Here is a 263743-nt window from a genome sequence, read left to right as displayed (position 1 = left end):
ATTATCACATGTACTCACTCATAGGTGGTTTTTTAAACATAAAGCAAAGAAAGTCAGCCTACAAACCACAATCCCAGAGGACTTAGACAACAATGAGGACACTGAGAGACTTAATAGATCTAATCTACATGGGAAGTAGAAAGCAGGAAAAGACGAGATCTCCTGAGTAAATTGGGAGCATGGGGACCTTGTGGGAAAGTTAAAGGGGGTAGGGGAGAGGCAGTGAGGGGAGCAGAGAAAAATGTAGAGCTCTATAAAAGTTAATTTTTTTAAAAAAGCATTTAAATAGTCTCGATGATGAAACTAGTGATACCTTGTTGTATTTATTTTGCTGTTTGATTTTTATTTGAATTCATAGAAGATGCTAGAAGATGTTACTTTTGAATTTTAGGTTATAGACCTTTTCAAAACACATTCTGACTTTGTTCACAGTGGGAAAAAAATGACACAGCCCAGAATAAGAGTCAATGATGGATATGGAATCATATAAAATCAGTTCTCCTCACCATGTATAAACAGAATGAAACCTCATCAAACTAGCACTCTATTAAGGTCCATGTGATGTGATAAATATAAGTTTGACTCTGAGAAGCCTTTAAAAAAAAAGTCTAGCTTTTGCTCGGTGGTGGTGGCACACACCTTTAATCCCAGCACTCAGGAAGTAGAGGCAGATGAATCTTTGTAAGTTTGAGGACAGCCTGGTCTACAGAGCCAGTTCCAGGACAACCAGGGCTACATAAAGAAACCTTGTCTGGATAAACCAAAAAGGTCTAACTTCTGTGGGTCTTATTTTTCTTCTTCTGTAACATAGTATATCCTATACTTATGAATAAAGAATTTGAGTTGTTACAGTGTTCATCTAGCATAACCAAGGCCCTGGGTTCCATACTCAAGGTCCTTGTTTACCACATAAACCAAACATGGTGGTGTACATCTTCAGTCCCAGCACTCAGAAGACGTCGGTTACATAGTAGTGAGTTCAATGCCATCTTAGGATACATGAAACTCCACCTCATGTGTCAGAAAGGATATAAGATTTTCTCACCTTAGAAATAAAAATAATGTTACTATACTTTAATTTTAGTATTATTCTGTTTCTTTAGGGATATAACTCAGTGGGTTAGAGTTAGGCACAAGGCCCTAGATTCAAGACACAGAACCCCCACCACCAGCAAAAATAACCCCAAACATTTAGTCAGTTCCTTGTCCTCTAGGAAGCCATTTCTGATCACCTCAATGGTCAAGCGGTACCCTCATAGATTTTTATGACAAGAGTTTCCCTTCTTTTTTTTTACATCTTCTGGCCCAATAAAAACTTCCACTGTTATTTTCTCTTCTCAAAATGATCCCTGTCTCATCCAGATCACCTCTTGTCTCTGAACATAAAGCTCTCTGTGATTGTGTGTGTTCAATAAACATTTTTTAAGTAGTGGCATCAGAGGCAGGACTATGCCTCCCTCTCCTCCAGAAGATGCTCCCATCCGAAGCATTGAAGCCTGTTAGTTTGTGGCCTTCCAAGACAAAAAGGCATGAGGGTTACAGGTGGACTTAAGATGGACTTAACCGTCTGATTTCAGAGCAAGGTGATGACTGTGAATTAGATGGATGAACTGAGCAATCACAAGAAGCCTAAACAAAGAAAGATGTAAGCAGAACAGGTCAGAATTCTGGGACATGAGAACACATCCTGTTATTGCTGACTTTGAATACTGAAGAGGGAAGCCAGAAGCCAAAGACTGCAGGCCACCTCTTGAAGCTGGAAAAGAGAGCAAATTCTTCCCAGCAGACATGTCCAATATTTGGCATTGCCATATACAAAGTTCACAATCAAGGATGATAAAATCAAATTACCAAAGAAATAGCAAAAAAAAAGAGGTCATTATGTTATAAGTATGTTTATGATTTTGTGTTGGGCCATCGCATGCATAGCTGTCCTGGAGTTTGCATGGTCCATGAGCTTGACATACCTGAGAGCCTCCAGTAAAGAACACAGCCCACTAATAGTTTTATTTTAGCCCCGTGAGACACTGTGCAGATTTCTGACGTCCAGAACCGTGAGATGATAGGTGTATGTGGCATTGGTGACTACTGCGACTTATCACAATGATGATAGGAAAGGAAGCTGGAGGAAAAGAAAGTATTTTTTCTGTACCCAGGTTTGTGGGCATGAAATTTCCTGCTTTGTCTGGGACAGAAGATAAAACTACGAGCTTCCCGAACTAAAGGCTGACTGACCACACCCTCTGCCGTGAACATACGTGACGCTAATGAGTCAGAAGCCTTTTGTCATATGTAAAGCATATGGAAATAAGTAAGCTCTTAGATAAGGAAGTGCAATGCTTTTGAAAATCAATTTCCCTTTCTTACATTAGATACACTCAGTTCACACAGAGGGAGGAGCGCTCCCCAGACAAAAAGCAAATATTTATCCTCCCTTACCGAGAATATAAGACTGTCTGAATTTTGAAAGCAGGAGTATGATTCAAAGCTTGTTATGTTCTGTTGATTTTTTTTCAAAACTGTTATTACTGATATTTTTTAAAAGGAGAAGGAGGGTTGGCCTTGGGGTAGAGGGGAGGTACTTTGAAATCCACAGAAGATTGGGAGTTTGGGAGAGGAGAAAGGCAATTACTGCATGGATTAGATGACCCAGGTGTGTTGGAGATGAAGGCCAGCAGGCTGTCTCCGGAGCGCTCATATGCAGGACCTGTATCCTGAAGTCCTGTTGCTTCCGTGCTTTACCAATTGGCTTCTTGGAGTGAGTAATGCGTATACGTAGATAAGATTCTTATGAAAATAGACATATAATCATTATAAAATGTACACAAGATTCACCATTTTAACCATTTAAAATGTACAGTCCAAGGGCTGGAGAAATGGCTCATCAGTTAAGAGCACTTGCTGCTCTTCCAGAGGACTCATATTTGCTTCCCAGCAACCACATGCCAGATGACAATGACCTGTAACTCCGGTTTCATGAAATATGACTATTTCTTCTGACCTCTGAGGGCACCACACACACACACATGGTACACATGCAAGTACTTATACATATACATAAGAATAAATAAATTTTCTCTTTTTTCGATGCACAGCTCAGTGGTATATAGCACATTCCCAGCACTGCGCAGTTATTGACACATTCAGCCCCCAAACAATTTTCCTCACCATTCAGGAAAACCACACACTCCTTAAGCAGTTACTTCCATCCACCTCCCTCAGACCGTAGCAACAATTGTTAGCTTTCTGGCCTCTGCTTTTGGCTTCTGTGGATTTGCCTGTTCTAGACATTTTATAGAAGTGGAATCATCATATACAACCACTTATGTCTGGTTTCTGTCCCTTAGCAGAAGGCTTTCAAGATTTATAAATGCCCATGTGTGTGTCTGGGCTTCTTATAGACATTTTATAGAAGTGGAATCTTCATATATAATCACTTGTGTCTAATTTCTTTCCTTTAGCAGAAGGCTTTCAAGATTTGCCAATGACTGTGCATGTGTCTGGGCTTCTTGCCTTTTCTTTCCTGAAAGAAACTCCATTAGACAGATATATCAAATTTTGTTTATTTGTCTGTTGGTGATATGTTTGGGCTGCTTCCATCTTCTGACTGTTATGGATAGTGTTGCTATGAACATTTATATGCTCATTTTTGATTGACTGTTCACGGTCCATTCTTTTGCACCTATACCTCGAAGTGAAACTGATAGATTGTACAGTAATTCTACACTTGAGTAAGGGTGAAGGAGTTTTCCGAGTGGTGACTGTACCATTTTAATTGCAATAATAGTTTGTTCTGTCACCAACCACCTACCTCATGTAGCTGTCTCCTTACAATACCCTCAAACACCCTTTGTTGGAAGCAACAGTCCTCCACAAGTTTCATGTACTCCTAAAACTCTTGATGAACAAGCCAAGAACACAAGGTCATGACCTACTCAGGGTATTTGCTACATTCAGTTGGTGCACACAGTCTTGAGAGAAGATAAAGTGTCTTCCCATCAGTCAAGAGTGGGACTGCTTCTGTTTGTTATCAATAAGTCTCTCAAGACCAGTGTTCTTTTGCTACAAAGTAAAGCCATTCTGTGCTCAGTTTCCACCTGGTCCTCCTCTGCCCTGCTTACTTAATCTCTGTCAAACTTGAAAGGCAGGACTAACCAGCAAACGCTACCTGGATGCTCACGCTCCTTTCTGTGCTATAAGTAAGAAACCCCTTTTATCTTTGACCTGGGGTCGGGGGAGCTCATGTCCTTCTCAGCATCCCTAACGTAATCATTTTACTCACTAGCTTGTAAAATCCTCGGTGCTTCAGTTATTGATACCTATAAGCCCAGATCATGGATGCGCTCCCACATTTGTTCTAGAAGGGCTGGTGAACTAAGCAAGCTTAAAACCCCAGGGTCAGGACACAGCAATCTGTGTTTTAAAATAACATTCCATGAAGGGCTATTTAACACCTAAGATCTATTTTTTTCTGTAGATTTATTCCTAAGAGCTCATTCTTATTATTGATGGAAATTTTAATGGTCATTTTCGTTACATTTTTATGTTTGTTATGTGTATAGAATTTGACTGGTGTATTTGTTTTTTATTCTGGAATCTAGATCAGTCTCCTTCATTCTAATAACATATTTGGCCATTCTTTTCTAATCTACAATTAATTAGGCTTATGGCAATTTTAGTTTTAAATATATATTAATACAAGTTTCAAAATAAAGTCTATGAGCAAAATACAAGGAAAGAAGTCCTAGATGATGAAAAGATTAAAATTCTATCAAACAGGCTGGAGTGATGGCTCAGCAGTTAAGAGCATTTGTTGCCCTTGCAGAAGACCTGGTTCAATTTCTAGTACCCACATAGCAGCTCACAGCCAGTAGCTCCAGTCCCAGGAAATCTGATGTCATGTTTTGGCCTCCGAAGACACCAGGCTTGAAAATGATGTATATGAAAACATGCAAATAAGATATTTTTTGAAAATATTTTTTTGAAAAAGAATCTACAAAAAATTAAAATAAAAAATAAATAAAAATAAAATATAAAAGAGTCTACCAGATTACATGGTCTGGTGTTTAAATTGACTTCTTCACACCTTTCGTGGAGCAAAGTTCATGCCCCCATTCCTTTATCCGTGCAAGCTCCAGTACGTTTTCCTTCATCATCGCTTATTTTCTCATCTTTGGGATTCAAGGACTACAAGAAAAGGGGAGCTATGTTTGCAGGTGTATCATCTCTGTTTGTGCTATGAATCTCCCCCCCATCTCTATGTCATTTGCTTTGTTCCTTCACAGCCTTCCTTGTCTCAACATCTATTCAAGATATCCTTGTACAATCTGCTCTACTGACCATTGCCTATTCCTGATAAAAGAATGTGGGCAGGCTACCCTTTCTTTTCTTTTCTTTTCTTTAGTTTTTCAAGGCAATGTTTCTCTGTGTAGCTTTGATGCCTGTCCTGGAACTAGCTCTTGTAGATTAGGCTGACCTCGAACTCACAGAGATCTGCCTGCCTCTTCCTCTCGAGTGCTGGGATTAAAGGTGTGCACCACCACCACCCAGCTAAATCTAACCTTTCTTATTCTGCAAACCAGATGTGATTACTAACTAGTCTATTTGATGGAGTTGTCTATCATTAAGCATTGTGATCGTCCTTTGGCTTAACCGGTTAACGTGGTTATTAATGAGGTCTATCTATGTTCAATGGAGCAGGAAAGGACTGTGGAAAACTTCGGCATATAGTATATATGGTAGAATAGACAGTCATTTACATCTCTAGTAGGGAAAACTCATCTGTTATGAAGCTCTTTCTTGTGTGAATTGCAGGCCTAAAAATGTATAGTTTCAGATCTGCAATGGGGAGTTATAAGAGAATTACTAGGTAAATATAGATCCAATGATATCAGAATACTTCATGCTTGAATTAATAGCATATAATGTACTATTATCTCTAAAGAAACTGCTACTTAGATCTCTGCTGCTTCCATTGCTTTAGAATTGCAAGTCCTTTGGACAAAACCATGAAATAACTATTTGAGCGTTCCAAGATTTCACTTATAAATTAAGACAATGCTGCTTTTAATAAATAAGATCAAAGCAGAAAAGGGGTATAGCTCAAAGAGTTCAGTAGGTTAGATTAGCAATCCCCTATGTTATATGGATTTGTTGTTGAGAAATTTGAAGTTATGTTCTTCCCCCACTCTTCTATTAAAATAGATGTTTACCCCAGTCTTCTCAGGAGGTAAGAAATTCTCACCATCGCTATTCCTTTGAGAAAAATAAAAAACGCCGTTGTCCCCAGTTGTTGTATTTCATTTTTAGTTGATGCTGGTGGTTGTGATGACCAAAGAGACAGGTAGGGCGGTGATTCATCTGTCCACCACCATATTTCTGTTACTTATATTTTCTCTTTTCTCTGTTACTCATAATTTCACAGAGAGCGTGCCCAAAGAGAAAGGATCCCACTTCTGGCAATGTGACTGGGGCAGTGAGGTAGTGAAGAAAGCACACACATGCAGAACAGCTAGGCTTGGGTGGGCTATGCTCACCCTGGTACAGGGCACCAATTACAAAACCCAGAATCCCAGTGCCTTTGTTACAGACAGCACAGGAAGGAGGAATTAGCTACTTAGGTCATAGGTCTTTGGAGATGAGCAGTCTCAGAGCTTATGGAAGGAGGAAGCTGTCGTTTGCACACACAGCCAACATTTACACTTGGACCAGAGGAAGGCTTTGCCTCTCCTTCTGAGCTTGATCCTGGGGGTGGGGGTGGCACCAAATCCCTACGGGTCTGAGGCTCTGGTCCTTGACATGAACTCCCATTTGCTCAGAACTTCATTCTCACTTTATGCATTTGTTCAGGCCTTCCTTGGCTCCCCACGAAGGGAACCCAGGAGAGTTAAATCTGAAGGTAGGATAAGAACCGAGGGATCTGGCAAGAAGCTGTAGTTACGATGGGCTCTTCAGCTGAGCACAGCGCATTAAGAGGTGGTACTCCAGCTGAGGACCAGAGTGCATTGCACATCTGGAGGTGGATCAGAGCTCAAGCAAATGGCCAAATGAGCCACTTGGTCAACTCCACTGTACCCTTCACAGATCTACAGAATAAGAATTCATTTAACAGTACCAGCAGGTGATTGATACATTAATATAAAATGCTTTACTAAAGGGTTTACAATCCACAAAAATTTAAAAACCATTGTACAAGTAGGTTGGGGAAAAGATTGAACACAAACAAGATGGGAATTGATCTCACAAAATGGTTTCAATTCCTTCCTCCTTTTATTTAAAGATTTGTCTACTAGGAACTAGGTTATTTTAAAAAATCAACTTTATTTCCTGCATTATTTGAATCTTTGTAAAGCACAAACACCCCTCCCTTTTTATTGCAGGAAAATCCCCACTTCAGTTAGATAAACTTCAAAGATGTAAGATAAACTTCAAAACTGCCGACTAGAGTCCTCTTTGTTAGGGAAATTAAAAATCAATCTGAAAAACCTTGTGAGTCTTTGTAGAGTTATCAATTTATCTTTGCACCTGTCATTGGTCCTACATCCTGGAGAAGAGAGGGAGGAAGGAAGGTCAGGTTCTGTGCTCTCCTGAAGTTCCTTGACTTTCTCTGAGTCAGTGGATCTGTGGGAAAGGATTCTCGTTTTCCTAATGTGTAGTCTGGTGGGACCCATCAACGTGTTTCTTGAGCCCCAGAAGGAACTTGGAAGGCTGAAGAGAGCCAGAGAGCCATCCCAGCCGGTCAGCCGAGGAAAACATGCAAATGAGTCTGGGAACTGACCTCCTTTAGTTGGCTCTGATTTCTGCTGCCATCCGGTGGTTTACTGGTAGTACAAGGAAATGGAAACTTTGGGAGAGAGGAATACATTTATTTTATTGTTTGGTAATTGGTCCTTTGATGAGATTACATTGTCTCAAAGAAGAGAAATTAGCGACTTTAAGAGTTTGAGATAAGCCCTATTTTCCTCAAAGAACACTTTACTGTACTATCCTGAGACTCTGAGAACAAAGGGAGTGTTCATTTATTTAACGTTCATTCAACAAACATTTGCCAAAAAAAATTCCAAAAGAATAAAAAATTTTCTAAAGCAATTGATTGTATTATAAAATTAATAAATTTAAATGTATATAACTTAAAGTCTATTAATAAATTTAAACATATAAGTTAAAGTCTATATTATATAAAAGTTTATGAAGCTTAGATGACCCAATTTATATCTATCTCTTCTTATTGATACATAATCATATATCATGAACAATTACTAAATATTTGCTATCAAACAGACATTGTACAAAGTGCTGACTGATATGGAAATCAACAAAATGGGAAAGCTTTCTGTCATCATGGAACTTATAGTCTAGGAGGGACAATAAATAATCACACTATATGTGATAGAAAGAAAATTCAAATGGGAAATGGAGTTAAGAATGATTTGCATGTAGTAGATGGGTTATTTTTGGAAGGGTGAACAAAAAACGAATCTGTAGTGTTTACAAATGGATGAATGACTTCTGTATGCTGAAAAGAGAGCTGCCATCGTTCTTTCAGGTTCTAGACAGAAAGACTAGCATGTACAAAGGACCTGAGATAAAAACCAGTGTGGTGTTCCAATATGGGTCTCCATCTGTATCGCCATCCAACGTCAGATGAGGGATGCGAGCACCCACTGATACAAGGGGACTGATATAATGAGAGTTCACCAAGGCCTGCTGGACTGGGACTGAACGAGGACGTGATCCAACCAGATTCTCTGAATGTGGCTGGCCCGGAGCCTTTTTGAAAAGCCATTGACAATGACACTGGGACTTGCTTCCTCTGCATATACTGGATTTTGGCGCTCCAGTCTGTTTGGACTCTCACCTTCCCTGGACCTGGAGGGAGGGGGGAGGAACTTGAACTTCCCACAGGGCAGGAAACCCTGACTGCTCTAGGGGATGGAGAGGGAGGAGGAGAGGGAGTGGGGGGAGTGGGAGGGTGTTGGGAGGAGGGGCTGAAATGGAAACTTTTATAATTTAATAAAAAAAATTTAAAAAAAAACAAAAAAAACAGTGTGGTGTGCTGGAGAAGCAGTAAGGTTGGGGTCAGGTAGGGGCTCATCTTCCCAGAACTCATAGTTAAAGGCACAATCCAGAAATCCTAGTCTGGAATCTTATTTGGAATTAGGGTGACGGTAGATACGATTAGTTAAGATGAGATGGGGAGTAAGGCAAGCTTCTGATCGATACAACTGGTGCTCTTACTAAAAGGCGAATGTGAACAACGACACACATACAAAAATGAGAGTAGAGGTCAGGGTGATGCTTAGTCCCAGAATGTCAAAGCTGGCCAGCAGATTCACTCATAGACATCTGCCTGCCTCTGCCTCTCGAGAGTTAGGATTATAAGCATGCGCCATCACATCTAGCCACCTTACTTTTAGGGACAGAATCTCTCATCGAACCTGGAACTCACTGATTCGGCTAGGCTGACTGGAAAGCAATCCCTAGGTATCCTGTAATCTCTATTTCCTGAATCCTGGATTTATAGGCTCAGTGCCTCTGTAACTGACTTTCTTTCTTTCTTTTTCTTTCATTCTTTCACTTTCTTCCTTGCTTCCTTGCTTCCTTCCTTCCTTCCTTCCTTCCTTCCTTCTTATTTCCTTGCTTTCTTTCTTCCTTGCTTTCTGAAAATGCCAGCTTTACTACTATAAAAGCCAACTATGGAAATTCTACCTTTTCTCCCAACTTTTTAACCTTTGACAGATGCATACATGTATATAATAAATTTGAGGTAATGTCACCCCTTTCCTCTCTCTTTTCTCCCTCCCTCTCCTGCTGAAACTCTCCTTCTTCCCAACAAGTCTCTCCTTTCATGTCTTCTTCTTGCATTTGACCCACTAACTTTAATTACGAGTTACTGGTACACGCACAACTGGGAGGCTATTTAATGAACCAAGGGCAGCTTCTCAGCGACTGCGCTGCTAAAGAACATGACAACTCCTCAGCATCCCTGAACCACACTGCCAAGTTCCTCAGGGAGGAGCAAGGCTTCATGGGCCCCTCTCCAATCCCTGATGAACTGGTGATAGGCTCAGTCTTGTCCTCGTGTTGTACAAATAGCCACAGCGGCAGTGAGTTGATGGGTGAACTGGCTATGTAGTGTCCAGAAGATACATTTTTGCTACACATCTCCCCATATTTTGGCTCTTACCTTCTTTCTCCCTCTTCCATGATGTTCTCAGAACCTTGGAGGGAGTGAGACCGATGTCCCTCTTAGACTAAGCACTCACTCCACCATCATTTATTCCTGTTACTTTGGCTAGTTACAATTTTTTCCACTAACTGCTATCTACTGCAATTATAACCTTTCTGATAAAGGCTGAACACAGTACTAACACAAATATTAGCATTTAGAAGGCAGTTTAACGTGGCCATTTACCAAAACAATAGTAGCAGATTTCTCCCTAGTCAAGATCTCCCCAGTCAAGGACACTTGAATGGGTTTATAGAACTAAGCATAAGTTCCCTCCTATAGAGTGGACATCGAATCTAATCAGAAAGCGGTTGGTCACCCCCTATAACAGTCATGTCAATACTGCACCAGAGGGTAATATCATGCCTGGCAGATCACTATTGCAGTTTGTAAGGTTCGCAGTTGAGTAAGACTGCTGATGACTTTTCTCCCCATGCAGCCTGCATAGCACCTTCCAGTAATATGAAGCTAGCCAGAAGGGAGCTTTCCAGTTCAGTTCCAGCTTGAGTTTTCTGTGTCTTGTAACCAAAATGTATGGTATCTTCAGTTCTGGTGTGTATCCAAGAGCAATGGCAATACCCTGTACTTTTGGTGGGGCCTCTGGAGCCTTCCTGACCAACAACTCACAGGGAAGTAACCCACATCTGGCACTGGGATTTTTGTTTAATAGCTCATGGATTCTGGTACCTATATAGGGTACCCTCACTCAGTCTCTCTCTCTCTCTCTCTCTCTCTCTCTCTCTCTCTCTCTCTCTCTCTCTCCATACACACACACACACACACACACACACACACACACACGGAGAAAAGTATATACATGTATATGTGTGTGTGTATATATATGTATATACCTTTACTGAATTTTCTCTTTGACTATTTTATAAATGTATGGAGTGCATTCTGATTACTGTAATCCTTCACCCTCTCTTATTGCCCTTCCATTCCTGTCACCTTCCATCCTTCCTACACATCACTTTCCCACTTTCATGATTTTTTTTTTTTTGCTTTGAGATCCACGGTACAATAGAAACCCTATCAGAATTCCAATTAGATGCTTTTTTTTCAGACATAGAAAAAGAGAATCCTAAAATTCACATCAAACCACAAAAGTCTCTGAGTAGACAGATCAAGCTTGACCTAAAAGTACTAAGTGAAATATGTTCACACTATCTGCATTTGAAATAAACAACACAGATGTGTTAATTAAAACAGCATAGTACAAGTATAAAAACAGATACCCAGAAAGCTACAACATATAAAAGACCCTGAAAGTGAATCCACACATGTATAGTCAATTGATCTTCATTGTAGGCACAAAGAACACACAATGAAGGAAGGACAGTCACTTCAATACATAGCACTGGGAAAACTGCATATCCACATGCATAGAAATGAACTTAGGACGTTGTTGCACTGCCATATAAAAATGTCAACTCAAAATCAATTGAGTACTTAAATTTATTAGCTAAAACTTCTGATATTCATTTTTTATTGAATGTCAAAGAACAGACTACACAAGTGAAAAGAGAAGAACAGCACTGCATCAAGCTACAAATCTTTGCTCAGTGAAGAAAACAGTGTGAAAGAGACACCTACACAAGGGGAGAAAAGATTCACAAACTATATAGCAGACAAAGAGTTGCTTAATAATCAAAATATGCAAAGAAACTCAATAACAAGGAAGCAGATAACTAGTTTTTATAATGTGCAAGGACATGAGCAAACATTTGAGAAGAAATAAAAAGGTTCAACATTCTTAGTGCTCAGAGAAATGCAAATCTCAGCCACAGGATGATGTCACTGCACTCCAGTCACAACGACTAGTATTTCTTAATTTTTTTTTAGTTTATTTTACATACCAAGCACAGTTTCCCCTCCCTTTTCTCATCCTGTTACCCGACACACACACTTCCTTTCTACCCCCACATCCACACCTCAGAAAGAGTAAAGCCTCCCATGGGAATCAACAAATTCTGGCATATCAAGTTGAGGCAGGATCAAGCTCTCCCCACTGCATCAAGGCTGAGCAGAGCATCCCACCACAGGGAATAGGTTCCAAAAAATCAGCTCATGCACCGGGGACAGGTCCTAATCCCACCACTAGGGGTCCCATAAGCAGACCAAGCCTCAAAACTGTACCCTATATGCAGGTTCCCTAGCTATCAGTCCAGAGTCCATGAGTTCCCACAAGCTCGGATTAGCTGTCTCTGTGGGTTTCCGTGTCAGGATCTTGAACCTTCTTGCTCATATAACCCCTCCTCCCTTTCTTCAACTGAACTCCCTGAGCTCAGCCTAGTGCTTGGCTGTGAATCTCTGCATCTGCTTCCATCAGTTACTGGATGAAGGTTCTATGATGACAATTATGGTCGTCACCAATCTGATTACAGGGGAAGGCCAGTTCCATTATTGGTGGGAGACAATGACTATTATTTTTTTTAAAAAAAAAAAAGATGGTGGGAGGGTCGATGGAAGGGGAGAGGGTTAGAGAGAAGGGAGTAGGGGAGGAACGGGGAAAGCTTGGTGGCCGGGGATGGGGGGGGGGAGGGAGGAAGGATGAATATGGGATCAGGGAAGAATATATTTCAACTAAGGGACCCATTTTAGGGTTTACAGGAGACTTGATTATATATGGGATCCCAGGTCCAAGGAGAGATCCCCCAGATTGCTCTCTGGACAGAGGAGAGGGTGCCTGAATCGGCCGTGGCCCATGACCATACTGATGTATATTTTGCTTATCACCATAGAGCCTTCATCTGGCGAAGGACGGCGATACAGTCGGAGACCCACATTGGAGCACCGGACTGAGCTCCCCGAGGTCCAAATGAGGAGCAGAAGGAGGAAGAACATGAAAAACGAAATCAGTACTGCGAGGGATGCTATCACCCACTGATACAAGGGAACGGATCTGATGAGAGTTTACCAAGGCCAGTTGGACTGGGACTGAACGAGGACGTGATCTAACCAGATTCTCGGAATTTGGCCGGATTCTCTGACTGTGGCTGGCCCGAAGTCTTTCTGAAAAGCCATTGACTATGACACTGGGACCTGTTTCCTCTACATATACTGGATTTCGGGGATCCAGTCTGTTTGGACACTCACCTTCCTGGACCTGGAGGGAGGGGGAAGGAACTGGAACTTCCCACAGGGCAGGAAACCCTGACTGCCCTGGGGGACGAAGAGGGAGGAGGAGGGGGAATGGGGGGAGTGGGAGGGGGGGCGGAAATGGAAACTTTTATAATTTAATAAAATTTACTTAAAAAAAAAGATGAATGCTGGTGTGGATGAAGGAAAAAAGAATCCTGCACGCTGTTGTGAGGAGGTAAATTAGCATAATCATTATGGAAATTCCTCAAAAAAAATGGAAAGCATAGCTGCTGCACCAAATGACCCTACTTCTGAATATCTATTTGAAGGCAATGAAATCGATGACATCTTCACTCCTCTGTGTGTCACAGTATTATTCACAATAGCCAGGGAGAGGAAAACTAACTCTTCCTCAACTGATGAATGGACAAAGAAATCATACACCATGAATCCTATGTAGCCTTTAAAAGGAAGGAAATATCATCATTTATTGTGGAAAGCACAACAGTCAAAAAGCCATTCATAATGAAGTTGGGAGGCCACATGTAGAGAAAGACTAGGGAATCTACTGTGTTACATTACAACTGTAGACCATGCTAATGTATGATATGCTTGAACATGATTGAGAAATAGGGATTAAGTGTTCTCACTATAAACAATATCTGTGAGGTGTGGTGATGTGAGGTGATGGCTAAGTTAATTAGTTTTGCTTGATCAGTCATAGTGAATAAGTATACAAAAAACATTACTTCCTATGCTGCTAATAAGCCAATTATACTGTATTATTGCTGGGGGCAATAATCACACTTTGACAAATGGATGCAGGTCACAGAGAAAGATTAAAAGCTTTTGACTGGGTAGGTTTCAGATGAGGTACAGTAAATAGCCTAAGGTTTAGCTACACTGAAGGAGTGGACACTTGAGTAAGCTATTTCAGATACTAAGGAATCACTTCTCAGTACATATTTTTGATAAAGATTAATCAAATACAAAGAATATGGATCAAAAGCAATATAAGCAGAACTACAAAAATGCCTAAGCAATATGGATAAATATGTATAGTTCTTTCCTCTTCAAACTACATAACAAATGTACCCCTCCTTCCTACCTTCACAATCTCAACCCAAGACTAGAAATTCAAAATATTATTGTGTAGACAGATGCAATATTTCATTAAAGAAGTGATTCTTTGAGTCCAAGATATTATGGATTTATAAGATCCATCATTCAATAATATACAAAAACAGGAAAAAAATGCTGTCAGTTACACTATGACATATTGATAGCAAAATTCACACAACTTTCAGAGTTGATAAAATTCAAAACTTTACATCTTAAGTGAACTAAGATATGACACATCACGAAAAGTGGAGTACTTTGAAGTAAATTATAGACAATGTAAAAACGCCACACAAGTTCTTTACTTAGGAACTCAGAAGAGTTCTCAAACCTCCTGTCCTGCCACAAGATGGCGAAAGCTCCAAGGAAACTCAAGAGAGGCTCTGACAGAAGTGAGGTCAAATATCCAGGTGCAAGATCAACAGCCACAAAAACAATGGGTTTGTGCTGGGAAAGCCTTCAACGGGCTTCTTTCAATGGCTCATGGTGAACAGCAAACAATTCCTTTAGGGAGATGTAACCATGCATGTATAATGTTTCATTCTTTACACAAACGTGGTTGGTGTAGTTAGAGACAATGTGGACTCTGTCAGTCAAGGCTGTTTAATATGTTCTGGAACGTTCTTCAGCCCCAGGCAGGCAGCTTGATAAGTGACTCATAACAAGACAAGGCTTGCCACCAAAGTTTCCTTACCTACTGCTACCAAGCAACTCACTTGTTTTTCGTGCAAGGTACGTCATGGGGAAAATAATGAGATGTAAGCTCCGAATATGCCTGTGAGTGAGGCAAAAGGCCCAAATTACGATACTGAGTCACATTGGCTCTGGTCGGAGTGGCAACGCAAACTGGAATAGCCCCACGTGAAGTAAATTTGCCAATATCTAGTACAAATTAAATAGAGGTATATTACTTCCCAGAAGCCATTGCCAATACATACTAGAAAAACTGCAACTAGCATATGTTCAGTGTTACATGTTGACATCATCTCATTGTCAATAGACTAAATAAATGTAGCATACCCACATACTGCAGTAACAGAGCTAAAGAAGGGTATGAAGGCAATCTTCCTATATCGATGTAGAATGAGTTCCAAGACAGAAAAAGTGAGTATCAGAAATGTGAACCCAAATCTGACAAAACACTAAAGGAAGAGGAAAACAGAATGGAAGGATAGGAATGGAAGCTAAATTCTTCTCTACCTTGCTATGATTTTGGAAGTATGGCTAAAATAAAATCAAGTCAAAGAAAACAAAAACAAGCCCTAAAATTGTAACCAATGGAAGTAAATATACCAGAATTATATGCCCAGTCAGTGGCATAATTGTACAAATAAGCAAATAACTTCCAGTGACTTTAAAATACATAATTTTGATGACATGGCTGTAGTGATATTTGGTCTAAAGATAAAACCATAAAAACTTTAAATGGCCTTAAGCAAATAAGCATGAAATTAATGTAGCTATAAATTTAAGAAAAGCACAAACATAGGGTAGTTAGCTGAAATTCCTTTTTAAATGAATTAAAATTCAGAACATCATTCTGCATGCATTTCCCTTTCCTCCCCCCGTCTTCTCTCCTCTCTCTTCTGGCTTGCTCACTAAATGCGTTGTCTTCATCTGAAGTCTTTGCAGAACATCATTGCTTGGGTTAGCTCTGCAGCTTCCTGTAGCACTCCGTGGAAGTTTCTTTCAAGCTATCCAATCTCTCTTGTAGGCAAAGAGCTTTGGAGGAACATTCCACCACTTCTTAACTGATTTACTAGGATCCCTGTCATAGACTAGATCGTCATTTTTTTATTGAAAAGGTATTTTTATACAATATATTATGACTATATCTTCCCCTCCTCCAACTTCCCGAAGTCCTTCCCACCTCCCTCTCCACGGAAAGTCACATCATTTCTTGTTCTCTCTCATTAGAAAACAAACAGGTGACTAAGAAAAAAATAATAAAATGAAAAGAAACCTGTTGCAGAATATTTGTTTAGCTATGCAAAGATGTGTTACATTTGTTTAACTATGTAAAGATATATTGCATTTGTTTATGTTCCAGAATATTTGTTTAACTACAAAAACATGTATTGCATTTATATTGTAGAATTTTGTTTAACTATGTAAAGATGTTGTTGCATTTGTTTATGCTGCAGAATATTTGTTTATCTATGTAAAGACGTGTTGCTTAATTGTATAATGACATATTGCTGTTTTACCTTGCCTTCCTAAGGTACCTGATTGGTCTAATTAAAAAGCTGAATGGCCAATAGTTTGTTTTGTGTTTCTCATCTACTTCTGGGCATGGGACCTGACCTTGAGATTAATTTGTATACCCAGTTAAGACTCCTTTGGAGAAAACTAATTTTCCATTTGCTAGTGATTATCAATTGGTGATAGCTTCTGGGTTGGGGATGCAGGCTTGTGTCCACGTCCCCTTCTTAGCACTGGGACCCCCATCAGGTCTGGACCTGTGCAGGCCCTGTGTGTGCTGCCAGTCACTGTGAGTTCATCTGTATGGCTCTGCTATGTCTAGAAGGCCTTGTTTCCTGGGTGTCCTCCATCCCCTCTGGTTCTTATAATCTTTCTGCCTCCTCTTCTGCAGGGTTTCCTGAGCCCTGAAGGGAGGGATTTGGACATCTCATTTAGTGCTGAGTGTTCCAAGATCTCTCACTTGGTTCACATTGTCTGGTCATGGGTTTCTGTATGTTCCCATCTGCTGCAGGAAGAAGCTTCTCTGACGATGGATGAGCACAACACTGATCTCTGAGTATAGCAGAATGTCACCAGGACCCATTTTATTCTATATTCCTTAGCAGAACAACAGTATTCGGTTTTCCCATAGATCCCTGGCCTATCTAGTCTCAGATTCTTGGGCACCCAGGAAGTGTCAGGGATAAGTTCCATCTCATGGAATAGATCCTAAATTCGATCAGATCTTGGTTTATTAGTTCCACAAGATTTGTACCACTATTGCGTTAACACGTCTTGCAGGCAGGTCACCACTGTAGATAAAAGGGGGTTTCTAACTGGACTGGGGTTTGCCTTTCTCCTTTGGTAGCGTGCAGAGTATCCCCCGCACAGTGAACACTAGTCAGTGGGCTGAAGGCGCTAGTTGTGTACCAGCTCGACTTCTCCATATTCAGGGAATTGTATAGGTGTTGTCTTCAGCAATAAGGCTTTACCATCAGTTTGTAGAGACCATTCAATAAGCTTGGAAATATCTTGGATTGTTTGGGGGTCCCCTTAGCACCCCTTTGGTCAACAGTTAGAGTGGATGTAACCCATTCCAAGAACTGGAAGTTTTGCTTGGTTATGAAGTGTCCAGTTGAAGCTCTGTCTCCCCCATTATTTGGCAATTACATTTATATCACTTTCATAAGTTTTTATATTTTAGGAAACTACTACTCTATACAGCCCCTCAATGGTCCTTAGTTTTAGCTGCCTCCCCCCACCCCTCTCTTCACTCCCTCTCACTATTTGATCCTCCTATTCCAATCCCCCGCTGCCATCCATCTATAACTGTCTATTCTGTTTTTGCTTCCTAGAGTGAGCTAATCCTCCACCTATTCCCTTACCTCATACCTAGCCTCTGTGGTTATATAGATTGCAGCCTGCTTATTGAAGATTTAACAGTTAACATCTACACATAAGCAAACATATACCATATTTGTCTTTGGGAATCTGGGTTACCTCACTCAGGGTGACTTTTTTCTAGCTCCATATATTAATCTGTGAATTTCATTTTCAACAGCTTTGTAATATTTCATTGTGTAAATGTGCCACATTTTCTTCTTCTTTTTTCTTTATTTTATTTTATTTTTTTTTTGAGACAGGGTTTCTCTGAAGCTTTGGAGCCTGTCCTGGAACTAGTTCTTGTAGACCAGGCTGGCCTTGAACTCACAGAGATCTACCTGCCTCCACTGCCCGGCCCACATTTTCTTTATCCATTCATCTGTTAAGGGACATGGAGGTTGTTTCCAGTTTCTGACCATTATGAATAGAGCAGCAATGAACGTGGTTGAGCAAATGTCCTTGTGGTAGGATGAATTTTCTTTTGGGTAGATGCCCAAGAGTTGTATAGCTGTATCTTGAGGTAGATCAATTCCCTTCTTCCTGAGGAACTGTCACACTGATTTCCATAGTGTTGTACAACTTTGTACTCCCACTAGGAACTGATGAGTGTTCCCCTTACTCCACATCTTGCCAACATGAGCTGTCATTTGTTTTATTGATCTTGGCTATTCTAACTGGTGTATGATTAAATCTCAAGGTAGTTTTGATTTATATTTCCCAGATGACTAAGGATGTTGAACATGTGTAGTATGAGGGCCGGCTTGTTGGGGTATCTGTCCCGCCCAGTACCCCATAGCAGGCAGGCCCCAAAGAAAATCACGCACAAGACTCCATAAGATTATAAACTGATTGGCCCATTAGGTCAGGCTTCTTGTTAACTCTTATAACTTATATTAACCCATTATTCTCATCTATGTTAGCCATAATGGCTCCATACCTTTCTCAGCTGGGCATGTTACATGCTGCCTCTTCGGTGGTCTGCGCAGGAGTGTCAGAGGAACCTCCTTGCTTCCCAGAATTCTCCTGTTCTCATTGCATCACCTCTACTTCCTGTCTGGTTTTCCCACCTATACTGCCTGCCTGGCCAATCAGCGTTTTATTAAAATATGATTGACAGAATACAGACAATTCTCCCACATCAAACATGTGTGTGTGTGTGTGCATGTATGTTTATGGGTTTCATGTGTGTGTGTTTCTTATGCATTTTTTGCACTTTTAAATTCTGGTGGGGTTTTTTGATTTTTTTATTTACTGGTTTGTTTTCTGAAAGAGAGAAAGAAGGTATGGAGTTGGATGGGTGATGAGGTGAGAAGGATCAGGGTATAAAAAGGGGAAGGAAAACCTTGATCAGAATATTATATGAATTTTTAAAACAAAGGATACTGAATGCAGGGACTGGAGAGAGAGCTTAGTGGTCAGGAGAACATTCTGCTCTTTCAGAGGACCATGGTTCAATTTTCAGCACCAATATGGTGGTTCACAATCGTCTTATAATCACAGCTCCAGGGGACCTGACATGCTTTTATGGTCTCTTCATCTACCTGGCACATACATGGCACATACTGATGTAGATAATCACTTATACATATAAAAACAAACAAAATGGATACTGAATGCAATTACTTAGACCATTAATAATATTAGTTATTTTTTTAAGATTCTCAAAGGAAACATGTTATTAAGTTCACTATATAAGAAAATGTGAGCTTTTAAGAGCAGCTCAGCCATTTGGGCTTCCTCTTGTGAGTATTCTCCATTTAGATGATACAACCCTAAATGTGTTCTCAGTATACTTCTGCATTAAGTTCCTTCCTTTCAAAATCATAATCATGGCATCCCTGGATATTGTGATGGACAGACAAGCCTCATTCATTTCTCCCTTCAGAGTCCCCCAAACAGTTTACACAAGACGTAGTGCCAGCAAGGCCAGCATTCAAATAGGAGTGGCCTCAGGTTGTCCATCAGTGCATCCCAAATTTTATTCACTTCTGGGTACCTCTATGTGCCTCTTAAGGATCTTGTCCCTGATGCACATTGAGAAGCCTGAGTGTTAAAACAAAATGCCACAGTGTATTCTGTCGTGAAGCCAGGGTCCGTGTCACATTTTGGTAGTGGGTGTGTATAAGCTACACTGTCACTTTCCTTCCATGCAGGTGGGAACAATCGGACAAACGGTATCTCTGTTAGCACATGATGCATCCTTGGGGATTTTGTGCGTGTTGTACTATTTTTATTCTGGATTGCCAAGTAGTTCCAAACATAGTCATCAGTTTCACTTTCTCGTCTTCTTCTAAATTTATCGTGGTGTCTCTTAGAGTAGGCCTCATTCTCCTCCCCCCCCCATTTTTATTATTGTTTGGGTTTCATAGATTTATGCAATGAATTTTAATTGCTCCAATGCTCTCTTTTATTTCCTCCCTCTTCTACTAAAATACTTTTCCCTACATGCTCCCCTCCTATTTTCATGTCGGTTTGTGTGTGTGTGTGTGTGTGTGTGTGTGTGTGTGTGTGTGTATGACCCACTGACTTTTTGAGAGCATGGTAGGGGTCATTTAATGGAGTAGGGACAACTTACCAGTGGCTATATCACCTCCTTTTTGAACAACCATTATTTGTCAATAGGCTCTGAGGGAGGGAGGGAGCCAAATAGCTCCTTCGCCACCCATGATGAAAAGCTGATGGACCTAACCTTGTGTAGGTCTTGTGCATCTAATCCCAGCTACAGGAGTTCGTGAACGCAAAGGTTGTCCGAGGTTTCATGTCCATGTCTCATGTCCGGAAGATGTCTTCTTCTGTTGCATATCCTTCAACCCTCTCGGAAAGCAGACTAATCTCAGAAGACAGACCTGCAGGTCGAGAACTGCCACGGAAGGAAGAATACATATTTTATTGTAAGAACTGTGTTCTTCCTAGATCTTTCCATCTGAAAGTTCAGAAGCAATGACAACCCAACAGCAAGCAAACACCCAAGGTGCCCAGGCTTTGATCTTTAAATATATTTTTCCATGGAAAAGAGTTGGAGTCCTTTGAAGAAATGTTGTTTGTTTTTTTTTTTCAGGTCTGAGGCAGTAAAGGAATGCACGCATGAAAGAGAGATTTTAACATGACTTCTGTAAATCGAGGAAATGAGAAGCCATGCATGTGCCCAGAGCTGAATGTATGGTCTGTAAAGCCTGTCGGCACTCATGCTGCTGGCTTCACTTGGTAGTTCACACGAGCAGAGCACTAAAGCCGGGCACAGCTGTAAGTGGCCCACCTAAGCACTGAAGGACTGCCCGCATTTCCACCCACCCCCCAAAAACCCTTAAGGCTTAATACGTCTTAATTTAGTTTTAATAAAACTGGTCAAGAGAAAAAGCATTTATCTTGCCTTTTCCTTAATACGGTGTGACTCAGAGTAGCGAGACAGCTGATGAGAGAGTACCTATTTATAGAATAATCCCAACAGAAGAGAAACATTAGCATTAGAAAAAATCACCATGTTGCAATTTCTTAATAAAACAGTGGGTCAAGGCAAAGATTAATTAGGTAAGTTGATAGGAATCTTATTTTGTTATGTTATGTTGTGTATCTATCTATCTATCTGTCTGTCTGTCTGTCTGTCTATCTATCTATCTATCTATCTATCTATCTATCTATGTATCTATCTATCTATTTTGAGGCAGAGTCTCAGGTATGTCAGGTCGACATCCCAGGCTTGGCCCAGCCAAGCATGGACCTCTAATTCTCATGCTTCTACCTCCTAAGTGCAGGCTTACACCCCAACTCCTCAATTTATGCAGTGCTGGGATCCAACCCAGGGTTTCACACATGCTAAGCAAGCACTCTACCAACTGAGTTACATCTACATCTCCAATGACAATCTTTACAGTGTGGAGACAGGCAAGGATCCCCTGAGCCCACGGATGAAGGGTCCCATCAGTCAAAAGCAATGAGGTAGCATAGTGTGCTACCATGCCCTGCAGGAGGAAGGCCTTAGCATCATCTTTTAGGTGTCTGTGTTAGTTACTCTTCTGGCTGTAAGCAAATACCCAGTAAGAGAAACTTCAAAAGAAAGGGTTTATTTCAGCTCATGATTTGAGGGTATAGTCCATTCAAGCCAGAAAGACATGGTAGCAGGAATGGGAGAAAGGTTGTAACACTGTATACAGTCAGGAAACACAGAGAGAGAAATGTTGGCACTCAGTTTGCTTCCTCCTTTTAATTCTATACAGAACTTCAACACATGGAACGGCCCTGCCCACATTTAGATTGGAGCTTTGCACATCAATTAACCTAAATCTACTCACTATTAATCTACCCTTCTACTCTTTTCCCAAGCATTTCATTAACCCTGTGCTTTAAATCTGTATTTAAAAATGTCTTTCCATAACCCCCAACTCTACTTCAGAAAATAGAGGACCAAGATTTTTAAAAGTACATCAGTGATATCATAAAAGGAAGAGAAGCTGATTGCCTTTAATTCTAGTACTCAGGAGGCAGAAGCAGCCAGACCTCTGTGAGTCTGAAGCCAGCCTGGCCTGCATAGTGAGTTCCAGATCAATCAGGGATACACAGTGAGACTATTTCTAAAAAAAAAAAAAAAGGAAAGCAAAGGTAAGAGAGAGATTTATAGAATTGAACTGAGAACCGAGACTTCATCAACTAAGTTCAGTCATTTGGATCCTGATCGAAATTAGCTCACTGTGAAAAGGCAGTTTGAAAGCAACTATAAAAATTGGATTACTGACAGAGAATTAAGAAATTATTGATAATTTCTATTGACCTGTTTATGACATAGTACTTGTTTTTTATAACAAGAAAATCCTTACTACAGATGTTTGCCAAAGTCATTTTTATGAAATTTTATTTGAATCTTCCAGCTAGGTGGAAACAAAACAGTGATTGGTATCTAAGAAAAACAAGATTCACAAAATGGAGTTGGAGTGTAGCTCATTGGTAGAGTGCTCGCCTAGATGCACAAGGCTCTGGTTCAGTTCCCAGTACTAGAAAAAAATAAAAAAAGAACATGGAAAATAATGATTGCTGAAGCCAAGGGCTGGTCCATGGGGCCCTACTATATTATTCTTTCATGTACGTTTGTACATTTTTGGTTATTAAAAAATTGACAAAAGAAATATTGCTAGGGCTGTGAGCCCTGGATTTGATTATTTGAATTACCCTTAATTAGCTGTATAATCTTGCTCAAGTCACAATACTTCAGCTCTCTCCTCAATAACAAAGAGATAATAGCTGGTTAAAATGTGCTGTGGCGACCATGTGCCTAGGGCTACAGGAATGAAAGAAGTGGACCTTTGTCACCTGTTCTGCTACTTAGTCTGGAAGCATCAGGGAACAAATAGAGCCTCTTCAAAGTGCAGAATGTTAGAAGGAAAACCACTGCCTTTGAGTCCACTATGCCACAATAATAATTTCAGATCTTCATGTACATTTCTGTATCTTGGAGGTATTTTTCTGTGAAAACACATAGGTGTCACTTTTAGAAAATAAAATACAGAGTATAATGTATGTGTTCTTTTGTAGCCCACTGTGTTGTGTGTGTACTATTATATCCCCCTTGGTAATCATACTAAAATATGTGAAAGCAATATAGAGATATCAACATGACCTAGTTCCATTTCATTTTCTTCCCACAGCTGTTTCACTGACTGCAACACTCCCTTTAATGAATATGTACCACATGCACCAAACAGTCATCTCTGGTCTGAACTCTTGCAGCTGGCCTTCCAGCGTTTCATTTTACCCTCCCCTAACTATCCTTCACACAGAAAGCAAAGTGATCTTTCCGAAAGGGCCCTCACCGAGTCATCCCTTTCTTCAAAGCCCTTCAATTTGAGAGCTTATGTGTTTTGTCATCAGTTGCAAAACGACAAACTGTAGGAACAGAGAACAGATCGCTGATTGTTGGGTGTTAGGGAGAATAGGAAGAGAAGTCAGTAGCAACAGGAATACTATGGGATGTTGGAATTGCTCTGTGGCTTGCCTGGAGTGGTGGGGATATCTACATTGTGATAAAGTTCACAGAACTATACGTTGTTCTGAAATGTGAATTTTTGTGTGTGGATTTTAATGCTTTCCGTTATTCTTCCACTAGCATACAGATTCAGGTTTTGTGTTTTGTTTTTGTTTTGAGATAGGGTCTCTCTATGTAGCCCTGGCTGTCTGGGAACTCACTATGTAGACCAGGCTGGCCTTAAACTCACAGAGTTCTGGCTGCCTCTGCATGTTGAGTGCTGGGATTAAAGGCCAGTGCCATCACGCCTGACTCAGATGAAATCTTTTTAGCCAGTATCTTAGGGCCCTCTGCATTTCTCCTATCTCCAAGTCTGCCTTTACAACCTAACCTCTATGCCTCATCCCCACTTGTTGTTCAGTGAACTCATCTGTGATGAACAACGACACCTCTGTGGCTTCACTTGTAATGTTCTCTCTGCTAAAAATACATCCCCACCCAGCATCATCAATGAAAATCCTATTTACCTTTTAGGACATAGTTAAAATTTCACTCTTTCCACAGTGCTCCCTTAACACTTGCTTCTATCCCATTGCCTGCTACTACTCATTCCTGTACCTCATTCAGACACAGTCTCTACAGGCAAGTTTGGACATTCCTTCTGCTGCAGTGCCGGTGCCCAAAGCCTCACTGGTTTCTAGGCCGGACTACGCCCATAGAATTTCAATTTGCCCTATTACTCTCCCTTCTTAAAATTTCAACTTTCAATTTCATTGTTAATTAAGCAAATCACTGCATTTCTGATATGGTGTTGACTTCTGATCTTGCCCCATGAGCACATGTTTCTTGCATGTCACTCCAAGAAAAATAAAGTTTTCTGACTATGCCTATTCAATTTCCCTCTCCTGTCTGGACAACAGAGAAGCTTGTCTAGCTGGTGTGAGTACCTTGGGGTTGCGGCTGGTGGGAGGAATGTCTCATCTGAAAGTGGGTCAATCCAATGGGCAAGAGTGAGTTGAGAAAACAAGTGAGTCAGGCAGAGAGGTTGGTTAATCCAGAGGTGCAGAGCCAATTGGGTCAGGAAAGCAAAGAGGATGCAGAGGGAGGAGAGCCTCTAGAGCCGGCTAAGCCACAAGCTGGTTTGGCTAAGGTTTCAGGGAAGGCTCATGTGCAAAAACCAACTGTCCAAAGAATAAAACACCAAGAGACCAAGGAAAAAAATCCAGGTTGCACAGAATGTGTTATACTAGGGACTTAACAGATTTTTTAAAAAAGTATCTTGGACAAGATGGGGAACCAACCCCTGCAACTTGAGACAAAAGGAAGGGGGCTTATACACTAAGTTAAACGAAGGTGGACCGCTGTGTCCAGCATGGATCCAGGAATTGACCTGACTGGGGTGGCAAGACAATGACTAAAAGACACACAGACAAAGAAAAGCTAGGATTGGGTGGACTGAGATCTCTGATGGAGAAGTCACAATCCCTCTCACCCAGAAGCTCAGCATATGTGCTATATACAGATGAGCAGAACAGCAGGGTTATGCATACAGCTGAATCAAGAAGGCAGGGCTTATAGGATACAGATGAGTCAAAGAGGCTGGTTTGGCTAATCTCAGTAGGAGCAGTCCCTGATGGCCTTTGGGCCATAAACATCTGGAGGGAGGAAGCTATGGCAGACATTCTCTGCACATGCTGTCCGCAGCTGCACACAGACCAGAGGGAGGCTTTGCTATGCCTCTGAGCCTCACCCAGGCAAAGATTGGTCATTTCCATGGGACTGAGGCTTTGGGGGTCTTGGCAAGGCCATGTCTGTGTCAATAGCACACATTAACTAAGAATTTCACTTGCTCCCTACAGTGATCCCAAATGAAAAGTATGCTGACATTTCTCAGAAACTATAAACATAGCAAGCATCCATTAAGAAGAAACAGTTTGTTGGAGGGCAGGGTATACTCTATTTTAATTGATTTTTCTATTATATAGGGATTTCAATTCATGCCAAGGTCATCTTTTGAGTAATATGGCAGGCACCACCAAGATGGCTGTAGTAAATTCAATCCAGATCAGGGCCCCTACACACAGTTATTAAAGAGACCCATTGTTTGTTCTTTTCTACATGGCATATGAATGGGCCAACTCCATTTAAAGATCCATAAAATGTCCATTGCCTTCCATGCTATGAAGTCCAGATAATGACAATTGCCATCCATGAGAGGCAGTGTTGTGGAACAGGAAGAACTGGAATCTTGGGGTCAAAAAGATTGAAGTGGAAACTGTGTGACCTTGGACAAGTCAATCTTGGCTTCAATGTCTTTATCTACAAACAGAGATAGAGAACATCTACCTCATAAGAACACCATGATAATCAAGTGGAAGTCTATAAATGATCCAATGCGGACCTTGGTATCCAGCAGAGACTCGGCAGATGACAGCCCTTTTTATTCAAAGGTGCCCATCACAATTTACCTTATATTTCTAGTTCATTCTATGAAGCATATGCCTCTCTTCATACAAACCTTAAAGCTATTTTGAAAATAGCTGTGTATGAATCAATTTCCATATACCTGTTCTTTTAAAGTAGTATTCTCTTCTAATTATGTGTCATGTGAGGTATTATAAAAATACAAATATTCCAAACTAGTTAATAAAAAGGAGAAATCTCCAATAGTCTCCCCATTCTCTAAACTAAGAATTGATGAAAGAAGTTTGTAATAATTAAGTCCCCCCACATTTTTGTCATTTTACAAAATGGAACCATTGGTCAAGTATGATTCTCAGAATGTAAAACAAGGTAGTGTGGGAAAAGGAGCAAAGGGGGATGAGAAAGAAGGAAAAGTTTTCCTCCTGGAGATTGGAAATAGACAAGAGTCCCAGGTAACCTCGGGTGTTTGGGAGGGTGGAAGGGTTGTTGGAAGGGGAGAGGGTTAGAGAGAAGGGAACAGGGGAGCAATGGGGAATGCTCGGGGGACTGGGAGCGGGGGAGGGTGGAAGGATAGATATGGGATCAGGGAAGAATATATCTCAACTAAGGGAGTCAGTTTAGGGTTTACTAGAGACTTGATTATAAATGGGATCCCAGGTCCAAGGAGAGATCCCCAGATTGTTCTCTAGACAGAGGAGAGGGTGCCTGAACTGGCCTTGGCCCATAACCATACTGATGAATATTTTGCTTATCACCTGTGGAGGGCCGCAACCACATTCTCCATTACTTTAAGGGGCAGAAGCATATTGACCTCTGTGACTTCAAGGGACAGAGGTAGAGATTGACCTCTGTGACCTCAAGGTGTGGTAGCACACACCTTTAATCCCAATGCCTGGGAGGCAGAGACAGATCTCTGTGAGTTCAAGGTGTTGTAGCACACACCTTTAAACCCAGCATTGGGGAGGCAGAGACAGTGGGACTATAATGCGCATGTGTTTGGTAACTTTCCACTGCTGCGTCCCTGCCTACTCCTGAGGCGACATCTGGGTTGATGGGCAGCGGACCAATCCAAGAGTGACACGTCCAAAGCGAGGACTGTTTCCTATATAAGGGATGGGTTCCCCTCATTCTGGGTCTCCACTTTGTAAGCTTATTCTCTCTCTCTCAAGACGCATTAAAGCTTTTCTGCAGAAGGATCCTAAGTGTGCTGCGTCGTTCTTGCTGGCGAGACGGTAGCGCGGGACAATCACCATAGATCCTTTATCTGGCGATGGATGGAGATGGAGACGGAGACCCACATTGGAACACTGGACTTAACTCCCTAGGTCCAAACAAGAAGCAGAAGGAAAGAGAACATGAGCAAGGAAGGCAAGATCAGAGGGAACCTTCATCCGACAAGGGATGGCGTTACAGACGGAGACCCACATTGGAGCACCAGACTGAGTCCCCAAAGGTCCAAACGAGGAGCAGAAGGAGGAAGAACATGAAAAAGGAAATCAGGACCGCAAGGTGTGCGATCACCCACTGATACAAGGGGACTGATCTAATGAGAGTTCACCAAGGCCAGTTGTCTGGGATTGAGCGAGCACGTAATCCAGCCGGATTCTCTGAATGTGGCTGGCCCGGACTCTTTCTGAAAAGCCATTGACAATGACACTGGGACTTGTTTCCTCTGCATATACTGGATTTTTGGGATCCAGTCTGTTTGGATGCTCACCTTCCTGGACCTGGAGGGAGGTGGGAGGAACTTGAACTTCCCACAGGGCGGGAGATCCTGACTGCTATTGGAGATGGAGAGGGAGGAGGAGAGGGAGTGGGGGGAGTGGGAGGGTGTTGGGAGGAGGGGCGGAAATGGAGACTTTTGTATTTTAATAAACTTTGAGAAAAAAAAAGAATAACATGTGCAAAGTTTCTTTGACTTACTGGGGAAAAAAACCCAGCAGGATGGCGAAGTCAACTTAAATCCTGATGCTAAGTTAGAATCCAAGCTGGTTAATGTGTTAAGAACCAAAGCATGCCACCTTTTAGGAGTACTTAGCATACAGTTTATTATACAGAATTAGTTTCCTGAAGACACATTTAAAGTGATCATTTTGGAGCCAAGGCTGTCATGCTAGCTCAGTTGTCACACTGTCACCATTGCTTGTTGCTCTCAATATCATGATCCAGGAATTTTAAGGGAGGTTTTTTTTTTTGCCGTTCTTTATATTTCTACGTTCACAAAAAACTGAGACAACAGTACAAAGAGTTACAATACTGGGCTAGGGAAGTGGCTCAACAGATAAAAGCATTTCCTGTCCAAGCCTGATGACCCGAGTTTTAGATTTGGAACCCAGGGTGCCATGGCGAAAGAAAAGAACTGAGTCCCCAAAGTTGTCCCCTGACCCCCACAGGCACATTGTGGCATATGTGCACACACACATAGTACATAAGAAAGAGATTCCCGGCAGACTCCCTGCTCCCATGCCTTCATAGCCTTCCTTGTTCTCATGATGCTATAATCTCAGCACTTGAGAGACAGTGGCAGCATGGTTGGAGCTTAAGATTAGCCTGGTCTACATCGTGAGGTAGAAACCAACTTAGGATACAGAGCAAGAACTCATCTCAACAAAGATACAAACAAATAAAATGCATAAGTGAGACAAAGATTGGAAACCAGAAAGGGATTTACCAGCCACCGCCCCCCCCCCACACCTTTGTACTAAACTATGGGTGCCTATGAACACACACTCAGTTTTCAGCTCAGGTTCTTTAGAACTTCTTTTTGCAGATGGAATTGAGTGCTGTCTTCTGATAAGACATGCTGTAGCAAAGAATGTTTGACATGAATCTAGTTATATCTTAGAAAGGAATCCTGAAACTACTAAGATAATTTCACAAACACTTAGGACATATAGGCTTAGATATTGACTGAACCCTGGCTTTGATACTGGCTTCAGCCTTGAGTGTATCATTTAGCCTTGTTATGCTTTGAACTCTGCTTGTAAAGTAGGCTTGGTATAGTAGCAAACACCTTACCATATTGAGATAGTTGTAAGACCTGAACATATAAATAGAAACAGAATATATATATATATATAAATCCTCATGGACCTAGCGTCATGGTACACACTTTTAACCCAAGTACTTACTAGGGCGGCAGAGGCAGGTGGATCTCTGAGTTCAAGGCCAGCCTGGTCTACAGAGTGAATTCCAAGTCATCAGATTCCAGGGATACAAAGTGAGACTTTATCTCTAATTCAAGCATTTGGTACTATACTATACATACTGTGTTCATAAACAAAAGCTATTATTTTAATTTTTCACTGACATCGCTGTTCTATGTCCATGGTCTTGAAAACACTTGTGAAACAAGTGAAAGTGATGACTACAACTTATTCCCTGCGCTTCTATGCTGACTTCCCATACCTAGCCTATCGAAATTATCAGTAGTATGAGAACAGCTGTTGAGAAGATGTTGCCTACTAGGAAGAAATGCTTGCTTTAGTCGTTCCTTTATCCAAACCTCGTGGCTCAGTCTTCCTTCCCCAGAAACCCTTTGCTAGCCTGAGCTGTGTCTCCTCTTTCACTCGGCAAGACTTGTCCATATTCTACACCCTGTGTTGCTTTAAGATGTCAGAGGCTGTATTTGGGCCTGGTAGTGCCGGTCTGTTAACTCTGGCTACTAGGAGGACTGGGACAGGAGGAACGCACATTCAAGGTCTGCCTAGGCTACACAGTGAGCTCAAGACCAACCTTGGCAACTTACCAAGACCCTATTCCAGGAGAAAAAGTCAAAAAGGAATCGGAATACAGCTTAGTGGTGTGGCACGTGCCTAGCAGGTGCAAGGCACCGAATGCAAGCCCCAGGACTGAAAAAAAAAAAAAAACTTCCTCTGGTGACCGAGAGGACTTACAGGTGTCTGCAAATGGAAGTGAGTACTTTCCCTGCCCACCCTCTCATATGCCACACTTGCTGTGTGTGGGTCTGGAAGATGGTTGTGTAACAGGAAGGCTACCACAGAGGAGCATCTAAGGGTTCATTTGCATAATGTATCCATCACAACCCTTCTCCCTTCTCCGGGTCAGGGCAGCAGGTTTTTCAGGTTAGAAGTTACTCCACACCCCTGTCCCTAAACTCTCTTCATTCCTAGGATATGAAGTCACCGTGGCTGGAAAGACACGTGGGGAAAATGCTTGCCGGCTTTGACATTGAGGCACTCGTTTCTACCCTGTGTCTCTCTGTTCCCATCGTTTCTCCCCTTAAGGAGCTGACTCATATGCTTTTATGCACCAAATTATTGTTCTAAACACCGTTCCTGCTTTTTACCAAGGGCACAGCAATCACAGGCAGAAATTCTTGCTTGGCATCTGAAAAGGCAGTGTTCCTTTCGAATGTGATAATGTCCTTCACATTCTCCCTGAGTAGTTGTCAGAAGTCCACACGCCAGTCTCACGTGACAACCCGGGTTTCTGTCATCATAAAATGGTATGAAGGAGTCGAGGCTGTAAAAGGAAATCTGCTGTCTCAGAATCATTACGTTCTTCTCCCCAATTAAAAGCCCATCTTTTCAGCTCCCCAAGGCAGTTGAAGTTGGTAGAACCACAGCAGACATGTGAGGAAATAGGATACTTCTGACTAACAGCTCACTACCTAGAAGAGGGAGTGCCCGCAACCTAAGAGTGAAACTGGATGGTGGCAGAAGACCGCGCATCAGATTCTTTACAAGTTCTCCAAACACGGTAGCCACAACTCGTGTGGTTTTCCATTTTGTATTCATCTTTAATGTTCTGAGAAGTAAATTATCAATCTAACCCATCCCTCATTCCCTCATTCCAATTTTCCCCCTACGCCCCCGCACCACTATTCCCTTCCAAATCTGTGTACCTTCTCTTTTTCCCTTAGAACCCACTGTATCCACATAGTGTTTCCAGTGTGTGCTGGCTGCAGGAGCGTCTCCAGGAGCACTAGAAGCCTCTCAGGGGCTGCATCCATGAAGAAAACACTCTCCCTCTCCAAGCAGCCACCAATTGCCAACAGCTCCTCAGCTAGCATGTACTTTTGAGAGGCCCTCTCACGTTCCTGGTCTGTGGGGAAGAATAATTGGTCAGATAAGGCTGGGATAATTGGTTTTCTGGCAGGCAGTGGCCAGGACAATGCCAATTGTTTGGTTACCTTCTGTGCACCCAGCTGACAAGCCCACCAAAGGATCCAGCAGGGATGAGACACGAGCATGATGATCCATGTCTATTTGGCCATTGGGGTTTGTTAATGACAAGAAGATTGAAAAAAAAAAAAAACCAACCTACATTCCCCATTAGCAAGTAAAACCCCGCAGGGAGAGAGCAGTGTTGATAATCTCATGTGATCAGCTTCTCTCTTCCACCTTTACTTTGCTGAGGAGTCACCCAGCCTCATGCAAAACAGCACGAAGGTGCTGCCTTAGCCATTAGGACTTTATCGCCCTAAGTGAAAATCAATGAAGCACTCAGGACAGTAGCAGACACAAAGAAATCTTCATTTCTTTCACAGGGCATAAGCACTTTCAGTTACAGTTCAGCTTCTCTGATGTTTCCATCAAGTAACAAAATACAAAGAGACAGAAAAGCTGGATTGGAGGGAATCCCTAATAATGGGGCACCAGGTGAGAAATTTCATTCAAACATTTCCCTCAATGGAGCTGGAAGCCTACGTAGTTCCTTAAGAGTCATCCTGGGGGGGGGGCAGGGATGCCTCAGTTGATAGAGTGCTTCTCTGACCCTGGGTCCAGTGCTCAGCACCACCTAAGTGGTGCTTGCCTAGGCCTGGATGCAGCCCTCCGCACCATATAAACCAGGTGCACCGCCATGCATCTGCAATCCCAGCCCTCGGAAGGCAAAGGCAAAAAGATCGGGAGTTCAAACTACATAGTTCTTAGCTGCAGAGTGACTTTGGGTTCTGCCTTGGAAAAAATATGTCATTCTGATGTATTCCCTGAAAGAATCCTATTCTGCATACCCTTCTATAAGGGGGTGCCTAGGAAGGCTTCTAAAAAAAGAAGTCTTTGCTGAATGACCACAAGTAAAATCCTAATAGAGTGTTAGCTTATCTGGGGAATAGCTTTCTTCCATAATGGGGCCTTCTTCTTAGCCACAGTCTCTCATTAGAATCGAAATATCCCAGCCACTCTCACAGGTAAAGGTACCACAAGGGTCAGACTGTCTTCTGGGAGGTGCTCATCCCTAGTAAGCTGTCATATCCTCTGGTCAGTCCAGATGTGTTCTGGTCAAGTTCAGATCAGCCCAGGGAGACACAACAATGAAAACTCAAACAAATGAGCAAAGCTGGGAATGTGGAGCCTGAGTAAGGTACCCAGAAGTTATTCCAACTGACTTGGGTAGGAGGAGGATGAACTAATAAACAGTGATTAGTGCTGGTACCCAAACATAGCAGTCAATCACAAAAAAAGGAAAACCTATTTGGAGGTCAGTCTTTCTTTCGATAGGTTTACTAAAAGAGTCAAGAAAACAAACCTGGAAGAACACACACATAGAAGTCTCCTTCAATTTCACAGTTGCTCTTGTCAACCCTGAACCCACCCTATAATGTTCAGAAGAAAAAAAAATCAGACAATACTCTGTCTTGTTTCAGCCTCACCGGACGGCTCTGAGTTCTCAGCCCTCTCCTGGAGGTGCCTGCGGCAGCAGATACAGTGGAGGTAGTCTACTACGTTATGGGTGAAGAGTGAGCGCAAAGGGTGCAAGTACTGGAAGAAAAGGAGCATGAATCCAATGGAAATCACATAAGCAATGATAAGCTGCACCGCAATCAAGGAATGGCAGTAATTCAGTAACACTTTGGCTCCAAGGAACTTAAAAACCAAGACCATGATCACATTTTCTACCAACCTCACACTATAGTGCAGTCCCATATGTCCCCAGTTCTGACCTTTGTCAACAAGGTCTCTGTCTGCCAACTTCAACTGCATGGCTGACCAGCAAGAGAAGTTGATGCCAGCGTAGAGGATGGTGACAGAAATCAGTACCACCAGAGTGCCAACCCGGCTGAAATTCTTCTCAATATTGTTTGGCATTTGGGCGCCACTCCTCCAAAACTGAACCCAGGGCTCAAAGAGGATGATCAAGAAGTTGAGCACTAAGAAGGGCACAGCCTTCAACTTCAAGGTGGCGGAGAAGAGCACCAGAATCACGAGGCGGGAAGTGATCTCCAATGTCCTCCAGATGGTGATACAAAGCACTTCCAGGGGCCCAAGTCGAATCTTGTAGTCATCGTACTTGATCTGGATAGCCAACATATTGCAGAGGGTGGCGCCATAGGTGACAGATATCAGGGAGAAAACCATTAGGACAGCTGCAAAGTAAGGAATAAGACAATCAGTTGATGTCTATGGTGAAGCCTGTATTCAGAACCAGAGGTCCAGAGATGATGGTCAGGGCTTGAATGCTTCAATTAACAGTAGACTTATTTAAGGGTTTTATATATAAATATATATGTGTGTGTATGTATATATATACATATATGTGTGTGTATATATATATGCAGACTTACGATCACACTATGTACACCAACAGCATGCATCTGGATACGCATTTTTTACAAAAACATATAAATAGTTGGCAGATACAGAAGAATATGCTCAACATCACGGATCATTAGAAAAATGAAAATGAAATTCACAGTGAGGGCTGGTAGTACATCTCAGGGATAGCACCCTTGTCTTGCATGAAAAGAATGACCACAATAAAATATCGCCTGCTAGGATGGCTGTTGATTTAAAAAAAAAACTAACAAAGATATGGAGAAAATAGAACTTTTATACCTATTTGGAATATAAGTTGATATCGTCATCGTAGAAAATAGCACGAAAGTAACTAAGAAATGAAAACCAGAACTACCATATGATCCAGCAGTTCCACCACTAGTTGCATACACAGAGAAAGTCAGTGTCTCAAAGATATATTTGCCCGGCTATGTGATTCACTGCAGCAAGACACAAACCAGCTAGTATATGGGAGCACTCTAAATGTCCATTGATGAGTGCAGAGGTAAAGAAAATGGTACACCTATGTAGTGGGTGTCACTCAACAATGATACGAAGGAAACTGCATCATTGCAATAAAATGAATGAATATCAAGGCCATTATGCTAAGTGAAATGAGCCAGACTCAGAAATAAAAATAATGTATTATCCCATTTATAAGTGGAATCTCATAAATAAATTGGATTCAAAGAAGCAGAGTAGGGCAATGGTACCAGGGGCTAGGGGTTGGGGAAAACAGGAGGGTTTTTTTTTGTTGTTGTTTGTTTTGTTTTGTTTTTTGCTCAAGGGAACAAACCTTCTGTCACAAAATGATTAACTTTGGTAGCTCTGATGTACAGCTTGGCATTCTACTTCACACTTGTAATTTTTCTGAAGGTGCTCACACACACAAATAGTAATTCCATGAAGTGATAAACATATGTCAAAACATTACACTGTAGACCTGAAACATATATGTTTCGAATCCCACAAAAACAGGAGACCCAGGGAAGCTAGAGCCGAGAAGATACACCTCCAGCTGTGAGAAAACTGAAACCTTCTCTCATGAAAATCCAAAAGGAAGCATGGGTTTACTTCTAAAATCTTCCTGAGTATTGCGTAGAGTGTTAAAATCCCAAAGACCCCAAATGGAGGATTGGAAAGTGGTCGCCCTTGTCTTTCTAAACCACTCTTGCTCCTATTCGAAAGATACGGTGCTCTTTGATAAGCTGATCACAATGGACATCTCACCAAGTAGGCAATGTTTTCCCTGAAACTGAAATTCTGTGATTGACAGTTGTGCTATCAAAGGATGAAAAGCTGATGTTTGCAATAAGTGCCCAAATATTTCCATACGTCTCTCTACAAATAGACTAACCCTAAGAGATTAAACACTGCTATAGTCAGAAACATGGACTCCAAACAAGACACTGAGTCTAGTCGTTCCCATAGCCTTCTTACAGAAATCTTGGGGAGGGTTTACTTAACTTCTGAGTCTATCACTTTATCTTGTGTAAAGTGAGGATAATAATAACCTCATAGATAAAGTTGCTGTGAAGATGAAATAATTACATGCCAAAGATGTAGAGAAATGTCTAGAAGCTAGTAAATTCTATTTCTTCTACCTCCTCCTCCACTCCCCCTCCTCCCTCTTCCCAAAGGCCTAAAGGGAGGATTGCAAAGTGGTCGTTCTTAGTTTTCTAAGCTACCCATGTTTCTATTCTCACCATTCAACAAAGAATTGATTATTCATATAAAACCCCCATACCATTTAACTCAATCTAAAATCAGGGCATTTTTTTCTTTTGTGGTTATTGCTTATTAAGATTGAGAAAATGGAAGCTGGAGAGATGGCTCAGCAGTTATGAGCACTTACTGTCTTGAAGAGAACCTGACTTTTCTTCCTAACAACCTCATTGGGCAGCTCACAATGACCTGTAACTCACCCCAGGGGCATCTGATGCCTCTGCCTCTGCCCTCCACCCTCCAAAGGTATCCAAACTCATGTGCACATACCACACACAGACTCATACATAAATACATACTCATAATTTTAAAATGAATAAAAATAAATCTCAACAGCTAGATAAGAGCACTTGCTGCTCTTCCAGAGGACCCAGGTTCAGTTCCTAGCACCCATATGGTGGCTTTTAACTACAGTTCCAGGGAATCTAATGCCCTTCTCTGATCTCCATGGACACCAGGCATACAAGCGATACACATACATATGTGCAGGCAAACTCATATATATATATATATATATGTATATATATACATATATATATATAATGTAAAAGATATGGCAATTGACAAATTGATCTTGGAAATGAATCTATTTAGAAGATTGGTATAAAAATATGGCAAGAAAGGCAAAATATAAACAATGAATATTTTAATATGTAAAATTGAGTATTTCACATATGAACTATATGACATACACATATACATATATATGTTTTTGTTCCCAGCAGTGCTGGAGATTAACCTAAGACCTTCAACATGCTAGCAGACACTGTCCAGGCACTCTCCAACTGAGCTGTACCCACAGCCCAGTATGTGTACATAGTAAAGAGGAGTCTAGAAGGACACATACTGAATGGTTAACAAAGATGACTTTCGGTGAGTGACGGTCTATTTTTTCCCTATTCTATATGGCCTGAAATGTTACCAAACATCTGACAGCCCTTAGTCAGGCAGTGGTGGTGCACACCTTTAATTCCTGCACTTGAAAGCAGAGGCAGGTAGATCTCTGTGAGTTCAAGGCCAGCCTGGTCTATAGAGTGAGTTCCAGGTCAGGCAGGACTATACAGAGAAACCCTGTCTCAAAAAACCACAAATAATGAAAACAAAAAATAGTAGTATATTAAGATGTAAAATTTCTTACAGAAAATTTAGAAAGTCACAACTCTGCAGATTTCTCAGTCCCTCTTGGGGTAGCCTTTTTCTGTGTGGACACAATCACCTGTAGGTCAATCAGTCTGTACATTCAACACTTCGTAATGTATACGTATTTTAATTAGATGATTGCTCAGCTCCCAAAATTCTCAGGAAGCAAAGCAGCATCATTTCCAGACAAGGCTTTCCTCAAACTACTGTCACATAGTACACTTGTAAAAAACTTCCAAAGCAACAGAACTTCATAATCAATCGTTAATGAAGAAAAGGAGATAGACTTGCCCTCTTGCATTTATTTGAGACAGAGGTCTTTGTCAAATAGGATCAGTACTTACTAATAAAGAAATGGCCCAAGCTGCACCCACATCTGAAGCAGCATCTGCCCAACCAGATGAAGCGAAATGGGGCTGGTAAAATTCATAACAACATTTGATGTCAGCACTGACAATACTGACTCATTTCATCCTCTGCCAGAGGTCTTACTCATCTAGGGACCCATCCTTTTACCAGTAGGAACTTACGGCAGTGACTGCTTTCGAAGTTCCTTCAGAGATCACAGAGAAAGAAGGGCAGATCCCACACCCCTATCCTGTTTCTTCACTACTATGGGAGAAAATGATTAAATCTGTGTGGTTCTTTAGTGAAACTAGCTGGGATCAACGAGGGTCCTTTTTACAAATGCAGATTCCTGGCCTTCCTACACTCTGATTGATTCAGGTCTGAGGAGGGAAGGGAATTTTCAAAAGAACCTTCCAAGTCAGGCATGCTGGTTCTCGTCTATACAATAGTCTTAGCACGTGGGAAGCTCAGCAGGAGGATTGTCATGAGTGAGAGGTCAACCTGGACTAGCTAGATGGTGAGTTCCCAGACCAGCTTGGAATATAAGGTGAGACCCAATCACCAAAACCAAAACAAAACAAAAAAAGAAAAGAAAAATATAGAGAAATATTTAAGAACTTTTTCTCTAAAGGTGGCCATCTCTAAACAAATTAAGCAACTAGCAACACAATGTACACATTCCAGACAAGGGAAATTTTCCTTTGATTCTGGTGACTGCTGTGGCCAAAGGGTGTGTTTGTGAAATTTTGAGTATAAACATAACTCGTCCCAGTTTAAGAATCCTGGCAGGTCTGAGATGTCTGACCCCCTAAGTTCAAATGCTGTCCAATAGAAGTTCTGTGATGATGAAAGCCTCCTAAACCTATGCCATCTCAGAATGCTGCGTTATTAACCAGACACAGGCACTGGGCATTTGCACTGTGGCCATTGTTACTGAGAAAAAGCACTTTCAATGGGTTTTGGTTTGTTTTTTCTTTAAAATGCACACAAGGCCAGTCTACTGGACAGTTCAGGCCTAGACGTCCAAGACTCTTGATTTAAATAGAGCCCACCCTTCTCTTGACCCCACTCACCTCTACCCAGGGGGACCTCTGAAGAGATCAGAGTCACATAAAGCTGATAGGTCAGCTGGGGGACTGAGCCCAGGAATGCTTGAATCTGTGACATACGTTTGTAGGCATTACGGTGCATAGCCAGGGTCCGGATGGAGTGGCCCACCTCCCATTCTATCAGCACCTCCTGGCCATCTATTAGCATCTTCTTTCTGGTGAGGCTGACATAGGGCTCCTCTTGCCCCTCTTTCTTCCACAGTGTAAGGTACTTAATCATGGCCTCCAAACATCTGTGGGAGTAAAGCATCATGGGAACTTAGCTAAAATTGTCCCAAGAAAGGAAGGTGTCATAAAAGGGAAAAATCTGGGAAGGTTCTATTACTTTTTTGGCATTTCTTTCTTTTGTCCATTGTACATGAATCAAAGGGTTGGCCATACCTTGTTCAAGCCACTTGAATCTAAGGTTTTTTTTCCTCTCTGGTCACCTACTAGCCTAAGAACACCATTTCAGAAATACTTCCTTGTAGTCAAGGAATTGTTTTATCTTCTCAAAAATCTGCCCGTGTTTCTTAAAAAAAGATGTCTCAAATACAAAAGTATTAAGAAATAGTGTATTCTGAGATAAAGATGAAGGCTTCAAAAGGCCCTGGTTTTCACAAGACTCTTTAATAAACGCATTCAGCTTCGTAATTGAGATTCTTAAGATCTGCTTTTATAAGAAAACATTTCTTTTTTGTGTGCCTCTTGCTGGAGACAGATCCCTTTTAAACCTGGTTATTTCTTTATGAAGAAAATAGCCTTACCAGAGCACATTACCCTTGAAGTCTTGATGACAGTCTATTTCCTGCTGTGACCCTCCCACACATGTCCTATCAAAATCACAAGCCCTGGCAGCTCTGATATGGTAAACAGAAGCGAAAAGCAGCTAGTACACGCTGTCTTGTTACACCTGAGTTATCGCTTCCCCCCACTTACCCCGAAAAGAATGGACACTTGACTATTTTTGACAAGAATGTTTGTAGTGGAAATTAAGACATCTTCTCCAATAGATTGAGGGCAGAGGCTCTATTTCTCTTGCTGCCAGCTCTTATCACACAGTGGGAATTTGATAAACATTTGCTGAGTAAATGAAAGCATGAGAATGGGAAAGAGGAGGCAAGTGAGAAGGGGCAGAGGGGAGGATAACTGGGAGTGATTCACCAGGAAAGCAGATTAAAGGCAAGTTCAGGACTGATGTGGCTTCTAGACGTCGGCTGTTAATAGTATGCTTTAGACTATAAGTGCTGGCTGCCATTTTCCACGGGGTCCCCTGGAATTTTTTTTAGGTGTACTACTCCAAAATGTACAGGAGAAATTTCCGCTTTTGAACACATGTGCGTGCACATGTCTGCGTATGTGTGTGTGTGTGTGTGTGTGTGTATGAGAGAGAGAGAGAGAGAGAGAGAGAGAGAGAGAGAGAGAGAGAGAGGGAGGGAAGCATACATGTGCCACAATCTGTGTATGTAGAGACCAGACATCAGAAGACAACCTTGGGGGTTGGTCCTTGCCATCCCCCTTGTTTGAGGTAGTTTTCTTTGTGTGCACCAGGCTCGGTGGCCTGCTAGCTTCTGGGGATTTTCGTCTTTGCCTCCCATCTCACTGTTGAAGGACTGGCACTCCAGGTTCAGCTGTACATGGGTTATGGGAACCCAAGCACAAACCCTCATGCTTACACAGTAAGTGCTTTATCCATACACAGTAAGCTTTAGCCACTGAGCCATCTTCCCAGCCCTGAAATTTCCATTTTTGATAGACAAACTGTAAGACCTGGATGAGAAAAGGAAGGAAAGAAGGAAGTTGCAACTCTCACTATTTAGGGGAAAATATCTAACCATTTTCAAGCCCACCCATACTATTGCTTAACAAAATATTGGGGCAGTGGCATGAGGTATTCTGTTTATGCTTCTATTCTTGTGGATATTTTGCTAGTTTAAGAAAGGGTTCCTACCTTACTCCCAAGCTATAGTAAACCAGAGTACATCTTCATTCCCAGAAGCATGTTTGCATTTCATGTAAGAGAGCCATGCCCTATGAACAGCTTCCTTTGCTTGATAGCAGTAATCAAACTCTTACTTAATGAAAAATGGAATGGGCCTTGAGAACAAGCATATAAATAGTACTGCTTCTGGGTTGACAATTGTTTTCCTGAAGAAGTACAGGCAATGAATGGCTGCTGGGGGAGGAAGGATCAGTCTTGAACAGAAACAGGACCACATTATAGGTTACCTTGTGGTCAATCCCAATTGATCAGCCTTAAACAGATACACATATGAAAAACACTAAATATATGTATATATATATATACATTTATGTGTTTATAAATACATAATTGATATACCAATAGTAACTAAAGAAGAGCTGTGAATTTGAAAGGGAGTGGGTGAACACAGAAGGGGTTGGAGGGGAAAAAGGTGGAAATGATATGAATACAGTATGTATATAGGAAATTCTCAAAAATATATAAAAATTTTAAATTAAAAAAGAATTACTCTTCCTGATGTGGGCTTAGAGTAACTGAGGTTATAAATGCATCTCAGTCCATGTGCACTACAAGCTCAATGACAAATCTGAAAAATAGTGAACAACACTCCACGCGGAGCAAAGTCAAAAACAGCTTTGCAGGCCACAAACAAACAAAAAAAAAAGGAAGTAAAAACCAAGGACTGGGTACTTGCTAAATTTGCATCCTCTTCAACTGCTAATTCAGTATATTGAATTTTGAAAAGGAACAAAAATAATGGTTGTTTTGAGTCTCTAGTGACATCTTGAAACATCATGGTTCCAAGTTAAAGATAAAGTATTTTACAGCCAACTTGAAACACTTAGATTGGGGAAGTATCTTTAGATCACCTAACCCAAAAGCTACATAGGGCCAGCTGAGACACATCTGGATAGTACGCAATTAGTATGCCCATACTGCATTTTTTGAAGTTAGTAAGTTTCCAAATTTAAAATCATGGAGTCTCACATAAAACCCTGTCTTGGGAACTAACTTCTCAAAAGTTAGATCTGGCAATACTGAGTCTGAATTCCAACCTAAAAACAATGGGTTATAATTTTAAAGTGGCTGCCTCCCAGACAAGCATGTCCCAGATTCCAATTTGCCATGGTATTCCATTTCTTTACCACTGAGACCTTGTTTCCATTCATCAACATATGTGAGACTATTTTCTAATGTTTGGCCCACTTGCTTTGTTTATATAGCATACGCCTAGGCCCTGTGAGCACTAGGATTTGGAACACAAGGTCTAATCCAACGCATTCATTTTACAGCTGAGGGAACTGAGTCCCAAGACATCTTTAAGAGATGTCACTGAGATCACATTGGCCTGCCGAATAACAGAAGGAAAACTAGATTCTTGAGCTCCTAATTCAGGCCACTGCTTTGTGAAGATATCCCACATTTTCTGGGATGGAACCTAACAATATTGATTAACATTTCCCAGATTTAAGGAAATACAGTTGACAAATAGAATTACAGAGATATATAGATAGGTAGTAAATTTTATCAAAGGCGGTTCCATTCTTGATAAGTTTTACAGGCCATATTGAGATCTCTAATGATGCGTTATCTTCCTATTGCAGTTACAACATCAACACTGTGACCCATATTTCTCAGCTGACTGCATATGTTTGCCTCTCTTACAGTCATGACAAACTTGGTCCATTCCTCCCTACTGACTTCATAAGTTATGCAATGTTTCTCTCCCGTGAAACCCCATAGCATCCAGGTGAGTCTGCGGGCACCGATGCCCGTCTCCCTACAATTAAGCACATTCTCACGCTGCTCACAGCAGTCTGAATATGAACACCAGATATACCACTGCCCTTTGCTATTAATTCCAGACCGAGGTGGACATTCTTCCTTTGGTCCTTCCAATCGGTGTGCATTTATTGCAGCAACACAATGTAAGATAAGCAAGAGAGACTGATCTACCAACAGAGAAAAGTCAACTTCCTTGGGTTACAGTACCAGCTCGCTACCACCTACTACATAAAGTACTTTCCAGATGTCAAATAACTCCAAAAGTTTTGAAAATGGCAAAAAAAAGAGGCCAGCTCAAGATGTTCAACTTGTGAAAACTGAATGTGGGACCGAGTGGAAGTAGGAATGAATGATTATCCATTCATAAAGCATCTAAAGGGCAGAATTCAAATTACAGACTCTGGAGGCTGGGACTATAGCTCAGTGGAACAGCACTTAGTATGCCTACCATCCTGGCTTTCATTCCTAGCAAAGTGAAAAATCCCTCTGTAGCTATAGCCCAAGAACACAGCATGGCCACATTCATTGGTCTCACGCCGGTTTCCACAACACAAACTCATTAAGAATTGTCTAATCAAGTCATATTAGTGATATTGCTCATGATTTTTGAACACATATACATGCCACAATGTCACCATGGTGGCACCCAAGATGATTTCAGATAAAGTCTTAGGACAGTAGACAGGGAAGTCGAGTGAGAAGAAATGGAAAAATTAGACTAGAGACACAGACGGAAAAATTAGATTAGAAACACAGTATCAGTCGTACAAAGATTAGCTTCCTCCTCTGTACAGAGAGATTTAAAAATGCTCACCTGATAACAGGTCCCAAGAGGATTAGATGCATAAATAATGAGAGTGGTCTATCTTTGGCCAGGTCTCTGTGGACAAAAATGAGGGTCAACTGAACCATGATGGATGAAAACATAAAGAAGGAAAAGGTGTATGTCATCCAGAAGGTTTCGTTATTCTTTCGATAAACCCTAACCATATACAAGGCGGACGCAGCCTCCCCACAGTACAAAAAGGTAGAGAAGAGGATACTAAACGGAAAGGTAAAGCGTGGGTTAGGTCCACGGATGACATCTTCTCCCAGGGATGAAACCGGAACCACATTTGGCTCCTCGGGAATCTCATAAACTCTGTCCATCGTGGAGGATCTCGTTGGGTCTGGAGTTCAGAGCTCTTCCCCATCCATCCCCAACAGAGCCCCCGTGGCCACTGCTGTCCAAGAATCCGTCAGGTGGACAGTGGCAAGTCAAGTTCCTGAACGAAGCCCAACAAGTCAGAACAGGAGCCACCTCTCTTCCAAGCTTAACTTGAGAGTCTGAAATCGCGAATCCAGAAGTATCTCTTTGAACTTCACTTTTGAGTGGCCCTGGAATGCGATCATCAACATAGATGCTAAGAAGCTAGGACAAGCCCTCCAGCACTGAGGCTGGGATCCAATTCCAGGAGTGTGGAAAGTCAAGGAACAGCTGTTTCCACCGAGGCTCCTTTCACAGTACCCCAGGCAGGGGAGTATCCACTCTGGGGTGGCGCATCACACAGCCAGTAGCTTCTCTTGGGGAATTCTCATCAGTGTGGCCTCTCAAATCAGCAGAGAACTGAACCAAGGCAGAAGAAGGGGTACAGTCTGGAGGATTCAGTTCAGCAACTAGGTATCCATCCAACCTGCTGCTAGGTTGTGCCTATTAGCGCGTCTGTCTGCTGGAGTTTGCGCACCAGCGAGTTCTCAGGACCTGCAGAGAGGCTAGGGTTCTCAGGAAGGTTCTCCAAGCCCCGCCCCCAGACCGCCTGGCTGGGGGCCGGAGTAATGCCACCACCGTCCCCAAGCCAGGTCTCTCCAGGAAGAAGCGGAGCGCGCAGTACTGAATAGAAGAGGCTGGAGCGGTTTCTTCACAGAGTCACTTTGCTAAAGAAGGCACAGTTTGAGAAGTGCGGCGGGTCCTGGGCTTTGGGACCTATGGCACCTGGATGTCTTGGGCAGGGTGGTGGTGGCGTGGGCCGGGCGAGTGAGAGAGACAGCTGAGGCAAAACAAAATGAGCCAGAGTTCCAAGACGAATGGCCAAGGGATGCTCCAGGTAGCTAGGCGCAACAAAAAGGAGCCTGAGCCAGTCTTCCGCAACATCTCTCACCATGACCTCTGGATCCAGGAGGGAGCCACAGCTTTCCTTTTCTCCGGGAGCAGCAGCAGGCACCCACTTCTACCCCTCCCTCCACAGCCAGCTAAAGTGGCTCGCTCCCACACTCGTTCAACCCACGCGGTTAGGCAGGTGTGTCTCCCTTGGCCGCAGGGTTGAACCTCCCCAGGTCCTATTGCCCTCCAGATAATATCAGAAAAGTGGGAACCTAAGAGGGAACTGGGTCAGAGCTCCTGTCCAGGTAAAGCTGTATGCAAAGGGAAGACTGAATCAGACAGAGATCAAAACTCAAAGCCAGCCCACAGACACTGATAGCACATACATGCCTTTATTTCTGCACTTTCAAAATGAGGCCAGGACAGAAGCTTCAGAATAAACTTTTAGGTCTTTGGTTAAAAGGCTCCGAAGAGGGGCCGGATTCAAAATAGACTGGCAATGAGCCAAGAGAGATGTTCGCGAAAACGGAGAGGGGTGTCTTAAAGAGCTCTTAAAATTGCCAGGATTTGTAAAGGCGGTCCTCCTCCACCTCAGAAAGCTTTTGTTTTCATGCTTTATTTGCATAATCCTAAACCCCAAAGAAAAAAGGAAAACAGCGGCCTCTGAGGAATGAGATGGAGCAGACCCTGCCTGTGCCCATCTCCTTCTACCAGAGGAAGTCAGCAAAGGGAATCTATGAGAGGAGTGGCCAAAAAGCAGCCACCAAAATATGAATGACCTCAAGATAGATTTAGTCTTGGCCATTTAGTGTGTGTGCGCGTGTGTGTGTGTGCATGCGTGTGTGAGAAAGTGTGTGTGTGTGTGTGTGTGTGTGTGTGTGTGTGTGTGTGTGTGTGTATTTTAAACTCCCTCATTTATCGCCTCGTTTTCCAAGAGCTGACTGGGGAAGGTCGTCTTCTGAAGTGCAGCTGCCCCTGGTCTAGCAGCTGCTCATACTTCCTCTTTTGTGGTGACACTATTGAGACTAACTTAAAAGCTGCTGGTGGCTTAGAAGATGGGTGCTGGAAGATGGGTGCTCCACCAGTGGGGCACAGGGCACAGGGGTCGCTTTCCTTTTTTATTTATTTTTATTTGGGGGCTTTGTTATTTTGCTTGCTTGTTTGTTTTGAGACAAGATCTCTCACGTCGTAGCCCTGGCTGACTCACTATGTAGACCAGGCTGCCCTCAGGCTCAAACACATCTACCTGCCTCTGCCTTCCAAGTGCTGGGATTAAAATATGCGCCGCCACCTGCTTTAGCAAACAGCTAAGAAGGAGGATGTCAGGCAGAATGACCAACTTATCCACTTCCCGAGGATAGGGTAAATTAGGTATCCAAACACAGAAAAACAAACCAATAAAGACTGTAGGATAAAATTGCAGACTTTCTGCCTCATGCCCGTGCCTTCATCACTCCCCACGACATAGCTCTATAGTCTTCCTAGTTTGTTCCCAAATGACTAGTTGTTCTGTCTGCCATCCAAGGCTATCTGTAATCACTCCTGCTTCTCTATAATTTTAGTCACCCACGCTACCATACTGCACACCTTTTACACCAGTCCAGCAGGTCTGCTCACTTATCCACAGTCATCCTGCTCACCCCCACTCCTGTGTCTTGTTGATGTCATGTACGGCTTCATCCCTTTCCCCATGAGTCCAAGCTCCAATCTTTTTTTTTTTTTCAAGAGTCAGCCCTAACCCTGCCAAGCCGTCTCTAACCTCCCCTCCCCTCATTTTCCTTTCCTTGCGCTACCTGTACACATCCTCTCTGGTATGAGTCCTTCAAGTCTGTTTGCTCGGCCTTCCCAACAGACGTGTGACTGTAAGGATATGCCTAACAGATGTTTAATGTGACTCGCCATGACAGTGGTGATGAAGATTCCTCACAGTTACTTCCTCCATGAAGTCGTCAGGCAGGACTAATCAGACTCCACTCCAAATGCTGTGGCCATTAGGCCTAGGGCACAAAGTCCTTCAGCTGAATATGCAAACTTAATCAGCCACTCAGCTCACGGAGGAGGTCAGTCCATGGATCTGTCCCTTCTCAGGCAGGTTGTATTTTGTCAGCACCACATTTTAGACTCAAATTATGAATTATTTCAAGTGTATTCGTTTTTATGTTCCAACTAAATCATTATAGGACCTGAAGGGTAGGACTCCTATTATACTTTTATTGGACTCCTCCAGGGCTGGTATAAACTTGTAAGTTTCCTGCCATCTGACTCCTCTCCTCAATCAGCTTCTCTACTTTCAGTCTTAAGACTCCCTGGCGCTCTAGGTCACTAAATCCTTTGGTCTCTTATTTCTCTGTTCCTTTGCCCTACTGGAAGAATCTAAGTGAGAATATCCCTGTTGCTAACATTCTTAGGTCCATCCGTATACTTGTTAATTTTCCCATTACAGTAGTAAAATACTCAACAAGAGCAGCTTACGGGAGGAGGGACTTCTTTGGGCTCACGGTTCCAGGGATACAGTCCATCAGGGCAGCGAGAGCAGGAGGCAGCTGGCAACACGACAGCGACCGTCGGGAAGCAGAGTGAGCAATGTGCATGTTCACCTCACTTTCTCCTTCTTATTCACTCCAGGACCCCGATCCATAGAATGTTATCATCACCCACAGTAGTCAAGTCTTTCCAACTCATCTACTGTATCTTAAACCCTCCCAGGCACACCCAGAGACTAATGGTGACTGCAGATTCCAGTAACTTGACAACCAAGATTAGCTATCACGATCAGTCAATTTCTACGGGCAACTCTAGGCTTTAAGACAAGGGGCACTGGAAAATGTTGACAGTCATGAGACTCCCAAGAGCCAAAACCCCCTTCCCAACTAAAAGCACAGATCTCTCGAGAGCTAGTTAATGGCTGTCTACTGTGACCAGATTGGTGCCTGGCCCAATTACCGATCATCAGAGAGGTGTCATTCAGCAACTGATGGATGCAGATGTAGAAAACCACAGGCAAGCGTCAGGCAGAGTTCGGGAATCCCGTGGAGAAGGAGAAGTGGGGGAGAGGAATGTAGGAGCGAAACAGGTTAAGGACTCCATAGGAAGGCTCACACAATCAACTAACCTGGGCTCATAGGGGCTCACCAAGACTGAACCCACAACCAGGGAGCCTGCATGGGACTGACCTAGATCCTCGGCACGTAAGTTACAGTGGTGTAGCTTGGTCTTCTTGTGAAATTTCTAATAGTGGGAACAGGAGCTGTTTCTGACTCTTTTATAGGCTTTGGGACCCTACTTCTCATACTGGGTTGCCTTGCCCAGCCTTAATACATGGGGTGCTTAGTCTTGCTGCAACTTGATATGCCATGTTTTGTTGATACTCATAGGAGACCTCCCTTTCCTGGATGGAGATGGAATAGGAGGGGTTTAGGGGTTGGGAGGGGACTAATCCGGAAGAGGAACTGGGAGGGGAGAATGTGGGGGAGGGAGGCTGTGACCAGGATGTAAAATAAATAGATGAATAAAAGAAGAACTAGTTAAGTGAAGCCTATAGGCGGGCCTCTGAATTCTAGGTAGTGTTCTGGGGTCTAGTTCCCCTTTTGTAAAGCACCAACACTGTGCGGAAAGGGCAGGCTGAAGATATGACTCCTTACCCACATCCAACTCCCAATTCAGCATGAAGAAAGACTGAGTCTCAGAGTCACCTTGTCAAAAAGGTCTTAGTATTTTTACAATATTGAGAAGCCCTCGAAATATGTGACGCTTGGGAAGAGTGAAGATTCCAAGCCACTGCAGCTGGAGAAGAGGGTTCACAGGCCTTCCAGGCGCTGTGCTATAAGGGCAGTAGAGGGTACCCACAAGGGGAGAGTGCAGGAAGGAGAGTAATCAGCAGTGGGCGACTGACAGGGGCACTCGCAGAATACCAGTCTCTGGGAGGAGTTGGGTAGAGAAAATCAATAGCTAGAATGGAAGGATGGCTTCCTTCTGTAGAATGCTCGGTTTGGGCTCCAGGAGCCTAAGAGATCTAAGGCAAAAATCAATCATGTATCCTCTAGGATTTGGGTTTTTTTCTTTCTTTTTTTGTCTTTGCACTCTTTAGGGATTAAAGTCTCTGGCTTTTCAGTTTATGGCCTATTCCCTCATTAGTATCATCCACAGATAGACTCCGAGCCTGAAATCAAAACACAAGTGTGTCCACTCTACAACCTTACCCCTGGCACTTTACTTTTTAAGAAATCTACTTAAACTGGGAGGGGGGGGAAGAGCTAGTAAAAGTGAACATCTAAATTAGCTTTGAAGAGAAAGAAGTGCTCTCATGAAATGTAGCATGGAGAGAGGGGTGATGTTGCCAGGCAGCTGGAAAGCTCTATTTACATTGCCTGGTGGAGGCAAGTGAGGAGAAAAAAACGTAATGGAAATTACTTATTTTTAAAATAATAAATCGAAGGTATAATTCCCATGCCATATACCACAGCATAGAAAGTGCATGGTCTAGAAGTCCTTGTACAAGGCCATTTATTCATTACAATAATCTAGTGCCACAGCTTTTCACCCACCCCCTGAAGAGGCCCACAGCCATTAAATGCCCATCGCACATTCACATTCACCATCTCTTAGCCAAAACAACCACTAACCTACTTTCTTTCTTAATATAGTTGTCTACTGTGGACTCATCTATTTCTTTGGCCAATTGTACTATGCCACAGATTCAGTGAATTGTGAAGAAAATGCATTTTATTTTGGCTATTAATTCTAACTGAAAGGAGATGGGTCATATCTGGTGATGGCTTCCTTGCCAGTAGTGTTCCAAGGTGGCACAGGTGATCTCATTGCAAAAGACAGTGAATGCTGATGCATTTGAGTGGCCCCCTTTCTTCCTATAAAGCAACCAGGATTCCAATATGGAGCCTCCACACTAATTATCTTATCTAATCCTTATCACTCACTTCCCAGAGGCTCTACTCTAAACACCAGGGATAGATTATGTTTCTAGGCTCCTCAGAGCTCATGATGGAGATTAATTTCAATACATGAAAACCTGGAGGACACTCAAATTATAGCCAAATCAAAGCATGGGCATTTCATAGAATGGCACAATGTATGTGACCTTTTATGGCTTCTTTTACCTAGCAGGGTATATTCAATGTTCATCCACATTGCAGTATGTACCAGCTGATCATTCCCTTATGTGTAATATTCCATTGTACAGATATGCCACCAAGAAATAGGACCAACTGTAGTTGCTGGTAGGTCTGAAATTCAGGGCAGACTAGATGGCTAAAAATGAAAGAGGAGCTAATGTTCTATCTAGTCCGAAGGCTTGAGGCTTGGTCATAACTCTGGACCTCTTCAGGGGATGCTAGTGTTTTCTCTTTAGGTCTTTTGTGAATTGGATGATATCCAATCATATTATGGAGGCTAACATACTTTGTTCAACCTCAATGATCAAATTGTAATCACGACTGAAAAAGAACTTCACAGCAATATTTAGACAGGTGCTTGACCAAACAACTGGCTCTCATATCTAAGTTGCCATGTAAAACCAACTGTTGGGCAATTGAGAGAGCCTGGGAAGTAAAAGCATTCAACATGTGAATCTGGGGACTTGAGTTTGATGTCAGGATCCCATGGTGGAAGGAAAGAACAGACTCCCCAAAGCTATCTTCAGGATACTTAATGTACATTCCCTCTCCCCCAACTCTCTCTCTCTCTGTCTCTCTCTCTCTGTCTCTCTGTCTCTATCTCTCTCTCTTTCTCTCCGTCTCTGTCTCTCTCTGTCTCTCTCTCTGTCTCTCTCTCTCACACACACACACACACACACACACAGAGAGAGAGAGAGAGAGAGAGAGAGAGAGAGAGAGAGAGAGAGAATAATGAAAAATTAAAAACTATCACAGGATTGTTTCCATTCTTTTGGTTCTCACAAATAAAGCATCTGGAAACACTTGTGTCCACTTTTTGTAATGGATGTAAGGTTTTTTTTATTATTATTTTGTGTATATGTTTTGTCCCTGCACATGTGTCTGGTGGCCTTGAAAGCACAAAGAGAGCACTGAATCCCCTGGAAACTAGAACTACAGATGACTGTGAGTCACCAATGTGGGTGTTGGGGATCAAAATCAGGTCCTCTGGAGGAGAAGCCAGTACTCTTAACTGCTGAGCCATCTCTGCAGCCATTATGGATGTCTTCCTGTGTGTGTGTTGGATTTGTGTGCACATGTGGGTGCATATGTGCCTGCATGCATGTAGAGGCCAGAGGTTGACATCCGCCACCTTCCTCTCTTACTTTCACTTTATGTCTGAAGACAGGGGATGACACTGAACCTGGAGCACACTGATTTGCTAGCTCAACTGCCCACCAAGCCCTAGGAATCTTCCTGTCTCTGCCTTCCCAGGAACATGCCACCAACCCCAGCTCTTTATGTGGGTTCTGGGGACCCAAACTGTTAAGGCAATTGAAAATCTACCAGAAGGGTCCGAGAAAGTGAAATGAGGATACAATTTTGCATAGGTTGTTTCTGTTGTTTGATGTTGCTTCTCACAGCCCACCTGCCTGCTTTTATTTATTTGGTCTTGTAGTGACTTCACATGATGAACCTTGTAAGAGGTTTGGCTGGCAGTCCTAGGACCATTATTTCAGTGACTTTGAACAAATCAAATGAACTTCTTTGAACTTCAGATCCCTATGAAATGGAGATGCAGGGGGAGTATCTCTCATCTGAAATACTTGGGCCATCTTTCTTTCATAGTTTTCCTGATTTTGCAATAGTTACATAGCCTTTGGGAGTTAAACATCTCTAATCTTGAAATCTGAAATTCAAAATGTTTCAAAATTCTGAATGCTTCTGATGTTCAAAAGGTTTCAGATTTCAAGCCCTTTGGGATTTACAGCAATAGCTCTTGCGTAGTGTGTAGGCTGAGGTATCTAAAAGACTTTGGAGGGTACCTGCTACAAGGGCTAAATAATAAGTAAACCAGTCATCGTTGTTTTTGCGGTTACATTGCCAGTGGAGCAAAGAAAGATATGCATGAGTTATCCCAACACTCCTCGGTGAGATAGGAGGTGCACACAGGAGAATCACCTGGAAGCTCACAGGCCAACTAGTCTGGAGTATGCAATGCGGCAGCAGACTCAGGAGACACCCTGCCCAAAGAAGGTGAAAAACAAATACACTGGCCAGTGGGTGAGACTGTCAGCCTGAGGCTGGACTCCACTGGCACTTCCTCATCACCGCTCACCAGGCTTTGGCAACAGCAAAGTAAGATGACGTTTCAGGAGCTGCACATCTATCCTACATAATGCCAAATGTAGCGGAGGGGTCAGGGAGACGAGATGGAGAAAAGACAAGGGTTTTAAGATTTGATTAGACATGCTGAGTGAGATTTATACTTGAGATTTATCTTCTGAGTTCCCTTTTTTTGGTGTACTAGGAATAGGACTAAAATGTGAAGCAAATCCATCCCTTTCTGTGCTCAGAGGAAACAGTGATTCCAGGGAGAGTGAGTAGACAGAGGACAGGCGCAACTGTGCAGCTGGCGCCGACGCTCCCTGCTCTTAGCCGCTGGAATTTGCTATGAGGTGGCAGTGTTCTGTACCGGTGTTGTCTAATTGCACATGTGCCTGCTGAGTACTTCAAGTGTGACTAATGGGATCGAGGAATTGAGATTTTAATTTTACTGGATCTTACTTAGTTTAAATTTACATCGCCACATGTGGAGGGTTGCTGTCATAACGGAGAGTGCAGCTCTCACCTCGCCTGGGGAATCCGGGAGGCTAATTAGGGAAATAAAGCATGTACTCCCGAGATCAGTTAAATTTCAAAAGAACTGACATCAGGCAGTAGAAGCTTAATTGTTCTGAGAGGGAAGAGAGCTAGAGAATTCGAATCTTTACAGAGCAGCAGACCGGTGTGCTTCACCTACAGGGATGGATGGTGTTGGGATAGGGGAAAACAAAGGAGGAAGTTTTTCCACCCAGGTTGGAAGAGGTGGGCAAATTCTTGGAGGTAGAACCACCCACGTGCCCGAAGATTTGGTATAATAACCATTCTAAGATAGCGCATGGATGCTACAAGTTAGTTGGTTAGGAGAGGCTGGTAGAGTTGTCTTAATGAAGTGGGAAGGCAAACGATCTAGAAGTTAGAGCAGGGAAAGCAGAGAGCTTTGTGTTCAAAGGCAGCTCTGTACTTCTCAAGTTGTTTTTCTAATATCCTTGGAATTTTCAAATCAATTACTAAAATTTCTCTGGAAACCATATTTTCATTTTCAATACAGTGTTCTGTTTTAAGTGACTAGGACCCAGGCACCACAGCCTGACTTCCTGGGTTCAAATCTCAGTGCTAGTATCGGAACTATTTGCGGAGAGATGAACCGATCATCTCTCTGCGCTTTCAGTTCCTCATCTAAAATTGGAGCCCACCACAGCTCCCAGGCAACGAGGGCGTTGCCAGCATTACGTTAGCTCACCCAGGGTCTACACTAGTACCTGGCACAGAGCGTGTGCTCGGCCAAGGTTGGATTAATATTATTTAAGTTAAAGAACTCTTCAGTTTGTTCCAATTTATATAATAAAACCAATAAAATACATTGAACAAAATTTAACATTCCATGTTAATTTGCAAACTCAGCCCATTATAACTGAACATTAGATTTTTTTGCTTAACGAGTATACTATACTACAAAGTATACTATTTCACTTAATTTAACATATAATTATCTACTAAACAGTGAGCGAATTGTTCTTCTCATTGGGTCTATTAATCTATGGTTGGTTTTTGGCTATAAATTTTATGTCTTTATAAACCTCGTCCTCTGTTATTAGCTTTCAGCAAATGGTGTTTACGATATTTGCTTTACAAGAAACAAAATGATGTTTTTGATTTTATTTTCAGAAGTGTCCTAGTTAGCTTTTTGTCAGCTTGACATAAGCTAGAGTAATTTGGGAAGAAGGAACACAGATGAAAAAAATACCTCCATCAGATTCCTTACAGGCAAATGTATGAAACATTTTTAAAATTAATGATTGATGTGGGAGGGGACAAGCCCAGTAGGGGTGACCCCACCCCTGGTCAGGTAGTCCTGGGCTGTTTAAGAAATGCAGCAGAATTTGAGCATGAAAGACAAGCCAATAAGCAGCGTTCATCCCTGGTCTTTGCTTCAGTTCTTGCCTCAACTTGCTGCCTGACTTGCTTCAGTGAAGAACTGTAAGCTGTAAGGTGAAATCAACCTCTTTCTCCCCTTAAGTTGCTTTTGGTCATTGTGCTTTCCCACAACAATCGAAAACAAATTAGGACAAAAAGTAAAGCTAAGTAAGAGAGGCAGTGGTGCTGAAAGCATGATTTGGTAGCTAGCCAAGATTTGTGATCTTTTCTGTTGTTTAATTTGTAAGTCACACACAATGTCATGCAGTCTAGGAGAAGTCCCTTGTTCCTCTTGGCACTGCTGAAACTTGTCTTTCCTTGTCATTAAGATCAAGCAGCTCACAGGGTGGTGGCAGAGGTGCCTACCTTTAATCCCAGCACTTGGGAGGCAGAGGCAGGGATCTCTGGGAGTTTGAGGCCAGCCTGGTCTACAAAGCAAGTTCCAGGACAGCCAGGACTATTACACAGAGAAACCCTGTCTTGAAAAACCAAAAAAAAAAAAAAACCAACCAAACAAACAAACAAAAAACCCAGCTAAGCATTTCTAGGTCCAAGAAGTGCTTAGTGTGCCAAATAAGCAAGAATGTGAAAGTATATGCACAATTTCATTGTTACTGAATTATACTTGGAGGGGATATTCTTTGTGGGTAGCCCAAGAACATCAAGAGATTTTGTGTCTGTGACAGACCCTTGTATATAGAATTAAGTCAGTCTTAACTTGGACCCAGACTAAAAGAAGGGTCAAAATCTGTATGAAATGTATGATAAGGGGATGGATGGAACTGTTTTAGAACTGCATTGTACCACTATCCCTAGGGCAATCCTCTACTAAATGTAATTCTACAAGTACCTGCTTCATTTAATACTTTAGGCTCTGGGGTTTGCAATTAGTCCTCCCCTGCCCTCAAGGGATTCTCATGGGAATTTAACTATGAGAACTGTTGCCTCAGAAGTGGTAAATTGGAGAGATGTTAATGAGTCTTTTAATTTATGGTGACCTGGAAAGTTAGTGGTAAGAGTGGACTAGCATTTCCACACAACCTGTAGTTATTTGGGTAGACAAAAACCGGATCAGGTTCCCGGATTCTGTCCTATCTCTTATCGTGCTGTATATAATATGATGCTTTTGTCCTTTTGCTGTATAATCCGGAAGGTTCGTGGTTGTTAGCGACAGAAATTGATAACTATTTGGGGCAGAAAGTTGTACTGAAAGTGTACTAAGTAGCTCACAGAATGACTGGTTGGGCTGGAGAAGCAGAGAGCTACACAGCCAATACCTTAACAGCCACTGTTACTACCGCATCTACTGTTACCTGCAGGTCCTCTGAGGAGTAGATACCAGGATGGATGAGCTATATAACAGATGTGTCAATGGAAAACCCAGTGGCAGAAAATCAGGTGGCACCCTGTAGGTGTAACATGAGGGCCAGCTTGTTGGGGTTTCTGTCCCGCCCAGTACCCCACAACTGGCAAGTCCCAAAGAAAATCTCACAAGAGTCTACATTAGGTTATAAACTGATTGGCCCATTAGCTCAGTCTTCTTATTAGCTAATTTTTACATCTTACAGTAACCCATAATTCTTGTCTGTGTTAGCCATGTGGCTCAGTACCTTTTCCAGCTGTCAGCTCACATGTTGCTTCTTCAGTGGTCTGGGCAGGAATGGCAGAGGGAGCTTCATCCTCCATAGCCTTCTCCTATTCTCATTGCCCTGCCTCTACTTCCTGTCTGGTTGACCCGCCTATAATTCCTGCCTGGCCAATCAGCATTTTATTAAAATACATGATTGACAGAATACAGACAATTCTTCCGCACCATGTAGGTGGCTGGGAAGGCTGTCTGACTGCAATGTAAGTCTCAGCTTCATGAAGGAGGCAAGGCAAGACCGCTGGGTCTAAAGAGCATTGGACTGAAGTACAAGTCTAATAAAATGATTGGCCATGTTGATGCAGAGTCCTGTGACCTGAGTCACCTACTGGAACAATCCTATATTCCTAAGAACTGGGCCTGCTTCCTCAGTTATTCATAGAAGCAGTGTGGTCTCAGAGCAAATTAGCAAACTTTGATCATAACAACTATGACCATGGCTAATTGCACACCCTATCTTTGGAGAACTAGGAGGTGCATTTTCATTATGGTCTCAAACAACAGTTTTTGATTTCTGTATTTTACTGGCTTCCCATTCAAGGAATACATCCTTGGAGTCAGTTTATCTAAGTCACATACCTGTGTCCTGATTGCAAGGGGGATTTGCTTTGTAGTAAGATCTGCTAAGTGTTTCCTTTAAATAATGGATTCAGATGGTTGACAAGTTCCTGAAGAGGACAAATGCGCACTATACTCTTTGAACTCCTTAATATCTTTGTCTTGTTCATTGTTAATTATAAATATTTACAAATAAATAAAGTGTATGTGTGTGTGTTTGGGCACATGTACCAAGCTTCTAAAAACAGAGGTCAGAGAACAGCTAAAGCGAACCGGTTCTCTCCTTCTACTATGTATGTTCTGGAGACCAAATTCATATTCTCAGGCTTAACAGTAGGTGTCTTTACCCACTGAACCATCTTTCTGGCCCACAAATTATTATTTTGGGGACAGAATCTTGCTGTATATCCATGGGTGGTTTGAAAGTCACTATGCAGCCCAGGCTGGTCTCAAACTCACAACCTTCTTTGTCTTCTGCCTCCAAATTGCTGAGATTCCAGGTGTGCCACCAAGCACAAAACTTTTGAGCATATATGTATTTAAAAACAATTATCGAAATAACTGTCTAAATATAGGTAGCTGGTATTCAAATGCTCTCCTACAATCAATCAGTCAACTTATCATTCAATCAAGGAAGCTAGCTACCAAAGAAATGCAAATTAAATTCCAGTAGGATGGCTATAGTGAAGATTGGTAACAGTTGTTGGAGATACAGAGAAACTGGCATCCTTACCTACAGATGATGGAAATATAAAATGATGAAACCACTTTGAAAACATCTGGCAGTTTCTTGAAAAGATCCTATATGGTTGCCAATGAACGGAAAGTGCGTTCAGGGTGAGGGAGATGGCTCAATGGGTAATGTGCATGCTATGAAACTAAGTGACTGGGTAATGACCACAGCGGGTCTAGCGAAGCAAAAATCCTACCTTTGATTTTCCAGAGTTGTGTTTTTTCTTGGTGGCCCTTTATATTAAAATCTGTCCTGAACTTAGAGTGTTGATCCAAGCACTTCATCAATAGTCCTTTCTAATTACACAAGAGACTGGTTCCATCTTTTTGGTCCCCCGGTTTGGGCTCTGTATGAGCAGCTGTTGCCAAGATCTAGTGAGGCGTGACTGAGAAGCGCCGGTGGAGCCCAGCCTCAGGCGGACACTCTCACCCATTGACCAGTGTTTCTGTTTTCCACCTTGTTTGGGCAGGGTATCTCCTGGGTCTGCTGCTGCACTGCATACTCCAGACTAGTTGGCCTGTGAGCTTCCAGGTGGTTCTCCTGTGTGCACCTCCTATCTCACCGAGGAGTGCTGGGATAACTCATGCTCACCACTGCATCTGCCTATGTGTATGAGTTCTGGAGACTGAACTTAGATCATCAGGCTTTACCCACCAAACCCTCTCATCTATGCACAACACACATGTGCGCACATGTGCACAACACACATATGCTCGTGTGCACACAAGAGAGAAAGAGAGAGGGGGAGAGAGAGAGTTGTACAATTAGGACACGGAACCAGTTATTTTTATTTATCTCTAATAAGTAGAGGCTTGTGTGTGTGTGTGCACAGTCATTAGCTCTCTCCAGCAGCTAAGGCTTACACAGCTCAAATGACATTACAGAAGCCTGGTGAGATTTGAAAGGTTATTCTTTTTTATAAGAAGGTAAAGGACATGGTTGATGTAAATGGTTTTTTCCACTTTCTGTCTCCCGGCTAGGAATAGTGAGTTTGACCTGTTGAAGGATGTCAACAGAACAGGGTAATGTGAAACACTAGTAAGCAATGAGAGTGTCTGCCTGAGGCTGGGCTCCACCGGCGCTTCTCAGTCACGCCTCACTAGACCTTGGCAACAGCTGCTCATACAGAGCCCAAACCGGGGGACCAAAAAGATGGAACTAGTCTCTTGTGTAATTAGAAAGGACTATTGATGAAGTGCTTGGATCAACACTCTTAAGTCCTGGGCAGATTTTAATATAAAGGGCCACCAAGAGAAAACACAATTCTGGAAAATCGAAGGTATGATCTTTGCTTCGCTAGACCCGCTGTGGTTATTTACTACTCAGTTACTTGGTAACTGTCTTCAGCTCTCCAAAACTGTTAAGACAACTGGAAATCTACCAGAAAGACCCAAAAGACTGAAAGAGGAGACACTTTTGCATAGGTTGTTTCTGTTCTTTTGTATTGCCCTTCATGACCCCAAGCACTTTATAAGAGAGATAGTCCTCCTGCGTTATCTCCATTTTATAGGTGAGGAATCTGAAATTCCAAGTTCATTTGATTTGTTCAAAGTCACTGCAATAATGGTCCTAGGACTGCCAGCCAAACCTCTTACAAGGTTCTTCATGTGAAGTCACTACAAGGCCAAATAAATAAAAGCAGGCAGTTAAGAGCACGTGCTACAAAAAAACAAACAAATAAACAAAAAACACTTACTTACTTGTTGCTCTTGCATAGGATCCAGGTTTGATTCCCAACACCCACACGGTGGCTCACAACTGTCTATAACTCCAGTCCCAGGGGATCTGACACACTCCTTTGATCTCAGAGGGCACCTGGCACATGAATACATGAAAGCAAACCCCTCATACACATAAAATAATAGAATCAATAAATCTAAAACTATTAAAAATAGAAACAGGAGGGGCAGGGCAATGTTTTCTTTCTACAATAGAATACTGGCTACTTCCTCCTTTAGGTTCCTTTAGCTTCCTGACTCACTCTACAGTGTTGGCTTTTTCCTCTTACATTTTCCCTGCTGTTGTTTAATGTGGTGTGTGTGTGTGTGTGTGTGTGTGTGAGAGAGAGAGAGAGAGAGAGAGAGAGAGAGAGAGAGAGAGAGAGAGAGAATGCACCACAGTGTGCATATGGATGGAGATCAGGGACAAATTACTGGGGTTGGTTCTCCTCACTATGTGGGTTCCACAGAACTCAGGTCCTCAAGGTTTACCTGCTGAATCATCTTGATAGTCCCTCAAAATTGTTTTTTTTTCTGTGTATGTGTGAGAGTCTTCCTGTATGTGTCTGCTGTGTGCATGCCTGGTGCCCAGTGAGACACAAGAGGGCATCAGGTCCCCTGTAACTGCAGTTACAGTTGGATTTGAACCGCCATGTGGGTGCTGGCAACTGAACTCAAGTTCTCTGCAAGAAAAGCCAGTGCGCGTAACCATAAGCCATTAGATTAGCTTTGGTTTTGTTTTGCACGCAGGGCATAGGTGGACAGAGTCATTGTATATCTTAGTCTATATTCATGTAACTGAGTCTGGCCTTGAACTAATTTCCCTGCCTCCACCTGCTAAGTACTGGAATTACAGGCATCATACTACTCTATCCATGACTTACTTCAAACCAACACTACTGTCTTCAGATTCTGGCTTGATGGCCACATGATGAACACTAAGGATCATGGGACGGGTGGATGTGGTGCTGTACACCTGTCAATCCAGCACTGCAAAAGTGGAGGCAGAAGGGTCAGGAGTTCAAATTTATCCTCGGGAACACATTAATAGCAAGTTAAAGGCCAACCTGGGATACATGAAAGCTGTCTCGAAAATGAACGTGCATGCTTCATCGGGTTGCTGAGGAGAACAAGGGAAATACTGAACATAAAGCAGGCTTAACACAATGCACGGAGACAGTCAGCAACGAGTAAATGCTAGTTATTATTAGTATTCAGTGAACTGACACTTTTGCATGTCTATGATCCTCTGAAGACTGCACTTCTTGTCTTCTCTGATGATTATCTGAAAGCATTGCAAGAGCCCAGATTAATCAGAGAGTGAGACAGATTGAATCATATTTAGTCATATTCTGTTAGGCTTATTTCATTGTATTCTAATTCTTTGAGAATTAAAACTTCATCTGCTTCAGTCAGAGTTCTGCCAGGAGACAGATGGCATGCTCAAATTAGCATAATTAGTAGAAAATTTAACAAAAGGACTATCTACAAAGGTGCTGGCAGAATAGTAAAATCAAGAAGGAGACAGTGTAATAACGTAGGGCTGTTTCCATCCTCCAGCCAAAATGAGAGAAGGAATATTTACCATTTAAGAAAAAGAAGAATGTGAAGTACAAAGAATTCCCATGAGGAGAGCTACGACATGTAGTTTAGGGACAGTAGCCAGTCGGAGGCACTGGGGCACGAAGAAAGGCAAGAATAAACAAGATGACCACAGTTTGTTCCCTCTGATGTCCTGCCACCGAGTCCTTATCTCAAACCTACCAGGAGCCAAAAGGGGAGCGAGACTCCCTGGTGTACAGTTTCACTTCTTGACATACACAACAGGGTATGAAAAGGTCGGAAAGGGTAAGTAGAAATATATCATATGTGTATGTTCAACCAAACTGCACCCAAACCAGAGGACTGCATCTCTCAGTCCAATCAAGAGAGAACAAACTACTACTATGTATAAAGCAAAACCCAACTAGTTTATCACTACACAAGGAACAATAGCTTCTGGGGAGTCACCTCTTTGGAAATTCTGTAATAATCCAAAACTCTATGTACCATGATGTAACTGGGTTGTGCATACTTATCATACCAACCAGACACACTTCTTTTTATTAACCAATCGTGTGTGTGTGTGTGTATGTGTGTGTGTGCGTGTGTGTGTGTGTGCGTGTGTGTGTGTGTGCTTGTGTGAGTGCAGGTGTGTGCATGCATGGCACAGCAGGTGTGTGGAGGTCGGAGGACAAGCTTAGGTACTGGTCTTTGTTGGAGGCAGGGACTCTTCCTTGTTCACCACTTTGTAAGCAAGGCTGGCTGAGCAGCAAGCTTCTGGGGGTTCTCCTTTCTCCGTCTACTACTTCCCCTAAAAGTGCAAGGGTTGCAGATAGGTGGACTACTCTGTCAGGCTTTATGTGGGTTCTGGGGATCCAAACTCAGTCCCTCATGCTCATACAGCAAGTGCTTCCCCCACTAAACCATCTCCCCAGTCCTTAGAGACACTCGATGGCAGGAACTTTCTAGTAGTCCTTGGCTTCATATTGTTTTCCCTTCCATTTTCTCATTGAGAAGACCACATATTTTCAATGCATTACGTTTTTCCATTTTATTGTATGTGTATGAGTATCTTGCCTGCATGTATATGCGCCATGGGCATGCAATTCTCTCAAAGGCTAGAAAAAGGCATCAGATGCCTTTGGGCTGGAGTTATTAGCTGTTTGTGAGCTGCCATGTGAGTGTTGGGATATGAACCCAAGTCCTCTGGAAGAGAATTATTATACTTAATAACTGTGCAATAAATATCTGAAGAATGGTGACGCAGAAAGATTCCCAGCACCCACATGGTGTCTAGAAACCATCTATTAACTACAATTCTAGGGGGTCTTGTGCTCTCTTCTGTACTCTGTGAGTACCAGGCATACAAGTGGTGCACAGACATATATGCAAGCAAAACATTTACACATGTCAAAAGAAAAAGAGTTCCAAGGGAAACTTCTTCCATTTAGATAAATTGCCAGAAACGGAATGTTCTAGAAGAGCAGAAAAGATACCTGTCCCTTCTCCGTGGTGTCATCTGTACCCGATATCCATGTCTAGCCACACTTGACAATGATCAGAGAGGATGAGTATGCCCTGGACCTCCTACATAAAGATGTAGCTGCAAGATCAAAGAAAGTAAACTTCCACCTGAACTTCTCAGTAGAGCAAGATACAGAGATGATACTAGTTGGCACTCTACTTTTTTCTAGGATTTTTTCAGTGGGACCATCTTTACTGGCCAGCAAGAGGCAGACTAGGCCAAGAATTCATTTCCTATTTTCTACTTAGTATTTGGAGGAGGCTGGGGTGGGTGGGTATTGATTCCAAGTGATTCTCCTATATCCACTTTCCTTCTCACTGTAGGAGTGCTGGGTTTACTCATGCAAATCACTGCATCTGGGAGAGAGAGAGAGAGAGAGAGAGAGAGAGAGAGAGAGAGAGACTGGAATGAGACAGGTGAGGCAACACTGCTTTTTTAAACATGGAGCAGGACTTCTAACCTATAGTACAGCAACAAAAGATTAAAACTATTGTTTTTCACAGAATGGTATAAGTAAGAAGGATGGGAGAGAAATTCTTCTATTATTTGTTGAAATAAGAAAGGATGAAGTAGTAATTCATTTTGGCCAGAGTCAGCCGACTCCAATAGGGAATTCTGTATCCACCCTAACACAGGCCTGCACAACACATTTCAACATCTTTTCTAAAAAGAAGCCAAGTATAGTGGTGCATGCCTTTAGTGTCAGTACCTATGTGGCAAAAGCAGGTCAATCTTTGTGAGTTCAAAGACAGCCTAGTCTACATAGTGAGTGTCAGGCCAGCCAAGACTACACAGTGAGATACTGTCTCAAAAAGAAGAGAAGGAGAAAGATGAAGAAAAGACAGAGGGTGAGGAAATAAAACTCAGAATCTCAAGACAATACCTACAACATCCAAAACGCAACAGAAAGTACTCTATAAAAGGCATGTGAATCTCAACTTTCATGAGAAAAGAAAATCCATGTCAACACTGAGATGACACAGATGCTAGAATTATCTGTCAACAGTTTCAAAGCATACATTATAAAAATGTTAGCAATCAAAGCTATAAAAATGAAAAAAATTAGCCAGGCATGGTCTTGCACACCATTAATCCCAGCACTCAGGAGGCAGAGGCAGGTGAACCTCTGGGAGTTCAAGGTCAGCCTAGTCTACAGAGTTAGTCGTAGGACTAGAGCTACATAGTGAGACCCTGTCTCAAAGCAAAAAGAGAAAGAAAAGAAAAATCTTAGCAGAGGTAGAATATATTAAAGGAGCCAAACAGAAATTTTACAATTAAAAATATAACAATGTAAAATTTGGGCCAGGCAGTGGTGGCACACACCTTTAATCTCAGCACTTAAGAGGCAGAGGCAGGTGGATCTCTGCGAGTTTGAGGTCAGCCTGGTCTACAGAGCAATTTCCAGGACAGTTAGGGCTACACAGAGAAACGCTGTCTCAAAAAAACAGGAAAAAATGCAAAGCTCATTAAATTGTAAACAGAAGAATAAATCACTGAACTTGCAACAAATCCATAGAAATGGCCAAATCTGAATCAGAAAGGAAACTAAAAAAGAAACAATTATCATTAAATAAATAAAATCCTGTCTTGTGGAACAACAAATAAAAGAAATAACAATCATATAGTTGGTTGTCCAAAAGAAAAGATGGACTGGGGTAACAGCTTAGTTAACAAAGTACTTCCACACAAGAGGACTTGATTTCAATCCCAGAACACACGTGAAAAAGACAGGTGTAATGATGATGTCCCTCTAACCCCAGCGCTGAGGAGTCAGAGACTGGAGGTGCTGCAGGGCTTGCTGGCTAGACAGCATAGGCTAATCGATGAGTTCTAGGCATAGTGAAAGACCTCAAGAAATAAGGTGGATGGCATCTGAGAAACAACACCTGAGACTGGCTTACACACACACACACACACACACACACACACACACACACACACACACACATAATTACAAAATAAAATCCTATTTTTAAACCTCTATAAAAACAAATCGAAATTCTGTAAATACAGAACCAAAATAGAATACTTTTCCTTTTGAGGCAGGCCTCACTATTTTGCCCAGGCTGACCTCAAAGTCGCACTCTTTTGACCTCAGTCTACTGAGTAGCTGAGTATCTTGGTTACTTTTCTATTGCTATGATGAAGAGCATGAGGACACCTGAAGAGGAAAGGGTTTCTATCAGTTTTCACTTCCATATCACATTGAAGGAAGTCAGGGCAGAAATTCGAGGCACAAACCTGGAGGCAGGAGCTGAAGCAGAAGCCATGGAGGAATTCTGCTTATTGGCTTGCTCCTCATGGTTTGTTCAGCCTCCATTCTAGGCTCACCTGCCCAGGGGTGGCAGTCCACAGAGGGATGGACTCTTCCACACCAATCACTAGTCAAGAAAAGATTCAGCAGACTTGCCTATAAGATTCCTACCTCATGGAAGCATCTTCTTAATTGAGAATCCTTCTTCCCAAATGACTCCAGTTTGTGCCAAGTTGACATAAAATTCGCCAGCATACTGGGATTACAGTGGAATTCCCCCCCCTCTCATTTTGAGACACAGTCTAGCTATGAAGCCAAGGCTAGCCTTGAATACTGAACCTCCTGGGTGATATAATTACCAACATGAATCAACATATCTGATTCCAAAGTGGAATTCTTAAAATGGTTCAAGGGTCTAGTCCCAAGGTAAAATGGTAAATGAGAAACTTGTTACATTTTATAAGTTTTCAAAGGATGTTTCAATTTTTTTCACTAATTGTCCATATTAACAAAAACATTTGAATAAATTATGAGAGTAGAATACAATATAAATTTATATTCATTGCAGAGAATAAAGTAGATTGACATCAGTTGACTTTGTGTTCCAAATATTTCTTATCTAGGCTATAGTAAATCCACTGTAATGAATGATCAGGAAAGTGAACGAATGGCACATGCCTGAATATGTGTTTAAAAGCTAAATTTATTTTATGAACATGCATGAAAGGTGGAAAATAAAAAAATGAGCTTAGTGTATTCAGATTTTGTGATTGCTTTGGTGAAACAATCAGCTACTGGGAAAGCCATGAGAACAGATGCAGCCATAATTATGATTTTGATGCCAAATCTATTTTGAATCCTCTATTGATGTGGGAATCCCCTCTGTATGCTGTGAATATGTCATATTACCAGTGGTTAATAAAGAAGCTACTTTGGGCCTATTGCAGCACAGAATAGAGCAAGGAGGGAATTCCAAGCAAAAATAGAGGAGAAAAGAAGGCGGAGTTCGGAAGACACCATGTAGCTGCCAAAGGAAACAGATGTTGGTTGGAACATTACCCATAAACCGTGAGCCTCATGGTAATAAATAAAATAATGGAAATGCATTAAGATATAAGAGCTAGCAAGCAATACATTTAAGTGATTGACCAAGCAGTATAGTAATTAATATAGTTTCTGTGTGATTATTTCCAGTCTGGGTGGCTGGGAATCAACAAACAGCCTCTGCTTACAAGCTTGGGTTTAAGGATATTTATTATTCTTATATTCCATAGCAATTTATCATGAAATTGTTTTCCTTCTGTGAAAGGGGAAAATGAGAAGCTTCCTCCATTTGATTCTACAAATGAGAAGAGTCTGGCTAACAAAAGAGATGATACCAAGGACGTAAAGAGAAGAAGAACACATAGAATCTAGAAAGCAGAGTTCAGACAGCTAAAATGCATGGAGAAGGAGAAAGGTGACAAAGAGCAAAGTGAAAACAGCTAACAGCGCCAATCCCAGAACTTCTTTGGGGAGAGGAAACCAAATCTTCAGCACAAGGTAAGTCAGGCAACTTTTGTAACAAACAACAGGCTGGAAGTTGCATTTGTAGAATCAAATGGAGGAAGCCATAACAAACACCCATGGTTGTCACAAGTTTAAATATGGTGGAGTGATTTGGTCTGACAGTGACATCTGTTGCATGGCACCAGAGTGCTAGAAAAGAAATCCAGTGCATTGCTCTTTTTCATCCTGGAGTACTAAGGCTGGGAATGCCTGAGAAGAATTTCCCAGAGTCTTGACAGACAAGAGGAGGATCACCCTATATATGGGTGGCATAAGTTCTTGGGGGCAGGGATTCAAGATGGAAAAAAAGGGACAAGACCTAAGAAGCATTCCTGTTTATCACCATCTGTTTCTAACTGCCAACACAATGCAAGGTACTGATGTTTTTCTCACCATAGCAGACTGTATTTCCTAAACTTGTGCGCTAAAATAAATCCTTCATAAATTGGATTTTTCTCATTTTTATTTTTTATCACACTTATTACATTTCTCTAATTTATTCACATAAATTATCTTTACTTTCTAATTGGACTTTTAAACAATTTTTCATGTTTTCCTCTTCCTCACATTTTCTTTTTTCTCCTTTATTCTTTCATATATCACATCCAGATTACAGTTCCCCCCTCCACTCCACACAGATCCCCCTCCCCTGTGCCCCAGTTCCACTGCTTCTCTATTTTACTTCAGAAAAGAGCAGGCCTCTCAGGAACATCAACTTAACATGGCACAAAAAAATACAATAATACCAGGCACAAACCCTCCCATCAAGGCTGAGTTGGATGTGAAAATGTTCCCAAGAGCAAGAAAAAGAGTCAGAGGCATCCCCACTCCCAATGTCAGGAGTCCTACTCTATGTAGACAGAGACTACACTTTTATTTCCTGGCTGCCCAGACCTGAATAATTACACAGAAACTATATTAATTACAACACTGTTTGACCAATAGCTCAGACATATTCCTAGCTAGCTCTTACTACTTAAATTGACCCATGATTCTTGTCTATGTTTAGCCACATGGCTTCGTACCTTTTCTCAGTGAGGCATTCTCATCTTGCTTCCTCTGTGCCTGGTTGTTGACTGCCTCTCTGCCTTTCCTCTTCCCAGAATTCTCTTTGTCTTGTTGTCCTGCCTATAGTTTCTGTTCCTGGGCTACTGACCAATTACCTTTTTATTAAACTATTATGAGTGACAAATCTTTACAGTGTACAAAAAACATTATCCCACAGCATCCTACAAAATCCCCAAGCTAAACAACCACAACATATATGCAGAGAACCTAGCACAGTCCCATGCAGGCTCCACAGTTATCACTTCAGTCTGTGAGCCCCTAGGAGCCCTTCTTAGTTGATTCCATAGGCAGTGTCCTCCCAGCATTGTCCTCCTCGAATCCTCTGGTCCCACAATTCCTTCTCCCCTCTTCCAGTTTCTTCTTTCAAATTACATTTTTGGAAGAGGGTGGGGGGGACACAAGCATACCACAGTTGGTCCTTGCCTTCCACCATGTGGTTTCTGGGGGTTGAACTCAGGTTGTTAGGCTTGGTAGCAGGTACCTTTACTCACCAAGCCATCTTGCAGGCCTTTTTATCTTTGGTCTTACCTTTTTTTTCTCTTCCTCTGCCACCTTATTTCATATTTATTTTTAACTTCATAATTTATTCTAGATTACTACTTTATATTTATCTGAGAGGATAAATATTCAGAATAGATCATTAAAATATTAAACACTAAAGTAACAAATAATGGGCAAATGAATTAAATAGATAGTTCTCAAAAGAAGAACAAATGATCAGTAAACATATAAAAAAAATGCTCAACAGCTTTTTCAGACAGGGTTGGTCTCACTATACAATTCTCACCCTGGCTTCCTTAGATCTCACTTTGTAGACCAGATTACACTCAAACTCACAGATTTGCCTTCCCCTGCCTCCCAAGTGCTGGGATTAAAGGTGTGCAACACCATGCCTAGCCCTGTTCAACATTTTTTGATATCAAGGAAATGTATGCCATGATTGGGACAAACAGAATTCTTCATTTGCATGGGCTACCATTACTGGTATGATAAAGGTCTTCATTCACTTCATAAGTGACTGTGACTTATGCAACTATGGAACTGTCCCATGATTGCTACAAACATTTTGATCTACAACAGGGACTATTGTGATGGATATAAATGCAACCCTCCATTTTCATGAAAGACCCTGTCATGACTGGACAAACACAGATCTCATTTTGGATGACTACTACTATTGCTGCAAGTGTGTTCCCTCATTTACATGGAAGGAAAGCAAGGCACTATGCCATGATCTGTGCAAATAAAAGCCTTCATTTGCATCAGGAACTGCTTTGATTAGTGCAAATGCTATGTCTCATTTGCTTGAGGGACTATGTTCTGATTGGTAAAAGCGCATGCCTTCATTTTTATGAGGGGCTGCTATTATTGGGTCGAGCATGGTCCTTCACACGCATGTGGGTCTACTGCACTCAGTACAGAACCTTTGCTACAGCCACACCCATTTCTGACCAGATAAGCAAGCTGTTTTGCTCACTTCATGGCCATCTGGGAGATACCCTCTTATTCTGTGTGGAGCATTAAGGCAAAATTAAAAGACTTCATGGGAATAAAGAGATGTCTCCATGGTTAAGAGCACTGGCTGCTCTTCCAGAGGACCTGGGTTCAATTCCTAGCACCCCCATGGCAGCTCACACCTGTCTATAACTTTAGCTCTGACACCCTCACACAGACATACATGTAAGCAAAACACTAATGCACATAAAATAAAATGATTTAAAAAAATCAAGACTTCTGGCGAATCTCCCTTTGACCTTTATTATTAACATACTGGGCTGTGTTGGAGACACGAAGGAAGGAAGGCAGCAACAGCAGTGAAGGTGGCAAAAGCCACTGCCCTGCTAGCAGCAGTAAACACAGCAGAAGCAGAAAGCACCTGGCAGATGAAGAGCTGAAGACCATGCCTAGAGTAGAAATAATGGGAAACTAAGCAACAGAGAAGATAAGCGCTATGGAGAGCTGTAAAACTTGAAGCTGTCAATGACTTGAAGACTCTGATATTCTAGGTCTAAGAGCTGTAACACTTGTCGCTGTAAGACCCAGGAGCCTAGCACCTGAAGCCTGTATAAAAGCTATAACCTAAAAGTACCAGCTACTACTGCTGCTGCTGCTTGCTACTGTCTAATGCCACTAACTGCTGCTAGAATCAAATGATTACAACAGCTGCCATTTGCTAGGACCACTGGTATCAAAAGACCGTATCAATTTTCTGTTGCTGTGATAAAATGCCATAGCTGAAAGCAACTTAAAGAAGCAAAGGTTTATTTTCGCTAACGGTTCCAGAGGGAGACTCCGCAATAGGGAATGCATGGCATGACTGCAGGAGCAGAGAGCAGGGAGATCACATATTCTTCCATGCACACAAAGCAGAAAGGGAACAGTAAGTAAGATACGGCTATAAGCCTTCAAAGTCTGTGCCCAGTAATACGTCCCCCAGGAAGGCTCCACCTCCTAAAGGTTCCATAACCTCCCCAAACAGTACCATCAACTGTTCAAAATACATGAGTTACTAATAGAGGACAGTTCTTTATATTATTTTAAATCGATACTTTGATCATTTAATACCATCTATTTTGATCATTAGAAGATTCTTCTTATAGTGAACAAGTCCACCTCTTCCACTCCGTGCTAGGATTTTTTCTGACCTGAGATTTCACAGGTCTGTGCAATGCTGTCAAAATTGTTGTGAGTTCATACATGCAACTGCTCTGTTGTGTTTGGAAAAGGTTGTTTCCTTGTGGTCATTCACTGTCTCTGGCTCCTACAATCTTCCCACAGTCTCTTCCACGAAGAACCCTGGGTATTGGAGGGAGAAGAATGTTATAGATGTCACATTTAGAGCTGAATGCCCTGCAATCTTTTGTTCTCTGCAAGTTGCCAGTTTGTGATCTCTACTGTATTAACTACTGTCTTCTGTAAGAAGAATATTCTTTGATGAAGGTTGATAAGAGTTGCTTTAATACTATGGCCTTTTAACAGACTAATGGTAGCTGGTTCTCCCCTAGAGCCTGTGGCCTATCTAGAAACAAGTTCTTTGCCCTAATAATGGTGCCAAATATAGGTCCCATCTCATGGCCTGCGCCTGAAACCCAATCAGAGAATGATTGGAAACTCCCATATCATTTGTACCACTATTGCACCAGTAGGCATATCTTGCTAGCATAGTCATCATTGTCCATAGAGCTTGCAGCTACAGGAGACTGATGATGACGCTCTGCTCCAGCAGCACACAGAGCACCTTCCAGTACTATGAAGCTGTCTAGAAAGGATGAAGCTTCCAGGTCAGCTTGATTTTTCCATATTTTATCACTCAGGTATGTGATTTCCTTACTAATATTCTTTAAAACTCTAAAGACCTTTTGTATGTGTTTTGCTTGCATATATGGGCTCGGTGCCCAGGGAGGCCATAAGAGGGTGTTCCATAACCTGGAACTGGAGTTACAAATGGTTGTGAGCCACCAAGTTAATACTTTGGACTGAACCTGGGTCCTCTACAAAAACAGCAAGTGATCTTAATCACTGAGCCATCCATCTCTCCAGTTCCAGCAATAGGGTCTTATGATCAAATTATGGAGTGTTTGCATAAAACATGTGGAGCAGCAATAGCCTATAATGTGTGAAAATCTATGGGACCCCTCTGGCCCACAAGAAAAGGGGATGTGTTGGTTGCTAAGAACTAGGAGATAGTTACCATAGATTGCTAGAACCTTGACAAGCCATTGTTAGAACATTGCCTACCCTTTAAGTGGACAGCTGGGCTGTGTTAATCTATCCAGAAGGCTAAAACGCTCAAGGAATCTTTCTAAAACTCAACACAGCTAACATTTTCAGCCCAAAACTCAACTTGTTATCAGATAAATAACTTAGCATCTCAAGGTAAGTCAAATACATAGATATCTTCACTTTATGGGGACTTACAGGCTTACCTTTAAGTGAGTCCACTCCAGGCTATCTAGTGGAGGCGCTGGACATAACAGTATCCGTAATCGTCTGATAGCTCAGGTCTCTCACACACAGCCTGTTGGATTCAATACTCTGAAAGCAGACTGCCTACATTTGAATTGTGGTCATCCCACCTACCCTTATTACCTCTGAAAGGAAGAACTTGTACGGTGCCAATTTGGACAAACAGAGACTAAGACCAAAGCTAAGAAGCTCTGTAACTACTTAAGATATATGAATAGCATCTAGATTGTTTTATTATACAAAAGTAGAGGGGACACTAGTGGGAAAGGTGAGGGGAAGAGATGAAAGGGTCATGGTGGGTGAGAATAATCAAAGTATGTCATTTACATGTTCTAACGTATACTGATGAAATTCACTATTTTGTACAATTAATATACACTAATAAATGTACTAAAAAGAGAAATTGACATGAAGATATTTCCAGCCTTGTCTCAAAGGGACATAGCCATCATAGAATCAAGACAGCTGGGCTCTTTCCTTTCAGGCTCTAGGTCTTATTAGCTTCAAGAGCAAAACTAGAGTAAGGTTGGTTTTGATCACAGGCCATATATACGGGTTTTGTTTCTATCTGACGCAAGGCATTCTCCAGCAGATCTTTAGGGAAGCCAATTTTCTAAACAGTGAGCTGTGCTCTAAGGTAAGCGACAAAATGCGAGTCTCTGAAAATAACAATGCTCCAAAACAGGGGGTGGATGACTGGATGACTGTGCACAACAGTGCTAATCACCCATTAGTAGCTGGCATACACACAGCCGGGCAAGGCCCGTAGAGGTACAAAACGACATCTTTCTGTAACCCCACTGGTTCTTCCTGCAATGCTGGGCAGCAAGAAAATGAACTATTAGAGAAATGTAAGTCAAACTCATAATGAGATCTCATTTCATGCCTGCTAGAATAGCTACAAACACCAAGGCAGCAATAAGCTTTGTTGCACGTGTGGAGGAAATAGAACTCTCTAGCATTTCCTGGTGTTAGTGTGAAATGTTATGGCCACCTTGCAAAAACAATCCAGCAGTTTCTCTGAATGCTCCAACACAGATGCAGTGTATAACACAGAAATTACTCCTAGGAATATGCCCAAAAGAAATGAACACCTATTCATACATTTACACTCACGTGCGTGTGTTTATTGCAGTGTTACCTAGAAGCTGATAAGTAGCAAGAATCCAAATGTCCATCAGCAGATTAGTGAATGACTAAAATGTGACAGACCTGCAATTTTTCAGCCATAAAAAGAAATGAAGCCAGGGGCTGTGGTGCATGCCTTTAATCCAAACATAGGCATAGGTAGGCTGATCTCTGTGAGTTCAAGGCTATCCTGATCTATGTAGCAAGTTCCAGGTCAACCAGAGAAACGAAGTAAGACCTATCTCAAAACTTTAAGTATTCACACATGCTACAACATGGAACCTTGAAGCAGCTACCTAAATTAACTTTTACTTAGGCAATCACTCATTAATCAGCCTGCATGCTAAATTTACTTGAGAAACATATTTAACTCCCTTGGAATCTTTGACAGTGAGGTACCTGGATTGCTGTTTAATATCTATTAGTCTTTTCTAGGTCATGTCTGAGGTCCCGTACAGATCCTAGGAACTGGATGAAATCTATGAAAAAATGGGTTACCAACACCTCTACCTTTGAAGCTGAGGCAATAACAGAACCAAGCCCAATAGAGAAGCTGCTTACAACAGGTCTTCCAATGGTTCTTTAAACTAAGCTGGTTTTTCTCCAATGCATCACCACACCTTTTCCCAAGACTGAATAAGACATTCCTAGTAGTAACAAGCCATAGCTAAAGGGATCGGGTCCATTTGCTTCTGTGTGTTGGGTTGCTTTAGTGACAAGTCACTGTATTTTGTAGGAAGTTACATATTACCACGACGTTCTCATTGGAGCTTAGGCTAGCCAGTCTCTCCTCCATAGCATTTACAAGTTAGGCTGGGGTGGATGATGCAATGGAATTCTAACAGTCACAGACTTTCTGTTTACCAGCATCTGTATGACAAACTGACCTAATTCACAATTGATGTGATTTGTCATTTATTTTTGTCCTTTAATATTTAAGATCCAAGCTGAATCATGTTCCGACTTTTGACTGCCTGCTGGTCTCGTCAAAAGACCACAGAAGCAAAGCAAAGGTAACTTTACAGCTACTTTTCTACACCCAATTTGGAATTACTTCCCACATATCTGCCTAAAGTGTCACAAGGGACAAATGACCATGACTCATTTGCGAAGTAACTAGACAGAGAATGCAAGATTTGGAACAGAGCTGAGAGAGGATGACCATCCTATAAACAGAAGGTGTCAGGGAGGGAAAGTATCTCTGGAGGATTTGGGAGGGGTTGCCACACCACTCCCGCCACTGTGGTAGGGCTTTTTATGATACATGAGTTGAGTCTATTGCAAGCAATGCTTCAAACACTGAGAAACACTTCAAAACAAATAGAATTCTTCAGTGTAAGCATCAAGAGGTTCGTGGCTTTGACTAATTTTTCTTGTCCTCTTCCAGGAATGTGACTATCATTGTCATTGGCTTGGACAACTCAGGCAAAAGTCATCTTGTGGAGGCCCTTCAGAGATGTGAGAACTAAGAGCATTAGTTTCTGGTGTGGGTCTGCTGGAAATATCCATTCCACTTTAGCCTTACTTCCTGGCCCTCAGTTTCTCTCCTGTAAAGATAAATAGCTCCATCGCCTCATTAGGTGTCAACAAGCTATTTCCAGAGTGCCTGTCACTTGCTCCCTTTATAAGATGCCCTCATCGGAAGTCCTCATGTGATGTCAATATGAATGAGCTTTAGCTACGCAAAACATTGTCAACAATTTTGAAGCATAGTGTATTTGAAAAGCTGTCTAGTTTCGGGGTTGAATTCCTGTGTAATTTGGTCTAGATAAGAGACAAGTTTAGAGTAATGACGAAATGTAATAACACAAAACTCCGCGACAGCTGCTGCTGAAAGTTAGAGCTCGAGACATGTTGTCGGTTCAAGTGTAGCAGCACATCTCCAGTCCCTTGACTAGAGCAGGTTCCGGAGGCTCTCACATAGCATTGCAGGAAGCTGGCGTACTTGTGAAGCCCCAGCTACCTGCCACTCAATCAGAGTCTGGCCCATCATCAAGGCTTATTCACTCAATATAGGAGTGCGTTGACATGACTGGGTTTGATATAACCTGGTAACCCTCCACAGAGTATAGGAAATGATTACCCTGACATCTGTGCCCACGGTCTACTTGGCGTTTCTTCAGTTCCCTTCAAAGCCAGTAAACTCTGGTTGACTTGTTTATGTCTGCTCCCTCCTCTAATTATCAGAGAGTTGCACAGACCTAATCATGACACGCCCCTGCTCAGGGTTGTTCCACGTTGCCCCATTGCAGAACACAAGGTCCTGTTTGTGCTTCTGACTCCTCCTCTGGCTTCATTTCCCACGTTCTTCACAAAGAGTCCTCTGAGACAACCAAAGCAAATGCTCTGTTTTCCTCGGCCACACCACTGGGCTTCCCACGGCTCCACTCCTGCATGTATGCTCCTCTGTCACCTTCTTAACCAAGCCCCTCCACTCACGACCTGGCCACAGAAAAGCCCTCCTTTGCCCCCTACACCCACTCCTCGCTCACACCCTCGAGCATGCACTTATCCCAAGGTCCTTGCAGAATTCCCAATCCACCACTAACTCGGGAGCCCCAATGAGAAGAAGAAATGGGTCTTTTCCTCACTGAGTCTCGGCTGTCAGCATCTTCAATAATTACTCCTGGAATGAACAGTCTCCGCCATTCCCCTGAGACTACACACTGCCTTTTCAGAACTTCTTTCTCCCTCAGCCCCAAGAACCTCCAAGTGCATTTTGAGCAACACTTCAGCCTAGCATGCCCGCCCTTATTTGCAGCACGTTTGATTCCTTGTATCTCCCAACACTGATAGGCAAACGCGATTAAAAGGAAAGAGTGGCAGGGCAGGAAAGTCAAAGAAGCCGGCAAGACAAGTCACAAGTCTACTGACAAGATTGGGGATAGTTTACTAGAGTTCCAGTCGCCTCCGCCCCGGATTCCTATTCAGTCCAGGTGGGGCCTGGGAACCCACAATGTGAGAACTCTCCAGGTGTTTCCAGCTGTAGGAAGCACTCCTCTGAAATGAACCACAAGCTATTCATCTGAGACAAGTGTCTGTGTTCCATTCTGATTCCTGGAGCACAGTGGATGGAGTTTGTTACTGCATAACTTGTCTTGTGCTCAGTGAATACCTTGGGGCTGGCTCATGAATGCATTGGTTTATGGCAGTGACTTCATTCACAAAAACATTCTAATAGGCACTGATATCATCACATTCTGAAGAATGTCTCAGGGTACCTCCATTCATGCAGGGCCACTTAAAGTCAATCTAGTAGATTTCTCTGTGCCCAAAATTGAATAGCTCACTTCTCCTGTTCCTGTGTTTTTCAAAGGTGAATGCCACAAACAGATAATTGTCTAGGAAAGGAATGCCAGCCTACATACAGTAACCTATATGGACATTTAAAGACACCAGCTACAAACCAGCTTGGCACACTTGCCATCATTACTGAGGACACTATTCACTTGTTTTGCATGGCATGGTCACATGGGATAAGAAACTCAAGGATGAGCACAGACAGGTGCCCTAAATAAGAATGTTGTTGTATTTACTCATTTTACTCTTTGGTTCTTTGGGGGATCCACCATCCAGCTCCTAAACAAATCACACAGAGGCTTCTTCTTCTTACTTATGAATGCCCAGCCTTTGCTTGGCTCATTTCTAACCAGCTTTTCTTAAATTATCCCGTCTACCTTTTGCCTCTGGGCTTTTACCTTTTTCTATTTCTGTACATCTTTTCTTTCCTTCTTACTCTGTATCTGACTGTGTGGCTGACCCCTTATTTTCTCACTCCTCCCTTTATCTCCCCAGATTTCTCCTTCTATTTATTCTCTCTACCTGCCAGCCCTGCCTATTCTTTCTCTTCCCAGCTATCAGAGGTTCAACTCTTTATTAGACCACTCCGTTGTTTTAGACATGCAAAGTAACACAGTTTCACAGAGTCACACAAAGGCAACAAAAAAGAATGCTGCACAACTTTGCACCATTAAAACAAATGTTCCACCACATAAACAATAGTAACACATCTTAAAATAATATTCCACAATGTAAGAACATTGAGATCTGTGAATGTATGGCAAATCTGACATACATTCATTCGAATCACCTGAATACTTTTTTAAAAAAATTATTTATTTTATATGTATGAGTGTTTTCCCTGCATGTATGTATGTGCACCATGAACATGCCATGTAGTGCCCACAGAGGCCAGAAGAGGGGATTAGATACCCTGGAACTGAAACTACAGACAGGTTTGAGCTACCAAGTCCATCTAGAAGAACAGCAAGTAATCTTAACTGCTGAACCATTTTTCTAGGCCCAACCTGTGTGCTTTCAAAACAGCATAATGCATGAGCACCACCCCTATGTAATCCAAATCCCAGAGAATGAGGACTAGTACCACAAGTTTTTAACAGCCTGGGAAGGCAAAGTTAGAGAACAGTGAAGTAGTGATCAAAGTCACCTGGGAAGCCTAGCAGCCACTTAACCCAGCATCAGGAAGCTCCCATATTTCAGTTTAGTGAGGGCCCATGCTCCTCATTCTCATCAGGTGATGCTGAGACACGACCACACCCAGGTTCCATCACTCTCAGGAGTAGTGCCTCGCAAGCTTTAAAGTGCAGAAGAATCACATCACAACCATGCTAACCAGAGCCACTTTGTCACAGAAAGTACAAAGGCTTCCATCCCAAGCTTAGAGATCCTGAGATCTGGAGCCATCTGGTACATCTATAAAACTCTGAAGCACACTACTCCCAAACCATACTTCATGAAACACTCAGCCAGGAATAGAGAGATGAATGAGAGTTGGGACTTACCCTTGGGGTATTTATAAATGAAGAGAAAATAAGATAAATGCACATTTACAAGGAACTGCTTCTTGTGGTGTTTAGCACCTAGTGTCAGCAGCAGCAGACTGAATTACTGCAGAAACTAGTTTTGAGTAAAAATGTTGTAAAAGGAGCAGTGGGCCGCTTCCTGCAGCCCACCACTTCCTGCAGCCCGGCTCTCAGCCGCCTGGCTAGCTAGCTTACATCCGAAATAATTACACAGAAACTGTATTCATTTAAACACTGCCTGACCCATTAGTTCTAGCCCCTTATTGGCTAACTCTCACATACTGATTCAACCCTTTTCTAATAATCTGTATCGCCACTTGACTGTGGCTTACCAGCATGGATCTAACCAGCTTCTGTCTCGGAGAGGGGAGCCATGGCGTCTGCCTGACTCTGCTTTCTTTCTCCCATCATTCTGTTTGGTCTACTCCACCTATCTAAGCTGCTGTCCTATCAAAAGGCCAAGGAAGTTTCTTCATTTGACCAATGAAAATAACATATAGACAGAAGGCCTCCTACTCCATAAAAAGAAGAAAAAGAAACAAACAAACCCAGAGGAATGGCTATGTTCTGTTGCAAAAAATAACAAGATTTCTGAGACACAGAAAACAAGATTTTAAAATTATCTTTTGGATTCTTCACCTATTTGCCTCTTCTTTTTACTTTCTTTATTCTTTGAAGTTATAATATAATTACATCATTTCCCCCCCTCCAAATCCTGTCATATACCCTTCTTTGCTCTCTTTAAAATGCATGGCCTTTTTTCATTAATTGTTATTATATACACATGTGTGTATATGTATATATCATACATATATATTCCCAAATACATAAATACACCTGCTCAGGCTGTATAGTGCTACTTGCATGTAGATGTTTTCAAGTAGTGTAATTTCTATAGCAAGTATCATATCAAAATTGTTACTGAAATGTATGTGCATTCTGAAAATCATAATTAAAAAACTATAACATGAAAACAGAAGAAATGTTATAAAACCACATTCAAGTATAGTTGGCATATTATATACACATATATGTCTATTCATAAGTGTATATACACAAGCATTTCCAAAAATCTGAAAGAATTAGTCACTTAGTCTAAGGATTTAGTTTGGCTGTCCTACGGAAAATGTCACAGACATATCTCCTACTACAAATAAGAAATTACTGATTCTAGTCTGAGTACTCCTAGTGTCAAAAATCTATGAAATTATTAACTATTAATGAAAGCAGAAACTTAGACCATAACTCTCAGTTCAACAAACTGCAAAGCATATAAAGACCATCATTATAAAATACATTTCTTTTAGTGGTTGAACGAAGTATCTAGTTCCTTACAGGATATTATGTTCTGGACAAAGCTTTTCCATGGGAAATGTGCCCATATCTGGCAGGGTTTCTTGGAAGAGACACACAAGAGACACTTCATGTCCTCATTCATAATAATTGACAGTGTAAGCACTTACTGAATCCCTACTCTAAGGCAATGGGCAAGCACAAAAATAGGTCAATGACTACTTCAGCGAAGTACTGAAAAGAACTGTTGAGAGGTTGGCAGGCCAGAGAAGGCTCCCTGAAGAATGAGGTGGCTGGGCCTGGAAGAAACTGTAAAAGAGAAAGAACTAGGTCTGGAGAGACGGCTCAGAGGTTAAGAGCACTGGCTGCTGTTCTGCAGGACCTGGGTTCAACTCCCAGCACCCACGTGGTGGGTCACAACTGTCTGTAACGGCAGTTCTAGGAAATTCAACGCGCTCATACAGACATACACCAATGCATGGGAAACACAGAGAAAGAGCTAGCATTCATTCATTAAACATCTATTGAGTTTCTGTGTGCCAGAATCTGTGCTTCATGAATAGAATGGATAAAATTAAGAGTTCACCTTCCTTTGGCTGTTTAGAACTCAGCTAAGTAGACAATAGAATTTATGACTCTAATATGTGTTATAGTAATGCTAAACACAGGGGTAGAAAGCACTTTACAAGGCTGGTGAGAGGGAAATTTCCTACAATAAAAATGACCTAAATGGATACTTTATAAAATGGGGCATGAACCAACCACAGGATGGTAGAGAGAATGGCAGTTTGTGAAGGCCCAGAAAAACAGCGACATGGAGGGTGAAGAGACTTGGATAGGAACCAGGTCCACTGTGGCCAGCATTCAATTTATTCACTGACGTTGTAAAGCCAGGAAGGGTGACACAGAAAAAGTGATTTAGAAAGATGCATTTTGCTGGGCATGGTGGTGCATGACTTTAATCCCAGCCCTCTAGAAGGCAGAGACAGGTGGGTATCTGTGAGTTGGAGGCCAGCCTGGTCTACAGAGTGAGTTCCAGGTTAATCAGGGATACATAGTGAGACTCTGTCTAAAAGAAAACCAACCAACAAAACAATAGCAGCAGCAACAACCAAGAACTAGAACAATGCATCCATGAATCTGAGCGGGGTGGCAGGCAGCTTCAGTATGGTTTCTGGGGGCAGGCTCTGCAGGAGGAAGAACAATCTTATCTAACTACATTTTGCCACACTGTGGTCGCTTCTCCCCTCTTTCTGTTTGTAGTAATTCCTAGCAAGATGCACAGCAATACGAAGCCAACACAGATTAGACTTCTACTAGATGATTATCAAGTATCTGTCTATGACCTCAATGGAGACTTAAAAGGCCGAGAGAAATGGCCGAACTACTATGCTGACGCACACGGGCTTGTTTTCGTCCTGGATTCTAGTGACACAGCACGCATACAGGAAGTGAAGATCATCTTAACACGCCTGATGTTTGATAAAAGGGTATCAGGGAAGCCCATCTTAATGTAAGTTTCTGTCTTTATGGTCTATTTCCCTTTGCCAATTTGTGCCTTAGGAAAGGTACAAAGGTTAAGGGCTGGGTGCTCCTTTGGCCACAGGGAACTAGACCCCTTTAGGCCCAATGAGGCAGAAAGGCCTACTTCACTGGTCACTGTTTTCAAGAGCCACTTTTTACTCCCCACTGTCATGTGAGACACGACAGCAAATGAACCCTGTCCCTTCATCAAAGAGAAATACCATCGAGATCTCCCATCCCCAAGCCTGACTCTTGCTGAAGACTCTTCCTGGATTTGCTCTTTTCTGGTTTGAGTCTCTGGTCCCGAAACTTGATGATGGCAGAGAGCAAACTTTTTTTTTTTTGTATAATGTAAGTTCTTACGCCTTCCTCCCTCAGTTGGTTGCTCAAGACTTATGTAACTGGCACTCGTTTCAGAGGGAGACCTCCAGTAGCCTTCCATGTCTCATCCCTTCTAATTCCCCTTTTGGCCAGTCTCATTCCTCATTAGCAACCCAACTGGAGTATGAAGAGTTTCAGAGATGCAAAACTCCACACCTGTTCATATTCCAATTAGCGACCATAATTAAAGTTCCAGGCATGATACAGAGGAAGTGGGAAATGAGCTCTGGGGATTATCTTGGACTCAAATAATTTGCATTATTTTTTTTTCCTCCACTGAAAGCTGGCTAGAAGCTGTCTAGCCAGTCTCACTGGGTATGCATTTAGGCCCAATTCCTGGACATGTGGCAGTTCCCCTACCCCTTTTTTTTGTAGTTTGTTTTCTGTTGTTTTTGAGATACAGGCTCGCTGTATAGACCAGGCTGGCCTGAACTCAGAGATTCGTCTGCCTCTGGCTCCCAAGTGCCAGGACTAAAGGTGTGTGCCACCATGCAGGGCTTTTCCCTTCCCTTTGACTTCACCTTGGTTCCACTCTTCTCTTCTTTTCTGCTCTTTCATACGTCCTGCTCTAGCCTGGCAAACAAACAAGACAAGAAGGAAGCCCTCTTGCCTTGCGATATCATCGAATATCTACTTCTGGAAAGGCTAGTGAATGAGACTAAGTCCATGTGCCGTGTGGTGAGTGCCAGCATTTCCTTCTCTTCCTCTAGCCCTGGCTAATATAACCAGGGCCCTGTCTGTCATCAGCCCCAAATGTTGGCTTGGGGGCAAAGTTCCTTTCCCTGACAGGCAACATCTGTTGTGATTCTTTCTAACTTGATAACGACAACACATATTACACTCTGCCTTCAAAGCAGTTCTGTAAGATTTTAATATCCCCATTTTATACGTGAGAAAGCTAAATGACCTGAGGGTCTCAGTGACTTGTTTGAGGTCACACAATGAAGGCACTATAGCCATTGTATTAAAGGGCGTCAGCTTTTATGCTTTTCACCTACTCTCTCAGATGTGAATGCTGAGTGTTTCCTTGGAAGCTGAGAACCTATTTAGGCATAGCACACCTACCTCTGACATTTAGATGACAGTGATCAGGCCTTTAGATCATAAAGGTCCAGGGATCCGGATCTGAGACCTTGCTTTTCATTTTATTCAGGAGCCATGTTCAACTATGAAAAACCTCCCAAAGAGGCACCAACAGCCAATAATTATAGGGCTGCGCTGGCTGTTAGCTGCTATTGGGGATCAATACGATGAGTTGCATACTCGACAACAAACACCCAGTATGAGCATCTCAACCTCCAAGAACATCAGAGGCTGTGGAGAGAGATGCTCATCGGACAGGTACTGAGCTGCTTTCTTTTGGTTTACTGACAATACAAGTGGAAGCCAATCTTCACCATGACCTGTAAGTTCTGAGAGGTACTTGAATTCTGGGCAGCAAGCCCTTCAGAATCTGATGGCCCAAGCTGGGTTATGGCAGTGCCCATCAACATTGTTGGGTACACTACCTGCCCTGGAACAGCCTCAGCAGTCACTTTAGTGGGATGAATGGCATAGAGGTTTAAAAAAAAAAGGGTAAGGCCAACCTATCAATATTAGGGCTTCTCCAAAATAGGACATCTGTTCCCTGAGTTGCCATGTGGAAGACAAGAGGGAATATGTACCCCTTAAGGAGCCTATTGACAATATTCTACAGATGAGTATTACACAGCTGCTCTGAATTCTCAGCCTCCAGTTCGCTGATCTGCCTAACCATGGAGCGACAGAAAGAACCGGGGTGTTGAAAAGATACAAAGCACACACTCAGGCTTTGAGGACTGTAAGGCCGAAATGTCCTCTTGCTCTGTTGTCACTTTCACTGCCCAAAGGCATAGGGAAAGGATAGGACGGCAGGTTCATTGGCTAAAGAGCTTGAAGGCAGGGATAGTTCGGTGTAGAGCATTTGCCACACTCATGGAGGGCCTAAACGCAGGCCCCTGCACCAAAAACAAGAAGATAAGTCTTGAAATATGTCTCTCTCTTCTACTGACTTATTCTTTCAAACTTAGCATAGCTAACAGAGGGGGAATGCTCAAGGACAACAGACAGCGCGTTCATAAAAGACAACACCTGGAACATAGACAGCATGTTGAACAAAGACACTTTGAGAAAAGGCAGCATTTTGAATCAAGACAACATTTAATACAGCGCTCACTGGATGCTAGGCCCCTAAAGCCAATCCTACAGGTAAATGGCTTTTTGAAATGCTATTGTCCATGGTCTGTAATTGAACTCTTGAGGACTACTTGACGATTTCCCTCTTCTTCTTGGCATACAGAAAGATGGTCTGCGAATAAGGCCCAAAAAGAATATGTCAGTAACATTTGCTTTGGACGTAATCATGGAGGAAGGTGAATGTTCTCGGAAGATTGGAACTCAGAGTATCGCTAAACCTTGCAACAGCCAAAGTTATGAGACACAGACTGCAGCTCCATCTATTGATAACAATCTTTTCAAAGGTAATGTTGAATCGTTGGCTATAAAAGAAAAGTTATATAGGCCATCCTTTATATTTTCTACAATAGCATTCCTATTTTGAGACTGAAACTCACTTTTCACACTATGGTGTGTTACAGATAGAAGTATGGGACAAAGCTTCGAGACCATCTTCTGATAGGCCAGCATGGTACCCCAGCATTAGCTGACACAAGATTTTTGGATGGCTATAGCAATAACTTAAAGGTTATGCTTGCCAATAGTGGAAGCGCAAATTGGTGTAACTTTTATGTAGGGTATATTACTTGTCTCTCTCTTTCCCTCCTTTCCTCAATATTATTAAGAACGTTTAAAATGGGGCTAGAGAGATAGCCCAGTGGTTAAGACCACTTGTTCCTCTTGCAGCTCTGGCCCCTGGCAAACACATGGTGGCTCACAATCATCTGTACCTCCAGTCCCAGGGGATCCCATGTCCTCTTCTGACCTCCACAGGCATAAATGTGATGCACAGATATACATGCAGGCCAAAGATTCATACACATGAAAATAAAATAAATATTTTTTTAAAAAGAACTTAAACTATGGTAACCATTTAAACTACTAGTCTCATTTCTTAGCTGTCTACAAAGATAAGTACAGAAGTACACAAAAAGTGTACTAAATAATATTCCAATTGTATCATCCAGTACAAAAGCTAAATGTTGTAAACGAGGTAAATGCCCAATGACAGGGATAGCTAACTAAATTAGGATGCATCCACACTATGGAGACATGAACACTGCTAACAATGGGTCACCGGGGAGATGACTCTGTTTCCTGCGTCTTCCATGCCAGCAAGAAGAACTGAATTTGAATCTCCTGCACCCATAAGAAAGCTGGGCTTGTTGGTATACACCAGTAACCAGTAGGGAAAGGAACATCTGGAGCTCATTGGCTACCCACCCTAGCCAATCAGTAAGATCTAGGTTCAGAGAACCCTGAAGAGTCGAGCCCTGACACATACACTATACACAAAACATTTAAACGCTAGCAATGACTTCCTTTTCCTAACCTGGAAAATCTTCCAGCACTTGACATATATTGACTGTCAACTGACAATTATCATGTCACCTCAGGCTGTGAACTGTTTGTTATGCATTATTCGGGGACGTTCACTTGGCCAAAGCCACTAAGGAGCAAATGGGCACAGTTCTGGGGATAAGGGGTGAGGATGAAAGCTCTGTAGAAGGAATCTAGTAGCAAAGAGTGTGTGTCTTTCTAGAGGTCAGCAACCACCCTGAAATCTTTATCCAAAACTCATTTTCATTTCTACAACCTTAGCTCGTAGGCCAAAAAAGAGAATAGATACCTGGGATACTGAAGAAATGTTACTGGAAGATCCCCATGGCGAAGCCTTCCGTTCCTGCAGTTAGTATTCCTTAATAAAGTGACAAATGTTGGAGGCTGGGGTGGAGGGTGGGTGTCCCGTAGGGTGCCTTGGAAACTGGCCAGCACCCTCCTACCCCAAGTAGTAGTGGGAAAGAATAGAAACCTTGTACTTGGCTTTACTTGCAAAACCAGCTGTTTTCTTCTCCTGATTAGACTTAACAGACTACTAAAGAGGAAACAGAGGGATAGCAAAAGAATCATTCCTTCTATCACCTTTCAGTAAATGGGCACACCTCCAGAACCAGCAGGAACACTCGTCTTTGACTTTTATTTGATAATGCCTCTACAGCCCACGTACAAGTTCACCTATTCTAAGATCACGTCCTTGAGAACCACTGTTTTTCCACACCAGTGCGGTAGCCAGCGAATTCATCCTATACTCATCGGGAGGCTCAGGAAGTTGTGTCGTCCACCTCACCAAAGAAGAGCAGAGCCATGTACTAAGATATTCCGGACAAAGCTTACAGATAAGATGTTGTGAACAACTGAAATTGAGCCTTAGAAGAACAGGGTTACTTTAGAATCACACATTTGCCTTTAAGGTTCTCAGGTATAAAGGGACTGGCAAAATAAATAAGAATGGTGCTCTAATCAATCGGGTTTTTTTGGTTTTCTGTTTATTTGTTTGTTTTTGTCACATATCCAAAACCAGGTCTGTTTTAAATACCTAGCTACTGTCTGGGAAGCCACATTGTTCTGCCAGCCTCTCAGGAACAGCAACTGCTGCCTCTTAACATGTATGTGGATCCCCACTCCACTCCCAGTGTGGCAAGGTTGGGATGGTACTGGTCCCTTCCTATTATTGTTATCACCTTCATCACGGGCCCCATTTATCAGGGGCTTTCCAGATACCTGGCACAGTGCTAAGTCCTTCCAATCTATTGTCAGATTGGCAACCTTCCCAAATGAGGATACTGTACAAAGCACAGCAAGGCATGGAGTCCAAATCTGCCGACCTAAAGCTACCTTGGGGCTAAAATGATCCACACCTGCCTTTCTCCAACTCCCTCTAGGAAGACAAAGCTATAGACAGGAAATTATGCTGAAGTGCATCCATGCCTATGTGAGGAGAATTCCGTTAACAGCCAGAAATGCACCAGCAGCGCTAGCAGGCATAGCTGATTGAGCACTTCCGCTTTGTCAGCTGCTGGGCTAACTGCTTTACATATATTACTGCCTTTCATCTTCATCTCGCAGAGGCAGAAACTGATATTCGGAGAGCTTGGATAATTTGTCCCTGGGCACCCACTAGGCGGTAGCAAAACCAGTTTTGGTTTTTTGGGGTTTTTGTTGTTTGTTTGTTTGTTTGTTTGTTTGTTTTCTTATTGCTCTACATTTTCCCACTCCCCTTCCCCCCTCTCCTCTCCCCTTCCACCTTCCCTCCTACCCACCACGGTTCCAATTTACTCAGGAGATCTTGACTTTTTTCCCTTCCTAGGTGAATCCATGTATGTCTCTCTTAGAGTCCTCTTGGTTGTCCAGGTTCTCTGGGGTTGTGGCCTAGAGGCTGGTTGTCCTTTGCTTTATGTCTAATATCTACTTATGAGTGAGTACATATTATATTTGTCTTTCTGGGTCTGGGTTTTCTCATTCAGGATGGCTTTTTCTAGTTCTCTCTAGTTGCCTGAAAGTTTCAAGATGTCATTGTTTTTTACTGCCAGGTAGTACTCCATTATGTAATGCTGCTATGAACAGAGTTGAGCAAATGTCCTTGTGATGTGACTGTGCATCCTCACAGAAGAGAAAGTGAGAAGTAGCCTTCAATGCATGGGCACAGAAGACCACTTCCTAAACATAACCCCAGTAGCACAGACACAGAGACAAACAATAAATAAATGGGACCTCCGGAAACTGAAAAGCTTCTGTAAAGCAAAGGACACAGTCAAAAAGACAAATGGAAAAAGATCTTCACCAACCCCCACCATCAGACAGAGGTCTGATCTCCAAACTATACAAAGAACTCAAGAAACTAGACATCAAAACACCAAATAATCTATTAAAAAGTGAGTACAGATCTAAACAGAGAATTCTCAACAGAGGAATCTCGAATGGCCAAAAGACACTTAAGGAAATGCTCAACATCCTTAGTCATCAGAGAAATGCAAATCAAAACAACTCTGATTTAATAAAATAATCTTATACCTGTCAGAATGGCCAAAATAAAAAACTCCAATGACAACTTATTCTGGAGAAGATGTGGAGTAAGTGAAACACCCCTCCATTGCTGGTGGGAATGTAAACTTGTACAGCCACTTTGGAAATCAGTATGGCAGTTTTTCAAAAAAAATGGGAATCAATCTACCTCAACAACTAGCAATACCACTCTTGAGAAAGTTTGTTTGTTTTTCAAGACAGGGTTTCTCTGGCCATCCTGGAACTCGCTCTGTAGACTAGACTGGCTTTGAACTTAGAAATCTGCCTGCCTCTACCTCCCAAGTGCTGGAATTAAAGGTGTGTGCCACCATTGTCTGTCTAGTTAAAACCAGTTTTTAAACTAAAGTCCAAGCTCATAGGGTTTATAAAGATGACTCAGTGGACAAGAGTACTTGGTGACTATGTTCATAGCAGCTTTATTCCTAATAGCCAGAACCTGGAAACAACCTAGATGCCCCTCAACCAAAGAATGGATAAAAAAATGTGGTACATTATATAATGGAGTATTACTTAGCTGTAAAAAAAATTGACTTCATGAAATTGGTAGGCAAATGGATGGAACTAGAAAAAAATATCATCCTAACTGAAGTAACCCAGACCCAGAAAGACAAACACAGTTTGTACCAGCTCATGAGTAGATATTAGATGTAAAACAGGATAACCAGGCTACAATCCACAATCCCAGAGAAGCTAGGTACTAAGGAGGGCCTAAGAGAGACATACAAGGATCCCTCTGGGAAAGGGAAATAGATATGATCTCCTGGATAAACTGGCTGGGGGGGGAGGGAGAGGGGATGAAAGCATGAGAGAACGTGATGGTTGTACTGTGGGAGAGACAGAGAGGGAGAACAATCAAAGAGGGAGCCATTTGGGGGTTAGGGAGAAACCTGGTGCTAGGGAAATTCCCAAGGATCCACAAGGATGACTCCCAGCTAAGACTCCTAGCTATAGAGGAGAAGATGCCTGAATTGACCTCCTGTAACCAGATTGGTGACTACCTTAGCCGTCATCATAGACCCTTATCTAGTAACTGATGGAAGAAGATCCACAGCCAAGCAATGAGCTAAGATCTGGGAGATCTGAGAGGGAGGAAGGATTATATGAGCAAGTGGGGAGGTCAAGATCATGATTGAGAAACTCACAGAGACAGCTAACCCAAGCTTTAGGGACCTCACAGACTCTGGACTGACAGCCGGGGTGCCTGCATAGGACCGAACTAGGCCTTCTGCATGGAGGTGACAATTTTGAGGCTTGGTCTGTTTGTGGGGTCCCTGGCAGTGGGACTAGGCCTATCTATCCCTAATGCATGGGTTGGCTCTTTGGAGCTCATTTCCTATGGTGAGATGCCTTGCTCAGCCTTGATGTGGGGGGAGAGGGGCCAGGTGGGGAGGGTGCACTTGGTCTTGCCTCAAAGTGATGTGTCAGATTTTGTTGACTCGTCCTTACCCTTTCTGAAGAGTGGATGGGGGATTGGGTGGGGGGAGAGGTAGGAGGAGCAGGAGGAGGAGAGGGGCAGGGAACTGTGGTTGGTATGGAAAATAAATAAAACATTTAAAATAAAAAATAAAAGAGTATTTGATGGGCAAGCATGGAGACCTGAGTTTAGATTCCAGCACCCCTTTTTAAAAAAAAGCAGGCCATAACCATGCATGCACCTGTAATCCCCGAACATTAAGGAGCTGACAGACGGACTGCTGAGACTTGACAGTCGCTTGTAGCTTCAGTGAGAGACAGTCTCAAGAGTAATACAGAGCAGGTCTCCAGACACCTTCTGGCATCAGTGTGTATGAACACCCCTGCTACACACACTTGAATGTGTACCACAGATAAATACACCATACTCACACATATACATACATGCCCACACACACAAATAAAATCAAATCCAGTTTCATAATCTACGCCCTTAACTCTACCCTAGACTGCTCTGCTAAGCAGTATAAAACCAATCAACCCATTGTTTGACAGATAGAAACTTGTCTTAAAACCCTGCCCAAAAGAGGTTTCTCTTCCTCCTCTTTTTACCTTCTTCTTTCTCTTCTTTTGTCTCTCTGTGTAGCGTTGGCTGTCCTGGAACTCTCTATGTAGACCATGCTGGCCTCAAACTCAAATATCCACCTGGCTCTGCCTTCTAGAGTGCTGGGATTAAAGGTGCCTGCCACTACGAGCAGCACCAAGGCTGCTTTATTATATCCAAAGGACCCATTTGAAATGCTTTATGGGTCTTTGCTATGCTTGTAAGCTCAGCTTATTAGTTGTGTTACTGGAAAGAACCTTATAGAAGTTCTCGTCAAACTCATATTATACAGATGTCCAACATAATATGGCTGGATACTAGCAGCAATGCTCCCAAAATCTGCATCTTCTGTGTGTCCAAATCTGCATCCTCCCTGGGCCATCTTAATCGTCTCAGTCTATCAACTTTCCTTTGCCTGTTTGAGAATTCTGCCATCTAACAGTCTCAGCCTGGCAAGCAGCAAATGCCTCTATCGAAGACATTTTAGGCCTCAGGCTGCACAGTGGTAAAGTGCCTGCCTAGAATGCACAAGGCAACAGGCTTGATGCTCAGCACAAAAGACAGAAGACTGATTCAGCAAACTACATTTCAGTTTGTTTTTTATGGGTTTTTTTTTTGAGACAGGGCTTCTCTGCATAGACAAGGTCACCCTTGAACTAGCTCTGTAGACCAGGGTGGCCTCGAACTCAAGGGATCCATCTGCATCTGACTCCTGATTACTGGGATTAAAGGTATGTCTCAGTCAATAAAACCATTTTTGTATTTTTGTGGGATTTTTTGAGAGAATCAATAATCTACACACATTTTTCTTCATGACATGTGTCTATTAGACAGGAATATTTTCTTAGCCAACAGAGAAAGGGTATAGGAAGTAGTGTAATGATCTGTTCTGTCTCTTTAAGAGACAAGCCACACCCACTCTCCCTCCCCCCACTCCCACCCCCCACTGAGACAGGCTGATCTTCAGCTTCCAGCCTGACTTCCTTCTCTTTTTCCATCTGCCTCTCCCCACTTGTGTCTCTCCCTTTTCTCCCTCTCTCTCTCTCCTCGCTCTCTTTCTCTCTGCTTCTCTGCTCTTCTCTTTCTCCCCTTCCCCCTCCATAACCCACTGAATAAATATCCAACCTCACTCTGCATGGCATGCCTATCCATGTCTCTGTCTCTTGCTTGCCGCGTGTCTCCTTGCCCTGGACCAGCCACCAATTTGGGGACCTGCAGCCATCCCTACCTGGGACTGACTGCTTTCAGGGCCCGCTGCCACCCCCTTGGGGACCTGCAGTGTTTCTGCTGCCTGCCACCGCTGGGGATCCTGCAGCATTTTTAATAATCCATTTCAAGTAGGCCTATGAATATGAGCAAGATAGAGAATTAAGGTTAATCACCTGCTTACAGAACTGAACTTCAACTGAGGATGAAGCATAGTGGGCAGAGTGCTTGCCTAGTACTTCGAACCCTGGGTTCTCTCCCAGTGCCATATAAATGGGTTATGGTAGTATACACCTATAATGCCAACATCCAGGAGGTAGAGGCAGGTGGATCCACCATACAGCAAATCCAAGGTTATCCCAGGATACAAGAGACCCTTTCCAAAAATGAAAACAAATCCGGAATTACAGTACATTGTCACACTCCCCTTTGTGCAGCGGATGTGTGTCTGAGTGACAAGAACTTTTTTCTAAATCAAAGCTAAAGTTGGGTGGTTTTTTACATTTATTTTGTGTGCATATGTGTATACGGACACTGGTCTTGAACTCATGACCCTCTTTCATACTGGAGTTACAGGCCCATACCATTTCATGCAGGTTTTGTTGAGCAATTTTTTTTGCAATAGACTTTTCCTTTATTTGTTTGTTTTTACATTTCTTTCCTTTTATAAATGTATATGGAAGTCACTTGCAGAAGTCAGTTCCCTCCTTTAACTATGTGGGTTCTGGAGATTAAATTCAAGCTGCCAAGCTTAGCAGCAAATGCTTTTACCTGCTGAGCCATCTCACTGTGAAGGGCTCTAGCAGGCCTGAGCACAGCAAACATGGCCATGGTAAACCTTGCCCTTCCCCCTTCCCTCCTACTTGCTAAACCTAGATAAAAGCCCTGAAGCTAACCACCAAGGTCTATTCCCTTATTTGGCAACTTCCTCCTCCAGAAGCTGGACCATCAAGGTCCAGCTATCAAAGTACTAAAGTTCAATAATCAAAAGCCCCCTTTTGGCTACCCTAATTAACATGCCCAATTAAAACAACCCAACTCATCCTAAAGGGGGGGACTCCCTTTTTCCCTTTATAAACTATCATTTGCCTGTGGGTCACATCTGCCTCCTCTCAATCCAGACACAGGCCTTTGTCCCTCCAGGGCAAATATCCCTTTCCCTCCCTCCTCCCTTGTCCTGTCTTTGTCTCTTATTCCCTGCTCTTTGTCCCTCTGCAGCAAATAAATCTCCTTTGTTCTGAGGGCTCGGTCTCAGGTATCCTGTGCTGATTCTGGTCCTTTCCCACTAGCCCTCTAGAAATAATTCATCAGTCACAAAAGTCTTAAAGAGTAGCAATATGTGTGTGTGTGTGTGTGTGTGTGTGTGTGTAGGTTTATATGTATGTGTGTATGTATGTATGCATGGATGTATTAGAGTGGAGCTTATTTCTGTTTCTACAGGCTGTTAATGCATTTCTCCAACCCCATTATCAAGCTAGATGACTTGGTAACTTCCAGTGGAGTCAGAAATAACAGTAACTGCCCCACCAAAGAGAAATAACAACAACCCTTCTGCCAAGCCACTTTGAAATCCATATAAAATGTTTATCACACTGCCCAGCACACCTTAAGCAGCTCATTAAAGGCTGACTATACTATTTAGGGGACAAGTTTGGCTATATCATTAGCATTCAAGGCTTTGCTTTAGGATGTGTCTCCTTTCTCACAAGGAACAACCTAAAGGCAGGTATCTTTGATCTAAAAGGATAAAGAGCGAGGGAGCTTAAAGAAGCCATGGTAATCAGCATCACTGTAATGGATTGGACAGATCATTACAATCACTGCCTCCCACATTCTCTTCTTTGAGAATCTGAAAGGAGTGGATCAGCGGGGCAGCCCAAGCACAAAGAAAAGAATACTTTTCTGAATCAAGAGTGCAAATTTTATTCAAGGCAAATGGTTGCCTTGGAGTTCCTCCTTATTTATCAACATCCTGGCCTTCCTCCAGGACTTTTAGAGCCGCGACTCCGTGTGTTTGCTACTTTTCTCCCGTGCTGTGACAAAATACCTGAGCAAAAGCAGCTCGAGGAAATGTTTATTTTACTTCCCAGTTTGAGGGGAAATAAAGTCCATTGTGAAGGGAGAGAGAGGCACATTATCTCGAGTGGCCCTAGCTGTGGCAACAGAGCATATGGCAATGGCGACACTGCATTCAGAGTCAGGGAGCAGAAAGAAAGGCTGGCGCTCAGTTCACTCTCACACCCCTCCCCCCTTCCAGTCCAGGACCATCCCACTCCACTGTGGTGCTGCGGCACACACCCAGGGTGTCTTCCTTCTGTGGAAACATCCTCATAGACATCTGGAGGCGTTTCCATGGAGATTCTAAATCTGTCAAGTTGACAATGATGATTAACTGTCACATCCTGTCAGAGATACTTTAAGCACATGCTTAGCCTTGGCAATTCAAACACCACATAGCTCAGGTACTTACCTATTAGTTCTTTCAAGTCAAATCTTCACTTTGGGACTACAGAATATACTGTGGCTAGGTACAGGCATCCCGTTGCTCTGAATGGTTTCCAATTCCTGCACTCTCATCCCCACAAATTATGCATGTGTTCCTTGATCCCCAGCATGAAACTGGGCATGACTGTGTATGCCTATAATCCTAGCACTCTGGAGGTAAGGATCAGGGCAAGTTCGATACCAGCCTGGGCTACATGAGCCCCTGTCTGAAAAAAATGAAAAAGAACAAGGAAAGAACAGTGTTAATTTGTGGCAAAATAACCCATCACTTCTTTTCAAGACAGTTGCTGCTGGAATGGCGTAATAATGAGATGTACCAAATATCACTTTCTCTCAGGAGAATCCTGCATGCCAACTATTGTCCTTGTCCAGAAGATGACAGTGGCCACAGCTAGATAAGGAGGCAAACCCCAGTTTACTGTTTTCTTATCCAATCCTATAAACCCTTTATCTTTATCAGCAGACCAAATATTGGGGTTTCTGCCAGGAAGAGGTTTGAAAAAAGAAAGGTATCACTCAACATTTTGGTACCTGGAACCCAAACTTCAGCCCATTACATTTTCACAAATGCACCTAGGGTTATGGTCACGGCATCCCTGAGCTCCGTCTTATTCCTTCAGCTATAACAACCTGTCCCTTGCTCCTTCAGACACTTCACTCACTTCAAGCTCTGTGGGGGACACCAGTGCCACTGTGATGCCCGGCAAGGGAGGAAGCAGCAGACATTTCTTGCTGTTGTTATGTTAGCATTAGATCTGGGTCAGGGTTTGCGGAAGTTGGGGGATTATACTCCTGCCTCTGCACCCAGGAGGAGTCCAACTCAGGTCCAGGAAGCCTGGGGAGGCTCTGCTGTGGAGTGGTAGGCAGAGCAATGTTAACAAAGCAGACTGAGCTGTGTGCTGGTGAGTCAAGAATGCCATGGGATCCCACGCTCACACCAGTTGCCACTTCCAGGAACTAAAATAAGCCTCTCCTGCTAAGAGACAGCAGGCTTTTGGGTCTGCTCACAAAAGTAAGCCCAGTTCAATGTTAGACAGCCATTAAGCACACCATTATGCGCACTGCGGGGATGGAAATCAGAATGTGAAATGATGTTAAGGGAAAACAAGACAACGGAGAGAGAGTACTGACTGCAACTACGTAAAGCACACACGTAAGAGCGCATCTCTAAAGCGCTTCAGAAAGGAAGGAGCACTACAATTCTGTGAGAGTCAGCAGCTCCCACAACAGGTTTTCCTTACTGTTTTCTTGGAGACAGTTTCACTGTTTAGTCCAGACTGGCCTAGAACTTATCCTTCTGTCTCTAGCTGTGATAAAGTGCATGCTAGGTTTCCATACATTTGGGGGAAAAGGAATGTCCTGGCTAGTTTTATGTCAACTTGACACAAGCTAAAGTCATCTGGGAGGAGGGACCTCAATTTAGAAAATGCCTCCCTAAGATTGGGTTGTAGGTAATCCTGCAGGGCATTTTCTTAAATTAGTGATTGATGTGGAAGGGCCCAGCACACTGAGTGGGGCCACCCCTGGGGTTATGGTACTAGGCTCTATAAGAAAGCAGACTGTGCAAACCATGAGGAACAAGGCAGTAAGCAGCACCCCTCCATGGTCTCTGCATCAGCTCCTGCCTCTAGGTTCCTGCCCTGCTTGAGTTTCTGTCCTGACTTCCTTCAATGATGAACAACAATGTGGAAGTATAAGTCGAATAAACCCTTTCCTCTCCAAGTTGCTTTTGGTAACGGTGTTTTATTGCAGTAATAGAAGCCCTAAGTGAGATATGGGGTCTCATTTTATCCCAGGCTTGCCTCAGATTCTCTATGCTGACAAGGATAACCTTGAACTTTTAACTCTCCTGTCTCTGTTTCCCAAGTGCTGGGATTAATGGCAGGTACCACCATGTAACATAAGGGCTGGCTTGTTGGGGTTTCTGTCCCTCCCAGTACCCCAACAGCTGGCAAGCAACAAAGAAAATCACACACAAGACTCCATAAGGTTATAAACTGATTGGCCCATTAGGTCAGGCTTCTTATTAACTCTTATAACTTATATTAACCCATTATTCTCATCTATGTTAGCCATAATGGCTCCGTACCTTTCTCAGCTGGGCAAGTTACATGCTGCCTCTTCAGTGGTCTGCGCAGGAGTGGAGGGAGCGTCCTGTTTTCCCAGAATACTCCCAGTCTCTTTGCTCCACCCCTACTTCCTGTCTGGCTTTTCCGCCTATATTGCCTGCCTGGCCAATCAGCGTTTTATTAAAATATGATTGACAGAATACAGACAATTCTCCCACATCACCACCACATCTGGCTTACGGCAATGGAACAAAAGGCTTCCTGTATGCTAGACAGGCACTCTCTACCAACAGGGCTACACCCAGCCTAATGTTTGTTTTTAAGAAAATTTTCATCCTCATTGTATGAGGTCCAGATACACCTGCTCTTTAGCTCCTACAGCAGCAAACTCCGAATACAACGTGATTCAGGGTTTAGAGAACTGAATGCCACAGGGGAGAAATCTGTTTTGAACCCTAAGCCAATCAAACAATCCCAACATAAGAATTTACAGACATATGGATCTCTGTGAAGTCCAGCTACGGTGTTTTTAATGCACTCACTTATTCTGAAAGGAAGGAAAGTACACTCCCCTTTTTAGCGTACACTGCCAGCAGGCCCTGATTTGTAAGCCACTGCTAGCTACAAAGCTCTCCATCTTGTTACCTTGTCATGGGCAGCACTCAGAATTGCTCAGCCTTATCCACCACACATCTGGGTATCAAACTGAGTACATTTCTCTCCGGAGACTCTGCTTCCGTACCTGTACAGACTTTGTTTCTCTGGGACTGGCTTTGTTTATTAAATTGGAGTGGTTTTTTTTTTTGGAGGGGTGCGGCGCGCATCCTGACCAGCAGGAATGAACGCCACTAAAAACGAGAATTCCTTCCCTGGTCACGTCTTTATTCGGAGCATTCCCTTGAGGAAAATTGGGGAAGGGAAGATAGAGCAGGGACAAGAGAAAGCTTAGAGAGAGGAAGTAGAGTCCCGAGGCAGCTGCTTTTAAACGGTGGAGAGGCTTGAGCGCTGTCCTGATTGGTTAATGCCATTCTGCTGGTCTGAGCATGTGAAAGCAAGGGTGCAGGCAAGGGTGCTCAGCCCCACGCGGCCAAGCCAGGTATACCTCCAAACTGCAGGACCACTTGTGCCTCCAGGTGGCTCCCTACAGAGGGGGTATAGATTAAGATGGAGTTAGGCTATGTAGTCCAGGTTGGCCCTGAACTTATGATCCTCCTCTTTTAGTCCCTCCAGTGCTGGGGTAGCAGGTGTGTGCCACCACAGCCGGCTGCCTAAGCTCTCATTTCTTCTGTTAACTTCGTACACTGAACTCGATTTTAGATCTACTGGGGTTGTAAATATAGTACAAAGAGTGTATACAGACCTTTCGATCCTGACTGTCCCAATGGTAATCCAGTACACTCATCAAAACTACCAATTATTTGGCTTTCACCAGCCTTTTCCACTAATGCCTCTTTTCCACTCAGTATCTAATCAGGATCGTATACAAGTTTTCTCTCTGGGGGGGGGGGGTTAAAAAAGGGCAAACTCACAGGTGTTGGGAAAAATTTATAGTGCTGAACTCTTGAGCCCAAAAGGGAATGCCATCGTATCCGTACCAAAGTCCTGAATCCAAGACACCTCGTCAGGGTTAGTGTCAAAACTGCATGTCTTACATGAGCACTTCTTACAATCAGACAAAGGGATCTGACAAGCGGGTTATTTTTAGCAAGTAATATCATGAAGGTGACAAGTCGAGAGGGACGGCCTTCCCTGTCTCTTTTCTCTGCTTCATTTCTCCCCAAACTGTATTGTAAATTTTCACTAGAGACTATAAGATTTAAGTATAACATAAACACTGAGAAACAAACACCCACACCCATGGGGAAGGGACTCTGCAATGTGTGGTTTTGCTTGCTGAAATTAAGTACCAGCTTTCAGTGGTTTAAGTTAATGATTCCTCAGCTTTACGGTGGTGCAAATGATACACATTTGGCAGAAATAGATTTTGGATTTTGAGTTCAGGTCTTTTCCTGGACCAGAGATATGGAGTCCCATGTGCTCTGGTGATGCTGGGCACCTTCCAGTCACCCATGCCATCACACCAGTAAATAGCTGCTACTCTACTGTGTACCATGGCTACTGAGTCAGCGCTGGGAGGTAGGGTGGATTAAATGCAGTTTCAGCTCATGATAGGTGATAGAGATATGACATCTGTGTATGCCACTATTATCCCTATTCTAGAGGAACAGGGACAGGAAACAGAGTGGAAGAGGTCAAGTAAGTTGTCCAAAGTCACAGAGCATGTCAATGGTAGGCAGGAGTCAAGCCCAGGTCAGCCTTAAAAAAGTTGCTCCTTTTAGCCAGCATGTCAAACTACCCCTTAAGTTCCCGCCACTGTTCAGACTGCTGGATGTTAGGGGTGCAATACTCAATTCTTAAAGCCCAGTGGGAGGAGACACCTAAGCAACTGAGTATAATACAGCCCCCTCTTACTCTCAAATATTCCTTGGCTTCATTACAACCAAAGATAATTAGGCTGGGCAGTGGTGGCGCACACCTTTAAATTGCAGCACTCTGAGGCAGAAGCAGGAGGATCACTGAAAGTTCAAGACCAGCCTGTTCTCCACAGCTAGTTTCAAGCTAGCCAGGGTTATATAGCAAAACCCTATCTCGAAAATTCCCAAAACACACTGTTTAAACTAACACCTTGAAATATTACATTTTTTTCAGGTCTTCAGACTAAGAACCTCTGCCCTCTAAATACTTTGAGGCTAGTAGTTATGAATGGACATTTTTTTAAAAAAAATCTGTGTATGAATGTTTTGCCTGCACGTAAGCATGTGTATCACGGGCATACCTGGTGCCCACAGAGGTCAAAAAAAAAAGGGGCCAAATACTCTGGAAGTAGAGTTACAGATGGTTGTGAGCCATCGTGTGATACTCGGAGCTGAACCCGGGTTCTTTGCAAAAGTAACAAGTGCTCTTAACCGCTGAGCCATCTATCTCTCCCACCCACAAATGGGCTTGGGACTATTTACAATATATCCCCCCCCCACATTGTGAGGCTTGTAGGCAGATGTGGATAAAGTCATCCAGCTGGGTTCCTCTGAGGAAAATGAAAAAAACAATGTGGAAATCTATATGTTAGTGGAATAGAAGCTGCTGAGGGGAAATGTGTGATGTCTCAGAAATAATAGCTATGCTCCACTCTAAGTGTCCTCCTGAATTTGTACTAATTGGCAGATTCTAAGAGAGCTGCCAGTGGTTCACGACTACACTTTGTGGGCCAGCCATTCTGAATTATGTTCCTAAGAAAAATGACTAATGATCCTAGGAGTTATAAATTTTAATTTGATCTTAAGGGTACAGGGTTAGAAGACTTAAATCTCAGCAAATGGCAATCATTCTCTGCTCCCGCCGGAAGACAGTCAACCTCATCAAACACTCTTAATCCCATGGTCCTCAGTGCTGGACATTCTCTGTAACCTTCAGTGTCTGTGTGGTCCCTCCAGAGACTATGACAATTTAATTAGTCAGGGTGGGGTCTAAGCCTTGGAAGTTTGAAAAAAAATCACTGGAGGCATTTAAGGCACAAACAAGATTGGGAACTGTTGCCTCAACCAGAGGATAGTAATTGTGACTGCCCATCAGAATCACTTCAGGGATCTTTTAAAAATTCATATACTGGGTTGGAGAGATGGCTCAATTGTTAAGTATTAGGTTCACAAACAAAATGTCAAAAAATTCAGATATTTGGACCATAGCCTACACCAACTAGGTCAGAATGACCACCTCAAGTTCTATGAGCTATATTGAGATCTGGCCATTAGGTCTTACTCTAAGTGACTCCTTACTGTATTGAACAGGGGCTTTTCGAGCTGCGCACTGCCCTAGGAGACACTATATATTCGAGACAGGGTTTCTTTGTGCATAGCCTTGGCTGTCCTGGAACTCAATCTGTAGACCAGGCTGGCCTTGAACTCACAGAAATTCACCTGTCTCTGCCTCCTGAGTATTGGGAATAAAGGCATGCACCACCACTCTGTGAGTCCTCTGTGAGTTTGAGGCCAGTCTGGTCTACAGAGCAAGTTCCAGGACAGCCAGAGGTATAAAGAGAGACCCTGTCTCCAAAAACCAAAACAAAAGAACAACAAAGTTACCAAGTACACTAGACTAAGGGTGTACCTCCATCACTAGGCCCCCACAAAGTGATGGACACCTAACACTGTGATGGCATGGCCCCATACCCACCTATCATCTGATACCTGGCATGTCCATGGCAAAGACCAATGATTCCCTGACTTGGCTTGGCCCCTTACTGTTGAGGAAGCCTATTCAACTGCCTACCCATCCACATATTTGGCCATCTGGGCCCAACCGTACCCCACCATTTCTGGCTCTCCACCCAGTCTGCCTTTCAACCTCACAGTTGAACACTAGTTTTGCTCCGGCGCTTGAGCAGCTGCCTCCCAGCACTGCTTGGTTCATTGTCTTGTCAGCACAGACGTTGTCTGAGCCCACTGCTGAGACCTCTCGAACTCTGCGGCAGTCTCTCTAACTTGCATTCATTCTGTAACCCATACACGTACGCGGAGATATATGGATGGATCTGTGTGCTGTATGCCATGATAGTTGGAAAGATTGGAATAAACGAACTTGCATTCATCTCACCCAGGCTTCCAAGGTAGCTAGGTTTTGTGACAAATTGTCATTAAAACTGCTAAGCCTTGTGGATTTATTCAATAAATTCTGATGCTGTGGAATGGCACAAACATGTTCCTCTACATTTCTAGTGACAGCAAACTAGAAGGCTTTTAAAAGCATCACAGAAGGGCCATCAAAATGGCTCAGTGGGTAAAGGTGCTTGCTGCCAAGCCCGACAACCCGAGTTCTACCCCAGGATCCACATGGTGGAAGGAGAGAATTGACTTCTCCAAGTTGCCCTCTGATTGCCACATGCAAGGTGTGGCATGAGCACACACATGTGATTACAATGTACAGACGAGTCCGGGAAAAACCGTGGGAACTAAAACTCCAGAAGAGACATAAGAGCAATGGCAAAAGCAGAGTGGTGGTTCGCACCTGCAACCCCGGCACCAGAGGAGCTGAGGCAGGAGGACACTAACCAGGACGAGAGAGCAAGACCCTGTGGCTGTAGGAAGTCTTTCAGCCAGTGGTTACCCGCCCACTGGGGCATGGCCTCTTATACTATGTGTGCCACTGTAGAGCATGCATCTGGCCTCTTTTCCGGCTGCGGGATTCGGTTTCTGATCTCCGTTTCAGCAGAGGATTCTGATTTGTGAGTCTACCCCTAAATAAATAACTGTCTATTTTTCAATTCTGAGCTAGTGTGGGATTTCTTTTAAGTGTCCTTCCACACCCTGTCTCCCCAACAACAACCAAAAGAAAATGAGCCATTGCAAAATTGGCACTTTAATTTTTAAAACAGACCTCTTTCATTACATGCATTCATGTATTCAGGAGGTGCACATGGGGAGCTCAGAGAACAGCCCGCTAGAGTCAGTGCTTTCATTCCACCATGTGGATCCTGGGAATTGAACTCATTGCCTTGGCAGCAAGTGCCTTTATCTGCTGAGCTATCTTGCCTGACTTCAGCAACTTTAAAATGAGATTAATGAGAAGCAGCCAGTTCTGAAAGACAGGGAGAAGCCCGAGGATAAATACTTAAAACAACTGTCCTACTTTAAGATGAAGGTGGCCTCACTTTCTCCACGAGCGTATGAGGGTTGATTTTATGACTCATCTAGAATTACCAGCGGCTGATGGTATGAAACCCCATTTCTCCCATACCCACTGCCCTCGTCTGTTTTCTACTGCTGAGATAAAGGCCAGGACCAGAAGGAACTTGGGGAGGAGTTTATTTTAGCTTACAGATGGAGGAAGCCAAAGGAGACCCTGAAGCAGAGACCGCCAAGGAGTACTGCTTCCTGCCTTGCTCTCGTGCCTTGCCCACTTTGCTTTCTTATACAACCTAGGACCACCTGCAGGGATGACACCACCCATAGTGGGCTGAGATGCCCACAATAATCATCAATCAAGAAAATGCCCCAGAGACACACCCACAGATCAGTTTGAGGAATGATAGCTTTTCCAGTGGAGCCCTCTTCCCACAATAACTCTACTTTGTGTCAAGCTGACAAAACAAACAAACAAAAACAACAGCAAATCTTACCAGCACACCCACCAAAACAATTACGGAAGACATGCAAAACTAAACGCTTTATGGGGACCCAGAGCGCTATCCAGAGGTCCTGCCTGGGTCTAGTGAGGAAGAAGATCTGCGACCTGATGTGCACTTTTATTCAACACATCAACACCGTCTTGGAGACAAAAACCTAAGACAAGGATTCCCACCACACCCATACACGTGTGAGAATTGTCTGGGAAGCTTTGAAAATAGTGGTGCGGAGGCCACACCTATAACGAACGCCACAGAACGATCTGAAGATATTATGTTCAAAAGCCTGTTTCAAGAGGTTTCCAGGGGCTAGTGAGATGGCTCAGAGGGTAACGGTGTTTGCCACCAACCTTGATGATCTGAGTTCCATCCCTGGTATCTACACAGTGGAAGGAGAAAAAGAACTTCCCCAAGTTGTCCTCTGACCTCCACACTCATGTACACACATACAAACATACAAACGAATGTCACGAAAGGTCCTTCGGTGACTTGTGTGCAACCAAGGCTGAAAGTTAGGGGTTCTGTAACTCGAGTGTGCATCAGCCATCACCAGCAAGTGATGGTAAAGCACAGATGTCTGGATGCAAGCCCCAGAGGACCTAATTCAGCTGAATGAAGTCTAAAAGGCTATGCTTCTAAATGGCTCAAGTGACGCCAAAGCTGCTAGTCCAAAGAACACACTGGGAAAGTCAAGCCCCATCTAGAGTACTGGCCATCAGCTTTGGAATCACATTAGAAACACAAAATGTATGGAGGGTACATGTTAAGAATATTAACAACTGATGTCCCAAACCAGGGAAATTGATAAAGGATACACAACTGAAGGTTTTTAACCATAAATAAAAATACTTTTAAAGTTTGCAGGCAAGTGAGTGTTAGGCAGATTAAGCCAGTCTTGGAAAGACAAATACCATGTTTTCTCTCATATGTGATTCATAGAGTTTAAATATATATACAATTAGATATGACCTAAAAGTATCATCGAGAACTGTTTTGGTTGATGAAAAGAAAAAGAAACTAACATGAATGGAGTGGGGAGGTTTTGCAGGGGGAAGAGATGGCCAGTATATAAATGTATTTTTAAATGAAGATGTCCTTATGTAATGGTACCATATACACTGTATAAAGACAAAGTTGTTAAAGAAATCTCCAAGAGCAATAGCCCAAATAGCAAAAGAACCCAAAAGAAATAAAACATTTTTTAAAAACAAAAAGGAAACATCCTTATGAAATACAAGCTGTCTAATAAATATGTGCTATGAAAAAATGCAAAGGAAGAAAAGGTGCCTGATCCCTGAGCCTTTCCCTGTAACAATGAATCTGTGTGTAGTCCAGACTGGCCTTGAACTCACAGCTAGACTGCTGCATCGGTCTTTCAAGTTACTGGGATTACAGGCATAAGTCTCGGAACCCAACTCTCCTCTAATGTTTTTAAATGAGTATGTACTGTCCTGTGTAGTGTGTGTATTTCTGTATACAATGCTGTCCGGACATCTTGATTAACCTTGTGGCTAAAGATTCTACCCTCCCCGCAGGGCGAGTCAATTCTTAGAGATAGAAAGGGCTGAGCCCAAAGCTATGTTAGTCAGCATTCCATCACTGAAACATGATTCCTAAGATAAACAACTTGAAAGTTTGTTTCAGCTCACATTTCTGGTCCACTGCCATTTAGCCCATTGCTTTTGGGCTGGTAGCAAGTCACGTCAGCAGGACAAGGGAACCTATGGTAGATAAAAAGCTTATCACCCCATGATAGCCAGGAAGTAAAGAGAGGGAGAGGAAAGGAGCAGGACCCCAATATCCCTATCAATGATCTAACTTCCTTCCATGAGATCACCGGTTCTCAAGCTGTGGGTCACAGTCCCTTCGGGATCAAATAACCCTTTCACAAGGGTGGCATATCAGATGTTTACGTTATGATTCGTAACAGTAGCAAAATTGTGGTTATGAAGTAGCAATGAAAATAATTTTATGGTTGGGGGGTCACCACAACATGAACTGTACTGAAGGGTTGCAGAATTAGGAAGGTTGAGAACCATTGCACTAGACCCTACCACCTAAAAGTTCCATGACCTCCCAATGGTGCCACAGGCCAAGAACAAGCTTTTGACACCAACATCTCTGGAGAATAAAACAATCATTTTAGATCATACTTCCTGCAACTACCCTGAATACCCAGAAAGGCAATACTCTTCTACCTTTAGCATCCCAGGGCCAGGTGGCAGACACTAGAGGCCACCACTACAGCTCAAAGCCTGCCAAAACTGCTCAAACTAGTCAGACATACACTGCTGTCCCTTCTCTGCCTTTCCTGAGGAAAACCCAACAAAGAACACTGCCCAAATTTTTCCCTCGTACCTGCCTTCTGCCTGCTGATGATTCTGGGGTCTTCCCTATGTAGCCCTGCGGCAAACCTCCTGCTCTAACACGATGAATGTGCTGTGTTCTTGAACTTCCATGTCTCTTCATGCTGCTGTACCTGACTATCTCCGAAAGCAATGCACATTAGTTGTGAGTAGTGGCGCATAGCCATAATATAATTCAATGCAATTTGAGGGGTAAAAATCAGCCTTAGCTACAAAAGGAGTCTGAGGCCAGCCTTAGACTACTTGAAACCTTGATTCAAAACACCAACAAAAACAAGCTGGAAATGGACCTCTATTGATAAGAGTATTTGCTTAGCATGGGCAAAGCCCTGGGTTCAATTCTTCAGCAAGACATAAAAATTAAGTCTGATTGTACACACACGTAAATGAAACAGAACTCAGGAGATAGAAGCAGGATGATCAGAAGCTAAAGGCCACTCTTGGCTGTATTGTGTGGAAGACAACCTGGAATATATGACACCCTATGATGATCTGAATGACAAAATCCCCCATAGGCTAATATATCTGTATGCTCAGTCCCCAGTAGATAGACTTCTTGGAAGGATTAAGAGGTGTAGCCTTTCCTTGTCCCATAGCCACACTGATGAATATCTTGAATATCACCACAGAACCTTCGTACGGCGATGGATGGAGATAGAGACAGAGACCCAGATCAGAGCACTGAACTGAGCTCCCAAGGTCCAGTTGAAAGGCAGAAGGAGGGAGAAGAAGAGCAAGCAAGTCAGGACCACGAGGGGTTGGTCCACCCACTGAGACAGTGTACCTGATAATGGGAGCTCACCAAATCCAGCTGGACTGGGACTGAACGAGCATGTGATCAAACTGGACTCTCTGAATGTGGCTGACAATGGGGACCGACTGAGAAGCCAATGATAATGGCACTGGGATTTGTCTCTACTGCATGTACTGGCTTTTTTGGATCCTAGTCTGTTTGGATGCTCACCTTTCTAGACCTGGATGAAGGGGGGAGGACCCTGGACTTCCCACAGGGCAGGTACCCTGTCCACTCTTAGGACTGGAGGGGGAGGGGAGAGGGTGAGTGGGGGAGCAGGAGGGAAATGGGAGGAGGGAGGAAGTGGAAATTTAGAATGGTATTATTTATAAAGCAATAAAAATTAACAACAAAAAAGAGGTGTAGCCTTCAGGACAGCCCAGAGACCTAGAATAGAACCAAAGATGACTGGCAAAAAGTCACTGTGATGATGTCTAATGACAGTCTGCTATACTTGTTGCCTAACCCAATTGTCATCAGAGAGGCTTCATCCAGAAACTAACCTTGGGAAATCCTGTAAGAGGGAGAGGAAGGATTGTAGAAATCAGAGGGGTCAAGGACACAACAAGAAAACCCACAGAATCAACTAACCTAGGCTCATGAGGGCTCACAGAAACTGAACTGATAACCAGACAACTGCGTGGGACTGACCTAGACTCTCTGCACAAATGTTACAGTTGGTCTTCTTATGGGACTCCCAAAAGTGGGAGCAGGGACTGTCTGGCTGCTGCCTGCTTTTAGGGACAGACCCTTTCCTCCTACTGGGTTGCCTTGTCCAGCCTTAACAGGAGAAGAGGTGTCTAGTCTTACTGCAATTTGATATGTCAGGGCTGGCTGATATACATGGGAGGCTGCCCTTTTCTAAAGAGAAAGGAGGAATAGTAGATAGGGAAGGGTGTTGGATGAGGAACTGGAAGGAGAGGAGGGAGGAAGGGAAAACTGATTGGGCTGGTGGTGCCGGAGAATTGTCTGTATTCGGTCAATATTGTTTTAAATAAATGCTGATTGGCCAGGCAGGAAGTATAGGCGGGTCAACCAGACAGAAAGTAGAGGTGGGGCGATGAGAACAGAATTCTGGGAAGGAAGAAGCCCATTGCTCCCAGTCCAGCCCAGACCACCAAAGAAGCAACATGTGACCTGCCCTGCTGTGAAAGGTACCGAGCCATGTGGCTAACATAGATAAGAATAATGGGTTAATATAAGCTACAAGAGCTAATAAGAAGCCTGAGCTAATGAGACAATCAGTTTTACAGCATATGGAGATTTCTGTGTGATTTTCTTGGGGACTTGCCAGCTGTGGGGTACCAGGCAGGACAGAAACCCCCAACAAGCAGGCCCCTTCATGTTACAGGCTAGAAATAAATAAATAAATAAATAAATAAACAAATAAATAAATAAGAAGGAAGGAAGGAAGGAAAGAAAGAAAGGAAGGAAGGAAGGAAGGAAGGAAAGAAGGAAGGAAAGAAGGAAGGAAAAAAGGTGTGGCCTTGTTGGAGAAGGTGTGTCACTGAGAGGGGGCTTTGAAGTTTTCAAAGTTCACACTAGACCCAGGGTCACCTGCTGCCTGCAAATCAGACGTAAAGCTCTCAGCTACTGCTCCAGAGCCTTGTGCCACCACACTCTCCACCATGATGATAATGGGCTAACCCTTCGTAACTGCATGCAAGCCCCCAAGTAAATGCTTTCTTTTATAAGGGTAGCCTTGCTCATGGTGTCTCTTCACAGCAACAGAACACTAAGACAGACCCTATCTAAAAAATATACAACATTTTTAAATAAGTTTTAACAGTTATCTTCTTTTAAGAAGCAGTCTGCTTTCGGAGCATTTAGAACTAAGAAAAGTTTTAACTACCTGTTGAGCTGATTATTATTTGTAAGTCTGGCCACATACACTAACTTCCTTGTCTTTCAACCATGAGTATTCAAAATATATAGCATAAATTGCTAGGCAATCACCCAAAGACAATTCCAGAATGAAAAAGTTCATGGACTAGAGATGAGTGAATACAGTTGGTCTCAATATCCACTTTATTATAGTGTGTACTGGATTACTAGAGGCTTCTATGCTGTCTTCCCCCATAACACTCAGCACAATCAAAAGTATTCAGCCCCTACTTTGAGAGTTTCTTAATCCCTCTGGGTATCTCTACTGACCAATTCTCCTTCTACAGGTAATAAATAAATGGTGCTATTGTTCCTAGAAATAACCACATTTTCTTTTTAAAATTTTTAAAAACTATTTTGTTAATTATGTATATTTTCATGTAGGTGAGTATAGGTTTGCGCATGTGAGTGAGTATTCATGGAGGTCAGAATAAGGTATCAGATCCCCTGGCCTAGAGTTACAGGCAGTCGTGAGCGGCCTGACATGGGTACCAGGAATCAAACTTAGGAATTCTGCAAGAGCTGTATGTGCCTGGGTGGTGCTGAGCCGTTTCTCCTGCCCTGAACATAATCACATTATCAAAGGATATTTTAGAAGTGTCAAAGACTAGAAAACCCAATTACCCTGTAATCACTACATAACATTGTCTGCTTTGTGTGTGTGTAGTGTATGTGTGTGTGTGTGTGTGTGTGCATACATGCATGTATGTATGTACCTGTGATTACACTTGTGGAGGCCAGCAGTTGATAATTATTTTCCAACTACTTTTTTTGAGAAACGGTCTTTTACTGAACCTGGAGCTCACTTCTTAGCTAGAGTCAGGAAAGCTCTCAGGATCCCCCTGTCTCCACTTAATAGCATTGGAAGAACAGACCCATTATTTGAATGTGAATGCTGGACTTCCAAACTCAGGTACTTGTGTATGTGCAATAAGCAGGTGACCTACTTAGCTCCCCACTCCCCACCCTCCCCTGCCCCCGAGACAGGGTTTCTCTGTGTAGCTTTGGAGCCTGTTCTGCAATTCACTCTGTAGCCAGGTTGGCCTTGAATTTACATAGATCCACCTGCCTCTGTCTCCCCAAGTGCTAGGATTAAAGCCACCACTGCCTGGCTCCCTAGCCCCTTCTTCTGCTTTGTAAGAAATCCAAGAAGTTTGGAGGGTTCAAAGCTAGGCAAATATGGGTAATCCCAAAGAAAGATGACAAGCTATAGTTCAATCCGCCTCAGAGAAAGCCAGCTAAACTCTTGCTCGGGATACAAAAACTGGTTTCCCTGGTGATACATCCATGGTCTCCAACGCAGCAACAGGCCAAACCTGATGACGTTCCTGAAACTTGAGCCTTAGGAGCCTGCAATATCCTAGCCTGATCGAGTGAAGAGGAGTACCAGTTCACAGTGTGGGGTGTGGGGAAACAAATCCACGGGTACAGCTTGTCTCAGGACAAAGGGTTCACCGAGGAGCTTCTTAGCAGAGTTTGGAGGACAGCATAGCCTGTAGAAAGAGACCATAGGATCAGTTCACAGAAACAAAGAGGAGCAACTATCGGACTTAAAACTGAAGTCCTTCCTCTGTAGTCACACAGGCCCATGTCTGTCATCTCCACTACTCATTATTTTCATGTAACTGTTTTGCTTAGCCATCTTCCTCACTAGACTACAAATGTTTAACTTACAGTGAAGTTATGGCCCAACAAACCCATTGCAAGTCGAAAATACTAAATCAAAATGCATCTAAAGGACTGCGAACATGCTTTGGTTGTCAAAGTATCTGAGTTCAATGCCCAGAATCCATGTAAAAATGTAAAGTGTGTTGGTATATGCTTGCAAACCAGTTCTAGAGACGCAAAACCAGGCAGATCCCTGGGGCTCACTGCTGGCCAGCCTAGCCTCCTGGGTGAAATCCAGGCCAGTGAGAGAGGCCTGTCACAAAACACAAGGTAAATGGGACCTGGGAAACAACATCTTTAGGTTGTCCTTTGGTGCATTCACACATGCACATAAAAATGCATCCAATTAGCTGGGGTAAATCTCAGTCTCTGAGTTAGAGCATATGATTAGCAAGTACAAATTTCTGGATTTGAACCCCAATGCATATATATATGTACACATATAATTTATATATGTATGTAAGGTATATATTATCAAACATCAAGGCTTACATTCATAAGACCCTAAGACAGGTACCCACTAAACTCTTCTAAAAAGGTTGTTCCAATTTCTACCAATTTTTTTTATAGTTTTACACTAAAAGACTCTTTTTACCATATGTACACAGTATCTTGCTGAAATTGGAATGGCCTTGCCTTTTTGAGGGCATGTTTAGTAATTTTCTCAGTGTGATATCTGAATTCTAGGTTTAGTCTTAACCACTGCATTTTAAAATTCACTGTTATTATATATAATGTGCAGTATAATGAATACTTTCATCTGAGTCAAAATGGAATAACATTAAGAGGTGCAAAAGGTAATCTCCTTTGCCATCTCGCATATGTCCCCAGTTCTTTCTTTTTAAAATATTTTTAGATTTATGTAATTTGCATATGTATGAGTGCTTTGTTTGTATGTATGTGTATATATACAACATGCATGCCTGGTGTCTGGGGAAGTCAGAAAAGAGCACCAGGCCATCAGAAATTGGAGTAGCCCATGGTTATGAACCACCACATGGGCACTGGAAACCAAACTCGAGTCCCTCTGCAAGAGCATCAAGTGCTCTTAACCCCTTAGCCAGTTCTACATCCCTGTTCCCAGTTCTTTCTAGACAGAGACAATTAATTGTTATTAGGGTCTATTTCTGAAGGGGGAGTCCTTCCATTAATTCATTTTTAAAGATAACATGCAAAGTGATGGGCTTCCTTGAGGTATTTTCATGCATTTATATCATATCACTCTCATTAATTTTTCTCCTCCTCTACCCTTCCCTGTGCTTCCTGCCTCTCTGACTGAGTCTCTTCCTTCCCCCAGGGAGCTCCCTCTTCTGCCTATCATAGTCCCTTGAGATTCCCTTGCTATTTTTATATTCTATATCCAAACTCACACATACATGCACAAATATTTATAATGTAGATTCCATGTATAAGAGAAAACATTTAGCATTTGTCTTCCTAAGCTTGTCTTATTTCACTTAACATAATACTATTCAGTTATCAAATTTCCTGCAAATGTGATTTCATTCTTCGAGATTTACTTTTTCATCATGTATATATGTGTGTGGGGGGTGCATGTGTGTAAGTGCACACACATGCAACCATGCATGTGAAAGCATGCAAGCACATGCATGTGAATGGCTGTCCAAGGAAGCCAGAGGTGTTCCAAGTCCCCTGGAGCTAAAGTCACAGGTGGTTTATAAGCTGCCTATTGTGGGTGCAGGTAATGAAAGTCAGCTCCTCTGCAAAAGCAATACATTCTCTTAACTGCAGAGCCATCTTTGTAGCCTCAATTTAATTGCTCATTATCAGTGTCTCATATAACTTACCAGAATCTCTCTATGAAAGCATAAGCAAGCACAAATGCACGTTCTTCTCATCCTTTAAATTAACCTAGTATATGAATAATTCTATACCTTACTAGTTGTATTTAGTGAGAACCTTATCTCAGAACTTAAATCAAAAGCCACAAAAATATACTTGACTGTACTTCAAAAGATACTATTGAGCCATGTATTTTAGTGCACACCTTTAATCCCAGCACTCAGAGGCAGAGGCAGGCAGAACTCTGTGAGTTTGAGGCCAGCCTAGTCTACAAAGCAAGCTCTAGGATAGCCAGAGCTGCACAGTGAGACAATGTCTCAAGAAGACAGATGGGGAAGGAGGACAAGAAGGAGAAGGGAGAGGAGGCAGAGGAAGAAGAGGAAGAGGAAGAGGAATTGCGGATGTAGCTCCGCAGCAGTGGAGTACTCGCTGGCTTGTGTGAAGCGCTGAATTTGATATCTAGCAATACCCATGAACACAAACAGAGACATGTACACAGAAAACAAAGAGAGAACAAGCAGAGAGGGATTTCTCCAACTCATATACTTGACATGGAACTTCTATCAGACATACAGAAGAATTCTAAAAACTCAACAGTAGAAAGTCAACCCAGTTAAAGACGGACATAAGATCTCAATCTTGTATTAACCAGCAAATATCTCAAGGTTTACAGCTGACTAAAAGAGGAGCTGGGAAAGCAGCTCCCTTGGTAGACTGCTAGTCTAGCCTGCACAAAGACCTGGGCTCAATCCTCAGCACTTCATAACCAGATTCATCGGTGCATGCCGGTAATCCTAGCACGCAGGAGATGAAGACAGAGGATCACAAATTCAAGGTCAATCTGGGCCAGCATGGAATGAATGAGACCCTATCATCTCCAAAGAAAAATGCAAAAGATATGTTTAAAAAAAAAACAACAAAACTCTCAGCCTAGCGATGGTGGCTCACGTCTTTAATCCCAGCACTCAGGAGGCAGAGGCAGGTCTGGTCTACAGAGTGAGTTCTAGGACAGGCAGGTACTTGGAGAAACCCTATCTTGAATTTACAAAAACAAACAAAAGGAACCATTCAAAAACCTTTAGCCATTGGGGAAATGAAAAAAAAACCACAATGATATATTGAATTGCCATCTTAAGGGGAAAAAGGCAGCAACCAGAGCTTAGGATATACCTCACTGGAAGAATACCTGTCGACCAGGACACAAGTGGTCCTGGGAGTCATTGCCAGCACGGTAAAATATTTTTTTTAAAAAAGTCAATAACAAGACTTCGTGAAGATACGGGAGAAATATAGAGAAAAATATAGAGAAAGTGGAATGCTCGTATACTACTGTTGTATACAACAGTACAATAGGGTAGCTGTTTGGAAAACCAAGCGAAGTTCCTCAAAGGGTTCAACTAGTTTCCATTATGGACCAGCAATTCCCCTCCCAGGTCTTTCTCAAAGAGAAATGAAAGAAAAACTTGCATGTCAATATTCATTGCAATGTTATTTATAAAAGCCATCAACCCATGAGCAGATAAGTAAGAGACAATATATACATACAATATTATTTCCTTTTAAGGCCAAAAAAGAAAATGAAAGAGCAATAAATGTTTAAACACAGACGAACATCACACACATTATGCTAAGTGAAAGATGTAAAGAAGCACACAATACAGGACACAATTCAATTCAATGAAATGCCAGGCAAAGCCTTAAACAGAAGGCACATCATTACAGGCTGCCTAGGGTCAGACAGCAGGGGTGGAGCTAGGCAGTGATGCTAAAAGGCACACGCTTTTTTTTTTTTGAGATGACAAAAACAGTCTGGATTTAGGTGGTGATAATGGCTGTATGAGTTTGAAAACAAACCAACCACAATTCATTGAACTGTATACTTAAACAAAAAAGACATCCCATCAGTGGTGGTGCACACTTATAATCCCAGCACTCAGGAGGCAGATGGATCTCTGTGAGTTCGAGGTCAGCCTGGTTGACAGATCAAGTTCTAGGACAGTGAGAGTGGAACACAGAGAAACACTGTCTAGAAAAAACAAAAAACAAGCAAAAAAAGCAAAAATGAGAGGAGAGAGAGAGAGAGAGAGAGAGAGAGAGAGAGAGAGAGAGAAAGGGAGAGAGATTGATTTTGTTTTATGTATATGGGTGTTTTGCCTACATGTATGTCAGAGGGATGGAGGCCAGCAGGAGAACAAGGCCCTCTGAATTGACTAAGCAAGGCACATATGAGCTCACAGAGACTGAAGCAATAAGCTTGGGTCTGTTTTTGTTTGTTTGCTTGTTTGTTTTTTGAGACAGGGTTTCCCTGTAGCTTTGGAGCCTATCCTGGAACTTGCTCTTGTAGACCAGGCTGGCCTCGAACTCACAGAGATCTGTTTGCCTCTGCCTCCAGAGTGCTGGGATTAAAAGTGTGTGCCACCACCCGGCTGCCTGCTTGGGTCTGCACCAGGTCCTCTATATATATTACAGCCATCAGCTTAGTGTTGTGATGGGGCTCCTGACTGTGAGAACAAGTGGATCTCTGGCTCCTGTGCCTGCTCTTGAGACTTTTCCTCCTGTTGGGTTGTCATGTCCAACTTTGATATGATAATTTTTGCTTAATCTTTTTATATTGTATTTTGCCATGTTTTGTGGTTATCTCTTAGAAGCCTGTTCTTTTCTAATGAGACAGAAAGGGAACAGATCCAGATGAAGGGGAGGAGGGAGGAACTGGAAAGAGAACATAGAGGGAAACTATAATCAGGATATATCGTATGAGAAAATAATCTATTTTCAATTTTAAAAAAGACTTGTTTTAGTTTATGTGTGTGGGTGTTTTCATTTTGGTAAAATACATGTAACACGGAGGGTGTGGTGGCGCATGCCTTTAATCCCAGTACTTGGAAGGCAGAGGCAGGCGGATCTCTGTGAGTTGGAGGCCAGCCTGGTCTACAGAGCTAGTGCCAGGGCAGGCTCCAAAGCTAATCAGAAAAAACCCGTCTCAACCCGCCCCCAACCCTCTCCCCCTCAAAACAGCAAAATATATGTAACATGAATTTTAACCACTTTTAAATCTATTTTATTTTTTGAGACATGGTCTCATTATGTAGCTCTAGAACTCAGTATGTAAACCAGGCTAGCCTCAAATTCACAGAGATCTGCCTGCCACTGACTCCCAGGTTCTGAGATTAAAGGTGTGTTCTACCACTGTACCCAACAGAAGGCTGTGAGCCACCATGTGGGTGCTGGAAACAAATCCTGGGTCCCCTGCAAGAGCAGCCAGTGCTCAAGCGCTCTTAGCCACTGAACTATCTCTAGTCCCATGAAGTATATTTTTTAAGTGGTAAAATTGTATGAATTATAAAATATATCTCCATAAAGCTGCTGAAAACCAATATATTGTCAAGATTTTCCATTATCAGTGCATTATATTTTTCTACATAGTGGTATAGTCTTCCATCTTATGGATAAATCATAAATAATTTATCCAGTTCTCTTCTGATGATTTTATATTTTCTCTTTTAATGTTAAAATATTACACTAACTAATTTTATGTCGTTTATGTTTGGGAGTGATCTGCAGGTTAAAAATCAGAGGAATAGGAGCTGAAGAGATGGCCCAGTAGTTAAGAAACTGACTGCTCTTCCAGAGGACCCAGGTTCAATTCACAGCACCTACACTGCAGCTCACAACTGTCTGTAACTCCAGTTCTAGGAGATCTGAAGCCCTCTTCTGGCCTCTGTGAGATTAGGCAATGCAAATGGTGACATACATACAAGGCACTCATACATATATACTCGTACACATAAAACAACATAAAATATTTTCTAATTGAGGCATGGAATTCTGGGTCACCAAGTATGCATATATTTAAATTTTTAATCTACATTACTAAATTTACCTTCAAAAGGATGATACCGACTTGTACAGATTAGTGCTCAATTCATACCAGCAAAAATTTTGATTTCTAGTGTTCCCATAATGTCAACAGTGCATTATCAAACTTTTGCACTTTTTCCAGTTTGGAACATAAAAAGTGTTTCTCTAGGGATGTGGCCTCTGGTAGGCTTCCAGAGGAGCACCTGTGAGCATACAGGCAGTACCAATTGGACTCAGTGGGTTATCTAAAGAAAAGAAACATGGAGTTGGGAGCGGGATGTGTTGGGGGTCTAGAAGGAGTTGGAGTGGGGTAATAGGTTGGATATGATCAAAATACGCTGTATATATACAGACATACACAGAGGGGGGTGTATCTCAATGTACTTTGTTACAGGTTTTAGACAGACTGTTTCTATGTAGCTCAAACTGCTTTCAAACTCATAAGACTACTGCCTCACTACCCTGAGTGCTGGATTACAGGCATGTGCCACTAAGCCTGATTTCAGTATAGTTTTAACTCTCGTTTCCATTCTCTTTCTGTGTCTGTTTTTCCTGACATCATCTTTCTATGCAGCCCTGCCTATCCTGGAACTCGTTCTGTAGACCAGGCTGGCCTAGCACTAAGAGCTCTGCCTGTCTCTGCCCAACAAGTGCTGGGATTAAAGCATCCAGCTTATATTTCTATTTTCATGGTGAGGCAGCATCATCTTATAACGCATCAATGCATTTATAATATTTCCTTTGCATATGCCCTGTTAGTTTTTCACCTGTACAGTTTTCCTGTTTCTTTTTGGTTTTTCGAGACAGGGTTTCTCTGTAGCTTTGGAGCCTGTCCTGGAACTAGCTCTTGTAGACCAGGCTGGCCTCGAACTCACAGAGATACACCTGCCTTTGGCTCCCAAGTGCTGGGATTAAAGCCGTGCACCACCACTGCCTGACCAGTTTTCCTGTTTCTTATTGACTTCTAGGGCTTGATTACAGACTGAGGAAAAAAGGGCTTGTAATATATGTACCGCAAATGGTTTCCATTAAGTGAAATTGCTTACAGTGCTTTTTGTTATGCAAAAGTTTCAGATTTTTCTCCAAAGTTTTATTGAAACATTATTCATACTGTATACTTTACCCATTTATACAGCTCAGTGGTTGTTGGTATATTCAGAGCATGCACTTACCACTATCAGCAATTTCATTTTCATTAGCCCAGTAAGATGGCAGGTACCGCGGAACCGCCATACCTCTCATTGGACTCCCAAACCTTTCAATTTCTGTGGACTTGCCTATCCTGGACATTTTCTATAAAAAGAATCACTTAATATTCATATTCTCTCTCTTTCTCCCCCTGCCCAACGTGTGTGCGCAAGTGTGTGTGTGTGTGTGTGTCTGTGTGTGCGTGCATGCGTGTGTGCATGTGTGTTGTTTATATTTGTGTGAGAGGATGGACTTGCCCATAGAGTCACATGTGGACACCAGGAGTTGATTTTGTGATGTCTTCCTCAATTGCTCTCCGTCTTAATTTTGGAAGACAGGGTCTCACTCAACCTGGAGCTCATCTGCTGGCTAGATGGCTAGTCAATGAGCCCCGGGGACCCACCTGTCTCTGCCTGCCAGAACTGAGGTGGCGTTACAGATGTATGTTGCCACACCTGACTTAATATGTGGTCTTTCGTGTCTGGCCACTGGATATCAAGTCTTATCTTCTCTTATTCCATGGGCTGTCTTTTCATTTTCTGGGTGGTAACATCTGTAATAAAATAAAGGATTTTTGCTTTGTCTTGATTTTAATATTATTTTTCTTTTTTCTTTGGGTATTTGATGCCATATTAAAGAAGACTTTGCCCAACCCAAGGTCATGAAGATTTTAAATATTTTCTTCTAAAAATTCTGTAGTTTCAGCTCTCACTTTCACATTTACTTTTATGGTACATTTTTTTTTTTTTTTGCTGTTTTGGTTTTGTTTTGTTGAGACTGGCCCTTAAGTAGCCCAGACTGACCTCAAATTTACCACGTAGCCAAGGATGGATGACCTTAAATTCCTGATCTCCTCTTGCTTCTACCTTTCAAGTGCTAGGATGATAGACATTTATTACCACTCCTGACTTAGTACATTTTGAATTCATGGCTGTGAATGGTATACTACAATGAAGGTAGACCCTACATAGAAAACAGTCCTGTAAGATTAGCTGAGCAATAGTGTAGCCATCTTCTTGTGCCTAATTACTCCCCATGATGCTCACATAATAAAAATCACTGAATGATGAACTTTTTAGACAATATTTCAGGGCCGGAAAGATGGCTCCACATTTAAGAGTGGTGTCTGCTCTGGCAGAGGATCCAGGTGAGGTTCCCAGCGCCAACATGGAAGCTCATGACCATCTGGACCTCAAGTTCCAGAGGATCCAACACCATCTTCTAGCTTCTTTGGGCACATAGGCAAACACTTATACACTAAAATAAACCTTTTTAAAAATATAAAATATTCCCACAGTTAAATATTTTCTGTAGTATCATTTTAGCATTTTCTATATCATTTAGTGAGTTTAATAGGTAGTTCATGAAGAAAAATAAGAAATATAAGTGGCCAGTAAGTATTTTAAAAAGTGTTCAACATCCTTGCCATCAGGGAAAAAGAAATTTTAAACTGCTCTAAAATTCTATCTTACCCCATAATAACTAACATCAAAGAAAGAAATGGCAACAAATTCACTGCAAGTAGGTGTATAACTTGGTAAAGCTACTGTGGAAATCAATGTGGAAGTTTCTCAAAAAAATTTAAAAACAGAATTAGCATGTGACACAGAACTACCACTCCTGGGTATATACCTAAAGGATTTGGTCAGCAGAAACATGTGTACAGCCAGCCATGCTTACCGCAGCCTTAGTCACAACAGCTATGAAGTAGAAATAGTCTAGATGTGTATGAAGAGATAGTTTCAAGTGCAATGTAGGGCTGGGGAGATAATTCAACAGACAAAGTGCTTGTCATGCAGCTATAAGGACCTGTTTCCATCCACATCCCATGTGAGAGCTTGGCGAGAGCACAGGTCTGTAACCTTAGTGCTGAGGGCTAGGGGATAGAGAAAGGCAGACGTCAGGTGCTCACTGACTAGTCAGTCTAGCTTAAATGACAAGTTTCAGGTTCAGTGAACCTGTCTCAGACAAGATGGAGGACCAGTGAGCTGGCTCAGTGGATAAAGGCGCTTGCCGCCAAGCCTGATGACCTGAATTTGGTCCCCAGAATCCACATGGTAGGAGAGAAGCAACTCCTCCATGCTGTCCTTTGGCCTCCACACATGCATACATTTGCACAGAAAAAAAAGACAAAAGAAGCTGGAAAGGGAAAGAGGAACACACTCAGTGGTGACCTCTGGCTTTCACATATGCACACACAAGTGTGGTACTGACACAAATGGAGTTTTTATTCATCTCTAAAGACAAAGAAAATTATGATATTCACAAGGAAATGGATGGAACTGAAATTATTGTTAGGTGAAATAAGCCAGAGTCAGGAAGATACATATCACATGCTTTTGTGTGTGTGTGTGTGTGTGTGTGTGTCTATGTGTGTATGTCTGTGGATGGGGGGAGTAGACAGAATGGGGACAATGTTGGGGAAGGAGAGGGTCATAATGAAATAAAATGAACGAGGCCGTGCATACGAGCAAGGCATATGACACACGTACGAAAGTGGCACAACGAGAGAAACGGACGCGCGATCCATCTGCGCTGCTGAGATGGCTCAGCTGCAAAGCCTGACGGCCCGAGTCAGCTTCGCAGGATGCACAGGGTGGAAGGAGAGAACAAACTCACACAAGCGCCCTCCCCCCGATAAATAATGTGAAAAGCAAACGAAACCAATTTCTTTGCATGCTAAACAAAATAATAACAAATAATTGCCTTTTAACCTATATCTTCTGAATTTTCAGTTAGAAAGCACAGGATAACGCTAAAGAAATCCTATGGTTTCTTAGAGCACATTTCTAGGTTCCCATGTTTTACATTTCAGTCTTTGACCTGCTTACAATTTAGCCTAGATATAAATCCAGCTTTGTAGTGAGGGGCTGCGGGCAGGCCTGCTTTTCATCCTGCCCAGCTCCCGCATGGCTAGCTTAGTCCCAGAAATAACAACACACAAATTGTATTCATTTAAGCACTGCCTGGCCCATTATCTCTAGAGAGTTAGTTACTGACTAACTCTCATATCTTGATATTAACCCATTTCTAATAATCTCGTGGTAGCACCACGAGGTGTGGCTTACCGGGAAAGATTCAACATGTCTGACCTGGTGGCTGGCTCCATGGCGTCTGCCTCAATTCCCTCTTCCCAGCATTCTGTTCTGTTTACTCCGCCTACCTAACTTTCTGTCCTATCAAGGGGCCAAGGCAGTCTCTTTATTGACCAATGAAAATAACACAATAGACAGATAACCCTCCTCCATCACAGCTTGCTGCAGTCTCTAAACACTTATCAATCACAATTTACTGAATAGTCCATTTTTACCCACTGAGAATAGATGCCATCTTCATGTCGTATTCAAAAACAATAACAATGGACGAGTAACTGTGCAGGAACAGACAAGCAAATAAGATGGAGAGGGTGAGCCTAATTTTCTTTGAGGTAGAAGCTTTTCCTCCCCTGCACTGGATGAGACAGTAGTCTCACTATGTACCCCAGGCTGACCTCTAAGTCACTATGTAACCCAGCTTTATCTTAATCGCGGTTTTCCTCCTGAGTACGGGGATTACACGCGCACACACCACACAACCATCTTGAGCAGGAGATCTTCATTTTTCCATGCTCACTGTTCAGCATTTACCTTGATTTTTTAGAACTAACCTTGGCCATTTGTATTCCCACCCCCCCCAAAAATATCAGACTTCATGTAGATTTTCAGATATTTTTAAAGCAAGCTCTAAGGAGTACTTTCTCATAATTGGAAAAAATCTGAGTATGCTGATGTATATCTGCTACCCCAGAACTTGAGAGGCAGAAATAGGAGGATTGTCATGAGATCAAGGCCAGACTGGTCTATGTAGTGAGTTCTTAGGTAGACAGGGCTACATAGTGAGACCTTGTCTTTAAAAAAAGCAAAACAAATCCTTCAAATCTGTAGATATTCTGCTCTTTTATTTATGACTATATTTTTGTGACTTTACCCTTTCACGTTCTTGACTAGGTTTATTTACCTACTTTTTCACAATAACGTTTATTTTCTCTATCTTTCATTTTGTTTTATAGTTCATTGATAAATGATGTTTTTTGATACGAGGTCTCACTATGTATTCCTGCCTGGCCTGGAACTTACTATGGAGACCAGACTGGCCAAAAACTCAAGAGAGATTTACCTGCCTCTGCCTTCCTGAAGGCTTAGATTAAATGCTTGCACAACAACTGTCAGGGTTTTTGTTTTTAATATTAGTTTTTGAGACAGAATCTCATTACGTGGCCTAGGCTGATATAAAACCAGTGATCTTCCTGTCTCTTGCCTAAGAGCTGGCATTATAAACAGGTACCACAACTCCTGGCTTTTTAAATTCTTTTTTAAATATAATATTTATATTAATTCTCTGAGAATTTCATATACACATATAATGTATTCTGCTCATATTCAGCCTCCCTATTCCTCCCCATAACTCCACCCATATTTACCCCCTATCTCCCACCCCCTCCAACTTCAGGTCTTTTTTGTAATATAACCCATCAAATCTAATTTGTGCTGCCCATATACACATGGGACCATCCACTGAAGGATGGTCAACCTATTAGGGACCATACCCGCAAAGAAAATTTGCTGTCCTTCCCTTAATAGCCATCAGCTGTCAATAGCTCCTCATATGGGGTGAGGGCTCATGAGCCCCTCCCCATTCCAAGCTAGCATACTGACTGGCTTGTCCTTGTGCGGGTCCTGTGCAGGCAAGCACAGCTGCTGTGAATTCCTGAGTGCGGTGGTCCTGGCATGTGCAGAAGACAGTTCCTCCCAGTTCCTCCCAGAACTCTGGCTCTTATCATCTTTCTGTCCCCTCTTCTACAATGTCCCTAAGCCTTGGTGGGGTCATATGGATGTCCTTTCTATGATTAGGCATTCTAAACACATTCTCCACACTTTGACCAGTAATCAGAAAACACAATTTGAAACTTTAAAAAGATACGACAAAGTGCTAGCTCTTCCCTGTTAGAATGGTTAATGTTAAAAAAAGAGTTAGGGGCTGGCAAGATGGCTCCATGGGTAACACACTTGCCACCAACTCTGACAACCTAAATCCTCTGACCTCCATACATAAATGAGGTACACACACACACACACACAAACACAAAATAAATAAATAAATATAAAAATATTTTTTAAAAAGAAAAAGCTGGTCTTAGTGGCAGACACCTATAATCCTAGGACTTGGGAAGTAGAGACAGAAGTAACAGTTCAGGGCCAGCCTTAGCTACATGAATCCTTGTCTCAAAACAAACATACACAGGCTGGCAAGATGGCTCAGCAGGTAAAAGCAAATCTGATCCCTAGCACCCAAGGTGGAAAGAAGGACAAACCAAGTCCCAAAAGTTGTCTTCTGACCTCTACACAGAAGCTTAGGAAAACATGACTCTCTGCCTCCCACATATACTGAAAATTAATTAAAATTTAACTAAAAACCAAAACACTACCAAAAATAAAAAAAAGACACAAAATAACATGCTGACAAGGACACAGAGGAAAGAGAACTTATAAATACTGTTGGTGGGATGAAAACTAAAAGAATACAATAGCGAGAGTCCTCAGAACACTAAAAATAAATCTATCATACAACCCATTTGTACCACCTTTTGGAATGGCCCAAAGGGAATTAAATTAGCCTATCAATGAAATACCTGCATTACCATTTCTCGCTACATTATTCTCAACAGCCAGACAAGATTTCTAACAATAGATAAATGGATATAGAAAATAGTGTAAATAAAAAATGGATTACTATTCAGCTAAAAGAGAATAAAGCCAAACATCTGCAATAAAATGATACTGGAAGGCATCACGTTACATAAAATAAGCAAGGAGACAAATACCACATATTTGCGCATATGCAGAATCTTTTAAAAAGCTAATTAGCTGTTTTCCGGATGGGAATTAAATCCAGTGCCTTATTAGTTGTGTGTGTGTGTGTGTGTGTGTGTGTGTGTGTGTGTGTGTGTGTGTATGTGTGTGCATCAAGACCAGAGGGCAACTTCAAGTGTCACCTTTAGGAACGTCATTCACCTCCTTTGAGATAAGGTCTCTCATTGGCCAGGAGCTCACTGCTTGGGCTAGACTGGCTGACCAGCAAGCCCTAAGGACTCACCTGCTTTTTACTCTCCTAGTGATGGAATTACAAGCTCAGGTCATCATACCTGGCATTAAATTCTTTAAAACAAATTTTGTCCTTCATGATTTGAGAGGGTTGATTTTCTAATATATTAAAATTTTACTTTGATCATTAAAATTCTTGGTACCCTCTTTAAATTTTGTACTCAAAGTGAGTATCTGCTTCTCTCCCCCTAGCCTGGTTCCTATAATTCATTCTTAAAAGTGATATTGGCAGGAACTGGAGAAACTGCTCAGTAAAGATCACTAACTGTTCTAACAAAGGACCCTAGTTTGGTTCAGAACATCCACGTGGCAGCTCACAAGTGTCTGGACCTCCAGTTCCAGGGGATCTAACACCCTCTTCCGGCCAGCATGGGCTTGTACAAATATGCATTGCACATAAACTTATTCAGATTCATACAAATAATTTTTAAAAAAGAAAACTTATCTTTTTTAAACTAGTATATTGAGTTGAGTGTAGAGACGTATGCCTGTAATCCCAGCAAATGAGAGGCAGAGGCAGGCAGATCTCTGTGAGTTCAAGGCCAGCCTGGTCTACAGAGTTAGTTGTAGGACTAGAGTTACATAGTGAGACCTTGTCTCAAGAAAACAAAAAATAAAAATAAAGTGGTATACTCTTTTCTTTTCTCTTTATGTTTCTATATTCTTTCCAAATTGTACTTAGAAAGTATAGATGACTCTGATGTTTAGAAAAAATAATTTTGGTTTTTGTTTTTTTAATGAGACTGGGTCTTGCTTATCCCACACTGACTTCAATCTACCTCATTTGGTAGCCAAGGATGATCTCGAACTTCTAATCCTCCTGTCTCTACCACCCTGCTCAGGTTTACGTGATGTTGAATCTCAAACCCAGGGTGCCATGCATGATAGGCAGTTATTCTACCAAATGAGCCATATTCCCCAGCTTGTGAAAAAATAATATTGAAAAAAAAAGTCCAAGACTCACTCAATGAAGTTCCTTGTGCTTTCACCGTGGGGCTTGCAGGAAACAAAAACTAGAGTGTGGATGGCCCTGCAGTTCCGAATGGCTTGCACCACTTGGTAATCTGAAGGAGTAAACACCTTGTTAATGTACTTAACCCACCATCGTCCATTATTCCAAAGTTCATGCTGAGCAGGACTGCTAAGGAATGGAGGAGAATCTGCTTCCGGGCTACCTCATAGGAAGCCCCTTAGCCTAGGATGGGAATAAAGACAGAGAACTGGTGGGCACTGCGGGGAACACCCAAGTTGCCCTCCCTCCTTACGCAGTCCAGCACGGGCAGGGTTGACCACAGCAACTGTTAACTTCTCATCTTTCTGCGACTTTAACAGCTGTGGCAAAATCTTCTCTGCTCTACCAGCATGAAACTCACAGTTGGTGACACCTGTGGAAGAGAGGCGCACATAACACCCTAACTTGAGGCCAACAAGTGAGAAGCTTCAGGTTTACCGAACTACATAGCAGCCAGGCTCCTGCCATTCCGGTTGGCTCCAGTGGACCTCTGAACAGCAGAAAGCAATGCGCTTGGACCTGCTGCAAGCCCTTTCCCTGGGAAAGTCTGGATGAGTCTTCCAGCTGAAACAGCCGGACACACGGCATGGAAGAAGTATCTCCACCACAGCAAAAACCTTGATCCTTACTTGAGTCCTCATCCTGCGCCCTCACTAGTTTTCACCTGGTGCCTCGAAAACTGGCTGGAAGTTTGCACAAGGGCACACCTGTGATTCCAGCACAGGTTGGCAAAGAAAGAGATAAGGCATTCAAGGCCAGCCTGGGCTGCACAGCAAAATAAATAAATAGATAAAAGAATTGTCTAGAAGTAGAATAAAGGAAAGAAGACAAACTCTTTTCCATATTGCAATTTGTCGTTTTATTTAAACAAAGGTTCTATTTTAAACTGCAGCTTTGTTTTGTTTTGTTTAAGACAGGGCCTCACCACATAGCCATGGACAGCTTTGAAGTCCCTATTACAGATCAAGTTGGCCTTGAACACACAGAAATCCACCTGACTCTGCCTCTGTCTACTGAGTGCTAGAATTAAAGGTGTTCACCCCAATGCCAAGCCAAAATTCTATGTTTGAAACCTACTGCATTAGGCTCTGATGCTCAGGGTCCAATGTAAAACATGTTCTTCTCTTATATACCCCATTTCCCTTCCTACAAATGAGGCTTGTACTTCCCTTGGGCTCTTTATAGAATGTAAAAAGAAATAGTTATTAAGACCTCTTCTAGAAAACATCAAGATCCAAGTGTGGCTACTCTAGAACTCTGCCTCCCTATAAGCTGGGGATACAATATGTCTCCTTTTGTCTAGAAACAACTGCATTTCTGTTTGAATTTTGCAATGCTGGTAATGGACCCCTGGCTCTCACACATGCTAAGCAAGCAGTCTGTCACTGAATTACATCTGCAGCCCCTCAACGACATTTCCTTAATTTCTCCCCAGAATCAGATCTAGGTACCATTGAAGGCTGCAGTCCACCTGGCATCCTGTACAGCCTGCTCCACCAGCTCAATGCCAAGGACCTGAGATGCACGCTGAGCCAGAGAAAGGCCAATCACACCTGGAGAAGTAAGAAATAAGAGGAAAATACTTTTGTGTTTTAAACCAGCATGGTTATATTTAGACTATAAACCAACATGGTTATATTTAGACCATCAACACTATCTCCCCTGCCACCCTCACAAAGGCCCTAAGTTATGGGCAGATGGCGTTTGAGAGCTAGACAACACATAGACTCTTCCTAAAGCCTCCACTTGCCCGTTCCACAGCAAATGTCAAGGAGGGTGGTACTGGAGTTCACTCCACTCAGCTCCCCGATGGTCTGGTACAGCAATTCTGCGCCAGCGGTATTAATCTGGAAGAAGGCATCTGGAGAGATGCGGATCTTCAAACCCAGAAGATCTTCAAAGATGTGGGGTTCCCCAAACAGGAGCTGGTAGGGGGACTGCTGATGGCTGCAACGGGTCATGGTGCTAGGACAGAATAAAGGAAGACAGCATTTTAGAATGAGAAACCTTTCTGCCTCTTATTGATTGGTTGGAAGGGGTATCCCAAGCCTCTCAGCTGGAAGACACAGCTTGCTTGCCATGGCCCTGAGACTTCTGCTCGATCTCCATTCTTGCGGGATGAAGGTGCGTGTGCACACTCCCATTGTACATTCGCCCTGTTTTGATTGTGAGAAGTTAAAGGCTACCATACCCCACTTAACTTTTATAGTCTAGCCTGGGCTCCCAGATGTGGCTGGTGTGTGAAAGCCAGGTCTAACTAGCCTGCGCCTCCACTCTCGGTAGCCCACCATCAGCAAAGCACAAAGCCAGGCTATGGCAAGTGTGCAGCCATAGGAGGCATTCTGGCTGGCTGGCCCAGGCTTACCTTTCCTGGAAATAGAGTGAGGTCAGTTCACAAACAGCTCCAGGGCCTTTAGTGAAAAAGTCCTTCAAGGTCACCTTCTGAACACGCAGTTCCTCCTGCCCGGAACATGAACTCATGAGTCAAGCAAAGATTCATCCCTGACACATTCTCTTGCCGATAGCTACAATAGTCAGCCCAAAGCAGTCACACAAGAAGACACATTTCTCAAGTCCTATTATAAATAACACTTAGCATAAAGCAATGTTCTGCAGGGCAAAATCAACAACAACAGGCTATTTTCACATCTCAGTCAAAGCACGGTTTGATTTCTCAGCTTTTGACAAATCTCATACAATAGAACTGGCATTTTCTCTAGTTTGAGCCTCTAATAGTTCTCCAAAGAAAGTGTGAGTTATTCTTATAAACAAGAAGCTAAACTAAGTTCCTGTCCCATCGTGCAGAGAAAATAACCTTTCAAATTCCTTCATACTTCTCCACTTTTGCTATCCCAACCACCCACTCAAATATCACCTCAGAAGATGTGAGTCCTAGAAGAAATGAACCAGGAAACAGAAGCGAAAGAACGTGGTGGGCTGGCAAGATGGCTGGGGGGGGTAAGGCTTTAAAACTCATCAAACCCAATGACCTGAGTTTACTCCCTGGAACCCATAGGATGGAAGGAGAGAAACGGCTCATGCCAAGTTGTTCTCTGACATCGAATTAAATGTAAAAGGAAGGGGGCTGGAGAGATGGCTCAGAGGTTAAGAGCATTGCCTGCTCTTCCAAAGGTCCTGAGTTCAATTCCCAGCAACCACATGGTGGCTCACAACCATCTGTAATGGGGTCAGGTACCCTCTTCTGGCCTGCAGGCATACACACAGACAGAATATTGTATACATAGTAAATAAATAAATATTTAAAAAAATAAATGTAAAAGGAAAATAATGAACATGGTAAATAATGAACTTCCCTTTTTTCTGACTACAGAACATAATGGAATTCTAATATTGCTAATCACTATAGATGAGCTTGGCATAGAGACACAGGCTGTAACCATGTCAGAGCTACAGAATTTTAAACACCAGGCCAGGAATCAGGGTCAAATTCTATGTCAAATCCTAGCTTTGTAGTCTCCTGACTCTAACCTTCCATGTGACTATGCCTCCATTTGGTATTTTATAAAATGAGGATGGCAACATTCTTCTTACACCTCCCGACTTCATAAACTGGTTGAGATAACTGACTAAGTGTAGGGATGTTTCCGTATGAGATTATCTGGGCTGGCTGGGTTCTGTTGTTGTTGCTATTTTGTCAACAGGATGCAAGCTGAAGGGATTTAGGAATGAGCAGCCTCAGTTGAGAAACTGCCTCCATAGGACTGGCCTGTGGCCATGTCTAAGGGACATTTTCTCAATGGATGGTTGCTGTGGGAAGCCCAGTCCACTATGGGTGGTGTCATCCATGGGAAAGTGGTACTCAGGTACATAAGAAAGCAAACTGAAAGCTGCAGAGTAAGTTTTGTTGCCATTGCAGAGGACCTGGGTTTGATTTCCAGTGCTCACACAGTGGCTCACAACTGTCTGTAACTCCAGTCTCAGAGGATCCAAAGCCCTCTTCTGACCTTCCTGGGCACAGGCATATACATGGTGCATATACAAACAAGCATATACTCATACACATAAAATATTTTTTTAAATCTAAAAATAAAAGCAAACTGACTAAGCGATAGGGAGCAAGCCAGTAAGCAGCATTCCTCCATGACCTCTGCTTCAGTCCTTCTAACAGATAGCAAACCAGAACACTGTCTGAAAGTGCTAAGTGCGTTACAAATGTACAGCATAATCAGAAGGACTGTTAGGCTCACCACTATGCTAGCAAGAGTGTGCAAAGTATTTAGATTATAAAAGTTAGACATGCAAATCTCTATGGGAATAGCTTCTGGATTCAGTAGCGTCTACTACTATGTGAAAATACTTGAGAGTCCATGTACAATAATTACCTTGGGTAACGGAGCCACAATCTTTGTGATTTCATTATGCCAACAGTATGGGTAAATTATATTCTTACCAATGCCTCCTCATCCTCAAACCTGCCCGCTGACCTACACAAATATTCTGTGGATAAGTAGCTTTTGCTCTCTGCTCTAAAATTCTCAAAAGACCCAGGAGCATAGTAGAGTTACTACAGAAGTGGCTTCTTTTCCTGGTAGGCCTACCTGACTTAATCCCTGGGGATGAAAAGTGATGATAGCCATTGTGTGTCCTTGGCTATTGGTTCGAACTGTGAGCTCACGCCAGTGTCCACCTTCATGAAACAGAAGACAGGGTTCCACTGAAGACTGTCGAAGGAATACTTCATAGTACTAAGAAGAAACTGATATTTTATACAGGCAGAAGTAACAAGTTCAATAGCTCATTATTCATTCTGGGTCATTGTTTGAGGCTGTACTATGCTCCCCAAAGTATATGTGTTGAAGCCTTCACCCCTATATCCTCAGAGCATGACTGCATTTGCCAACAGACCTTTAATGAGGTAAGTAAGGAAGCCAGAGATGGGAGTCAACATTTAAGGATTCAAGGAGCTGAGGTCAGAGAATCTCAAGTTTAGCATCATCCTAGGCTACCTAGTGAGACTCTCAAAAGTACACAAAATTAAGAAGTGATAAAATTAAAAAGAGGTCATTGTGGTGGTTTGAATAGGTATGGCTCCATAGACTCATGTGTTTGAATGCTTGGCCCATAAGAAGTGGTATTCTTAGGTGGTGTGGCCTTATTGGAGTAGCAGAAGTGGGATTTGAGGTCTCATATCATATATGCTCAAGCCACGCCCACTGGACAGTCTCTCCTTCTACTGCCTGTAGATCAAGATGTAGAACTCTCAGCTCCTTCTCCAGCACCATGTCTGCCTGCGTGCCACCATGTCCCACCGTGATGGACTAAACTTCTAACACTGTAAGCCAGCCCCAATTAAATGTTTTCCTTTATAAGAGTTGCTGTGGTCACTATGTTCACAGCAGTAGAAACCCAAACTAAGACAACCATTAAGCGCACTTAATCCAGTCTCGCCAGTATCTTTATAAGAAGGGGTAGACTATATAGCTCAGCTGGTAGAGTGCTTGCCTGGTAGGCAGGAAGTACTGGGTTTCCCAAGCCCAGCACTGCTTAAAAACTGGGCATGGGTGGCACATACTTGTAATACCAGCACTTAGGAGGTAGAAGCAGAAGAATCAGAAGTTCAAGGTCATCCTTGACTACATAAAAGTTTAAAGCTAGCCTGGGCTACAGGAGACCCTGTCTAAAAGGAAAAAGGAAGAAGACAGAGGAAGGAGAAGGAGGAAGAGGAGAAGAAGCAGAAGAAATGTGAACATGTCAAAAAACACAAGAGCTAAATATGCAGAGAAAAGACCACGTAGGGCCACAATATGAAGATGGCCATAGGCCAGAGGAGAAAAACAAACTTTTCAGACCCTGATCTAAGACTCGGAACTCCAGACAGGAAGGAACTAAACTTCTGTTGTTTATTCCTGGGGTCTGTGGTAATTTCTTTAAGTAGCCCTAAGGAGAAAAGTGACAAAGAAACATGCTCCTTGGCTGTGCTAACACACACATCTATAATCCTAGCACTTGAAAGGCTGAGGCAGGAGGATCCTAAGTTTCAGGATTGCCAGGGCTATGCAACCAACCCTGCCCCACGACCTCAAAGAGGACATCACCATTTTTTATATTCTAAACTATAACTTCTATGAAAGTTTAGCATTATATCCTCAAACAGGCACATAATATACATGCTCAATAATATTTTTAAAAGTGGTATGAATGAATAAATAGAGAACCTATTCAGATATAAGGCCTTAGTTTATTCTATGTGTGATACTAAATACAAGACACTGCCATTTCTGTGAATTATTCCTGGCAGCACTTCCTAATGCCTGACTAAGCTGCTGTGATTTATTCCCACTTATAACTTCCTGATGCAAGCCTATCATTTCTATAACATACAATCAGACACCAGCTATACTATAGCTCACCCCAATCCTCCATTTCCTCCTGGAAAATGAAAGTTGAACGCAATTCTACTTAGTTGCTATGGTTTCAAATAACCCTTAAAGTCAAGAACGAGGATAGAGGTCATAGATAGAGGACTTGGAAACATGCACAAGGCCCTGGGCCTGATCCATAAAACCACACCCTCCCAAAAATCAATAAAAGTAAACTTTTCAAACAGAAGCCACTTGGTACTACAATAGGATGCACTGTCTGATTTACACATGTCTTTTATTCTCATATTACATGAAATCTAGGTCTACTACATTTTCAAAGAGACACCAGATTGTCTAGGGAGGAGGAAGTTATATGAAAAAATAGTGCTACCTAGAAAGATAAGGTCAATAAAGGCTAGACTTTATCGCTTTTTCTGTAATTTCCTATACAGAAGCTAAGTGTAACTACACTGAGCATCTTTTTTGAATTTTGGGATTGGAATTTTTTTTTTTTAAAAAAAAGACAAGTTCAATTGCTATTTACTTTCTGGTTAAAAAGAAATGCTTTGGGGAAGCAAGATTCAAATGTCAGAGGTCTTAGAAAGATGATTGTTGGAAAAATGAGGCCTCATCTGGAAATAATGTTTAAGGAACTACGAGTTACAACTCCATCATTGTATGATCACTGTAAAATGAAGAATGACTCCTGTGTTTTATATGAGAACACTTAAGTAATAAGACTCAAGAGATCTTCTAATTAAAATAACAGCATGTTCTACCTAAAAATCCTACTCAGATTAAATAAAGGAGTTAGAAAATGTATTGTTATTTAAGCCCATTTTTCAAACAATTACCTTTTTTCCCTGAAATGTCATTTTCTAGCACTGAGGTATCAGTGCTAGATCATCCCCATTAACAGACAAGTATTCTTTCACTCTCTCACTTTCATAAAAAAGCAAGGAGGGGCTAGAAAAATGGCTCAGTGGTTAAGAACATGTGCTGCTCTCCTACACAACCTTGGTTCGGTTCCCAGCACTAAGATGGCAGGATCCAATACTGTTGTCTGGCCTCTGTGGGCATCAGGCACGCACATGGTATACACACATGCATGCAGGCAAAACCACTCACACATACAAAATGAGTAAATCCTTTTTTAAAAAAGTTTAAAAGAAAGAAAAATCGAGGAGCCAGGCAGCATGTCTGCAATCCCAGAACTTGTGAGATGGAAGCAGGAGAACTAAGAATTCAAGGTTATCCTCAGCTGTGTAGTATGTTGGATGCTACCTTGGGCTACAAGAGACCCTGTTTCAAAAGAAAATCTTTCTTGAATCCATACTCCCTGTTGACTAATAGTCTGCTTCTTTTTTTCACTTTGTAGCCAAGCTCACAAGAACTGTATATATCCCGTCTCCCATTCTTTTATTTAACCACTTGAATAGGGTTCCCACCACTCCACCTCAACTGTTTGCATTAAGGTCATCAACTACCTGGTCCCGAAGTCCAATGGTCCATCCTCAGCAACACTGGACACAGCTGGTGCATGTGTCTTCTCATGTTTTGGCTCCCAAAACACCACCATCCTGCTTCCTTTGACCTCACTAGCTGCTCCTTTTCAGCCCCATTTACCAGCTCATCCTCTTCCCAGACTGCTGGTGCAACTGAACCCTACTCTACTGGCGGTCATATAAAAGAACAACACATACAATGATGTATAGTGCATAATAATTGATGATGATAATGATTGCTAACTGCCTTATGTAGTCCTTACATCATAATTTCTATTATTTTAGTATATTACTCATAAAAATAGTGCTCACTGTAAAGTATAAACACTGAATTACAGCAGCCTCATACAACCAGTGTTTACAACATCTTGTAATTATATCACTTTCTCTTATGCTTGATTATTCAAGACCTTTTGTTTACTCTGCTTCTATGAACAGCTTGAACTGATACCATTGAGTCAAAGTGTGTAACAGACTATACCACACAAGCTTGTATAAGTACAACCTATGGTGTTCACATAACAATGAAATTGGCTAAGGCCATTTTCTAATTGTCTAATGAAATAAATTGCCTAATAAAATAACTCCATTGACTGAGTCAGATTAAAAGTCTCTGAACAATACCGGTGGTGGTGGCGCACACCTTTAATCCCAGCACTCGGGAGGCAGAGGCAGGCAGATCTCCGAGTTCAAGGCCAGCCTGGTCTACAAAGAGAGTTCCAGGACAGCCAGGACTATTACACAGAGAGAGCATGTCTCGAAAAACCAAGAAAAAATTCTCTGAACAACAAATGGAACAGTTACTGAGTAAAGAAAAAACAGGAGAACACGAGAAAATCTTTGCTAGCTGTGTATCTGACAGGAGATTAATATCTAGACTATATAACGAACTCAAATATTTTTTTAAAAAATCAAAGAATAGTCAAGTGTACTGGACAGTTTTTAAAAATAAAAATGGCAAAAAAAGCCCACACATATTTACACTGCTCAATATCCTTAGCCACCACAGAAATGCAAATTAAAAATACACTGAGACTCTACCTCACCCCATCACCATGGTTATCAGCAAGAACACAAACAACAAATGCTGTCAGGGACGGGGAGACTTAAACACGTTGGTGGGAGTGTAAATTCGTGCTGCCACTTGGAATTCAGTATGGTTCCTCAAAAACCTAAAAACAAAACTACCACTGTAATCCAGTTAGATCGCAGCACAAGGTATCTGCCCAAAGGAACCCAAGTCAGCATAATGCAGAGATGACTGCACATCAATATTTATTGTTGCACTATGTGAAATAGCCCAAATGTGGAGCCAGACTAGATATCCATCAGCATAGAGACAGACAAAAACAAAGATGGTATATAATACACAATGGAGTTTTATTTATTAAGCTGTACAGGAGAATGAAATAATATCATTTGCAAGAAAATGGATGGAATGGGAGATTATCATATTAAACCGAATAAGTCAGACCCAGAAAAGCAAATGTCATACTTTCTCTCATATATATAAAAATTTAGATTTTTTTAAATGCATGAAAGCAGAAAGGGGGTCTATTTCAAGGGATAGGGGAACCAGAGGGGGAAAGACACACAATCCAAGTGATCCAATTAAAAACTAATCTGATGATTGTAGGAGGTCCTTCTGTTTATGTGTTGCTTTCATTGGTTGAATAAAGAAACTGCCTTGGCCTTTTGATAGGGTTGAACTTAGGTAGGCAGAGTAGACAGAACTGAATGCTGGAAGAAAGAAGGGCAGAGTCGAGATGCCATGGAATTCCTGCCCAAGATGGACACTGGTTAGAATCTTTCCCAGTAAGCTACGACCTTGTGGTGACATACAGATTATTAGAAATGGGTTGAAGCAAGATGTGAGAGTTAGCCAATAAAAGGCTAGAACTAATGGGCCAGGCAGTGTTTAAATAAATACAGTTTCTGTGAGATTATTTTGGGTGTAAGTTAGCCGGGCTGCTAGGGCAACAAGCACCCCACTCCTCCTGTTACAGATAATGACATCCCCCTGCCCACCACAACTTTCAATAGCTTCCCATTTCACTCACAATAAGTGGGAAGGAACAAATGACCTCTCATTACACAATATGGCCTGTTAACTTTCACTTCATTGCTTACTATTACTAATTTTCTCCTTACTACCTAGTAAACACTCACCTGAGTCTGTATGTTCCTTTGTAAAGAAAGCTAGCCACATCCCAAATACTCTTAGCTAGCCTTTGTGGGTATCAGGCACATACACACATGCACACACACATACACATACACACATAGAATTGCTCTTATCTGGCCTCTATGGGTATCAGACAGACAGACAGACACATACACACATTGAAGAAGGGAGGTCACTTGTTGGTTCCCGGCTGCTCGGCTAGCTTAGACTTGAAATAATAACACAGAAACTGTATTAATTAGATCACTGCTTGGCCCATTAGCTGTAGTTTCGTATTGGCTAACTCTTATATTAATTTAACCCATTTCTATTAATTTGTGTATTGCCATATAGCTGTGGCTTACTGGGTAAAGTTCCCAGTGTCTATCTCCAGCCAATCCATGGCTTCTCTCTGACTCTTCCTTCTTCTTTCCAGCATTCAGTTTAGTTTTCCCTGCCTATCTAAGTTCTGCCCTGCTCTGCTATAGGCCCAAAGCAGTTTCTTTATTCAACAATGGTATTCACAACATACAGAGGGGCATCTCACACACATAGGCAAAGCACTCATACACCAAAAAAAGTAATGTTGAAAAACAAACCAGACAAAAAGATGAGCTAGGGGGCGGCACATGCCTATAATCTTGGTACTTAAAAAGCAGAATTGGGGAGATAGAAAGTTCAAGACTAGCCTAGGCTGCATAGCAAGATCCAGTCTCAAAACCGAAAGGGGAATCTGAAAAGATACAAGATTGATCACCCCACACAGTCCAGGAAAGGCCCATGCTGGCAGGTATAAAGTACTGTAGAATAGATGCAGGTAGTATTGTAATTTCTGCCCAGCCCACTGCTCCCTTACAGCATACTCAATAAACTATTCTTCCTAAACAACAAGATACTGCAGAAGACAGTGATATGATAAAGTGCATGGCTAAAATCAGTGCTTGAGTAAAAATCTGAACACAAAACTGGGAAATAAGTGGTGCCTCTAATCCCATCACTTGGGAGAGTGAGGCAGAATTATTAATTTGATGCCAGTCTGAGATACAGGCCAGCTGAGTCACATGGAAAGACTGCATGAAAGTGTGGAAGTAAAAAGAAAGCTTAGCAGATAAGAGCACCAGCTGCTCTTGGAGAGGACCCAGGTCCAATTCCCAGCACCCACATGGTATTTCACAAACAGAACTCCCATACCAGGGGATCCAATGACCTCTTCTGGGCCCCATGGGCACTAAGTACATGCAGTGTACAGCTATACATGCAGGCAAACACCCATACACATAAAATAATGATTGGATCTTAAAAGGAAAACAAATTCATCTCTTCATCTAACCAAGAATTTGCTCTATCTTGTGACCTTTTTCTATCAGGTGACTGCAGGCTCTTTTCTCAGAAAAAAACTAAGCCACAAAAGCACTAAACCTTCTATACAAACCACAAAATGAAGAGATAGATCCAGGAAGAGTCTAGGTAAGACTGTAATACTAACAATAGGACCTCAGGTCACCTTTCATACAGGTAACTAGGCAGAAGATTTGAAGGTGATTCTTTGGAGAAAGTAATAGCCTTACATTATTGATCTTGACTAACAGAAACATGACAGCTATCCTTACAGTTACCAGAAGTGAACCCAAGAAACAGCGAACTCCCAACTGGTTTTTAAAATATCAACAACCAGCAAAGCTGAGTGAAGCCACCATGATTAAAAACAAAACTAAAAAAGAAGAAATCTCAAAGTGGGCAGGTGATAGAGAGATAAATGGATGGGTGAGTGCTACAATGCTAAAAACAATAAGGTGCTAAAGTAACAGAATAATAATAATAATAATAATAATAATAATAAATAATAAAAGAAAATCAGCAAATGTTTTGGCATTTAAGTCAAGAACTTTCCACAATGACAAAAAGATGGAGAAAATGAGGCTGGGCACAGATAGGAGGGCTTCAGAGGCTGATTGGCCAGCCACCCTAACCAAATAAATGAACTCCAGGTCCCGTGAAAGAATCTATCTCAAAAAATCAACTGGGGTGTGATTAACGAAGGTACCCAACATAAACCTCTGGCCTCAACATGTACAGTGACAACATGTATGCATTCATAGGCATGTGTGCTTCTGTGTAGCAATTTCCAGAGACAAAATTCCCCATCTTGAAGAGAAGTTCATTAAAATACAGAATGTTAACGGGGAGATGAAACAGCAGGATATCTTAAGAGGAGGTAAAACATTTCATCCTTTAGGGATGATCAGAAGCTCAGAAAATAAACAACCCAAAGGCTTCAGGAAGTCCCTGAAACTGAACAGATTCACTAGACGGTTCCTCCCAAAGCATGCATAAGCAGTAAGACTGCTGAGAGACACTCTCAGACAAGCAGGGATAACTAGAAGATGCTGAGACCAGCTGTGCTACCTAGAAGAGGCAGATCAGCCAAGCTGCCTGGAAGAACCAGAGAACAGTCAAGCCACCTGTAAGAGGCTCAACAACTGAGCTGCCTGGAAAGGACATCAACCTGTTTACCTGCCTGCAGAGTGTGCAGCACGCTCTAGGCTTCCAGCTTTCATGGGCTGTCATCAGTTTTGGGGTGGCCTTTCCATGATGCAGCTGTCTCTGAGTCATTTCTGCTCCAGTAAGCAGCTCCTTCCCCATATTCCTGTAAGTAACCCCAGTAAAACTCACTGGTTCACCAAGCTCAGCTGTGGTGGTATTCTCACTTTGGTCTATCATTGGTTCCCTATCTGGAAGTAGACATTTGACCATGTCTCCCTAGGAATAGTGTCACACAAAAAGTGTATATATCCCCCCAAACACACACACACACACACACAAGTTAAGAGAAAGAAGTCCCAGGATGATAGTGATGCAGAAGGCCTAATGGGACCAGGAAGACAGATTCCAGAGAAAAGGTCTTTGGGGAAGAACAAATGGAAGCTATTGAGCAGATGGAAAACACTAATGGATGCTTGACGGAGCTTCTAAAGCATCTGGGGAAAATTAGCAAAAGGTTCGTAGAAAACTAAGCAAGTATGAAAAGGAGGCAATTGTCCATGCCAATAAAAACAAAAACTTAAAATGGATCTACATTATAGTGCTATGCAACTATAAAAAGGAAGTATAAAAGAGAGGACATGAAGTTTAAAGAGAGAAGGGGAAGGGATCCGGGAGGAATTAAAGAGAGTGGTGGGGAAAATATGATCAAAATACATTGTATAAATATATGAAATTCTCAAATATATAAATGATATTCTCAAGGGAAGTACAAGCCAGCTGTGCCATAAACCTGTAATCTCAGCATTTAGGGTGTAGAAGTAGGAAGTTCAGGAGAGTTCAAGGTCATCCTCAGTTATGAGTAAGCTCAAGGCTGGTCTACATGAGAGAGAGAGAGAGAAAGGGAGAGGGAAAGTGTGTGTGTGTGTGTGTGTGTGTGTGTGTGTGTGTGTGTGTGTAAAACTCAAGTGTAAAACAGTGTATAGAGCTATCCACTTTTTAACTACAAAGGGAGAGATTTAAAATAGCTAACATTTTTTTTCAACACAAAAAAAGGAAAATAATGTTGCCGTGAAAGAAGGGAAAAGTCTGGAAGAAGGGTCAGAGATCAATATTTGACCTCTCTCTATATTTGTTTGAGACGGGGTCTCTCTATGTAGTCCTGGCTATCCTGGAATCTGCTATTTAGACCAGGCTTGCCTCAAACTCACAGAGATAGCCCTGCCTCGGCCTCCCAAGTGCTAAGATTAAAGGCATGTGCCACACCCAGCAACATTTGACCTCTCTGAACGCAACTTTATTTTCTAGATTTGTCTCTAGAATCACATAGCTATTTCACAAAATTATAAAATGAAATTAAATCAAAGGAACAAGAGAACCAAATTTACTAAGATGAAGATATAGCTCAGTTGGGACTATGTTTGCCCAGCTTGCACAAGACCCTGGGTTTAATTCCCTGTACCATATAAATCAGGTGTGGTGACACATGCCCATAGCCACAGCAGGAATTCTCCAGGAAGTAGAAACAGCAGGATAAGCAGTTCAAGGTCCTTTAACCTCAGCACCCTGGAGACAGAGGCACACAGATCCCTGTGAGTTCCAGGCCAGCCAGCTAGGGCTACAAGATGAAATACTGAAATATTGTCTCAGGAAAAAAAGTTAAGTCATACATAATAAGGTCAAGACCAGTGTGGGACAGGGACACCGGGACACGGGGGGAGGGGGGGAGAAAGGGAGGGAGGGGGAGAGAGAGAGAACCCATCATATAAATAAATACCTTTTTTTTAATCAAAATCTTGGTCTGGTAGGGCATTTGTGCAAGCATAAAGACCCAAGTTTGGGTCCTAACACCCATGTTAAACAAACAAAAAAAATCTGGGCATAGTAGCATATACCTGTAATCCCAGCAAAGGGGGATGGCAGGGAAGACCAGGAGTGTCTCTGGGGCTTGCCGGCATCCAGTCTTCCCCAAAACTCAGAAGGTCTAGATTGAGTAAGAGCCCTATCTCAAGATATGGCACAGAGTACCAGGGGTGAACATCGCCCAGTGCCCTCCCGTGGTCTCTGCAAACATTGACATAAGTGCACACACCTCACACCCATGAATGCATACACACTATATACACACAAAATTAAAACATCAAGCTTCTTATATATCTGAAAAAGTCAAGCTTATTGGCTCACACCTATAATCCTAGTTCTCAGAAGCTGAGGCAGGAAAACAGCTGCAGGGCTTAGAGCAGCATGAGCTACACAGGGAGTTCCAGGACAGCCTGGCCTTTAGAGTAAGCCCCTGACTCAAAAAGACAAAAAAAAAAGTCTAAAGGAAAAATAAAAATGTGGAGCTATGGGCTGGAAAAAATCTCAGAGGGCAAAGCTGCTTGCCACATAAGTCAACCCACACGGTGAAAGGAGAGATCCAAATTCTACAAGCCATCCTCTGATCTTCACATTCATGTTCTACACTCAAGCATACACCCCGAACCCCAATATACGAAACAAATTACTTTTTTAAACTAATGTTTTAAAAAAGGTATCTGCACTGAACATCTACAGACCCTTTTCTTTTTTGTTCGCAATACAGTATAACAACTACTTACATAGCTGATGGTATGTCCTATTCACATAGCATTTACACTGTATTGAGAATTACAAGTAACTGCTGGGCGGTGGTGGCGCAGGCCTTTAAGCCCAGCACTCAGGAGGCAGAGGCAGGCAGATCTCTGTGAGTTTGAGGCCAGCCTGGCCTACAAGAGCTAGTTCTAGGACTGGCTCCAAGCAACACAGAAAAATCCTGTAACAAAAAAAAATTAGAATTCCAAGTAACCCATGTATCATCTAATTATACAGGAAGACAAGCATAGGTGATAATGCAAACACTACACCATTTTTTTTTATATAAGAGGCTTAAGCATTCACGGACGTTGATATCTATGGGAGCCTGGACCCAAAGCCCAAAGATATCAAGAACAAATCTTATTAAAATCCTGACTTGAGAAAAACAACTATAGGAAAAATCAAAACGCAACCTGGGGTGGTGCACACCTTTAATCCCAGCACTTTGGAGGCAGAGGCAGGTGGATCTCTGGGTTCGAGGCCAGCCTGGTCTACAGGGTGAGTTCCAGGACAGCTAAGCCTTCACAGAGAAAAAGCCTGTCTTGAAAAAAAAAAACTCAAAACACTAGATAAATTAATATCAAATCTAAATACCAAATGCTTTATATTATGGGTAGTATAAAATTATATTTTTAAAAGTAATTTCCGTCTCCTAGAACTCATATCAAACTGTTCACATTTTATGTGATAGGTCTACAATGTGCTTTAAAAGAATCTAAGGAAGATAGATGGAAAGGTGAGAATACAGATAAAACAAGAAGTATTAATTTACTAAACACGTGCCAAGCTCACACACATTGTGTGTGAATCAGTCCTGAGTGCTATACAAAGTCAGCTACTGCATAGCTGCTACCGCCACAGGCCAGTGTGGGAAGCAACCACAGACAATGAAATATGGTGTCCCAGGTGCTGTACAAGAGATGCGCAGCGGAGATACCCACATGCAGAGGACAGGGATTCTTAATCAGGCTGAGGCGTTGCATATAGCTTTCCATAGAACTGATGCTTGAAGTGAATCTTGGAGAATAAATAACGGTGGCGGTGACGGGGATGGGTTGCAAACTGAAAACGTTCTAGAAAGAGAGGGCAAGCAGGTAGGCATGAGATAGCATGGCAGTGTCGCACAGGTTCTGTACAAATGGAGAAAAGAAAAGAGGCAGGCATAGGGCAGAAGATAAGGCTGAGAACCTTGTCATGAAGACCCGAAAGTGGAAGGGTAAAGAATTTAAACTTTCATTCTAAAAGATAGTAGGCAGGGCTGGCAAGACGGCTCAGTGGATAAAGGCACTTACTGCCAACGCTGGCAGCCTGAGCTGGATCCCTGGGACCCATATGGTGGAAGGAGAGAATTAACTCTAGTAAGCTGTCCTCTGATCTCCACATGTGTGCCACGGCCTGTGTGTGCATGCCTACACAAACACACACATACAAACACAAACAGGATAATTCTTAAAAAAGAATTAAAATGACTGGGCAATCACGTAGACCTATTAGTGGGAGAATGGCACTGTGTTATTTTCAGTTTACAGACGGCTGCGACTCCGAGTGGAGGAGAATGCAATGAGAAAAGGAGCCAAGGAGACGAGTGCAGACATTAAAGTAGAAGTCTGTAGCACGAATTCTAACTGGTCTTAATAAATAAAACTCGGAGTCAGATAGTAGGCGGTGAAAGCTGAAGAATCGGAGAAGCAGTGTGGCCAGCCACTAGAGAGATCTTTTACTTCTACCAATGTTCAATAGCATCCTCAGACTGCAACTGTCTCCACCAAACATCAGTCTGAGGAGGCAGTCTGCGGACAGGATCGGCCCTTTGGTCTGAGCACTGGAAGAAGTACAAGGTCTCCCTAGGAGCTGGCTGCTCTGCTTCTCTGATCCTTCAGCTTTCACCGCCTAATATCTGACACAGCGTTTTATTATTAAGACCAGTTAGAATTTGTGCTACAATTGCCCAGATGACAGAGAATGGTCATTTGAACTCGAATGCTGACAGTGTAGAACTGGGTAGATTCAAGATATTTCTAGAATAGTAAAACAAGCAAAGACTTGGAGATGGGTTAGATGTCAAAGAAGAAGGGGAAACTGAGACAGGAACTAAGATGACGTAAGTTTCTAGTCCACTAGAATGTCAATAACTAAACTGTGGAAGAAACATTTGGGAAAATAAGAGGATGCGCTTAGTTTAGGACCACAGTTATCAGCACGAGGAAACTGTGTTCACCAGGGGACAGTGGAAACAATTTCGGTTATTATCAACTAACGGTACCTAGTAGATGGGACACTACAGCCACTGCTAATCATGATACAATGGACCTGATGGCCCCTCACAAGAGAAAATAAACACAACCCAAAACAGCAGCAACACAGATGTTGAGAAAACCAGATTAGGACAACATTGATTCCAAAATCTCTAATTAATGGCTTTTTAAGGATGCTCAGCAGTCTCTGGGAAGTTCCTCAAGCTTAAAACAGCAATATAATGTAAATACAAGGTAACAGCTATGCATTTATTAAGCATCTATTCAAGGCACCAGTTAAGATTGGGTGCTAACTCCCAAGAATATATTCAGAAAGAAGAAGGCCTAGTATAGAGTCCCCGGGGACACCAACAATGATAATAGGAAAGAATTGATTTTAAAAAAATCCCATGAGGGTGCTGGAGAGATGGCTCAGAGGTTAAGAACACTGGCTGCTCTTCCAGAGGACCTGGGTTCAATTCCCAGTACCCATATGACGGCTCACAACTGTCTGTAACTCCAGTTCCAGGGGATCTGACACCCTCACACAGACACACATGCAGGGAAGGCACCAATGCACATGAAATAAATAAAATCATTAAAAAGAAGAATTATGAGAAAGAGAGAGAATATGCACAGTCTGAGTCAAGGACATGAGGTGCACCCTCCTCTAAAAAAAAAAAATCCCATGAGAATGACTAAGAAGTAGTCAACAAGGCAGGAGTAAAGTTCGGGCTGGAGAGATGGCTCACGGGTTAAAAGAGCTTGCTGTTCTTCCAGAAGACCCAAGTTCAGTTCCCAACACCCATATCAAGTAGCTCACAGCTGCCTATGACTCTAGCTCCAGGGGAGCCTTTGCAAGCACCTGCACACAAATGACAAATGGCACACACACACACACAAAATAAGTATTTAGAAAAAAGTTAGGAGGAAAGCTATCAGAGAATAGGTATCACAAACCAAGTGAAGGCAGTGTTTCAGGAGGGAAACTACAATAAGACAGATGCAGTGCTAAAGGAAGAGACAACAAGAGTAATAAGCTAAGGGTAGAAAGTTTATGTGGTCTTTGACAAAACTGAGTTCACTGATGGCTTGGGCAAGATCAATTTCAGTAGAGTGTTCAAGACATAAGTAAAAATCATTAGAATTTCTTAAAGGTGGGAAATATTAATCATACCATGAAGCAAAAAGAGCAATGAGGTGGGAGTGGACAAAGAAACAGGAGAAGGGGTGTGTAATGAAGGACAGGGAACCTAAGAAGCAGGAATGAGTCCAAACAAAGAAAAACACAAGCCTTGAAGGGACAAGGGGAAAGAACTGTATCTTTCACTTAGACAGAAGTAAAGAATGGTTGGACTTCAGTATGTTTGAAGATGGACAAACAGCAAAAGGAATTTGCTTCTGAGAGCTCTTTATGTTAATCTTCCAAAACCAAAGGTAAAAGTACTAAGTAAGTGGATACTAGTTGTAAAGCAAAGGATAATGAGCCTACAGTTCACGATCCTAGGGAAGCTAAGTAACAAGGTGAACCCTAAGAGAAACATATATAGATACCCCTGGGAAGGGGAAATAGACAAGATCTCCTGAGAAAATTGGGAGCATTGGGGTGGTAGAAGAAGGGAGGGAAGGGAAAGAGGAGTGGAAAGGGGGAGGGGGAAGGGAAAGGATAGTTGAGATGGGGGAAGGACAGAGATGGAGAGCAAGGAAAGGGATATTTTGATTGTGAGGGAGCCATTATGGAGCTAGCAAAAAACCTGACACTAGAAAAATTCCCAGGAATCTATAAGGATGACCCCAGATAAGACCCTAAGCAATAGAGGAGAGGGTACCCAAAGTGGCCTTGCCCTATAGTCAGACTGATGAATATCTTAAATGTCACCATAGAACCTTCATCCAGCAACTGATGGAAGCAGAGGCGGAGACCTGCAGTGGAGCACTGGGCTGAGCTCCCAAAGTCCAGTTGAAGAGTGGGAAGAATAGGAATATGAGCAAAGAGGTCAAGACCATGATGGGGACACCCACTGAAACAGTTTACCTGAGCTAATGGGAGCTCACCAACTCTGGCCAGACAGGGAAGGAACCAGCATAGGACCAAACTAGACCATCTGAATGTAGATGACAGTTGTATGACTGGGGCAGACTGAGGGGCCACTGGCTGTGGCACCAGGATTTGTCCCTGCTGCTTCTACTGATTTTTTGGAACCCGTTCTCTTTGGAAGGATAACTTGCTCATCCTGGATATAGTAGAGAGCGCTTGAACTTTCCCCAAAGCAATGTGCCTTACCCTCTCTGAGGACTGGATGGGGGTGGGGTGGGGGAGAAAGTGGAGGGAATGGGAGGAGGAGAGGGAGTAGGAACTGGGATTGGTATGCTAAATGAGAAAAGATATTTTTTCTTTTTAAAAAGTGCAAACAAAGGTAAGCGTTTGGAACAATCACTAACAAGAAGCCAGTGACAACAAGAGGCCAGTGATGCGGCTCACTGGAAGAGTGCTTGCCACCAACCCTGACAATCCGAGGTTGATGCCTGAGATTCTTGTCCTCTGACCTCCCCAACTATACCACAGCACACACACATACAGCGCGTGCGGCACACACATACACACACGCTGTGCACATAAATAAATGTAATGAAATAGAAAAATCCCCCACAAAAATAGGACAAGAAGGTGATTCTGAATGGCATGGGGATTGTGGAAAACGAGTCTACAAAAACAGCTGTGTCCTAGATGGGGCGTTCTGAAAGCCATCATGTGTCCCATGAAAAAACAGCACCCCTATGTCAGAGGCAAGCTGGTAAGAATGAAGGGGGGAAGAGAGCCATCTGGGAGTTTAGCTTGAGGCCTTTTGCTGTTCAGATCCACAAGCACAGGCATCATTTGAACGGAGTCACCACTGTTGCCCTTCTCCAGGTAGACTGCCTCAGACACAGTAGGCACCAGAAGTGGACCCGTAAAACAGACAGACTCAGAAATGTCTCAGGGGTCAATCCCATGAGAAATTTGGGGTTTTTTGTGGTGCCAGGAATCAAAGCCAGGTCCTCATCAATGCTAAACAGGCAGTCCCCAGCTCAGCCTCATGCTGAATGCCTTACCGCCATGCCTACCGCTCTCATGGCACTTCTTTGTTCTGCTGAAAGCATTAACCTTTCAAATATTTTGAACACCTGACTCAACACAGTGGTCTCAGCAGTACCGCTTTCCTGTTAATTCCCAGCTCCTAGCGTCCCTGGACCCCTTGACATTTCCAGTAACAACAGCAGTTCAGTTCTGCCTCCCACTCTCTACCGTCCCTGGAACAAAACCGGAACAATGTTCTGCCCACATTAAGAGGTAGGCTTTCAGCACAGAGCCCCTCCTTTCCTCCAGCAGTCACGGCAGGCACCCATATTAAAATGTCAGAGACGTGCAGTTTGAAACTACAATTGCCCCCCCCAGGTCATCTTCCACTAGCCCTTGTTCATTTTTACCTGAGCCACTTGACTGTGTTTCTCTGGGATGTTTTTCAGATGGTTACAAGGTACACAGACGATATTCCCATCTACATGAAGAAAAATGATTTATTTATATGGTTTTCATCCTCACCCAGCAGCGTCCCTCCTTTCGAAAGCATATGTTGATACAAAGAAGCAAAAGGCCTAATTCAAGTACATAGCTATTTTTTTTTCAGAGAAAACATAATTGTTCCCTGGTTTCGCTATTCATCAGCTAGTTCTTAAAGGAGCTAGCTAATCCTGAATGCTTCCTCTCATACCATGAGTGTACCTTGTGACAATATCTGCTTTTTGTTCAGATTCTAAGAGGGAAATAAAATGTAATGGGTTTTGTTTATCTATTACTGAATAATAGAACACTGACGTCATAAAGCCATTTAATTCAGCACATGAAGGAAAAAGCCAAATGCATTGCTTGTCCTAATGAACTGGAGTTCAGACATATGGATATTAAACAGTGTGACTAATATCATTTGATGATGCTTTGACTTGATTTATTGAAAATGGGCAAATAAAAAGCTCAGGGGTGGAATCTGGGAATGGATGCAGGAACCGGGTTTCAGAAAATGCCATTGTGATTTCCCTCACGTGTACCCCCTTTCCCTTCCAATTCTTTACAATGGATTCAGCACAGAAAGCACTAGTTTTTTTAGGTCTATGAGGATGGGGATTGATAATGACTCACACACAATAAGGGTACTGCTCCCAATATGGACAGGAGCAAAACTAAGCATTGCAATGACAATGACGAGGTGGCAGCAGTGCTAACAAAAACATTTACTCTAAGCCCTCACTGGGTAATCTGAGAAATTGCATTTAGAGGCAGTATAGGCAAGGGCAGTGATACCTATCACTGTTGTAATGATCAGAAATTAACCCAGACCAACCTTGCAGCCATGAGCTGCATCATAGCTTGCTTTAAGGTCTTTGTGTCTTCCACTCCTATTGACACTGGTATCTGTGCCCTCCTCATCCCTCTCCATGATTGTTTTGTAATTTTTGTCTGTTTTGTTTTGTTTTGCTTTGTTTTGTTTTCAACTGACCTCTCCAAGTTCCTAGGTAGTACCCCACAGTCTTTGGGTTGCCGTCCAGGCCCCGGTTCACAGAGAAGGTGGACTTATTTCGGTAGCCATTGATGATGGGCTGGCAAGGACAGAAGGAAAGAAAGGAGAACAAGAGATCAGACAAAATCAAAGAGGACAACAAGAAAGAGAATGCAGCCATGTCCTCTGAATGGGGAATATGTCGCTGACTTGGAAGGTGTGGTACATGGGAAAGCCTGTGGCTGAAATGATCCAAACACTCTTGACAGCATATTTCTCATCTGTGCTGTCGATTTGCTTTTCAATAAAGTTTCCTTGCTACTCTGAAAAAGAAAAAGAAATTTCAATCTTGCCAGAAAGCAGGAGCTAACAAAAGTGACCTGTCAAGAGCTGGAATAGTTTAAGCTTTGCAGGACATATGACACCTGCCATAACTGGTGACACTGTAGCCTCGAAAGCAGCCACAGACACAAACAGGTGGGTTAGGCTGAAATACAGAATGACAGATTTGGTCTAAGGGACATGGCATGCCAACTTCTGCCACAAATGAAATTCTGCTATTTGGAAGCACTGTTAGGAAGGTTTTTGAAGCCTGGAATCTGCCTAAGGAACTAGCATGCTAGTGCCTGATAAAGTGGGCTCTGTATCAGACAGTCCAGAATATGTAAACATTAGCTCTGACACTTTGAAGATGTGTGCCCTAGGTAAACTGCCTAGTCTCTGTGTTCTCTGATAGCTTCATTTACAAAATGACAGTACCTATCTATCCCTCAGGGCCATTGTAAACAGAAGAATGAGAAAATGATGCAGGGTAATCACCCGCCCCAGCAAGTGCCCGGGCGACTATTATGATATTATTAGCCATTCCAAGGCCACAGCAGGTAATAATTAGGGAGGTGGGGACTTACAGAAGGTATAATAGGATGGAGGCGACAATGCAGCCCCTCCGAATGAGGTGAGGCCGCTGTTCCATGGACTCCATGGAGGAACTGCAGGTAAGACTCTAGTCTTTGTAAAATTGTCTTCTGAGCTTCAAATTTCACCTGCAACAGGAAGAATATAAGCAATACAGCGAAGCATTTTGTATTTTCACTGCAAAGAAAAGACAAAAGAGGATCTCTCCAAGATGCATGGGTTATGCGCTCAGCAGATAAGAGAAGCAGGAAATACAGCACAGGCAAAGACTTAATAAGAAGCCAAGGAAAGGTCAAGAGGGAGTTCTGTGTGAGCTCATCTTTTCATCTGACCTTTAAGATTAAACACTTAAAGTATATGTCAGTGCTGCCCAGTAGAACGTCCTATAATGGAAATGTTCTGTCTCTGCTGTGTTCTCCACACACAGTAGCCATTAGTCACGTGTGGCTAGAGCACTTGCAATGTGCCTGGCGAGACTAAGGAAAGGCTCACAGGAGAGATAAGGTTGGGCCCACAACATTCTAAACTGCCTCAGGTAGTTCACACGGGTAAGCAGCCTTCAGAGAAGAAAGCACAGGGGGATGCAATCCTAATGACAGCACTTCAAAGGCGCCCTGCTCAACCTTGTCCTCAAGTTCTGCACCAACCACTTTGAATTCAATTTTCTTTAAGGTCACTGCATGTTCTGTTCCTACTGCTCCTGTTCTCCGTACCTGACCTCTCTGCCCTTGTGTTCTCAGTTCTACTAGTCACAGCCATCAGCTGACTTCTCCAGATTCCCAGGGAGCACCCATGCTGTTTGGACGACTTCTTGTCTGAGCCTTGGTTGATGGTTCTGCTTTCTTTCTGTCGTTCTCTGCTTTTAGTTCTTTCAGAATTTTAAAATTTACTTTTTATTTTCTTGTGTCTGGATGTTTTGCCTGCATGTACGTCTACGCACTATGTGTGTGTATGGTGCCCATGGAGGCCAGATTCCCTGGAAGCAAGTTACAGAGGGTTGTGAGCTGCCATGTGGGGGCTAGGGATTAAACCCGGTGCCTCTGGAAGAGCAACAAGTGCTCTTAAGTACTGCATATCTCTCCAGTTGCCCTGCTCTTTCCTTAAGTGTCTCACCATGTAGTCCTGGCTGGCCTGGAACTCATTATGGAGACTGGGCTTACCTCCAGCTCAAGAGCCACCTATCTCTGCCTGCCAAGTATTGGGATTAAAGGTGTGTGCCACCATACCAAGCTTTTTATTGTCATCCTTATAGCTGAGTGTATGTTAGAGGGATGTGTGTGTGTATGTGTGTGTGTGTGTGTGTGTGTTTGTATACATGTACAAACACTCTTGCACTTTGCAATGCGGGATGTGACAAGAGCAGCACCGTTTTAGGCATATTAAATGATTAAAACAAAATAAGAATACGGGGCTGGCGAGTTGGCTATCAGTTAAGAGCACTTGTTGTTCCTGCAGAGGACCCTGGTTCAATTCCCGGAACCTACATGGTAGCTAACAACTATCTGGATGTTGTAAAAGGAGTGGCAGGCCACTTCCCGCTGCCCAGCTAGCTTTACCCGAAATAATTATACGGAAACTGTATTCATTTAAACACTGCCTGGCCCATTAGTTCTAGCCTCTTCTTGGCTAACTCTCACATCTTAATTAACCCATTTTTAATAAATCTGTGTATCATCACGTGACTGTGGCTTACCAGGATGAGTCTAACCTACGTCCGTCTCAGAGAGGGGAGCCATGACATCTGCCTGACTCTGCTTTCTTTCTCCCAGCATTTTGTTCGGTCTACTCCACCTATCTAAGCTGCTGTCCCATCAAAAGGCCAAGGCAGTTTATTTTTATTTGACCAATGAAAGCAACACATAGAAAGAAGACCCTTCTACTCCATCTGGAACTCTAGCCCCAGGGTATCTGATGCCCTCTGACCTCTGAGGCACCAGGTATAAACATAGTGCACACATATACAAGTAGGCAAAATACATATATATATGTATATATATATATATATATATATATAATAAGTAAACCTTCAAATTTTGTGAAAAGAAAGAAAGAACATGACAAAAAGTCTAGAATTTTCCCCTAAAGACCGAAGATTTACTTATGGAAGCCAGTGCCAAAAGAGTCACCACTTAGGGAATAGTATGAGGAAGGAAAGTACACTAGGTGGAGTATTTGATCACCAGCATTGACTAGGTATGGTCCTCAACGCCCTCAAAGAACTGAGAGAACCGTAGATGGCTGAGTTATATGCATATACATTTTACAAATTCTTATACTGCCCAGTTCAACTGGGTGTAAGTTCCTTCTTTCACCTAGCACTTCTCATGAACAAAATTGCTCCTGGCGAACAGGAAATCTACATTATGCTCAAATTGTTCTCTAATACATCAATCCACTGGAATAAATTTGTTTTCAAAGCAAGCATTATGCAAAATTGACTATATTTAAATTTAAACAAACATATGTGACTGCCGGTTCCCGTGTTGGGAAATTTGACTATATTATTACTCTTACACACAAGAATGACAAGAAAAACAAAGAAGAGCATCAGCAATTGGAAATAGGGGTCTAGAGTTTAGAAGCAATAACTAGCCTAAAGTTCAACCATCAGAGCCATTAGCAAACCAGTTTTAAAGACCTTCAGGGAGCAGCTGGAGCCGTGGCTCGACGGCTAGGAGCGCCTAACACTCTGCTCTAGTGCCCGAGGACGCGGGTTCGAATCCCACCTGGTGCCGACAATAGCTATCGATAATCAATCGTTATCAATCACTGGGGTAAAAAATACCTTCAGGGTAGGCTGGGAAGATGGTTTCCTTGACAAAGGGCTTATCTAGCATTTGTAAAAGCCTGGATTTAAGCCCGTGATTGGTATAAAGTAAGTGGGATGGTTCACTCCAGTAATCCAGGAGGCAGAAGAGATTCGAGGTCATCCTTAGTTCCAGCATGAGACGGAGACCAGCCTGGGCTACACGACACTTTGTTTCAAAACAAACAAACAAACAAACCACAAAAAGGCATGTAGGGCAACTGAACTGAACTCTCCAATCAGGTTTTGTATAAGTCTAGTGCCATTCTGCAGCAGCAGGAGAAGGCCCAAGCCTGACACCTACCTTGAGCTGTTCTTCATAGCTCAGCCTCCAGAGCGGAGTCACAGCATCAGCCAGCCTTGAATAAAATAATTCAGACATGCCGTTCATGATCTAAATATGTGTTGAGCGTCTACTATGCATAAGCACTTCCTGCCACCAGTCTCTGATGGTTAACTTATCAATTCAGAAGCTACAACTGACTCTCATTCTCCTAAGGAGATGGGAGTCTGGGAGAAGAGCCCATTTGGGTGATGCCTACTACTTACCAAAGCTGAACAGATGGGCAAATTCAAAATAAGAAAAATCCAGATTTATCAGGTGGCAATTAGTCATATTACAAAAAGCTTTACTTCTAGGAGTCTCTAAAAAGATCACCTCCTTAATAATTTTAAAATATAATTTGACTTCAAAAATACATTTGTTGCATAAAATGATGTATATTTGTGCTTGTTTGGCTGTAATAGGACTATTCATGCCCAATCAATGTAGTAATTTTTCTTCTTTCTCCTTACCCCACTTCCCCCATCTCTGAGACAAAGTCTCACTATGTAGCCCTAATTGGTCTATCAATATATGTATACCAGGCTAGCCTCAAACTCACCCACTGCTTCTGCAGCCCAAGCACTGAGATAAAAGGCATGAACCAGAATGCCCTGAATAGTATTTTGATTTTTATTTTCTTAGTTTTTAAATTTTTTTATTTTATTTTCATTTAACTTTGGTTTTGAAGACAGGGCTTTCTGTATCCCAGGCTAGCCTCAAATTTGCTATGTAGCTCAGGATAACTCTGAATCTTCCTGCCTCCACCTCCTGATTATTGCAATTTCAAGTGTGTACCACCATGCTCAGTTCCACAGACCTTCTTTCAAGCAAGTTCCTAATTTAAGACCTCCTTTTTGACAAAGATGCACTCTAAGACAAGAATATTCCCTCCTAGTTCCCAAAGTAGTTCCGTTACTATCCTTTACAAGTCCTCAAGATTGCCCTGGTCACACTTCAAGTACCCCCATGAATTGTCATAATGCTGTATTAGTCGGATTAGCAATACAGAATTCCACTGGACCCAGGGATTCTGACTTGCTGAAAACAAATGCCAACAGCTTGAGTCTTACCTCTCCTGCCAGGAGTCATCTAGTGATCTGAAATGCCTTTGTTTCTTCTGATGGTTTTGTCGGCTTGGGTGCTTCTTAATTATCACACTGGTGAAATTTCCCTTATGTGCTCTGCCCAAAAAGAACTGTGACAAATCTGGTGCGTTTGCAGCATACCAAGGAAGCAGTCCTGGTTTGGAGAAGAAACCCACTCTGGAAAGGAATACTCTTGGGTTGTGCATTATGACTCTTCTCTTGACGCCTGCCAGTCAAAGACACACACTGAAATTCACCCACTGAAAGGTGGACGTAGAAGCACAATTCATCAAGCCCTTCATTCATTTATAAATATTTATGGAACCCCAACACCAAGCACAGTGCTATCACAGTATACTCAGTAAAATGTACCTCTTGAACACAACTTACGACAAGTAAGACAAAGTTTCAAACCAGACTTAGAGGTATAGATCTATAATTCCGTCAATTCAGGAGGCTAAAGCATGAAGATCGTAAGTCTAAGACCCAACCAGACTACACAGTGAGTTCAAGGTTAGCCTGGCTAACTTAATGAGATCCCCTCTCAAAATTTAAAAGGAGCTGGGGATATAGCTTGGTTGACAGAGTGTTTGCCTAGCATGAACAAAGACCTGGGTTTAATTCCTAGCACTCAGGAAGTAGAAGCAGGAATTTCAGCAGTTTAAGGTCATTCTTAGCTGTAAATTACATTTGAGATCAGCCTGGGCTATATGAGACTCTGCCTCAAAAAAAGAGAGAAGTAAAAAAAGGTTGGGTGTGTTGGTGTATACCTTGAACTCCAGCACTTGGGAGACAGAGACAGTCAGATCTCTGTGAGTCTGTAGCCAGTCTGATCTGCATAGCAACTTTCAGGTCATCTGGGGCTAAATAAGACCATGTCTCAAAATAAGAAAGTTAGGAACATACCTCAGTGGTAAAATGACTTCCTAGAATGTGAGGCCCTTAGTTCAATCTCTAGTACCACAAATACAATCAACAAACCAACAACAAATCAACCAACCAGCTCCCAAAATAAAGAGATGAAAATAAAGATTCTGCTCCCTAGGATACATTTCTACAGTCAATCCCTTCCCTATCCTACCCTCCTACCCAACCAACCAATATTTAGTAAGCACTTACTATGTACAAGGCAACATGTCACAGCAGTACTTGAAAGGGTTACAAGGTTATCCTCTAATTGAGAAGATCAAATGAAGACCCAGGAAAATGTTAGCAAGTAATATGGTAAACTTGGTTCCTGATGGATGCTCAAGAAAAGCTTCTCAGATCTTGTACAGAAGAAAAGATCTGTCTGAGCAGTTCTGCAAGCATAAGTCATCAGATGAAACAAGAACTCTGAATACAGAGAAGAACCAAAGGACAGTGACTCCACAGAGAAGAGAGCAAGAAGAGATGCAGCTGACTTAGAAGAGGGACCAGGAAGGCCATGTGGTGGCACATCTGTAACCAGAGCCTCTGCTTAAGAGGCAGGGGCAAGCCAGCTTGGGCTAGATAGTGGGTGAGTTCTAGATAGCCAGGGATGCATCATCAGATCCTGACAAAGAAGGAAAGGATAAAAGAAAGGAAGAGGATGGGGAGAAGGGGGAAAGAAAGGGAGATAGGAAGATAAAATAGGCAAAGAATAAAAAGGAAGGAGATGCAGCACCTAGGGAGCTATCGAAGCCAAGGGAAGGGTCTGTGATGCAGGAACTGACACAGCCAGGAAGTCTGAGGCACCAAAGGGAAAGAAGGCAATGGGTAGAACCAGACAGCAGGGACAAATGAAAGCTTTGGGCTTTCAGGACGGAGTGAATGGGCTTGGGCTGGCTGCTGGCTCTAACACTTACTAGCTAGATGGCTTCTAGCAGGTCAGTCATTCCTCTGACATTCCTCTTCTTTCATCTGTAAAACAGAGAAAATGATAATGCTACCTACTTCATATAGTAGCTATAAGAGCTAAGTAACGAGAATTAATAAAAATAAAATGTACCGCTGGAGAGTAGATCAATGATAGAGCACTTGCCCAGCCGGTACAGGGCCCTAAATCCAATGCCACACACTACATAAAAAGTACTCGACTGAAGATTAAAGAGAGATGACGTCTGGAAAGCTCTAAGCACAGTGCCCAGTAGCTGCAAAAGCTCTTCGGTGTTATTACTGTCAAAATGCATTTAAGGATATCATGGAACGGAATGGGGGAGGCAATGTAGATAGAGGGCACCAGAAAGGAATTGTAGAATAACTCCGAGGACAACGCCGAAACACTTTCTAGAAGAGTTAAGCAATGTGACTCTCGGAGCACAGTGTTAGGCCCTGTACCTGTCAGTGCCTGGATGAGAGTATTCTGAGAGGAAACCCCTCTTCCTCCATTACAGGACTTTCCTTCGGTCTGGTTACCTTAGGGTGTGCGCTCATTAGTTTTTGCGACAACGTGACACAGCTAGGGTCATCTGGGAAATGGAATCTCAATTAAGAAAATGCCTCCATCGGACTGGCCTGCAGGCAAAGCTGTGGACTATTTTCTTGATTACTGATTGATGTGGGAGTGGGGGTAGTGTCACCACTGGGTAGGTGGTACTGGGTTGTAAAAGAAAGCAAGCTAGCCAAGCTGGCAGTGATGGTACACACCTTTAATACTAGCACTCGGGAGGTAGGTAGATCTCTGTGAGTTCAAGGCCGGCCTGGTCTACAGAGTGAGTTCCAAGACAGGCTCCAAAGTTACACAGAGAAACCTTGTCTCAAAAAACAAAAAACAATAACAACAAAAATTAAACAAAAAAAAGAGAAGAAAAACAAGGGGGAAAAAGCAAGCTGACAAATCATCAGAAGGCCTCTGCTTCAGTTCCTGCCTTGAGGCCCTGCCCTGACTTCCCTCAGTGATGGACAGTAAGCTACAAGCTGAAATAAACCTTTTCCTCCCCAAGTCGTTCTTGGTCTTGGTGTTTCCCATAGCAACAGAAAACAAACACGACAAGTTACCTACCTAGCCATTGCTCCATAAGCATCTTTCCTTTTTCTGTCTTTTCTTACAGGACTGGACACTGAGCCTATGCTAGGCAAGCACCCTGTCACAATGCTGTATCACCAGCTCTCTTTTTACTAAGTTGCCCAGGCTTGCCTTGAACTCACTGTGTAGCTCAGGTAGGCCTTGAACTTTTCATTCTCTTGCCTTAACCTCTTGATTATCTCGGACTAGAGGCCTGTGTCACCATGCCTAGCTGATCACTGTTCTTAAGTGTCACATAACATGTAAATGAACTTGACATAACCTATGGATCTGCTATGAAGTTACCTTCAAGGTGTAGGAGGTCCTTCTGTCTGTGTGTTGCTTTTATTGGTCAATGAATAAAGAACTGCTTTAAGCCTATGGCAGAGAAGAACAGAACTAGGCAGGGAAAGCTAGACTGTATGCTGGGAGAAAGAAGGGTGGAGTTAGAGAGAAGCAGCTGTGGAGCCGGAGACAGAGGCTGGGAACTTTTGGCCAGTAAGCCACTGTCCTGTGGCGATACACAGGTTAATAGAAATGGGTTAAATTAATATGTAAGAGTTATCCAATACCAAGCTAGAGCTAATGGGCCAAGCAGTGATTTAAATAATACAGTTTCTGTGTGATTATTTTGGGTCTAAGCTAGCCAAGTGGCCGGGAACCAACAAGCAGCCTCCCACTACACCTTCAGCCATCAACCTCTGCCATAGATTTTGTCAGGATGGCCTTATTTGAGTTTGGGAGGAAAATTTCAAATGTCTGACAGGATATATTTAAGCTGATCCACAGTTCAGATGTAAAAAATAGACACCCATAAGAGGCAATGAGTTGTCATATTTAAGAACATAGGCTTTGGGGCTGGAGAGATATCTGTGGTTAAAAGCACCTGTTGCACTTTAGAGTACTAGGTTTGATTCCTAGCACCCACATGGTAGCTCAAAACCATCTAAACTTCAGTCTCAGGGGATCCAATGCCTTCTTCTGACCACCCTGAGAATCAGGTATTCTTGGGGTACACACACATACATGCAGACAAAATGTTCACATACATAAAATAAATAAATCTAAAATTGAAAAAAGAATAGACTCTTTAAAAGGTGGGATGGCATAGCTTAATGGTAGTATGCTTGACTAGTATGCACAAGGCCTTGGACTCAATTCCTATCACCAGGGAAAAAAGGAAATGAAAAAGGGGGGGTGGGCTTGGAATGTAAGACAGTGACAGGCAAGTCACTAGTTCAGTTCTTAACAATGCAAAAAGAAAGTCTTCAACAAACAGCACTGGAAAAACAGGGTAGCTATGTGCAGAAGAATGAAACTAGATCCTTACCTCTCACCCTGCAGAAAACTCAACTCCAAATCAATCAAGATTCTCATCATGAAACCTAAAACAGGCTGGGCGATGATGGCACATGCCTTTAATCCTAGCACTTGGGAGGCAGAGTTGGGTGGATCTCTGAGTTCAAGGCCAGCCTGGTCCGTGGAGTGAGCTGCAGGACAGCCAGGGCTGTTACACAGAGAAACCCTGTCTCAAAACAAACAAACAAAAAACCTAAAACAACTAAAAGAAAAAACTTCAAGACAAAAAAAGCAAAAAACAAAACCAACTACAGAAAAAAAAAACCAAAACTTCAAAACCTCACCAGAGTTCAAAACTTTCTGAATAGGACACTAATTGCTCAGAAAATACAGTCAATGGTTGAGTAGCGGAGGCTCATGAAATTAAAAAGTTTCTGTATTGCAAAAGCAAAATGGAGAGGCAGCCTACAGAACACCACGAGAACATCTTTGCTAGCCACACATATATGCCAGAGGAGTAATACCTACAACACACAAAAACTTTAAAGAAAAAGTAAAAGTTAAAAATAAACAAGAAAACAAATGTAGATTAAAACTACTTCGTGATTCCATTTCACCCTAGTCAGAATAAAGACAAATAACGACAAATGTTGACAAGGATACGGGGAACTGGAAACCTCTACTCACAGTTGATGGGCGTGTAAACTGAAGAAGTTACTATGGAAATTAGTGGGCAGGCTTATCAAACACTAAATATAGAACAACAATAAGACTCAGCTATTTCACTTCCTGGGCGCATACCCAATGGACTCTGCAACCTCCCGTAAAGACGCCTGCACATCCATGATGATTGCAACTCTAGTCAACACAGCTAGGAAATGGAGTCACCCTACATGCCTATCAACTGATGGACGATGAAAATGTATTACATATACACAATGGAATTTTATTAGCTATAAACAATGAAATTCGCAAGAAAACAGGTGGCGTTGGAATATATTAAGAAGTTCGAGAGCCAAAAGTGGTGGCGCACACCTTTAATCCCAGCACTCAGGAGGCAGAGGCAGGTGGATGGACCTCTGTAAATTCAAGATCAGCCTGGTTGACATAGTGAGTCCAGGACAGCCAGGGCTATGTATGTAGAGAGACCTTGTCTAAGAAAAAGAGAAAAAAAGGAAAGAAGGAAGGAAGGGAGGGAGGGAAGGAGGGAGGGAGGGAGGGAGGAAGGGAGGGAGGGAGGGAGGGAGGGAGGAAGGAAGGAAGGAAGGAAGGAGATAACCCTGACTCAGAAAGACAAGCATCTCATGCTCTCTCATACACAGACTCCAGCTTCTAATATTTAATATATGTGTGCTTATGTGGAAATACAGAGGTCAAGAAACCAGAAAGGGGCCTGTGAAAGAAGGATAAGAGGCTTTACAGGAGAGAAGTGGGGAGGGAAATAAAACCCACATGATATGAAAACAGGACGGAGAAGACTGAAGGTGGAAGGGTTTAAGCAGGGACAAGATGAAGGGAAAGAAAGGGAGCAACCAAAATTAAGGATGTAAGAAAATCCCACAAAGGAACCTGCTAGTCTGTAAGCTAATTTTAAAGTTTTAAATAGGTGACATAAGAACAGACAGGAGGACCAATGGAACCGAATAGAAGACCTGGATATCAATCCACACATCTTCAAACACCTGATCTTTGATAAAGGAGCAAAAAATATCAAATGGAAAAAAGAAAGCATATTTAACAAGTGGTGCTGGTATAACTGCATATCAACATGTAGAAAAATGAAAATAGACCCGTATCTATCACCATGCACAAAACTCAAGTCCAAATGGACTCAATATAAAGCCAGTCACACTGAATCTCATAGAAGAGAAAGTGGGAAGTACACTTGAACACATTGGCACAGGGAACTACTTCCTAAATATAACCCCAGCAGCACAGACACTGAGAGAAACAATTAATAAATGGGACCTCCTGAATCTGAAAAGTTTCTGTAAAGCAAAGGACACGGTCAACAAGACAAAATGACAGCCTACAGAACGGGAAAAGATCTTCACCAACCCCATATCAGACAGAGGTCTGATCTCCAAAATATACAAAGAACTCAAAAAATTGGACACCAAAAGATCACATAATCCAATAAAAAAAATGGAGTACAGTCCTAAACAGAGAACTCTCAACAGAGGAATCTAAAATGTCTGACAGACACTTAAGGAAATGTTCAACATCCTTAGGCATCAGAGAAATGCAAATCAAAACAACTCTGAGATTCCATCTTACACCTGTAAGAATGGCCAAGATCAAAAACACTGATGACAACTTATGCTGGAGAGGATGTGGGGTAAAGGGAACACTTCTGCATTGCTGGTGGGAGTGCAAACTGGTACAAACCCTTTGGATGTCAGTGTGGCGATTTCTGAGAAAATGAGGAAACAACCTTCCTCAAGACCCAGTAATATCACTTTTGGGTAAATATCTAAAGGATGCTCAATTGTGTCACAAGGATATGTGCTCAACTATGTTCATAGAAGCTTTGTTTGTAATAGCCAGAACCTGGAAACAAACTAAATGCCCCTCGACTGAAGAATGGATAAGGAAAATGTGGTACATTTACACAATGGAGTACTATACAGCAGAAAAAAAACACCTTGAATTTTGCAGGAAAATGGATGGAGCTAGAAAACATTATTTTGAGTGAGGTAACCCAGACACAGAAAGACAATTATCACATGTACTCACTCATAGGTGGTTTTTAAACATAAAGCAAAGAAAGCCAGCCTACAAACCACAATCCCAGAGGACTTAGACAACAATGAGGACACTGAGAGACTTAATAGATCTAATCTACATGGGAAGTAGAAAGCAGGAAAAGACAAGATCTCCTGAGTAAACTGGGAGCATGGGGACCTTGGGGGAGGATAGAAAGGGGGAGGGGAGAGGCAGGGAGGGGAGCAGAGAAAAAAATGTAGAGTTCAATAAATATCAATAAAATAAAAAAAAATTTTAAAGTTTTAAATAGGGATGGGAGAGATGGCCCAGTGGTTAAGAGCGCTTGCTCTAGCAGAGAACTCGAGTTTGGCTCCCAACAGCCACATGCTGGCTTACAGCCAGAGGATCCAGAGGATCCAACACCCCATTCTAGCCTCCATAGGCACCACAAACATGTGATGCATAGACATACATGCAGGGCAACATCCATACACATAAAAAAAGACAAAATTAAACTGTCTAAACGTTACTAGGCTGTGAACCCACATCCTAATCCAGGATCTACTTCTCCCTAGTTATGTGGCTCTGGACAGGTTAACTAAACATAATGAATGTCAGATCATCACCTAGAAAAATGGGACTAATAATATCTTCCTTTCAGGACTGTAGTAAGTGTGGGAGCCCACATGTGACTCAGTTTCCATCTGGAGTCAATTCTGACTTAAAAGTCATTTGAGTTCAAGCTTGCCTGCTCTGCCTGCATCCTTGAGGGCTGTGAGAAAGTTCTGATTAAGCCCACAAGAGAGAGCATTTTGCCCATGAGAAAAAGAACACATCTAGTAAAAAGTAGAAAACAGAAACTGCTTGCTGCTAGCAGAATTCACATGAGCAGTATGAACCTGTTTACACTTTCTCCCAAGGACAGTACAGGGAGGAGGTTAGCTGAAAGCACAGCTCTTTGTTCTGCCTTCTGCCCTTGATCTGTTAAAAAAAAAAGACAAGTTCTGAAATAAACTCTGGGCTCTTTGGCTGCTTTGACATCACCAAGCAGACCTCCCGATTCAATCCTGTGTTCTGTCTTTCTTTCAGCTGACACTTTCTTAGCCTTAACGACCCCCCAATCCAGGAACCCTGGCTGACTTTGATGGAGCAGGCTCCAACAAGTAAGAATTAATTGATCGTGGCAGTAGTAGCGCACACCTTTAATTCCAGCACTCGGGAGGCAGAGGCAGGCAGATCTCTGTAAGTTTGTGGCCAACCTGGTCTACAAGAGCTAGTTCCAGGACAGGCAGGGCTGTTACACAGAGAAGCCCTGTCTCGAAGGAAAAAAAAATTAAATGAATTTCTATACATGAGGTGCTCAGGACTGTGCATCACACAGTCGATGATTCAAAGCATGTCACTTGGGTCACTGGGGCTTCTCTGTACCTAATGTCTACAACCTACCAACTGGGGAGGTAGGTATTGTGAGGCTAAATACGGTTAAATGAGAAATTTTAAAAAAATAAGACACACAAACTTTCCTGACCCTCTGAATGAGTGTCTGCTGGGCTGTGGAGAGGTTAGGACCTGACCAGAACCCCCTGCTAGTACTATCAAAATTATGTGACCTATGATCATCAAGGTGAGAGAAATGTAGATATTTGATAAGGAAATGACAAAGGCCAGTGAGAAGAAGAAATTAGGGGCGAAGTAGGAGGTAAAGAATAAGGAACGAAGGCTGGGGATATAGCTCAATTGGTAGTGTCTGCCTAGCATGCAGGAAGCCTGGGTTCCATCCTCAACACCAGACACGGTGTGCATACCTATACTCCCAGCCTTTGCCCTTGGGAATTAAAGGACCTCTCTATCAAAAGTGCAAAGTCAGGCCAGTTGGATATATAGTGAGACCCTAATCTCAAAAACAGCAAATAAAAATAATTATTTATGAAAAGGGAAAAAAAGCTGGGCATGGTGCCTTGTGCTTCTAACCCAAGCACGGGAGATACTGAACCATGATACTCATGAGTTTGAGGCAAGCCTAGGCTATTAAAACTTGATCACAGCCGGGTGGTGGTGGCGCACACCTTTAATCCCAACACACAGGAGGCAGAGTCAGGCAGATCTCTATGAATCGGAGGCCAGCCTGGCCTACAAGAGACAGGCTCCAAAGCTACAGAGAAACCTTGTCTCGAAACACCAAAAGAAAAACAAACAAACAAAACATTTGAGCTCACTCAGAAATAACAAAAATTTTTTAAAAATAAAAGGTTCCAGCTTGTTCACCATTTGTAGCAATGGGTCTTTTACTATTGTTAATAATTTCTGTAGCTAAATATATTTTTCATGGCAAGTCAGCAATACCAAGCAAGGTTAGTTCTATTGTTTTTAATGTCACAGAAGGCAACTGATCCCAGAAGAAATATTTCCCTTTTTTGTTTTAAATATAAATACTGATAATATATGTGAGAAAAAATTTCTCTGTCTTGATTCCTGCCTCAGGATTAATCACTGACTGGAAAATCCAAGAGTTTACAGCAACCAACTAGGGTTATGTTTACTTTCCTGAGCTTCAATGGATAATCTACCCCCAGTGCTCAGAAGTTCAAGTCAGAGGTCTGAGCCTCATAGAACCAAAGATCCCTTGGAGCAAAATAGTCACCCACCCACAGGTAGGAACTCTGATTGCCTGCCTTTCCCATTGGCTGGACACCAGCCAGGGCTATTGACTAAAGCAGAGGAGAAAATTAATTTACAAATGTTTTCCATAGCAAACCACATGCTGCCTGGTCCACCCCTTCCAACCCAGGCCTCTCTGAGTAAGTCTGTCCCGTGAGAGTCTATAAGGAGTGTGTGATGGTTCATTTTAACTGTCAAGACTGCACCTCGTGGGAGATCACGTAGGGACATATATCCAAGGAGGGACAGGTTAGATCAGGTTGGCCCGTGGACAATGTGAGAGGAGCTTGTCTTGATTATGTTAACTGTGGAAAGACCCAGCTTCCTGTGGGCACTAGCTCTGGGTTTCAGTTCTGGACTGCAGAATGCTGTAGAAAGCGAGCTGGGTAGGAAGCATGTATGCATTCATTGTCTCCGTGCCATTGGCTGCGGATGTGACTAGCTGCTTCAAGTTCCTGTCTTGACTTTTTCATAATGAATTGCTGGAAACTGCAACTGTGAGCCTAACAAACCCTCTCTCCCCTAAAGCTGCTTTGGTCAGGGTCTTTTACCACGGCAATGGAATATTTAACTAAGTGGATTAGCAGACAGACGCTAGGACACGCTACCACAAATCCGAAAACCGTGGGTAGGTCGCAAGGCTGAGATAGGAGGGATGTGGGGGAGGGATCTGCAATGGTAGACAGTAGGCTGGCTGCGACCTTGCACAGCCACCCTGGTGGCATCCCCGGCCCCGCCTGCCTCCTTCCCGTCCCAAACCCGACACTTGGACACGGTGAAGTTCTCCTTAAACTGGGTTTTTCAGACTACTTACCCACTACTCCTTCCTTCGGGGCCAACTAAAGCCTCCGAACCAAAAGGTCAGCCACAGCGCTGGGGGCGGGAGGTCACAGGGGCGAGTCACTTCCTGGTGCGTGACGCCCCAGCTGGCCCGCCCCGCGGCAGCCAGCGCTGCGGGGCTCCTCCTCCGGCTAGCACACCGCCCAATCCGGCTGACTCCCCCTGAGCCCTTCGTAGGAAGTGCTCCTGTCTCAGCGGACGGCTGGACTTTTTTTTTCCAAGTTCCTCTCTGCTACCCCGCCCACCTTCGGTTCTCCCCCCACCCCCCATCAAATATAAGCCAAGGGAAAGACTCCTGAAGAAATTCATATCGCCTTGTTAATGGTATTGCCCATCCCAGCGATGCTACACACTTGAACCCTCTCAACCCAAAGCTATTTTTCTTTTCCTATATATTTTTTTAATTATACAGACTTATCTAGCTCACGGGTGCCATCACCCATGGGAGAAATCAGAAAACAACTTGCTAAAGTCATTTCTCTCTTTCTACTCTGTAGATCTCTGGGATCGAATCCAGCCCATCAGATTTGGCAGCAAGCGCATCTCACCCTCCAAACCAAGCCTGACCCACCTGGTAGAAGAAAAGAATGGACTTCTGCAAGCTGTTCTCTGATCGCCATACGCACCCACACACGTGAACCCCCGACTCTTCATACACAACTGATTGGTTAATTAATCAATTAATTAAAATGTGATAATTTTTGAGGCAGGGTCTCACAATGCACCCCTGGCTGACCTTTAACTCACTATGTAAACGTCCCAAGTTCTGGGATTACACACCCAGCATAAAACATTTTCAAAAGAATTCCAGGCATCCACGTATCTGGGAGTCGGAAGATTTGAACAAAGGGGGCAAGGTGGTTTTATTAAGTCCTTTCTCAAGGTAAAAGTCCTATAGTGAGCCAGAAAATTTTTCAGACAATCCTTCCCCCTCTATTTTATTTGGCAATAGAAAGAAAAAAAAACAAAAACAAAAAACTTGTCTTGCTTGAGTTTGGGTGGTTTAAAGAAAAAATAAATAAGAAGAAGGACGTGATGGCTCCTAGGTATGGTGGAGGTGAAGGTTTATCGTAGATAAAAGGAAGATCAGAGACAGAGGCAGAGACATCTGGGAGAGTCCAGAGTGAACATGACCCTGAGCTGGGCTGAGGAGAAGGGGGAGGGGAGAGCCAGACCAAGAAGCCAGGAGGGTAAAGAGTAGATGAAAAGGCCAGGTAACCAGAATGTCTGGATTATATGGTGAAGAGCAGCTAGGGGAAGGGCAGCCCAGGCTCTAGACTGGAGAAGGTTAGGGTAGGAGGTAGGGTATGCCTTCCACACAGCATAATGAGTAGGGACTGAGGGATCTGGTGGCCAGGGTGCTTGGATATGTTAAACAGGCACTTCAGCTGTTTGTCCCAAATTTGAGACCTAACAGTAGTTTTGTTTGTTTATTCTTTGTTGTTGCTAGGGTTTTGTTTAGCTTTGTTTGGGTCTCTTGCAGCACAGGCTGGACTTGAACTCTTGATCCTCCTGCCTCCACCTCCCAAGTGGTGAGATTATAGACCTTCCCTCTGCACTTGGCTAATTTTTATGATTTGTAAATGACCTTAAATAGGAAGCACATTTTAGTTGGTGTTTCACTTCTTGAAAAGCATAGCATGCTTATTATGTGCAAAGGCAATGCTAATATTAGTCCCAGGGAGTGAATGAAACAAAGCCAGTACCTCAAATAATAAGTACTGAGTCAAGCCAAGATTTAAAAACCACACACACACACACTGCCAACGAGGGGCGGTGACTTGGGCCTGTAATACAGGAGGTTGAGGTGGAAAGATAAGACTATCCTGGCCTAAGGAGTAAATCCCATGTCAGCCTAAACTACAGCGTACAACTTTGTCTCAAAAACAACAACAACAACAAAAACCAAGGCTAGGAACGTACCTCAGAGTGTTTACCAGCATGTTCAAGGCCCTGGATGTCATCTCCAGCACCATATAAACGGGATACTGTAGCTCACACCCATAATTCCAGCACTCAGGAAGTGGAAGCAAGAGGACCAGGAGCTCAAGGTTATAGTGAGTTTAAGGCCTGCCTGGACTACGTGAGACCCTGTCTCAAGAAAACATTATACTGTGAAGGAACATTGAATAAAGAATTGTCTCTGAGCCTGATGGGCTGAATTCAATTCCCAAAGCCCACATGGGAAAGGAGAGAACTAACCTCCAAACTTGAGAGAGAGAGAGAGAGAGAGAGAGAGAGAGAGAGAGAGAGAATAAATAAATATAAAACCGCGTGGTGGTAGCACATGCCTTTTATCCCAGCACTCGGGAGGCAGAAGCAGGCAGATCTCTGTGAGTTCGAGGCCAGCCTGGTCTACAAGAGCTAGTTCCAGGAAAGGCTCCAAAGCTACAGAGAAACCCTGCCTTGAAAAACCAAAATAAATAAATAAATACATAAATAAATTTTAAGTTATATTTAGTAAACATACAATAATTATTTGTAAAAACAAAAGGGTCACACAGATACTTAAAAGCTATGTGCACTTTAGCAAATGTTTAGCTGTTTCATGCTTGGTCTGAATCCTAATTGTTTCTACCTCGTGTGGTTGTGATGAAGAGTAAGCGAGTTAATGCTAGGAAAGAGAAAGCGCTTCAAACACAGCAATCACACAACAAATGTCAGCTATTATCACTCAAAAATTTGAGGAGCTGGAGAGATGGCTCAGTAGTTAAGAGCAATGCCTGTTCTTGAAGACAACTTGGGTTCAGGTCCCAGCACCCACATAATGAGTGGGTGCTGGGACCTGAACTGTAAGTTCAGTTATAGAAGATCCAACACCCTTTTCTGAACTTTGAGGGCAATGGTCACACATATTGTGCATATATATATATATATGCAAAGCATTTATACACATAAAATAAATAAATGATTTTCTTTAAATAAAAACAGAGGTAGAGAGATGGTTCAGCGATTAAGAATAGTTATTACTTGGCCAGGCAGTAGTGACACATGCTTTTAATCCCAGCACTTGGGAGGCAGAGACAGGCTGATTTCTTTGAGTTCAAGGACAGCCTGGTCTACAGAGTTAGTGCCAGGACAACCAGGCAGGGATACACATAGAAACCTGTCTCAGAAAAAAAAAAGAAAAAGAAAAAAGAAGAAAGAAAGAAAGAAAGAAAGAAAGAAAGAAAGAAAGAAAGAAAGAAAGAAAGAAAGAAGAGAGGGAGTGAGGGAGAGAGGGAGGAGGGAAGGAAGGAAAGAAGGAAGAATTCTAGGGACTAAGGATTTACCTCAGAGGAAGAGTATCTGGGTTTGATACCCAGCATGATGATAAAATAATATTGTGTATGCACACACAAAAACTCACAGCTACTTTTGACTGAAATTGAGACAATCCTAATTGCTCTAAAGGCTCTCAAAATCCAAATTCAAACCACTGTTGCAGGGTTCTTGGGCCTTTATGGTGGTGCTATCATGTAAAAATAGGCCAGAGACTTTTAGGAAGCCAAGCCCCAAGTTGAGTTGCCTTGCCCAATCTTGATACAGGGGAAGGCATTGGGTCCCTGCCTCAACTTGATGTGCCATGCTTTGTTGACTTCCGTGGGATACCTTACCCTATCTGAATGGAGGAGGATTGTGTGGGTTAGAAGGGAGGTGGTGGAGGAAATGAGAGGAGAAAAGGAAGGGGAAACTGGGGTCGGTATATAAAATAAATGAAAAATTTAATTAGCATGAAAACGGTCCAGAGAGTTCACCTTTGCCCTCCTTTCCTCTTCTCCTCTCTAGTACCCTCCCGTGTGGATGGCCAGCCTACTCCTTTCTGCACCTCCTAAACTTTTCCCTTTGTCTTCCCCTGCCCTTCCAGCCAGTCATCAGTTCCCATCCTGGTGTTTTCTGTTGTGCTGTGCCCAGAGCTAGGAGAGCCAGAAGAGGTCAATAAATATTTGATGAACTGAATCTCACCACCTTGCCTACTGGAAGAAAAAGGCCATTTCCTTCCGTGTCCCCACCGACTCCACACGTCCAAGCAAACTCGTTTAAAGCCCTTCTGTCCTTCAAGGAGGCAGAACCCTGAAGGGGTAAGAGAGAAAGGAGATTAAGGAAGCCAAAATGAAATTATTTAGCCATTAACCCCTTTATATTTATTTAATCCAATAGAACATGCTCTTCTAGAAAAGGAGAAACCATTACATCTGTAGGAGGAATAAGAAATAGCCCACATTATCGTAAAGGTTAGACTCTTCAAGCAGAAAATCTGTAAGTGGGCATGTCATAGGTGGTACGCAGTATTGTTGAATTAGATAAACACTGGAACCAAGATAACCTTTTGCTTTAACCTTGTTATCAACAAACAAAATCACGACAAAGTGAAGTATCTAGAAATTTTTCAAGCCTTCTCAGTTTGATGTAAGAAAAGATATGTGAGGAGCTACTGAATTCCTTCTTAGAAATCCGCGTATCAGGGACTAGAGAGATGGCTCAATGGTTAGGAGTGCTTACTGCTCCTGCAGAAGACCCAGGTTCAGGTCCCAGCACACGCATCTGGCTGCTCACAGCTGCCTGCAACTTCAGTTCCAGGGGATCTGATGCCCTCTGGTCTCCATGGGCAACTGTATGTACATGGTGCACATAAATTCACAAACACACATATGTATATACATACCTTAAAAATCATTTTTAAAAGAACATGTATTAAAAATATTTGGTAACTGGCTTAGTTCTAGTCAACAGTACCTTCTAACGCCCAGAGCTATGACAGAGGTTCTGAGGGACAAGATACACATACCGTATCCTCGAAGATTGAATTTAGGGGAAGACGAGATTCGCTGGGTAAGAATATACAACAGTGAGACTATTGGTAGTTCAAGGAAGGCAGCCATCGGCTTAGAAGGCAGGAAAGGAAAAGGATGTGAGGACTGGGTTGAGTGCCTAGGCAGTATATCCTCTGGGGGATATTGGAGGCTTCCGCGTGACAACAGGAGCAGACCACAGACGGTTCATCAGCATGCAGGCCTGCCTAGATGGAAAAGCGCTGCCACGGGCGTGACTTTCTTGCTGATTAGATTGATCCCAAAATACAGTGGAGGGTCGAGAATGCTGGTTTGAGGAGTTTAAGGTGATCCCTGTAAGAACAGGAAGCAACAGGAAAGAATTTTTCTGAACCATTTTTCACGGGAGAACTCGCGCAGCTATCAATAGAATGGATTGTGGCATGTAGTGACCTAGAAGCCGAGGGAGACTGCCACAGTCACTAAGCAGACTATACATACCGTAATCATTTCTAAAAATATTAGCAGAGCCAATATGCACCGTAATTAGCTGGAGCGAAGGAAATGAATGTGGATTTCTGAGTCCTATCCTCACACCTACCCAGCTGAAATCTCAAGGCAGGGAGGTGTCAGGAATCCCTGGATCTGTAACAAGTATCTCACACGATGCACATCTTAGAGTATGATCCCAGTGATCAGGGGAGACAGCTCAGTGGCTAACAGGCTTTGAATACCCAGAATGCATGTGAAAAAATAGCACTTGGGAGACAGAGACAGGAGATCCCCAAGGCAAGCTGGCTAGCTATACTAGCTGAATTGGCAAGAATCCCTTCCAGGGTGAGAATAACATAGCCTCCACACATACACATACACACACACACATATGTGAGCCCACACACATACAAAAATACACACCCACATTTACCCACCCAGCATACGTCTACACACTCAAGGAGGAAAGGGTTTTAAAAGAATTGAACCCCAACACATACCAGATGACATTTCACATGAATTTATTGAACTGAAAAAAAAAAATCAAACCAGCCAGACTTGATGTCCTGTAATCTCAGTACTTGAAGGCAGAGAGACAGGAAGATTGACAGTTCAGGGCTATATAGAGAGCTTGAGGCCTCAGCAGGTGAATACACTTGTCATCAAGACTGTCAGCCTCAGTTCAAGCCCTTGGACCCACATCACGAAACTAGAGAACTGACTCCGGCACGTTGCCTTCTGATCTTCATGCATGCGCTGCGGCACCCACAAACGCACACGGGTACAACGTAAGTAAATGTAATGAAAACAAATAAATTGAGGGGGTCGAAGAGATGGCTCAGCGATTTTAGAGTAATAGCTGTTCTTGCGGGGAACCGGAATTTGGTCTCCGGCACCCACATGTGACTGACAGCCTTTCCTCACTCCACTGCTAGGGGTTCTAATGCCCTCTTCTGACCTCCTCAGGCACTGCATGCATTTGGTACAGTACATACATACATACATACATACATACTATATACAGGCAAAACCCTCATACATATAAATACAATAAAAATCTGAAAAGAATGCACTGGAACAGGTCCTAAAGAGATGGCCTTGTGATTAGGGGCACTTTGCTGCAGATGATCTGAATTTAGTTCGTAGCACTCAGACTGGGAAGCTCACAACCATCTGTACTCTAGTTCCCAGGGAGCTGATGCCCTCTTCTAGCCTCTGCTGGCATCCACATTCGCTTGGCATTCGCACAGATCATACACATACATAGACACTTAAAAACTAGAACAAATGTTTTTTTTTTAAAAAATGTACTGGAACAACGACTAGAAGGAAAAGCAAGCAATATTCACAGGCCTCTGGATAGTGGGCTTGGGGGGTTGTTGTGGTTTGAATAAGAACGGCTTCCATGGCTCGTATATTTGAATGCTTAGTCATCAGAGAGAGGCCTTGCTTGAGAAGAATTGGGAGGTGTGGCTTTGTTGACAGAAGTGTGTCACTGGGGCGGGCTTTGAGATTTCAAAAGCCCATGCCAGGCCCAGTGTCTCTCTCTGCCTGCAGATCAGGATGTAACTCTCAGCTACTGCTCCAGTGTGTGCCTACACACTGCCATGCTCCCCGCCATGATGATGGTAAACAGAACCTCTGAAACTATAAGCAAGCCTCCAATGAAATGTTTTCTCTTGTAATAGTTGCCTTGGTCACAGTAAGAGGACAGTGCCTAAGAAAGGAGCTATGTTAGTTACTTTTCTATTGCAAGATAAAACATCATGGCTATGGCAATTTATAAAGGAAGCCTTTATTTGAGCTGATGATTCCAGAGGGTTAGTGTCCATAAGTACGGCAGCAGGTGGCAGACACAGAGCTGGAACCGAGAGCTCACATCTCAAACCACAGAGAGAGCAACTGGGAATGAATGGCACATGTCTTTTGAAACCTCGAAACTTGTCCCGGGGACATATTTCTACCATCAGGCAATACCTCCTAAACTTACCCAAATAGTGCCACCAACTGGAACCAAAGGACCAAAGGATTCCAATGCTGAGGCTGTAGAGGATATCTCATCAAACCCTTCCTCCTATAAATTTCTTTGGCCACGGTGTCTTATCATCACCATAACATGGGTGCCATTCATTCACTCATTGCGTTTCCATTTCCACACACCCCAATGTGTAACACTGATAATAAGGAAAAGTGTAATTGTTGAATCTTGGTGAAGTTCCTGTAGTCCAGGCTCTGAAATGGTGAAGAAGATTTTATCAGTAAATATAGAAGAGACTTTGGAGAACTAACTTGCTAAGTAAATTTATGTGACTGGCTTGCAAGCCAAGTTCTGGTGAGGAATAGCACACCGCACAACAGAAATATTCTTACCCATTAACTAGAATCATCCCTGTAGGCATTAATGTACCAGGAAAACCAAGCTAGCAATCAGAGAGTCACCTGTTATTTGAACAGATAGAACGCAAGGGTTTTGAGGGAGCTCTGCCAGTGAATTATTTGTGACAAGTCAGCCAACCTGCTGTTCCTGTGACTCCAAAAGTACCTTATAAATACTGACTCTCTGATGTTCTCCTTTTCCACCACCTCTAACTAGTAACTAGAATCTTCTGTCATTACAATATTGCCTTCCTCCTATCCTCATTATGCGTCACTGTTTCCAAGGAAACAGCTCGTCTTACATGAATTACATTGTAGACTCCCAGGTGAGATATTGGAAAGCATCTTAATCTCATCTCCAGTCTATGTACAAATTATATTTACCAGGAGTTGCTTCTGGGTAGAGTCACAGATGGCTAGTTTTATCCACTGTAAGCCGCCTTTAAATTTTTTTTTTTTAGCTGAAGAGTCTATCATTTCCTGATTTTTGTGTCTAATCTTTCTTCTAAAGTGTATACTCTGTGTTTAGAGAAACACATTATATTGGGGGCCCTTTGGCTCTCTGATAATTGCCAAGGGGTTTGGATGAAAGCACTTGGGAGAATGGGACTACCTCCTAGCAAAATAAAGAATTCAGAAAGGGAATCTTTTAAGAGAAAGAAAAGATAGTGGAATATGAATAGAGGGTCCAGTGGACATGGACATCATGAGTTAACATAACACAAAAGCTCCTACATTTTGTGTAGGAGGAATTACCCTGGAAACTGTCGCCAAACTAACTAGCTCCTTCATACTTCTAGTTTCTAGGGTAACAGATATTTACTATATTACATTTGCATGGCTGGTATTAATGTTCATTTTCTCACTTCCTAGGGTCTCCACACTTGGCTTTTTTATAGTGCTCAAATTTGCAATTCAATGTTCCCAGCATTCCAGCACTGACAGCTCATCCCTCACAACTAGATGAAGAGAATAACCTGGGAACATCGATCCCACATCCTGCGCCACACCGGAACACTATCAGTACAAGTATCTCAGCTTTATGCCTAGGACTTAGCACCAAAAGCACAAATCCTCCAGCTACCCAGAGGCTATAATTTCTGTTCTCTCCAAATCGCCATCTTCAGCAGACCCGTAATAAAAACACCGGTCTCTCTTCTCTTTCCTGATGATGACGTGTTCCTCGGTTTCTTTCAAGTGTCATTGTTAGAATGCAAGGGTTGCCAGGACTAGATTTAGTGTCTCGCTCCTTGTATGGCCCATAATTCTGTGAAGATACTGGTTGGTGAAAAACATTTGTACCTATCCCTCCAACTGAGTTGTTAAAGTGTATTATGTAGCTCCTAAACTTTTAGAGAGGAGTGGAAAATAGTTGCTAAGGTCTCTCATAGTCCAGACTGACCTTAAATTCCTGATGTAGTTAAACATGACCATGACCTCCCGATCTTTCCACTTGCATCTTCCCAGTACCAAGGTTATGGGTGTACACAGCCACACCCAGGTGCTTCTTAGTTGTGCTTTTTTAAAGATGATGTGGTAGTTTGAATGCAATTGGATCCCATAAGCCCATAGGGACTGGCACTACTGGGAAGTATGGCTTTGTTGGTGTGGGTATGGCTTTGTTGGAGGAAGTATATCACTGTGGGTATGCACTTTGAAGTCTCATATATGCTCAAGCTATTCACAATTTCTCAGTTCACTTCCTGTTGCCTTCTGATCAAGGTTTAGACAATGGTCTAAACCTCTGAAACTGTAAATCAGATCCAACTAAAAGTTTTTTCTTTATAAAAGTTGCCATGATCATGGTGTCCCTTCACAGCAACAGAAACCCTAACTAAGACAGATGAGGTCTTTGTATGAAGCCATGGTTGATCTGCACTCACAATGTAGACCAGGGCAATCTTTAACTCATAGAAATCTGCCAGTCTTTGCCTCCTGAATGCTAACATTATGGCCCACCACACCCAGATTTTAAGCTTATTTGTTTGTTTCCTAAACTTATACTCTGGACATTTTTCCACCCTGAAAGAACCCAATCTTGCTGGAAATGGAAATGATCCTTCAGAACAGCCCTTGTAATAAAAGATACCCAGTGTTTATTAGACATTCACACAGCATCCCAAATGCTCCACGAGGAGCTGCCTAACTTACAGGGGAGAACATTGATAGCTGGACTTTATATACAAAATAACTGAGACATACAGAGAAATAAATAACATATCCAAGATCATACAGAAAATGATAGAACTATACTTCAAAGTCAACTGTCAGATACCCATTTCCCACTTTAATATTTGAACATTTAACCAATGATCCTCGAACTTTGGTTTGTATCAGCATTCCCTGGAAGGTCCTTTAAAATGCAAATCAGTGCCTGTCCGTGAGGCAGGATGATCAGCAAGTTTGCAGTTTAAGGTTATTGTAGGCCTTATATCAAAAATATCTATAACCAGGGTTAGATATATAGATATATCACAAAAGCCCTTGCCTTGCAATCATGAAGGCCTGAATTTGATACCCAGAACTCACATTTTTTAAAAACAGGCATAATGATGGACTTGGTGGTATACATCTTTAATCCTAACATTCAGGAGGCAGAGGCAGGTGGATCCCTGTGAGTTCAAGACCAACCTAGACTACCTAGAAAGTTCCAGGCCAACCACATAGTGAGACTCTGTCTTAGTAAAAAAAAAAAATACATGATGTGCACATGCATGCATCGATGCTTACATAAACACGAACACACACATGCAAACAATAAACAAAAGCTACTACTCAAATGGTTAGGTCCCATCTCCACCATTTCTGATTGAGTAAGCCAAAGAATTTATGTTTCAAACACTTTTTCAAATGATGTTGAGGTAGTGGGACTTGAGGATCACATTTGGAAGGCCTCTGTTTTGTACTGCATAATGTTTTACATCATCTCCCATGCAGGACAAATGAACCTAGCATTGTATGATGATAAGATATGTATGTGAAGAAACGGCCTTGCGCTCTCCTCTGTGTTCTATGCTCAGGGCTCGGGGTCATGGGGAACTGATTTGCCTCTCTCCAAAAACAACTGGATTGGCTAGCTATTCTATTCTAGAGGGAAATATCGTGCAATGACTGGGCTCACAGAACACAGCATTTCAGGAAAGAGTTGGCCATATGCTCAGTTTCTGACCTTTAGTCGTTGCTGCTACTAAATGCTGCTAACTGTAATGTGTAATCTTTATCCTTTTTTGAAGTAACTCCAAAAGGTACCTGAGAGTTCAGGATTTAATACAACTGACACATTCAGCCTGACCCTGTGGAGGGTCTCCATTAGCACCACCTCGGGAAGCTGAGGAAAGATTCACTGCTGTGCAAGCTCTCCTTGGAGCTGTTGTTCACACCTACCTTGTAAAGAACATACATTGCCTTCAGGAGACAGGCAGAAGCAGGAGTTAAATATTTCACTGAGACACAGCTGAGGTCCCTGCATTTTCAGGCAACAAAGCATAGTGCAGTTCTTATTAGTGGGGCTGCACATGAAGATAATTAGGAAGTTCTTGAAAACTTCCAATACTCAATGGCAACTAGAACTCTGCGTATGTCATTTGTGTGTGGGGGGGGTGGGAGGTCCTCCTGTATATGTGTTGCTTTTATTGGTTAATGGATAAAGAATCTGCCTTGGCCTGTGATAGGATAGAATAAAGCTAGGAGGTAAAAACTAAACTGAATACTGGGAGAAAGAAGACAGAATCAAGAGAAGCCATGTAGCCTGGCCTGAGACAAACACGGGAACTTTATCCAGTAAGCCACTGCCTTGTGGCGATACACAGATTAATAGAAATGGGTTAAATTAAGATGTAAGAGTTAGCCAATAAGAAGCTAGAGCTAATGGGCCAAGCAATGACTTAATTAATACAGTTTCTGTGTGGTTGATTTGGGAGTCTGGGCAGCAAGGAACAAACAAGCGGCCTCTTACAACGTGTGTGTGTGTGTGTGTGTGTGTGTGTGTGTGTGTGTGTGTGTGTGTGTGTGTGTGTTCCTCTTCTCACTTGAAACAAAAGGCAAATACATCTAGAGTGTAGGAAAGTCTGTCTGTCTGTGAATTATGCTGTTGCTGTCAGACATTGGTTGAAAGTGCAGGAAGAATCTGGATGGCAGAAGTACCTAGGAAAAGAAAAGATATGTTAGCTTGTCAGATCCCTTATCTTTCGATAGCAATGAAGTCTTCCATAGCGATTATCACTTCCAAATAGTAAAAGGCATGGTTTCCTTGCTTCTCTTGGTGCTCCAGATCATGGTTTCTTTGACAAGTGGCGAGTGTGATTCCATCAGTTGCTACAGGCCAGGCAAATGTTTAAACATGGGTTCTTAACAAATAGAATAAGATATGAGAAAAGAAATGAGGTGTAGTTATTGGAAGCGAGTCAAGAATTATCATAATTTGCAGTACATTTGGTTGTCTATTCAGACAATTCCCAGGGGGAGTCAATTGAAACATGAATAGGATTTAAGAACAGAAGAGAGATTTAGAAGAGAGTTCAGCCAAGTGGCTGAAAACAGTCAACAGATTTTCTATAAGCTGGTCACAGCAAGTCAGAGGATAAAATGGGTGGAATGTTTTCATGATAATAACACGAGGATAAAATCGCTAGTGATATGATTTCTAGTCTCAGTTAGAAGTGGTGTTGTAAACGTTCAGGTATAGCTAGTTAGGAGGATGAGACAGGAGTATCATTCGAGCCTAAAATTTCCTGGTTATCCTGGGCAGCACAGTGAGATCTCATCTTAATGAATGAGTGGGTTCTGTGTTAGATTTTACACCTCTGTGAGAAAATATGTGGCAATGAACAACTTACAGGAGTAAGGACTTAAGTTGGCTCACAGTCTCAGTCCTGTCCAGCTGGTTCCATTGTTGTGAGTCTGATGAGAGGTCTGACATTACGATGGGGGCATACAGTAGAACACATAGTCCCTCCAACCCCTAGGTAGAGAGGAAGCTCAGGCAAACTGGAAGGCGCTATAGCAAAATCTAGACCCCTTTCCAGGAAGGACATTTCTTCAGTAACCTGTTTTCTTCTATTGGGCCCTATATTTTGAAACTTCCATCAGCTCCCAAAATCAAAGTTTTAACACATGAACTTGTGGGGAACTTTTAATATTAAAAAAACTGATAGCAAGGGATCTGGGGATATAGCTAGCTCAATTGGTAGAATTCTGACCCAGCATGAACAAAACCCTGCAGTTGACTAGCAGCACTACATAGCCAGGTGTGGTGACACACACCTGCAGGCCCAAAACTCAGGGGTGGAAGGTGGGAGGATCCGAAATTCAAATACATAGCCAGTTTGAAGCCAGCCTGGACCAAAGGAGACTATCTCAAAAGGAAGGAAGAAAGACAGGAGGAAAGAAAGAAAGAAGGAAGGAAGGAAGGAAGGAAGGAAGGAAGGAAGGAAGGAAGGAAGGAAGGAAGGACAACAACCTTTTTGTGTGTATTACTTAAATAACTTATAGTTTCTTCACATAAATAGGGAAAACCCTAAAATTCATGCAGAAGCAATTTCTCAGTTGAGATTCCCTTGTTTCATTTGAAAAAATCTAACCACGGCAGGAGAGATGGCTCAGCAGTTAAGAGCACTGGCCCCTCTTCCAGGGGTCCTGAGTTCAATTCCCGGCAATCACATGATGGCTCACAACCATCTGTTGTGAGATCTGATGCTCTCTTCTGGTCTGCAGGCAGACATGCAGACAGAATACTGTATACATAATGAATGAATGAATGAATAAAAGAATGCATACTGTTCCTTCAGAGCAACCAAGTTCAAGTCCCAGCACCCATGTCAGATGGCTTGAAACTTCCTGTAACTTCAACTCCAAGGAGTTCAACACCTCTGGCCTAAATGACTACCCACAGTCTTGTGGACACATGGACACACACATAACTAAAAATAAAATAAATCTTAAAAAAGTAAAAAATCTAACTAATACAGAATGATTATTGCATACTAATTATCATGAACACAAACTTCAGGTCTCACTCCCACAGAAGTGGAGCGGTGGCTTCACACTCGGGATTCAAGGAGGGTCCAGCCACTAACCTAGTGAACTTTCTGTGACTTTCTTGGGAATTCCATCTTTCTTTGCTTTCCGTTTCTTCTGAGTTCTCCTGAGTCTTTTCCTGCTACAGCTAACTAGGATTCTACCAACTCTAGATGTGATTTATGACCATCTTAAGAAAAAAATGCCAAACCTACTCCCTAAGCGAAAGAGCACATTGTACCTAATATAGAACGGCATGACTGACCTTGAGTGACTAACCCAGCATAATGATTAATGGGACCATGGGCAGGCCAAGATGGCATGGACTACTCATGGTGTGGTGGTGTGAATGAGAATGTCTCAATTGACTCACATGTGTAAATACTTGTGCCCAGTTGGTAGAACTATTTGAGGAAGATTAGGAAGTATGGCCTTGTTAGAGAAGGCTTGTCAAAAGCCTTGCCCTCCTCCCACTGTCCCTCCCTCCTCCACCTGTCAGCTCAGCATATCAGCCTTCAGTTGTTCCCACTACCATGTCTTTATGTCACCAAAGGCTCTAACCTTCTAAAATTGAAAGTCCAATTAAATGCTTTCTTTTTATACATTGCCTTGTTAACGGTGCTTTATCAAGGCAATAGGAAAGCAACTGAGACACACTGTAACCCCCAATTCTCGCCTTTGTTTCTTCTATTCCCTATACCACACTAACACTGTTATAAGCACTTTGAAGACGTAATCCTAGCATTTGAAGGCAAGAGGGTCACAAGTTCAATGCCAACCATGGCTACATAGCAAGACTGTCTCAAAACCAAACCAAAACAAAAACACAGAAGACAGATTTTAGAGCATCAGGCTTCTGTCATTAACAGTGCAATCATACTGGTGATAAAACTCCTTGTGACCTTTGCGACCTTTGCCACCTTTGCTAAATTCTTTGATTGGCTTTCTGAAGAGGTGCTAAAGGCTGGATCCCATTGACATTCCCTTTAATTAGGACTTTTACCTTAACTCAGGAATATAGTAATAAAAAAGAAAATAAAACCTGGGTATAAAACTACTAAAGTAGTCAAATTCTGAAAAGTAATAATTTACATATGTCTTTTTCATAAAGAGGCATTAAGGAAAAGGTCAGTCCAAATACTGACCAACAGAAACATCAGTATTATGTCTTCATAGTGGAATCATGAGTCATTTTCCCTTATATCCTTTAACATTTTACACATTTTTATGAGTATGTAGTATTCCCATTATCATGTCATTTGAAATGGAAATACATTATATACAATACATTATATATAATCAGTCACTTAACTTGGAAACATAGTCTTCCCTGACTGCTCATTTTATTGACATGTTCAATGTAAGATACTTGAAAAAAATTTAAGAGTAGCATTTTATACTTTGGTGCATTCCTTCCAGACATTCATAATGTGCATGAAAATAAACAGATTCTCCTGTCTGCTTGTAACAACAAACTCAGTGTAAGCAGTGTCTGTACCTCACTTTCCACGTCCTCCTACAGTGCCTAAGTCGCAAGGCTTGAATCATTGGGGGACGGGTCCATGACTCTTCTCTCCCAGACGTATCCAGGGGATGGAACAAAATAAGATTCATTTCAAGGCCAGCCGGATCTACAAAGCAAGTTTTAGACAGCTGGAGCTGTTATACAAAGAAACCTTTCCTTAAAACAAACAAACAAACAAACAGAAAAACAAAGAAAGGACTCATACTGCTATCTTGTGCTTGTGATGTGGATTTAGGTTGAGGAGTGGTCCTATGTGGCCCAGAACCATAGCTGCAGGGATGTAGCCAGGCCTAGCTGTCAAACTCAAGATGAGTGCTGGCACCTTCATAGAGTCAGCTTCCAAATCTGTGGTGACAATGAGTATCTTGCTCATTTTTCTGTGCACAGAACTGCCGGGAAAAGGGGGACACACATCCCCAGAATGTCTCTGGCAGGGTGAGTGAGAACCTACCGTACATGGGCAGCCTGGAGAACACAACGCCCTTGAAGTTCTAACTCCACTGAAGGACGCTCTGGTGCTCAGAGCACTGTGGAGGAGTCGGCTTGTGGCCGGATCCAGCACTCAGGACCCAGCACACTGCATACAGCCTTCAGGAAGATGTGGGAGTGTAGAGAATGCTCATCACTGCTATGTCACACATTTAAAGCTCCTGGGGGCCTTCCAGGCCCTGACTGTTCAATCCAAGGAAGCTGAACTGAAGGAAGCCCTCTGCATCTTTGGCCTAGTAATAGGAAGACAAGAGCTGGCTTACGATGGAGAGATTCCTCAGGTAACATGCTTCAGACTATTTCAAATGATGTTCCTTGTCTTTTAGTCACCAAAGGAAGTCACCAAGAGACTCAGCATGAAGGGCACGGGGCCCGATTTTCCTCAATGGAATTGAGCATGAGGCACCAGGTACATACTATTTCAGAGGGTTCACGCTCAGGGTACCTGTTGAGATGGTTAACCTTCTTTACCAACATGATGGGATTTAGAATCACTATGGAAACACACCTCTGGGTGTGTCTATAAGGTTATTTCCAATGTTTTTCTTTTCTTTTTCTGTGCTCTGTGTGTGTGTGTGTGTGTTGTATATGTGCCTAGTGGGTACATGTGGAGACTAGAAGATGATGTCAGAATATCGTTATCAACTGGTTTTCTGCCTTATATGTTGAAGTAGGGTCTCTGTTGAATCTGAAACTCTATTTGGACAGTCAGCCAGCCAGCCCTCAGGAGCCACCTGTTTCCAATTATCCAGGTTTCCTTATCCCCTCATCCTTTTGTGCCCCTCACACCATGATGGAGCTACAAGTATGTGCCACCATGCTTGGCTTGTGTAGGGGTGCCTAGAACTGAATCTTCGTGCATGGACAGCAAGCACTTTTCCCGCTGAGTTATCTATCTCCCCAGCCCCGAGAAAGGTTTAATTGAGGATGGGAGACACAACTGAAATATGAGAAACACTGTTCGATGGACAGGAGGCTCAGAAGGGGGGGGGGGAGAAATGGAGCGATTAAGCTGAGCGTTCTCAATCTCTGCTTCCTGCCTGTAGATGTAATGTAAAGTCTGAAGCTGCTTTTCTTGGGTATTCTGGCCCAGTAGAGTAAAGGAATCACCACACCTGTGACTGGCAGGAAGGACTGTCTGGGGTGACACTAGGAATAAGACAGGCTCCTTGAAGGGGATTTGTGCTGGTTCTGTAGTATTTGCTATCCGCCCCCTTTCTTTCTTCTTCTTCCTCCTCGTCCTCCTCTTCCTTTAGATACTTTGTGTTTGGTTGATTTTAAGGCAGAGTCTTATACTATAGCCCAGACAGGTCTGAAATTTACTATGTAGCTTAGAATGGCTTTGAACTCAGAGCAATTCTCTTATCTCGTGTTTCTGAGTGAGTGGTGGGGTTAGAGACAGGAGTCACTAAGCCCAGCTTGGACTGGGTAGTGGGAGGAGTACGAAGGATTGGTGATCAAGATGGAAAGAGGCCTCTGAGTTATAGTGAGGGCGTAGCCTTGGGGAGGCTAATCTTGGACGTCAACTTGACATGTCTGGGAAGAGGGAACCTTGGTGAAAGTATTGCCTCAGTCAGACTGTCCTGTGGGTACATATGTAGGGCATTTTATTGATTGCCAATTGATAGAGGAGGACCCAGCCCATTGTGGTTAGCCAAGCCAGTCAGGGGAGCCAGCTTTCAAACAGCATTCCTCTATCTAGGGTCTCTGTTTCCATTCCTGGAGCAAGTCTCCCGCTTTAGTTCCTGCCCTGGATTCTCTCAATGATTGCTCAGAAAGCATAAGCTGAAACAAACCCTGTCCTCCCCAAGTCACTTTTGCTCACAATGTCTAGCATAGCAACAGAAAGCAAACTGCAACAAGATTCAGGACTTTCAGCCAGGAGGTGGTAGCTCATGCCTTTAATACCAGCACTTGGGAGGCAGAGGCAGGCGGATCTCTGTGAGTTCGAGGCCAGCCTGGTCTACAAGAGCGAGTTTCTACAGAGAAACCCTGCTTCGAAAAACAAAAAAACAAACAAAAAAAAATCAGGATTTTCACCTCCCTCCTTGAGCAGTGCCGCTGGGGTTCTGCTTGTCTCTCTGGGGTGAGCTCCAGTCAGACATGGGGTGGTCACCTCCCAGCTTGCCCAATTACCCTCTGCCCTAACAAAGAGACACACCACTCTCTGTTCACTGACCATTCTCGCGCAGTCTAGAAGGATTTTTGGATCCTAGTGTGTCACCTTCCCATTCATTCTTATTGTGAGTTCCACACTGGCTACATATTCTATGTATTTGAGACCTCTGATCACAAATTTGGGCAGTGAAGCAGCAAATCTTATCAGAGGCTCTGACATTCACTTTACCCACTCCCGGAGTAAAGACTTGATGTGTTTAACCAAACCAAATGAGCCTGGCCTCTAGATATAATTGTCTAGTCATCTGAATCCCATCAATGTCCCCATCCACAAATGGGGGTTCATATTTAACTCACAGTGTGTGTGTGTGTGTGTGTGTGTGTGTATTACAAGAACAGTTTCTTGCCCCTACTAGATAGTCAATAAGCTTTGATTTTTGTAATAGAACAACATCAAAGGAGGAAAAAAAATCTCATGTAGCTGGGAATATATCTGGAGAGGCTTTATAGAGGAGGTGACATGGATGTAAAGGTTATTCGATGAATGACCTTTGAAGAGTAAGCACAATAGCCTAATGACTAGTCAGAAAAGGAAAGGGAGTGAGCAATGCGTGGGTGGTAGGAAAGCTCTGGTAGGATGGGGCAGTGGGTGGGGAGATGAGGGATGGCGCTTAGCAGTGGGGCCTATTGAAAGCTAAATCTTTGAGAGACAGAATCAGATTATGAAAAGGGGGGGGGGTCATGTAGCAAGCACTCTACAGACTGAGCTAGGTCTCCAGCCCCATGTGAAAGTTTTTAACTACTAACTAATCATAACATGGTTTCTGAGGAAGTAGAAGAAACAGCCTTCTTAAATTGGTGTCAATCCTGAGAAGTTAATGGTTTTTTTTTTAAATTCTTTTTTGGGAGGATGAATTTTAAGAGGGACTCTCGGTAAGTAGTTCAGGGTGGCCTTGAACTACCTATGCAGCCCAGGCTGGTCCAGAACTTACCATCATCCTGCCCCAGCACCAAAATACGGGGATTGCAGACTTGAGCCACCAAGTGGGGCTTGAATGTTAGCACTTTCAGACATCAATGATTTCATGAAGACTAAATGATTTGATTGAAGGAAATGATGAGGTTTGAAATAAGGAGTGAATAACTGAAGTGTAGGTGTGAGGGAGTTTCAAAATACACCTGGTGAAATAGTAGAAAGGACGTCTTTCTAAACTCCTCATTCCCGGTGTTGAACTTGAAGCATAAAATGCCTTCTTTGCACTTAAGAATTGGAAGTTCTCCGTCTCAGTTCAGGGCTTCTTTTAACTTCTTCACGGTCCTTTATGCCAAGGAGGTGCAAGCGTAGGGCATTAGGACCCAGCGATTGTTGTAGTGAGAGTGGTTGAATCTCGATCTCTCAATTTTTCTCTCCAGCTCCCTCCTCTCCCTTTGTCATTCTCTCTGCCTGCTGCCTCCGCAGCGCGCCTCTAGCTCTCCCTGTGCTAACTGCCTGCGCCTTGACAGCCCCGGCTGCGCAAAGCAGAAAGATTAGTTGGGACCTGCCTTGGCGACTCCATGGCATCCCCACGAACCATAACTGTCGTGGCCCTCTCAGTGGCCCTGGGACTCTTCTTTGTTTTCATGGGGACTATCAAGTTGACCCCCAGGCTCAGCAAGGATGCCTACAATGAGATGGTAAGTGATGTAGACCAGCAATGAGGAGCGCACCCCTATGGGATTGTGACTACCTCTCCGCTTTTCTTTTCTCTGCTCCGGTGCGGTGCCTTTCCCTTAACCTCTTCCCTAACCGCGGACCCTCCCTTCTCCCTAACAACTTTACAGCTCAGAAGGAACAGCTGGACAAAAACGATTTCATTGTGGGCTATGCCGGGAACAACTGTTTCGGTGCCACTGCATGCCAGTTGGGGGAGGGGCTGCCCAGCGAGGACCCCCAATTTAAAGTCAAGCAAAAGGCTGAGACCTGCGTAGCACCTGTCATTGATGAGCCTTTTTCCCTCTTCCCAGCACACACCCAAAGTCCCAGCCACAGCCAGTCTCCAAGACGGAGTCTTTTCCTCTAAGCAAAGAGTTTAGCTAGCCAGAGTTTATTTATTTTAGGGAGGAACAAAGGGGAAAGAGAAGAAGAGCTGGGGGTGGGGTGAGGAGACGGGCTCCTAAAGCTAGGGGTTTGTAGGGGCTGGCGAGGTATTCTTCCTCATCCCGTGTGCAGAGCTGACGGTATGCCTTTAGGCGCCCGGGTGCGATCTGGATCTTGGAGACAAAGCAGGCTTGCCCCAAATAAAGGTCACGGAGCTTCTTCTGCTTATACCCCTTCACTGGAGGGAAAAAGCTGGATGTCTTGTTTTATCTTGTGTGTAGGCTAATCTACACAATCTATCAAGTCTGTTCGTCCTGTCCTGCAAAACCGTCTGTAATCCCCACCATGCCTCCGGTGGCTGCCCAGAGCCAGGCCCTCTGCAGGTTTCCTCTCTGCAGAGTTGGAATGCCCTAAGGTGACTGGCCAAAACAGCTCCGCAAACTGGGGGCTGGGCTGCCTTTCCCAGTTAGGTGCCATGGGGACTTATGTAGTGGAGTACTTGGAGATAGCAAGAGATGTTTCTAGCACTTTCGGTCTCTCACCTCCACCCCTGTCACTTTGCTGATTCCATTCCCCCGCCCCGGTTGCAGGGACAGGCTTCTCGAAGCCTACACCAGAGTGCCAGTAATGAGTGTAAGCACATTACTGGGCTCTCAAGGTCAAGATGAAAATGAGCTTAGGGGAAAAGAGAAGAAAGAGACAAGAGGCAAGAGGATCTCTACTTTAGGGCCAAGGCAGGAAGGAATAGCCTCACACACTGAGACGGATTAATTGCCCTCCCAGGGCCCACTGCAGAGCTTTCCAGGGCCCCTTCAACATGAGCCGTAAATGGAGGAAGTCTGGCAAATTGTCGATATTCAGAAAATACTTGCACACAGCTCGGGCATGAGCGTTATGTTTCTTCCTTACCACAGGATTACTCTTGGGTGGGGGAAGGGGGCTTAGGTCTAGTCCCAGAGGCAAATCCTAATATGCTTCTCCTTCTCAGCTCCCCTCCTCCCAGTATGTTAGACCAGATGGAATTGAAAGCAGGTCAAAATAAGTAGCCAAGGCTGCCTGCACTGGGGAAGGGGGTAGGGGGAGGTAGCAGAAGCCACCAAAGGGCTTCAAGAGGTTAGAACACAGGGAAGCAGTGGAGGGGAAATGCTTTTATGCTTTTGTCTTGGCTGGACCAGTTTAGTGTTTGATTTTAAAGGCACGAATGTGCTCTTGCTTTACTTTTCATATGTACATTTATTTATACACTTGTGCATGTGCACCAGAGGTATTTTAAGCTTTCCCTTTCTTTAGGTACATAGCTTTCTTCACTATGTTTCCTGTACTCTGAACCTTTGCCCAGCTGCCTTAGAGGACCCCCAAGCTGCACCCTAAGTACAGTGTTAGGCTCTGCAGGCAATTCGGATAAGATGGAGTCACCACCGGAAAGCTTCCTACCAGCTTGGCAGGAGCTCATGAGGAGTACTAGCCACAAATGGGTTTAGAGTGAGCTTCTTCCTAAGGAGTGGAGCTGTCTATTGCAGCCTAACGAAAGCAAGAGAAAACAGCCTGGAGATCTCCTGGCATATACAGAAAAAGGTTTAAATTGGTATACTCTGTAACAGAGCAATAGGGAACAATTGCGTGTGTATTAGATCACTTTTGTGTTTCTGTACTATGGGGCTTTTGGAGGGGTGGAAATCTAACTGGAAGGTGGATGTCGCAGTGGTATGAAGATTATAGAGGCTTTTCAGACTGCCCTTTCCCAGGGTCTCCTCCTGCACTGAGTGCCAGGCTGTGGCTGCTGATGGCTTTCTGACATCAGCAGGCCCACTGCGTAGTGCCTAGACTCATCCCAGCTTTAATCTGGAGCCCATTTGTAAATGAGGCAGTATTCAGTTCTTGAACAAAATGTGCTCAATATACGTTTGTGGACAGCATCCAGCATGCTAAGGCAAGAGATTTGGAAGTTCCAGGTTAGCGTGAGGTACAGAGCAAAACCCTGTCTCTAAAAGCATATATACATTCTCCATATATATAATATATATATATATTCTCTCCAAAAAGAATATACATATTCTCCAAAATGAGTAATATATATTTGTGGGATGGATGGGTGAATTAATGAGTCATTGTAGCATTGCCTCATCACCATCCTTCAATCTTTTCCGGTTTATTCTTGATTATGCAGTTCAGGAACCATTTCTTGTTTCTGAGAGGGAGTCAATAGTCCTTCAGAACGCCAAACGTAGGACAGATGGAATGATTAGTTCCCATTTTGAAGTGACTTTTCTGTATTAGTGGAGTTAGTCACATATTGACGGCAGTGTCATTTCTCATGAGATTTCAAGGGGGTGATGGGTGGTGCTGGTGTACTTACGCTATTTATTTAGAACATCTCTGTGAGGTAGATTCATTTTATTAGACCTTTCTGTTTTACTAATGGATAATTGGAACACACCAGGTTTAAAGATTTATCCAAGATTATAGAGAAAGCTATTGTTAGAGAGGAGACTGGAAATCATGTGCACAGGGGGTTATTGAATTTTTTTGTTCATGAAACCTACAACTGACTCTTAAAAGTACCCAACATTCTTCTTTCTTTTTCTTTTGTATGAGTTCAATTCCCCAATCTATATTTTGAGGGGTTGTTTTATTTCTGAGCCAATTTTCAAAATTTTGACTTATACATTTCTTCTGTCTTTTTTTTAACCTCTACTTTAAAGCCATTATGTGCTAGGCATGTTGAGCACACTTTTAATCCCAGCATTTGAGAGGCAGAGACACATGAATATCTGTGGGTTTGAAGCCAGCCTAGGTTACACAGAGAGACTCTGTCTCGAGAAAAAATAAATAAAGCTATTATGTTATCTTAGACATTATTCTCTCTATGAAGAATAACTGGAGAAAGTGCTAGAAAACCAAACAAAAGACTATATATGGGGGCTGGAGAGATGTTTCAGCGATTAAGAGCACTGACTGCTCTTCCAGAGGACCCAGGTTCAAATCCCAGCCCACGCATGGTAGTTCACAACTGTCTGTAATTCCCAACACCCTCACACAGAAACACATGCAAGCAAAACTCCAAGGCACATAAAATAAGAATAAACCATAAAAAAAGACTATATATGAACTTTTCTCCTGGCTTGACTGGAGAATACAGGAAATATTAGTTGAAAGAGTGCAGGGTTTGGATTCATTCAAGTCAGAGTTAGAATTCTGGAACTCTCGGTTCCCTTATTTGTAACATGGAAATGAGAATTCCTGTCTCAAAAGGTTGTAAACATTAGCTGAGACACATGTTTATAATGTCTGGTACGGTAAGTGTTCAAGGAAATCTTTGAGTAGGTGACGGTGATAATTGGTTCTATTTTATGCAGTGATTTTCTAACTAATTTTAGTGGTCATTTAAGGGGCTAGAATCTAGTGCATAGGAAAACAAAATGTACTTTGATGTGCTCTTGTGGACAGACCTTTATGCAATCAGGCAGTACTGAAGACTCCACTCGCTGCTGTACAATACAGTGACTCTCCTACAGAATTAGCACGTACATCTCTGAATATTCCATTTGGTATGTGTTGTCTCATACCTCCCCCAGATTAAGGAAGTGTTATTATACAGTCTTCTATATCCCAAGTGAATCCTGCATGATCAGAGATGCCCTTGACTGAATGCCTCATTAGTTCACTTGAATTGGGAGACAACGCTTACAGATGCTGCTAAGTAGCTTCCTGTGTGGAAACTGGGGGTATATGAATGGCTAGCCTGCATGCAATCTGTATTCAGCTTTTTAAAGTGGCGGCTTTATCCTGTGAGCACAGGAGACCACATATGTATTAGTAAGAAAACACCAACATGCTGTCACAAAGAAGCCAAAGAGTTTGGACCTTGGGGACCATAGGGTAAGTCTCTAATTCTTTGCATCCCCTCACAGAAAAGATTTGTTAATTCTGTTAATTTGGTTATCTGTAGTTAGTTAGGTGCTCCCCTGCTTGTGTAACCCTAATAAGACATTCTCAACATGTTTGTGCAGTTTATTTAATGTCCATAGGCAATCTTTTATGCTTCCAATCAGTGCCATTAATTGCTTTCCAACTAGGTAATAGGGTAGTAATTCACTGATGCTTAGACTTCTTGGAAGTGGTGCAGTATATCTATTTCCTTAGGGAGCAAATAGACCCTAAGGTGTGATGTGACTTGCTTAGTTCGCACAGCTAGCCACACAAGCTGAACCATACACTACTGTAATCACCAAAGCTGTATCTGGAAGCTTGTAGACTCTGTTTGGCCTTTGTTTCCAAGTGGTTTTGACTTAACAGTGGAGGACAGATTCACCTGCCCTAAGAAGAATGTAGGCAGAATCACCTTCACTTAATGGGATCAGGTTTGTTAGAGGTAAGTATAAATGACAATGGAAAGTGAAAGCCCCTAAAAGGTGCTTATCATTCATATGAATACTTGGCAATTTAATGTCATGAGCTTTTATTGCATTCAGATAATGCTCTATGATTCACAGGTGGCTTTTTTCTACAAAAATTCATGAAAATCATACGTGAGTCAGCATATTTTGCAGCACTTGTGTAGGTTTTATGTGGTCTAAGATAGTAACTAGGCTGAGACTTTTGGGCAAAATATATTTTTGTAAGTGCACCCTTCAACTTGCATATAATTCTCCCCGGAAATTTTATTGGAGTCTAACACACAGACAACACATACTTCTACAGTTCCAGAAAATTTCAGAATCTCCCCATGCAAGTATGTATGTATCCATTAGAAGCAGATGACCAGCACTCCATCATGGTCTATGCCCTTCTCAGTTCTACCCTGACAAGGGTAACTTTACTGTCCTGATTTCTAACTCTGTCTGTCTGTCTGTCTGTCTGTGTTACTCTCACTTGAAGCTGTAGTACTGTGAATCTTCAATTACATTTCCAAAATAATCATCTAATTTATAAAAGCGGAAGCTGAGGCAATAATATACCTGTAATTTTATCCAAGCAATAAAACAAATGCAGGTCCAAGGATACTGTTGCATGGTTGCCTTTGAAGAGATTTGAAACATTTGATTCAATACTTCTGTTTCCCACTTCTTTGCCTCTTCAGGAAACTATGGCTTCAGGGTCTGCTTTATTTGAAAGGAAAAATAAAGGCAGACATAAAAAAGTGAATTGTGACAGGTTTTTTGGAAAGTGAATCAGTCGGCTCTATTTTACCATTAATACCATTAATGCCTTCAGAGATCTAGTTACTACAGATCCATGGCATGTGAGCTTTCTATTGTTAGAAGTGGGGTAGCCAGGTGGTGGTGGTGTACACTTTTAATCCCAGCACTTGGGAGGCAGAGGCAGGCGGATCTCTGTGAGTTTGAGGCCAGCTTGGTCTACAAGAGCTAGTTCCAGGACAGAGCTACAGAGAAACCCTGTTTCAAAAAAAAAAAAAAGGTGAGGTGGCCTTCCCTAAGCATTAAGAAAGAGGCTGTCAATGGTAGGAGACTTTTGATGTCTCTCTTCTACTCTACAACAGAATGAATATCATCCCATTTCTAATAAACTATTACAATCTCCATTTGAGTCGTGGATAATAGGTCCGATGTGTGTATGTTCAGTTTAGAACTAAAGATTTGAAGAAATGCCTTACCCACATTCAGTTTTCTCTTGAGAAAGAAGAGGGAAGAAAAAACAAGGGTTCAGTGGTGCAGCATTTACCTGTCTTTGTGCATGAAGTCCTGGGTTTGGCTTCCAGTGCTGAAAAGAAGGTTTCTTCTGGGTATGGGTACAAGGACAGGAGAGTGACTGCTTACAGATTCCACAATACCATAGATAAGAATCTATTCTGGCTTGTTAAGTGATTCATGCTGGGGGTGAGGGCTGGCATTCGGATAAGCTACTCAGTCCATAGCTGAATGTTCTGGGACCTGAAGAGACTGTAGGATCTCTAAGAAGCTGACTTTCTCCCCTCTGTGCATCCTCCAGAAGTTCAAACTTTAGGATTTGGGAATCCCTCCTTGAAAAACTTAGTGTTAATTAAGAACTTTACTTTTGAAAATGAATATGGTTGGCTTTGTAATTCATTCCAGTAATCCTAGCACTTGGGAGGTACAAGCATGAGGAACAGGAATTCAAAGGCATCCTCAGATACTTATTGAGGCTAGCCTGGGTTATAGGGGATCCTGGAATGAGAGGGGGAGAGAAGGGGGAGGGGGAGGATAAGGAGTACAACACCATCGTTAGCTACATATTGAGGCCAACCTGGGCTTCATGAGACCATCTTGAAATGGAGGGAAGATGTTCCTGGAGGGAAAATGGTTCTCATAAATGTTCAAGAAGTACCTTGGATCTAGAATTCTTCCTCTAATATATCCCTGCTACTGTCACCAGGATAAAGAGGTGGGACTGGCGTGGAGGCAAGTGGTGTGTGCCTGCAGATTAACCATGGAGGAGAGGGGCAGGCTTTCTCAGCAACATCTGTAACTCTGACCTGAGTCTGCTCCATATGGCTCTGGCTTCCCTGGGCCTAGAATTTACTGTGCCTGGCAAACCTCTCTTTCAATTTCACTCCAAAAACACCTGACCTAAGGTGGGAAAATAGAGAAAGAACTATGACTAACATATTTTTTTTCACATGCTCAGGAGCAGGGTAGAAACAAGAGTGGGGTGATACCCCAAATCCTTGGATGTTCAAGTCTCATGTAAAAACAGTTTAGTATTTGCATCAACAGATTACGTACAATATCAAGTAAACATATACTCTAGTAAGGAATAGTGAAAATGTCTAAGGGAGATGTAGGTTTAACTTTTCTTCAGTCTGCAGCCGTAGAAATTGAGATCTGACTTTAGTAGTCCTTCATCTGGTGCCTTTGACCTCTCTCTCTCTCTCTCTCTCTCTCTCTCTCTCTCTCTCTCTCTCGTACATACTTGGGATTGATCCACTACCAAGCTACTAATCTCATGATTGCAGGTGCCCATGGAGGTCAGAGGCCTTGAATATTCTGAAGTTGTAGTCACAGGTGGCTGTGAGTCACCCCACACGAGTGCTGGGAATTAAACTTGGGTCTTCTGAAAGAGCAGTACAGGCTCTTAACTACTGAGCCTTTTCTCCAGCCCCCAGGAGTCTCCTCTTACAGTACAGAGTTGTATTGAGCCATAAAGGAGAATGAAATTATGTCATTTGCTGGAAAAATAGATGCAACTGAAGATTGTATTAAGTAAAATCAGATACATAAAGACAAATTGACCAATTTTCTCTTATTTGTAGGTTCCAGAATTCTTTTTTCTTTCTCTGTTTTTTAAGACAGGATCTCTTGTATTCCAGCCTGGCCTCCAACACAGTTTGTAGCTGAGGATGACCTTGACCTTTAGATCCTCTTGCCTCTTTCTCCCAAGCTAGGATTAACAGACTTGCACCAACAAGCTCAATTCGTTCAGCCTCCCGCATACTAGGCTAGCACTCTACGAACTGAGCTACATCTTCAGCCCTAGAATTGTTTGCATATTTGTTATTTGAGTTTTTGAGTGTCCGAATGTGTTTTATATTGCTAGTCTAGGCATCTCACTCAACCTCCTTGTTTGCAACTATACCTGTTCAAATATATCCTCATGCTTTCCAAAAAGACATCCCTTAAAAACCAGATTATGTTGTTTCCACTGGCTTATAGGACAAAGTCCAAAGCTCCATAGCACAACGAACTTTTCCATCATGCAGTCCATACGTTTTTTTCTATTTCAAGTCTTCCTTCCCTTCCCCACTCCTGTCCACATCAAAGTGAGGTTGTGTTTGCAATCCATTTATCTGCTTTATACTTCAGGGCCTTTTTACCCATCCATTTTCCTCCACTTGCCAAGGCTTTATTGTTCTTGTAAACACTAGCTTTTCCTTTAGGGTCCCACTGTCACTGTCACCATCTGAAGAGATTTGATATGCCTCCACTATGCCCACTGCATTATTTTATGTGACACTCCACACTGTATCACACTTACACAGCTCAGTATCTACTCTATCCCTTTTCAACTTCAAACCGCAAGAAGGTAAGGCCTCACAGAATCAAATAAGCAGGGCTCACAGGGGCTCACAAAGACCAGAGCGACAATCAGGGGCCCTGTATGGGTCTGACCTAGGTCCTCTGCATATATATTGTTGTGCAGCTGGGTGTTCTTGTGGGACTCCCAGCACTGGGAGTGGGAGGATTTCTCTGACTCTTTTGCCTGTTCTTGGGACCCTTTTCCTCCTACTGAGTAGCCTTGTCCAGTCTTGCTATGAGGATATGTGCCTAGTCTTAATTGCAACTTGATAGGCCATATTCAGTGGATAGCTCTAGGAGGGCTGCCCTCTTCTGAAGGGAAAGGAGGAGGAGTGGATCTTGGGGAGAGAGGAGGCTGTGGGGGAAAGGGACTGGGAGGAGAAGATGGGGACAAAACTGTGGTCGGGATGTAAAATATGATAAGAATAAAAATTAATTAATTAAAAACAAGATAAGGCTTTCTTTTTTGAAAGATTCATATTAGCATTCAGAATACTTAGTGCAGTGCCTAGCATATGGAAATACTAAATATTGAGTCAGTGAAGGAACTAGGGCTTGTTTGTTCTTTTAGACTGGGGTCTCATATGTATCAGTCTGACCTCTAACTATGTAGCTAAGGATGACCTTCAACTTCTGATTTTCTTGCCTTCACCTCTAGAGTGGTGGGCTTACAGGCAAGTATCAACATGCCTGATTCATGTAGTCTGGGGATTGAACCCAAGGTCTCACGCCTGCTAGACAACTACTCTGTTAACTGTAGCCCCAGTGCATTTTTAAGTTGATCAGCAATTTTGGCAGACTCTACAAACGTATATTTCACCTCTGCTTTTTTTTTTTTTTAAAAAAAAACCTACTGTACTGCTGGACGATGGTGGCGTAGGCCACCCAGCACTCAGGAGGCAGAGGTAGGCAGATCTCTGCGAGTTCAAGGCCAGCCTAGTCTACAGAGTGAGTTCCAGGACAGCCAGAGAGAGCCAGAGAGATACACAGAGAAACCCTGTCTCGAAAAACAAAAACTACCATACAATCCAATAAAGGAAGTCAAATTTGTGAGGCTTTCCTATGCATTGTCTTGCCCTTTGGACAAAGCAAGTGCTAGAAAGTATGGATATGGATTGCATGAACCAATTTTATGCTTCAATGAATTTCTTTTATTTCCTTAGTAATTTACAGGCAGCAACTTTAAAAAAAATACTATGAAGCCAGGTTTGCTGAGTTATTACTTTTGGTGCCTTAGTCGATTCAGATTGCCATAACAAAATGTTACAAACTGGCAATTTGTGAACAACCCACATTTATTTTTACGGTTCAGAAGGCTAAATCTAAGGTCAATGTGCTAGCAGGGATGGGACAGCTGAGGGCCTTCTTTGTGGTTTGATGGCCTCTTCTAATTTTATGTGTATGAGCGTTTTTTCTGTATGCGTCTGTGCACCACATTTGTGCAGTGCCACAGAAGCGGGAAGACATGGGTCCCCATGGAACTGGAGTTAGAGAAGGTTATGAGCCACCATGTGGGTGCTGGGAATCCAACCCAGGTTCCCTGCAAGAGTACCCAGTGCTCTTTTAGTTACTGTGGTTGTTTTGAGACAGGTTCTCTAGACTATGCAGTCCTGGCTGTCCTAGAACTCAATATATGGACCAGGCTGGCCTTGACCTCATAGAGATCAGCCTGCCTTTGTCCCCACCAAATGTTGAGGCTAAAAGCAAGTGCCACCAAACCTAACACAGCTTAACTGCTGAGCCATCTCTCCAGTCCCATACTTTTTTTTTTTGAGCTTAAGTGAGGAGTTTATTGAGAGAAGGGAAAGGGAAAGAAAGAGAGAGACAGACAGACAGAGACCTGCTTGCCTCTTCAGAAGAACAGAGGGAAGAAACTCCAGTCCCATACTTTCATAGTTTTTAATCACAGAGATTCCAAACAGATCGCCTCCTCTTTTCCCTATTCACAAGGTATTATTTAAGGGACAGGGTAAAAATGAGATACTTTTGGTTTGTGTAGAAAGGGAAAACAGACCCTTGCTGGTATTTTCTTGATTTGGCTGTTAAAATTGTGATTAATGCATTGATTTCCTTATGCTCTCCCTTCTCTAGAAACGTGCGTACAAGAGCTATGTCCGAGCCCTTCCTCTGCTGAAGAAAATGGGCATCAATTCCATTCTCCTTCGAAAAAGTATTGGAGCTCTTGAAGTGGCCTGCGGCATCGTCATGACCCTGGTCCCTGGGCGTCCCAAAGATGTGGCCAACTTCTTGCTACTGTTGCTGGTGTTGGCTGTGCTCTTCTTCCACCAGCTGGTCGGCGACCCTCTCAAACGCTATGCGCATGCTCTGGTGTTTGGCATCCTGCTCACCTGCCGCCTGCTGATTGCGCGCAAGCCGGAAGACCGTTCTGAGAAGAAGGCCTTGCCTGAGAGCGCAGAGGAGCAACCCTCCTTATATGAGAAGGCCCCGCAGAGCAAAGTGAAGGTGTCATAGGAAATTGGAAGTGCAAAATGTGGACCTTCTAGGCAGTTGCCTCCTTGACACCCAAGAAGATATCAGTGTGTGTTTTTCATTTGATTTATTGTTCTTAGGGGAAAAGCAAAAAGTACAAACTGCAAGTTAATTGGCTTGTGTACATCTATACCCTAAAATGACCTCCCCACATTGACATTCATGCACTGCCTTTAGTCACCCTGGAGCAACGCTCATATGTTGCTGCATGTACATGTGTATGGCTACTATTGAGGTGTGCTTGTGAGGTGGACTCCAGCAAGCATGTGACTGTGAGATTCTGTGTGGGGGGAATGTATTGAATTGCCATGTGTGTGAGTATACACACATGTGTGGAGGAGGAGGCTCTGATCTTTGAACTAATCCTGCACAGGTATCCTTCCATTCATAAATTGATTCCAGCAAATGTAGAATAGGGAACCCTCCTGGAACGAGAATCCTATTCTAGTAGAAAACAAAGAACCTATTTCCATGTGGGGTGGAACTCCCTCTCTGCATTAAGCTGTAAACTTAAATTCCCCATTTTACAAGAAGAGTTTCTTCAATTTAATTAGCTTCTAGTTCGGCTTTTAAGTTCGAAACACTCAACATCAAGTTTAATTCAAACAGGGGATATATGCAGGCAATAGATAGTGTGCTTCGTCAAGCGGCACAGTGGGAGGTCTCTCCTTGCCTTTGTTTGAGTCCAAGCGATTGAGCTCTTTGGCTAGCAGTTTGAAATTTAATTAACAGTTTTTTACTAGACACAGTCAAATTTGGTTTTAAGCCCAAAGCTGCCTCACTTTCACTATTCTCAGTAGCCAACCAGGGTCTGACAGCTTCCCCACAGTTTCCACCGAGGGACTAGCGATTGGTCCTATTTAAAGTTTGAATCTCCAGCCCTAGTGGTTTTCTGAAACCTGAAATTAGATGGAAAAGCTGTATCCAGTGTTTACCTATCAGAGGAGTCCTCTACTCTTATTGATTTGTCACCGAACTTTGCGAATGTTTAACAGAGTCCAAAATACCCCCAGAAATGTCTGTTTTACATCTCTTCAGCATTCGAGCAGGTGGAGTTAGCTAGGGGAAGGACATTTGACATGGGTTAGTTGGATTGAGCAGTATGGAAATTTGCTTTTGTAGTTACATACTGCTGTTTCTTTGTCAAATGTGCTTTGATGGTTTTAATGTTGTGTCAGGGATGGGAAAGGGGGCAGGGGCTGTGTGTGGGAAGAGTGCTTACTGTATTTTCTTCAGTGTCATCGTCCTTGGTAATTGCTAACTGTCTTCTTTCGCTCATTCTTTCAAAATAAAGGTTTTTGAAATTTGGAGGACGTGGTGTGGATATGGACTGAGACTCTGGAAAGAAAAGTTCCCATAAGCAAGGAACTCAGTCTTCTGCTCGTGTGACTTTCTTGAGCTTGTTGTTGTTGGTATTTGTTTATTTTAAGGCAAGGTCTCACTGTAGAGCCTAAACTGGCCTCAAAGTAGAGATTCTCTTTCTTTAATTCACAAATCCTGGGCACCCAGGCCCATGTCACTCATCACACCTAGCCCAGGTACCTGCCCCCCCCCCCCCCTTCTCTGAAATAAGGTCTCACTATGTAGCGCTGGCAGTCCTGGAACTTGGAAAGATCCATCTGCTTCTGCCTTCTGAGTGCTGGGTTAAAGGTATGTGTCACCACACCTAGCTCCAAACTCTTAAAGAAACAAAAGACTAGATGAAGAAGAGAAGGGTGTAATAGTTTCAGTATACAAACAAGGTTGCTAATTTGCACATCCTTTTAAGTTCCTTCATGCTTTTTAGTTTTTTTTTTCTTTTCTTCGAGACAGGGTTTCTCTGTGTAACAGCCCTAGCTGTCCTGGAACTAGCTCTTGTAGACCAGGCTGGCCTTGAACTCACAGAGATCTGCCTGCCTCTGCCTCCTGTGTAGTTGAGATTAAAGGCATGTGCCACCACCACCTGGCTTCCTTCATGCTTTTTTGATGTTACCACGTAAGAGGGGAAGCCTTAGAGTCTTAGGATAAAGCTTTAGGATCCCAATACCATTTCCAGGTCTAGGAAGGCCTATATTGAGTGAGGCAGAGGAAAAGATGAAATATTATTTCAGAAAAAAACCCCAGGGTTCATTAAATAAATATGAAGCAGTGTCTTTTACTATACTGTGTCCACAAAGTGACAAGCTGTACTGCCACAAATTTGTCATGTTAAGTAAGTTATTTCATCACTTAGGGTACCATTTCATCTGCGAAAAGGAGGGTGAAGCCTTCAATCCTGTCCAGTTTACACTTATTTGAGTGTATTAAATCATTAAATGCATGAAAAATGGCTCAATAAAAATTTCAATTTTGCTAAAGAGCAGCTATCAGAAAAAATGGACAGTCTCAATTTTTATGCATGAGTAAATGAGTTTGTCAAACTACTCTAAAACCATGTTAGATGTGGTAGTCGTTTTTGCTGTAGTCTATATCAAATACTTCAAGTTAATCCTCGGTTATTTATGCTGGTCTGAGATGGCAAGTTTTTCCTGTATAATTTTGCATATAAAATTCATAATAATCTTATGGCCTCAAGTCGCTGAGAGGCAGTACTTTTATAAATTCCTTCTTTATTCCTAACTTTCTTTCTTTTTAAAGACATGGTCACTTTGTAGCCCAGACCGTCCTCCTTGGGTGGTCCTTTTCCCCCAGTCTCTCCTGTGCTGGGATTACAGGCTCGAGCCTCCACTTTGGCTTTTATTCCTAGTTTAATAGAGATTAAATTAGGGGCTAAAGTTAGAGCGTGTACTAAGTTATTATTGCTGGTTTAGCTAGTTTGAGGTCAGTTAGTTCTTCAAGGTTAGCAATATTTACACGTTGACAGCCACCTTCAAGATGGATTAACATCTGATCCAGAATTTTTTATTTTTTTCGAGACAGGGTTTCTCTGTGTAGCCCTGGCTGTACTAGAACTCACTCTGAGACTAGGCCGGCCTTTAACTCACAGAGATCTGCCTGCCTCTGCCTCCCAAATGCTGGGGTTAAAGGCGTGTGCCACCACCACCTGGCTGTTTTTAGTAAATTTAAGTTATTTGTACCCATCTTCTGTCAAAAGCAGGCAGATCTTGTGATTGTTCTCTTATCGTCCATTTCCCCCAACCTCCACCTCGAAACGCCACAGGAAAGCGATAGACCCTTTAAGTCATAACATACAGAAAAACCGCCTTTACTGTCAAGTTTTCAGTTTTACATTTTTCTGCAGATTCCAAGCCCCGACATTTGGGGTCAATGTGGGCAAAATGAAAACCACACTTGACCACGTTAAATTCAATGCCAAGTCACTTAGCACTGTTCCATTCAAAATGACCGCTGCAAACCCCAGAACACGGAGACCACCACCGATCAATCAACTGACTTCCAGTAGCGACTGCCGGCTTGGGCGCGCCCCAGGCCTCCGTGGGTGGGGCCAGTCACTCTGCGTCATTGAGGCGCGTCCTTCTCCGCTGGCGCGCGCGCCACCTCCCGCCTTAGAGCTGCACTCAAACCAATTAGTTTTCGGTTGAACTTGCTTCCCCCGCCTTTGCGGGCTCCCTCGAAGCGCATGCGCGGGGCGGGACTGGCGCCTTTGAATCTCGGAGGCGGCTTTTGGCGAGTTGAAGCAGCCGTGCCGGAGTTATTAAGGTGAGGTGACCAGTGCCGAAGTTCTTAAGGTGAGGTGCTGCGAAACTGGGGCCAGGGTGGCACTGAGATCTGCAATACCGCTACCGACAAGGGTAAGACTAACCCTGAAAAGGGTATCTGGCATCAGATTTCCTTCTATGCTCTCAGGGATAGGCCTAGACGGGGAGTTGTTTGCCAGTTTCACTGTTAGGTGGGGAGGGAGGGCCGTGAGTTGAACCACCCGGTAGCGCTGGAGCAGTTCGCCCAGTGGGGAGGTGGGTCCTAATCTGCTCCCTGACCTTTCTTAAGTAGGACACTCTTGTCACCAGACCTCCCCTCCTTCTGTCTTGAACTTCTATGCTCTCTTGCCCTGGTCTCATCTGTTCTAGGGGGAAGAGATTGAATGTCATTCCATCTGTTCCTGTAGATTTTCCTACTTGAAGATAAAAACTTAGAAGCCAGTCTTGGTTCCTTATTAGTTATTCTTGGTTTCCCTCATATCTGTGTCTGATTCTTTGTTTTATCTTTTTAACAGTCTACCCAGGTATATATGCTCCTGAATCGAGTATCTCATAGGACATGTGAGTCTTTTTTACCCTACTTAGGCCTACTGCAGGCCAGTCATCCGCTTTGTTTGGCAAAGCCTGGTAAGTGGTTTCTCAACACTTCTGAACTCTAGTTTCTCCATTACAGAAAAGAAAAATGGTCTTACGTTTTCTCTCCCGTGGTTTGATACTGAAAAGTCAAAGTCCTTACTCTTTGCCTATAAGACCCAATATGATCACCCCTGTTACAGTTCTGACTCTCACTTTACACTTTAACTCTTTCGCTCCAAACTGTTCACACTGGTGTTGACAACGTTTTCATTAATAAGCAAATTTCTTTCTTGCTTGGATGTTTTCCATTTTTCTTCTCATCAAATACTCCTCCCCCGCACCTTCAAATGGCCCACTCCTTGGCACTCAGATTTCATCTTACTTAAGGGTCACGTTAGAGGGCTGTCTTAATTACTTTTCTTCTTGGTGAAGAGACACCATGAGCAAGGCAACTTATAAAAGAAAGCATTTAATTTGAGACTTAACTATTACACGGGGTAGCAGAACCCGTGGCAATCACTGTGCCAGGCAGGCACAGTCCTGGAACAGTAGCTCAGAGCTTATATCTTATCCACAGGCACAAGGCAGACAACTAAGTGGGAATGGTATGGAGTTTTGACGTCTCAAAGCCCACCCCCAGTGACACATCTTCCTCCAACAAGGCCACGCCTCCTAGTCATTCCCAGATAGTTCTACCAACTGGGGATCATGTATTCAAATATATGGGCCTGGGGGTCATTCTCATTCAAACCACCACAAGAGGCTTTCTCTGGACACCTACTCAAACTTAGATTCCTACTCCAGCTCATTTCTGTCACTTCACTGCACTTGTCACTTACTGGGTCCTTGGTTTATAACCCCTGTCCCCCAGTGTAGGGTTCATGAATTCATGTTTTATTTTTACAGCCCTGGTAACTAACTAGACTGTGTTTGGCATAAAGATGATGGTACATAGTATTTATTGAACGTGTGAATTAATAAATGAATAATATTGCTACCCTGGGCATTAGTTAGCTTTTTAAAAACTTATTTATTATGAATATAGTGTTCTGGGCACCAGATCTCATTACAGATGGGTGTGAGCCATCATGTGGTTGCTGGGAATTGACCTCAGGACCTCCGGTACAGCAGTCAGTTCTCTTAACCTCTGAGCCATCTCTCCAGCCCTAGTTAGCTTTTATAACTGTGCAATTTTAACATACTACTGACAAAAAAGACAGTGTAAAGATCAAAAGCAGCAAAATCAAGGAGGGGTAGATAGAATAGGAGTAGGAAAAGATTGCAGTTATGAGATGGGATGGTTTTGTACTTAAAAAATATAGCCATTTTTAAAGTTTAGCTGATATATATTACATTGGCAAGTTATGAATCTATTGCTGTTCAGGTCAAGGACTTTCTAAAAAAGCCTATGGGTTATTTGCCTCCTGTCGTTGAATACCTGTTGCACGCAGGAATGCTGACAAATATGGTCATTGTCTCTGACTGGGTAATAGTAACTTGGTACTCGTTTTTGTTTAGAACATATATACAGTGATGGCAACTCAGAGGAAAACCAGAAGCTCTGAGCTCCAAAACAAAATTTCTCAAGGTAGTAATAGTTTTCAGACCAATCTCTTAGCCTGGAAGGTAAAAGAGAAATCAGGTGACTCGAAGAGTGTCTTGAAAGAAAGCAATTCAACGGAGGATCCTAAACATGCTGATGATCAAGACGAAGATGACCTGCAGATAGCAGTAGGATACTTCCAGAAAGGTAAAGGCAGATGATTTTCCTTATGAAAGTACAATTTAGTTTATTTACTTTTTTTTTTATTGAGACTGGTCTCTATGTATCTGAGGCTGGCCTTGAACTCACTATGCAGCAGAGGGTGGCCTCTAACTTGATTGCTGAGCTTACAGGTGTACATTACCATGTCTGGTTTATGTGGAGCTGGTGGTAGAACCTAGCATTCTTGAATCTGAGCTACAACCCCAGCCCAAGCCCCGAAATTCCTATTTTTCCCTAAAAATATTTCAGTCCTAATTGCTGGGTGCAGTGGCAGTCCTATCTGTAATTCCCAACACTGGGAGTAAGACAGGTAAAAGGAACCTAAGTTCAAGGTTAGAATGGCCTACTGAACCTGACTAAAAATAATCTTTGTCTTTTTTAAGACTTTTTTTTTGAGATAGGGTTTCACTGTACAGCCCTGGCTGTCCTGGAAATTGCTTTGTAGACCAGGTTGGTTTCAGACTCCTGCCGCTTCCTCCTAAGTGCTGGGATTAAAGGTGTACACCATCATGTCCAGCCTTAAATGCTTTTAAAGGGAAAGATGTTTTCGTTTATTCAAATTTTTATCTAATAGTCACCGAGAATTTACTATATGACAACATTTATATACTATAGACAAAACAAAGCATCTTCCCAGCATAGTGGTTGGCAGACACTGTGATCACCTCAGAATCCTTAAAACATACTAATTCTTCTCATTTATTCTTAGACATCTTATTTTGTTGGTATGGGATATAGCCTGGCACTGTGACTTTTGAATGACATCTAGGAAAGCTTGGGAAATGATCCAGTTGAAGAAGAGCTTGCTTTGTAGGTATAAGGACCCGAGTTCAAATTTACAGTATGTATGTAAAAATCTTGGCTTAGTGTATATGCTTGTAATACTAGCACTGGGGTGGCAGAGATAGGAGACTCCCTGTAGCTTACTGGCCAGGTAGTCTAACTGAATTGGTGAGTTCCAAGTTCACTGAGAATCCTTGTCTCCAAAAAAATAAGGTGGCAAGTGATAGAGGAAGATTCCTAGCATCAAATTCTCCTTCACACACATCCTTACACATGACTTACACACTCATAGGTACACACACGCTTGTGTATATACACAAATAAAGGTTTCTAATAAAGTTTTGGAATTGTCCTAATATTGAAAGAGGTTTTAATTTAAGTTCAATGTTTTATATATATATATATATATGTCTCTGTGTGTGTACATGTGTGTGTATATATATATACACACATACATATATACATATATAAATCCCATATCAATAAAATCAGATGTCTAAGAGTAGATGATAAGTATTAGCATTTTGTAAAGATTCTGAGGTGATCACAGTGTCTTCCAGTCACTATGCTGGGGAGATGTTTGGTTTTGTCTATAGTATATAATACATTGTGATATAGTATATTTCAATATATACTGAGCTGTCAGGGCATGAGGGATGTTTTCTTCACTGAAGATTCTATTGTGGCTAAGTACTGAGTAATATACAGGCTCTCAAGGTTTTTTATTTGCTTGTTTTAATTTTTTTTTTTAGAGAAAGACAGTTATTGCATAAATCTATTTCTTTAATGAGTTGTAATTATCGAGGGTGAGCACTGAAAGATTGTCCAAGGTCTCCTTGTTTAATATTGTTTCTTTTTCCAGGTCCCAAGAAAACTTCACTGAGTAAAAATACAATGTTGGAAAAACACTTGAAAACTGTAGAAAACGTGGCTTGGAAAAATGGCTTAGCTCCAGAAACAATTGATATTTTACTAAATGTGGCAATCAGTGGCAAGTTTGGTATGTTGAACTGATATATTTGTCATTAGTTTCCTGTTAGTTTTGCCATTTAGACAGTTTTTGGGTTTTATTTGTTTTGTTTTTCTTTCCAAAGAAAATGTGCTGTGTCTGTTTTGTTTTTTATTGAAAATGATTTTTTCCACAGTATATTCTAATCATGGTTTTTCCTCCTTCATCTCCTCCCATATCATCCCCACCTCCCTACCTGTCCCACTCCACACCTCCTTTCTCTCTCTCTCTCTCTCTCTCTCTCTCTCTTTCTCTCTCTCTCTCTCTTTAGAAAACAAACAGACGCAGGGTGGTGGTGGCACACGCCTTTAATCCCAGCACTCGGGAAGCAGAGGCAGGTGGATCTCTGTGAGTTTAAGGCCAGTCTGGTCTACAAGAGCTAGTTCCAGGACAGATACCAAAGTTACAGAGAAACCCTGTCTTGAAAAACCAAAAGAAAAAAAAGGAAAGAAAACAAACAGGCAAATAGACAAACCATAATAAAACTAAACATATAAGCAAACAGAAAACAAAAAGAAGCACATAAGCACACACACACACACACACACACAGACACAAAAAGATACCTGAAGTTGACTTAGAATTTGCTAAGAAGATAAGGGTAATCTTAAATTTGCTTTGATCCTCCTGCCTCTGACTCTCAAGTGTTGGGAATAGAGATATGCACCACCACACCCAGGCTTTTTTTTTAAGATTTGTTTATTTTATTCTATGTGTATGAGTGTTTTTACTTGAATGTATGTATGTATGTATACCATGTGTGTGCTTGATATCATTGGAGGTTTTTCAAAGAGGGACTTTAAAAGATCACTAAGTATGTTTCAGTGCTTTAGGTTTATGTACCTGACGAGTTCCTATTTATACTGTCTTTATTCCATTATCTCTGATCCTGGCAGTCAAGATGCTTTTCTCTTCTGTATTTCCTATCCTAAGTACATTTATTAAGGTTAGAGGTACAAGACAGGCTTAGAAATATCACCTGATCAGTGTTCTATTTACTTGTAGCTTTCTCTCACCCATGTTCAGGCATTCAGAATAGCTTATCTTCATTTTAATATTCATTTAAGCTGACTCATTAGACCTGCATGCAAGCCTGAGGACTTGAGTTCAGTCCCTGGGGCCCACATAGTGGACGAAGAGAACCAGTTCCCATTCTCCCACTAGTTGGCCTCTGACCTCTACACTTAGAGATCAACCTGCTTCTGCCTTACTAGTTCTGAGAATAGCAGCCTGAGTCACCATGCCCTGCCCTTTAAGAAAATTTTTAAATGCAACAACTCATGAAAAATGACTGTCAGTAGGTTTAACCATTAGTAATAATCTATTATGTCATTACAAAATTAAAGTGAAAACCACTTTATTCCTAGTGATTGAAAGGCTTTTTTGAGGCAGATTTTTCTCTGTGTATCCTTGGATGTTCTAAAACTGTCTCTGTAGACTGGGCTGGCCTCCACAGAAATACGCCTGCCTCTGTCTCTTGAGTGCTGGGATTAAAGGTGTGTGCTACCACTGCTGGGTTGAAAGGCTTTTTTTAATGTTGAGGTATAATTCACATACTATTAAAATTCATGATGTTTTAAAAATGAAATGTATTGGAGTGATGATGTGGCACAATAAGAGGGCTTGCCTAACATGCATGAGGCTCTAGGTTTAAGCCCTAGTAATGGAAAAAGCATCTACATTGTAGCTTTTGTATATTCAATGAGTCCTGCATTTGCCAAAATTATCTAATTACTAATTATCTTAATTACCTTAAAAGGAAGCTCTTTTCTCATTTCTTCTTTTTGAGACAATGTCTTGCTACATGGCTCACGCTATCCTCAAACTTAAGATCCTCTTACCTCCACTTCTTGAGTGCCAGGTTTCCAGGCCTATACCTCCATAATCAGCTCTTCAGCTTTTCCCTAACCTTTTTGAGATAGGGTTTCTCTGTGTAGACCTGGCTGCTTTGGAACTCATTCTGTAGACCAGGTTGGGCTTGAACTCAGAGATTCACCTGTCTCTGCCTCCCAAGTGCTGGGATTAATGGCATGTACCACCAGAACTGGTCCCTTAAACTCCTTTTTATAATAGATGTATTTGGGTTAAATAATTTGATTTAGGAGCTGGGGAGATGGCTCAGTAGGCAAAGTACTTAACATGCAAGAATGAGTACTTGGGTTTAAATTCCCAATATTCACTTAAAAGTCAAGGGCAGGGGGCTAGACGGATGACTCAGTGGTTAAGAGCACTAGCTGCATTTCCAAAGGTCCTGGGTTTAATTCCTAGTACTTACATGGTACCAATAAAAGCAACACATATACAGAAGGACTTTCCACATCCCCTCCCCTTTTCTGTCTAAATAAAAAGGAAGGTTTTAATTTTAACATAGTAAAATTACATATAACAAAACAGATATCAAGCAAGAATTAGAGTTATAACATTTATACCTACTTTATCTTTTATCATAACTAAGGAAAACTATAACTTTATCTATTCCTCAACTCCATCAAAGACTGCAAAAGGATATAATATTACCTAAGTAAACAGGAAGTGCATTGTCAGCAACTTCCAAAACTCTAGAATTGACAGAGACATCTCACTGCCTGGACAGTCACCCAAAGTTCTTCTGTATCTTTGGAGCGCCCATCTTCAGCCTATAGACCCATAGTATCCGGCAGACTTTTCCATGAAGAAAGAAATTTCAAAGACAGTTCCATCTATTTTAGCAGTTTGTCAGTCACATTCTTCTGTGTCCTGCAGAATGTCTGGCAGACTCTTTCATGAAGCAGGAACCCCGAAGGACTGTTTCACCTTCTTTAGGCAATGTCAGCAGTCATTTTTCTGTGGGTCCTGCAAGTCAAGTCAAATAGTTCAGGCAAGAGCAGTTTCTTGCCCAAATGTCTAACAAACTCCATGAGGAACCTCTCTGATGCCCATCATTCTCTTAAAGTAGATTGGTGCTGCCAGGAACAGATGTGTCTCACTGTCATGAAAAGTCCTAAGTTCTTAAAATATTTTAAATGCTGTATTCTGTAGTCTTTGAAAGGTTTGAAGAATAATTATCTATATGAAATATATCTCTGTACATCTAGAAAGCCTAACTAATTGACCTAAAATTTTTATCAATAAACCAAGATCCATACTAGGGCAAAGTATTGATCTCTATAGCATATCCCCCTTTAAATGTAAAGAAATATTTATAAACAATGTTTGGGAATTTGGGCGTAGTTCTCTCCAAACTGCTTTCTGCTATTTGTTGGGCAAAGTAATTTTTGGGGGGTGTTCACAGCAACCTTTCAGGGTGGGTCTTGGTCCATCAAACTACATTAGTCTGGAAGGAATCCACAGGTTCTCATCCTCTGTGGAAATAAAAGTAGAACCTCTTTTCCAAAGCAACATATTCTTAGACCCCAATGTTTTTTTGGTTTCTCTGTAGCTTTGGAGCCTGTCCTGGAACTTGATCTTGTAGACCAGGCTGGCCTTGAACTCACAGAGATCCTCCCACCTCTGCCTCCTGAGTGCTGGGATTAAAGGCGTGCACCACCACCGCCTGTCTAGACCCAAATTTTGAAGTCAAGATATCTTTTAAATATAAATGTTGGTTTAACTTAGCAGCCCATACAATGAAATGTCTCTCTTAGTACTTAGCTTTTTCACATTTAAAAAATTTAAAGGCCAGGTGGTGTTGGCATACGCTTTAATCCCAGTACTCGGGAGGCAAGCGGATCTCTGTGAGTTCAAGGCCAGCCTGATCTACAAGAGCTAGCTCCAGAACAGGCTCCAGAGCTACAGAGAACCCCTGTCTCAAAAAAACCAAAACCAACCAACCAAACAAAAACAAAAAAATTTAAAGAAAACACAATAATATGCATAGTCCAGACTCTCTGTGTATATATTATCTTTATATGGCTTATTTTTCTTTATTCCTTTTATCTATGACTGTCTGTACTCTGTCTCTTTAAAGACTTTGTTTTATTTTTTAAAAAACCATTTACTTCTTTTTATAACTCTCTATACTCTTTTTCTTCATTCTTCCAAGCCTACGTACATTTTTAAAACATACTGTGATCCATTTAGAGGTCTTTTTCATCTGAATTTATTCTTATTGCATTTGTATCTATAATTATTTTTTTTTTGACCAGGAGTGTTTTTTAATGCTAAGTGGGCATGTCTAGGTCCAACTCCATAGCACATACACTTATGCAAACAAGGTACCCTTACATAAAGAAATAGATGGGTAAATAGGTAAGTAGGGAGAGAGAGAGAGAGAGAGAGAGAGAGAGAGAGAGAGAGAGAGAGAGAGAGAGCGAGAGAGAAGGCCTAGGCAGAGGCATGTATCTGTGATCCCAGCACTGAGGAGATGGAAACCAGAGAATCCATAGGACTTGATGACCAGCCAGTCTAGCTGAATCTGTGAGTTCCAGGTTCGTTGACAGGCCCTGTCTCAAAAAGTTAAGTGGGGCTGGAGTGACAGCTCAGTGGTTAAGATCTCAGCAGTTAAGAGTCCTAGCGGGCGGTTCTTCCAAAGGACCTGGGTTCCATTCCTAGCACCCACATGGCAGTTCACAACTGTCTATAACTCCAGTTCTAGGGCATTTGGCACCCTCACACAGACATATATTGCAGGCAAAACACCATGTGCATAAAAGAGTAAGGTAGATGGGGTCAGTGGTTAAGGACACTTGCTCTTCTTCCAGAGGACCCAGGTTTGATTCCTAGCACTCAATGGCAGTTCACAACATTTTTTAACTCCATTTCCAGGGGGTCCAGTGCCCTATTTTGACCTCAGTGGGCCTTGCATGCATGGAGTACACAGACACACATGCAGGCAAAAAACCCATACACATAAAATAATCCAATAAAGATAATTTTTAAAAAGTAAGGCGACAGGAAGACAATACCATCAAACTTTGGCCTCCATCCAGACGCATACTTTTAGGCACACATGTCTGCACTCACACGGACATGTACACACATAAAATAATTTGCTTTTTAGTTTGTTTTAGAGAGTTATGATCATAGTAAAGGAACAATTGAGACACTGAAATCCAGTTTAATTTAGAGTGTTTTCCCCCCAGGGAATGCTATAAGCATACGGATATTAAAGTGCATGATTCCAGAAACTCTCATATCAGAAGATTCTGTGGTTAAGGCGGTATCTTGGCTCTGTGTTGGCAAGTGCTCTGGTAATACCAAGGTAATCTTTTAGATACTTTGATGGTAAGTCCTTCAGAACTTTCTTAAGGGCTAGCAAAGAAGAGCCGCTTATGGAGTAATGGCAGTACCCCTTTGTACATAACCTGTGCTTTCAGAACAATGTAGCTTGATAAAAGGACCCTGTTCAAGCAGAAATTTTTACTAAGAAATAAAAATCTATTACCCTGTTTGGTGCTAGTATCTTTTAAAATAGTGCGGAGGAGAGATTAAAGCTCAATTAGTTACATTCTCTAAAGGCACATTTTCTCTGTCAACAGGTGCTTTTTTATCGTTGGTTGGTCGCAATGTTTGACTTTATTGATCATAAGAAACAAATTAATTTGCTCTATGGCTTCTTTTTTGCTTCCTTGCAAGATGATGCACTGGTAAGTAGATACTGAACAGCCTTGCGCTTCAGTCAAATACTATTTTCTGTATATTTCCATGCCCCTTAATGTGTGTTCCATGCTTATTTTAAGATGTACTAAGAATACAAAAAGTAGAAAGAATTACACAGTAGAAATCTTTGCTGCACTGTCTCACAGATTAACAGATCTATGGTATTTGTTGTATATATATTTTTTTAAGGAAATAATGGTACAGATAGGGTTTTGTTGATTTAGCTCAGTGATTGCTATTTTCCCTTTTAAACCACATCAGCAGAGTCCTTTGGGTGACTTACTCTGAATTTTCTTGACATTGCAAAAACTACATCAGAATCCATGAGAAGAACACTATCTTAAAGGTGGCAAATGGACTTATTTTTTGATTAAATAGCATAATTATCCTTTTAAAGACATTGGCAATGCCAAGAAATTAATCTATTCACCACCTAGAAAATTTTCAAGGACAATTATTTTGTAGACCACATAAGGTACATGCATACCTAACTGAATTCCTCTTCACTTTGGGAATAGAATTCAAGCATATGAAAATTCATGCTGCATCTTGTTTCTTGCCTTGTACTAGGTAGGAATAGATTTATTTTTATTAAAGATTTACTTATTTTATTTCTACAAGTGTTTTGCTCATATGTATGTCTGTGTTCTGCCTGAAGGCTTGGTGCCCATGGAGTTCAGAAGACTCTGTTGGATCCCCTGGAGCTAGAGTTATAGACAGTTGTGAGCTGCCATGTGGGTACTGGGAATCGAACCTGAGTGGTCTTTTTCTTCTTTTTTTTCCTTTTTTTTCTTTTCTTTTTTTTTGGTTTTTTTTTTGTGACAAGGTTTCTCTGTAGCTTTGGAGCCTGTCCTGGAACTAGCTCTTGTAGACCAGGCTGGCCTTTAACTCACAGAGATCCACCTGCCTCTGCCTCCTGAGTGCTGGGATTAAAGGTGTGCACCACCACTGCCCGGCACAACAGGTGGTCTTAACCACTGAGCCATTTCTCCAAATTTCCTAGGCTAAAAATTTAGTTTTCTGTAGTTTAGTAATATAAAAATGTAGCAAGGGAATTAAAGAAATCACATGAAGGTAACAATTTAAGAGTTTAATTATGAAGCTAGAGAGATGGCTCAGTTGCTCTTTCGTGGGAAATGAATTTAATTCCCAACACTTAGACAGTAGATCAAAACTGTCTTCAGTGTTGAACTGTTACCAGTTTCAGGGGATCAGGTGCCCTCTTCTGGCCTCTATAGGCACTGCACACATGTTCTGTCTAGATGCACAAAGTAGACAGAACACAGTACACATTTAAAAAAAAGTTCAGGCCGAGCGGTGGTGCCGCATGCCTTTAATCCCAGCACTCGGGAGGCAGAGGCAGGCTGATCTCTGTGAGTTCGAGGTCAGCCTACTCTAAAGAGCTAGTTCCAGGACAGGCTCCAAAGCCACAGAGAAACCCTGTCTCAAAAAAAAAAACCAAAAATAAAAAAATAAAAAAGTTCAGTTATGAAAGACAGCAAAATAATAACATAAACATAATAACTACTCTACTATATTTGAGAATGAAACCCTGCAAATCAGTGGTTAGTGAAAGCATTATAAAAGATGAAAGTATTGAGCTGGACCTTGGGAGGATGCATTGAATTTGGGATGTTTTTTTGTTTTTGAGACAGGATCTCACTATGAAGCTCTGACTGGCTTGGAACTTGCTATGTAGATCAAGCTGGTTGTGAGTTTAGAGATCTGCCTGTTTCTACCTGCCTAGTACTGGTGTTCCACCGTGCTCTGTGATTTAGGGCTTTGACTAGAGGAAATAATCTTTGTTATAAGGGGAAGGTTTCAGGTAAAGCTGTAAGATGTGTAAATTGGTTTTTAGGAGACCTTACATATAGACCAGCCTGACCTAATTCAAGTTGGTAATAGGTGGCAGTGGTTGATAAGACTGAGAGATGTGGATTGAGAATAGATTGTAGAGGTTATTTGATTCAAAGTTGAACTGTATTTTCTTTGGAGACAGGGTCTTGCTATGTAGCTTGGGCTGGCTTGGAGCTTTCTAGGTGAAACAGGTTATCCTAGCTCTCACAGCCGTCTACCTGCCTCTGTGCTGGGAGCAGTAGATTCAGATGTACTCTACTACACCTGGCCTGAACTGTATTCAGTAAGGTAATCACTGAAGAATTTTCAGTTTTTCTTTGTTTTTTCCAGACAGGGTTTCTCTGTAGCTTTGGAGCAGGTCCTGGAACTCACTCTGTAGACCAGGCTGGCCTTGAACTCACAGAGATCTGCCTGTCTCTGCCTCCTGAGTGCTGGGATTAAAGGCATGCACCTCCACCATCCCGCTGAAAATTTTTCAGCAAAGTATGTTGAAAGCAGTTTTATAGGGCTTGTATCTGGTAGTGCCAAATAGTATGAATTAGGAGAAAGAATAGTATGGATTAGGTTGGATGAGCCCCGGTGACACAGCTTTTCCAACAAGACCACACCTCCTAAACAGTGTCAACAACTGGGGACCAAGCATTCAAATATATGAGCCTATAGGGGTCATTCCCATTCAGACCAGCACATGTTCCTTCTCTATCCTTCACATGCACATAAATCAGGTATTCTTCTTACCTTATGTTTTAGTTAGGGTTTCTATTGCTGCAACAAAAATACTATGACCAAAAAAACAACTTGTGGAGGAAAGGGTTTATTTGGCTTATCCTTCCATATCCCTGCTCACCAGGAATTTTCAGTGCTGGGCTCAGTCTCAGAGCCTTACACCCCTTTTGTGCTAGGTAAGTGCTCTACCACTGAGTCATGAACCTTACCTCTTGTGGCTGCTTTAAAAAAATCCACAGTTTTATGGCTATATAATTTAAATACTATGCAGTTCACTTATTTATACAGTTCAAACCTGGTGTGATGGCACATGCCTATGTTCTCCGTCCTTGGGTGGTTAAGGCAGGGGTATTGTTAGTTCGAGACTGGTATGGTGGTTTGCATGAGAATGACCCCCATAAGCTCATATAGTTAAATACTTGGCTCCCAGCTGGTAGAACTATTTGGGAAGGTTTAGGAGGTGTGACTTTATCGGGGGAAATGTGTCTGTGGTTTGCTTTGAGGATTCAAAGGTTCATACTATTCATAATTAGCTCTTTCTCTCTCTGTATCATGGTTCTGTGTCAAGATGTGAGGTCTTAATTACTGCTCCAGTGCCATGCCTACCTGCCATGTTCCCTGCCATGATGGTCATGGACTTTAACCCTCTGAAACTGGGAGCCTTAAATAAACCCTTTCAGAAAATAATTAAGACAGCCAACAAAACCACGTTTCAAAAATACTCAGAACTTGCAAGATAATGCATATAACTCATTGATTTTTTTTTGTGTAGGCATAGGTAAATGCATTTATCAGCATAGTCAGTTTTAGAACATGTTCATTACTTTTCTGTAAAAATTAAAGGAACCATGTAATATGTGGTCTGTTAGAACTAGCTTGTTTTATTTTTGATTTTGTTAAGATTTATTTGGTCGTTTTTATTTATGTGTATGTCATTGTGAATGAATAGTATGCATTGTGGGAGCCCTCAAAGGCCAGATCAGGGTGTTGTGTGTCCTGGGGATACAGTTATGGAAGGTGTGAGCTACTTGATATGGGTCCTCGGAAAGAGCAAGGAGTGCATTTAACCACTGAGCCGTTTCTCCTGCCTCCTCTTAAATGAAGTATTTTCTCTTATTGCTTTAAGACACAGATATTTTTAATGTGTGTGTATCCACATGTTGAGACACATGTGTAGAAATCAGAGAACAGCTTGAGGGAGTTGATTGACCACTTCCACCATGTGGCTCCTGGGGACTGTACTCTTCTTGTTAGTCTGGGCAGCAGGTACCTTTATGTGCTGAGTCATTTTCTGCCCTTTACATTTTATTTATTTTGTTTGTATATAGTATGTGGATGTGCATTCCACAGCAGTGTGGAGGTTGGAGGACAACTTTCTGGAGTTAATTTACTCTTTCTATCATGTGAGTTCAGTATATTGAACACAGGGCATCAGGCTTGGCGACAACTAACTTAACCTGCTGAGCTATTTTGCTTGATCATGGCTGACTTTTTAAATGAATGCAATGTTTCTATGATTTTTTAAAAAGGTTTATTTAATTATTTTAAATGTATGAGTGTTTTGTCTGCATGTATATATATATATATATATATATCATATATGCGCCTAGTGCCCTTGGAGGTCAGAAGAGGGCCTTAGGTCCCCTGGTACTGGAGTTGCAGACAGTTGTGAGCTGCCACGTAGGTGCTAGGAACCGAACTCAGGTTCTCTGCAGGAGCAGCAAGCACTCTTAATCACTGAGCTGACTTTCCCTAAGTGACTACTTTTGTGTAAATATCACAGCTCAGCAAACATGGAGAAAGGGTCTAAAGTTGTTTTTCTTTTGAAAAAATTTCAAAATTATGCTGTGTTTATAACGCGTGTGTGTGAGTTTGGGTGTGTACCCACCATGGTGGACACTAAATGCCAGAGAACAGTTTTGAGGACTTGGTTTTCTCCTTCCACTGTGGGTTCCAGGGATCAAAGTCAGGTCATCAGGCTAAAGCAGCAAATGCTTTTAACTGCTGAGTCCTCTCTGGCCCCATTTTCTGTTATTTTTTCGCTTGTTTGAGACAGTATCCTCTATAGTCCAGGATAACCTTGAATTTGCTATATTTCTGCCTTCTCAGTGCTGGGATTATAGATGTGATTCATCATGGATAGCAGCAGGATTTAGCATTTAAAAGAAATAGTTTTAAAAAGTCATTTCCATCGAGTTCGACTGGATTCTGACGCTGCGGTGACTCAGATGTGGCAGTTAAATATTTGCCATCAAGGCAACTCGGATGGTGACTGCATATGGAGTTTTTCTTTCTAGATGTGATTAAAGGAGAATGTCAGATTCACTGTGACACTGGCTGGAGCCTGAGGCCAGCCATTGTGTGGCGCTCATTTTGTATTCAACATGATGAATAGCGTTGCTAATGGTTCATATCCTAGGGGTGGGAGGTAATGAATTTGTACCAAAATCTAATTTTTTCTTCTTATAATTATACTTGGAGTCTATCTCAATCCATTTCTAAATGCCGAAAAAGCAGTATAGAATATGTTATACTTCAGATTATAGGGCAATGACTACTAATATACCAATATTTTTAAAGAATATCATTTAAAAAATTCATGTATGATTTGTCTGCGTGTGTGTGTGTGTGTGCACATGCATGCATGTGGGTGGCTGTGATTTATACGTGCAGATGTGGTTGTGCACTTACCACTGTGAGCATGCCAAGATCGGAGGTCTGGAGATTGGTTCTGTCCTTCCACCGTTAGGTCTAGGGATCAATCTCAGGCCATCAGGTTTGCACAGCCTGAGCTTTATCTGCTGGGCCTTTTTGCCAGCTCTGTTCCTTCTCTGTTTCCATTAAGTAGTTGACTTTTTCTTTTTTGAGACAGGGATCTCACTATGTAGCTCTGACTATCGTGGAACTCACTATGTAGGCCACCCTGGCCATGAACTCACAGAGATCTACCTGCCTCTGCCTCCCAGGTGCTAGGGTTAAAGTCATAAACCACCATACCTGGCTATAATTGACTTTTTCACTTTTGGTCATTGAGAGCAAATGTTGACAGACTTCACTTAAAGGCCCAGAAGTAAATGTTTTACATATGAGGGCCATACTATCTCAGTTACAACTAGTATAGTTTCAAACTAGCTGTGGACAAGACATAAGTGAATGGGAATGACATATCCATGCGTCTGTCCGTCCATCCGTCCGTCCATCCATCCATCCAAGCTAAGGTCTCGTGTATCTTCTATGCACTATGTAGCTGAAAAAGGTCTTAAATTTCTGATCCTCCTGTTTCTACTGCAAGAGTACTGGGATTACAGGTCTAGACCACCAAATCTGTATTTAAAACCAGGACTTTGTGCATGCTAGGCAAACTCCTTACCAAGTGAACTACATCTTCAGCAGATGAATACTAAAAATGAAGATTAGTCTCAATAATTTAGTAAAAATGTATTGAGTGGGTCCTATTTGCCAGACTGTAGACCAAGTTGTTACATAAATTATGGTCTACTTGGCAGGATTTATAACTCAGAGACGGAGCTTTTACTCAACATGTGCAGAGCCCTGAGCATATACATTGTATCTAACAATGGAAAATGAGGCATCACTGAAAATATTTTGAATAATAAACAACAGAATAAAATACTTTAAAGTGGGGAACCAGGATAAACATTTTTTAAATGTTTATGTATTTGTTTGTATCTGGTTGTCCATATGTGCACTGTGTGCACACAGGAGCCCAAGGAAGTTAGAGTGGGCATTGGATGCTGTGGGATTGGAGTGACAGATGATTGGGAGCTGCTTTGTGTGCTGGGAATCAAACTGGGGTCCTTTGGAAGAACAAATGTTCGGGGGGTGGGGAGAGTTGGAGGGAAATGGGAAGAAGGGAGGAGGTAGAAATTTTTAATAAATAAATAAATAAAAATTAAAATAAAAAAGAACCAGTTTTCTAACACACGCACAAGAAAAGAACAAATGTTCTTAGCCCCGAGGATAAACGTTTTAAGTTTGTATCTTAGTAAATATGAACTAGTATTGAAAGAAACACGTAATTTAAAAAATGTTTTTGAAAGTTTTTGTTATATATATTCATTGTACATGGTGCTGTATTACGTAAGGACATTTTCATACAAGTGTGTATTACATAGTGAGCATGTTCCCCCATACTTTCCTACCTTGCCTGTTTCTTACCCGCCCCCTCATTAATCAATTCACATTGTTCGCCTAGACATTTTGCTTCACTGTCAAGTCATATATATGTATATGATTTTATGTATCTGTAAAAATTTATGAACCACATATGAGAGCAATTGGAAGATTCATTTCTGAGACTAGCTTAATTCTCTCAGTGTGGTTATCTTTTAGTCCATTCCTTTTCCTGCAAGTAACATGATATCATTTTCCTTTATGACTAAACAGTCGACATTGTGTATAAATGCCACATTTTCTTTTTCTAAGGAATTTTTTTGTTAAAATTTTGTTCAAACTTGTCTGTATTGTTTTTATATTTTAAAACAAAAATATTGGGCTGGAGGGATGACTCAGCAGTTAAGAGTATTTGTTGCTCTTGTGGAGGAATTGGATTTAGTTCCCAACACCTACATGATGGCTCACAGCTATCTGTAACTCTAGTTTTAGAAGATTCAGCGCCCTCTTCTGGCCTCCGTGGGTGCCAGGTGGGTGTGTGGTGCACATCCATACACACAGCTAAGCAGTCTTACATGTTAAAAGTTAAATAAAAGGCAAAACAAATAATATTTTCACTCATCTTGTTGCCAGTTGAAGCTATTTTCTAAAAAATCATTGTCACATACAGGTTAAGCATGCCTAGTCTGAGAATTTGAAATTGAAAGCATTCAGCAATTTAAATCTGGCCTCCAGGATTTAAATTACTGCATGTATGTGCATGTACTTGTACACATGTGGGCATATACCTCACAAAGAGAAAAAGTAGAAAATTCCTTGCTTCATGCAACAAGCCATAGTTAAAATAGACACATTAAAGTCAATGTGTAAATTTCCCTTCAAGCTGTCCTGTATAGTGTGTATATAAATCACTGGTGAATTTTATGTTGAGTATCATCTTTTTTTTTAAAATTTTTTTCCCCCGTGACAAGGTTTCTCTGTGTAGCTTTGGAGCCTGTCCTGGAACTCATTCTGTAGACCAGGCTGGCCTCGAACTCACAGAGATCCGCCTGCCTCTGCTTCCCAAGTGCTGAGATTAAAGGTGTGTGCCACCACAACCCAGCTTGTTGGGTATCATCCTTTAGCTTTTTCATTAAATACATGGAAATATCTCAGGTTGTATAGTCACTTCTGGTGCCAAGGATTTTTGATAAAGAATGCTCAGCCTATTGTGTAATAAGAGAATGCTTTGTAAACCTATTGTTCAGTATAGCCCTAAAGTTGTTTTACTTAGGATATGATTGACATTTGAGGATGACATGGTGTTATTTTGTTCAAATAACATTGAATATATTTTGTTCAAATAATATTGTCATTTTCCTTGTTTTTTTTTATATATTTTAACAGTGCCCCCATGTGTGCCATTTGTTATATTTACTGACTAAGAAAGAGAATGGTGAGTGTTTTCATTGCTGTCATCTTACTTTCATTCATATCAGCATTTGTTTGGTCCTTTATAAGCAAGAGACTATTGGCATTAGTTAGGTGATAGCACTCATTTCCTAAAAATTGCTTTTTTAGTACTTTTATCTAAAGCATCTGCATAGTAGCTTAATTAAGGAGGTATTTATATTTTTAATGTGTTGTAAAAAGAAATTATATGAATTACATGGTGGTTAAGTATAACTGACTTCTTTTGCTGAAGCAAATGCTAAGAACCTCTTTTTTTCTGTTTTCTAGTCAAACCATTTCGCGTGAGAAAACTGCTTGATCTTCAGGTGAAAATGGTGAGTGCAGAAAATACCTTAGAGTATCCAGTTGCACTTGGAGCTAGTATTGAGCTAGGCTTTGGAGGGAGATACAAAGCCAAGTGAGCCTTAGCTTGAAAGAACTTACTTTCTGAGAACTCAGTCAACAAAATGGAAACTCACTATCAAAACTGAAGGTATAGATCAGTGGTGGAGTATTTGCCTAGCATACATGAAGTCTTGGTTCAATCTCTAGTACAATATGTTCATTTTTAACCAAAAGATAAGTTGTTAGTTATACAATAAGTCCTAAAGGTGTCTACAATAATAATTATTTTTTAAAACAATGATATATGTATATGTTACTCTGTGTGTATGTGTGTATGTGTTGCTATAGATTGAACCCACAACTTTACACATGCCAGGCAAGAGCACTACCACTGAGACAATCCCCAGACTCCAAAGTTAGGATGTGTATGTCTGTGCACATGTTTACAAGGGCATACATGTGTGTGTGAGTGTACAGGGAAGCCAGAGAACAGTCTTGGGTGTCATTCCTCAGGAGTTATCCATCACTTTATCTATCTATCTATCTATCTATCTATCTATCTATCTATCTATCTATCTATCTACTGTGTGTATGACTCTTTCTCACTCTGCGTGTGTATGTATGGATGTGCATGTGCCATGGTGTGCTTATGGACATCAGAGGACAAAGTTGGTTTTCTCCTTCCATCATTCAGATCTAAGGAAGTGAACTCATGTCATCAGGATTGGTCACAGTTGTGTTTACATGTTGAGCCATTGTATTAATCCCTGTCCATCTCTCACTAGTCTGCAGCTTGCCAGGTAGGCTAGGCAAGTGAATGACTGGCAAGTAAAGGCCAGGATCCACCTGTCTCTGCCTCTCTAACACTGGGATTACAAACATATACCACCACACATGACTTCTTAAAACTTGGGTTCTGGAAATGGAACTCAGGTCTTCATGCTTGCCAGGCATGTACTTTGTTGACAGCTGTTTGCTCAGTTCTGAAGTTAGTATGTTGGAAGACTTAACTTTGTTTGTGTCAAGCTTCTTGACTATTGTATACCACTAGAGAGGGCAGCTGTGAGGATGGAGTAGTCAGTCAGCAACAACAAGTATATGAAGTGGGTTACAGTGCATATTACAAGCTTCGTTGGCCTTCTTAATGAATTTTGCAGGGTTTATGATTATCAAGTGTTCCTGTTAAATTAACATCTCCTCTGCTCTGTTTTCTTGACTTTCATTCTTGGTCTTATCTCCTTGATATTTAATTCAAAGATGAGTATGCTTTATTTATTTACTTGTTTTCTTTTTTTTTTTTGAGACAGTTTTCTTTTCTGTTTTGAGATACTGTCTCACTATGTAGCCCTGGCAGTCCTAGAACTTGCTGTGTAGCCCATGCTGGCCTCAAACTCAGAGAGATTTGCCTTCCTCTGCTTCCCCTTCCAGAGTGCTTGAACTAAAGGCATGTGCCACCACACCCAGTTTACTTTTTAAATTTTATTTTATTTTTTAAATTAAAGAGAATCGAAGTATTAGTGCTATACATTGAGAACATGTGTAAGCTTAGCACCAGATTTTCCCCTAGTTGATCTCCAGAACTGAGCCTTTGCGTTTCCACTTTATTTTAATTTTTTAAAAGATTTATTTACTTATTTATTATATATGCAACATTCTGCCTCTATGTATGCCTGCACATCAGAAGAGGGTGCCAGATCTCATTACAGATGGCTGTGAGCCTCCATGTGGTTGCTGGGAATTGAATTCAGAACCTCTGGAAGAACAGCCAGTGCTCTTAACCACTAAGCCATCTCTCCAGCCCCCTTTTTTCATTTTTTAAAGATTTATTTGTTTTATATGTGTGGGTGTTTTGCCTGCATGTATATATGTGCATCACATGTGTACAGGGCTGCAATGGTCCAGAATAGGGTGTCAGAACTCATGGAAGTAGAGTGACAGATACTGTGAGCTGCCATGTGGGTACTGAGAATGGAACCTGGGTCCTTTGCAAGAGTATCAGGTGATTTTAACAGTGTCTTAGTTAGGGTTTCTATTGCTATAGCTAAAAGCACCTTGGGGAGGAAAGGTTTATTTCATCTTGCTCAGCCTATTTTATTTTTTAAAAAATTACATATTTTCTTTTTATTTATTTATTTTTAAGAAGAAAACAGTCTTTTTTATTTTACATACCAATCTCATTCCCACTCCCTCCCCTCATCCTCTTCTCTCTACCTAACCCTCCCCACCCCACTCACTATCTGCTCCTCAGAGAGGGTAAGGCACATTGCTTTGGGGAAGGTCTGCGGCCCTCCACTATATCTGGGCTGATGAAGGTCTCCATCCAAAGAGAATGGGCTCCACAAAAGCCAGTATAAGCAGTAGGGATAAATCCTGGTGCCACTGTCAGTGGTCCCTCAGTCTGCCCCAGCCATGCAACTGTCACCTACATTCAGAAGGTCTAGTTTGGACCTATGCTGGTTCCTTCCCTGTATGAGCTCCCATTAGCTCAGGTAAACTGTTTCAGTGGATTTATATATCATGGTCTTGACCTCTTTGCTTATATTCTCACTCCTCCCACTCTTTAACTGAACTTTGAGAGCTTAGTTCAGTGCTCCGATGCGGGTCTCTGCCTCTGTCCAAGGGTGGCCCCACTTACAGTCCTCGAATATCAGTCATCAATCAAGAAAATGCCCTCCAGATTGGCCTACAGGACAATCCTATGGAGGCATTTTCTCAGTAAATATTCTTTCTTTCCAAATGACCCTCCCTTGTATCATGCTAACATAAAAACTAGCCAGCACAGACAGTTTCTCACTTTTAGCTCTTGCTGGCCTGGCACTGTCTACATAGATGAGACTGGTTCTGAGCTCATATAGAGGTCCATTTCTTTGTACTTCTGCTTTCTGGTTGTTGGGATTGGAGGTATGTGCCACCACATCCAGATTGAAGTAATGAGGAGCAGGCTATGTTCCCGGCTCCTGGCCTCCCAGCTAGCTTAACCCCCAAAATAACCACACGGAGATTGTATTAATTAAATCACTGCCTGGCCCATTATATCTAGCCTCTTCTTGGCTAACTCTCACATCTTGATTCAACCCATTTCTAATAATCTGTATGTCACCACGAGGTCATGGTTTACCAGGAAAGATTCAGCATGTCTGACCTGGCAGCTTCATGATGGGCAGCTCTCTCTGACTCTGCTCTTCTTCCCAGCATCCAGTTCTGTCTTCCCCGCCTACCTAAGTTTCTGCCCTATCAAAAGGCCAAGGCAGTTTTCTTTATTCAACCAATGAAAGCAACACAAATATAGAAGGACCTTCTACACCACAGATGGTTACTTATTTCTATATTTTCTATAGCTTCTTATTGTTCTGTTGGATTGTAAAATTAGAGTCTAAAAGTTTGGATTTAGCTTTTTATCGCTTTTTGTTTAGTATTAGCTCTTAATTTGTATTTGGCCACTGAATTGAAAGATGGAAAATTGTTACTTTATTTCAGGGCCTGCAGCCCCATCTCCAGGCTTTGTTGTCACTATATAAGACCTTCGCGCCTACTTTGATTTCTGTATCTTTGCCTATGAGGAAGAAGGTAAGGGATTACTGAGAGATAAATCCTACTGAGACTGAATACATTTTTATTTACTTTGTTTTGTTTGAGAAAGAGTTATATGTAGTGGCATTTCATTTGTATTTTAATAAACAAAACTTGCCTGAGGATCAGAGAGTAAAACAGCCCCAGTGGTTAGCTTTACAGACTAGGCCGTGGTAACACACACCTTTAATCCCAGTAGCCACACTAGTTGTTGCCATAGAAACCGGGCAGTGCATGCCTTTAATCCCAGTAGTGCGCTCCTTTAATCCCAGTCTCAGAGAAGACTATAAGACAGAAGGAGACAACTCACAGGTTCAGTCTCATTTTGAGATTCCTGGAGACAGGATCATCATTTTTGGACTGAGGTAGAGGTAAGAGCCAGTTTTTATTAATTGTGCTTCATTGGTATGGTTGCTCAGACTAACCTCAACTCATCTTCCTTCCTTGGCTTCCCAAATGCCAGGATTACACAACCCCTAGCAAAATTCATTATTTTTCCATAAAGTTAAATTAAAGATTTGGGTTAAAATCTTTCCCAACTCTTTTGGGATAAGTCATATTAGAGATTACCTTTTCATAGTGTTGATCCCTTTGATGCATATAATAGATTCCTGATTAGGAGAGGATAAAAGCATTAAATGGATTTATAAGAGTATAAGTATTTCACAGTTATTATACAACCAGTTAATACTTTGGTACTCTTTTTATGTTGCTCTTACTCATAAGTACCTAATCTTCTGTACTTTACACCTAAATCTGTAGATCTATTTTAATAATTCAAAGAATCTATGGACTTCAGCTCTGGTTGCTGTGAAGCTAAGAAACCAGCGAGCTTTTCCAGAACCTCCAAAGCTGACATTAGGTCCAACTAAGGGCTGTTCTCTAAAAAGAGTAAGTAATCTAAAGCAACAAAGGACTTGTAGTTTTGAAAATAGTAGCCATGCAGATGGTGATGATCATAGGTATTTTATTTATTTTATGTGCATTTGTGTGAGGGTATCAGATTCTCTGGAACTGAGTTATAGACAGGTTTGAGCTGCCATGTGGGTCATGAGAATTGAACCTGGGTCCTCTGAAAGGGCAGCCAGTGCTCTTAATCACTGAACTATCTCTCCAACCCTGATCATAGGTATTTAAATAGATGTTGATAATCTAGTATTCTATGTGAATCACATTCATACTCCCATTAAGTGAAAAAGCTTAACAACTGATTTTATTTATTTATTTTTGAGATTGTGGCTTTCTAAAATATAACCTCAGATGACCCAAAACTTACTATGTAGATTAGGCCTGGCCTCTGTGTCTGAGTACTGGGAAAAAAGTATACTACCACATCTGACTTGCTTTAATTTTTTTAGATTGTCTTTTTAGTGCACTGACAGATTATTGTATTATCTTTCTCCTTTAGAAATGGAGTTCTCCCTCCGTTATACCAGCACTCAATTCTGCTAACAAAGACTGTGGGGAAAAGACATTGAGTCTCTCTGATTATTTCAGCGGCAGTAGGTCATTTCCATTAGAAGAGCTTCAAAGCTTCCCTCACCTTTTACAGAACATTCATTGCTTAGAGGTATGTGATTGGAATAGGCACTGACTCCAATTTTCTGTGTGTTCTGGATAGCCTCTGTTTTTCAGTACTTGAGTTTGGACTCAGCCTCACACATGCTAGGGAAATCCTGTACACTGAACCTTATCTCAGGCACCATATCCTCTAGTGTTGTTGTATGTTTCCTATTTAATGTTTTACTTATTGTTGGGGCCTACATTTCATATACTTACTGTTGATTGTTCCATTTTTCAGCTGCCTTCTCAGATGAGTTCCGTGCTAAACAACTCTCTGCTGCTTCACTATATTAATTGTGTCAAAGATGAGTCAATCTTACTGAGGCTCTATTATTGGTTGAGTCAAGCATTGCAAGAAGGTAAGAGTTGATGGTGGAAACTACTGTTTAAATGAGAGTAGAAAAAGATAGTTTGTAAATACATTTCTTATTCTAGGACTGGAAAGGTGGCTCAGAAGTTAACAGCACTGGTTCCTCTTCCAGAGGTCCTGAGTTCAATTCCCAGCACCCACATGGTGACTCACAACCATCTGTAATGAGATCAGGTGCCCTCTTCTGGCCTGCAGGCATACATACTAAATAAATAAATAAATAAATCTTGAAGAAAAATAGATTTCTTAGTCTAGATTAGAAATTCTAGGCCAGAGATTATATGCTATAATCATCTGGTACAATATGTTGAACATGAACATGGTGTTGTCATTTTAAGACATTCAAAAGGAAGTGGTGTTAGATGAACACGGGTCATCAAAACTTACCAGATGACTGGTCTCAATCTCAGAGTTCTTTGTATTCCTGGGAGTGTGCAAGAACCATTAATAGTAAACCAACTCAGAGAAAATCAATTTATAAGACAGGATATCAGCTTATTATTTTATAATAGAAGTGATTCTTTCTGTTAACCAAAATACTCATGTGTGCCAAGTAGATTACCTCCTCTAATGACACATTGGTCATTAGAAAAATTTTTAATCATGGAATTAAAGGAAGTGACAGTGGGAAGTCTTTCATGCAGGCCATAGTAAAGACACTTTATTTATCCACAGTGACATTTTCCCTAGTAAGTTTGTTGACTATCAAGAGTACTTATTTCTTGGATATGTAATTCCTGACTATTCAAATCTTTGAAGTCAGTTTTAGTCACTATAAGATATTGCTCCTTTGACATAGAGTCTTTCTTTATGGGATATGTGATATAGTTAATTAGGTTTTCACTTGGTAAGTTCTCATCACTTGTAGCTTATACTCAACTCACCCTACCTATTTTCAGCTGTGCATTTATAGTCCTTTATGTTACTGTTACTTGAACTTAATTTTATTCATTATAAGTGAACTTTTCCAGTGTTTTTACTATAAACTTTCCCCTGTGTTATCATGTTTGCTGACTGTCACTTCCAAATCCCTGTTATAATCTACAATGTCACTTAGGATAGTCAAATCTTACAACGCTTTAATCTGTCATTTCTTTGTCACTTCAGAGTAGTGATATATTTTGTTTCATTTTTATTGCATAACCAGATGCCTATTTTTAATATTTCTACTCTAGAATGTATATGGTATAATATGAATAATTATGAACAAGAAAAAGAATTTGTAAACTTGCTGGACATTGTCATCAGGGTGCAGTGCTTCTTACAAGTAAGATTCCATTTGTTTTCTATAGATGCCATCATTCTTAAGATTTATTTGGATGCCCATTGTAGTATTTTCTTTAGTAGCAGACATTGTCAGTTTTGGAGCTAGGGTTTCATGTGTCACAGACATGGACTACCACACCTGGTTATTTGCAGTATCAGGAATCAAACTAAGGTCCTTGTGCATACGAGGCAAGCAGCCTACCGACTGAGTCATGCCCTAAGCCCTAGTACCTGCTGCCATTGATTTTTATTTTTACTTATTTATTTTCCTTATTCTTGGCTTTTTCAAAAGATACTATTTGCTCAATTTGAAATTCATAGAACAAAGTTGGATTGATGTTTATTTTTACACTATCATGTTTGAAGAAAGAGTAAGTTTAAAATTTTAAATTAGAGTGGAAAGTTCTATAATTTTAACAAAATAAATGATTTAATGCATTCAGTTAATCAAATTAGTTAGCAATATAAATCTTTTAGGGTTGTTTCTTGTGTTCTTTTTTGGGGAGGTTGGGGCTAGGGCTGGCAATCAAATCCAGAGCCTTGTGCACACTTAGATACCACTGATCCACATCCTCAGCCCATGACTTGTGTTCTTTTTAATTAGTTAATCCTTTGACAGGGCCTCATTAGCCCAGGCTGGCCATAAAATTAGTATGTAGCTGAAAATAACTCTGAACTCCTAATTAGACCTTCCTACGTCTACCCCTTGAATGCTGGGATTATGGGTGTGCGTGACCACACCCAGTTTAGGTGGTTCTGGAATTAGGCAAGCACTCAACTGAGCTCCAGCTCCAGCTCCAGCACATGACTTATGTGTTTCATACCTATAAATGTTTTGAAGTTTGAGATGTATCTTAACACCTTAATTATTTGTCCTAGGTATCTCTGAGTTGCAGCTGAAGCTAGAACTTGTGAATTGTCTCTGTCTAGTTGCTCCCACGCATCTGAAACAGCTATAGCACAAAATAGAGTGGTTGTTAGCATTTGTGATTTTTAGTTGGAGACAGGGTTTCTCTGTATAGTCCTTGGCTGACCTGGAACTTACTCTGTAGACCAGGTTGACCTTGAACTCAGAGAGATCCACCTGCCTCTGCCTCCTGAGTGCTGGGATTAAAGGCCACTGCCCAGCCAACAAATGGCTGTTTTAGGTTTTTGTTATTGTTTGTTTTTGCTTATTCAAGACAGGATTTCTCTGTGTAACAGCCTGGCTGTTTTAGAACTTGCTTTGTAGACCAGGCTGGCCTCAAACTCACGAGAAATATTTTTTGTTTGTTTGTTTTTGAGACAGGGTTTCTCTGTGTAGCCCTGCTGTCCTGGAACCAGGGTGGCCTTAAACTCAGAGATCTGCCTGTCTCTGCCTCCTGAATATTGGATTAAATGCATGTGTTGCCATTATCCAGCTAAGAGTATCTATGATTCTGTATGAGATTTTGCTTGTGTTTCAGGAGGGGTTTTACTCTTGTGAAGCATTCCTGTATAAGAGCCTGCCTCTCTGGGATGGCTTCTCCTGCCGGTCACAGTTCCTCCAGCTTCTGTCCTGGGTTCCATTCAGTAGCTTCTCTGGTGTGTATTATGAAAATGTACTAGTTATTTTTCTTTTGCTGTGATTAAACACCATGACTAAGGCAACTTAGAAAGAACTTATTTCAGCTTATAGCTCCAGAGGGTTAGAATCCATGACAGTAACTGAGCAAAGGCATGGAGGTGGGGCCAGGAATCTAAATTGCATCTTGAACCACAAGCACGAAGCAGGGTGGACTGGGAATGGTGCTTGGCTTTGAAACCTTAAAGCCCATCTCCAGTGATGTGCTTCCTTCAGCCAGGCCGAGATTCCTAGACCTACTTGAATAGTGCCACCAACTGGGGACCAAGTTTTGAAACGTCTGAGCTTACGGGGACATTCTCATTTCAACCACAAATTGAACTCATTTAATTCAATGTGATATAAATTAAAACTATTTTGTTGAATACTCTTATTTTTTGTTTCCTAGAGATGAAGCCACTTCTTTTTAACCATCTAGCACCTCTCTTCTTGACATCAACTATTTATTTCAAGGTAAAAATTCAAAAACAAAAAAACCTAAATAAATCTTACTTATACTGAAGAATAAACATACTTCTATTAACTGGTGTTAAATAAATCAAAACTGGAATTCTGGCAGTAATTTCCTTTCTTCTTCTCTTTTGAAATATTGTAACATTTAGTGTGTGTGTGTATGTTTGTGTGTGTGTGTGTGTGTGTGTGTTAGTGTTATTGTGTATACACCACAATGCATGTGCTTTACATGCATTTGGTGGTCAACTTGTGGTTTTCTCCACCATGTGAGTTCTGGGCCTAGAACTGAGGTCATCAGACTAGGCAGCAAGTTCCTTTACACCCATTGGGTCATTTTACCTGCCTACTTTTTCATTTCTCTTCTTCCTTCTTGCCTTCTTCCTTCTTTCCTTTCCTTCCCCTTTCCTTTTTCCTTTTTCTTTTTCCCTTCCCTTCCCTCCCTCTCTTCCTTCTCCCTCCCCTCCTTCCCTCTTCTTTTCTCTTCCCTTCCTTTCCTTTTCTCTTTTTCTTTTTTCTTTTCTTATGTAACCCGGTCTGGGTCAAACCCAATAAACCTTCTGTGTAGATGTAGATGTCCTTGAACTTCTACTCCTCATGTCCCTACCTCCTGAGTGTTGGAATTACACTCATGCACCCTCCTATCCAGTTTCTGTGATGATGAAGTTCAAACCCAGGCTTTCATACATGCTAGGCAAGCACTCTACCAACTGAAATCACCTCTAGTCCTCCAGCAACAATTTCCTTCCTCCTTCCCTCCCTCCCTCCCCGCTCTTTCTTTGGATAGTAGGGTTTGCTAGTTATTGTAGCCTATGCCTACCTGGAATTTGTTATATAGACAAGGCTACACAGCAGTTCTCCTGGCCCTTGCTTCCCCAGTGTTGACAGTACAGATGTGTTTTACCACACCTAACCTCCGCATTCATTTTGTAACTGCACTGTATTATGGAACAGAAAGTTCAAGTGCATAGAACTTTCTGTTTTGAAAGCTTCATCACACCTTTTTCCTGAATTGTTACCCTAGTAAGCAGCAAATGAGATCATGAAAAGCGTGTCAAAGGCATATTAACTTGAATGTAAAAACAAACTAAATAGGAAATACTTAGGAATACTTGAAGTACCATTATACTTTTGTGTGTGGATTGAATGCATTTTTATTAACTCTGAACCACTAACAACGCATTAGTATCACATTAAAGAAATAAAAATCCGAGGCTGGAGAGATGGCTCAGCCGTTAAGAGCACTGGCTGCTCTTCCAGAGGTCCTGAGTTCAATTCCCAGCAACCACATGATGGCTCACAACCACTTATAATGAGATCTGGTGCCCTCTTCTGGCCTACAGGCAGGATACTGTATAAATAAATAAAGAAATTCTTCCCCTTGGGTCATTTAACCAAGAGCAAGAATATGATACTTTGCTGAAATCTTTAACAGAGTTTTATAGGGTTTAATCCACTGGTTCCAACTGACCCAGACAACAAACAGAACTTCAAATGTCATTTAATCTCTAAGTGTTGTGTTCAATGTTTCTGGTGGATAGTCACTTTAGAAGGTTACTTTCATTCTCTGTATTTTCTGCTTTCGGCAAAAAAGCAAAACAAAAACAACCACATGCATTTTTCTGGGTTGAGGACATGGAAAAGTACATAACTTAAGGTTACATATGCACTAGCTTAGGTTGTAAAATCAGATGACACAGGAAGTTCAAGGCAAGTAAGGGTGATTGTTACGTTGTTCTCATAAAGGCAGGATAGACAAACAGGCTGGATACGCAGTAGGCTAGCAGGTCCTTAAGTTTTTTTGTTTGTTTGTTTGTGTTTTTTTTTTCGACACAGGGTTTTTCTGTGGCTTTGGAGCCTGTCCTGGAACTAGCTCTTGTAGACCAGGCTGGCCTCGAACTCACAGAGATCCGCCTGCCTCTGCCTCCCGGGGGGCTGGGATTAAAGGCATGCACCACCACCACCCGGCTCAGGTCCTTAAGTTTTAAGTGACCTTAATGTGTGTTATTAACTCAGACTGTGAGGTCCAGCCAAAGTTCCAGTCTCTAAGAATGTAAGGGTGGTTTTATCGTAATGCTTTGCCAGACATTTGACCATAGTGCTTGTTTATTTCATACATATACTAATTACCCTTTCTGTTTTTGAGGCTTTCTGGGATGTGGGGATGTGAAGTAGAGACCGGGTCTAACTACGTAGCCTAGGTTTCCCTGGAACTCAGAATGATCTTTCACCTGCATCTGTCCTCTTGCCTCTGCTTTCCAGGCTCTAGGATTAGAGCCGTGAGCCAGGATGCTCTGCTCTAACTCTTCATCACACCGTGCGAGTGCAGTAGCAACCAAAGCCAACCGAACACCTTAAGCCGCTTTCCCATTGAATTGGAGAACAGTGACAATAGACTATTTCTCCTACAAATGTTTGACACCTGAAATGACACACTGCTGGCCACATTTATAGGAAAAATAGGTTGTTCTGGTCCGTGTGTCTCATAATTTGTTGCATATCACTTTATTGCCTATCACATTAACTTGAATTCGCTCATTTTATTTCGCTTGGAACTTTCCACTGTATAACCACTGTCATTCAAATGAAAATCCCAGTTATCCTAGCTAATAAATTTTCAGAGACTATTTTGAAAAAAATATTGCAATTCTCTCCTAATCTTCTAGTTGAGTTTTTAATTTCTTCACTCATCCCACCAATCTAAAGAGCTATTTAGTTAGCTTTGAACCATAGGCACTTGCCATTTTGTAGGTCAGGGTGGTTGATAATTAGCAGTTGTTCATGATTTAACATTCGTTTCTCCGTACTATTTATGTATGACATTAGAGGATGGGGATAAGGAGGGAGAAAAAGAAAAGGCAACCGAAAATGAATCAAGAGTAGAGAACAGTATTTAACTTTCAGGCTCAAAACGAGACTCAGTGAAGATAAAGAATTCTGAATGAGGCCCTGGGAAGGCAGGATTAAGTCTGAGAACATAAAGATTAGAAATGTTTCCAGAGTTACAGGAGACTCATTTTTAAAACTATCAGAAAGTATCTGGTACTCAAAGACCACAAAGTAAAAGCGGTAGAGAAGTCTTGTAACAACTTCAAATGATCTCTGAGGGGACAATAAGGATGATTTTGTTTCTGAGATAGAGTCTTACGCAGCCCAAAGTTGACATCAAACTTGTTATGCAGATAACACTGGTTTTGAACTCCTTTATCTTCCTAACTCTACCTCCTAAGTGCTGGAATTGTAGATCTGTGCTACCATGCATGACCAAGGGTGATGCTTTTCCTTTTCTTTTTTTTCTTTCTTTCTTTTTGCTTTTTCAAGACAGGGTTTCTTGAACCTGTCCTAAACTCTCTCTGTAGACCAGACTGGCCTTGAACTCACAGAGATTCACCTGCTTCTGCCTCCAGAGTGCTGGGGTTAAAGGTGTGTGCCACCACTGCCTGGCCAAGTGGTGATGGTTTATTTGATGATGTAATATGTGTTATAAAGGAATGTGATTTAGAGAACACAGTTCCTGGGCTAAAGTGGAAATCTTGTTGAGGTATGTTTCTCCTAGACAAAAGTGCTAGCATAAATTTGTGCTTGTATTCATCGGTCCTTTGTAGGTGGAACATGTGGGAATAGCAACTATCTGACTTCTAAGTGGGTATGGCCATCCGAGGTCCCTTTCATTTCTAGCCTCTGCTAGGTCTAAATACTGTTTGCTTTGGATGATTTTGTTTTGTTTCCCCACCAGTGTAGTCTTCTTCAAAGCCTGAAAGAACTACTGCAGAACTGGCTGTTGTGGCTTTCGATGGATGCCCACGTGCAACCGCTGACAAGCAGTCCTCTGTGAGTTATTCTGTGATCGTCACAGAGATCTATATAAAACTGTGCATATAGAATCTAATAGTATGGCGTGAGACTTACTTATTTCATGTAAATAATTAGTAGAACTTTTAGTTACTCTTCACATTTCATTCCCACAATCCTGAAAGAAAAGTAAAATTTCCAAAGCAACCCTTTTGACTGACTTGGCACTAGGTAATATAGCAATAAAGGCTGGAAAGCCAAAATTGCAATATAGCTTTGACTTCCATTTACTTTAATTTACTTTATATAATGCAGTTTTATATGTTGAGCCAATTTTAATGATGGGTTTTGTTCATGAGGTATATTTTGTGTACATACAATAATTTATTTTGGCTTTGGAGTTAAAAATGAACAAGGAATGCTTGCTCTTAAGACTGCAGCCCTAAATGCCACCACCTCCATTTAGAGCGAGCCTTCCTACAGCTCATCTAGATAATCTCTCACAGATATGTCTAGAGGTTTGTTTCTGTGCTGATTTTAAATCCTGTCAGTTAAGAATCAAGACTAACCACTGCACCTAGGTATCCATCATCCAGTTACAACAGTTAGCAACTCAATTTAGCGACTTTTCTTTAAGAACGTTTGTTTTTTTTAATAAGTGTATGGATGTGGGTGTGTATATGTGAGTGCAGGTACTCTTGGAGGCCCGAGGTTTGGACTCCCTGGAGCTAAAGTTTACTGATGATTGGGAACCATCCACTGGGAACCAAACTTAGGATCCCTGGAAGAGCAGTGTTTTCTTAACTGCTGAATGATCTCTTTAGCCCCAAACTGCCTTTCACTATTTACTTTTCTCCTTAGACTATTCTTTAGAGAAACCCAGATACTGTCTCACTTGTTAAAGTGGTGCTGTTACGATACCAAAATCAAGAGTTTTTAAAATGTCGTTCTATTATTAATCCATGTGTTTATGTATGTACATGCATGCCAACAGTGTGTGGGAAGGTTAGAAGGCGATGCTGTGGAGTTGTTTTGCTCCTTCCACTGTCTATGGGTTCTGAACATTGAATTCAGGTTGTCAGGCATATATGACAAATGCTTTACCCTCTTAGCCACCTCTCCAGCCCAACACATATCATTTTCATTTTCTTTTTTCATACAGGGTCTCATATATCCCAAGTGGCCCTCAAACATATTGTGCAGATGAGACTGGCTTTGAACTACTGATCCTCCTTCAAGTGCTTTCCAAGTGCTAGGCCTGTAGGAGTAGAGCACTGTATTCAGTTTGGGTGGTGCTTGGAATCACTTCCAGTGAGTGTGTTGGGGGAGCATTGTACCAACCGAGCTACATACCCAGCTCTCACACACAGCTGTTAATTGCAAACTGAACCAATGTCCAAACATTGAGCTCAGGTTTGTTTTCCTTTTTATCCTTAGAGTTTGGGTGGGAGAATGGAGAGTTAGAAATAGGATAGCCTGGAAAAATTGTGTTTAAATTCCTCCCATTCATTATAGTGTTTCTCCATATGTTTATGACCACTTTTAAAAGCAAATGAAACATGGAGCATTAGTGGGTAGTGAAGATATCTTTTTAAAAAAGATAGCATCTTACTGTTCATGCTTTGACTGGCCTGGTTCACGCTTTGTAGATGAGGCTGGCCTCAAACTCACAGAGCTCTGCTTGCCTCTGCCTCCTAAGTGCTGGAATTAAAGATGTGTGCCACCATGCTCAGCTAGTGAAGAAATATTATAAAGGTCTAATTCTCAGTAAAGTGTATGGTAGTGTCAATACCACTTGGGAACTTCTCAAATATTAAAATTGTTAGACCCTGCTCTGATTTACTGAGTTAAGCCCTACAGGTGAATCAGTAATTTGTTTTACCACTCCCACAATTCTAGTCAAGCTTTAATTTATGAACCACCATTATAAAGAAATACTACCAGAACAGTGTTTATGCTTGTATAACCGTTGGTCAGCTTGCAGTGTATCTCAGACACCCCTGAAATAAGTATCTTACAGTTTCTGTAAGTCTTTCCACAAGTCCTCCTTTTTCTTGTTCTTTTGTGTGATGCTGGGAATGAAACTCATGCCTCATACATGCTAAGCATTGCTTTACCACTGAGCTAAATTCTTAGCCCAGATTTTTCATAATTGTGTCATAAATTTAGGGAGACCATCTGAAAAGGAACAGTGCTTTTAAAGCAGATAAATGGGCATGTGTCTAGATAGCCTTGTCATAATATTCGGAATTGAATATTATTGCCTGTGTGCCAGTCGCTTAGCAGATGCTTGACTAGAGGCCTTACTACCTGAGTCCAATTGCAAGATCCCACAGTGTAGCAGGTGAGAATAGACTTCTGAGAGTTATCTTGTGACCTCACATGTGCATTGTGACCTGTACGCCTGTGCACGTGTACACACATGATAATTAATAAAACAAACACAACAAAGGTTCAGTATAGCTTATAAGTTTTCAGTAATTCATTTTGGAAATTAGTATAATGTTTTATTTCTATTATATGACCAATTGCCATGTAAGCTACCAGAAGAGAGTAAATTGTAGTGATAGATCCTAAGAAGAAAAGGGTAGAAGACCATCCCACTATCATTTTCCAGGGGCATTTCTGGCTGCAGCGATGGTTATCAAGAAGGTGCTGTTGTCATTTAACAGGTGGCATCTGGGAGTGCTGAACATACTGCAGGGGTTGGGGTAGGAGTGTAAGGCTGTTCTGAAGCATGGATTGTTTTCTTTAGAATGACAGTGATTTCTAAAGAAGTCTCTTCTGGGACTGAGGATGTAGCTCAGTGGCAGTGCGCTTGCCTAGCATGCAGTGGGGCTTGGGTTGTGTATCCAGTACTGCCTTAAAAAGAAAAGGTTTCTGGGAGCAGTCATTGTTTGCCATCATTTGTGACACATTTGGGAAGTCCTGCCAAAACTCAAGTATGCTATGTCAGTTTGCAAGTAAACAGGTTATTGTCTGCTTTGTTAAATGATTGCTAATACTTCCATGCTTCTGTCATTGAAAGCATCATGGTAGTGAGTGTGCGAGAGTCAGCATCTTCTAAACTCTGAGACTATATGTTATCCCAGATTGTGTATTATTATACATTATGCTTTTTTCAAGGCTAGTCTGGTCTATGTAGTAGTGAGTTCCAGGACAGCCAGAGCTACATAGTGAAGCCCTATCTGAAAAAAAAAAAAATTAAAGACCTAGAGTGATCACTGTGCTTTTAGATTTATTTTTAGCTGTAATTCTTTTGTTATACATTAATCTCAACTGCAGTTTTCCTTCCCTCTACTCCTCCGTCCCTTGCCCTATGTCCGCTTTCCCCCAGATCAACAACTCCTTTGTTTCCCTTAAAAAAAAAAAAGGAGCAGGCATCCTAGGGATAGCCACTGAACATGCATAACAAGATACATTTCGACTGGGCACAAAGCCCCTCATATCACAGCTGGATATGGCAACCCAGTTGGAAGAATAGGGTTCCAAGCACACGCAAAAGTGTCAGAGATACCTCCCACTCCCATTGTTGGGAGTCTACAAGAACATCAAGCTACACAACCATAACATATCTGCAGAGGACCTAGCTCAGACCCATACATACTCCATGTTTGTTGCTTCAGTCTCTGGGAGCCTCTATGAGCCCTGCTCAGTTAACTCTGTGGGCCCTGTTCTAGTGGTGTCCTCGGGCCCTGTGGCTCCTACAATCCTTCCTCTCCCTCTTCTCTGGGGTTCCTTTCTCCACCTCATGTTTGACTGTGGGTCTATGCATCTGCTCCTGTTGGTTGCTGGATTACACTCCTCTGATGACAATTGGGCTAGGCACTGATTTATAAGTATAGTGGAATATCATTAGGAATCATTTCATTGCATTTTGTTGCAGTCATGTTTGGTTCTATCCTGGGTCTCTGGGCTGTCCAGCCTCTGGTCCCTGGCCATCTAGGCAGTGTCAGGCATGTGCTCTCTCTTGTGGCATGGGCTCAAGTTGGTCCAGTCATGGCTTGGTCACTCCCACAAGCTCTAAACCAGCTTTACTGCAGCATATTTTGCAGGCAGGACAGATTGTAGGTTGAAGGCTTTGTGGCTAGTTTGGTCCCACTGTTAGGAGCCTTGCGTGTTTATAGCAGAAGGCCGGTTCAGGCTTGCTATCCCCCATTACTAGGAGGCTTCACTAGGGTGTTCCCACTTCATTGGGTTTCTACATCTACCCGGAATGCTCCCCAGCTCTAGTTGTCTTTTCCAGTACTCTCTCCCTCCTCTCCAGGTCCCTCCTGTACCCATCCCTATCTACCCCCAGTCCACCCACAAAATCTGTTCTATTTCCCCTTCTCAGATCCCTGTGTCCCCCTTGAGCCCTCCTTGTTGCTTAACCTCTTTAGGTCTGTTGATTAGCGTGGTTATCCTTTATTTTACAGCTAATATCCACCTATGATGAGAATATACCCTGTTTGTCTTTCTGGGTCTGGGTTACCTCACTCAGGATGATCTTTCTTGTTCATCCATTTGCCTTTGAATTTCCTCATGCCATTGTTTTTAACAGCTGAGTAATACTCTATTGTGTATTAATTTCTTTATCCATTCTTTAGTTGAGAGGCATCTGGGTTGGTGGATTAACCACAATACTATGGTTGATAACTGTGCTTTTTTTAAAAAAAAAAAAAAAGAAATCGAATTATACATTAGAGAACTGATAGTTTTTTTAATTCCCTATCTATCTATTGCTTTATATTGCTTACCTTTAGCTTGGAAACTGAACACTTTTTCTGGTGTGTATCTGATTATAATAATTTCTTATTACAGAGAGACAACTTTGGGTGAAACCATGACCTCTCTGGTTCAGTTGATTGAGTATGTGGGCTGGCTGTCCCTGACGGCATTGCGCTTGGAGAGCAACAATACATTGCTGTTGCACTTTATTTTGGACTTCTTTGAGAAGGTAGTATACAAATCACAGTTATGATAGGTAGTAACTTTATTGGCCTATAATTTAAATTTCAGATATAATCATGAAGGTAAGTTATGATCTTACTATGTAGTTAAAATAACCATGTTTTGAAATTAATACTTTATTTTTATCTGAGTGACTTTAATAGAGCAAGTGTAGTTTTACAAGAGTAACTGACTTTCATATGTTTACTGAGGTTTCTGTCTCACCCGGTCCTAGTCCTGCCCAGTTCCTGCAGTCATTAAGTCCCAGAGAAATCACACAGAAGTCTACATTAATTATAAACTGATTGGCCCAGTAGCTCAGGCTTATTAATTAATTCTTATAACTTATATCAGCCCATAATTCTTGTCTGTGTTAGCCACATGGCTTGGTACCTTTTTCACTGAGGCAGTCACATCTTATGTTTTCTGTCTGGGTATCAGCTGCAGACTGCGCTTCCCTCTTCCCAGCATTCTTGTTGCCCTGCCTCTACTTCCTGCCTGGTTACCCCACCTGTATTTTCTGCCTGGCTACTGGCCAATCAGCATTTTATTAAAATACAAATGGCAGGGTACAGACCATTGTCTCACAGCATTCATAGAACAATTGTAGAAAAATATCTGGTTGGTTTTTAGTTCAGATACTATTTTATAATACATTGATTGACCTATTAAAAAGCTGGTCCTAGGCAGAAGTCTGTATCTAGAGTCATTTTTTTTTTATTGTTTATCTCTATCCCCTGGCAGAACAAAAGAAAATGTTACATTGCCTTTTCAGATCTGTACTCCTGACATTTCACATTCTTCATTTTTTCCCTGGTACCTAATACTTTTATAATTCTAGTCGTTTACTGTTTTATAGGATTTAACATGGGTAAATCTGTAACCACCACAAAGCACCCATTATAATCTTCCTTTTCCCAGTTTTCTCTATTCATTCTCCAACGCCTAGTTAGTTTTGTTTGTTTGTTTTGAGGCAGGTCTCATGTAGCCCAGGGTGGCCATAAATTTGATGTATAGCCAAGTGTCTTAGGATTTCTATTGCTTTGATAAAACACCATGATTAAACCAACTTGGGGAGCAAGTGATTTATTTCAATTTGCCTTTCCCAGTCACGGTCTATCATGAAGGGAATTCAGGACAGGAACCTGGAGGCAGGAGCTGATACAAAGATCATGAAGGATCACTACTTACTGGCTTGCTCCTCATGACTTGCTCAGCCTGCTTTTTTATGCCATGCAGGATCACCAGCCCAGAAGGAGCACCATTCACAGTGAGCTGGGCCCTCCCACATCAATCAAGAACATGCCCCACAGGGTTCCCCATAGTCCAGTCTGAAGGAGCCCTTTTCTCAGTTAGGCTTCTTCCCTCTTCCAAATGACTCTAGCTTCTATCAGGTTGACAGAAAACTAGCCAGCACATTGAGGATCCTCCAATCCTCTCCTGGAGTTCTGGGATTAAAGACTTAAATCATCACTCCTAGTTTATATTGGTGCTGGATATTGAAACCAGAGCGTTGTTTATACTAGACAAACATTCTGCCTTCTGGTACTAATCTCTGGTCTATGTTACGTATTTGTTTAAAAGAATGTGCCCCTTTGTTTTCCAGGTTGCCAGTTAACTGATTATGATAAATGAATATTTCAGAAATTTAAGGAGATAAAAATGTTCCCTTGCTGTAACATGTTTTTCAAGTTCTAAGATGAAATGAAAAAAAAATTTAAAGATTTAATTACTTTTATTTGTATGAGTGCTTTGCCTGCATCTATGTCTGTGTACCACATGCATACTTGGTGCCACAGAGGACAGAAGAGGGCATTGGATTGACTGGAGTACAGATGCTTGTAAGCCACCATATGGGTGCTGGCTCTTCTGGAAGAACAGACAGTGCTCTTAGCTCCTGAGCCATCTCCCCAGCCCCAAGATGATGATCATAGTAATAATAATAATTTATATAATAATTATATAAATAATTATTATTTTGAGATAGGATCTTACTGTGTGTCCTTGACTGGCCTTAAATTCATAGAGAATTAACTACCTCTGCATCCTGAGTGCTGGGATTAAAGACATACATCGCCTGGCCTAGCTAAATATTTTAATAATGATCTTATAGAAATAATTTTCTGAGTTAAGGTTGATGTTTGATGAGTTGTGTTTTAAACAAACTTATAGCTATCCTTTTAATTTAGAAATTAGTCAGGTTCAAATGTAATGATATATTATTGCTTATCTTATATTAATGATTCTTTGATTAAACTTCATTGATGTACAGAAAATAATATATATATATCAATATTAACATTCTTTCCAAAAGGTGTGTGACATATATGTAAATTATGACCTTCCATTATTGGTGTTGTTTCCTCCTGTGATCTTCCATTCTGCACTCCTAAGCCTGGATGCCAGTATCTTGAACCAGCTTTGTTACATTATGTACAGGTACAAGTCCCACTCTCCTTTTAAATCATTTGATGAATTACTACATCATAATTCTATCTTCATCATTTAACTATAATAAAATTAAAATTCCTATCAATTTTCTTCCAGGGTCTATGGAAATAGGAAACTTGGTTTTGGGGAATATGTTCTTTTAATATGAAGCTCTAATAGTTATGTTGGTATTTTTTTGATATTTATTGAGCTCTATATTTTTCTCTGCTTCCCTCCCTGCCTCTCCCTGCCCCCCTTTAGCCCTCCCCCAAGGTCCCTATGCTCCCAATTTACTCATGAGATCTTGTCTTTTTCTACTTTCTACTTCCCATGTAAATTAGATCTATGTTAATCTCACTTAGGGTCCTCCTTGTTGTCTAAGTTCTCTGGGACTGTGATTTGTAGGCTGACTTTCTTTGCTTTATATTTAAAAACCACCTATGAGTGAGTACATGTGATAATTGTCTTTCTGTGTCTGGGTTACCTCACTCAAAATGATGTTTTCTAGCTCCATCCATTTTCCTGCAAAATTCAAGGTGTTGTTATTTTTTTCTGCTGTATAGTACTCCATTGTGTAAATGTACCACATTTTCCTTATCCATTCTTTGATCAGGGGGCATTTAGGTTGTTTTCAGGTTCTGGCTATTACAAACAAAGCTACTATGAACATAGTTGTGCACATGTCCTTGTGACATGATTGAGCATCCTTTGGATATATACCCCAAAGTGGTATTACTGGGTCTTGAGGGAGGTTGTTTCCTAATTTTCTGAGAAATTGCCACATTGACATCCAAAGGGGCTGTACCAGCTTGCATTCCCACCAGGAATGCAGAAGTGTTCCCTTTACCCCACAACCTCTCCAGAATAAGTTGTCATCAGTGTTTTTATCTTGGCCATTATTGCAGGTGTAAGATGGAATCTCAGAGTTGTTTTGATTTGTATTTCTCTGATGACTCAGGATGTTGAACATTTCTTTAAGTGTCTTTCAACCATTTTAGATTCCTCTGTTGAGAGTTCTCTGTTTAGGTCTGTACTCCATTTTTTTTTATTGGATTATGTTCTTTTGGTATCCAATTTCTTGAGTTTTTTGTGTATTTTGCAGATCAGACCTCTGTCTGATGTGGGGTTGGTGAAGATCTTTTCCTGTTCTGTAGGCTGTCATTTTGTCTTGTTGACCGTGTCCTTTGCTTTACAGATGCTTTTCAGTTTTTGTTAATTGTTTCTCTTCAATATCTGTGCTGCTGAGGTTATATTTAGGAAGTGGTTCCCTGTGTCAATGCATTCAAGTATACTTCCCACTTTCTCTTTTATGAGGTTGAGTGTGGCTGACTTTATGTTGAGGTCTTTGATCCATTTGGACTTGAGTTTTGTGCATGGTGATAGATATGGGTCTATATTCTTTTTTTTTTTTTTTTGGTTTTTCGAGATAGTTTTTTTCTGTAGTTTTGAAGCCTGCCCTGGAACTAGCTCTTGTAGACCAGGCTGGCCTCAAACTCACAGAGATCCGCCTGCCTCTGCCTCCTGAGTGTTGGGATTAAAGGCTTGCACCACTGCAGCCCGACTATTTTCATTCTTCTTCGAGTTGATATCTAGTTATGCCAGCACTACTTGTTAAATATGCCTTCTTTTTTTCCATTTGATATTTTTTTTCTTCCTTGTCAAAAATCGGGTGTTTGAAGATGTGTAGATTGATATCCAGGTCTTCTGTTTGGTTCCTTTGGTCCTCCTGTCCTTATGCCAATACGAGGCTGTTTTCAGTACTGTAGCTCTGTAGTAGAGTTTGAAGTCAGGGATTGTGATGCCTCCAGAAGTTCTTTTATTGTACAGGATTGTTTGGCTATACTGAGTTTTTTGCTTTTCCATATGAAGTTGAGTACCATTCTTTCCATGTCTTTGAAGAATTTTGCTGGGATTTTGCTGGGCACTGCATTGAATCTGTAGATTACTTTTGGTAGGATTGTCATTTTTACTATTTTAATTCTACGTACCCAAGAGCATGGAAGTTCTTTCTACTTTCTGGTGTTTTCTTCAATTTCTTTCTTCAAAGATTTAAAGTTCTTGTTATACAAGTCTTCCACTTCTTTGTTTATAGTTGCTCCTAGATATTTTATGCTATTTCTGGCTATTGTAAAGGGTGATGTTTCTCTGATTTCTTTCTTGGTCCATTTGTCATCTGTGTAAAGGAGGGCTACTGATTTTTTTGAGTTAATCTTGTATCCTGCTACATTACTGAAAGTGTTTATGAGTTGTAAAAGTTCCTTGGTAGAATTTTCTCGGGTCGCTTATATAAATTGTCATATCATCAGCAAATAGTGAGAGTTTGATTTCTTTTTTTCCAATTTGCATCCCCTTGATTTCCATTTCTCATCTTTTTGCTCTAGCTAGGACCTCAAGAACTCTATTGAATAGATATGGAGAGACAACCTTGTCTTGTTCCTGATTTCAGTGGGATCACTGTGAATTTCTCTCCATTTAGTTTGATGTTGGCTATTGGCTTGCTGTATATTGCCTTAATTATGTTTAGGTATGTTTCTTGTATCCCTGCTCTCCAAGACGTTTATCATGAAGGGATGATGTATTTTGTTGAAGCTTTTTCAGCATCTAATGAGATGATCATGTGGTTTTTATTTTTCAGTTTTTTTATATGGTGGATTATGTTAACAGATTTTCATATGTTGAATCATTCCTCCATCTCTGGGATGAAGCAAACTTGATTATGTTGGATGATGGTTCTCATATATTCTTGGATTTGATTTGCCAGTATTTTATTTAGTATTTTTGCATCAATGTTCATGAGTGAGATTGGTCTGTAATTCTCTTTCTTAATAATGTCTTTGTGTGGTTTGGGTATCAGGGTAATTGTAGCCTCATAAAAAGAGTTTGGCAATGTTCCTTCTGTTTCTATTGTGTGGAACAATTTGAGGAGTATTGGTATTAGTTCTTTGAAAATCTTGTAGAATTCTGAGCTGAATTCTACAAGTCCTGAACATTTTTTGGGTTGGGAGAATTTTGATGACTGTTTCTATTTCTTTAGCAGTTATAGGTCTATTTAATTTGCTTATCTGGTCTTGATTTAATTTTGGTAAGTGATATTATCCAGAAAGTTGTCCATATCCTTTAAGTTTTCCAATTTTGCGGAGTACAGGTTTTCGAAATATGACCTGATGATTTTCTGGATTTCCTCCATGCCTGTTGCTATGTCCCCCTTTTCATTTCTTATCTTGTTAATTTGAATATTCTCTGTCTTTGGGTTAGTTTGGATAAAGGTTTATCTATTTTGTTGATTTACTCAAAAAACCAACTCTTTGTCTCATTGATTCTTTGTATTGTTTTCTTTGTTTCTATGTTGTTGATCTCAGCTCTCAATTTGATTATTTCCTGCCATCTAGTTCTCTTAGGTGAGTTTGCTTCTTTTTGTTCTAAAGTTTTCAAATATTCTGTTAATTCACTAGTGTGGGATTTTTCCAGCTCCTTTATATAGGCATTTAGTGCTATGAACTTTCCTCTTAACTCTGCTTTCATTTTGTCTCATAAATTTGGGTATGTTGTGTGGTCGTTTTCATTGAATTTTAGGAAGTCTTTAATTTCTCCCTTTATTTCTTTCATGACCCATTGATGATTCAGGTGAGCATTGTTTAATTTCCATGTGTTTGTGGGTTTTCTAGAATTAGTATTGCTGTTGACTTCTAGTTTTCCTCCATTTCTTTAAGGGAATTTCTCATTTCATCTTTAAGACTTTCAAACATTCTCTTGACGTTATTTTTTATGTCATTTTCTTCTGGTTCATCCATATTTGGTTGTTCAGGTCTTGCTGGTGTTGTGTTGCTCTTTGTGGTATAGTGTGTGATCTTAACTTTTTTACTCTTCTTTTCCTCTAATAGTTGTGGTTGGGGCTGTCTGCCATTCTGTTGTATAATCTTCTAGGTGAATCCAGAGTTCAGATGGTTGTTCCTTGTGGTACAGTCAGTTTCACAGTTCTAGTTACCCTGTTGGTTACTTGATCTTCCTGTAGATAGCTCAGTGCTACTGTGCTTTGGTCTGCTCCCTTGCAGTTTGCTGTCTCAGGCCTACTTTGGCCTAGGTTGCCGGCTTTGCCATGTTTCTGTAAATCCTGGTCTGGATCCCCTCCTGCAGAAGTCCCTGGCTTGGAGTTGAACCTAGAAAGATTTCTGGCTCTGTCTACTGCCTCGGTGGTCCCAGGCTTGGGTGCCCCCCCACCCACAGAGGACCTGCTTACTCCCTCAGAGGTCCTAGACTCACACTTCGACTTGCAAAGGTTCCTGCCTATTCCCTTCCATGTCCCAGACCGATGCCCGGACCCACAGAGGTCCTGGCTCAGACCTACTCTCTCTGAGGACCCAGACTCATGCCTGGCCCCGCCGAGATATCTGGTTCCTGCCTATTCCCTTGGAGATCCCAGGTTCACTCACGCCCAGACCCATCAGGGTCCTGGCTTAGGTCTACTCCCTTGAAGGTCCCAGATTCACGTCTGGACCCTCAGCTGTCTCTGGCTCTGGGTCACTTGCTCAGCGGTTACTCCCCTGTACCTGTTCTTGTGGAGATTGCTGACTCTGGATCTGGTTGCTGGCTGCAGTCCTGGATCTACCAGTGTCCCAAGACTGGGTTGGCTCCCGGGCTGGATTTGCTCCTGACTTCTGCTCTCAGTGGAGCTTGTTAGCTCTCTGCCCTAGGTAGCTTGTTCTGTCCCACTCTGGTTCTGGTGGAGATCGCTGACTCTGGGTCAGGTTGCTGGCTCAATCCTGGTTCACCAGTGTCCCAGGACTGGGTTGGCTTCTGGGACTGGATTTGCTCCTGGCTTCTGCTCTTCTAGAGGCTTTTTTCAATTAAGGTTTCCCCCCTTGGATGACTTTAGCTTATGTCAAGTTGACATAAAACTCATCTATGAACTTTCCATGCTGCTTCCTCCAAGTCTGGCTCGAAATTCTTTATGTTATTATTTTTATTATTTAATTTTTTCTTATTTTGAGGCAGGGTTTCTCTGTGTAACAGCCCTAACTGTCCTGGGACCCACTCTGTAGACCAGGCTGGCCTCAAACTCACAGAGATCTACCTCCCTCTGCCTCCCAATTGCTGAGAATAAAGGTGTGTACTACCATCACCTCATTATTTACAAATTTTAATTATTTAATAAATTTAAATTTAATAAAATTAAAATTTTTATTGTAAAAGTTTGCTTATTATTTAAAATTTTTATTGTATTATCCTCATTGTATATAGTGCTGGTTTTTCTACAGACAGGTTTCTTGTTCTTTGGCTTTATTTGCCCCTTTTCCCCCTTTGCTGCTAGTCCACTTCCTTTATCTAGTCTTGCTTCTGCTTATATATCACACACATATATCAAATATTTTTCTATCTATATAAACCATTGGACCCACAAATCGGGGAAACATGGTGTTTTTCTTTGAGTCTGGCATATTTCACTTCAAAGTGATTTGAAAATGCATTATAGAGGTGCCTTAAACACTAAAATGGAAGCTGTGCTATTTTTACCCCTCTCCCAGTAGGGCATATGGAATTAAAGTGTTTGCTGTAGATTGGCTTATTATATAATGACAGTGTTGCACTCAGCTTTGTTAATTAAAATTTCTGTGTGTTAAAGAACAATTAATCATTGGTTGATATGTGTTGAAGTGTATGTATTTTCTCTAGTCAAAGGGATATTTTCTGGGAGGCAATAGGAACTATTTATTGCCAGTTATGTGACCCTCTAAGCATTATTTCTAACCTTTTGCTCTTTTACTTGTGGACCAAGATTATTTTTAATACTTAACTTTAGGACCTTTCAGCCTAAGTTTTGTCAATGTTAAAATATGTAGAAATGAGTTAGATAATAGTTTGCAGATAGAAAAAAATTGTGGTTGTTTGTTTTACTTTTGGGGGCCCACCACCCAGCTCCCAAATGAATACACATGGAGGCTTATTCTTACTTATAAATGCTCAGGCTTGGCTTGACTTGTTTCTGTCCAGCTTTTCTTAACTTAAATTATCCCATCTACCTTTTAGCCTCTGGACTTTTTCCTTTTCTTATTTATGTATATTTTGCTTTCACTATTACTCTGTGGCTGGCCCCTGACATCCAATTGTCCTTGTTCTCTTGTTTCTTCTTTTCCTCATTTCTGCTTCTATTTATTATCTCTGCCTGGTAGCCACACCTATCCTTTCTCCTGCCTTGCTATTGGCCATTCAGCTCTTTAGTAGACCATCAGGTGTTTTAGACAGGGAAAGTAACACAGCTTCACAGAATTAAACAAATGAAGCATAAAAAAAAATGCAACACAATCCTTGCACCTTTAAAACAAATGTTCCAGAGCATAAACAAATGTAACACACCTTAAGATAATATTCTACAACAAAAATTACATTTCTGGATTTCTGTACCTTTTAACTTTTTCACATTTATTTGGGATTTTTGTTATTGGTTTCTGTGTGTGTGTAAGTATGGGTAAGTAAAACAATACATGTGTAGTCATAGGACAACTTCTGAGTTGGTTCTCTCCTTCTACCATGTGGGATCCAGGCATCAAGGTCAGGCCATCAGGCTTGAGGTCAGGAGTCTTTGCCTGCTCATTTATCTCCCTGGCCTGCTGTACCTTGTTTTATTTACATAAAGAATATGTGTTCTGTATCAGTGATTGACTGCTTTCTTTAATCACAAAACACTAAAAGAATGTCTTTCCCTGTTTGTTTATATTTACAGTAAGAGCACATCTGGAATGTCTGGTTCAGTCTTTAAAAACTTATCAGTATTGTGTATTTATGTGTGTGGATGCGCAGGTGCCACAGTGCATCTGTGGAGGTCAGAAACAGCCTTGTATAGGCAGTTCTTTCCTTATACTTTCATGTGGATTCTGGGGATCGAACTCCGGTGGTCAGATTTCATGGCAAGCACTTTCCCCCTGAGCTTTCTTGTCATCCTCCAACTAAATTTAGAGCCTCTTGTTTGTTTGTTTGTTTTGTAGTACTCAGGATTGAATTCAAGGCTTCATGCGTGCTACACAAGTGATCTAATACTGAACTCTACCCATAAACCATAACTTTAAAAATTCTTTGTGGAAAATGTACCATAAAAGTGTAAAATCCTTAATGAGATAATTAGATATTAGTGCTTTGCACATTTGCGTTTGTTTACTTTAAATTGTACTTGTGCATGAATGTGTTGTGTACTTTCAAGAATATTCATGTGGAGGTCAGAGGTCAATATCAGGTGTATTCCACTATTGCTTTGCACTCACTGACTGTCTACAGTGACTAGCTGGAGAGCTCCAGAGACTTGCCTGTGTCTGTTTAGTCCTCCCAACCCCCACAGTGCTAGGGTTAGGAATACATGCAACCAAACCTGGTTTTCACATGGGTGTTAGAAATCCAGTGTCAGGTACTTGTACTTCTCTAATAGAACCATCTCCCTGGCCCTAAAATGTGTATTTTAAAATTTTCATTTTACATTCCAAAGCATTACATCTGATGACATTTTAAATGCTTTCTTATATTTGATTTTATTATTAGGTATCACAATAATTTGACAGCTGCAAAGAAAAACAACGTTTTAAAGAAGGTATGAAGGCTGAATCTGTGTTAAATCACCATTTTAATAAACTGAATATAGATATTTGGGACCTGGTAAGAATAAAAAGGAAAGGAATAATAGATGTTAATGACCATTCTATTTCTTTCCCATTAGGCAAAATCGGAATTCAATCTCAGCAGCAAGATCTGTCAAGAATTTAATTACTATTTGACAGCTATGGTTCGTTGCTTATGGATGTCCAAACCATTTGATAAAGGAATGTACGTTGATCCCCAAAGCTTAGAAAATTCTGGAGTCACAGAGTATAAATACAGTTTAAATTTAGTCCAGCATCCTTCTCTATTGAGCTATGCAGCTTCCTTTTTGCTTCAGGTAAGTGTGTTTAAAGTGTCTTTAGACTTCATAGGTAACACTGACTGTGAAAACAGGAACTGTTTATATCTGAATTGCAAGGCATGTTCAGAAGTTTTAGTGCTGACAAAATTTTGGTGATTGTGCTAGGCTTTAAGGAACGTAAATCTCTGTTCTCTAAGAGAGCTTGGCCTTGTTACAGAGACAGAATTGTTAACAAATTGCTGTAATATGGTGCGGAGAGGTGAGGGAAGGTACAATTGTAGGGAAGATAGATGACTAATTCAGTTCTGCTTGAGTTGAAGTGGTGCCAGGAAAGGAAAGGCTTCATAGAGGTAAAAGCTGTCTGTTCCTCCTAAAACTGAAAGTGAAAGCTAGGTAATGGTGCTTGACTCTTCATCAAGCCTGCTGATTCAATGTATTGATGATGTATGGGCGTGGCAGAAGTGTCTGTATCTTCTTAGGCCATTGGTAAGATTACCATTTTCAACCTTGTTAGCGACTTGGGGGCCATTCATAAGGTGCATTTATCAAATCCATCATTGACACAATGTTAAAATTACAAATGTATTGGAAGAATTTGGATTCACAAATCTCTTAAGATAGAACATTGAGCTGGGTGATAGCGTACGCCTTTAATCCCAGCACTCAGGAGACAGAGACAGGCGGATCTCTGAGTTCTAGCCCAACCTGGTCTACAAGAGCTAGTTCCAGGACAGGCTCCAAAGCTACAGAGAAACCCTGTCTCAAAAAAAAAAAAACAAAAGAAGAAGAAGCAAACAAAAAGAACATTGAAAACTCTAACAATGAAAACAGTACAGAGTTAGAGAAATAGTCATTGACTAGATAGCTCGAATATACATGTAATGAGCAAAACTCATCTGGATGTTGGCTCTTACAGTTTGTGTAGTTGGAAGGCTGTCAATAAACAGCCTAGCATAACAAGCACGTTCATGGCTGAGGCAGGAAAATCAAGTGTTCCAAGCTGGCTTTACTCAAAACCAAAACTCCAAACAAAAGCAAACACCAAAACAGGCTTTGTGTAGTACACATGGGAAGCCAAGCTTAGGGGTCAGGAAAATGTTCGTGAAGGAGATTGGTCTGTAATTCTCTTTCTTTTTTGTGTTTGGGTATCAGGGTAACTGTAGCCTCGTAAAAAGAGTTTGGTAGTGTTACTTCTGCTTTTATTGTGTGGAATAATTTGAGGAGTGTTGGTATTAGCCTTTCTTTGAAATTCTGGTAGAATTCTGTGCTGAAACCATCTGGCCCTGGGCCTTTTTTGGTTTGGAGGCTTTTTGATGACTTTATTTCTTTATGGGTTATAGATTTAATTTGTTTTTTGGTCTTGATTTAATTTTGGTATATGGTACTTATACAGAAAATTGTTTCCTTTCAATTTTCCAATTTTGTGGAGCATAGGTTTTTGAAGTATGGCCTGATGATTCTCTGGATGTTCTCAGTGTCGATTGTTAGGTCCCCCTTTTAATTTCTGATTTTGTTTGTTTGGATATTCTCTCCCTGTTAGTTTGGATAAAGGTGTGTCAATCTTGTTGACTTTCTCAAAGAACCAACCCCTTGTCTTATTGATTCTTTATATTGTTTTCTTTATTTCTATTTTATCGATTTCGCCTTCAATTTGATTCTGCTATCTACTCCTTCTGGGTGAGTTGCTTCTTTTTGTTCTAGAGCTTTCCGGTGTTTTGTTAATATGCTAGTATGGGATTTTCCCAACTTTTTCATGAAGTCATTTAATGCCATCAACTTTTCCCTTAGCACTGCTTTCATTGTGTCCCATAAGTTTGGGTATATTGTGTGGTCATTTTCATTGAATTTTAGGAAGTCTTTAACTACTTTTTTTATTTCTTCTTTGACCCAGTGGTGATTCAGTGAACATGGTTCAATTTCCATTTGTTTGTGGGCTTTCTGAAATTAGTGTTTCTGTTGAATTCTAACTTTAAGCAATGGTGATCCAATAAAATACTTGGGGTTATTCCTTTTTTTTGTATCTTTTGAGGTTTGTTTTGTTGCCGAGTATGTGATGAGTTTTAGAGAAGGTTCCATGAGGTGCTGAGAAGAAGGTTATATTCTTTTGTGTTTGGATGGAATGTTCTATAGAAGTCTGTTAAGTCTATTTGAGTCATAACATCTGTGAGTTCCCTTGTTTATCTATTAATTTTCTGTCTGGCAGTCTAGTCCAGTTGTGAGAGTGGAGTGTTGAAGTCTCCCACTATTAGTGTGTGGGGTTTAATGTGTGATTTAAGCTTTAGAAGTGTTTCTTTTACATATGAGGGTGCCCTTGTATTTGGGGCATAGATGTTCAGTGTCGAGATTTCCTCTTGATGGATTTTGCCTGTGACTAATATGAAATCTCCTTCTTTGTCTCTTTTGATTGATTTTAGTTTGGAATCTATTTTGTTAGATATTCGTATAGCTACACCAGCTTGTTTCTTAGGCTCGTTTGATTGGAAAAAATTTTTCTAACCTTTTATTCTGAAGTATTGTCTGTCTTTGAGATAAGGTGTGTTTCTTGTATGCAACAGAAAGATGGATTCTGTTTTCATATCCAATCTGTTAGTCTGTGTCTTTATAGGCGAATTTAATCCATTTATATTAAGGGATATTGAAGACCAATGATTGCTATTTCCTGTTATTTTTGTTTTTGTTGGTGGTGGTGGCATTGTGTATGCATTTCCTTTCTTTGAAATTTGATGCTGTGAGATCATCTATTATCTGTGTTTTTGTGTTGTATCTGATTTCCTTGGGTTGGCGTTTTCCTTCTAGTACTTTCTGTAGGGCTGGATTTATGAACAGGTATTGTTTAAATCTATTTTGTCATGGAATACCTTTTTTTTCCATCTATGGTGATTGAAAGTTTTGCTGGGTATTGTTGGGGAATTTTATTTTAAGGTGTGTAACTTTTGTTTTTACTGCATTTGTTTAACTCTGTGAAGATGTGTTTCTTTGCCTGTCTTAAACACCCGATGATCATAATAAGGAGCTGAATGGCCAATAGAGAGACAGGGAGAAGGATAGGCAGGACTGGCAGGCAGAGAGTATAAATAGGAGAAATTTGGGAGGAGAGGGAGTGAGGAAGACATCAGGGGCCAGCCACCCAGCTACACCACAGTAAACCAAAGAATAAGAAGTAAAGAAAGGTATATAGAATTGAGAAAGATAAATGCCCATAAGCAAAAAATACTCAGGATAATTTAAGTTAAAAAACAAAGTTGACAAGAAACAAGCTAAGCTAAGGCCAGGCATTCATAACTAAGAATAAGCTTCCATGTGTGAATTTTGGGAGCAGGATGTTGGGCCCCTCAAAAGCCAAGAGAGTAACACATCACACAATAGGATATGGTAGACTGGTATCTGCGGTCACTTAGTGTCTGTTCAGGACCTCCTGGCTTTCATGGTTTCCTTAAGAAGTCAGGTGTAATTGTAATAGGTCTGCCATTATATGTTACTTGGCCTTTTCCCTTTACTTTAATATTCTTTCTTTATTCTGTATGTTTAGTGTTTTGATTATTAGGTGTCAAGGGGACTTTTTTTTCGGTGCAGTCTATCTGGTGTTCTATAAGCTTCTCTTCTTGTACTTATAGGCAGGTCTTCCTTTAGGTTGGGAAAGTTTTCTTCTGTGATTCTTTTTAATACATTTTCTGTGCCTTTGAGCTTTAGTTCTCCTCTTCTATTCCTATTATTTTAAGGTTTGGTCTTCGCATGGTATCCCTGATTTCCTGGATATTTTGTGTTAAGAATTTGTTGGATTTAACATTTTCTTTGACCGATGAATCTATTTTCTTTATTGTATCTTCAACTCCTGAGATCCTCTCTTCCATCTCTCGTATTCTGCTGTTTATGCTTGTGTTTATGGTTTCTGATCGTTTCCGCAACCTTTTATTCTGAGGTATTGTCTGTCTTTGAGATCAAGGTGTGTTTCTTGTATGCAACAGAAGGATGGATTCTGTTTTCATATCCATTTGATATGAAATTTTCCATTTCCAGAATTCCCTTGGTTTTTTTCTTTATTGCTTCTCTTTCAGTTTCCTTCACCTGTTTGATTGCTTTTTCTCGGTTTTCTTTAATGAATTTGTTGATTTCTTCCAATTTTTTTGTCTTTTTTTTGTCCTCCACTTCTTTAAGGGAATTTTTTATTTCCTCTTTAAGAGCCTCAATCATCTTCATACAGTTATTTTTAAGGTCGTTTTCTTCCTTTTCATCTGTGTTGGGAGGTTCAGGTCTTGCTGTTGTAGAAGCACTGATTCTGGTGGTGCCATATTGCTCTTTATGTTGTTGAGTATACTCTTACCTTATTGTCTGCCCATCTCGTCCTCCAATCGGTATAGATGGAGCCTGTGCTTCAAGGGGTCCCTCTTCCTCCAATTGGTGTACTTGGGGGCTGTGGCCCCATTGATTGCTCCTTCAGGTGCAGGCAGAGCAGAGCCTCCGGCGATCACTCCTCCAGGTGCAAGTGGGCCCAAAGTTCAGATAGATGGTCATTCCTCGAGGTGCACATGCGGCCACAGCTCCAGTGGTTGCTCCTCCAGGTGGGGTCATTCTAGGTGTAGGTGTGGCTGAGGTTCTGGTGGTCGCTCCCGCAGTGGAGTATCTCATATCGAGAATGGCAGTGGATGCTGGCTGGGGCACAGGTGCTCTTTCCCAGAGGAACTTCTTACAATAGCTTCTGGAAGATCGCCTCTGGAAGCCACTGCTGTCGTTACTCCCAGCAGTCACTGGCCTCTGATGCTCCCTGGCAGCAGGTCACTTGGGCCTCTGACTCTCCCTGGCGGCAGGTCTCTGAGGCCTCTCAACAGTTATTTCTAGCATGTGGGTTCTAAAGTTTGAACTTAGTCATCAAGATTTGGGACATAATTTTGTATTCACTGAGTCAGTTTTGTGGTCCTGTCCTGTTTTGTTAGTGTTTCTGTTTGTTTGTTTGTTTTCGAGACAGGGCTTCTCTGTTTAACATCCCTAGTTGTCCTGGACCTAGCTCTTGTAGATCAGGCTGACCTTGAACTCACAGAGATCTGCCTGCCTCTGTCTCTTGAATGCTGGGATTAAAGGTGTGCACCACCACTGCCTGGCATTGTTAGTGCCTTTTTAAAAATACACCATTCTTAATTGTGAAGTCAGTATATATAAATAAATATTGAAAGAATGTATATATACATATATGTACATTTTTAAAATATTTATATAGGACCCATACAGATTGTAATTTTTTTCTTACATCATTTATGCTTTTGTTATCAAAGTTTATTTACTGTGTAATCCAAGGACATATAATAGAGGTATAGCAGTAAGTATATAGTTTAGAAATGATAACTCATTAAACAAACGAATTAACATTTCCTTTAACTCTGGGCTATATCCAGTCTGTTCTGCATGAATTTGTTTCCTGACTTTGTGACTGGGGTCTCTCCTCATTGAAAAAAATGATTCTGATATTAAGTCATACTTCTTTAATGGAAAAGTCTATCAACATAATGTCCCATTGCTCAACATTTGGCGCATTTAAGTGTATTTTTAAAATTTATTTTATTTTTTCTATATGAGTATTTTGCCTGAATGTATATATCCATGCATGACTGATGCCCTAGGAGGCTATCACAGGGAATTGAATCCCTTGGGACTGGGATTATAGACAGTTGTGAACTGCCATGTGGGCAGTGCTGGGAATTGAACCTGGGTCTTTTGGAATAGCAGCTAGTGCTTATAACCATTGAACCATCTCTCCAGCTCCAAATTTGCCGAATTTTGGTTCATTTTAATTATTAAAGGAGATACTTAATAAATTTAGAAGTTTAGAAGTTCTTTTGAAATGGGTCTCATCAAAATTAGATACTGATCCAAGTAAAATTCTTTCCTTAGGTCTGTCTATAAATGATGTCTTAAAAAATTGTGTATTTGCCATGCATGGTGCAGCATACATTTAGTCCCAGCACTTAGGAGGCAGAAGCAGGTTGATCTCTGTGAGTTCAAGGCCAGCCTGGTTTACAGAGCGAGTTCCAGAACAGTCAGGTCTACATAGGAAAACTATGTCTCAGAACAGCAAGAATAAAAATGTGTACTTGTAGCCGGGCGGAGGTGGCACATGCCTTTAATCCCAGCACTTGGAGGCAGAGTTTGAGGCCAGCCAGGTGTACAAGAGCTAGTTCCAGGAGAGACTCAAACTACAGAGAAACCCTGTCTCAAAAAGCCAAGAAAAATTTATGTATTTGCTAATAGTAAGATATGTGAAAACTCAGTTCTCAGTTGAGTACAAATATATGCAGGACATATGTATATATGTTATGAAATTCTTTTTCATTGCAAACTCATTTCTTATAATTCTGTTCTTTGGATTTTATATGTCACATTATCAATCTTTTGTGCATGAATTTTTATAATTTAGTTAATATACCTTGCAATAAGAATTTAGTTTTATTTTGCTGCTTTTTAAAAATGAGAATATAGCCAGGAGGTGGTGGCGCACGCCTTTAATGGAAGCACTAGGGAGGCAGAAGCAGGTTGATCTCTGTGGGTTCAAGGCGAGCCTGGTTTACGGAGTGAGTTACAGGACAGCCAGGGCTACATAGGAACCCTGTCTCAAAAAAAAATGCTCAAAAAATATAATTATCATCTGGAAATGCATATTTTTATTTTTCATTATTTGATAATTTCATACATATATAATGTATTGTTCTGAACAAACTTATCCCCTATTTCTCCACCATCCTTCCTACTTCTTTTTCTGTCCTAACATCATGAGCTTTTAAATCACTGTCTACTTACTGCTGTCCATATGTCCATGGGTTGGTAGGTCCTAGCTGCTCATGTCCTGCCTCCCTGAAGAAACTTGACTCTTCCTTCACCCAACAACTATCACTGCTAATAGCTCTTCAGCTACATGTGTGACCTCATAACCACCTCCCTGCTCTATACTAGGATTTTGTGTTGCTTGGTCTTTGACAAGTCTGTGAATGCTCTATTAGCTACTGTGAGTTCATATATGTGATGGCTTGTTGTGTCCAGAAAACACAGTTATCCAGTACCTCTGGCCTTACAGTGTTTCCACCCCCTCTTCTTCAACTATTCCTAAGCCTTGGGAGGAGGGGTTGTATACAGATACCCAATTTCTCTCTGTAGTCTCATATTTTTTGTATGTTGACTAGTTGTCAGTCTCTTTGTTAATTACTCCTATCTACTGCAAAAAAGAATCTCTTTGATGAAGGTTGAGAGATGCACTTACCAATGGGTATAGTGATAAACCATTAGGAATCAATTTAATACTGTGTCCACTTAACATAATAGTGATAAGTTCTCTCCTAGGGCATATGACCTCTGTAGCTCTTATAGGTCTGGGGTCACTTAAAGATTGGCCATGGCCATGAATACATTTTAATAAGAAGAGGCTTTATTAAATACTAGGGTTGGATGCTCCTGGCACCAGGACTTATAAAGGCAAACCCCACAAGATTACATGTATTCCACCTACGTGTCGGTAGGGTCTTATTTTAACATATGTCTTGCAGTTGGCCTAGTCATCTTTTTGAGCAGAGTGAGCAAATTTGACTATAAAAGCAGAAATAATAGTTAGTCTTATGACTACTATCTTGCAAGAACAGCAGATTTTACAAGCCCAATCATTTTTAGCTTAGTATGCTGTGTTTAGTTGCTATGTCTGGGAGGCCTGCTCTTTTCTGAAGGGAAACAGGAGTGACTCTGGGGAAGAGGGGAGGTGTTGGGGAGAACTGGGAAGAGTGAAGGGAGGGGAAACTGGGGTTGAGATGTAATATATGAGGGAAGAATAAACGAAGAACACCCCCCAAAAAGCAAACAAATGAAAACAGCCTTCAACATCTGTGAATAAAGGGAAGTGGGCTGACAGGGTTTAGCCTGTACAAGCCTGGAGCCACTTGTTAGAGACAGCTTTGTCTTTTGGTCTCTCAAGCATAGTAACTAAACTTTAAATGTGATGTTAGCCGTCACATAGCCCCTGGTCCTTGACCCAGTTAAATGTTATCAGGCATGGGTTCGTCTTGTGGATCGTGTCTTAAAGCAAAAAATGGTTGATTACTCTTATAACACTTGTGCCACTATGGTACCAGTTAGCAGGCTGTTTACCCATATAGCTCATTGGCTAGGATGGTATTTTAGGTCAGTTTTTGAAAGTTAATCTTGCCCAAGGAGGGCTCTTAGTCGGACTATTTCCCTTTAGGAACTAGGTGAACTGTGGTTTACTTTCTTGCTCTTAGCTAAGAGAAGCTTTGTTTTGCAGAACACCATTACACTTAACATTCTTACACTGTTCCAAGTAAATAGTTCTTTTGAGGTGAACTTTACAGGTCATTTAATTAATTAGTTAATTAACTTTTAGACAGGGTCTCACTGTGTAGCTCTGGCAGTCCTGGAATTCACTATGTAGACCAGGCTAGCCTTGAACTCACAGAGATCTGCTTGTCTCTAACCTTTTCAGTACTGGGATTAAAGGTATGTGCCACCATTCCTGACTCATTTGTATTTTATTTTAGGTCATTTTTATTTTATGAGTATAGGTGTTTTGCTTGCATATGTATCTATGTACTGCATGAATGCCCTGGTGCCATGGAGGCCAAAAGATGGTATTGACTCCCTAGGGACTGGAGTTATAGATGGTTGTGAACCACCATGTAGGTGCTAGAAATTGAACTCAGACTCTCTAGAAGAGCAGCCAGTGCTCTTAAATACTGAGCCAACTGTCCAGCCCTATTTTAGTTCATTTTTAGAGTACATATCTGGTACGGGAGAATTGTCTGTATTCTGTCAATCATGTTTTAAATAAATGCTGATTGGCCAGACAGGAAGTATAGGTGGGTCAACCAGACAGAAAGTAGAGGTGGGGAGATGAGAACAGTAGTATTCTGGGAAACAGGAAGCTCCCTCCACCAGTCCTGCCCAGACCTCTGAAGAAGCAACCTGTGATCTGCCTGGCTGAGAAAGGTACCAAGCCATGTGGCTAACGTAGATAAGAACAATGGGTTAATATAAGCTACAAGAGTTAACAAAGAAACCTGAGCTAATGGGCCAATCAGTTTATAATGTTATGAATACCTCTGTGTGATTTTATTTGGGGTTGAATGGCTGCGGGAACTGGTGGGAGGACAGAAACCCCAATAAGCCCGGCCTTCATGTTACACATATCCAGTGTACAAAGTTACAGAATTCATTATGACATTTTCCTGTATGTATACCATGAACTTTGTTCATGTTAGCCTCCTCCTTAGCAATCAGGGAAATGCAAATTAAAACCACTTTGAGATACCATCTTACACCTGTCAGAATAGCTAAAGTCAAAAACACCAACGATAGCCTATGCTGGAGAGGATGTGGGGTGAGGGGAACAATCATCCATTGTTGGTGGGAATGCAAACTCGTGCAGCCACTGTGGAAATCAGTGTGGCGGTTTCTCAGGAAACTGGGAGTCAACCTCCCTCAGGACCCAGCAATACCACTCTTGGGAATATACCCTAAAGATTCCCTAACATACTAGCCTCCCGTTAGTATTCAGGCATCTGTACTGGCCTGCCCTTGGGCTTCTGACAGCCTATGTCCTCAGCTGTAGCTACTAAGAGCATCCACTACAGGCTCTGCCCACCCCACCCCCACACTTTGTCTGTTCCTTTCTCTCCCTATCTATCTCTCTGCTCCCCCTTTTCCTTCCCTTCCTCTTCTCCTTCTCTGTTGCTGCTTCTGTTCCCAGAGGCTGGTCTCCCCTCTCCCCTCCCTTTTCCCATTTACTTTCCCCCAATTAAAAAAACCTCTCCACCTGAGCTCTATCACATGTTGTCTCTCTCATGCCGCTTAGCTCTCCTGTAGCTCAGGCTGACCTCATACTTGCTATAATTTTGAAATCCTTGTCCTCGTGTTCCTAACTTCCAAGTACTGGGATTATAAGTCTACACTATCACACTGGCTATATAAAAGTTTTTAAATATATATTCTCCATATGAGAGCAAAAGTGTATTAGTCTTTCTGAATCTGACTTGTTTTGTTGAATGTGATGATCTGATTCCATCCATTTTCTTGCAAATGGTATAATTTTATTCTTTATGGATGAATAAAACTAGGGTATACATAGCTCTCTATAACTGCTTACTTCCATAGAAAACTCTAAGTTACTGTATTAGGCATGGGGTAAGGTAGAAGCTTCCAGTCTTTGGTATACCCCAGCTGGCATGGAATGTCTACCTAATGAACATGCTGGACAAAGATGAGCATTCTGATATTCTTAAATGGTTGCTGCTTAAATGGTTATGCTTTTCATGAGATCTTGGTGGAAAATGGAAGCCTTGAACCCTTAACCATACTCTATAGGAAGAAGCAGGTCATGGGTCCAGTGTCTCAGATCTTTGCTGTTTTGAGGTTTAATAAAAATTCTTTGGTAATGTTTTTGTTTCTAGTTTTTTTTTTTTTATTTTAAAGACAGGGGACTTCCTATGTAGTTCAAATGAACTTAAACAGAATTCTCCTGCCTCCCAGGTGCTGAGATTATAGCTGTACACCATTGTGTTCACATAATAGATATTTCTGAATAAATGTTGAGGCCCTGTTTCAAAACACACAAACTAAAATGCTGAAAATCATTACATGGTTCAAATTTTTTGCCTTTCAATCTTGGACAAGTTTTTTTTTTAGTTTTTTTATTTGTTTGTTTACTCTAGCTCCATGTTGAAACACCAAAATCTAGTTGAATGCATTTACTCTTTACTCTTTGCTCTTTTGGGGGGCAGCCACACAGCTCCCCAATAATTCTCATACATGGAGTCATAAAGATCTTATGAATGCTCGGCCTTAGCTTGGCCTGTTTCTTGCCAGCTTTTCCTAACTTATATGAATCCATCAGCCTTCTGCCTCTGGGCATTTACCTTTCTCTTCTGTAAATCCCAGCCCGCTCTTACTCCGCGGCTGACGGGGTGGCTGACCCTGAGTGTCTGCGTTTCCTTATTTTCTCCTTCCTTCCCTTCTCCCGGGTTCTCCTTTTATTTATCCTCTCTGCCTGCCAGCCCCGCCTATCCTTCCTTCTCCCTCACTATTGGCCGTTCAGTGCTTAATAGACCATGAGGCACTTTAGACAGGTAAGAATCACAGCTTCATATTGTTAAATAAATGCAGCATAAACAAAAGCAACACATCTTTATATCGTTAAACAATTGTTTCAGAGCATAAACAAATGTAACACACTTTAAAATAATACTATACAACAGATTATGGGCTTCAGTTACCTTGTCTAGATTTTTTGTTTTGTTTTTGAGACAGGTTTTCTTTGAATAGCCTGGTCTAGTCTCAAATTTCTAACTGTCCTACATCAGTCTCCTGTGTTCTGGAGTTAAGGATAAGTACTGCCATACTCAGCTCCCTTACCTGTTAAATAGGAGCGATGATATCTGCCTAAATATGTTGTAAACAGTACATTTCATGATGGATGTGAATCTCAGTATGTTTGTCATAAAGTAATTGCTTAAATAGTATTAGTTATTATTATGTATTAATTTGGATTATAGTTCAAGAATATTTTGAAAATTTTTCGTTGGTAGTCATTGCTTCTCAGTACCTGAAAGCAATAGTTGAAGGCCAAAGACCCTCCTCAACTGGGTTTATAGTGTCTGGGGTGGGGGTGGGGGGGCAATTTTGGTTTTCACCAACTGGAGAATAGGCATACTGACATCTAGTGGCTGGGATCAGACATGCTGTTAAACAGCTTGGTGCATAGGATATTTCCTCAAGACAGTTTTTGGTCCCTAATTGTAGTCTATTTTAAAATGTTTTGACATTTTATCTCCAACATGGATTTTGTTCCACATTAGTGCTTAAAAGTCTGTTTTATTCTTTTTAGTGTTTGCCATTGTATAAGTCATTGGTATGATTTAATTCTAAAATTTTATCTTACTGATGTATTCAGTTATGAAAGTATTAAATCAATGAGATTCTCAGCATTAAAAGTCTTAGCCCTCGGAAATATTTTTATTAAACTTTTTATATTTCTTTATGTGGAGGGAGTTTCACACATGCCATGGCATTCATGTGGAGCTCAGCTGACAGAGTGTAGCAGTCAGTTCTCTCCTGTCATCCTGTGGGTTCCAGAAATTGAACCAAAGTCAAAGCACTTTTACCCACTAAGCCATCTTGCTGGCCCATCTTGGATATATTTTGAATGTATATAGAAAATAAAATAAACATTCTGTTTTTGTTGTTATTTTTAGGATAGGGCCTTCAAAAGTATGAAAAGACGCAGATGACGTCTCTCATACAGGTTTGCTGCAGAGTGCAACGGGAGACACTGGGAAGATTTTCCAGCATGGCTGTAATATAGTTTGAGTCAGTGTTTAATACTTATGACGGGTTTCCTTGTGGAGGATTGTTCATAAGAGAATGCCTGAGTAGAAGGGACAGCGAGGCAGGACATTGTTGAAGTCTAGATGAGATCCTGAGAGTGACTTTTGTGCGGGTCGTTTCCACAGAGACTAACCGGCGCGGGCTACTCTGACATGAGTGTAGACAAGGCAGGACTGCTGGTGGTGCTTTGATGGCAGGGATGAGAAAAGGACTTTTGTTTGGGTTGATGCTTATCAACTTATTAGTAAGAGGAAGTCTTATGAAAAAACTGGAGATAATCTTGTTCATGTGTGAGGACAAGTTGAGACTGTGTTCTGGGCTACTTAATTTTGAGGTGACTGTAGACACTCAGGACCAAAAATTTAGAAAGACAGTTTGAAATAGGGGTTTGGAGCACAGGAAGAAAGGTTGGAAGTTAGAGAAGTAAGTATAAAATGGAGTTAATCAGCATGCACTGTGTGTCATCATTTCCCAAACCACATTTGATCACTTGCATGTATATCAGAAGTCAGGATGCAGCTTGTGATCGCTTACAGCCAGGTAGCAACCATGAAGTAGTAGTTCTTTCTGTTAGAGCATGCACAGGCAGGTGGAGGTGATAATGGTGAAGTACCTGAAGTTGAACATCATTAAGTTAGAAAATGTCTTTAAGTCATCTCTAGGTTGCTTATGCAGTATACTTAAATTATACTTCTATTGTAATTACTTAATCAAACATTCCTTAATTACTTATTGAATATTCAGTAGAGAGTAAATTCTGTGTAACGAGGTGTTACCCTAGATGGTTTAGGGAATGATGAGAAGAAAAACAGTCCGTATGTGTTCAGAACACACAGTGCCATTGTGCCTTATAACATTACACCAATGCTACAAGAACAACACTAAAGCAGAGAGTGCTGTGGGGGCTCCAGCAGGGCAGGCTGGCAATCATTCCGTTAATATGGACTCAGCAGGCTATGCAACACATACATTGAGGTTCTGACTTTTGAAATTTTATGTATCTTCCCCAAATGGTTTTGATTCTAGGCTGATTAACCATAGGTATGGGATATGTAGCTATGAAAGGTCAGTAATCATTACCTTTACATAATTGGGGTGCTGGCCTCAATAGCGTTTAGAGTTTTTAAATGCTTTGTTACCAGCACTATCACACACACACACACACACACACACACACTTTTGCCAAATTGTGAATATTTAGTAACATATGTTTATGAAAATGTTATATGGTAAAAATATGCCTACAGCTGAAAGAACTCATTCAGGATTCCAAAATAAAAATGCTAAGCATGAGAAAGGATCATTGAGGTAAAGATGTAGCTGTGTGGCATAGCACCTTCGCAGCATGTGCAGGGCCCTGGATTTGGGCCCCAATACTTCAGAAACAAAACAAATCTGATATAGCAAAGACATTGCCCTGTACGAATTTAATAGCCCAGGGTTTTCTGTTAGGGACAGCAAAGAGTACTGTGTCTGAGAATATGGTGATAGCTAAAGCCAAGGAAAGATTTAGAGCTCCTAGAATCTACTGTACATACTGCTTACTTCACCGGATCCCTTTATCCCTCTTTAGTGCTTATTTTTTTACTCTTTTTAAACTTAGCATCCAATGTATGAGTCTTCATCTTTGCATTTTTCTACTCTTTTTGTTGACCCCCCACTTTCCAACTCTCATGTCCCTTCTCTTCTGTCGTACCCCAGTAGTCCCCACCCACTTCATGTCACATGTATTCTATTATTCTTTTCTTCTCTCCCTCCTTCCTTAACACCCCCATTTCCTTACGCTCCCCTTTCTAGTATTATACCTTCATGCACACATATACACACATACAAAAATGAAAATCTAGGATTTGGGGGTTAGGCAGATGGTCCAGTCAGTAAAGTGCTTAGAGGGCAACAGAACAACCTGAGTTTCATCCTCAGAACCAACATTTTAAAAATGCCAGATACACTTGTAATCCCAGTGCTGGGGAGGCAGGTGGATGACTGGAGCTGGGTGGCCGGCCAGCCTGCTCTAACCGATAACTGTAGAGATGCTGTCTCAACAACAAGGTGCTTGAGGCACCCTAGCAGAAGTTCTCTTCTGACCTCCACATGTGCACAGGAACAGATGCACACAAATGCACACATAATCTAGGATCCATGTAGGAGAGAAGACATACAGTATTTTGTCTTTCTGAGCCTGGATTCTTTTGCTTGGTATGCTAATTTAGATTTCCATCTGTTTTCCTGCACCTGTCATGATTTCATTTTTCTTTATGGCTGAATAAATTCAGTTGTGTAAATGTACAACATTTTCTTTAACCATCAATCGGTGGATGGAAGTAAAGGGTGTTTCTACTTCCTGACTATTATGAATAGTGCAGTAATAGACACGAATGTTCAAGTATCTCATACTCGTTTTCCATACTGGCTACAGCCGTTTACTCTCCAATAAGCAGTTAATAAGGTGTTTCCTTTTCCCAAATTCTTTCCGTCATTTGTAGTCTTCTCTTTTTTATTCGTTTATGATTTATTTTTATTTTATGTGTATGGATGTTTTGTCTGTATATATGTATGTGCACCACATGTGAGGTACCCCAGAGGCCATAAAAGCAGGTCAGATTCCCTGCTACTGGGATTACAAAGGATTGTAAGCCACCAGGTGACTGCTGAGCCCTGTGCACGAGCAGCAAGTGCTCTTAAGTGCCCAGCCATCTCTAGCCCCATGTTTTTGTAATGTTGGTCATTCTGATTGGGTGAGATGAAGTATCAAAGCAGTTTGAATTTTTATTTTCCTGATGGCTAAAGATGTCAAACACTTTGTAAAATGGTTATTAGCATTTGTATTTCTTCTTTTGAGAACTTTCTCTTGTTTTTTTTTTTACCTTATTGGTTGATTAGATAATTTGTTTTGTGATGTTTAGTTTTTGCAGTCCTTTAGATCCTCACCTGAAATTTAGCTGGCAGAGATTTTTCTCGATTCTGTACATTATCTGCCGGCAGTTTCTGTTGCTGTGCAAATGCTTTTTTCAGTTCATGCAATCCCATTTGTCAATTCTTGGGGTTATTTCCTGTGTTAGTGAAATCCCTTATAGAAAGATCTTGCCTATCCTATGTCTTGAAGTGTTTTCTCTTTAGCAATTGCAGAATTTCAGTTCTAACGATGAAGTCTTTGGTTCACTTTGGATTCAATTTTGAGGTGGGTGAGAGATACAGATCTAATTTTATTCTTCTGCATATGTAAATGCAGTTCTCGAAGCAGCCATAGTGAATACCAAAAAGTCAAGTAATCCCTTACAGCATATTGAAATAAGTCTAGAAACCAGCAGTAAGAGAAACTGTACAGATACTTGGAGACTGAAAAATACAATTGTTAATGTATTGTGGAAATCGGGGAGTTTTTTTTAATTCTTAGAGTAGAATGAAATCATAGCACAACCTACAAGAGCCTCTGGACCACAGCTAACTAAGCATTTCTCAGGCTTAGAGCTGTAAGTGCTCACTTTAAAAGTTCATAGTAGGGTCTGGTGAGATGATTCAGTTGTTATGCACTTGCTGATTTTGCAGAGAACCCAGGTTCTGTTCCCAGCTGCCACGTGATGTCTCAGAGCCATCTGCAAGTGCAGTTCTGGGGGACTCAGTGTCCTCTTCTGGCCTGTGAGCAGAGGCATGCATGTGGTGTATTTATATACAGACAAGCAAAACACCAATATACATAAAAAACAACAAAACAAAAAGCCGACAACTTTTTAAAGACAGTGGTCTCAGATAAACTAATGATGCAGCACAAGTTTCTAGAAACACAGTAATGGCAGAAATAATAAAGATTAGGGTAGAAATAAATGAAATACAGACTAAAAAAACGACACATAGAAACAATGAAACAAAGCTGAACTGATAAACAAGATTGACAAAGCCTTAGCCAAATTAACCGAAAAAAGACTGAAATTACTAAAATCAGAGATGAACCACTTTTTGTTAAAATTTACTCGAGTGAAATCCAGGAAAGGTTGAGGGGACAGATCAATGTGGAAAACTTTGAAAAGGTGCATCTTTGTCCTTTAAGGCACAATTCAAATACCACATGTCTTAGGGGAAAAGTCTTTAGCACCCTGCATAACTACTTTTAACAGTTAAGTACAAAATAAAAAGAGAAGGTCATGGGTTAGGTAAACTTCTGTGCTCACTTACCCACTATGTTTTTATTGTTCCCTTATTTGTGCTTTTAGTGAGAAGGAAATCTAGGGGGTTGTAGCAAAGGTTTAGTCAAAGGGAACTCCAGAGTGCTGATGGGAACAGAACTTAGCAGGATGAATCGGGATGTGAAGAACCATGGTTATTATCTAATGGCTTTGCTAACCTGATGTGTTCGTTTTAAAGGAAAGCCCTGAAGAAAGGACAATAGACCTGACATCTATTCGGGTAAATACATTTGCTTTCATCACCGATATGGATTTCATGTAGCTTAACCAAGAGATTTTTGTATGCCTTTACTACTTTCCTAGTCTTAGTTCTACTGGCTGCAGAGAGGGAAAATGAAATGTTTGCCTTTATAATGCTGTCAAGTAACTTTCATCCAGATTTATTGGCATAGACCATCGTTGACTCTAGGATATAACTCTTCATAGTCTGACTCTTGCTATTCTAATCACTCATTGTTTCATGTAATAGTAAATACAGTTGTATGTATCTAAAGTAAACTGGATGTAAGAACACTGTGTACAGTGTTCTCATTATCTTAGGAAATCTTCCTGTGCACACAGCATAGACTGTGAGACATATCTTTTGTGTTACCTATTTTAGATACCAAGTTTCTTGAGTACGAGAATGGTGGCACTTTTGCACTTCACAGTAATTTGCTCTGATGAATGATTTGCCAATATAATTAAAGCAATATTTAGAGCACTTGGATTAATTTAGTGACTTAGCTCTAATCATGAACCTAGCCCTTCTAAGTTGATGTTTGCAATATGTATTCAGAATGTTGTAAACTAGGCAGGAAACAAGGACTCACGTTTAATAAGTAATTTTTTTCTTTTTTGTACCTGCAGGGGAAGAAATGGAACTGGTATTTGGACTATTTATTTTCAGAGGGTTTTCAGGGCTTGGAACTTTTCATAAAAAGTAGTATCCGTCGTTGTGCTGGACCGCAAACACAGAACAAAAGCACAATGAGTGAACATTAGACGAATGTTGCCATGAGCAAAGTCGACACGCTGAACTACATTCCTCATTGCTAGAGAGGCCAAGTAGCTCAACGTGAGTTTCCATACCATTTCACAAGCCAGCAGCTGTCTTCAAGGAGAGCTTAGTCTATCATGCTCAGGAGAACCTTTGTGTGACTGATGTAATTTTTTAAGCATCCAGATTTTTAGCTAACTTCTTCCATTCGGCTTTCTAGTGGGAATTTTTATCTGCTCTGTTAGTAGAAGAGAGCAAGTGATATAAGTTACTCTGCAGACATTCTTATGCAGAACACGCTGCGATCTCTGAAGTCCAGGGGATATTTTCTGTTTTTCTCATGTGGACTCCAGCAGCAGCAGCAGCACTGAGTTTCTTATAATAAAATGCAGCATGGGTACAACCCATTCCCAAGAAGCTGATACTATCTGGACCTGCACCGGCAGTATTGTATATTGAAGCAAGGGCAGAGGATGAAGAAATCTCTGATTTTATTGATTTAATTTCCTGAAATCATTTTATTATTTGAGTATATATGTGTATGTATATATTTATGTGTATGTTCATATTTCCAGGCCTAAATAAATTAACTTCACTTTTACCTTTAGGAGTAATTCCTTTTTTTTCATTGATTTTTGTTGAGCTCTATATTTTTCTCTGATCCCCTCCCTTCTACTCCCCTCCTTCAACCCTCTCCCGTGGTCCCCATGCTCCCAATTTACTCAGAAGATCTTGTATTTTTCTACTTCCCATATAGATTAGATTCATCTATGTCTCTCTTAGGGTCCTCTTTGTTGTCTAGGTTCTCTGGGACTGTGAATTGTAGGCTGGTTTTCTTTGCTTTATGTCTAAAAGCCACCTATGAGTGAGTACATATGATAATTGTCTTTCTGGGTCTGGGTTACCTCACTCAATATGATGTTTTCTAGATCTATCCATTTGCCTGCAAATTTCAAGATGTATTTTTTTTCTGCTGTGTAGTACTCCATTGTGTAAATGTATCACATTTTCCTTACCCATTCTTCGGTGCAGGGGCATTTAGGTTGTTTTTAGGTTCTGTCTATGTCAAACAATGTTGCTATGAACATAGTTGAGCGCATGTCCTTGTGGTATGATTGAGCTTCCTTTGGGTATATAACCAAAAATGGAATTGCTGGGTCTAGAGGAAGGTTATTTTTTTAATTTTCTGAGAAATCGCCATACTGATATCCAAAGGAGCTGTACCAGCTTGCACTCCACCAGCAATGCAGGAATGTTCCCTTTTCCCCACAACCTCTCCAGCATAAGTTGTCCTTGGCCATTCTTACCTGTGTAATATGGAATCTCAGAGTTGTTTTGATTTGCATTTCTCTGATGACTAAGGATCTCGAACATTTCCTTAAGTGTCGTTCAGCCATTTTAGATTCATTTGTTGAGAGTTCTCTGTTTAGGTCTGTACTCCATTTTTTATTGAATTATTTGTTCTTTGGATAACCAATTTCTTGAGTTCTTTGTATATTTTGGCGATCAGCCCTCTGTCTGATGTGGGGTGATGAAGATCTTTTCCCATTCTGTAGGCTGCCATTTTGTCTTGTTGACTGTGTCCTTGTCTTTACAGAAGCTTCTTGGTTTCGGGAGGTCCCATTTATTAATTGTTTTTCTCAGTCTCTGTGCTGCTGGGTTATATTTAGAAAGTGGACTCCTCTGCCAATGTGTTCAAGTGTACTTCCCACTTTCTCTTCTCTGAGGTTCAATGTCGTTGATTTTATGTTGAGGTCTTTGATCCATTTGGACTTGTTTTGTTCATGGTGATAAATATGAGTCTATTTTCATTCTTCTACATGTTGATATGCCAGCACTATTTGTTGAAGATGCTTTCTTTTTTCCATTTTATATTTTTGCTTCTTTTAAAAAATCTTAGGTGTTTGTAGAGGTATGTGGATTGATATCCGGGTTCTTGGATTCGGTTCCATTGGTCCTCCTGTCTGTTTTTATGACAATACCAGGCTGTTTCAGTACTGTAACTGTAGTAGAGTGTGAATTCAGGGATTGTGTTCCTTTATTGTACATGATTGTTTTGGCTACCCTGGGTTTTTTGCTTTTCCATACGAAGTTGAGTTTCAAGGTCTGTGAAAAATTTTGCTGGGATTTTGCTGGGCATTGCATTGCATCTGTAGATTGCTTTTGGTAAGATTGCCATTTTTACTATGTTAATTCTACCTACCCAAGAGCATGGGAGATCCTTCCATTTTCTGGTGTCCTCTTCAAAGAAAGAAATTGTCATACAGGTCTTTCACTTGTTTTGTTCGAGTTACTCCAAGATATTTTGTGTTATTTGCGGCTATTGTGAAGAGTAATGTTTCTCAGATTTTGTTCTCAGCACATTTGTCATCTATGTAAAAGAGGGTTACTGATTTTTTTTTTCACGGTAATCTTGTATCTTGCTACATTACTGAAGGTGTTTCTGAGTTGTAGAAGTTCCTTGGTAGAATTTTGGGGGTCACTTATGTAAACTGTCATATCAGCAAATAATGAGAGTTTGAGTTTTTCCTTTCTGATTTGTATCCCCTTGATCACCTTTTGTTGTCTTACTGACAATAAAACTAGACCCTCAAGTGCTATATTGAATAGTTATGACGAGAGTAGACAACCTTGTCTTGTTCCTGACTTCAGTGGGATAGCTTTGAGTTTCTTTCCATTTGGTTTGATGTTGACTGTTGGCTTGCTATATATTGCTTTTATTATGTTTAAGTATGTTCCCTGTATCCCTGATCTCACCAAGACCTTTATCATGAAGGGGTGTCGATTTTGTCGAAGGCTTTTTTGACATCCAATGAGATGATCATGTGGTTTTTATTTTTCAGCTTGTTTATATGGTGGATTATGTTGACAGATTTTCATATGTTGAACCATCCCTGCATCTCTGGGATGAAGCCTGCTTGATCATGGTGGATGATTTTTCTGATGTATTCTTGGATTCGGTTTGCCAGTATTTTATTGAATATTTTTGCATCAATGTTCATGAGTGAGATTGGTCTGTAATTTTCTTTCTTAGTAATGTCTTCTTGTGGTTTGGGTATCAGGGTAATTGTAGCCTCGTAATAAAACGCTTGGCTCTGTTCCTTCTGCTTCTATTGTATGGAACAATTTGAGGAGTATTGGTATTAGTTCTTCTTTGAAAATCTTGTAGAATTCGGTGTGGAAACCATCTGGTCCTGGGCTTTTTTTTCTTTCTTTTTTAAATATTTATCATGTATATAGTGTTCTGTCTACATGCATGCCTGCTGGTCAGGAGAGGGTGCCAAATCTTATTATAGATGGTTGTGAGTGACCATGTGGTTGCTGGGAATTGAGCTCAGGACCTCTGGAAGAGCAAGCAGTGCTCTTAACCACTGAGCCAACTCTCCAGCCCCCTTTTTTGGGGGGAGGACTTTTGATAATTTTCTCTTTCTTCAGCAGTTATAAGTCTATTTAAATTGTTTATCTGATCTTGATTTAATTTTGATAAGTGATATATATCCAGAAAATTGTCCATTTCCTTTAAGTTTTCCAATTTTGTGGAGTACAAACTATTTTGTTGATTACAGCTCTCAATTTGATTATTTCCTGCTGTCTAGTTCCTCCTGGGTGAGTTTGCTTCTTCTTGTTCTAGAGTTTTCAGGGTTTTTTGTTAACTCACTAGAGTAGAATTTTTTCAGCTTCTTTATGTAGGCATTTAGTGCTATGAACTTCCTCTTAGCACTGCTTTAATTGTGTCCCATAAATTTTGGTATGTTGTGTGGTCATTTTCATTGAATTTTAGGAAGTCTTTAACTTCTTCCTTGACCCATTGGTGATTCTGGTGAGCATTATTTAATTTCCATTTGTTTGAGGGCTTTCTGAAATTAGTGTTGCTCTTGAATTCTAATTTTACGCCATGGTGATTCAAAAAGATACATGGGGTTATTCCAATTTTTTGGTATCTGTTCAGATTTGCTTTGTTCCCAAGTATGTGGTCAATTTTTGACAAGGTTCCATGAGGTGCTAAGAAGAAGGTATGTTTGGATGGAATGTTCTATAAATGTCTGGTAAGTCCATTTGAGTCATAACATCTAGCACTTGAGATTTTTTCTTTCATCTCTTGTATTCTGCTGTTTATGCTTGCATTTGTGATTCCTGATCGTTTTTCCATATTTTCCGTTTCCAGAATTCCCTCAGTTTGTGTTTTCTTTATTGTCCTATTTTGGTTTTCAAGTCTTGAATCTTTTCTTACATCTGTTTGATTGCTTTTTCTTGGTTTTCTTTAAGGGATTTGTTGATTTCTTCCAATTTTTTGTCTTTTCCTCCATTTATTTGAGGAAATTTTTCATTTCCTTTTTAAGGGCCTCAAACATTCTCCTAAAATTATTTTTTAGGTCATTTTCTTCTGTTTCATCTATATTTGATTGTTCAGGTCTTGCTGTTGTAGGGCCACTAGATTTTTTTTTTGGTGTCGTGTTGTTTTTGTGGTGTTGTGTGTGTTCTTACCTTGTCTACCCATATTTTCCTCTGATTGGTGTAGTTGGGGCTATGTCTCTGGTGATCAGTCTTCCAGGTGTCAGTGGATCCAAGGGTCAGTGCTCTTTGTGGTGAATTCAGGACTATGGTTCTAGTCACTTGGTGTTCCCCAAGGTCCCTCTACACTCCCCAGGGTCGCTCTGCAATCCCATATGTTGTTTAGGCCTGCTCCCACTGGAAGTCACTTACTTGAGCCAGCTCCAGTTGAGTTCACTGGCTCGGGCATGCTCCCTTGGTGGTGACTATCTCTGACCGGCCTGCTCCCAGAGAGGTGGCTGACTGGGGCCTGTTCTAGTAGAGTTTGCTGTTTTGTGCCTGTTCCCATGGATGTCCCTACCTTGTGTCTGCTCCTGTGGAGGTCCCTGGCTCGGGTGAGTCCCAGAGACATCTCTGGCTTGGGCCTGCTCCCTTGGCGGTTGCTCCTTTGCACCTGCTCCTATGGAGGTCACTAACTCTGACCTGTTTTCTTGGTGGTTGCTCCCTCGTACCTGCTTCTGTGGAGGTTGCTCGCTCGGGGCCTGCTTCTGTGGAGGTTGCTGGCTTGGGCCTGTTCTCCCTCTGAGGTCCCTGGTTCAGGCCCAGTTTTGCAGAGGTCTCTGGCTCGGGCCTGCTCCCTTGGCAGTTGCTCTCTCATACCTGTTCTGTGGAGGTTGCTGGCTTGGGCCTGCTCCGGTGGAAGTCACTGGCTCAGACCTCATGAGTAATTCTGAAGATTAAAAAAATTCATAATAGGGAGATTATTTTTGCTGAAAATTCATTGTAAATTTTGTTTCACCATGACTGAACAGCTTCCATTTAATATATTCACATTGAGAATAACATCTGAATTTTCAGTGGAGACTCTGAAAGTCAAAAGGGACTGGACAGATGTCCTACAAGCTCAAAGAGACCAAAGATGCCAGCACAGACTACTATACCCAGTAAAACTATCAATCCCAATCTCTAGAGAAAGAAAAACTTTCCACAGTAAAAACAAATTTAAACAATTTCTGTTTACCAATGCAGCTTTACAGAAGGCACTAAGAGCAAAAATTTACTTCAGTCTGAAGAGAAGAATATACCCAAGAGATCACGAGGAATAAATAATCCTAGAACAGGTCATCCAAATGAAGGGGGGTTCCTACACCATCATGACAAAAATAAAGGGAATTAATAAGTACTGCTCATTAATAATTCAACACTAATGGTCTCAGTTCCCCAATAAAATGACATAGACCAACAGACTGGATTTAAAAACCAAGAAACTTGTTAAAGAAAAGCAAGAGACACAGAACTGATTATTTGTAAGTGTGTGTGTGTGTGTGTGTGTGTGTGTGTGTGTGTGTATGTATATATAAAATATGAAAAAATCCCCTAAATTAGGTAGGTAGGTAGATAGATAGATAGATAGATAGATAGATAGATAGATAGATAGATAGGGGATTTATTAGAGTAGCTTACAGGTTATGGTCTATCTCAGCCAGTAATGACTGTTTCCAAATGGAAAGTCCAAGAATCCAGCAGTTGTTCAGTTCACCAGGCGGAATGTCTCAGCTGATCTTTCGTGTACACTAGGATCCCGAAGCAGTAGGCTCTAATACTGGTGAAGAAATAAACTTGCAAAGTTTCCTTTCTTCCTTGTTTTTTAGATAGGCTTCCACAAGGTGTGGCCTGTATTTAAGGTGAGACTTCCTACCTTAAATGGCCCAGTTAACTAGAAATCCCTCCTAGGTGTGCCCAATGGCTTAGGTTTTTAGTCAATTCCAAAAGTAGTCAAGTTGACAACCAAGAGCAGCCACCACATGCATCAAGTTCAGTTCTCAGCACTCAGAGGATCACAGTCATCTGTAACTTCATTTACAGGGGATCCAGTGTCCTCTTCTGTCCTCCTTGGTCACCAGGCATGCATGTGGTGTACATATATACATGCGGGCAAAACACTCATCCATATAAAAATAAATACATTTTAAAAGAATGCAGAAAAGGAAAGAAGAAAATATTTTTAAATTATGTCTAATGGTACCTTTCATCCAAGAAGTTAAAAAATTAGCAAATCAAATCTAATAATAACACTATATAAAAAGGATTAATTATATTCAGTGACAAACTGGGATTCACCCCAGGGATTCCAGGTTCATTTAACATTGCAAAAATCAGTTAATATGTCATGTCAAAATGTTCTTTTAAAAAGTAAAGACAGTCGAATAAATGCAGAGACATTCCATTTCCATGTAGAAGACTGTACATAGCTCACCGTGCTCTTCTAGAGTTAGATGCAATCCTTGCTAAAAATCCCAGCTGGCGTTTGCAGAAACCAACCAGTCAATTTTAAGGTTCAAGTAGGAAGGGTTGAGGGAGGGAGACAAGAGGCCACATGTAAAGTGAGTGCGTAAAGAAGTCAGAGCAGGGAGGGGGACATAGGGGGCTATGGGAAGAAGACAGGGAGAGAAATAAACATCTGAAAAAATGCCATAATGAAATCTTGTTTGTAAGATAATAACACTTTCTTCAAATAGGCATCTAAGAGATTCTGAATTACTGAAATAGTGTTGACAAACCAAACAAACAACCAGAAACCATGAGAGGACTCACACTTCTTGATTTCAAAGCTTACTACAAAGGTGTGCTAATCATGTGGGGTACCCACTGCAGGAGACTACTCAGACACTGGTTTAAGCTAGTGTTAGCCTGCTGGCGACTATACCTACTGTTTTGGGATCTCAGTGTAGCTCCGGGCCTTCCTCAGGGTGAGCTTTTAAGCACAAAAACAATATCCTGGGTTGACTTACTTCATTTAGTTAGAACAATTATCCAGAAGCAGAACTACAGAAGCCCAAAAGCTAGGTCAGTACCTTTCGAGACTTTCCTAGAACTATGAACTTTGATGGATTAAGACTTTGTTTTCATTTTGGCAGGTTGGGCTGTCTTTGTGCTGAATAGTTTTATGGCCTGAATGTTACTTCCATCATGGAGCTAGTTCTAAGATCTGGGGGCCTACTAAGGGCTGGGCTCCTGTTACAGTCACAGTGTACTGTGTTTTGAGACTAGATTATAGATTAGCGACAGAGAAATGGCTCAGCAGTTGAGAGCACTTGATGCTCTTGTAGAAGACCTGGATTTGCTTCCCAACACCCACATCAAGTGTCTCACAAGTGCCTGTACCTCCAGTTGCCTAGTATCTGACACCCTCTTCTGACCTCTGCAGGCATTAGAATGTACTATGCATACATACAGCACACAAAAAAGAATAGACAAGCAGGGTGATGGTGGCGCACGCCTTAATCCCAGCACTCGGGTGGCAGAGTCAGGCAGATCTCTGAGTTTGAGGCCAGTCTGGTCTACAAGAGCTAGTTCCAGGATAGGCTCCAAAGCTACAGAGAAACTCAGTCTCAAAAATAGACATAGATCAATAAAGTAGAACTGAGAATTCAGAAATAAATATATACATTTGGGATAATTGACTTGAGGCATGGTTGTCAAGAAAACTCAGTGGGGTTAAATCATAGTCTTTCCAACAAATGGTGCCGGAATGACTGCATATCCCAATGCAAAAGATTCTGGTTTGGTTTCTATAACATTCCATATGCAAAAATTAGTTCAAAATAAATGAACTTGAATGTAAGGTCTTAAACTGTTAGAGTTCTAGACAAAACACAGGGGTAGATCTTTGTAATCTTATATTAGTGATTTCTTAGCTATGGAATAAGGCACAAAGAATAAATGAAAAATGAATATCAAAATTACGACTTTCCATGCTTCAGGATGGATGTTGTGGCATACACCTTTAATCCTCTCTTGAGAGGTCAGCCTCGTCTACAGAGTGGGTTCCAGGACTGCTAGGGCTACACAGAGAAACTCTGTCTTAAAAAAAAAACAAATCAACAAAAAAATTCTCATGCTTCTAATGACTCCATTATGAAAGTGAAAAGCTAGGCCTGGGCTTAATAGCAAGACCCCGTCTTTAAAAAAACCTGTGAAATGAAAACACGAAATGGGACATTCTTGGAAATTACTTGATAATCTTTTATTCAGGATCGATGTAAGAACTGTCACATTTCCGTGGTTTAAAAGAATACAGAGTGGAGCAAGGATCTGAAAAGCCATTTCCAAGAAGTGTGTGAGTATGTACAGGGTGGAGCTTGTAAAGGTTGGTCTTGGCCCAGGGTTTCGGTCCGTAGTCCCTGGCTGCTCTGATTCTGGCCCATGGGGAGGCAGGACTTGCAGGCAGGAACATAAAACAAGGGCTGTTCTCTTGTTGGCTGGGAGGCAGAGGAGGAGAAGGGGACACGGTATAACCTTCAATGGTGTGATCCCAGTGACCCGCTTCCTTCCCTGCCTGCTAATGTTTCCACGATCTTGAGGTAGCAGCACCCACTGAGCACCAAATGTTCAACACATGAGCTGGAGGGGGTCAGAAGTTTAATATTCAATTCATAGCATGGCCTGACCCTTAACCCAGGGATCCTTCAGCCCTGTCATCTCAAATCATTTCCAAACACGAGGAAATTAGACTGGATGCAGGAAAGGAAAGACATTAGAACTGTGCTCAAGCTCCGCATTTAGGAGCTTGCCCAAGGTATTTTGTCAGTGGTGACAAAGCTACCCCAGGCAGTAGCT

At 41.7% G+C, this 263743-nt stretch overlaps 5 protein-coding genes across 13 annotated transcripts; 3 read left to right on the top strand and 2 right to left on the bottom strand.

The window, feature by feature from the left end:
- Positions 1 to 31849: 31849 nt before the first annotated feature.
- On the bottom strand, positions 31850 to 44210 carry Xkrx (XK related X-linked). 2 transcript variants are annotated; one of them, XM_048417911.3, is made up of 3 exons: positions 42777 to 44210; positions 38179 to 38447; positions 31850 to 33702 (listed from the first exon to the last, which is right to left on the bottom strand). In XM_048417911.3, the coding sequence occupies exons 1-3, from the start codon at positions 43109 to 43111 to the stop codon at positions 32957 to 32959; spliced, it is 1350 nt and encodes a 449-aa protein (XP_048273868.1). In that variant the 5' UTR covers positions 43112 to 44210; the 3' UTR covers positions 31850 to 32956. The 2 variants fall into 2 exon arrangements, with proteins under 2 accessions (XP_048273868.1, XP_048273870.1); XM_048417913.3 differs by lacking the exon at positions 38179 to 38447 and having other exon boundaries at positions 42777 to 42917.
- Positions 44211 to 67493: 23283 nt separating this feature from the next.
- On the bottom strand, positions 67494 to 157200 carry Trmt2b (tRNA methyltransferase 2B). 6 transcript variants are annotated; one of them, XM_085684532.2, is made up of 17 exons: positions 157052 to 157184; positions 148436 to 148490; positions 147380 to 147472; positions 146595 to 146835; positions 145504 to 145558; positions 142387 to 142521; positions 141479 to 141578; positions 140412 to 140482; positions 124180 to 124326; positions 121986 to 122080; positions 121371 to 121585; positions 121072 to 121173; positions 119874 to 119993; positions 119573 to 119672; positions 105339 to 105444; positions 69688 to 69779; positions 67494 to 68557 (listed from the first exon to the last, which is right to left on the bottom strand). In XM_085684532.2, the coding sequence occupies exons 3-16, from the start codon at positions 147447 to 147449 to the stop codon at positions 69714 to 69716; spliced, it is 1623 nt and encodes a 540-aa protein (XP_085540658.1). In that variant the 5' UTR covers positions 147450 to 147472; positions 148436 to 148490; positions 157052 to 157184; the 3' UTR covers positions 67494 to 68557; positions 69688 to 69713. The 6 variants fall into 6 exon arrangements, with proteins under 6 accessions (XP_085540658.1, XP_085540657.1, XP_085540662.1 ...); XM_085684531.2 differs by lacking the exons at positions 67494 to 68557; positions 69688 to 69779 and adding an exon at positions 93592 to 93871; XM_085684536.2 differs by lacking the exons at positions 67494 to 68557; positions 69688 to 69779 and adding an exon at positions 93592 to 93871 and having other exon boundaries at positions 105268 to 105444; positions 157052 to 157183.
- On the top strand, positions 69238 to 83364 carry Arl13a (ARF like GTPase 13A). 2 transcript variants are annotated; one of them, XM_048417830.3, is made up of 10 exons: positions 69238 to 69637; positions 71796 to 71868; positions 72243 to 72313; positions 78235 to 78484; positions 79449 to 79554; positions 80030 to 80217; positions 80925 to 81102; positions 81194 to 81374; positions 82672 to 82758; positions 82933 to 83364. In XM_048417830.3, the coding sequence occupies exons 2-10, from the start codon at positions 71810 to 71812 to the stop codon at positions 82947 to 82949; spliced, it is 1137 nt and encodes a 378-aa protein (XP_048273787.3). In that variant the 5' UTR covers positions 69238 to 69637; positions 71796 to 71809; the 3' UTR covers positions 82950 to 83364. The 2 variants fall into 2 exon arrangements, with proteins under 2 accessions (XP_048273787.3, XP_087759135.1); XM_087903009.1 differs by lacking the exon at positions 69238 to 69637 and having other exon boundaries at positions 71778 to 71868.
- A 19064-nt stretch (positions 157201 to 176264) lies between the features above and the next one.
- Tmem35a (transmembrane protein 35A) lies at positions 176265 to 188714 on the top strand. The gene is made up of 2 exons (XM_048418015.3): positions 176265 to 176517; positions 187006 to 188714. Exons 1-2 carry the CDS (start codon positions 176398 to 176400, stop codon positions 187384 to 187386), a joined length of 501 nt encoding a protein of 166 aa, XP_048273972.1. The 5' UTR covers positions 176265 to 176397; the 3' UTR covers positions 187387 to 188714.
- A 2193-nt stretch (positions 188715 to 190907) lies between these two features.
- Positions 190908 to 255233, top strand: Cenpi (centromere protein I). Of its 2 annotated transcripts, none has more exons than XM_085684759.2 (22): positions 190908 to 191043; positions 191558 to 191669; positions 193137 to 193368; positions 195029 to 195166; positions 200236 to 200354; positions 200632 to 200739; positions 208856 to 208904; positions 209189 to 209235; positions 212723 to 212812; positions 213578 to 213706; positions 214224 to 214385; positions 214617 to 214737; positions 215924 to 216015; positions 217460 to 217577; positions 218006 to 218070; positions 221804 to 221898; positions 226663 to 226798; positions 229106 to 229230; positions 236746 to 236794; positions 236921 to 237139; positions 253832 to 253873; positions 254503 to 255233. In XM_085684759.2, exons 3-22 carry the CDS (start codon positions 193152 to 193154, stop codon positions 254635 to 254637), a joined length of 2256 nt encoding a protein of 751 aa, XP_085540885.1. In that variant the 5' UTR covers positions 190908 to 191043; positions 191558 to 191669; positions 193137 to 193151; the 3' UTR covers positions 254638 to 255233. The 2 variants fall into 2 exon arrangements, with proteins under 2 accessions (XP_085540885.1, XP_085540884.1); XM_085684758.2 differs by having other exon boundaries at positions 190974 to 191135.
- The last annotated feature ends 8510 nt before the right edge of the window (positions 255234 to 263743 follow it).

This window comes from Myodes glareolus, chromosome X (genome assembly GCF_982192425.1).
Source record: "Myodes glareolus chromosome X, mMyoGla1.1, whole genome shotgun sequence".
NCBI classification, from domain to species: domain Eukaryota; kingdom Metazoa; phylum Chordata; class Mammalia; order Rodentia; family Cricetidae; genus Myodes; species Myodes glareolus.
This window is presented reverse-complemented; position numbering and strand designations above follow the sequence as displayed.

Coding starts and splice junctions, on each gene's coding strand:
- Xkrx (XM_048417911.3), bottom strand. CDS start 43,111: ATGGACAGAGTTTATGAGATTCCCGAGGAGCCAAATGTGGTTCCGGTT. Junction 38,448..42,776: donor CTCTTGGGACCTGTTATCAG/GTGAGCATTTTT, acceptor TTACTCCCACAG/ATGTTTGGAGGCCATGATTA. Junction 33,703..38,178: donor AGAGGTCCCCCTGGGTAGAG/GTGAGTGGGGTC, acceptor CTTACTTTGCAG/CTGTCCTAATGGTTTTCTCC.
- Arl13a (XM_048417830.3), top strand. CDS start 71,810: ATGTTCCGACTTTTGACTGCCTGCTGGTCTCGTCAAAAGACCACAGAA. Junction 72,314..78,234: donor TGTGGAGGCCCTTCAGAGAT/GTGAGAACTAAG, acceptor TTCTGTTTGTAG/TAATTCCTAGCAAGATGCAC. Junction 81,103..81,193: donor CCCTAAAGCCAATCCTACAG/GTAAATGGCTTT, acceptor CTTGGCATACAG/AAAGATGGTCTGCGAATAAG.
- Trmt2b (XM_085684531.2), bottom strand. CDS start 147,449: ATGCAGATCAGACTGGCTACAGACTCACAGAGATCTGACTGTCTCTGT. Junction 141,579..142,386: donor TCCATCCTATTATACCTTCT/GTAAGTCCCCAC, acceptor TGTCCTTGCCAG/CCCATCATCAATGGCTACCG. Junction 93,872..105,338: donor ACACCCCACACTGTGAACTG/GTACTCCTCTTC, acceptor CCCCCTCTGTAG/GGAGCCACCTGGAGGCACAA.
- Tmem35a (XM_048418015.3), top strand. CDS start 176,398: ATGGCATCCCCACGAACCATAACTGTCGTGGCCCTCTCAGTGGCCCTG. Junction 176,518..187,005: donor AGGATGCCTACAATGAGATG/GTAAGTGATGTA, acceptor TCCCTTCTCTAG/AAACGTGCGTACAAGAGCTA.
- Cenpi (XM_085684759.2), top strand. CDS start 193,152: ATGGCAACTCAGAGGAAAACCAGAAGCTCTGAGCTCCAAAACAAAATT. Junction 214,738..215,923: donor GAGTCAAGCATTGCAAGAAG/GTAAGAGTTGAT, acceptor TTTCTACTCTAG/AATGTATATGGTATAATATG. Junction 216,016..217,459: donor GGGTGCAGTGCTTCTTACAA/GTAAGATTCCAT, acceptor CTTGTGTTTCAG/GAGGGGTTTTACTCTTGTGA.